Below are 245,905 nucleotides of genomic sequence, written 5' to 3' on the forward strand. Positions count from 1 at the left end.
ACATTCTGACCAGTTTGATTTTATATTGCGGTAGGGGGCAGTGAGTTTTGAGCATATTTCAGAGCGAGGGAGCGAGGGAGGGAATCCATTTTCAGAAGCCACCAGACCACGTTGGAACTCTAAGAGAGAGATTAATTGCTTTTATTTTATAAGAGGGAGATTAATTGCTTCCCAAACGAGGCATTGGGGAAGTAAAGCTTTTTAAAATTTCCAGTGTTAATTTATTGCAAGTTGGTTGGTGCTCCAATTTAATTCCATCCAACCCCAATTGATTACTATCAATTATTTCACCTGACTCCACCTTACAATACCTGTTCATAAAACAACAAAATTTGATGGCCTTTTTATTTGTTTTTTGGTAAGACCGTTGGAGAGCCAAAGCATCTGTTTTATTCTTTGGATTATCCAATTTAGTGTTTAAATTAGTAATTTGAATCCTTCATAATTGCTGCCTAAATTTCGTAATAATTTAAGCAACAAATCATAAAAAAAATCTTGATGGAAATTGAAAGCTGCCAACCCATCAATCATTCTATATTTATGAGAATTTAGATACGTATAATCTAGAAATAACAATTAATCATCGTGGATTCAATGAATGATTCATAATCTCCATGTATAGTAGCTGTACATTTCGTTCGTGATATGTAGAATATCTACATATCTCCATGTATAGACGCTAGAATATCTAACTCAATAAATAAAGAAGAAATGGCACAGAAAAATCAATTTTATTGACCAATTTTTGGAAGGATTAATATCTGTCGGTTCTAATCTACGCGGTCCGTAAGCGTTAAGCAACGGAACAACCGCCTTCTTTTGTTCTCTGGCTTTTTCCAACACTCACTTTGCTTTTGGGTATAAAAGCACAACACGTTAATGTTAATTAGACTTAAAAAGCGAGTCAAGAGAAAAATATTATTGGATGAATGAAATATTCCGTCTATTGATTGTTCGAGACGGAAAGTTCACTGCATCCTCCAATAGATGAAGCATAGCGGCGAAGGGATGTGATCATGTGATGTCTCAAATCTTCTGGTGCACTCAACCCACCCTACGACTTCTTTCCAAGTCAACAAAATGCTTCAATTCACACAACTTAGCTACTACTCTTTTTTAATATATATATATATATATATATTAAAGATTATTTAGTTCCTTACGTATGGGTAAGTGAATAGGAATATGATGAACCTCAATGTTATCAGATATTGAATTTAATAAAAAGAAGTAATTTGCCTGAATAATGGCATATTATAAGATAAGATATTGTAATTATTGAACTATATCAATCAAATATGCTTCGAATTATTTTTAGTTAGCGGTGCATGCTTGAAGGGGGGAAAGAGACTGTTCAGCTATAAATAACGTGCATGCACAGACAGCGTATTCAAATACGCGAAGGAAGCGAGTGAGCCGAAGCCGAAGCCGAAGATGGGAGAGCACGTGATCACATGGGACGAGGAGCCGTTGAGGGTCAGAGCACTGATCGCAGCCGTCAACATCAATCGCAATTAGAATCACAGCTGGTTTCTATGGGCACACAGCTGGCTTATCATTACTGGAGGGAAAGAATATTACTTTCTTCCAAACAAGGGGAAGTGATTGCCTTCACCATCCCGCTGAGCTGGTCCACCTCTCTCTTTTGCTGCATTGTGTGACCCTCCACTGAATCACTGCCTGTCATGGGAACTTTTCCTCTTTTTTTTTTTTTTTTTTTGGGACAGTTTAGAGATGATATATAATAGTGTTACAAGTTTTTTTTTTTTTTTTTTTTTTTAAACCGTATTTTCCTAGCTATAATCGAGATAATATCCCTCTAGAATCCAATGTAGAGCAACTAAAAAAGGAAAAGATTCGTAGACAAATATGGTAAAAAAAAAAAAGAAGGTCCAATTTAATAATGGACAAAATCAGGGCATAACTTGGAAATTTAATGTGAAAATTTAATAATAAATTTAGACTATTAAATTGACATCTACCCTTAAAACACGAAATTATATGCATTTTTAGTTTGTATAGCCTAATTTAAGAATTAAGAGAAAGCTTTATCCTTTTAAAATATTTTAAGTAATTCCTTTGAATGTCTTTACTAAATACAATCAAATTTGTACACGTAGAGCCTCTTGTTTTAACAATAATGACCAAAGCCCCTTAAAAACTATTAAAATAATCGACACTATTTTATGAGAAAATAGGTGTTTTCTTAGTCAAGAAGGACATCTCATCATGAAAATGGGCGTTTAGGTCAATGAATCACTTTGATTTATTGCTTAAATTGCTAATCCTTTTAGGCTTACCAATTTTCCATGCTTCTTTTTGTTTTTCTCTGCTCAAAGCTTCTGGGTTTGTTTGATAAATCTTTTTAGATTTTTTTTTTTTTATGTAATATAAAGATAAAAATAATTTTAAATATTTTAAAAATATTTGGTTTTGATTGTTTTGTTGTTATTATTATTATTTATTTATTTATTTAGGGTTATTGTGGAGCTATACAAGCGGAGGAAAAGATGGAAATATTTAAAGCTGTACATAGAACTTCCCGTGCCCATTATTGCGTTCATGAAGCGGGAATCCAACTGTCAAAAGAGGCCAACCCATGCCTATTGTCTAATCTAAGCATTGATGTCCTCAATCCTAATAAATTCGATACTGGAAATCGCATATAAAAAATAATTATATTAAAAGGATGTGTTCTTAGTAATAATATTGTTTATTTTTTAAAATAAAAAATAAAGATAAAAACGAGTTTCACTTCTGAAAATTATTGTACATGATAATACAATAAAAAAATTTAGCATCTCTTAGGAAAGTTTTTTTTCTTGATTAATAAAATCATCTACACAAAAAAAAAAAAGAAAAAAAAAAAAGGAGTGAGTACAACCTACAGGAGCCGCATTGTAATGTGCGTGGGCAAAACGACTGTTAAATAGTTTCATTCTTTTCGATTTAAAACCGTAAATATATATGTTATAATAATAAATCTAAAATCTTTCAAATATATATTCCCCTGGTATTAACGTAAACTCCATTCAAATACATTAATAATTAAATATATTTACAAAAAATTATTCCTTGCATCGTTATAATAACGAAGGTCCCGCTTATTAGTACATAAAATAAAATCAGGTCCTTTCCCATTCCCTTCCTTTAAAAAAAAAAAAAGTAATAATAATAATAATAATAATAATAATAATAAAACAAACCAGAGAGACGGTAATCAAATCCCATATAAGTAGGTAATTCCTTTCCCAATATGCAGTCTCCTTCCTTCTCTCCATCAGAGAAAAGGCACAGCAGCCATTGAAACGCACTGGGAAGACGAAGAAAAATTAACCAAGTTGGGTCTTTTCCTTCGTCTTCTTCTCCATTTTTATCATTTCAAGCAGTTTCATTTACGCATTGACCGTTTCTTTCTTTTCCCATTTCTCTTTCACTTTGAATGCGAAATATGACCCTTTAACTATCGCCCTGTATTTCATTTTCAAGAAAATCACAAAGAAAGCCCATTCATTTCTTTCTTGGCTTTTTGGAAGGGAACGCCATAAATGGTTCTCTTCCGATTAAGCGCAGCCGTTTTATTAATTCTTGTTTCGCTTCTGTTACCGCCGTTTTGTCTGGGTATCCGGTCGTTTCCGGCTATAATCGGCGGCGGTGGGGATAGATATGGGTCGGGGCTCCACGGGTTCGACCAGTTCGATGAGGCGCCGGACTACCGTAACGGAGCGGAGTGCCCCGTGTCGAGCAACAGGGATTATGTGTCGTCGTGTGACGCGTCGTTGGTACATATCGCGATGACTTTGGACTCGGAGTATTTACGTGGCTCCATGGCAGCTGTTCACTCGGTTCTGCGACACGCCTCGTGCCCAGAGCACGTGTTCTTCCACTTCATCTCGGCGGAATTCGACCCGGCGAGCCCACGGCAATTGACCCAACTCGTCCGATCCACTTTCCCTTCGCTCAACTTCAAGGTCTATATCTTCCGCGAGGACACGGTGATCAACCTCATCTCCTCGTCGATCCGGTTAGCCCTCGAGAATCCGTTGAACTACGCGAGGAATTACTTGGGTGACATTCTGGATCAGTGCGTGGACCGCGTCATCTACCTGGACTCGGACGTCATCGTCGTCGACGACATTCACAGGCTCTGGAGCTCTAAGCTCACCGGCTCCCGGGTCATCGGAGCGCCGGAGTACTGCCACGCAAACTTCACCAAGTACTTCACGGACTCGTTCTGGTCCGACCCGTTGCTCTCCCGGGTCTTCGCCTCCCGAAACCCGTGCTATTTCAACACCGGCGTGATGGTGATGGACCTGGTGAGGTGGAGAGAAGGGAACTTTAGGAGGAGGATCGAGAATTGGATGGAGTTGCAAAGGAAAAGAAGGATCTACGATCTGGGTTCGCTCCCACCGTTCTTGCTAGTGTTCGGCGGGAACGTGGAGCCCATTGATCACCGGTGGAACCAGCACGGTCTCGGCGGCGATAATGTCAAGGGTAGCTGTAGGTCTTTACACCCTGGCCCCGTCAGCTTGCTTCACTGGAGTGGGAAGGGCAAACCCTGGGTTCGCCTAGATGCCAATAAATCCTGCCCCCTCGACATTGTTTGGAAGCCGTACGATCTTTACAGGGCAAAGGATCAGTCTTCTGGATTCTCCTCCTCCTTGACGTCGCCTCCGGCATTGGTTGGGTATTCGGGTTACTAGTTCTGATTCTTTGGTACATTGTTCAGAGAATTCTTTGTTAGCCGTGTACAGATTGGTTTAGAGGGGCAATCCTTTGGGGAAGGGGATTGATGGGTTTCCGTTGGTTTTTCCAATTTTTTCTACATTCTTTTTGGTTTCTTGTTTCCATCTTTTGTACTTCTTGTTCTTACATCTGAGATTTCGATTCCTTTCTTGTAGTTCCATTTCTTTGGAACAATTTTGGTGGGTTGATTTCTCCGCATGTAAAATGTAATGGGTCTTTGGAATGATACTTTGGGGCAGAACTCAGAAGAAAGAATAATTGGTTTTACATATTCACAAAATACACAGCTGTTCTTCGTTCTTCGCTTCAAGTTTCCATTTTGTTTTTACATAATTCTTTGTTTTGGCTCATCAAGTGGTGACAGGTCCGTTTTTGTCGTTTACTTTACTTTCTTTCCTTTAAAAGTAAAATAAAATAAAATAAATTGGAAAAGGTGGACAATCACTTTATCCCGTGATGATTGAATCGATCACAGATTCACAGTGGACCTCGTCGAAGCTCATATGATGGGCTGAAGAGTAGAAACAAGAAACAATAATAATGTATACGATATTTTGTTCTGCCATTGATAAGCATTTTCAATCCCTTCGGCTTCGGATACCCATCGCCTTAATATTTTGTGTTATTATATTATATACGTGTGGATAATATTAATGTGCGATGCAGGATCCAAGTCAACAACCTATGTCTCTTTTCTCATTCAATTTGCTACGAAGTTTCATGCCTCTTCCTTTCATGTTCCTGTTGATGTTGACAGCCAAATTTCTTCAAGACGACGTGTCATGACATAAGGTTGGGAAGATTATAGAAGCTAATGAGATATGCGAAAAATCCCTCTCACCTACCAAGAAAATGAAAAATTAACAGAAAAGAAATATTCCTCTCACGCCAGGAGGTTCCACACTTATTGAACTAAAGAATTGGAGCATTCACATTTCATTTTCTTTTTGTTCCGTTCCAATAGCACAGCAGGAGTTGAATTCAATATCCAAATTCCAAATGTCATTATCATGGAGCTATTGTGCAACATTATTGAAGCTTTGTGAGGGTTAATGGGATCATTTCATTTTCCCAAAATAATTTGTTAAAAACACTTAGTCTAAATCCTTGATTAGTTTTACCTTAATTAATGTTACCATAATTCTTTCGGTGGAATTTGATTTCAATCATATTACACCCCTGATTTTTGCTTAAATGATGCAAAGCAATCAATCCATTTTGCCTGCATTTATTGTTTGATATTACTCAAGCAATCTCATACTATTTGATAGAAATAGTTAAATTAAAAAAACAATAGAATCACAACGTGACAGCTGGCCTAGTCCTTTTTACCTGGAAAGAAGATGGGCTTCCCCATGGCCAACAGCACAAGCAAACATAAATGTTCTGATAGCACGAGTTGTCACCTTAGTATTCCAGAAAGTATAAACATCACCCTCCAAGGTTCCTCCGAATCCTGGCCACATCTAGGCCGTTCATTTGATACGCCTTCTTCAATAGCTCGTCAGGAATCCCAGGCTTTGTTGCGAATGAGGCTAACAATGCGAGCTGGGCGCCAGGATTTTGGCTATTGAGCCCCGACACGGCTAGCGCCGGGAGCGTTTCGTCGGCGTTGGAGAGAAAATGGATCAAACCCTTGGGGAAAACAAATGAGTCACCGGGCAGCAGTTTCTGTGTATAGAAGCGGTTAGAGGTGTCCACAAAGCCCACAACCAGCTCGCCCTTGAGGCAAATGGTTACTTCCGAGGCCCGCGGGTGTGAGTGCGGTGGCACGAACCCATTGGCCTCTATGTCGATTCGGGCCAGGGTCAGGCCCATGGTGTTGAGCCCAGGCAAATTGACGGTGTTGGTTAGTGTGACATTGGACCCGGCAAAGTTGGCGCGCGTATCGCCGGGCTTGGATAGAGCGGACGTGGCAAAGTCGGAAGGGGTTGCTCGATTTGGGTCAATGCAAGGGGGTGCACCATTGAGGAACAGAGATTGTGGGCTGCTGTTATCCGCAACGCAATAATCTTGAAGCGGATCCGGGTCGGGTTTCGATAGACCCAATAGAAGAGCCAACCCGAAGAGTAATTGGAGCAATTGGGAACAACAATTGGTTTTCATTGCAAGAAAACAAGAAGGTTTTGGGGTTTGAGGTACGATTTGTTAAACAGCAAAAGACTATTGAGTTATATATATACGGAATGTTGGAGAGTGATGTTTAGTGAGCATGAAATTATGTGGGGAAGGTGATTGAGTAGCTTAAGAGCATTTGAGAGGAAAAATGCAAGGCAAGTTAGAGGGAATGTTGTCTGGGCTGAATCCAGCACAAGTTGAGGATGGGTCACGATTGTTTGGTTACGATTATTTAAGGAAATGTAGCTCTTATACTCCCACTTTTCCTTTCTTGTCTAATTGACTATCATGAGTTTTGCAATGTCCGATGTTTTAGTCCCTTTTAATCCCACATTTCATTATAAATTTTCACTAACTCATAATGGAATGAAAATGACTAAAATATCTCATTTATATATGAGGAGTGCTAGACTTACAAACAAATTTTACAGAAAAATTTTTACAAACTGATGTAACACAACATGATTAGGTTTTTCAAAATTTAAACGTATCTTATGTCTAATCATGTTGTACCACATCAGTTTGTAAATGTTTTTTTTGTAAAATTTATTTGTAAGCCTAACATTCTTCTTTTATATATATATATATATATATATATATATATATAAAAGAAGAAAAAAAAAAACACCCACATGCCACAATTAGTTGTGGGCCTTGGTGACCCACGACTTGCCGCCCCTTCTTTTTAGTTTTTTCTTTCTCTTCTATTGTTTTATTTTTATTTATTTTCTGTTTTTTTAATCTTTTTAATAATTTGTAAATTTGTATTTTTATAAAGATATAAGAGACATTTCACATATTAGTTAGAAAAATCTTAACCGTGGGAGGGACTCAAATGGACTGAAACATCGAATACCCATATTATAACTTTTGATAATTTGAGGGCGATATTGTAAAATATATAATAGTTCAAACAGGATAAATGAAAATTTCTCTCTCTATATGTATAATATAAAGGAATTTTCAAAATCGGAGCCCCTTAGGGCTTGTTTGGTTTGCAGATTGAGTATTCCGTTAAAAAAATATATAGCTACTAATAGGAATAGAGGGAGGTAGAATAGAATAATTATTCATATTTCTTAGTTTGATAACAATATATATATTATAAAGGGAATTAAATCAAAATTACCAAAAATTTTACCCTTTAAAAGTAAAAAATAAAAAACCTATAATTACGGCATTGGGTGGCCAGCCATCCCCTACATGACTTGGGGGTAGTCGCAACACCCCCGGAGCACCTTGGGCGTGGACCCCCGAGGTGCCCCAGGGTGGTCGATTTGGGGTGGCCTTGGTCGATGAAGTCTATTGAGTAGGTGCTGTTAGCGTGGATGCCGCTGATCATGGTCGCGGTGAGGATCACGAACCGGGGCTTCTCGGGGACGAAGAAGGCATCCACGTCGCTATGGAGGGTCAGGTCGAGCTCGGCATGGGTGCGCAAGATGGGGTTGGTGAAGCACAGGTGGCGAAGCTTCCGCACGATGGCTGAGCCGACCAAGCCCCGATGGCCGGCGACGAAGATCTTTGCTAACGTGTCGCCGGAGAAGGACGATCCTATTGTGAGAGAGTGAGAGAATAAAAACAGGGTTAGGGTTTTGGAGATCTAGGAAGATAGGCATTGTTTGGAGGGTGAGAAAATGCGGGAAAACATATGAAAGATGATGAATAAATTTTTAGGTTTTTTATTTTTTATTTTTTTTTAAAAAAAGCTGGGGTTAAAATAAAAGAAAAATAATAAAGGGTGTTTTGGAAAATCTATTAAATTCCATAAGAAATACATATTCTTATGTGTATGAGATTAGTCATTTTCATGAGAATAACTATTCCTACAAATAAACCCCTACCAAATAAAAGAATTCCTATTCCATAAGAATAGAATAATCATTCAATTTTAGGGGTCTATTCCGCAAACCAAACAGACCCTTAATCTCCGTAATCTCCCTGATTTCGTCCGCGTCTAAGTGAGATATTGATATAACATTTTTTAGACATTATCTTAATAAAATAAAAAAAATGGTTCAATTGCTACCCAATATGACTTTTAATGTTCCAAATCGGGATTTATATTGAAAACTTCCCCCATTGTCTATCTAATCAATAATTAGTATTAGAGCCAAATTTTTAACTTTAGGAATTATGAATTATGGGCATAAGCTTAAACTTTTGAATTAAAATAGTGCCTTACATTACATGATGTTATATAGAACCTCATTAAAAGATTATTTCGAATTTTAATCTTCCAACCACTTGGGTAGCATGCATTTATGTTTTGTTTTGGGCATCCTTTATTAAGGGAACGCCGTATGAACTCAAGAAGTTACAAATCATACGATGTCGTTTCTTCCCCGTTATGATATTTCTTTGACGATAAAGTTTCAATGTCGTTTTGTTCAACTAATTCCATCGTAGGGTCCAGACATGGCCTGAGTAGTCTGTGATAATTCAATTAAGGGACACCTGTCAGTCACTCTCTCTACTACGTACACAGCTTTTTGAAGTGGGCCTTCCTTACCATCTACTTTCCATGGCTGATCTGATCAATGCCTTTGCTTTTGGGGTTATCATGGTTCTCTCTGAAGCCCGGAGTACGATAATCTGAAGGTATTTTCAGAGAAAATTGTAGCACATTGGTTATTCAATGTGCCCACTTTGTTTTGTTGAACCTCCATAACTCTGCCAACCAATCTTAATTCCTCATTGAAGATTTGGTAAACACTACCCCATCTTTTCTCTTTTAACCAATCATACATTCTTTCTCAAAAAGTTTAAACTTTTTATATCGAACTGGAAATAGTACAGTTAATCATCTTTGGAAACATGATATGGGTTGTCTCTCTCTCTCTTCATGTAATTGTTTTCTTCTTGTTGATTGGATTTACCATTTAGGACCTTCCAGAAGTACGAGGGACAGACAAATTTGTCATTACCGGACAAAGCTGAAAGCGGTAATTGAATTATAGGGGGATAAAGAAAAAAGAGTAGAATCCAACACATGGGCATGTGATCCTTTCCTTGCTACATATTTTCCTAAGCTTTTCCTTTCTACTACACTGCTTACATTTTTTTAGTGTTTTCTTTTGTCTCCATATTGAATGAGCTTATTCTTGGTCTTTTTTTGAGATCCAGCGCATTGATGGTATGTCCATGCTCGTTACAGGCCACGGTATACACAGTTCGTGTCTTTGTGAGGTAGCTCTTTGGTAATTCAAACCGGAGTTTTTTGACGCTCAGATGGGTGAACCAGTAGTAGATGTTTACAGAGGTGAAGATAAGGACCATAAGGTACACCTAAATTGTCCTCTAGTTCTTTAAAAGTGACCCATTTGTTTACTGATTGATTGCCATCTACAAATTCCCAAATTTCTTTACTGTTTGTGTAATTGCGAGCTGCCGTTCTGTTTCTTGCTTGAAGATTTGATTGGGTTTTGGTTTTTCTGTTAATATATGAACAGATGGGAGAGAGAGCTGCCTCAAAACCTGACTTGGAAGTGTCGGTTTCATTCGGGAGGTTTGAGAATGATTCACTGTCCTGGGAGAAATGGTCAGCTTTCTCGCCCAATAAGTACTTGGAAGAAGTCGAGAAGTTTGCAACACCCGGATCAGTAGCCGAGAAGAAGGCCTACTTCGAAGCTCATTACAAGAAGATTGCTGCTCGCAGAGCTGAGCTAATGGATCAAGCAAATCAAATGGAAAATGATCCGTTGAGGCCAGAGAATCAAAATGGTGGAGATCTGACCAGTAATGTTAGTAGTGCCGGCTTTGAATTTGATATCTGTAATAGCCACAGTCCCACAGAAGAAGTTGTGAAGCAAGAAACCAACTTGGTCAGTGAGGTGATTAGCACCCACGTGGCTGATCTGAAGGAGGATGCTGCAATCAGTACAGAAAGTCAAAGGACATTATCTGAGGGAGTAGAAGAAGAAATGGGTAGCAGAATAGATAGCCCTAAGTCAAGCAAACCAGAAGAGGCGGTTTTGGTAAAAGAAGAAGAAGAAGAAGCAGAAGAAAGTACTTTGGTTGAATCTCAAGACACGAAGGAAATTTCTCATAAGGACAATGCCATAGGAAATGCTCCAAAAGTTAAAGAGGAAAAAGCCCAGTTGGAACATCCAAAGGAATCTAAGAAGGTCAAGTGATTAATTTCTTTAACTGATCGATCTTTATTGTCAAAATTAAATTTATGCAGAAACTTTGTTTGGTTGAATCTGGCGGCTCATATTTTTCTTAGTTTTGCTTGTACAGGTTCCTCCAGTGAATAGGGACAGAAATGTGACAAGGGTAAAGAAGAAAGCATCACCACCTGTAACTAAAGCATCACATCTTTCCACCCCTAAAGTGTCAAAGCCTACACCAGCTTCCACTGCAATATCTGCAACGCGATCTTCAACAAAGAAGGGAAATGATTGGTCCTTACCAAGGAGCAAAAATTCTTCAACTGTTGAAATTAAGAAAGTTGCTCCCAAGTCTCTATACATGTCCCTTAGCATGGATCCTACAAATTCTGATCCAACTTCGCTTCCCACCACTCGAAAATCCTTCATTATGGAGAAAATGGGGGACAAGGACATTGTCAAACGAGCATTTAAGACATTTGAAAAAAGTTTCAACCAGCTGAAATCTTCTGCTGAAGAGAGATCTTCAGTACCAAAACAGGTTTATCATGCTATCTTTGCCTAGAAGAAGAGACCTTTTTACTTACCGTGAAAAAAAAAAAGAATGACCCTTTGAACAACTACTTTTGTCTCTGGGAATAAAGTAATGATTGGCTTATCTGACATCGATTTTCATTTTGTGGAACATTTTGTTTTCCAAATTTTTGGACTAGGTGCCTGCAAAGGGGACAGGACCAAGGGTTTCCACTTCTACGACTTCACGAAAAGAGAATGGAGGGTAATGTTTTGGCTTCACACTTTTCCTATGATGAATGTATTTACCATTGTATACTGCTGTGTGTGTATTTATGTGTTGTAGTTTTCTGCTTAAATGTTTGTGATACTATCATACTAGCATTTTAACACTATTTGGTTCTATATGTTCACCACCGCTGCATTTGCTTTGAACTTTGTTCTTTATCGAATCTAAACAAATCAGAACAAGGAGGGTAGTGCAAGTGGAAAAGGTGAAATCTGAAGAGTTTCTCATATTTTACATGTAATGTAATGATTAATGTCCAATCATGTTGGTTATCCAATCTTAGCTGTATGCGCCACCACTACCTCACGAATGCAAGGAGATTTAATTCTATCGATTTTGTTTCTATCAATCATCTCAATGCCCTAATTAAAATTATGCCTATTATATGGAGTTATGTTTCTTCAAGTCCAACATGCATCTACATCTTCATATCAATGCAGATAAGTTTCCTTTAAATTGTTGGGCCTAAATGAACTAAGCATAATCTGGATAATAATTCATCAGTTTTTGATATCCGTTCCAATTCAATGAAGAAAAGATTCTGAAAGAATGCTTTTGAATGCCTCTAACCTTCTGCTATGCAAATCACCCAAAGATCGTCCTCTTATGTTTTGCATTAATGAAATTACTAGGGATGGGTTCATTTTTGAAATCTTTGATTTTTCTTTTATGGAAAGTTCAATATATTCCTTTTTAATTGTTATCCTGGAATAGGTCACTAAAACCAGGTTGTGTGGATAAAAGAATTGCTAAGGCGGCCCCTTCTTCTTATGGCTTGAAAAGCGATGAAAGGGCAAAGAAAACAAACAAGGTACCCCCATTGAACCGCCCCAAATAAAATCTCCATTACGCTCACACACAATTTCTTTTGATATCTTAAAGATACAATGTTGTCTTCTACTGATCTCATATCTGGTCATCTCTATTTACCCATTTGATTTTAGTTTTCAAAGAAATTGGAGGAAAAATCAAACGCTAAAGAGGCAGTGAGGACAGGTCTTCAATCAAAATCAAAGGTACACTTTACAATGAGTTCTCTTTAGAAAAGGCATATCATCATTCCCTTTATGCCATCATCTCTGTTGTATGGCTGCACAGTTTCCTAATGAATAATATAATTTCAAAAATGTCCTCAAACATTCACTTTCTGTGAGCAACTGTTACCATCATACATTAATCAGAAAAATAACTTTATTCAGTCTATATAAATTGCATGTTTCAACATCCTATGATTGACACAGGAACAAAAAGAGACAGACATCAGAAAGTTAAGACAGAGCCTTAATTTCAAAGCCACACCCGTGCCAAGCTTTTATCGGGGAGTAAAAATGTCAAAAAGCACTTCAGATAAGGTATATCACATCTGTCTGTCTTTCTTTACTTAAATTTGATCTGTCTTTCCTTTTTTCCTTTTCTTTTGCTAGTTTTCCTTTTTTTTTTTGTGCTCTCCATATTTTAGCTTTATTGTTTTTACTTGATTTTTTTTGGGTGATTTAATTGAAGAACTCAAGTATTTAATTTAAGTCAAGTAGCACTAGTGTTCCACAAGTTACTGCCAGTGGTGGTAGATGAAGTGTCGAGGGCTATGGCTGTCTTGCTTTGCGGTTTAAAGTATTGTGTCAAGTTGGCTCCACATAAAGTGGGCCACAATAACCATGATGATTTCTTACGTATCAAAAAAAAAAAAAAAAAAAAAAGACCATGATGGTTCTTACTTATCAAAACAAAAAAAGAAAAAAAAAACCATGGTGGTTTCTCACTGTTGACGATTTGGTACAAATTTTGTGTTATTTGACTTATTTCCTCCATAAGTAAGATGCATTTGGTATCAACAGTTCTAGAATTGTAGGCATGGGAGTTATACGGGTTCATAATATTTTCGATCCTTTGGAAACATCATCCATCAGGCCTTGTTAGTAGAAGTGTTCCTTGATTCTGAACAGCAGCGATTTCGTAGAACCATAGAAGAATGGCTTCAATTCAAACTGTTGTTTTAGCTATACGTTTAATATTCGAGATAAGTTCCATTTTTTTTCGTCTGCTGAACAGATAATTTATTTAGTGATATGTGATACAAGAAAATGCCCCTTGGTTTATTGTCCCCCTTCTGTGAGAAGCCAAAATGAGTATTTTAGAAACTAGAAGAAATATTTTATTAGCCTGAAGCTGTAGTACCCCTGATTTTGTGAATTTGGATTGATTTTAAAGGCATGTTGATGCCGGACAAAACTAGATGACAGCGTAGGTTAGCAATTTAAAACTGTGGATTGAAGTTGTAAGGGAACTTAGGAAGAGAGAAAAAACAACGAAAAGCCCTAGCCATCCCAAAGAAACAGAGAATTACTCTGAATATGTTGAAATATTATTCTCATGAAAACGTCTCTGTTTAATAAGTTATGGCTGCATATGTAAAGTTATTATTGTTCTTAATCTTTTCTCCCATGAATCATGTTACTTTGTCAAATTATGCAGGATGTTTCCAAAAATGAGGTTCATCGGTGAGCAATGTTCTTGGGTTTGGGACTCATACATGTTCTAAGAAATATATCTGCTTCAAAAGCTAAATACTTGGGTGAAGACAGAAGATATATTTGAAGGAATTGCTTAGAGTGGACTCGTGCCATAATATATTACTTAGCCAACAAGCAATTTGTCACCAATGAGCTGCAGACTGCATATGAATGGCTAGAAGAGACATTTTACCTCATCAATCTTGTTGTCTAGGTAGGGCATGCATATTTATAATGTGCAGGAGATAAAGAAGAGGTTGGGGCAGCTGCTATCTTCCATTGACAACTTATTACTTACCCCTCTTGCACTTGCTCTCGCAAACCAAACATATATAGGATAAAGAAAAGATGAAATGCTGTGTATAAAGTGTCAAACTGTTAGAAATGCATTAATTCTTGTAGTTGGTTGCCATTCTATTGTTCTGGTACTCTCTAGTCAGTTATTTTGTTGAAAGTATATGATATTTGATCCTTATTATATGGAATACGTGAACAACTGAAGTTTAATTTAGATTATATATTGCTCATTCCATGCCCGAACTTTCTGTCGGAATTGCTCAGAGGCATATTCAATTTATTCTAATACCCATAGACCCAGAAATCTCTGCAAAGAACAGGGTTTTACATGTTTTTGGCAATTAGCCGGGAATCATAAAGTAGGAATATAAAGAATCAACTCAGAAAGATGGTGGGTTGGTAAAAGGCCTTCAGATTATCCAGGCTCAAGATGGACCATATGGCAATATCAATGGACTGTACTTGTTTTCTACGTTTAGTAGCCTTAGATTCACTGTTTCACTGATCTGATCACATTTTCTTAATGTTTTTAGTTCAATAAACCTCTGGCCTTCCACAATGACTAAAGGATTTAGACAAGAACTAGCTACATTAAAAAATACTCGGGCTATTCAATTAACAATTCATGTGTTTTTTTTTTGCATTTAATATATACAGTGAACAAAATCCTTCTTCTATTCCTATACAAAAAAAATCCTGTTGTGATAAAAATCCTAATTCAAAAATCATCTGATTCACTAGAACTACTCATTGACTTATCTGACATGAAGTTTTCCGGCAAGTTTGGGAATCTGACAGGGCCCCTTGGCGGTGGTGAATTTGGCGATGATGATCCCAAAGTTGTCATCACTGTCCTCCTCTTCTGCAGGCTTCGCACAATCTCAACGCAGACCTGATCAACCATACTAAGAAAATCTTTAACTATAACGAATAGTTGAAGTGGGGGTGCTGCTTTGTCCTTTGAAGCTCCTGCTTGATAATATTCTGTTGTTTTCTTTACAAGATCCATTACCCTTGTCTCTTCTTCTCTCAATACCTTTAGCTCTTCTTCAGCTGCTTCAAGAAACCCTTCCATCTCTCTCACAAACCCTCCTCCTCTATCATTGGCACATTGGGAATTAAGTGCTCGAATTTCTGCTGCATGGGCTGTGAGAGCTGCGCTCGTGCTAGCAAAGGTGTCATAATCTATTGTGGCTGCTTTCTTTACATTAGAGAACTCAGCACTGAGGCCTCCCACCATTGGCAATCCTAGCAATTTATATTCCTTGTCTCTTTCCTCGTTTGTTGTTAAACTCTCAGGATTATAAGTACTGCCGCCGCGGCTCATGCTACGGCTCATGCTACGATTTCTGCTCAAAACACACCGTTTTCCCTCTGACCGGACTACTTCTTCCACGACAAAATGGAGTAAAGTAGTCCTTCCATCTGAGCTTTTAACATCAGAGAGCTTTCGAAGAGCATTAAGGTCGAAGGCTTGGGCATTCCCTCGCGCTGTTCCTGCATTCATGCGATTGCCAGCCTTGAGGGTTGCTTCTAAAAGCTTCATAAAGAGCCCTCGTATTTTAAGCTCCTTGCAACCCAATTCAAGTGTTTGTATTGATTGCTTAAGGAATAGAATCTCCAAATCGTAATTGGTTCTGAAAAGCATGGCATTAAGACGAGTAAAAGCTGAAGGAACAGCTTTCAGGAGGTGGTAGAGGAAGGATTCAGCATCAGCTAGTCGTGTGAGATCTCCCTCGTATTCTAGGATTTGGGCATGTTCTTCATTGGATGGAGCAATTCTGACCAGCTTTTCAAGAGTATCAGTGTCAAGGCCGTGGCCGTCAATGAGCGCCGCAACGATTCCTTTGCGAGATATGGCCAGAGATTTCAGAACAATTGCAATGTTCTGAGACCTTCGAGGATCGAGGATAAATATTTGTGCTGGCGGATAAGAGTTGTGACTGCTTCGACCCACCGAGTTACTGTTTCTTTCAGGTGATTTGTTGTTGGTGGCAACATAGCCAAAGAGGTGTTCCATAAGATCTCCATCAAACCTGAAGTATCAAATTGAAATTTTTGAGAATCAGCAAGAACAACCAACCAGAGGTCATTACGATTATGTATATATATATATATTGTTACCTGAAAGAGCCGGCATCAATTTTGTCCCACACCATGGAATGATCTGTGTTAGTGTTCACCTTGTCCCAATGCAATGGCTTCATTTTTACATGACCATTTTCGGTTCCAGATGAAGACTCTCCCGGCTGGTTGTTCCCTACCACGCCTTTTGGCCGCGCCGGGGGCGGCTTTAATGATGTGTTTGAACCACCTGTCCTAGGCGGCAGAGGTGGCGGTGCCGGCCTTTTGACGGCAGAAACTGCCAAGAATGGCGGTGGGGGTGGGGGTGGGGGTGGGGGTGGTGTTGGTGTTGGTGTTGGTGGTGGGGAAGAAGGAGGGGGAGGAGTTGATGGACTAATTCCATTGGGATCATCCACTTCTGGCACAACTTTAACATGGGAAGCTGAAGACTTCCCTCGGAGCAGAGGAACTTCTTGTCGCTCAGACTTCCTCCGCCGATCTTCTTGTTCTTGCTCTTCTTTTTTTAATACCTCTTTACGGAAAGTACACTTCTTGGAGTTTCTCCCTTCAAGTTTCCTCCAATAAAGCACATCCAAACCATCTTCATCAACAATGAACCCCTTGAGATCTCCGTCAACCCGTGAAAACTCATTGCGTGGCGCTGCAGGCGGACCTTCATCACTAGAACGACTACTGCCTTGCGTTCCTCTGCGTCTTGCAGCAAAACCCCTATGGACCAAAAAGAAGAGCAACGCGGAAACAACCAGAGTGCCGGCTGCCGTGGCTGCCACTGCCTTCACAATCTTCCCGGTCGTCGAAGACTTCGTTGGCGCCGGTTGCGGTGGCGTCGCTGGAGGAAATGGACGAACTATTGGAGGTTGCGGGACAGAATTCGGCGACGGAGCTTGATCAAATGGGTAGAAAGTCTCGATGTTCTGGGGAGAACCGAATTGACAATGAGAGAAAGGAAGCGCAGAAATGATGAACGCGAGGAGGAATAGGTACAGAGGGAGCCATGGCTGAAACATCACAGCCATGTTGTTTCTGAACGTTTTGCAAAATATTCATGAAACTGAATTCGTTCTATTTTTCTGTATTTTATGCACCCAAGGTTTATTATACCCGTTGTCGTACGCATTTGGGATTTGGTTGCTGACAATTTCCGAGAAAGGGTGGTTTGTTGCGATCCCATACCATATATTCTTCCCCGGGGTTTTGTATATGCAATAACCAAAATACCCTTCTGTTATGATTCTGCTAATATCTAGATTTTACTATCTTAAACCTGGAGGGGGGCTTCATTAATAAATAATAAATAAATTTGTCTCGCCTATTGGCTATTAGCTTGCAGCTCAGGAATAGAATCATTCTCTCATAATTTCTATGGTCTACATTAATTTTTACCAATTTAGTATATTATTATTTGTATTCAAACAAATTTTCAACTGTAAAATGCATTCTCTTTATTTTAAATTATATTTTACAATCTAATTAATATATAAAACGTGACGCGGCTAAATATAATAAAATAAAATCTAATTGCAGGTTGGCGGTGGAAGGAGTGGTTGACTCTGTCAAACCATAAATCAATGGGTGCAGAAGAGTTGAAGTGGCCAATCACAAACAAATGGAAATGGAATGCACTAAGTGACATAGTCAAACTAAAAGCAAAAGTCAGAAGGACGACTTCCTCCATTATGTTTTGTTTTGTTTTCCTACGTAATGATTGTAGTTGAAAGTTTCTTGGTGTAATCCGGCCGGCTATTAAAAAACTCGAGAGAGATAATGCAGAAAATAATAATAATAATCCATGAAATATTCATGATTTTGTTATGGGAACTGTAAAGTGGACCTCTTCTGGGCTCAAGAATAGTTAGTTGCTCACCAAATTGTTTCTGGAGAAGTTAAGGCTTTTTCTATGTAGTGGTTGAGAAAAGGCTTTATATGGATCCGGTCATGGTGGTGTGTCTTTGCAGCTTAGCAGCTTACATAACTCCGTCAAAACGGAATGCGCCGGACTTGGTAAAATAACTATATTTCAGTGAAATCTATTCATAAGGTTTCTTTCACATCTACCATTTTAAATATCAGGAAGAAATCTTAAGAAAAATAGTATTATTCAAACTAAAACGGATTATTATTATTATTATTATTATTATAAGAAGAATGGTGAAAGGAGAGAAAATGTTAAAGAGTGATAGATTGAATGCAATTGATGGAAGAGCGAGAGAGGAAGAAAGTATCGGTCTAAATTTGCCGCTTCTCGTTGATGGTTGTAATTACTCCTTGTGCGTCATATGAGGATGAGGGTATACTTTTTTGAAATTGGAGTACGTAGAATAGACCAAGGCTTAGTTGGCTCAACCAAAGGCCCATAGGCCCTAATTCAAGACCCGAGCTCATTAAATGAATTATGTAATAAGGAATCATGATCCAAGAATCTGTCCCAAAAGTAGACGTTGGCTACCGCAGCTACCCTCCCTCCATGAACCAGCAAGCAATCTCTACAAAAGGAGAGAAAAATTGTTGCACAAGTACATTGATCCCACTCATTCTCTTACTTACATTTTGCTTATGTTTACATTCTGTCTTCGGATTCGGTTTAGGTGCTATAAAATTTAAATAAAATAAATACCATAAGATATCTCATATCTTATAGTTTTTTGAACTGTTGATATTTGATTTCAAGTTTTCTATGAGAAGGGAAAAAAGAGAGAGAGTTAAACTAAATTTAGATTGTTAAAAAAATTACAAGAGATCTTTTTTTTTTTTTTTTTTTTACACCTAAGCCAAATCTCCCATATCCATTTATACTTCTCAAAATCACCTTTTATTATCACTAACTTAAGTAGTATCAGAGGTGAATACCATCATTATCGACATGTTACTCTGACCTTTACCTTTATTGCACGTCTCTAATTTCAAAACTTTTACCTGAACTACTGTGAATAAACAGAGATGAGTCAGCACAGCTACCAACAAAACCACGCTCACGAAGAGCTGAGCTTAACCAGAAGAACCATGCTTATGGGGCCCGCTTAAGTTAAGGCCATAGATGGCCTTTTGGTCAAAATATCAACATAAATTTTAGTTATTATTTTTAATTAAGATAGCTCTTCAAGATGGGAACTAGATCCTCTCCAGATCAAATGAACGGGAGAGTATCCATCGTGGATTGTTGTGATTCTGTGTTAACGCATTTAAAATCATGGGTAAATATTTGAAATAGAGAACAAAAATAACAAAAATATTTCAATTCCAATTCTAAAATGAATAAAACCTACATCTACTAGATCTTTAGGGCCAAATACGTCGTGCATGGTGGAAGAAACAAAACAAAGCACCGGATATTAGTTTCAGCAAAGGCAGCCCAAAGATAGCCCCACTAGAAAGCCCACCTGTCTTTTCACATCAAGCACTCCACTTTGGGTCATAGGTGCCTTATAACAGTACATCTAAATATAGGTCCAGCCCATACCCACGAAGCCAACCCCTCTCTCTCGCTCATTATCTTTTTTATTTTATTTTATATTTTTTAACTGGTTTTATTTCAAATTTAGTTTATATCAGTATCGGATCAATTATATATTGTTTGCCATCTACAGCCTAGAATAGGGCCGTAAATGAGCCGACATACACCATAGCTCATTCGATTCCCACCGAGCTTGTTACTGTACAAGCTCATTTGTTACTGTTGAAACTCGTTCGATTAGCTAGTGACACATACCCTCGATTAAGCTCAACAAGAGCTTTTGAGTTTGACTCAGTTAAGTCAAACTCGTTCAAGGCTCGCCCGGCTCGTTTAGGGCTCGCGAGCTTGACCCGACCCAACCACACAAGAATATAACTATGTTTATGGATTATTTTATTAATCAATAATAATCATATATTTAATGTGTATACTATATACAATTAACTAATTAAGGTGAATTAGCATTATATGTATTCCCTCAAAAAATAAAAAATAAAAAGCATTATATTTATATGGACTATGCTATTAGTTTCAAGTTTAATGTCCAAAGTCGCTCTGTCTCTCTCCATCTCTCACTCTCTCGTGTTCTCGGCAGCCGCTTCAACTCTCTCTATCTCTATCTCTTTCTCTTCAGATCAAAACCCAGATCGAGTCTCGGCAGCCTCTTGCCTCCGTCGTGCTCAAGGTAAGCTCCTCTCTCTGTCTCTTTCTTTTTCGTCTCTCTCACATAATTCTAAAAATGATGGACTTAGGACTGATAACTAACCCTAATCGCTGCAGGAAGAGAAATCCTAACCTACGGTTTTCTTATTTTGGTGTTTTTTTTTTTTTTAAAGCGTATTTTGTGTTTGGTTGCTGAGAAAACTCTGGGAAAGAATAGAAACTGAAAATTTTGACATTTCTTGCGAGCGTTTGGAAGGCCAATGGCTCTTCGGCGAGCTTCATCGTGCTTCTTCAACAAGCTCAAGCTCAATGTCAATCCCAATCTCAACAACGTTGCTCATCGCAATCTTTCAGCGGGTACTTTTCTTGTTCACACCTTTCTTATTATTATTTTTTTTTTCGAATTTTTTTTATAGCGTATTTGGTGTTTGGTTGCTGAGAAACTCTGGGAAAGAATAAAAACTGTAAATTTTGATATCTTTTGCAATAAATGAAGAAATTTTTGCCTTAGGCAGCTTTCAGTATCTAGCTCAGTGAAAAGGGGGTGTTGAACGAAATTACTCTTATGTTTGCGAAGAAATTAGAGTGATTTTTTTTTTGGTATTGAAATTAGAGTGAAATTTTGAGTGTGAGGGATATAATTCCCTTTAAGATTATTTTTTAAGCGTAGTTGGTGTTTCATTTCTGAGGAAACGGAGGGGATCGGAAGAGTAGAAACTGAAAATTTTAAATTATTATTTTTTTTTTTAAAAAAAAAAGACTTTTGCTTGAGGCAGATTTTTGAATATTGCTCAGTGAAGAGGAGGTTTTGAGGTCTAATTTACTGTTTGGTTTACCAGAAAATGAAGTAAAGAAATTAAAGAGCATAAAGTTTGATTATTAGTGAGAGAAACTCTAGTTTACTAAGCCAAATTGCTATATTAATCTCATTTTATAAATCCAAGTTGCTGCTTGATTTCTGAGAAAAGGGAGAAGAAAATTGAAATTTCATTATTATTGTTGTTTTGGTTACTTAGAAATAAGTTCTACTTAAGCAAGCCATATTGTTGTCTAATTTTAGTTAGGTGTGAAAAGCCATTTTGGCTCCATGTGACTATATACTTCTTCTTTGGACATTTTCAAGAGAAAAATAATAATAATTCAACCCCAATCACGGCAACAGTTGTATTAAGCTTAATTTTATTTGAGTCTGTTGCTTTATTATGAGATCAGAAACTATTAGAACTAGAAAATTTTGTACAATTTTTTTTTCTTATGTTTATTTCACTTTTCATAGATGTAGGGGGCACTCGTCCTTTGCATGATAGCATGATGAATCAGATCTTTCATCTTGACATAAATTCACAAATTGGGAGTTGTATGCCACTTGCTGCTATGCGTATCGGAACAATGATCCACAACATTGAGATGAACCCGGGTCAAGGTGGCAAGCTTGTTCGAGCTCCAGGGACTTGTGCAAAGATCTTGAAAGAGCCATCGTCTAAATATTGTTTAGTGAGATTGCCTTCAGGTGCTGAGAAGTTGATTAGTACTCGGTGCCGGGCCACAATTGGTATGAATTCAAACCCAGGCCATGCAGCTCGGAAGCTCAGGAAAGCTGGGCAGAGCCGTTGGTTGGGTATAAGACCAAAAGTTCGAGGAGTGGCTATGAATCCAGTAGATCATCCACATGGTGGAGGCGAGGGTAAGAGCAAGAGTAGTGGGAGTCATGGAAAGTGTTCTCGCACTCCTTGGGGCAAGCCTTGTAAGTCTGGTTACAAAACTGGACCCCTTAAGCGCAGAAAGTAGTGTCAATCATTTTCTTTGTTTTGGTACTATACTCTCAAATCCATTTATGCACACTGTCAGACCCATTGGAGAGTTTGTCTTTGGAAATGCTTAAATTTCACTTGAAGTGAAGAAGTTTTATTGTGGATTGAGTTCCTCTAGCGGAATGCTATTGCCATCCCATAAACACATCTGTATTTTTCAACAATTGAAGGAATCTTTGATAATTTGTGTTAGGCTGATCATAGACCAGGTGTAAGTTGTTACTTTGTGTCTGTTGCAGATTGTCTTCCCTAGTGATAGTAGATATAAAGTAAATAGTTGCTTGATTTGCTTTTATTGGGTAAGCCGGTCTCCTAAATCATTCAAAACTTGATGTTTACTTGTGCATAGTACTAAATCATCATGTTTGAACGAGGTCTTTGGTCCCTGCCGGTTTGTGCCCGAGTAGGGTTTATGGCTTGTCTGTTTGTGCTCGAAACAAGGCATAAAAAAGAAAAAAAAGGAAAAAGAAAATAAATTTTATCATTTTCTCTTGTTTGGTTATGTGACTTAAAAGAAAATAAAGGAGAAGAAAACATGTTTTTGGTAACTTTGGTTTGATTGAAATGGCATTTTTGTCTTTTTCATTTTTTAAATGTACAAAATACCACACAAATATAACGTGGATTGTTGTGATTCTGTTAATGCATTTAAAATCATGGGTAAATATTTGAAAAAGAGAGAACAAAAATAACAAAAATATTTCAATTCCAATTCTAAAATGAATAAAACCTTCTTCAAAAAATAAAAAAATAAAATGAATAAAACCTACATCTACTAGATCTTAAGGCCCAAATACCTCGTGCATGGTGGGAGAAACAAAACAAAGCACCGGATATTAGTTAATTGAAACAAGGCCACAGCAAAGGCATCCCAAAGATAGCCACCAGAAAGCCCACCTGTCTTTTCACATCAAGCACTCCATTTTGGGTCATAGGTGTCTTTTCACATCCCACGAAGCCAACCCCTCTCTCTCTCTCTCTCTCTCACTATCTTTTTTATTTTATTTTATATTTTTTTAACTGGTTTTATTTCAAATTGAGTTTATATCAGAATCGGATCAATTATATATTGTTTGCCATCTGCAGCCTAGATTCTAGAATCTTTTTCGTAAAGAGGCACTTTTGGTCACAAGTTGTGTACCGACGAAACCAAACAATTTTTGTTTTTTTAATAACAATAAGAAACTTTGTAAGAATGTCAAAAAAAAAAAAAAACTTTGTAAGCATAATTATTCAAAAGATTAAATTATATTATCCCCCACATAAACCCTGAACATTTGAATTGTTCCTTACCCAAGTTTAAGTTAGAACACTTACAACTTAACTAACAAAACGAGAAAAATACTTCTAAGTAGGGTTGTAAATGAATATAGTCACTCACTAACAGTCTTGAACTCGGCTAGGTCTTGGTAGTCGATTGTGAACCCAAACTAGGTTTTATAATAAAACTAATCATACTCTTATAAACTTGGCTTAATTTATATAACTATTTTTATTTTATAATGAGAGATCTTAAGAACTTTAGAAGATAAAAGGCAAATTTCTTCCTATATATATATATATATTGAATTATTGTTTTTGTGGCGAATTACAACCCTATTAGCATCAAAAGAGGTGCCTCCATCTCCGTGGATTGGAATGATTTATCTGGAAAAGGCAGCTAAGCCCCCAGGCTGTAGGTTGTGATTGGTTTTCGCCCTTTAGCCAGCAGGGCATATGCAAGCATGCCACTCCCAAAGAGACAACTAGACAAACCCTACAGTACATCTCAGCCCCACTCCTTCCAGTCCATGCGAAAGGGAACATTTCAAACTACCTTCATTTCACATCCCATTCCAATATTCTTTCTATCAGACAAGATCTTGCAAATCCATTACCCAATCCCTGACAAATCAATTCAATCACAATATAACATTCTGCGCGCACAAGCCTAATTCCAGCCCATTTTGCACTATTTTTTCTTTCTATGCACAATTCAAACGCGTGGCAACTCTCAAGCCATTCTAAAAATTGGCTTCAGGATAAATCTTCTTCACACGATTTCACATTTCCTCCAAGATAAATCAGCTGGCTACCAAATTTAACTCAAAGCGCCGAGATTCATCTTAGTATAGTAACGAAATCAGTATAGTAACTCCAACTCACCCACTCACGCGAACAAACAAAACAAATAACGGGAAAAACAAATGCAACAAAAAACCGTTACACGTAACGGATAATTGCAGTTTTTACCAAAATAAGTAAAAAAAAAACAAAAAAAAAAAAGTAATTGCAGAGATTGCAGGATTTCCAACTGTAGATTGTGAGAGGTGTGCACGATCTTAATCAATCAAATCGGTGGTGGTCATTTTAAGCCGTCTGATTGGAGAATCTAAAGGTGTGGGAATAGACGGTGCTGATGACGACGATTTAGGCGACCGTGATGGCGATTCTGATGAAGAAGATGACGGTGATGATGAAATGGACGGTTCTGATGAACTCAGATCGCAACAATCTTGTAGCTTTCTCTTGTTGATCCCTCCTCTACTCTCACTTCCAACTCCGTCCTCTCTCATCATGTAATCCTTCAACCGCTTCACGTCCGATAACTTCACCGGCTTCACTATGAAATCCTCTGCCCCTTCCTCCAAACATCTATATCATACAATTATTTTAAATTAAAAAATCAAATCAAATATAATTCTCTAACGAGTAACGAGCAAGTATGCTTCACTTAATTATTTTTGCATTTAATTTTAAATACCTGTCAATACGCGCTAAGACGTTCTCAGACGACATAATCACCACCGGAATCTCTCTGAAAGTAGAGGATTCCTGTTCCAACAACAGGATCGAATTACATTTACAAGAATTGGTTAAATTTCTGCGTAGAAAGTGAATTATGTGAAAATTTTCTAACCTTGATTTTCTTGAGCAACTCGTATCCAGTCATTCCAGGCATACAGTAGTCTGTGATGATCAGATCCACCTTCAAGCCCTAAAGGTGACAGAGAGCTAAGAATCAGAACCTGAAATACAAAGAAACAAAATCCTATACTGGAAATGAAGATGAAGCAATCTAGTTTGTTTGAATTAATCTCATTCTGCTCAAACTCACATCAAAACCAACGGAGGCGCTCTTATCCTCGTCCAGCCCCAGGAATTGCAGGGCTCTCCTTCCACTATCCACGGCCGTCACTGCACATTCGGACCGTTTTTCCATTCAAAATTCCATGAAACAAACATAACCTATAAGAAAAGTGAAAATTCTGATCAACTGGCAAACCTTTGAAAGAAGAAATTTTAAGCAATCGCTCAATGACCTTCCGATCAACGAGGCTGTCGTCAACGGCCAGAACGTGAGCTTCTTCGGAATCAGACGGCGAAACATCAAAAGCGTCAATCATCCGCCGTGAAACGACAAAGTTACCCTCCATATCCGAGTTAGTAAATATTTACCGAACGTAGACTCTTTTTTTTCTTTCTAAATTTTTGATTTTCTTGAAGAAGAGGCAAAAGAAACAAAACAAAGGTTCCCCCTCTGCCTCTTTGGCTAATCTTCTCTTATACGCTGCAATGTAAATGGTCTACCTGTCTCGGTCTCTCCCTCTCTCTCTCTGTATTAGTCCCTTTCTCAAATCCGATCTTTCTCTCTCTAAGAAATCTCAAAATCTGCTTTTTTTAATACAAGCCATAACGCTGAGATTCGATATCCACTTTGGTGCGATCTCCAAATCACGGCCCTCATATCTCGCGCGAGTGTCCTGATCGTATCGCGAGCAGACCCTGACCGATATTTTACGCGATATGTTGGTCAATCTTAGGAACGTGTGCCACAGTGATTGGTTGGGTGTGGAAGTTGACCGCAAGTCAACAGAGGACCGCGCCGTCAAATCCGTAGGTGGGAAAAAAAAAAAAAAAAAATCAGACAGAGCGACAAGAAGGGCTCGGGAACCGGCGGCATGAAAAAGAGGGAAGATTTTTACCGCCTTTTGCCGGTGGACATTTACTATGCGGTTCGTACAGTCTGACAGATGAGTTCCCATCTTCCCAAGTCTTTCTTTTACATTTCCTCGCAATAAAGATACGATAGGCAAGTATCTTTGCCAATCTTGTGAGCCTCGCTTACACCCCCCCCCAACCGCCCTCATACACGTGCTACCTCGTGCTCCGTATTTCCCTTTTGATCTTCATCAAATATTATGGAGGTCCGTAATCCGTATATATGGTTCAATCATTTTGAATATTTATTAAGGGAAATTGTAAGAATTCTCAAAGCAACTTGTATATAAAAAAAGCTTGTTGATTAAGAATAATAATTTTTTCTTAAACAATGCTCCAACAATACTTTGTTGACGAAATCCTTGACGTAATTCTAATCCTTACGATCCATTAAATATTTCAGCTACTGGTAGGTAAATGTTGCCGTGTGAGTTTTAGCTTGTTGGGAGATTATTTGCATTCAGCTACCTTATTTGTGATCTACATTTATGAATTTTAAATGGAAATTCAATTTTTTTTTCTACTTTTATTTTACTTTTGTTAAAATAATATCAATGTTTATTATAAATTAAACTCTAGAGTTCTCTTTTAGAAAGTGAAAAATACAATTATAGTACGACAATTTTTTATAATTTTTTTTAAAGGCTCCTTGGCTGTCATTTAGGCTTGGTTTTTTATACATCTAAATCCTCTCAAAGTTTTAAGGTACTCTATAAGATGTAATCCCTTGAATATTTTAATCAATATTTGTAATGTTAATTAATAAATGCTGATTTGATCGGATTTAAATAATTTAGTTTAAAAATAATAATTATAACTTAAAAAATCTACACAATATAAGAGATCCTAACCCGATTCTTACTGCCAATAAAAGATATTTTAATTACGTAGCTCAAGCCCCTCACTCGATTTTTTTTTTTTTTATGGAAATTTGAGAATTTTATTTAGTAAAGATTACGGGCATAAAAAACTCTTACAGTACAAAGTATAAAGGTTTACAAAATCATAGTCACGTGCTATGAGATTACAAAGTCATAGATACAAACAAAAATTCTTACAATTAAGTGATATTTATGATTTCAATATTTCGCTAACTCATGTACAAATACAGTTAAAGATCAAATCTGTTCTCCAAGACATGGGTAGCCACTAGCCAAATCCCTCACACCTAATTATTTTTTCTCACTCATGAGAATAGATCTAAAGAGAATAAACTTCATATTCAAAACAAAAAATAAAAACAAACAACCAGTAAACAGCAGCAATGGTCGAGAAGGAGATGAATGACACAACACAATAGAAGGTAGACGGACGCATAACAAAAAGGCCAAAGCTACTGATATAGGCAAAAAAAAAAAAAACAAAAAAAAAAACCTACAAATATAAATAAACAAACAAAAAAAACCAAAAAGGTAGAAAGAGAATAGAAGCGAAGAGCATATGGGAAAGAGGAGAGGAGAGGGAGCATATCCTCAAAACTGTTTCACTCGATTTTAAGGTGAGCCACTTGGCCAAAAAACAAAATCAATTTACTCTACAATTTGATCGCACACTTTCCACCCAATGATGTGGACACCAACCATATCTGATATCACTAACAACCTTAATGATAAATGGCGTGAAGAATAAAGTTTCCAACCTTAATGTTACAAATCATGTATTTATTTTACAAATATCTCATAATATTAATGTGATCGTTTTAAATATTTTTTGAATTAAAGATTAAATTAAGATCATCATAAAATAAAAGTGTAGTTTATAGCAATATTCTTTTTTATTATTATTTTCTTATTTCTGTTAAACCATTGATTTTTTATTTTATTTTATTTTATTTTTTTAACTTAAAGGCGATGGGAATAGGACTTGGGAGGATTGAAATCCAAACAGCAGATGAATCTTACGTTGACTATCTTTTCTATATTACTTATATGGCTAGTATGTTTAGATCCATTTATTTGGGCATATGAAAATTCCTTACTTGCTTACCTAACAATATAGAAAAAAAATTAATTAATTGATGGTAATACTTATCAACTCATGCCAAGAAACACGAGCAGACGCGTAGGATGGGTGTGTTGGGATGTTGATGTAGCACGAAAGTGTAGTATACACACTTGAATTGAAATTAATGTGTGGCAGGGCCAACACGACAGGGGACAGAATTGAGGAGATTTGGAAGTCCCAAGGAAATCTGGAGGTGGGACCACGAATTCCTTTTCTGTGCTTGGACTTTTGCTACCCAAAGTTCATTCTTTCAGACACTGCAGATCAAATCTGGGATATTTCTCTCGAGTTGTCTTTCCAAGATTGATTTTTCTCTCGTAGTCAGATCTCACCCGTATCGCTGGTTTATGGCGATTGGTGTGGACCAGAGGTGAGCTAATCTCACAGCGCGATTTCTTCTTGGTTGTCATCACAATCTCACCTCCCCAGCCCGAAGAAGCACATTTTACCCCCCCCCCCCCCCCCCAAAAAAAAAGGACCGCGTATTTGCCTCAAAGTAATACAGGAACAAGACAGCCACAAATTACGGACGGTCACGTATTGGATACGGGCTTGTGCTCTTTTGCATGTGTTGCAAATTAATCAAACTCCTGAACCTTCTTCAGCCTCTCTCGCAGTCTTTCATCCGTAGACAAACTTGTCGATGCATATGTTATATCTTTTAAAAAAAAACAGTGACAGTCTAATAAAATACATCAGATACTCTCGTCCCTGCCATGTTTAATAATCCATAACATCATTTTGGGATGTCCCATTTGTCCATCTTCAAAAGTCAAAATATAAAATTTATTCACTTTTTAGGACAATATTTATTCGCGCGCATCTTTCTCATATCTCTTTTATTGTACTAACTGTATTTTATAATTTGGGAGTTTGTTGCTTCTCATTGCAGTGCTATACTATACATCACCCGTTTACTCTTTTTTGTCCTACTTTGTTAGAAAGCGAATAAATATTGATATATATTTTTTTTAATAAAAAGCGAAGGGATAAAAGTAGAATAACATTATGGTTTAGTTGTAGCATTTTTCTAAGGTAAATTAAATACATGGTTTATTCAATATCTTGTCCTTAAAAATGCGTGTTTATACTTTGTTTTGGTACGAAATTGACTTAATAAAATGGTGGAGAATCGTGAAAGGCTGAGGAGTGGGGGAGAGCAATTAAATCAATATATATTCGCTTTTCAAACTTTCAAACTTAAGTTAAAGGGTGAGTACCGATCCCTTAAATTTATATTGGTACGAATTTTGATGATAAAAGCGATTGTGTTGATCAATTTTAATTTAGTGAGTTGATTCGGTCAGGCTCAACCGAATCTCATATTCAAAAGGGTAAGTCGGTCGTTTTGGATGCCGAGGTCATTGTTCAGTTTGTCAATTCGATGCTGTGGCCACTTTGCTCTCATCACGGCATCTTGAGTTTGGTTTTTTTCAAATAGGCTCTTTTTTGTTATTCTCATGGAAGCATTTTAATTGTTATTTATTATTATTTTTATGAATTTAGAGTAAGAAAGATCCTCATTGATCTCTTTATCTTCTTTCGCAATCGCTACAAATAAATTAAAAAAAAACAAAAACAGACAAACAAATCGAGCTTAGATACAAATTAAAACTCTATTGAAGCAGATTCGCAGGCCACAAGATTGGATTATGGGTCTTTTGCAAAATAAAGAGAAACTTAATGAAAAACTGTCAACTCTTGAAAGACTGGGTAGGTTTCATGCTTAAGTTAATAGAGTATTTTAAGAGAGAAAAAAAAAAATGTAATAAAAAGAGTTTTAGGAAAGAGGAAAATGCCTGAGTTTTGGAGATGGTGACACATTTAGTTTGAGGCTCCTTGGAGGTGATTTTTAAATGCTTGCCATATGACAGAGTTGGTAGCTTTTATACTAGCTATTTGTAGGTAGGAGGCTCATACATCTCTTTAACTCTCCTTGTGAGTAGGCCTTCACCTAAGATGGGTCTTAGACTTTGGACCCTATGCTTAAATAGCTGTATCCGTTAACCCATATTCACATGGCCGACCTGTCTAACTGATTATACATGAGAATTTTATCTTTATTCGCAATCTAAATTGCCTTTAGCCTTCAACATTGAGCGCAAAGTGTTGGCTATTAAGTGCTTAGGCAGGACCGTGAGTGCTGGAGTGCCCAACACGTACTGTGGGTCTTAGCTAAAATTGCACGCTCAATACTAATGAGCAAAGGGTTTTTCTAATAATTATAAGGCCAGTATAAAATGACTCCATAATTCGGCCAAAAATCCTTGATGAAACTTGTAACTATATATATATATATATATATATATATATATATATTCGACTAACAAATCTCTTGTAAAAGAAATTGGATTATAATACTTGACAATCAAAATTAAAGTTTGTAGAGTAATATTTACCAAGTAATTTAAAAAAAAAGGAAAAAAAAAAAAAAAACCCATCAATAATAGAAATCAAAGCCCATGACATAAATTATAATGCTCTCCAAATAAATGCGTGAAAAATATGTGATTTGCTTTTCAACAATCCACTAGTTTCTACTGCTAAAGCATATGAAAATGTCATAAAAAGAGTTCGGTGTGAAATTGATGTTGTCATATATATGGAACGGTTGGCCAAAAGCCTATGAAGACAATTTTCAATTAAATTTTCATGCAAAGTAAATTATTAACTTGATTATTATTATTATGTATACGAAATTGCTGCCTATAATTCGATAAAATCATAAAAGTATTAAGAATTGGTTGACTTTGTAATCATGAAAAGCAAAGCTAAACAAACAAAGCTTATAATAGGGAGGCATTAAATAAAATAAGAACTAATTTTCACTTTAGTCAAACAGAATCTCAATTTGGGGCACCAAGGATCCCATAGTTTAATAAAGCGCCGTTTACCTTTTTCATGATTATCAAGAGGCCATTAATAGTGTGGAACCGTAACTTACCGGCGGGTTCAACGGCTCAGGATTTATTATTTGAAAAATAATTGGGATCCTATAAATTTTATTATAACTTCATTTTTTTTTTTAAATGACTGTTTAGAGTCGGTGAAATTATTAATGACATGTTTAGAATTGCGTTTGAGGAGCTTAAAAATACCTTTAATGCTCAAAAAATTCGTTTGAAGAAAAAAGTACTCGTTTGATAAAAAAATTAAAAGTACTTTTAAGGGTCCAAAAAACTTAAAAATTGTCAAAAAATACTTTTAGCAAAAGCTTAAAAATGAAGCTTTTGCCTAAAAGCTATTTTAGACTTAAAAGTTTTATTTCTTAAACGCAATTCCAAATAAACTTTAAGAGTATCGGTGACAAATCAGTTTTAAAATTGTAAGTTATGTTTGTCTTTTGTTTTATGTTCTAAAGACAAAAAACAACCAAAAACACAAAATTAATTTTACTTTTATGTCATGTTATACATCACATTTTTATTTTACTTTGCTAATGTGATTTTTTTTTTCTTCGAACAATGACTAATTCAAAGACTGATTGACGGTGTCACTTTAACAAAGTGAGATAAAATTATGCAAAAAATGTGGTACATTACATTTCTCAAACAAAAAATGCATTATAAAACATGTTAACAATGGCTAATCTAAGAGCTGATGGACACTATCACATAAACCCAGTAAAATGAATAAAATACGAGTGAGATAAAAATGTGGTATGTAACATTACTCAACAAATGTTGTCATGGTATTCCGAGTAATTCTATAAGTTTTTATTGTGTTACTCTAAGGATGATGTAACTCTTCAAATTACTATTGGCCTTCTAATTGATCACTATTGAATTTAATCAAATGATAATTTTAAAAGTCATCTCATTTTTTTTAAGAATTTGTATCATAATATCAATCTTATCGTTTCTTTTAACGGGAAATGAGTATGGGTGATGTTCCATGTTGCAAAACTAAATCATATATTGGGAGTACAAGTTATGGCCGACCAATTGAACTAATTGTATGGATCAGATCCGATCATGCGTTGAAGGTTCAAATGCAAGAGGTTGAATCATCTTTTTCAACAACTTTAAAGGGTTAAAAAAACAAAAGAACAATGACCGTGTGAATGATCCCTCTTTTTTCTTATAAGATATGGCATCTCCTTTTTCAAAATGGAGTGTGATTTGGGGCATCTTTTGCATGCTGTTTCTTGTACTAGCAAAATCCACAGGAGCTTTGGATCCCTCTTTACCAGACAGGTAATCAGAACATCTTTCCAAAAATTTCAAACACTTATCACTTCAGGACTATAGGATATGTGGGGGGTACATCAAAGGATATGCTATAATATTATCGGAATAATAATATTGGTTAAGATTTTGAAGAAAAAGGGTCGGTTGGATGGCCTTGAAAGATGATTTCACTTAACCGTTGATATATTCTTTTTAGAGTCATCATTAGATGGGCCGTGATTCCAACATTTGTCCTACTCCCATTGGTTGAAATAATCATTTAGGCTTAGCCACACATGAATGAAGTTCATGGCATCTTGTGCATGCATATGCTAAGCAAAATGTAGCCCTAACTTTCCTTAGTGGATCCCAATAGAAGCCAAGATTTTGGATATTGATCACATCATCGTACAAGGGAACTTACACATTAGTGTTGAAGCAATCCTTATTGACCCAAATTGAGGAACTAAAGGATTCGTCCCATTGATAAGGACATTTGTAAAAATGGCATGTGTTTTAAATGGACTTAAAAATAAATATGAATACATGTTAGTTTAATTACCAGGCTAAGTTAAAAGAAATTTCACTAAGTAAGTTTAGAGAAAAATTATGAATTGAGTATGTTTGTTACCGTGTTTCAGAGGATGTTTTTGGAATTCGGATCTTAAAAACTTCTTGTTAAGATTGCTAATAATTTAGACAATAAATGTCAAAGAATTTCTATGAGGTTCATGCACTCGAATAGGGAACTAACTACTCAATATGCCCATAAAAAGAAAAAAAAAAAAGAAAAAAAAGAAAGAAAAAGGTAGCACTTAACCCAAAGGTAGGTCTGATTTGTTGAGAAAGTGGAATCTTGCAACAGGAACTCCAGCTCCAGACCTAACTTCAAAAGGAAAGCGCCCCGTAGATTGGTTTCTGTGTTTACCCAGTCATCTTCCATAATAAGGACGCCATGGTTACAACATGTGTATGAAAGCAAGAGTAAACCTTAACCCAATGGTCCATTTTTGTTGTTGGGGCCCAAATTTTATAGCCTTAAGAAGTGTAAATAGGGTGGGAAATAATTTTGGGCTGGTTGAAGGTGGATTTGAGCAAAGTTAGACAGGCCCAAGATTTTCATTTTGAAATCTGCACCATTGGAATTTTATTTGGCAGTTATGCTGTGAGGGAGGTGACCCAGGAAGCAATGGAGTGCGCCGGAAAAGGGAGGGGAACTCGGTGTTTAGGCCCACCCAGAAGGCGCTGTGACCGGTGCGGAGCCGTTGCTTATTGCTCTTCCTCTCACCAGGTTCCCAATATACATAAGCTAATATTACTTTAGATTCTATGTGTATTTTTCAATCACGTCCTTGTCTGAACTTGGTTGTTCTACAAAACACCCAATTGGATTTCATGTTGTTCTGAACTTTGTCAGTGGTAATTGTTTTAGTGTATAGCAACAATTAGGTCGGTCTCAGTTTGAGCAGAATTGGTGTGTGCTTGAAAAGGAAAATTGGCTCCTAATTAGTAATTAGCTAGACTGAAACGGTTTGATGACACGGTTTATCAGCGAATGCCTACAAGAGAAGAGTTTTTCTCTTTAGCGAGCAGAACCTAGAATTGACAAGTGAGAAGAGTGCCACAGTACGTGTTTGTAAAACTTGTGAAATATACAGTTATTGAGATTAGTGCGGTAGGTGCCTTGAGTAGGTCTTCTGGCCTTCAGAAGTCATTCTTTGTCCTAAAGTTTGTTTTTTAGTGCAACCTAGTATCTCTCATGCTTTTGCCCTCCTGGGTAATTCTCGTACGAGGTTTGGAATGTGAGACAGCTGGTTACGATGCTTTTGCTGGACATTTTTGTGCTTATTACCTAATTCAAATTATTGCCTATATTGACTTATGTGGGATGAATAATTGCTATGACTTCAATATCTATGTTGAAGATGCAATCAGTCATGTTCCAAGCCTAAAAGAAAATGAACTATATTTACACTATCCGTAACTTTCCGATTTTATTGGGGTGAAAAGTTACTTCAGTATCAATACGATCACTAATGTGAGACTGAAACTTTTTGAGATAGAGATTACTTATAGTGGCTTACTAGGATTATGTATGTGTCTTCAAAGACTACCCTGGACTGCCCACAAGCTGCTGTTAACACTTCCCATCATACCTATGGGACCTGTTATTGTTTTAGTCCAACACTGTTTCAATGTTTATTTACTCGGGTTGATATTGTATTTTATCTTACAAGACCTTCATATGGTTGCGTACCCAACAAAAAAAAAGAAAAAGGAAAACAATCATATGGGTATCAATATCATGATTTTTTCTTATTTCTTAAAATTTATTTATATTGTCTTTTTTATTTTCTTTGGCTGAAAGCTATTATTCAACTTCTGCCTTTAGATTTTGCACTGGAATGATCATAAAGAAGAGTGCAAAAGATTAGAACAACAAATGAAATGCGTAGATGTCTTGAATGACTTTCCCTTTACATTTTCTCAAGAAGCTACACTTCAGGTAATTATTACACATTGTATTCGTGATATTTTTGTGACTTCATTTATGTACTCCTTTTGGTAAAATCTGTTAGGTTCTTGAAAAGAAGGAGACTAGATGTTTATTCTTGAGCAAAAGGGGCGTTCATCAAGTGGGAATGTGGTTGTATGAATGCTGTTGTGGGGAGTCAGTTACTTCCTCTGATCATTCTAGGTTATCTATCTTTTCTAATCTTTCATATCTGCATTGTACATAAAGAATTCTCCACATTATATGATCATGCTTGTTTTCTTAATTCTGGCCAATTTTTTTTTCATTAGCAGGTCAAATGATGTTTGGCATCTTCTGAGAATCTTGTGCCCATGTAATGGTATCAGCTTTTGCTTCTGGCTCTTTGTTTTGGAGTAGAAGTTGATGTTTTTTAATTCACAATATGAACATGCAGAGCCTGTATCTCCAATATCAAAGCAGTTAAGTAGTTGGAAAGACTACTATGAGTGGAGGTGCATTCCGCTTCATTCACCTGTTGCTTTGCTTCTTCACTGGGTATAATATTTTGTGTTCCAGTCAGTTGAGTTGGAATTTATATTACTCATGTTCAACTATGCTTCTTCTTTTTTTTTTTTTTGAAAGATCAGTCTACACTATTTCTTATGTGGCAAAGATGGAAACATGCATGAGGAATCAACACACCTATGTTTTTGCTACATGCAAAAAAAAAAATGTTCCTTTTGGAATCTTTAATTTGTTGGGCTGCTTCTAGGATCCTTCGTGGAATATAATGTTAAAATCTGTGATTTGAATTACAAGCAGCTCTCTGTTATATTTCAATCCTCAGTATTGTGGTTTATGTTTTGGCTGCTAATCATGCCAAAAAGTTGAATTCACATCTATCCCCTAAAGATTTATGAATCCAAGCACAATCTTAACTAATTGCTTTTTCTTGGATATTGAAGTTTTCATCAGAAATATTCATATGTTTTATTTTTTCAGCCACTTACGATATATCATGCCACTCAAGCTGTTTTGGGAAGCTCAAACCCTGAAATAAGGGACAAACTTTATATACACTATCTAGGTATGTTGTTGCCTTCAATTGTCCACTCTGCAAGCAGTAAAATTTAATGTTTATTGTCTCTCACTATTCTTCTAATATTATGGTTTTATGCTTATGGACGCTAGACTGGTTTATAGGGGATGAGCTTTGGGCTCAACCTCCCTATGAGTTGTATATGTCTTACTGTAACAAGTATGGCACTTACTTGAGTTGGGGTGAAAAATGTTCTAATATGATGGTTTTATGCTTATGGACGTGAAATTGGGTTTATAGCAGATGAACTTTGTGCCCAACATCCCTACAACTGCTATAAGTCTTACTGTAATAAGTACAGTGGTTTACTTGAGTTGGGGTAAAAAATGTTTGTACGAAGATTTTATTAAAACATGATGTTTATCCTGTGTTAAGCTTATGATTTCTACAAAATGCTGATGGCATCTGTTGGAACAGTCTTATGTGCCTTTTTGGTAATGACAAGGGGGTTGATCATCTATAATAACATCATTGTTTCGCTGAAACTTTTGTTATTTACAGGGCCTGAGAAGGAGCTTTTGCAGCTCGCTGTCTTCACAGAGTTGCATGCACTTTTTCCTGGTGTGCATGTACATATAGAGCTTGTCGGGCCTTCAATTCCACAAAATAGGTCAGTTATGCACTTCGTAATGGATGTATTATGAAGATTCATTTAGTTGAGTAGTTTTTAGTAGAACTTCAGCCCATGAAGATAAATTTAGTTAGCATTTAAAGTGTTCCATTCTGCGTTAACCATTATGATACTAAAACATTATTGAAAAAAACTGTGATACATAAAAACATTATTGCTAACCATATTATTTTTCTTTTTCCTGCACTGGGTTAAAAACAGGGATGGTGAGAGGATTAATCTTTTCAATTATGCTCATTGCCTTGAGGCGGATTGCATTTGCAAATCTTTAAGTGAGAATTTGAGCTGGGATGTACCAACTAGTAGAACGTCAAAAGTGACATTGCAGCTTCGAAGAGGTTTTTATCATGACCGCTATAGGGATATAGCAAAGGTCTCTTTCTTGATCTATCTCTCGATAGACGGACACTCCCATGCACACCCACACACACTCAAACTCATGTTAGATTATGTCTTTTGTACTCGAGTTGTCTGTCTAAATTCTATCATTGATGCTTTTTTGTCTGCTTGATTCTCCTTTGGGCAGTAACTCCTGACTTATTTAAACAGGATTTCTCTCCTCATTTGGTGATCGCTCCAAATGCTGGCATTGCTGCTTATGCAAGTTGGTTGCCAACAATTGTATGCCTTTGATACTCTAAACATCGCAGCCTCACTGTTTGTATATGTTTGGCTGTGTTAGCTAACCTACCTGGAAGCCGTTACCTTTATCAGTGAACTAAGAACTGAATTAGCCTTATATATTTTTCTTTTCTCTCAATCCTTCTGGTTGCTTGGATGTGCATTTCAGGAGCTAATAAAGGAGATTAATGTCCCAGCAATCTTCTCCGATTACTGTGAAGAAGCTTGTCATCTTGGAGCTTGTTGCATAAGCACTGTAACTGGTCATCCTCTCACATTTCCTGTATGTCCATGTTGCTCCATTGTTTCTCTTTCTTTTTTTCTTCTTTTCTAAGCTACTGTGTATCATTGCATTCAAAAGCATTGAATTTTGCTGCTGAATTTGATTTGATTCCAAATGATGCTTCTGCCTTGTAGATTCAAATAAACCCATTCAGGCAGCCAATGGTGGTTGAAAACAGTGCTCTATTTCTTCCTTGCTATAGCAATTGCTTCCTTTTTGGGATTTGAAATGGTCATAAACGTCAGTTTGAGGACTCTTCGTTGACTTCTTTAGATGGATTTCCGGAGCTCTTGAATCAGACCATCACTTCACTTGGTTATCAATGCATATATGACATGTTTACTCCGGAGGTTTCATGAAGGGTTTTTGCAAGAGCTCACCATGTGCCTGCCTTACTCTGCTGATCAAGATCAAGAGGCTTGATGCAACCTTAACTATATATACACTCCAAGATACCTATCCAATCAAAAAAATTAAAAAAAAAAAAAAAAGAATTCAAAGGAAGATCTAGGAGTTTCTCAACATTAATTCAACACGATTGATATGCAGTCAATGGTTCTTTGGCTCTTATCTGTTTCTCTCATTTTCTCGCTTTTATTCTACACAAAGAGCTTTATTTATTTATGCCATGACCTTTCGAACTTGACCTTTAAAACGGGTGAATTTGGTCGAAGGTGGCGACGTTTGGACATTTTCTTTGTAGATTTTAGCTTACTTCCAATAAGGGAATCGGTAGTATCATGTCAATATCAAGCAAATGATCAAGTAAGTATGAAAATTCGTAAATTACGTGTTTGCTTTGTTTGGCAGTTTTAAAATAGACGGTTTTTAAAAAATAGTAATTTTGCAGAGTTAATAAAAATACATTTTTAAATAAATTCATTCAAGTGTTTGGTAAAATTGGAAATCAACTTTTAAAATCGTGATATTTTAAAAAATGTACCACATTGTCTGTAATTTGAAAATGTAAAAATAAATATAAAAATTGAAAGCTAAGTTTTTTCAAATGCACTTTTAAATGGGTTGTTTATTTTGCCTTTGCAATTTTCGTAGGATAAAAAGTAGAGTAAATATTTATCTTATGAGAAAATTTCTAAGTTAATTAACCTGTAAATCAATAGTATTATTATTATTATTATTTTTTTTGATATGTCCGCACAAGAGGGATAAAGGGATTTGAAGTTTCGAACTAGTGACCTCTACTTTATTAGGCGTGGTTTCAATCGATTGAGTTATGTATTGAGGACATAAATCAATTGTAGTTGAAAAAACCTTTAAAAAAAAAAAAAATTAGTTGTAAAAGAAAATTCAAGAGTTGCAGGATAAAAATGTAGTTTTGAATGTTTCTCTTAAAAAAAAAGAAGGGGAAAGTTATTGCCCTTGACGTGGAACAAAGAATGAAACTTCCTCCTCCTTCTAGACTCACAACGACAAACGACATAAACGACAGCAATAACAACGAGAAAAACAAAGCCAAGTAGTCCCGCACCGCACGGAAAGAGTAGAAGATCAAAATTCCAGTCCTTCCCATCCCCATCCCCAATTCTCAAGTCCTAGGGTTTTCTATTATCCATGTCCCTCCTCCCACACCTATCCTCCGTATGGCTGTCGCTGATAGTGTGCGTTTTGGGGCTAGGGTTCGGGGTGGATTTCGGGCACGCTCTGAAGGTGCCGTTTTGGGTCAAGGACGTGCTTCCCGTGCTGCCACATCAGATATCGTGGCCGGTGCTGAACAACTTCCACAGCGCCGTGGACTTGTTGCCGGCTTTCGTCGGATCGGTGAGTCCATACAACAGCACGGTTGAGTGGAAGGGAGCGTGCTTTTACGGCAACGAGGCTCGCCTCGAGTTCACCAAAGGCGACCGGGACGAGCAGGAGGGCTTGGGAGGCGGCGTCCTCTATCTCAAGGTCAGGGTTTTTGACGATCGTGATTGTTGTCGTGGTTTTTTATGTGTTGTATTGTGTAATTTGGTTGAATAGAGATTGTCAGTTGTAGTTCGTTGCAATTAAGAAACTTGAATTGGATACCGATTCAAGATTGACTTTTAAGAAAGTGAAGGCATTTGTTTTCTTTTTTTGGAAAGTTATTAAATTTGTTATTTCTCAAGAGCATTTGTTTCCTTAAAATAATTATAGAAGCAGAATAAATAAATCCAGTAGTTGAAATGTTTAGATTCTCATATTAATTTGGGCTGTAAAATAAGGATTTTTTTAAAAAAATTTGAGGCCTTCTGATTGTTAATCTTATCTTCTCGTATTTAGGTGGCGTTTTGTATTAATCTTTCCAACTTCCATGTTCTCATTTTGGGCTTCCAAAAAAAAATTAGGTGTGACATATTGCAGTAGAGAGATAAGGTGTGTAGCAGAAACGGATTGCTTATTGGCCTAGTGTACAACCATCTAGTTTAATGTATCACCTATGCTGGGGACTGACCAAAAACATAATTTTACACTTCAATAGATTGCGCCGCATGTGGCATAAGTTAGATTTATAACTGGTGGTGCTATCAAGTTGAATCAGCTAGTACTAAATGGTTGAAGCTGTGTTGATTTTCTTTGGAAAATGCACATCAGAAGTACAGAAAGTGTTTAGTAGATTGGTTAATCAACCAAGCTCTCAATTTTTGTTTTTGTTTTAATCTTGATAGTATGCTAAGGTTCCCTGGATTGACTTTCTGCTCCTTTACAGACATCAGAAGCGCACAGCTGGAGCTGCATGGATCTGTATGTGTTTGCAACGCCCTACAGGATTACATGGGATTACTACTTCTCTGCTAGAGAACATACATTGAAATTTGATTCGTGGGAAGAGCATGCAGAGTTGGAATATGTATGCTTGTTTTCTCTATTGTTTGTTTAGATCTCGTGCTTTTGAGTATCATTGCATAAAGGTGATATTGTTGACTCTACTGAGCAGGTTAAGCAGCATGGGATTTCTGTATTTCTTATGCCATCAGGAATGCTGGGGACCCTGCTTTCTTTAGTGGATGTCTTGCCTTTGTTTTCGAACACTGCATGGGGTCAGAATGCTAACATAGATTTCTTGAAGAAGCACATGGGTGCCTCATTTGAAAAACGTCCTCAGCCTTGGCTTGCAACTATAAATCCTGATGATGTTCATTCTGGTGATTTCTTAGCCGTATCAAAGATCCGTGGTCGTTGGGGTGGATTTGAGACATTAGAAAAATGGGTAACCGGTGCTTCTGCTGGTCATACAGCAGTTTGTTTGAAGGATGAAATGGGTGATCTTTGGGTTGGTGAATCTGGGCATGAGAATGAAAAGGTATGACATATATGACATAATGCATACATTACCACTTAATATAGGTAAAAATTTGTAAAATGTGTGTTTCTGTTCATTCATATATTTTAGCATGTGAACACTTGCTTGTAGAATGTGCTTTTGCTGGTCATACATCAGTTTGTTTGAAGAATGAAATGGGTAGTCTTTGGGTTGGTGACTCCGGGCATGAGAATGAAATAATGCCTACATTACCACTCATATATTTTAGCATGCAGACACATGCTTGTAGATGATGTTTGCTACTTTGCTTCAGGAGTACTGTGCTAGGTGGATATCATTCTGATTTTTATCCATTCCTTCAATTATATTTTGAAATTATTTGAATGGATTTTGGATTTCAACAGTATTCTGAGGGTATTCTCCTTTTCTTTTTTAGTCACCCGCAGATTGATTCGTCTTTCCACCATACTTCTGCTGACTTTGCAGGGTGAAGAAATTATAGTGGTAATTCCATGGGATGAATGGTGGGAGTTGGCACTAAAGGATAGTTCTAATCCGCAGATAGCCTTGCTTCCCTTGCATCCGGAGTTGCGTGCAAAGTTCAACTCCACTGCAGCATGGGAATATGCTCGGAGCATGGCAGGCAAGCCATATGGCTATCACAACATGATATTTAGTTGGATTGACACTGTGACTGACAACTATCCTCCACCTCTTGATGCTCACTTGGTATACATCTTCACTGATTATAATATAAATTTGCTTTATTGAACTTGTGTTTCCATGGAGGGTATTGAGTGCTATGAAAATGTTGTTGCACATCCTTTCTCGACAAATGGTTCATATATGGAGTTGTTATTAACTTTGCAAGGCTATTGTGAAACGATGTTTATCTCTGCTTTGGCATTGTGGTTAATTTATTGCTCAGGTGGGTGTTTGTTATGTATTTCTGAATGACTCCAAGAGTTGAGTTAGAGGTGAGTATATTGATACATACAGTACATTATTGTTATAATCTTTTGTCAACAATTTGATATATGAAAAAGGTGCTTTGCATGATTATCTTACCCATATATAGTTGTCAATGTTTCTCTCACGTTCATACTAGGTATCGTTTCTCAGTTTTCCCCGCTACACTTTTCAAAGAAGAAGAATATATTTAATCCAGTATGCACCTCTAGTACAGTTAAGCATGTACTTCATAGGTTTGTGCATTGAGAATTTTGCAGTAGTTTTACACTGGCTGGTTCTGTTTGCAGGTCATTTCTGTCATGTCTATGTGGACTAGGATGCAGCCAGCATATGCTGCAAATATGTGGAATGAAGCTCTAAACAAGCGACTAGGGACTGAGGTAGCTGCGTTCATATAGGTCATTCATTTTACGGTTTATGGGGATTTATTCAAATAAAAATTAGTCAACCTGGGTGTATGATGCATCATCAAGAAACCTACAAATGAAGTATTAAGTGGAAAACTGCTTATAAGCCAATGAATATCTTGCTTTGAAATGTTGATAGACTGTTCAACATATCTATCATGAGTTCTATCTCCTTATTATGAGGATCATTTGTAATTGGCATCCATTGCTGTGTTTGAAGATAATATTTATGTTCTGTGGAATTTAGTGACACGGCACCAAAGAAGTACATCTGCAACAGGCAATATGAAGAGATATTTGACGTTGTCAAAGATGGATAATGGGCAGTACCAGTATGGGAGCTTTTTTTCTTTCTCTCTCTGTCTCTTAATAATGTATGCCAGCCAATGGATCTCATTAGGAATTAGGTGCCTTATCTCTTTTCTTTCCCTGACCGTTGACTAGCTTCCTTATAGTTGAAAAATACAGAGATGGAATTTCATATTGAAAAATACAGAGGTTATGAGTTCTTGTGTTCTTGGTTTTATATATAGAATATGTTTCGAGTGCCACAGAAGTTGGTGGTATGAGCATTTTTTTAAAACTAGATGACTTTACACATAGGATGGAAATTTTAAGCAGTACCGATCTGTTTAATTGTCAAAATGGTTGGCCAGAAGTAACTTTGTGGTAGTCTTAGTACAAAATGCTCAAGTGACTTTTTATTGGCAAATTTTTCCTTTATTAGCTTCTTGCTCCATATTGAATGTCGCTTCTCATTTAAGACCTGTTTGTTTTCTTTCAGGATTTGGACTTATATGAAATGCTGGCTGAAACTGAACAGCGCGGCATAGCATTTGATCAATTGCTTACCATTCCAGAACAAGATGATTGGGTGTATAGCGATGGGAAATCGACAACCTGCGTCGCATTTATCCTTTCGATGTATAAAGAGGCTGGAGTTTTCGGGCCTGTTTCTAGTTCTATTCAAGTAACCGAGTTTACTGTGAGTCATATTTCTGAATCTCCTCTTTCTCTATTCTGTAATCTATTGTTTTGGGGGTTGTATTCCATTGGATCTTTTCTCATCATGGTCACTGTATAGTGTATATGACATGGGCTCTTATCCCTTGTTGCAGATTCGTGACGCATATATGCTTAAGATATTTGATGATAACCAAACACGGCTTCCAAGTTGGTGCAACAATGTGGATGGACGGCTCCCATTCTGCCAGATTCTTGGCGAGTATTGGATGGAATTGCCTCAGTATAACACGGTAGAGCCATATGCCAACATGAATGAGAACTGCCCGTCCTTACCTCCTAATTATGATAGGCCCGTTCAATGTTAAATTCGAAATTCACTGTACATGCTTGTGTTGTTGTTCCTCAAGCATGCGTTTATGCTGCTTTTATACATGTATGATATGACTTCTGTACGTAGTTGCAAATGTGTCTATGGAATATCCTTGGAACATGTGTGGGATGAATCACTAATATGTTCTTTTAGTTTCCACTTGAGAGATTAAATAAATGTACATATCTGATGTTAGAGTGAAAGACATTTTTATTAGGGTTTGTTAAAAAAATATTGAATCAGTAAACTTGATGGAGCAACTCCTGGAAGGGAAAGTTGTTTCTCTTTCTTTCTATGCAAACGCTTCATACATGCAACTGCCTCAGAGTTACGGTTAAGATATTCCAAAATTTTCTTCAAGAATTTCTGTTAACCCAGATTATAAATTTGCCACGAGAGCAGCACATATTTTATAATTAACATATTAAAAGCACATTAAATTTTCAGCCCAATTTAGAGGAAATTTATTGGAAATTCTCTCAATTTTTCCTATTAATGGGTCAACCGATTTATGGATTGTTCAACTCTTTGCTTCACAATTTTCACACATCTCATCTGGTGAGGAAAACAAAAAACAATTCGTTCGAGCTGGACTAGTCACCGCCAAGTCATAAACAATAAGTCAACAACCCTAATTGCAAAAGAAAAATTTGTTTCATAATTTTCTAAGAGATCATGCGAATGTCAATGATGATGATATGCTTTGTTGGGTTATATTCACAGATCTTGTTTTGATACAATCCCATAAACAAGAAGTCAACAACAATTGCAAAAGAAAATCTGTTTCATAATTTTCTAAGAGGTCATGCGAATGTCAATGATGATGATATGATTTGTTGGGTTATATTCACAGATCTTGTTCCGACACAATCTCATAAACAACAAGTCAACAACCCTAATTGCAAAAGAAAAATCTGTTTCATAATTTTCTAAGAGATCATGCGAATGTCAATGATGATGATATGATTTGTTGGGTTGTATTATGCCGATTTTGGTCTTTTTTCCCTTCTCACTAACCCAAAAAAAAAGAAAAAAAAAAAGGCACAAAGCGGGGTGAAGTAAAAGAGAACGGCACGCCGGCAATTTTATTTTATTTTTATTTTTTTAATATTAAAATTTTTTTAAAAAAATGAAAATAGCCTGAGTTCTCAAAATCACGGCCCCACAAAAGCGTATATAGATCTTAAATTAATCTGGCTTTGAATCAAATTCATTTACAACAACAAGAAGTTTTATTTTTTATACAAATAAAAAGAGGAAAGGAAAGAATTAGGACGAATATTGTATAAGGCCAAAAAACAAAAGGATGATGGTAATATCATAATATCCATGCTGCATGACAGAGGAGGCATGAGCTAGCTAGCGCTTTTGGGTGGTCTTCTGGCACTTGTCTTTGATCCAATGAAGACCGACGGAGGCTCCTCCCTTAACCTTCTTCAGGCCGGTTGATGCGGCAGATTTAGTTTTCCCGAACCCTTCTTCAACCTTTCTCGAATATTTTTCCCTCGCGCCACCACCACCACCAGCACCATGGCTCTTCTTGGTCTCATCAGGAACCGGGTCTGGGTTGTAGTCCCATTGATCAGCCCACGAGGCCCCGTTCGCGCCGTTTGACTCCATGACAATTTGACAAGCAGAAGGAAAGGATTTTTCTTTGTTTTTTTGAAGGAGGAAAGGATTTTTCTTAAGATAGAGAAAGAAGACCAACTCGTTTGAAGCTTCAATTATTTTCGGAAAATAGGGTCTATTTATGGATGCAGCCTTTTCGTCGTTAACGAATCAAAACGAGTGCGTTCAAACAAAATCTGTGTCAAACAATAGAAGGAACCTTCTTCCCCCCCAAAAAAATAATAATAGTCAAATTGAATGAACCTTCTCTTATATAGTTATATGTTTCAAAGCAAGTGTTAAAATAGAAAGGAGCAGTTGGCAAACAAGGCAACGACAAAGGTACATAACGTAAGACATGATGTATGTGGGTAGGAATAGGCTATATATATATATATATTGAATTAGATAAATTTGTTGGATGACTATTTTATTTCCATTATATATATAGCCTCTGAAGTTTGTCTTTCAAAGACTAGAAAAGAAGATTGCAAATGAATATCAAAATTGTGATTCATGAAAATGAAATTAATTTCTTTCTTATATATTATCCGTATACAACAACCCATGACAACTCCCGCTACGAAGTTACAATAAAGAAAACAAAAGACCAAGCCGTGGTTCTTTGTGGTTCCGGTCGGGAGCCGGACGTGTGGGTCCCGTAGTCAGAATGTTGACCACTACAGCTAACCGACACGTGTTGATTCCAAGCAAACGGCGTTGCTTTTTCTGAAGGCGAGGGTAGGGCCTGGCATCCGGCCGAACCTTAGGCCGGAAGGCTTTTGAAAATCTGCCCTTGATCCAAAAAAGACCCCCAGAGGCTCCGCGTTTAGCTCTCTTCACGCCGGTGGATGCCGCCGTTGTGGTTTTGCCAAGGTGATCGTCCTCGTCCGACTTCTTGGAATATTTAGCCTTTGCAGTTGCAGCAACACCACTGCTCCTCTTGGTCCCGGGGAGTGGGTCAGGGTCAATACTGTAGCCCCATAGGTCAGACCACAAGGTGTCGTACGAGCCTTTTGATTCCATTCACAAACCAAAAGCGGACAAGAAAGTCTCGTGGAGGGACAAGGATTTTCTGGGCTCTTGAAGACTTTTTGCTAATTTTGGTCATCGAAGGTGTGGGGATGTTTGGAAGCCACGTTTTCTCTGCTTCTCTTGTTGATCATGAAGGCGGCTAACCTTGTTTTTATATATATGCCACGATAACAATTCACTCTAAAATGAGAGATGTATACAATTGGCATAAACAGAAACATGTACAAATACCACACACTCTTTTACCAAACGGTCTTCCTGTTAAAAAAAATTGTAAACATTTTCCTTAAAAAAGAATATATATAACACTGACAGTTCATCGTTGGGACAAGTTACAAATTAGTTTGTAATTAATTTATACAAATTAGTATAATAAAATGACACGTGAAAAGTACATGTTTTATATGCTAAGAAACATGTCATTGCTAGTTTATATGAAATAATTACAAAAATACAAACTAATTTGTAACTAATTTTTGTTCGTGAGAGCATGCTTGCTTGCTAGTTATCTTGGGCTTCACCTTTTTTTTTTTTATATTTAAATTTTTAAAAATTCAAACTGTTTGATCTTTGTTTTTGTTTTTTGTTTTTTGTTTTTTTTTTTAGAGATAATCTTTGTTTAATTACTTTATGGCAGGGATATATGGAAATTAAGTTCCATAGATGTATTCAACCAAAAAACAATACTAATTATATACCACTTAAATATGATTTAAGTAAAGTTAATTTATTGCTTAATTATCTGCTTTGTAATTATTCATATAATGTTGGTTGAGGGAATATAACTAGTTGAAGAAAAAGAATTCAGTGGCAAATTTTATATGATCAGTGGATTGGAATATTATTTTTTTAGCCGCTAAATCATCCAATATGTTGCCGAGTTTTGATTCCCAAACCCATCACCTTCTATATATCTACTTCTTCAAGCATCCTCTTTTATGTTTTGTATTAGAACATTTTCTTGCACGTATTAGCATAATATTTTTATGTTAGGAAAATTGTTTTCTCCAAGCTAGGTTGGGAGATTCCCACAATTCATTCTATTAAATTGACACGTATTTTTAAATTTTATTTAATTATTTTTTACCATTTTAAATTTTGAGATAAATAATAATTTAATATAATATTAAAATCAAAGTTTCATTAACAGTTTATCCTTCATTTCAATTAAAATAGTCTTTGTGTTGTCTGATCTCCATGTGAGATAATTATTATTAATTAAAATAATATCGCAGCAAAATGCCTCATGTTTCTATTGGATGCCCCCAAACTAGAAGCATTAATTCTTATGGACATCTAACATTACCTTCTAGAATGACAAAGAAACTAGAGGTGTGACCCATTTGCAAAGCAAATATTATGAAATATATTTGATTGGCCCAAAGTATCTTCGGAAATCTGATCAGTTTCCAAACCTGTAACATCAGTCCACGTGTATGATAGTTGATTCTACAGTGGCTCTCTATAGAGCAATTGACCAAGGCTGTTCACCAATGTCCATCCCCTCTCTTTGACACTAACTTCAGGGATCAAAAGTCAACAAAATTGTAGGCATTGGTCTATTCATGATATCGTCGCCCCCTTTGACACACATGTTTTAAACGGGAAAGTCAAATATCAACACGTAACGGAGAATTAACCAGTACAGGTTTTGTTTAAAAAAAGAATAGCACGAGAATTAATTTAGCAATGTTTCATATTTTGTATGTATAAAATCAACTGTAAATTACTTTCTGATCTATCTATCTAGTCAAAATAGCATTATTACCTCAAAGTTCATAGCTTCCGTTTCAATTTAAGATGTTGGAAGCAAAGTTCAATCTTCCACCTCTAATTTCACCCAACGTGTATGGGAACGGAATCTACGCCGGCGTTCAGTAGAGTGGGAAAACCAAAACATGACTCGTATCAGGAGCTAGATACCTTATAACGGCGTCGTTTAGAGAAGCACGCCAGTACGCCCCCGTACATTAACCCGCCACGGAATCGTCGAAACTTCCAAAATTCAAGCGGACTTTTCAACACGCAGAAATACGTGGAAATTAAAATTAATTGAGTTTGACGAACACCTCAGAGAGACAGAGACATACAACATATGAACATTTCAACACCCACCTTCTTCTCCTTCTTCTTCTTCGATCTCTTAATAAGCCGTGCTCTTGCGTTCTTCGATTTCCCATTATCCACAAAACCTATTCTCTCAATTCCATTCACCTGTAAACATGAGATTAATCTACTTCTTCGTTGTTGCAGTGTGTCTCACGGTCTCATCCACTCCAATCTCTGCTCACTTCTACCCCAATATTTCATCGATACCGCCGTCGTTTAACCCCCCGCGCGGCGCGTGGGAGGCGTTCCGGAATTTCTCCGGGTGCCACCCCGGCGAGAAAGTCGACGGCTTGTCGAAGCTCAAGAACTACCTGAAACACTTTGGTTACATCAACTCCTCGTCCGAATTCACCGACGACTTCGACGACGCTCTCAGGTTCGCCCTCGAGACCTACCAGAAGAACTTCAACCTCAATGCCACGGGCGAGCTCGACGAGCGGACCCTCCAACAGATTGTGCGGCCCAGATGCGGGGTCCCCGACATCGTCAATGGCTCGACGACCATGAACTCCGGTAAAGAAACGACGTCTCCGTCGAACGCCACGCACTTCCATACCGTCTCTCACTACAGCTTCTTCCCCGGAACGCCGCGTTGGCCAGATAGCCGGCGGGACCTGACCTACGCCTTCGAGCCGGAAAACAACCTCACGGACGACGTCAAGAGCGTGTTCACCCGCGCGTTCGAACGGTGGTCCACCGTGACGACGCTGACCTTCACGCAGACGGCATCGTTCTACGACGCGGACATCAAGATCGGATTCTTCGTCGGGGACCACGGCGACGGCGAGCCGTTCGACGGCGTGCTGGGGACGCTGGCACACGCGTTCTCGCCGACGAGCGGGCGGCTCCACCTGGATGGCGCCGAGACCTGGGTGGTCTCCGGTGACGTGACTACATCCTCGGAGACTTCGGCGGTGGACCTGGAGTCGGTGGCCGTGCACGAGATTGGGCATCTTCTAGGGCTCGGACATTCCTCGGAGGAGGAAGCGATCATGTACCCTACGATCTCGTCGCGGAGCAGGAAGGTCGAGCTGGCCAGCGACGATGTCACGGGCATTCAGCAGCTGTACGGTGCAAACCCCAGTTATAACGGTTCTTCTACTCCGTCCGCTGGCGCTGAGGAGAGGGACAATAGCAATGCTGCGCCCAACATTTCGGGCTCCATGTGGGCGATGAGGGCCTTGTTGACCGTCGGATTTGGGTTGTTGTTGCTTTTTTAGTTTTACTTCATTTTCGATTTATTTAATTTTTAAAATTTATTCCTTTGTTTTTGTATTTTTGGGGTTAGTGATACGGAGGGATATCAGATATGATACTTTGCTATACTGAGTTGTACATGATTGTTTTTATACACAGTTGATTGATGATATTATACGATGTAGTATTATTGTTCTTTTTCGCCTTCTCTAAAATTCTTCTTCTTCAATTTCGTTCGAATTGGAACTTTTTCTCACTTTATACGTTTGGGAACGAACTCCTCTAGGCTACAATAGGGTGTTGTGGACTTGTTCTTTCTCCTCGAGCAACCTGCACATACAAAGAGAGATTAAATTCATAACTGCCGTTGGATTTGGAATAGGTTTAGGGATGATCACAGTTAAATTGATTATATATATATATATATAAATTAGAATTTATGGTGATCGGAATAAAATATTTGATGGGATTAGTTGGAATGTGTCAAATAAAACAATGAATGGCGGTGAATCAATTAGGGAATTTAAATTTAATCCAAAATATTATAAATTTGGTGCTTTCCTATTGATCTGATGAACTTTCATGGTTCATGATTTATGAATGTTGTTGTTGTTGTTGTTTTTTTTTTTTTTTTTAAAAAAAAAAAAAAAAGTTATGAATGTTGGTACAACTGTTAGATGATCTTGTTAAGTCTTTGTTTTTTTTCTTCCTCCTATATTCTAATTAGGGTTAGGCCTGGGTCCTTTAGTCAATTTTTTAAGCATTTATGGTGGTCGAAAAAATGTAGTTTAATTACCTAGCCTACCTTAGTGAGCCACCTTCTTGGGGTTGGTGGTCGGTATCTCTAGCCACTCCTTTAAGGGTGAGGGGTAGAGATTTCCCACCTTTAAAACTTTTTATTTTTCATGTGTTTCTATATTTAATGCTTATATAGATTAATTTAAACAGAAAATGATAACATTCAAATTGAACAACCTAAATTGAAGAAATTGCAATTCCGCGTAATTCTAAGGAATTGTGGGGAAATCTCAATCTTGGTTTTTGTAGAGCAAGCTGGTAATGATGATTGAAGGCACGTAGTTGTTAACTTCCCCTTTTTTTTCCCTTTCTCGAAAAAGATTCCGACTTCCTTTTAGAGTTTTTTATTTTTATTTTATGTTTTTTTCTACTCCACTGGTTTTCCTCCTCCGGTTATCACTCTTGATCTCTGCTTGTATTTGCCAACGAGAGAGGCAAAGGGCTCCTCGCTCTTCCTCCCCCATCTTTTCATTTTTCATTTTTAGCCTTTATTCTTCTTTCTTCTTTTTCCTCTCTCTCTCTCTCTCATGTTGTGCATTTTGAAAGCCATATCTGTTGTGTATGCCACCTCATTCTCATCTTTTTTGGCCACACATATGGTATCAACAAATTGGGATCTTCCGGAGGCCCGTTCTCTTTAATATAGGGGTAGGATTGTTCAAAAAATAAATTTAGACAATTTTATCCCTATTTTAATAAGAACCGGCTCCCCTACCGTCCGTTTGAATTGGAGAGGAGAGGATCCAAATGTTGTATCAACGACCTACTCTTTATTTTGCATCTAGATCTTCATAGGTGGTACAATATTTTTGTCTATAGGGACTCTTAGACCCACTTGCAGACTCATATTTGGTATCCTCCAAGCCGAGTACTTCTCTCACCAGATATCAATTGAGGTGGTGCTCTGCTCAAACAATTTTCATCTAACCAATTCTAGTACCTTTTCTCTTGTTTTGTCTCTAAACTCACTTCTGCAATTTGTACTTTAACAGGCAGATCCGCCTTTAATCTGCCAATTCAAACCACCGCTCACGGCCAGTTCTTAGCTGAGAAGCTGAGTAATAAATGGGCCGGGCCAAGTTTAGCCTTATGTATTGTTCTTATCGTTTTGAGTTGTCTTGTAATTTTTGTTTGATTGCCCCCACCCTTAATTTGTATTGCGTCAGTTGTCTTTTTCTCGCCCGTTTATAATTGCTTAGAAGAAAAAAGTCGGTAATGATTGATTGCTTACACCCATCGGCCATCGCTGACGGCATTAGTTTTTTCTTTTTTATTTATTTATTTATTTATTTTAACAGCACCGATCCACTATTTGTCGAGTCCACATTAAGTCGAGAACAGAAATTTGTCAGAAATAGAAACAGCACACGATCTTTGTTTACTCCCACGTCATTACAGCAATGTTATGTACCGAAGATGTGATGTGCGGAGGGTTTTGTATGATTGCATCTGTCGTTGCATACGTTTAGCAGCATACGATCGGTTCTTAATTCTTATTGCTTTTAACAAGAAATACCCTATTTTAATTTTTATCCAAAATACCCAATAGGCCGTGATGCCCTTGTTTGGACTTTTCCATCCGACGTTGAATGATTAGTTTGACTTCATGACCCAATCAGATTTTAGAAAAGGCATGATTTTTTCCCCTTTCTCTTTTTGCTCGGTCCACGCGGTTTATACTTTTGAGATGAGTCTGGAACATATTGGGCTTCTCTAAATTACAAATACAATGTTGGGCCTTACTTCCTTTCCAGTAACTGCTGGTCCCGAAGCAGCTCCAAATTGGCAAAAACATGCCCGCCGACAAAGAACAATAGATAAACTACAAGGAAGATTGAAGACTGGCAGCAAAGAAGGCACCACTGTAGATGATGGCTCATGGCTGGCCCAATATTAATTTGGAAGTATTTCAAGTGGTGGAACCCAGTAGTATTTGGCAGCCAGCATCTGTATTGAAGCTAGCAAGTTGGGAATAGTAAGCATAACTTTTTGAACAAGTCGTAATTCATCTACAAACTTTAGACCCAATCGATGTGAACAGCTAGCTCTTACCATCCCCCCCACCCAAAAAGCAAACCAAAATAGTAGGCAACATGAGAAAGGTGGGAAATTTCCACTTGCATCCATCTGCCATCGCCTTTCTCATTGTGGAATCATCTGGTTTTATCTGTACAACTGGTCTGGACCCACGCGTTGTACTCAAAAAGGCGATGCCTGTGAGCCGTACAAATTTGATGGCAGTAATGAACGCGGATTTTTTACATTACCATGCAGTAAAACCATGATTTGAGCCGTTGATTTAAAAACAATTATCTAGATTAGGATAAGATAAGAGTGGTTTGAAAGCCAAGAGGTTGTTCGGTTATTCTCGAATGGTTTGCTTCATTTTTTTTTATGTTTTTTTTTCACCTACTCATGATATTATCAGTTGGACCATTCATTTTAAATGAGCGGTCCAAAGTAGGGTTATTGCATTAAATCTTAATTTAGTGAATAACGAGAATTGTTGCAAGTGATCGGGATGGAAGTTACCCTCGTGACTTGCAAGCCAACTTTTTTCTTTCACTTCTATTCTATGACAATCTAGATCATTTATTGTAAATAAACAGTCCAAATCAAAATTTTTGCACCGATAAATGCAACATTCGCCAGCCATATTTCCTTTTTTTTTTTTTTTTTTTTTCTACTTTCTTTCTTTCATTTCTTATTGCTTTTCTATGTGGAATGAAATTCTACAAGCTGGGAGAGACTTCTCATTTTACAAAGCCCATAACTAATTGTTGAAACTAAAAGCTTATATTCTTTTCGGCATAAAAAATAATATTGAAATATTAGCAGTTGATCAAGTAGACGGAGCAAAATTCTAAGCGTAGTGACATTCATAGAGTGGGAGCAACGCTCTCCGGTACGGTACGGGGTATTGTGGAGTTTTCCAAAATATGTCCGGACAATTAAAGTTTTTTTATATATATGTTATGTTGTATCTCTAAATCATTAATAGTAAAATATAGTTGTACTCTCTGTACACATAAGCACACTACTAAACAATGAAAATCTATGTTTTGACCATCTCTTGTTTTTTTTTTTTTTTTTTTTCGATTCTATATTATTTTTTATTGTTGTGCCTGATAAAACTTAAAAATTGAAAAAAAAAAGTTTCGCTTCACAATCTTTCTATCATCCTCGCATGTAAAGAATGCATTTATTTTTAAAAAATGTAATATTAGTTAAAAACAAAATTAAAAATTAATTATGATTACTACGGCAGCATTTGAGATATTTGTGAGATTTTTTTTTTAAAAAAAAGAAGTAACTTTTGGCATTAATATTTTTTAAAAGAAAAAGTGTTCGTGTCTTTACAGCCTGAATACCTTATTATCCTTTTTTTCCCTTTGGACGATCTGATGAGCAGGTGATACATAATTATATATAAAAGCCAACTACCCAGGTCTCTTCCAACTGTTCCTTACCTCTTCATAGTCTTGTGAAAAAAGAAAAAATGGGACTTCAGCTTCCATGTCCATTGCCTTGCCTCGCAGACAATGAATCTGAATCTCACTCCAATCACCTTATTCACTCAGAGTCATCAACCTCCTCTCTCTCTTCCCAACCAAGTCTCCCCTCTGTTCCTTCCCTTTCCACATCAACTCAACAACCTACGACCACTGCCCACCACCTTTGCATAGCCACCGTCAAAGGCAACTCCTCCTATGTCTCCTCTCTCGCCGTCGCCGGAAAATTCCTCTACACCGGCTCTTCCAACAGCGAGATACGCTCATGGAGCCGAGACAATATCAGTTCAACGGATAACGTGGTGCCGGTGGTGGCTGTCAGCAACGGCGCCGTTAAGTCTCTCGTAGTTTTTGAGGATAAGCTATTCAGCGCTCATCAAGACAACAAAATCCGCGTGTGGAAGATCGACGACGATAATCCACAACAGAAGTACAAATTCATAGCCGCGCTCCCCACGCTGAACGATCGTTTCTCAAGGCTTTTCTCTGCCAAGAACTACGTGGAGGTGCGGCGGCACAAGAAGTGCACGTGGGTGCACCACGTGGATAATGTTTCGGCGCTCGCGATATCTCGAGACGGGTCTCTTCTCTACTCGGCTTCGTGGGATAGGACGTTCAAGATATGGCGGACCTCCGATTTCAAGTGCTTGGAGTCTGTAGGGAACGCGCACGACGATGCAATCAACGCAATAGTATTGTCGGAAGATGGGTTTGTTTACACGGGATCGGCGGATAAGAAAATCAAGGTGTGGATTAAGGAGAAAGCGGCGGGGGGAGAAAAAAAAAAGCATTCAGCGGTGGCTACGCTAGAGAAGCACAAGTCGGCGGTTAATGCCCTGGCTCTAAGCGGCGATGGGTGTGTTCTCTATTCCGGTGCCTGTGATCGATCGATTCTTGTGTGGGAGAGAGATGGTGATGGCGATGGCGGTGGAGTACATATGGTGTTGGTGGGTGCGCTTAGGGGCCACAGCAAAGCGATATTGTGCTTGGCCGTGGTGGGGGATTTGGTTTGCAGTGGGTCGGCTGACAAAACGGTTAGGATATGGAGGAGAGGGATGGGGAAGAGCTATTCTTGTTTGGGTGTGTTGGAAGGGCACCGACGCCCCGTTAAGTGTTTGGCTGCGGCGGTTGATGGCAATAGTATTGAAGATCCAAGTGGCTCTGATTCTTGTACTTGTTTTCTGGTTTACAGTGGTAGTTTGGATTGTGATATTAAGGTCTGGCGTGTATGGGTTCCCTTTCTTTATTAATTAATTAATGCTTCTTTTTTTTTTTTCTTTTTTTTTAGTACCGTTTTGTACACACGGATGAGAAAGTTTTTGCTTCATATTTGCAAAGTCAATTGCTGTCCTACTTGTTCTCTCTGCTCATAATTTAGCAAATTTTATATTATAATTATTTCATATAATTTTTATGTGTCGGTTCTAATTAACTTTTTTATTTTTTTTTAATAGTATTACACATCACATAAATATCCTCCAAAGTTGTCCCGAAAAGGTGATATTCTACAAAGTTGTCCTAAAAAGCTCTAACAATCCTTGGAATTTTATTTTTTATTTTTTTAAAGAAATGAAGAGATATTGTACCCTATTACGTTAACTATTTGCAGTCTCACTAAAATCATTTTCTGATTATTTTAGTAAAAGAATCTTAAAATGTTCATTTTCAATCTCCCAATTTGACCCAATAAAAATAGTAAGTGAACAGTACTTACTATTAATAGAAAAATAGTTTCTCTTTCCATTTTTTTTTTCATTTTTGTTTATCTTTTATCCTTTAATTGTTAAAGAAATAATAAATAAATATTTGAAAAATAATATTTAAATTGAATAGCGAAATTGATTTGTTAAAATAGTGAGACTGTTACGGATGTTCTAAAAAAAATGAATAATTAAAATAGAGAAAAATGTAATTTTAATTATAAAATTTCGTGAATATGCTAATAATGCTCTTATAAAATGTATGTGTAATATATATCGTTACTCTTTAATCTAAAAATTAATTAAAGTCAGGTTTTAGAGAGTCAGCATTAAATTTGTAAATTTGTAAATTAAAAATATAGTTTTATAGCATTTCTAAGTGAGTTACCTACTCATTTTCCCTCCCCTTAAAACAGAGGATGTGAAATGTGGGTACTTGAGAGAGAGAGAGAGAGAGAGAGAGTTGAGTAGTGATGGAGAGGTTCCGTCAATTTTCGGTGTATCAAAGTTTGAATAGGCAAAAGGGGCCCAGGGTCTAGAAGGTTATGACTAAGGTAAGGTTCCTACACATTTTCTCAGCGTTTGATTGTTACACAACTCCGGCAAGAAATGACCACAACGAATTTTGGAATTATTGCAATTGAGAGTTTCAACTTTCTTTCGCCTTAACATGACTGGATACCTACCACCATTAAAGTCCTGTCCTCCCCTGCCTTGTTATTTTGTGACACGCGCATTTATATTTCACTTTCTTCTTGTCGGAATAGGATTTTTTTCAATTCAAATGAATTGAAAAAAATTTAAAATTATAATAGATAAGTATTTTTATTTTTTTATTTAAAAAATAAAAATAAAAATACTCATCCATTATAACTAATGGGGCACTCCACCCACTGCCGGCAACAAGATTATTACGAGGTTTCATATTTCGAAGTCAATTTAAATTACACACAAATTGCCTCCAAATTTCATTTATTAGAATATGCTTCGCCCATTTAAGAATATTATTTCAAATAAGTCAATAGCATATAATATATAAGGAAATAATAAGTGTTCTTCTAGTATTTTTCTAATGTCTTTTAAATTGTGATGTGACTTTTAAAATTATCATTGAATTTGAGATTATTATTATTGACTTTTAATCTATTGGTGATTTTAAAAGTCATATTACAGAGAACACTAAAAGAATACCTAGTATTTTCCTAATGTATATAACTAAAATTAATACATCAGCAAAGCCCACATCCCCCGTATATGAGCCCAAACCAGTCAGGCCGCAAGAGTCCAACCTGCTTTGCTTTTCAGTTGCTCAACTCAAAAGATAAGCCTCCTGCTAATCATTTCAACTGCTTACATAAGACGTTAGACTAAGATATCCCATATTAATAGAAGAAGAGATTAAAGTGTTCATTTTGCTTCTAAGTGGAGAAAACAATTTTGACTCTATCTAAACCTATCAATCTCATGGCAATTTATACGAGAGCCCGACATGACATGTTTCGTGTCTTTATTATCATGGTAGCGTACAAGTGTAAGATAAGAAATGTCACACCCAAATAATCCAAAATTATATAAAAACAAGGTCATTTCTATCAAATTAATGTATGTGTATTATTGCTTTGTGGAGGTTTTTTTTTTTAAAACAGAAAATTCAGTTTGAAATGTGTGAAAATTCAACTATATTCAAATGCTATTGAAAAATTATCATCAGTTTTCTATGTTGTCTTGTCTCTAAGCAAACATGAAACACCCCTCCTCCAACCGAAGAGAAGAAGAACAAGTATATATGAATATAGAATCACGTACGACAGAAGTAAGTTGATGATCAGCCGACATCTTTTCATAGACTACGAGGGTTTGAAGAAAATAAAAAATTACAAACAATGTCTGCGTCGGTTCTGACGTAACACATGCGTGTAATGACAAGAACACTTGTGCTAAAACAAATAATGGTTTAATCTTTTAATGTTTCTCACGTGATTTAATTAGTATTTTCCTGACAAATGTTGCAGTGCGATGGTGAAGAAAGCTATTATTTAATGTTTCTTCAATTAAATTACTATATTTCAGTAGGAGCGTCAAAGACTTGGTCTGATTAATTAATTGCAAGTGGCATTGGAGTTGGGTTAAAAGTCATCTCGCGGGCCTCAAATTTTGATAACACATGCAGTTGTTTCTCTTCCTCCCATGACACGAGACATAAGCCAACCCTCTAATTAAAGGTAATCAAAAAAATATATCTAAAAAACGTTCTCAGCCGTTTCACGTTATAAATAATTTAATTAGAAACTACTTTCTCCTGAGTCCTGACTCGCTGCTTCGAGTGTGTACAAGTAGAAACTGTAGAATTTTCGGCTAGGTTAAAAGAAAAGCTGTAACACCCTGGTCCCATATTGAGAAGATGAGAAGAAGCCCACATAGATTGGGTGGTTTATAGAGATAAGTCATGAATGCTAAGTCCCACATTGCCTAGTTACTAGGTGAAACTGAGCTTTATAATGAATTCTAAGGAAGCTCCAAATTGACTAGTCCTTTTGAAGTGATAACGCAGATATGACTAGCGTTTTTCCCTAAGTTGTTACAAAAGCAATAGTCATCTCTTAGAATCTAATCTCATTTGACAATATATGAACACTCTAAATATGGACCTGGTCACATACATGAGTTGCATAATTGCATATATATATATATATATATATATATATATATATAATTGGTTATGGATAAAAATGAATTCCAAGTGATATGTGGTTTTTCAAAAGAAGTAGGTTGCCAAAGTAACATGGGTGATGGAAGAAAGAGAAATAGATATAATGTGATGTTAGCTGGTCTTTAAACGACAGCATTTTCCCTTATAATTCTAGAATGGGATAAGGGTTCCACTCTGATCATTACTTGTAGTCTTAGCTTAGTAATAATAAATACTGATATAATAAACGTGTCAATGTTTATTTTTTTAAAGTAATGATTGAGATTTATGAACATCTACTTGATAAAATACACTACAAATTATAAAAGATATCCACATCACTTCAAAAAAAAGAAAAAGAAAAAGAAGAATGCAATCCTAAAATAATTGCTTTACTATAAAACAACCATTACAAATAAAGGCAAGATAACAATAATTTTCCAACATAGGCCAACCAAAGGCCCAACTTAAGCAATTTGGGCTTTCTTTCGTCCTTCCAAATTTTTTGTAATTTTAATTCAAAAAAATTTCATGAATTTTTTTTCGTTTGTTTTAACTCAAAGTTCACCACCCACCAAGCCACCACTGAACTTCTCGCTCACTTTCGAGCCCTCAATGCTGGAGTCTCCAAAACTAACCAAAACGAGTGATTTTATCAATTAATATTTTGTCTATGAGATATATATTTTGTCAAGAGAAGAAAAATTATTTAGTGTGAAAAAATATATTATTTATTAGTGTTTCAAGCTGAGGCGTCTGCTTCCTATTGAAGGGTGCAACCAATTTATAGTACGACCAGATTGAAGTTATTCTCAATAAAAAAATAAAATAAAATAAAATTTAAAAAAAGCAAGAGAGGAGTGAGATGATTGGTTACCTTGAAGAGAATAATTAAAGATAAAGGATATTTTTTTCTTTCTATGGACCCCCATACCCATTATTTGATAAATTTTACTTTTTCTCCTTCCTCTTCCTTCCATTTCCTCCTAATATGGGAAGAAAATTAAAATGGTCCCCAAAGAAGAAAATTCCCTCCATCCCCCCTCCCCCTTTCCTCTTTTTCCATCCAACCAAATGAAGAAAAATATCCATTATTTCGTCCTTCCCCTTTCTCTCTTTTCTTCCGATCCCACCAAAGGCAGTGTAAATTGGAGTTTCTTGGGACCGAACAACACTTTGATCCAACGGTTAAAAATCTTGTAAGATATTGTGATATCTCAATATCTATAATGATATCAAAATAAATATTATTTTAGAAAATGTTAATCGCCATATCACCCTCTTTTTTCAACTTTAAAACCTTGTTCCAAGAGAAGAGAAAGATATTTGCATCATTCAGAAGGCGACAAATAAGAGGAAACTGAGGGCTAAAGTCAACTAGTGGTTTGACTTTAATTATTGATCGTACGTTATCTCTCAAAGACGATAATTTTTCCAACTTTAACCAACATTCTCAATGCACCGCAGATTCCTCGCTATGTCCTCGTATGGGACCCATCCTTACCTTCAAGATAACAATCCAAACACGTCAGTAATAATATATATATATATTTTTTTAAAAGGAAAAATTTCAACTTTCATTCAATCAAACTGAAAAATCTAAACCATATTGCTCTAAAGTTACAACGATTCAACTAGGAATTTTTAGTCCATCCATACCCTATTCATAATTTGTATAATCACGGGTTTAGTTAGCCCATGTGCAGCATAATTGTTCTCTCGATCGGCTTGATATGACAAATCTGCCAACTCATGAGCCATTTTAGTCAATCATATCAGTGAATTATGAAATAACTCTTAAGGAATCTATTTGTTTAAATAAATTGTTAAGAGAGCTTGATCGTATAAAATTTATTTTTTCAAATAAAATTTAATTAGCAATTTGTTAATAATTTGAGTAACAAATTATTAAAGATCTTAAACATGGTTATAGGAGTCGAGGCCCAAAGAGACTAAGCTCATGGCTAAAGGTGCAGCATTGGATACATATATATATAGTATTTGGAAACCACAACAAAAAAAATATAAATAAAAAGGGTCAGAAAAAATTCTTTTAATATGGTCTATTAAATTAATATTTGTTCTTAGAAGTTTAGAACATGAGACTTTTACATACATTTTTAAAACATGTGATTTATATATATATTTTTAAAATTAAATGTTAATTTAATAGACTGAATTGAAACAATTTCCTTCCAACTAGTCGGAAAAAAAAAAAAAAAAAAATCTATTCATTTGAAAAGAGTCTGATTTCTTAGGAAATATGGCTTGTACCACATGCTGTAAAGTTTGAATTTTGACCAGTGTTGGAGTTGGCCAACAGCTAGAAGCCTAGACGAAGATTGAAGGAAATTGGGTGTGGAGCCCAAGATGGGTGGCCGTTGGGTCAGCATGGCTCCCCCCTCCCCAATATGCAAATAAAATAAATTTGATTCCACAGATCATGACTTTTCTGTTTGCCCCATAAAATGGAATCATAATGATTACAAATGAGAAATTGGATTCACCTCGATCACCTCCTCCTCCTCCTCCTCCTCACTGGGCAAGCTTTTAATTTAAAATGAGAATTGGTAGGTGCCATATATGAAGAGGACACTCCCACGTGCTTCTCAAGAACTCCTGCATATATATATATATATATATATATATATATATATATATATACTTGGGGGTTTCTTCGTGATCTCTTAATTAAAAGCACATGCTAGCTTTGGCCCTATCCAAAAGATTTCGAGTTGAAACATGGAAGAATATATTCTGAGATTTTATATTATTGATTTTATAGGTAGGTGTTAGACAACGCTAAGTTTACCACTTTGAATTGAATAGTCTCTAAGACTACATTATGGTTATTAACTTATTTATTTTAGTTGAATATGTCGACCCATACAAATAAATTAACCTAAATTGACTTATATAAAGAAACATAAATCAATAATATAAAATCTCATAATATATTCTGAAGGTTGAACTTTGATAGATTCATGATTAATTTCATTGTGCTGTAAAACTAAAAACTATACCCAGTTAGTTAGAGATGTATATATGCACAAATGAAGACTGAAGACAGCTTGTTGTATCAGGCCAAAAAAAGGAAAGAGATCGAAAGCTTGTTGTAACTATATTGATAAAAGTATATTGTATACCTTTATCATATGGTGTCTCTTTTAGGCTCTTCTTTGATAATTGATGCCCATAAAAGTTCCAGTGGCTTCATTCATGGTGCTTTACATGCATGCCATGAATTGCTGATCGACTTTAAGCAGAAAAACAGCGAGTTAAAAGTGATTTCTTTGGGAATCCATATATACTGGCACACATAGAATGTCTTTGGTGGTATGATTCTCAATCCAAAAAGGGAAAAAAGAAAGAAGATTTTCCTGTAGGCAAGAAAATTACAAGAAAGTAATTGAGAAATAAGAGATTTGCAATTTATTGAAGTTGATGCAGCGTTGCGCAGTGGGTTGCAAAGATAACCAACATAATTGACTGCTAAATCCATCTTATTAAGGTTATATATATATATATAGAGCCTAATTAAGATGAAACCCAAAAAAGTAACTAATAATAATAGAAAGAAATTTTTTTAAAAAATGCCATGTGTGATGTGGCAAACAGAACACTACAAATATTTTTGTATTCTTTCTAGGACAATTTTCACCTAGTAGATGTTGGAATTACGATTTTTTTTTTTTTTTTTTTGTGAAATACAAATATTGTAGCTTTTTGAATAAGCTTTTCAAGGCCACTAAGTTTGTCTCCTTCTTATGTCGGAATAATAAGGTATAATTTTTTTTTTCATTTTTTTTTCTCGCAACAATTGGTCGGATAAAAACAGGAATGCACCAGAAGTTCAAACTCCCTTTTACAGCCTGACCTTTTGCGTCCATTACTTGAGTTTCCCACTAAAATGAACATCACGCAAAAGGGTTAATTCTAGCTAGCTAGGAGCAAGGCCTCCACTCAGCTGAAAAGCTAGCTCTTCTTTTTGTTCTTTTGCTTGGCTTTAATTTTCATCGATGAATTGACAGAAGCACTCCTCCGTAGTGGAATTATGTGCCTTGTGATTAACCACTAGGCTAAACCCTGGTATATTGGCTTTTTTCATATATATATATAAAGTCCAATGAAGGTCGTAACTTTATTATAGGGTCAAACATAAAGTTAGAAAGAGAGATGGGATAAACTGTGAATCTTCTTTTTCCTGAGCAACGTAGTACTGTTTTATACAGTAGAAATCATGCACTGCCACTTTACATGAATGATCACTACCACATTTGGCATTTCAGTACTACTTGTGCTCGGCAAGTGATCTCACTAGATCTAGATCATGGTAAATGAGTGATCATTTCGATTTCTTCTATTATAATTTGGAACTGTTTCTTCCCAACAAATGAGGACATTAATTGCACTGGAGTGCTTAATTTTGCTTCTCGTACAACCTTGCTAGCATCATGATGAATATCTTGTTTGCAAGAAGTTGCAAGCCTCTCGAGATGCCGGCTGGATTTATGTGTACAAAGAGTGGTATTAGGGATACCATAATTTTTATCATAAAATTATTTATAAACTGACGTAAGAATTCATAATTGATAAAATAATTAAAAAATAAGTCAAATTTTTGCTTAATTATTTCATCAATTATGGTCTAACGTTACATCAATTTGTAAATAACTTTATAGTAGAACACTGTTGTAAAATCATTTCAACAAAAAAAAAAGGCCTAAAACCGACAAACGAGCATAAATTATTTCAAAGTTTTGGGAGCGAAGTTCAGTGGCATGAGCAAGTGCTAGAATCCAATGCATGTGCCAAACATTATGAAAACTCCGTATGAAATTTTGGATGCATGAGAGGCAAGGTAAAGCCTATGACTAGGGTGCATGTGACAAATATAATATATCAACTATGAAGGCTTAATGCTTGTGATAACCCTACAGTGTTTAAGGATGCAAGAGGAGTTATCTCAAAAATGATAATCTGCATATATAAATTAAGGTCAGAAGCAGCATTTCATGGTGGAAGAATGTCTAGCTATCTAGAAGTTGGATCTGGGATAATATTTTCCCATTGAAATAATTAGCCAAAACCAAAAAGTCAAGCTAGCTGCTCATCACTTTTTTTTTTTTTTTTTTTTTTTTAATCAAATGCGGGAAAAGGTTACAAGGGAGGATCATTCCCACTCTTGATCCTAATAGAAGAGAGAATGGGAGATCCTATGGGAATGCTTCCGAACACAAGGTTAGAAGCGGCCCACTTAGCAAACCAATGTGCTCTAAAATTAGCACAACGTGACACTTTCAAAGCCTTACAACTTTGAAAAGAAGAAAAAATAAGAGAGATATCCTTCACTACACTAGAAAAGTTCCAATCTCTAAACACCAAGGGGTTATTAATGGCAGTTATCACCGTGAGAGCGTCCCCTTCAAGAAGTAAGTTTGAACAACCATGAGAAGCAGCAAGTTGAGAGGCTAACAAGGCAGCATGAGATTCCCCTAAGGTAACATCAACAGAAGATAAACGTTTTGAAGCAGCAGCAAGAATACAGCCATAAGAATCTGAAAGCACAGCTGCTGCCACAGAAAAATCATTTCTAATAGCCACATCAAAGTTGGCCTTGAAAATCCCAGCAGGCGGAGGAGACCAAACAGAGTTGGATACAGACGAATGCCAAGCTGAGAGGTGAGTTCTGAACGAGGTGAAAATCTGCTTGATTGAAGTTTTGATCTCCGGATGTTGAGCTTTATGAATGATTTGATTCCTAGAAAACCAAATGTGGTCCAAAACCACTGCTGCACAGATTTGAAATCTCCAAACATCTTCCTTAGGAATGGATAGAAATTGATGAGGCTTGACAACAGCCATAATCCAGTGAGAAATAGGCAAGGTGCTGAAAGAAGAAGTATCAATAGGCCATTGTATGTTCCTCCAAAGAATCCTAGCAAAAGAACAACCAAGGAAAATATGTTGCAAAGTCTCCTCAGGACCATTGCAAAAAGGACAAATCCAAGCATCAGGATCCTGAGAGGGAATAATTCTGCCTATTTTAGCTCTAACAGGGAGCATATCCCAAGTAATCTTCCAAAGAAGATGTTTTAATCTATGCTGTAATTTCAAGCCCCAAAGGCAGTTCCAATCTTCAGGAGAAAAAGGTGAGGGTTTACTTGAACTATCCAAGGCTACCACCTCATGAGCTGAGCTAACCGAAAATACACCCTTGGGAGAAGGAACCCAAATCCATCGATCCTGAGATGGAACTTGAGATAAGTGAATGTTCTGAATCTGCAAAACAGTGTTAGGATCAAAAAGATCATTAAGCAAGAGGGAGTTCCAGGTTCTATCTCTCTGAATAATCAGGTCAGCAACTTTGAATTCAGGAAGATCAACCAGATTAGGGTTTGGAGAGGGCTTAAAATTAGGGATAGCTGGTATCCAGGGAGAGTTCCAAATATTGATATCAACACCATTAGAGATGGCCCAACAAGCCCCTTTCTCTATCACCTTTCTATTCTTAAGAATGCCTTTCCATAACCAAGAAGAAGACAGATTTGGAGGTAAGTCAAGGAATGAATGGCCATTATTAAGATACTTTCCCTTCAAAGCTTCAACCCACAACAAAGGTTGATTGGTAACAATCTTCCAACCTAGTCTAGCCAAGAGAGCCTTGTTGAGGAATTCCAATGATCGAATACCCAAGCCACCTGCAGATTTAGGTTGACAAATATTTCTCCAAGCAAGAAAAGAGAGATTGTGGGATTTGTTTTGGGGGAAACCCCACCAGAATTTTCTAATGGAAGAATTGAGAGATTGACAAAAAGATTTGGGAAGCAGGAAAAGAGACATAATATAGGAGGGGATGGCATTGGCAACAGATTTGATAAGAGTAGTCCTAGCTGCTTGGGAAAGAAGCTTGGCTTTCCATCCAGTAATACGAGATAAAATCTTCTCTTTAAGATCATTAAAAGCCACTTTCTTGTTTTTGTGAATGAAAAGAGGAATCCCTAAATATCTGGCTTTAGAAGGGATAATAGTGAGGTTAAGGATACCTTTGATGGCAGAAATGATGGAGGGTTTACTGTTCTTGCTGAAAAACATAGAGGATTTAGCTAAATTAATCTTCTGACCAGACCATTTAGAAAAAGTGGACAAACAAGAGAGAATGGAATTAGCTTCACTGGATTTAGCCTTGGAGAAAATCATAAGATCATCGGCAAAAAGTAGATGGGAAATGGGTGGGCTTGATCTAGAAATCTTAATACCATTAATGCGGCCAGCTTGTTCCTCTCGGAAAAGCAGTCTAGAGAGGATTTCAGCTCCAAGGATAAAAAGAAAAGGGGAGAGGGGGTCTCCTTGTCTCAATCCTCTTGATGGAGAGAATTTTCCAAAAGGAGAACCATCAAGAAGGATAGAGAAGGAGGAGGTAGATATGCATTGATGGATCCAATTCACCCATTTAGGGCAAAAGCCAAGAAGATTCAGAATTTTTAGGATAAAAGCCCATTCCATGGAGTCAAAAGCTTTCTCCATATCCAATTTTAAAGCCAAAAGACCACCATTGCCCTTTTTCTGTTTCATAGAATGGAAAATCTCATGAGCAAGTATGGTGTTATCATGGATGGATCTACCTTTAAGGAAAGCAGATTGGGTGGGGGAGATGAATTTGTGGAAAAGAGGCTTAAATCTGTTAGCAAGAATTTTGGAAATGATCTTGTAGTTAAAATTTGTGAGGCTAATAGGTCTAAAATGATTAACTCGAGAGGGATTATCAATCTTAGGAATGAGGGCAATATGAGTGTGATTGAATTCCTTAAGCAAAAAACCTCCCTTAAAAAAAGATTGCACAGAGGCAATAACATTCTCCTTAACAATAGGCCAATAAGTTTTGTAAAATAGACCTGTCATTCCATCAGGGCCAGGAGATTTGTTCAGGCCCAATTGAGAAATGGCTTGAAATATTTCAGCTTCATCAGGAGTAGTACACAATAATTCATTATCAGCATCAGAGATAACACCATGAACCAAACCATCAAGCTCTGAATTCAAACATGGGTCAGTAGAGGAGAAAATATAACTAAAATGATCAACGAGCATATTTCCAATATCTTCTCTTCTATTACAAATAGTTCCGTCAGCAGCTTTCAGAAAATTAATAGAATTGTACCTTCTCCGATTGATGGTAGAGGCATGAAAAAACTTAGTGTTTAAGTCTTTGCATGTGAGCCATTGCTCTCTAGATTTCTGTTTCCAAAGAACATCTTCCCGCTGAAGTTGTTCTTGAAGAGCATCTTGAAGGAAGAGCTCTCTGGCATAATTATCAGGAGAATGGGGAGAGCTTTGAATCTTGTCAATTTTAGAAAGTAAGCCCTTGATGTTGGACTGAATTCTCCCAAAGTGCTGATGATTCCAATCTTTTAGGGCCATTTTGGTGTTCTTCCATCTTCTACTAAGAGAAAAAGCAGGGGAATCACTAACATCAGATAACCAAGCATTAGCCACAACAGAATGGCTAGTAAGGTCTCTAGTCCAGAAAGCTTCAAATTTAAAGGGCTTGGGAAGATTCTGGTATGAACCTGAAGTGGAAAGCAAGATTGGGCAATGGTCAGATTGGGCAGCAGGTAGGTGGTTAATAAGAGCATTTGGGAAAAGATGGACCCAACTTTGAGAAGCTAAGCCCCTATCCAGTCTTTCTCTAATATTACCACAGCCCTGACGATGATTGCTCCAAGTAAAACGATTACCATTAAAACCTAAATCAATCAAGGCATTAGAATGAACGAAATCAGCAAAGTCGTTATGAGAAGAGGACCCAAACGATCTACCCCCACTTTTTTCAGATTGGGAGAGGATGGAGTTAAAATCACCCAACAATAGCCACGGACCTCCAAAAGAATTGCCCACCCTCGATAAACTATCCCAGAAGGAGTTACGCCATTGAGCGGTATGGGGAGCATGAATGCAAGAAATCATCCACGGACAAAAGGGAGGATCAGAATAGATCAAACAAGTAAGATTAGAAGGATCCAACCTGATTGGTTCAACTTCAACACCCTGCTTCCAGGCAATAATCAGTCCACCTTTTAGACCCACGGGGGGAACCTGAACCAGAAATGGGAAGCCCAATCCATTTAGAGCAAGCTGAATCCGATCTGGAGGAACTTTAGTTTCAGACAAGAAAATTAGGTCAGGACTGTGGCGCCTGTTCAGTGCTCGAAGAGTACGAAAGGTCGGAGCACGAGCCAATCCCCTACAATTCCAGGCCATCAACTTCATGGGGAGATTGAGGAAAAGCCGAAAAAGGAAGAATAAAAAGCGCTAGCCAGGAAAGAAGGGACCTTCACAGCAAAACAGAGTGGGGGAAGATGGATGATCGCCAGAGCAAGAAGCTAGGGCAGGGGAGAAAAGGGATTAAAAAATCACCTCAGATATGCCTCACAAGGAGGTGGGTAAGCCTCACAAGGAGGTGGTTGATCGCCGGAGCAAGAAGCTCTGTGCCTAAAGCAGCCATGATGCCTTCAACTCCTTCGTCTGAAGTACTTAATTCACCACGTAATCATTGCATCATTTTTGCTAATCACTATCATCAACTTATCTTCATCTACATTGTCATAATCAATATGTTATGCCATTGCAATCAACATATATATGATAGATAGATATATAATTAAGCTTGCTTATACTTGCTGTAATGAATGATTATTTTCATTTATTGTAACGAATTAAACTTTATTATGTTTTGGATGACCTCTTCATATCCTCTTGAAGCAATTCATGCACTATATATAATATATGGAATGTTAAACAAGTTCATGAGGGTCTTCGACCGACCCTTAATTAACTTTTAGGGTAAATTCACTCTTTGTCGTTCCAAAATAACAGTTAATTTGTATTTATACTCATAAGTTATGATTCACTGCAACTCGTTCTCATCACCTATATAATTTATTTATGAGTAACACCTTGAGTTCTGTTAGTTGTGACGAAACTGTTATAGTTGTTGCAGAGGCATAGGGTTAATCAGACTTTGCCTCATAATTAATACCCGATTTACATTTATACCCATAGACTACATCACCCGGATCTGGAGCATTTTCAATCCACATTTAACAGTCAAATGTAACTTAGGGTGTTACGTAGAATAAATTAGTAGTAGTTTAAGAATACAAGTTGCAGTAAATCATAATTCATGGGTGTAAATACAAATGAGCTGATAATTTGAGGAGCAACCACTAATTAACTATAACTTTTAAGACAACCACAACTTTCAAAACTAAAACGACAAGAGTAAAGTATTGTATGTAATTTAATAATTAATACTTTTCGAATGGTCTACAGAGGAGAGGAAGAACAGTGTTACTAGGAGAAAAAAATGAAGATATTATTGCAGTCATTCTACAGCTGGTTACAATAACCATGCCCCAGAGGAAGTACCTAGTACTATCAATTTTTCCCCCCCTTTGACAAGTTATAGACAGCCTCATTTTATGTTGGAGAAAAGGGTGATCACAGCAGATCCCATCTCTCTCTCTCTCTTTCTCTCTCTTTCTCTCTCTTTACTATACAAGAAGCGCTTAGGGGTTCTTGGGGGTTAGGAGAGAGAAAAAGACAATATAATGGTGGCTTCATGATAATTATGGCATGTGAGAGAGGAGTAATATTGAGTGTGAATTAGCACTCCAACACTTGGGAATTTCATCTCTTCCTTCAACGCCAACAAAAAAAAAAAAAAAACTCACAAGCTGCAGCAATCATCATGTCCTCTCGCCTCTTCACTTCATCATTAGTCCCTCACTTTCATCATCATCAGCAGCACCACCTCATCCTTTACTACCCACCCAGCTCACCAAACCCACCATCATCCTGCTCGAAGATCAGACCTAGAAGAAAGAGAAAGAAGAAAAGAGAGGGTTAGAAGATGAAGATGGCCGGTTCACTCAAGAAGAAGAAGCCCTAGTCTGTTTTGAATGAAGGGTCTTCTAGGCTTCGATGCTACTTTCTTCTCTTCTCTCGGGGAATTGAAGCGTTATGGTCCGATTGTTTACAAATCCAGAGTACAATTAATTGTTTAAGAGCTATTATCCTTATGTGGTTTAATTTCTTTTGTTTTTTTCCATCTTATATATTACGCATGTGATGTGAGATTTTCAGGTAGATAATTAATATTGTTTACTATGTTTGAAGCTGTGTTTAATTATGCAAATTTCAGAAAACTGTTTGACGTAGATCTGGATTTCTATATGTATGTATGGTAATAAATGTTGTTCAAGCTGAGATTATGATGAACAGTTTAATTGTGTGATGCATATTTGATTTCTCTGCTACGTAACCAGATCCATCAATTACTCTGCTACTTTCCTTCAGTTAGGGTTCATTATTCTTTTGGGTTTGACTCCTCTAGATCCTATCTATATATATATATATGTTGCCGGCTGTTACTTCTACCCATGTCAGCAAGAACAATGATAATCGTAATTATGATAATATGCATGTGAGTAATTACTCAGATGATCTTCTTGAAACCTCTTCCAGCTCAGCCCCTTGTGTGAGCAGATAGAATTTTTATGATTCTGGTGCATATTTCCACATGTCAAATTTACGTACACATTATTTTTCTGAACATCTGAAATTCTAATTCTATATCCTTAACAGGTTGCACAAGAGAATAATTCGTGGTAATTAAGGTGGTTGGACTTGATCCTTTTTTTTTTTTTTTTTTTTGGTTTTGCTATTGCTTTTAGGACACTTTTGAGTTCTGACTGGACGGAATTTGGTTTTCTCGAGGGACATGAAATTAACTATAGTCCTTTCTTTCTTCTTCGTGCATGCTGCTTAATTAATGCACCTCAATCTAGTGATCTATTTTCTCTATCGTCGATCTACAATTAAAATTCATTCTTAAAGTTCCTTAGGGTTGCAGCTTCACAAACAGTACTGTCTGTGGAGTAATTAGTTGCTTCCTGGACTTCAACAATCACCACATCCTTGGAGAAGATGCAATGATTAAGCACCAAGAGAATTTTCCTAATGAATTTAGATGCATTTTTGTTATGTTTACTACAGTTTTGAGCTCTGGTTTTAGTCAAATACATATGCAGTACTCGAGGTTCTCACACAAAATATCTACAATGATGCACATTTGTATATACGTGCACGTACATAAAATGTGAGACGATAGAGATTATATATGTACTTAACTGTGCATATACTTGTCAAGCTGTTGTTAGTTCAATGAACATTCCCATGGCAAAATATCAAATATTCCAAACCATATATATATATATATGTGTGTGTGTGTGTGTGTTTCTAAAATTTGTGTTAGAAAGATTGACACCTTAGTAAATCTTCTAGCTAACGAAGTTATAATATAACATGTTAATTATAATACTGTCAAATTCAAAAGTGCTTATGAGTTTGGGCCGAATTTATTATTATTATTTTTTTTAATTAATACTTGTGCTATATCTCTAATATGTGACTTAATCTTTTTTTATACTGGAATGTTTATACTTAAACAAATTATATTTGAAGATCTTCACCTACATATTCAATTAATGATGAAAGCATTAACCCACTTGGATCAAGCTCTCCCCACATATGCCGATCAGAAAAATTAGCGTACGTGCACACATGTAGAATTTTTGTTTCCTTATAATTGAAACAATTATATTAATTAATTTCTTTAATACTGCACGTCTGCACTCCAAATTGCAAGCTCATGTTCGTGATGCCCCATCTATTATATATTTTTATTTTTAATTTTTGGCCATTTGACTCCCAAATTGGATACTATATAGAACATTAGCATTATCATCGATCTGCCTTACATAATGTTCCTCTATTTTTCTTAACTAGCTTGTATTTTTTTTTTCTTTTGCAACCCCAAGTAATCCTCCATTCTGAATGCACATTGAGCTTGTGAAATTCTCTCTCTCTCTCTCTCTCTCTCTCTCTCTCTCTCGCCAAGAGGCATCTTGTTGAATTGAATTATGGAGGAGGGAGCTTATCAAATTCGAACTAAACTTTCCTCATTAGAACATGCACGAAAAAAGGGCGTTTTGTACAAGGTTTTCTTCATAGGGCTGAAATTGTTTTTGTATAACATATACATCTTTATGATTCCCGACGAGCACAGTAGTATAGTTGTGTACGTCTATATGTTGAATACAAGAGAGGACCACATTAATAAGGTTGTACTACGTGTCTCGTATCATGATATCAACAAAGAGCGACAATGGAAAATTATATCCCTTCTATATTCTGGCTGTCAGTAAATGATGAAGAAAACAATCACCAAACTTGGGAGTACTGACAGGGGAAAACAACTAGAATGGCCTGCTTCGTTTTTTTCCCTATATAAATAAGGGAAAAGGAGGGGAGATGCTTGTCCCCTCTATTAACTCTTCCACACTCAGAAGATTTTTTTTTTTTTTGAAAATACTAATAGCCCCTTTTTCCGAAAAATATGTTTGCAACTTCCACACTTATTGTAGATCAAACGTTAGAGCATCAATATATTTATTAAATTATTATTTATCCAAAAAGTTTAAGTTCAATAAGAAGTGATGTATTTAATTATTATTTCGAACACTCCATCTCACGTGTGTGCTCAAACTCTCTCTTAATAGATGAAGCTCAGTACGTAAAATATTTAATTAAAATGAGAAATTAATGATAGAAATAATATTTAAACTATCTGATACCATATTAAATTATTAATTATCTAAAAAGTTTAAGTTGATAAAAATAGATTAATTTAACAACATTTAATTTATATTCTAACAACATCCAATTCTTCAAACTGTTTTTTTTTTTCTTCAAATTATAGCTAATCGCATCCTAAAATGCATTTGCATCTGGTTCTTTATCATTTTTCATTTTTGATAAAATGTTGCAGTAGTTCTTCATATATATATAGAGAGAGAGAGAGAGAGAGGAAAAACCACTATAGCATTCTTCGGTGGAATTTAATGGTATTTTAATGAGAATGAACATTCTTTTAAAAAATGAGAAAAAGTGGGATGTAGATTCTAGAGTGTTTGAAGAATAAGAATGGATATTTTAATTCAATGGAGAATGGGAAGAGAGAATGTGATTTGGAGTGCTTTTCAAAAGCAAGTCTTTAAAATATAAAAAGTCGAATTTTTCTTCAAAATTTGAAAAATAAATAAATAAATAAATAAAAGTGGATGCTAATGTTCTTAGACCTCCTTTTCTTTACAAAGAAAAGAAATACCAGTAAACTACAACGTAATGGATTCTTCCATTCTAAAATTTATCTTACCCGAAAAACGTTTTCGTTTTTTTTTTTTTCTTCTTCTTTTACTGGGTTTGTCTACCCCAGAAGTCCAATGGGCATTACAAATGTAATTTATGGTGTTGAAGTGCACAGAATCTGGCCGAGCCCAGCCCATGGCTGCCCCTGATTTCTGGCTTTTCAACCTTTATGATTGCTTCAGCTAGTCCAAAGCCCATTTCTATGATTTTGAGATAGTTTTTTTTTTTCTTCTGCACAAAAACCGCCTTGATCCTGCTGCCTCCGCCGCTTCTATTAACGTTCTCCACCCCGTGAGTGCATATTACATGCCACTCAGGTGCACGTGTCGCAGTCTCCGTCATTCTATTTTTTCCTATCCAATTAAGAAAAATTAAGAGATGAGACTTAAAAAGGAGAATCATTACTACTCTTAATGCAAATAAATAAGAGAAAGAGAGAAAAAAAAAGAAAAAAGAAAAGGAAAATGTTTATAAACACAGAGTGAGAAGCGTCCAATTAGTAATGTGTACAACAAAGTTGGCATTATGAGATAATAAGCTGATTAGTGGTAAAGAATTACTCTTGAAATATTGAATAATATTTGAAAGAAAAAGGTCGAGAAGTTTAGTGAAAAAACTAGTATGATACAAAAGGGAAAACATGAAATATTTTAGTTTTTTGGAATAATAAAAATCATATGTATTTTGTAATTGAATAATAAATGAGTCTATTTAATTGTTTTTCCCGCATCACAATCCTACGATATAAAAGTAGAGAGCTGCTAAAATGAGCATTTTCCATAAAAAGTATATTTGACTTGCCTTGAAAAAATGAACTGCGGGGCTGTCAACTAATCCAACGTCCCTTATTCAATCTGATCAGGTCCATCCAGACAATCTAGATGAAGTCCGCACTTTGATATTCCGCAGCAACAGTGAGGCCCTCGAGTCCTCCCTGTTCTCATTTCTGCCCAAAACCAAAACCATAACCAGATTCTCGCTTTCTAACCGTGTTTGCGAGTCAGCATATTCTTTGCTCTCAAAATTATTTCCATTTTCTCGGAAAAAGAAAAAAAGAGGGCAATCTTTCGATTCCAGCGAGCTAGTGTTTGCAGTGAGATTAGGGTTTTTGTCGTTTGCTCAAAGGCAGGGATGCTTCGTGTACTATTTCATTGCATGTGTTGTTGGAGCCAGATTAGTTAATTGATTATCTAGGGTTTCGGTTTTGCAATATGGCCGAAGCTTCGGGACGAGTCACCATTACTCTCGGGCGTAGTGGCCAGGTATCTAGGGTTTTTTTTTTTTTTTTTTTCAGTTTAATTTTATTAACACCAAAAGTTGTTTTTCTTTAATTTGTTGTTTGAAGTTTTACTTGAATATTTTTGTTATTTTGTGTTTCGAAATTTTAGTTGAATGGAGAAATTCTTGCTTCTGTCTGTTTGGTTTCGGAGAAAATGAAGAAAAAAAGTGACCTATATATCTTTATTTTCGTTTTTTATTTTTTATTTTCAAATCTATTGGGAAACAAAAGCAACGTAAAGCAGAGGAAATTACTTGTACTTTCACTAACTGTACCCATCGTTATACAGGTAGTAAAGAGGTCTGGTCAAGTATCAGATGCTGATTCTCGGCCTGTGGCTGGGACTAAGCGGTCCGTAAGAGATAGATTAGGAAGTAATGTAGATAGTTCAGTGTTACATGGCAACAAACTCGACAACAAACGGTGCGTCTTGCTTTCCTTTTTATCTTTCTGTTGTGGTGACCCTCTTTTCTGCTAATTTTCTGTTTCCTCTTGGATTATTGTACTGTTTGGAACTTTCAGCAAGCACACAATTCGTTTGGGCACTTATGCATTGTATCACTGCATCACTATAATCGTGTCTTTGATGTATAAGCTTTGTGTGCAAATGGTGTTTTCAACCTTCTTCGCAAAATTAAATTTCTTGGATAAGAGCTTATGTCTATTAATTTCCATTTGCAGACAAAGAGGAGATATTAGGATGCTGGATTTGAGTGCTAATGGTTTAAATGGTAGTAAGTTTACTTTGAAGCAATCTCATTGCATTTCTGTTGTTCTGTACTAGTTTTCCAATTACTAATGTCCCTTCCATTAAAAAAAAAAAAAAAAGATGTGCACATTGGTAGAGATGACCTCCGATTTAAACTCATGCAAAAAAATGCATCTAGACGAGCTCAGAGCGATGGTGATCAGAAGCGTGTTGACCTACGTGAGAAGTTGTCAAAGTCTGTTCGGCCCCCAGTAACTAATGTTGATTCAAGGCATAGCCTGCTGGAACCGAAGGACACAGGTTTCTTGGGCCGAATTCCTTCTACAAGAAGTGTGGATGATTTGCCTGTGATGAGCTCAATGAGAGGTTCTTATTCTACGTGGACTTTGGATCATTTGAGACGAAGATCACCTGATAGAGCTCGAGGTATAGGTACTTCTAGGGGTCTCTCCCCACCCAGGAACATGGAAGAACTACAAAGAAGGCCATTGAACAGGACACATGATGATGTAAGATCGGTTCCATATATGAGAAAAGATGTTTTTGATACTTCAGGACCTATGAGTACTGCAACTTTTGTGGCCAAACATGCACCTCCCGCACCTGCCAAGCCACTGCCCCCTCTTGGACAACTACCTCCACCAACTGGAATTGTACAAAAAATTCCATACGCGGTACTGCTACTTATTTTAGCTGCTTCTGGATCATGGAGTGTTATGTGTCTGATCTTTAGCAACTTTCATGCATGTTCTGAACGTTGTTATTGGTGGGTTATTATGTAGGGTGATGAGCAGCAAACTGTTGATGGCTTGTTACAGTCACTGGGATTGGGAAAGTATGCTATTCTCTTCAAGGCTGAGGAAGTATGTTATTTGATCTTTGTTCACTTAATTTGTTAAATATCTCAAATCCTTTTAATGTCCTGAATCATGGATAAGAACTCTTTAAAATTTTGTAAGATCTATGGTGTTACCTATGAAAAAGAAAAGGATTTGGTTGTTGCACTAGATGTCCATGTAAATATCACGCCTTAGTTTGTACTCTCCAGCTGGCAAATTATTCTGAATGTTTTAAATATTGTTAGATATTGTGAAGTGATTGCGCATTGTGTTTGTCTACAGTATTTGTTATGGTATACTTTTTTTTTTTTTAATTAATTTCCATCAATGGGTTTCCAACAGTATGCAGGATTTTGTCTATTCTCTGTATGTTTTTGAGTGCCTCCAGCATCTAATAAATCCTCGATTTTCAAAGCCTGACATTATTGGTGGACTAGAATAACGGATTCAATAACCCAAGGCTTTCTTTATGTTGACTTGGCCTCTACAGGCACTTATCCAACTATTGTGTATATTATCTCAAATTGTATAATCAGTAATTCTGTTCTTTTTGAATAAAAGGTTAGATGGTTTAGGTTTGGTTCGCAGCTAGTCAATTCTAAATGCTTGTACTCATATTAATTTGTTTATCCTGATTATGGTGTTTGGTTTCAGTCGCATGTTACTTAAATCCCCCAGCTACACACCCATATGCATAATTCCAAATGGAGTAACAGAGTTACTATAGTGGTCACTAAAAGAATTGAATCTTTTATACTACAAAATGTAATCAAAGCTAAAGGTATGCGTTATTTTTTCACATTTCATTTGCTAAAAACGTAAATTGCAGCTAAGTTAGGGGGAACAAATCTAGCAGACATACTCTTTCCTGTTTGTCTATTATAGAGAAACTGTTCAATTGTAGATTGCTGTGATGAGGTAATTGAGACACGGACTTTCTTTTAACAATCTTATGTTGATGTTTATTTTTTCAAAATAAAACTGTAAAGTCACACAATTGTATCAAATTGTTTTGAGACACATCCAGTATGCATCACTGTTGCATGGAAATGCTTCTGAATGAGATGAAAGGTTATTTACCTAGACCTCTGAAATGTATATCTGCATCTCTAAGTTTTTTTATATGCTGTATATTAATCTGTCTATGGAGATGAGATTAATGGTTCTTTGACTTATGAGTACTGTAGCCTGCAACCATAGTTTGATCTGAAATTGGTAATTTCTATTGGATTTGGAAATGAGTAATTAGAACTTTAAATGTTTTTTGGGTTCTAAAATATTATGATTTGAACAAGATAGTTGTTTACTAGCTTCTTTTTTATTCATCTGATACTGATACTGATAAAGTTGACTTCATAATATTCAGGTGGATATGGCTGCATTGAAGCAGATGGGAGAAAATGACTTGAAAGAACTGGGGATCCCTATGGTACTTTTCTTTTCTTTCTTTGCTTTTTGATAATTATTTAACTTAGGGAAACTACACTTACCCGCCCCAAAAATTGCAACGTTCCCAAACATTGACCCCCCAAAGCTACTAGCCCCTCAGTTAGGTTTTTGGTTAAATCAGACGGAAAATAGACACGTGACCTGAAAATGACAATAATACCCCTGCATTAGATTAAAAAAGAAAACGTCGTGGAGACCCACGGCCAGCCATGGGTCTCCTTGAAAGTGGAGACCCAACCATGGTTCTCCATGGAGGAGACAAGACCCACAGCGGCTGGCTGTGGGTTGGTAACTACAGAGAATTATTTTTTATTTTTTATTTAAGGGTATATTTGTATATTTATGCATTTCACTTCGGGTATAATGGAAATTTCAAGCATTTGTCACCCAAATTAACAGAAAATCCTAATGGTGGGGGACTAAGTGAAAGGGGTTAGTAGTTTGGGTGACTTTTTAAAGTTTGAGGGACAATGCAATTTGGCTGTCAGTTTGAGGGGGTTAATTGTAGTTTCCACTTTAACTTATGTTTCATATGTATGTAGTTAAACATCAACCTGTAATTCTCTGCTTTGCAGATATTCAGATTTTTAGTGAAGCTTAAATTCAGTAGAATATTTAGAAGCATGTTTAAATTATCCAATAGTTATCTGAATTTATATACAATGTTTTGGAAATTACTTATAAGAAAAAAAATTCTGGAGGTCAACTTGAGAACCTGCCAGTTTAATATTTTGGATCATATGTGGATGCTACCTTATTTCTTTGGGGATCACTCCATTCATGGACAATTTCTGTAGGAATTTGTAACCTGACCAAATTATATTCATTTTCATCTCAAGTCCACATTGAATGTGGTGCCATGTTTCTTTTTCCCTCATTTGGAATAAAAAAAGAAGAAGAAGAAGCAATCAGAAAGCTGCTTTTGTTCTAATAAGTGCACTAAGAACATAAAGTTTGAGGTAATATGTATGGCATTATGATGGCAAATGTCAATAGTCACCGTGCACTGAGAAACAAGAGAAATCTCCAAATTTTTATATAATTTAAATCAAAAGCAGAGAAATTGGCTGATTTGTTGTTTTGAGGCATTATCCCGGTAAAGCTGAGTGTACTACCAGTCTGCAACCCATGATAGAGATGGCCCATTGTCCAGCAATGATTATGTCTTAAAATGAAAACTTAGATTTAGATGCCAAAGAAGTCAATTGTATCACAAGAACATTGATGAGCCAGATGTTCTTGTTCCGTATTAAAATGATTATACAATATGATTTTTTTTCTCTTTCTGTATTTTTTCCTTTTTCTTTTTTTTTTTTCTCGTCGTCTTTTTCTAAATGCTATGTGAAGAAGATGCTCTGATCTCTTCTTTGTCGATGAGCTCCTTATGAGATTCTTTTTAAGTCTGTTATGGATGTCTTTGTGTGTAGATCAACTTTTGAAACAGTTTTGTGAACATTAAAAAAGATTCTGAAACATAAAAAATTTATTGAACCGGAGTCTACCAATACAAGACCTAGTTGTGTAGTTCTCTATCAACCATACTCGTGGAAAGTTTGCATGTAAGTTGTGATTTAGATAAAATTTGCAAGTTGCTTCTCTGTGTGCTGGTCGTTCTTTGTTAGCCTTGTTCAATTCTTTGCTTTGCATGCGGTTTTCATAGTTTCTCGGGGAAGTTGTAGCCTGTTAAAGTGGAAGAAGTATACAAGTAGCTACTAGCTGCCTGACTATGGATACTCCTCTCGCCATGCTTGTGTGTCATAAATATGTTGTTTCCTTAGTCATAGCCATCATCACATTCTGTGTTTCTTATAAACGTTGTTTGAATTGCAGGGGCCTAGAAAAAAGATAATTCTTGCTCTTATGCCTCGATCAAAGCGGCAACCATGATGGTTACACTTTTGAAGCAAGATTAGTTGGATTCCTCTGTTTTTGTGATGGGAGGAACTATCAGAAATATTTTTCATGTAATGAATATTGTGCAACTCAAATTGGGTTTGAAAGCGGTCCATGAATCAGTTCTCACATTTTTGGCACTCATAGAACAGTGTTAATTAGTATTAATAGATCTTGGCGAGAAAATTTGGGATATAGTTTTATTTTTATTTTTTCCCATTCCTAATTGCCACTCCGCTGTCGTGTGATTCAATTGATTAGACATTTTCGTGCTTGGGTCGTGAATCGTGATCATTGCAAATTCCCACATGAATTGCAGGAGAGGCTGTTCAAGTACTATATCGTTTGTGGTATCGTCAGAGATCCGGCGCCTCTAGGTATGCTTGCCTCTTAGCTGGCTAACGCCTGCCAAAGGAGTGAAGTCTTTTCCCAACACATTTACATTTTCCTTTGAAGAAAGGTGAGTAAGCGGTAAGCCTCCTCCCCGGGGCCTATTAATTTTTTTTTGTATGTCCGCACAAGGGAAAGATGAGGGGGATTCGAATTAGTGACTTTTAATTTATAAGGAGGAGTTCCCAGCCAATTGAGCTGTCACTTAGTAACTAAACAATTTATGAGTTTTTTTAAGAGTAATGTCATACTATTTTACGGGGTATCATTGTTAATCTATTATTATTAAAAGAAAAAAAAAATAAAAATAATAGTGTGTTGGCAGTTTCATTTCAACATAATGGGATAGTAGTGTAGAATATTCAAGGGTTAACTCGAATTGTCACAATAGCATTGTAGGCTATTGTAGGATAGTTGTTAGAAAATAAGATAATTTGTTGTCCAATGTCTTCCTAGCTTGTAAAGAACTTCATCAATTGTTTATAATAGGAGAGCGAATGAAGAGGGGTGTGAATGGAATTTGGAACGAGGCTCAGCAGCCCACAAGGAAAATCTGGAAAATTATAAGAAAGGAGAACGGGAAAAGCTAGCCATTGGCTAATTGAGTTTGTTGCGGTGATTATAGTTCTACGGATGCTACGCTTCCTGTCTCCAAACATTGAATGTGGGGTTCAAGTGTTTGTTAAGTTACAAATTAGATAGAATCATTCATTTGCTTCTAAAAGGGTTTTGTCTTCTATTATTAATTAATATATGGCTCTATGGTGCTTTTTGTGATGGTGTTATTTTCGTGTAATGCAATTCTTCGTTGTTTATTGTTGACAATCAACCATAAACAAAGAATCAAAAAAGGGAAATCACCCCCTTCTATTAAGTCCTGCCTGTCGTGTGCTCATATATTTTTTTGGTAAGTACATAAGGACGAAACTACAAACTACAACAAAAAAATTTCTAAACCACCATAATAGAACATTAAAAAAGAAGAAATACATTAAATGAAAGATGTGACCCTATAATTTTTTGGCCCGAAGACCAAGAAAATAGACCACCAATAATAAAGGTGGTATGAGATGGTTTGCCAAAAAAGACAACCAAAAGATCCAACAAGGAGCACAAAACTGGTAACACTCCACAAACCTCCCCCAAAACCCCATAGAGCAAACAACAACAAACCGTGCTAGAGATTCCCATGGGATTTTCCTTGGAGAATCATTGTCGCCAACTTTTTTTTTTTTCTTAAGAGAAAAGAGAAGAAAAAGATGAAGGAATCTTTGTCGCCTTGATGTCTCAAAACGTCGCCTGTACGATGACATGGAAGATAAGTTTTGGCAGACTTAGCTTACACTTGGATCAAGTATAGACTCACCTACTCTACATAAAGATTCTTGCAAGCTGCAAAGGCGCTACTAGTTCATATACGATGGCTTAACACACTTTATCCTCTTCTCTTTGTTGATACCGTAATTAAAGCTTTAACTAACAACTTTCCTTGATGCTGCCCAAACTAGGGTTAGCAAGCAATCAACAATCGGCGCGGGACGAAATTATAAATTTAACTTTAAAGGAATCAAATTGTAGTTAATATATATATAGTGGCCAAAGTAAAAAAAAAAAAAAAAAAAAAAAACACTTTATTTATTTTATGTTTTTAAAACAAATTTAAAGGCTTAAAAACCTTTTTTTAAAAAAATTTTATTTTGAAGGGGGTTGACCCCTCTTGTCCCGTCCTGCCTACTTTAGGAGTAAAGCAGTAGTACAATTGGGGATGAAAAGACGGTTAGCGGTTAGTGGCTAAAACCGCTAACCGCTAAGCAATTAACCGCCCAGTTAGCGGTTAGCAGATAAATGACCTTCTTGCTTTCAACAAAGCTTGCAAACAAATTGATCAAGCTTTTTAGCAAAAAAACCAGAGACCCAAAAAAAACCAATCTTTTAAAGCTTTTTCAATAGATTAATCAGCAAAAAAAAAATCGTGCTTGAGAAATTGAACAAGGTATCTCACTATCTCGAATTCATGCTAAAGTTCGAGGAAGAGTGGCGATGAGGCTGCGTCAGCGTGAAATCAAAAGAGAAATGCTCGAGTTCAAGGGAGAGTGGAGATGAAGGCTGCGTCGGCATGAAGCTGAAAGAGAAGGAGGCATCTCAGTGAGAAGAAGGAGGCTACGTCGAAGAGAAATAATAAGTTTTCCTAATAATATGACCTAGGATGACTGAAACGACGTTGTTTCAAGTTAATAAATATATATATATAATAATAATAATAATATTATATATTATATTTATAATAAAAAAATATATATTATATTTTAAACAAGCGGTTAGCGGTTAGTGGTTAGTGTGGTTAGCGGTTATAAGGCGGTTAATAAAAACCGTCTTTTCACCCCTAAGTACAATAATTGCAGCACAATTTACATTAAAGTGATTAATATAAAGTTAGATAACTACTTATTTTAAAAATTTAAACTAATAAAACAATATTAATTTAATTATTTAATTAATACTTTAATACAATCTACTATTGCAATCTCTAATCACCGAATACCTTGTAAAATTATAGTCGACAAGCTTGGGCAAGGCTCCCCGTTGAAGAAGGAATTTTCTTCACAAATATGAGCTACCATTGGTATCTGCAAAGTGAGCTTAGTATTTTATTCTCTGAGGCAGTATGAATTTGGTTTGGTCAATCTTGTACTACAAATTTGTCCTTGTCATATTGGATTTTTTCATTATTTTTTTTTCCTCTCTCTCTCTCTCTCTCTCTCTCTCTCTATATATATATATATATATATATTCGGTTGGTGTTTTCCATATGTTAATTGCTTTCAAATTTTCGTAAGTATATGATGGTTGACGGGTGGCATGTATTGTATATATTGTTCCACTAGCAATATGAATTTTTAAAGTGCCTTCCGCACTCACCACCGTGACAGGATTGGATTGGGCATCATATAGGATTAATCTATTATCTCCCTACTCACTCTTTTTCATCTTCTTTTTTTTTTTTCCTCGATAAAACAATGTCTAGTAGTCAGCATTGAGAACATGAGGTGGTAAACTTTGTCACGTAAACTACTCATTATTTCAAATGCTAAAGTGAATGGCACATAAATTTCTTTGATTTATTTATTTTTTAACAAAAAAATATATGTAAAGTATAAAATAATGGAGAATTCAGAATAGTAGAAGTAAATTAAATTAAAAAAAAAAAAAGATAGAATTTTGTGGTGATTCGGTGTTTGATATTTAGGAAAAAGCCCAAAAAGCTAGATTAAACTTTTATTAACTTGATTAATTTACAATAAAAATGTCTCGTAAGTATGATAAATGAAGAAGATACAAATAAGGTAATTAAATTTTTAGGATTTGATACAATCATTGATCCTGATGCTCAAGGAGGTACAAAGCGGGAAAGAGGGAAGAAGTGGCCCATCTGGTGCACCGGAGTAGGCACTACGGCTGACTTTTCCTAACATTTCAAGACGAAAACTTTATGTTAAGAGAAGTGGATATATATATCTTTAGTGATTGCTTGCGGCAATTCTTCAATTAAGGGCATGATGCTGTCATGCTGATTAAGATGACATTTGACTACCAAATATCGTCTAAACCAAGATCTGTCACCATATTAATTTCTATCTTATAGTTATTTTATAATATTAACGTAATAGTTCTAACCAACCCATAAGAACCGCTTTCGCTTCACCAATCGAGGGCTCGAGTTGGCCAATTTTTTCTATAGCAGTGGCCTGAGAAAAAGAGTAATGAATTATCATATCAAAATTTATTTTAACAAAACTAATGAGTGGAGAGATGGATTGCTCTTGGGTAGCTTTTTGAGGATTGAGTGAGTTCCAGGCATTCAAATACTCTCTATATATCATTTTTCTTTCTTAGAGCATTCACATTCGGTTCAAGTCATAGTGTTAAAATCACTCTCCATCCGGCTCAGCAAACTAGCCAAGAGTTAGCTATAATGCTCAACAACTCAACAATCTATAATTTTATTAATAAAAAAAATCATTTCATCATCTCTCATCTCTCTCATAAAATTACATAAAAAAATAATAAATAGTAAATTTTATTTAAATTATTAAAAATTGATAGTTAAAATACTGAGTCAGATGTAGGTACTTTAAAAAAATTGATTGCTTAAATATATATATATATTAGCTAAACTTTTGCTAAGCCGAATGTAAATGCTCTTAAGGCCACTACCTAGCTAGAGAGCGTTAAGAAGGGAATGTTCATAGATGTTTTTTTTTTTTTTTTTAAGTCAAATTAAATTTAAAGCATAACTGCAAAACCAAAAGGAAAGAGTGACATATGATATATATATATTTTGTTCGTGACCTTACAATATATTAGTTTGTAGATTTGCATGCAGTTTTTCGGCCTCTGGAAGTCCAGGCGGGGAGAGGGGGGGGGGGCTATGAGAGAGCTCCGACGAGGCCTACTTACTCCGGCAAGAATTTTCCTCGAAGTCTCTTATATGGGCGTTCTGCTCAGGCGAGAATCTCTCTTTCCGGTCTCCTATAATTTTTCCTATAGAGAATCCTCATCTACTGATACAGGACACGAGTATGCACCGAACTGTTACTGTAGCGTAGAATAATTTAAAAAAAGAAAGTGAAAAACAGTAATCCACAGCATGCCTTCCTGGCTCCTGCGCGCGATAGGTGCGCCATAAAGAAGACCCATGCCTTCACTCATTTGTTTCGTTCAACTTTTGTAGTTATGGACTTTTACTCTACAAATAAGTTAATAACAATAATAATATAAAAATGTCTTCCTTCCACAGTCAATTTTGGCAGTCTCTGTATACTGTAGAAAGAAAATTCTTGTGGGATTATTCGAGCAAAGAAAGCAATTGGGGTGTTTGCATTGGGATCCGGATGGTAGGGACCTCCATCCGATCCTGTAATCAATCCGTGGAATAATGAAATGAAAATTAAGCAGAAATCAATCAATCAACCAACCAACCAACCCACCTTGCCACCCATTAATATATATAATTAATCCAATAATCGATCCCTCCTTATGGGCTCGTTTTATTCCACATGTTAGGATAGTGAAATGCTTGGTGACAGCATGCCGCCTCAGAATTCTTCCTCTAAATCTAGAAAATTTGAATACACTGGAAAGCAAGAAAAGGAGTGGGAATTGATTAGCATGAGAGAGATCTACTGGTGGAAGAAGTCCACCATTTGGAAGATCTTGTTAGAGACAATGGAATAACAACACAATCCCAATAGTTTTTAACTTGTCTCCAAAGCCACAAAAAGGTGGGCTCCAACTGCAACAACTGTCCATTGCAAATGCTTTTGCTTAATTTATATTTATATTTATATTTATATATACCTTACATTAATAAGATTAGTTGAACGAGTTGATTCACCTCAAAACATATGCTTTTCTGGAATAAAATATAGGCTTTCCCTGCTCTAAGAAGATATGCCCAGATCTCATTAATTGAAGACCCTTACTAGTATATATGCTTACATCATTCCCCACTTCTTATATTCCTTTGTTTAGTAACCCATCTCCCTTACTATTCTAAGAGCATTCTCAAACATGGTCAAGATAGACATGTCTTTGGCTTTTTTTATTTTTATTTTTTATTAATTTGATCATGAGTGTTCCTCAAGGGATAATTACAAACAAGCTTCATCAAGTGCTGACTTCTACAGGATCTCTCTTCATTTTAATTATATATTTATTTGGAGTTGCTGTAGTAGATGGGACTGGGCACCCACAGCTATTAATTTCTATGTATTTATCTGTGTATATATATTATATTATATGATAAGCTTCAATAGAGGGCAATACATATATAATAAATCCACTGACTCATTAATTTTTCTAGTTAAAAATCATAGATATGCATTAAAGTAGGGAGATTTTTGCGCAACCTTCCTTCCAGGTGATTACATGCCCAATCTTTCTTTGACTTTTTGGTAATAATATAATAACTTTAAAAACCTCTTTATGCATGGAATATTTGTTTTAAAAAGCCCCAAGTGGTAGCATAATTGCATGTTTTTATATATTTTAAGTGTTTATAGAACACAGTGAATCCCTCTTTGGTGGGTGAAGTTTGATGTGTATATTATATTGTATATACAAACAATAAGAAAATGTTTTTATAAACCAATATTGCATGAAAGGGATCTGACTTTTCTTTTTTTCTTTTTTTCTTTTTTTCTTTTTTTTTTTATGTCTTGTTATTGGCCCTTGGTTATATATGCTTGTGCCATCCATGATTATTAAACTATACTTATGCAATGCATCGTTGGAAAGCATAGAGGAGAGGTTACTATAAAAGGAAGGAAGCCAAACTTATAATCGGTAAGTTATTTTACTACAAAGTATCTCTCTCTTTCTCTCTCTCTCTCTCTCTCTCTCTCTTCTCTTCTCGTTTAATCAGCAATGGCAAAGGCTGAATCTAATCTCCTATCTTCCACATGGGATGGAGAAAATGGGTATTCTGCAGGTTCTTGTGCTGAGAAGAGGCTCAAATTATTTGGGTTTGAGTTGAATCCGTATAAGAATATTGATGAGAGCAACGTGAAAGTCTCTGCAGAAAGAGATGAAAGTGTAAATTCTTCATCAACAACAGTTTCATCTGGAAGCAGGGAGAAGACGAAACCTTCCAAGGAGGTGATCGGAAGCTTAGGCGGCGGCTCCCCAGATTGCAAAAAGTTTGAGTGCCAATATTGTTTCAAGGAATTCGCAAACTCACAGGCATTGGGTGGTCATCAAAATGCACACAAGAAGGAGAGGATGAAGAAGAAGAGGCTGCAGCTTCAAGCCAGGAAGTCCAGCATCAACTGTTACCTTCAACCTCTCCAAAACAACCATGGTTTTGCTAATTCCAACGGCGCCGTTCCGTGGTTTTATAGCCCCTCATCTTATACAACTCCTGAGTTTTCACACTATGATGAATCTCAGATTTGCTTCAATCCCTTTGATCAAGATAATGGGTCCCTCTCCCAGTCCCAGTTATCAAAGTGGCATAATACCCTGCCACCCAACATCTCTTTCCAACAAGACACGTGTAGCTTCACTCTAACACAAACCGACGTCGGATCGGCAGAGATCAATAGGCCTGTTATCTTCAAACCTTCCCCATGCTTGCCTGCTTCCAAGCAAAGCTGTAAATCTTTGGATTTGCAATTAGGCCTCAACATGCAAGCAAATATACGAAGCTCCTCTAGAAGTGGCGTGTAACATATTTCTCCAAGTGGCAGCTTATTTAGATTCTTTTAGAATTTCAAGAAGTGGAAATGAAATCGTTTGAAAATTTTTAGATTCATGGCTGGTAATCTCAACAGCATGCAACTGCCAATGATAATGCAAATGCCATGAATATTAATTACACCACGACATACGAATCGGTTCAGGCTGGAGGAAAAGTAGCGAGACAGTAATTTAATTAAACCAATTAGCAGGCAAGCCAGGATGCCTCACTTTCTTTGTTTTAATTTGCTGAGATCTTTCAGTACTGTATACTGTATTATTAGAGGCTTAGAACTGATTGATGAAAAGCTAGCTCCTGTTCTTCTATATAAACAAAACCTGGAATATTTAAGCACTTTTTCATCCAAACCAGATATTGGCTCTATTAAACTGGCATATGTCCACAATTTCACGTTAAAAATATATGGGAGAATCACATGGATTTTGAATAGATGGATTAAGATTTCTTCTAAACTATAGCCGGGCTGAAAAAAAAATTCGTCTTCCCCTTATTGATATTGATTAGGGCTAAATGACAGAAAGGAACCAAAAAGACAATTTAAAAGAAAACTTCATTGAAAGCAAATAATTAATAATATATTGTTCGATTTGGTTGCGACCATGTGTTTCTTGGTGAGTTGCCTCATCATGAACCTAGCTAGGGCTGGCTTGATATATTTTGAGGCATAGGAAGGCAGGTTTAAGTGAGACTATTTTTCTTATATGTAAATATTAATTAAATAATATTTATTTTGATATTGATATTATATTTTTATTTAAAAAATATTCTTCTCCCTTTTTGGGATGCAAAATTACTAACTAAGTTTTTATATTTAAAACTTTTCGTATTATTCTCATTATTCAATTTAGATTGATGTTGGAGCACATTGGAAACACATATTTTTCTTCTTTTATTGACAATTTAATTGAAATTGAGGTTCCCACCTTGAAAAAAGTTATGCCCTTTAGACTTTCATAAATGTGAAAATGAAAAAGTAAACAAATGAACATTCCAATAATTTATTATACAATTATTAATTAGAGATTATTTATTAAGTTTTTAGGTTTACCATATTGGATCGAGCCTTATATTTTTTTTAAAAAAGTAAAATAAAAAAACTTTTATTATACAGTTTTTATTTATTTTAATTAATAGACTGTATTTATTTAAATTAATATATATTCTAGCTAAGCAATAGCAAGATGTACATCTCCTCACCCCCCCCCCCCCCCCCCCCCCAATAAAAATGGAATGAAAGGTAAGATAATGGGTTTAGGATCAATTGAATGCGTATACACTTACCAATAAAAAAAATAATTACAAATATAAAAATAAAAATGATGTAAGATGATAGAGAATCTTTTGAACTATTTAGCATAAGGTCTTATTTAATTTGGCACTAGAGATAAACAAGACCTTAAAATATATATTTCTAGCCCTACATATTCTATATAATAAACTTTACTGTACAAGATTAATCTGGTTGTTAACCATGCACCCCACCATCACTCGCGTCACCAAACAGTACCATTTAAACTTGTAATTATTTACTAACATATTTAACGTGTGATTTTCTCTCTTCTTAACAGTACTGTTGAACTATTTGTTTGAACGTACAACCTCTTGAATAATAAATTGTTAATTTGTTTGAATATTTCTATAATTAAGCTCAAGTTGGATAAACGACTTTAAACAATAGGTTTAATTCGATTGCTTTTCTAGAATTTATTTGATGGCTTTTAATATTATGGCGGAGGACCTAATTATTCTTTAATAAATAAATAAAATAAAATAATGAGAAGAAATTAATCACCGCTTGACTAATTAAGGCATAGTGCATCTGATAAGAATTGACGGGTTCTCTTGTTTTATAGGATGCTTAGAATAATAATACTTAAAACCTAGGAGTTCATAAATCAGAGCCGACTGCTTAATTAATTTTTATTTGATTTGCTTGAATCTTTTTATTACTGTTTTGAGTTGCGTCGTAGCGTGTGATATTTATCCACCCATTTGATCACGTATTTAATGTGCACAAATCAAGATTAGAAGTGGCATGGGACCCATGTAATTTCGCCTTTTTCCTATATATATATTTTTTGTAAACACCTTTTGTCCTAAATTGATTAGGATAAAAAAAGTCAGGAAGTACAAAATAACCCATGCCTCTCTCTCATCCGTTTGAATTTTTTTTTTAGGGGTGCTAATTCGTGTTCGTCTGTCGAGTTTGAATCATGTCGAGACATGTATATAAAATTATAGATCAACTATAACACCACCCATTTAAATAAATGGATCAAAATTTTCAACTATAATCTTATAATTTTGTATCAAGTTTGTGACAAGTTCATGGGTCATGTCAAAAATTATCTGTCATTATGTTGTGTGTTGGGTTTGGATCGTGTCAAAATATGAGTATAAGACTATATAGATCAACTCTAACCTGATCCATTAATTAAAACGGGTCAAACTCCTTAACCTTAACCCTTTAATTTCATATCAAGTTGGTGAGTCATATCAAAAATTGTTAGTCCTAAATTTTTTTTCACATTAGCCGCATAAAATTATAAAATTATTACGTATGAGAAATAGATTAATTTTCTAATAGCATATGATAGAGAACATGCTTTTTAATAGAAGCTAAGTGTTTCTTCAAAGGAAAACCCTATCCCCCTCTTAGTCTCCATTGACACGTCCAAAACAAGCTATATATTTTAATGTCTCTTGCTGATCATTCAGCACTTCTGAAGCCTCTTTTTTCATACAAACAGCATTCCTGGAACCTAGACAGAGTATCTGTCATTGTTGACACAGCCAAATAGCAGTTATTAAATAATAACGATAAAATAATGACGCAATATTATATTTCAATAATTCTGATAGATAGTTACACGCGATGATCTTCTAGATATAGCTGCTTTTCCAATATCAGGAAAATAATAATACAATAATAATAGCCTACAAATCAAACAAGATAGGATAATATAATAATGTTGTATATATATCACGTCATCCTTAACTACAATTAACATGAAGTGCATTAATGTTTAATATTCAGCTTACTGTAGTGTTTGGTGCCGGTTGTTCATTAATTAGGTTTTTCTAAACATCATCGACTTTGAACTCAATCGGCTCTAAACATCTGAGCATCTTGCCCAAATATTAAATAGAAGAATAACATTGCTCTGGCTCTTAATTACTTGTTCTTCTTTAATTATCTCTCTTTTTCCTTATTCTTCTCCATTGTTTTTTAATCACTGATATAATCATTGACCAAACTAGAGGGCCCTAGGAGGTGGCTTCATGCCTAGTTGCCTTGTATTATGCAGGTGCCGACCAACTCCGATCCTTTCTTTTTGCAAAGAATTAATTAGTCTGACTTATTCATAGTGGCAACATTCAATGTAAGTGGCAATGTGGCATGGCTTGAGGCTTGAGGATCTGTCTTTGCATCTGAATAGGATTTGTTCCAATTCGGTGCATGTATCTCCCACTATGCTTGTTTGGGACGTTTAGTCAAGTCAGGTGACTTTTTAGCTCTCATCTTTGAGGCCCAATTACTTTGGGCCTTTCGTTTTGCCGTTCAGGGATGGGAGCCCATCATATGCTTGGGCCATGCCCATCAATTAGGAGATGTAGTCATTTCCAATATGTTGCATCCATGGGCTGGGCTTAGCACTAAAAATGAATTAAAAGGTAATTATTCATAGCGGATCATGTTGAAGCGTGTATATAGGTCAACTTTAATATGATCTATCTACTTAAACGAGTTAAATCTCTCACTCTTACTCTACTAATTTTCTGTTCAATTTATGAATCATGTCAAAGACCGCTAATTCTAGCTCTCAAGCCTCTACTTGTTTTTTTTATTTTTTTTGTACTTTTGCCTCTTTACGTTTTTGGTTGCTAGAGATCTTCCAATGAAATGGTTAGAGTTGGAGTAGGTTAGCTACCACTTTTAGTGTTTCTTTTTGGAGTAGGTTCGACCTTTTTTTTTGGTTTTTTGTTTTTTCTTCTTTAGCATTTGGCCTTTTGTAATTTCTGACCACACATGAAAAAAAAAAACAATTTCAGTACTAGCAGGGATAGAGTTCGTTCTTCTCTAAATTGAATTAGAGAAGTTTTTTTACACCAAACAAAATTATAAATTTGTCGTACGTAGAAAGCATATATTTTTTTAATAGCATTAATAAAATAAAATAAAAATGAATTTCTTATATATTATTAAAAAAAAAATGTGCCCCCACCCTCGATCATGGTCAACGACAAGACAGATGAGGCATTAAATGAAAATATAGGAATATAGGCAACAAAATTGAAAGATAAATTTATTTTTGGGAGGTGGAAATTAAGAAGCCCAAGTCTTGCTCAAACAAAGGCACTTGTCGTTTTTGATTGTATTCGTAGACCGTATTGCGATTATGTTTTCAATCTCTATCTTCGTGATAGAGAAAACACAGCCTTTTAACTTAGTTTGGAAGGTTTTGCCATCTATCACACCACAATTATAAGGATCGTGCCGGAGAAGATAATGACAATGATTAGACGAGCTGAGGATGTGTCTCAAGTGGGAAGAAAACTAAACTCTAATGGCCCCCTACACAAAGACAGCTTGGTGCCCAATCACACATCATCAAGCTGGCTTCTTTGTGATGCTTTCGGTGGCATCCTGAGCCCGACTAATGCCAAACTTGTAACTGTTCTATAACTCTTTTATGGCTTGCTTTATCGTCATTTTAATTCCATGTTAATACATATAAGTAAGTTGTAAAAAAAAAACAAAAAACTACAAACTAGTTATACTAGATTAACTCTTTTTTACATTTTGCTTCATTGTCTTCCAATCACATGTTGACAAGTGTTAGGAAGTTGTAATACCCACAAAAATTTACGGTCTAAGAGCACCAAGAAAAACACACACGTACATGAAAGAAGAGGTTAATTTTTACTCGCTCAACATTTTTTTATGCTTCAACCTATTCAATTGGGGAGGGGTATATATAGCCTCCCACCATCGATGGGGGAGGAAGAGGAGTTGGAGTAACGCATTAAGCTTTGTTACTCAGATAATGAATCTAACAGGCATAACACATGTCAGACATACGTAATTAACAGGTATTATGCCTTTCAGTTTTGAAATTTTAATGTATCCTTTCAACACTAGCATTTTTCTTGGAGCATGTCTTTGAATTACTCTAACCCAATTGTAATTCTCACTCCAAGTAACATTTTGGCAAGCTGCTAAGTGGCATGTTAGACATGATTCAAGTATCAATTTCATGATCCCCATGCCTATGTGATAGAAATCTCAATTTTATCAAGGAACAAGGCATTTCAGAAAAATCTAACGCCTGTCGACTGTCGTGGAAGGTGGGTTAGGTAGCACCATATGCATCCAATTCAATGACACTGTAAAACACAAGGGAGGCAGGAGAGATGAATGTATTTCTTATGCCGCAATGCATGGCTGAAAGTAGTTTGAATATTCCATAAAAAGCTACCCATAAGATGCTCAACCTAAACCTCGTTTTCGAAAGATCCCATTATCATTTGATTACCAAGGTTGATAATGATGATCAAAGAGATTGTGAGAATAATTTCAACTACTTATTTTGTATTATGTTCTACTTTTCTGAAAGGGCATTTTGAAATGAGTTAAATTATGAAGACAAGCGTGCCAAATGCCAACCACCCATCTTAAATGTAACCAATACTTTTCTCAAGGGCATATTGAGTTGAGAGAATAATGCCAACTAGTTATTTTGTTTGGGGGTGTTTTTTTTTTTTCCTTCTCGTCCTTTTATTTTTTCACTTTTTAAAATTATAATTGATCTGTGGAGCCATATGAGCTTTATACATAAACTCCATCGATTTAATGGTGACTCTGAAAAATGTGAGGATGAAAAAAGAATGAGAGCAGAATGTATAACACTTTTCTTGGTTTGAAAGTGTTTTATGAATCTGTAGAAGTGTTTTCAAGACTCAGTCAAATTAAAAGCCCATTGTTATGAGCAATAATAAGAAAGGCCCACTTGTGTGTTTTCAAAGGGTAATTCAATTGATTGGAAACCATGCCTCATAAAGTAGAGGTCACTAGTTCGAATTCCCATTCTCTCATCTTTTACGGACATGTAAAAAAAATAAAAAAATAAAAAGAGAAAGGCCCACTTATGTAATGTTTTGTTCCATTTCCTTATTGGAATAGAAAGAAAAAAAAAATGGAAATAATCATCAAACTTTGCATTAATTATACATTTTTCATTCTTATGGATGACAACAAATCATAATCCTCTTTCCTTCTTGATTAAGATTAGATTTTATATATGTTACCATAATCATATGATGAATATATTGAAATAATCCCGTTAAATACAACCAAACCAAAGAAAATATGAACCGTAAAACTCCATTAAATGAAAATTATTTTTATTTCTTGTATGGGAGATTATACCAAGGCTAATGATTTTGTCAGCTATTAAAAATGACAAGTTCCTCACAGTCTGATTTGGCGTACGTTTGTGACAAAGTATGGGACACATCATTATAAGCTGGACCATAATAATTATGACCCCAAAAGAGCAAAACACACCGCGAACATGATGATGAACACGATGTCGTATAATCATCTCATAAAATTGTTGAGGTCAAGTTTCCCCTTCAGTTCACCCACTGATTGCGATTTCAATACCTTACCTTTTCGGCATTGATTATGCCTCATCATCCAAACCCCACCGTCGGTCGTCAATCCCACCGTACTCACTCCCTACTGTACACGTGGCAACCACATCGGCAATCCCACTGTGCGTAATACGCACTCTGCGTACTTTACCCGAAAGCACATTCGTTTTCAAAATTTTAAAGAGTGAGACAAATATAAAAATAATAATAATAATTATAAAACACCTCCAATTTCCCGTCATTGTGCGTCTTTCTCTTTCCTCCAGAGCTCCAGCTTGGACTTGAAGGTCCCATGGAGTCTCTCTCTCTCCTCGCTAGGCTGTCACAGTGCTTCTAAAGCTTCCAGTTTTTCCAATGAAGTTGGTGAACAATGAGAGAGAGCTCACCGCGGTTTCAATTCAGAGCTCCTGAATTGTTGTAATTTTTTTAGTGACCGATTTCTAGGGTTTTGCGAGCAATTACAGTTACAGTTTGAAGAATGCCGGGGCACGGATCGAAACCGGTGACGTTCGATACTGCCAAGCCGCTCCGGCGGGACCCGTACGAGGTCCTCGGCGTCTCCAGGAACTCCACGGATCAGGAAATCAAAAGCGCGTACCGAAGAATGGCTCTCAAGTATGTTGGAAACGTATATTTCGAGTGATTTTGTGGTTCCTTAGGCGCTATTTCCGAGTTTTTGAGTTATTATATTATTTGGATTTGGGGTTACATTTATGTGATATTCGTTTTAAAATTTTGAGCACTTTTCCTAATTTCGCGTCTGAATGTCAAATATATCTTTATTATATTAGTTTGGGAATTTTACTTGGTGAAGCTCATGGTTAATGTGGAATAAGGGAATTTTTAGAGACTATACACAAAGATGACAGATCTTGCCGGTTTGTGAGAGGGGGAGTAAGAAATAGAAGTATCAACTCAACTCACCTCAAAACCCAATTTCTCTAATCAGGAAGAACTTCGCCACTTACCCGTGTCTACCTTGAGTAGAGAGAGTCTTTTGTAAAATTAACTCTCTGAAGATGTTCCATTAAGTCGCTATAGTGGCAGTTGATGTGACAAGAAGTAGAAGGTAGAAGTTAGTAAACCTCATTGAGTGACATCTACTTGAGGATGCGTGGTGCAAAACCTCTAAGTTGAAGTACGACAAGTTAAAGCACTGGTCAACTCCGGATTGTATGGACGGATGCTGATGTATGCTGTCAAGCTCTATGTTATGGGAACTTGGGTTAATGTGTCACTTGAAGGTTTATCACTAGGTGTTATAGATCCATATAACCTCCAAATACTATCTCATGTAGGTTTATTTGTGTAACATGACAAGCAAAACATCTGTATTAGTATATTTGACTTTATTGGATCATGCAAACAAGAAGGAAATTAAGGAGAACATCACTAGTACATGAGCACTATGATCCGGTAAACTCCTGGTTTTTATCCGGCGATGGTATTATCTATTTATGTTTTTTTTTTTTTTTTTTTTCTCTATATTTTGATAAGTCACAGAAAACCTTCTCAGCAGTACATTCCCATATGGGGAACATCTACACTGTGCCCAACATGAGTGCTTCACACATTTTGGAGCATTATCCCTCTAAGGTTTTCTTTATGAAGTCAGTGGGCTTTTGGCCAAAGTTTTATTCTCAGGTGGATTATGGTGATTTTTAACTTATAGTAGTAGGTTATATTTCATGTTTTCTACTTTTTTTGTTGCCAATATTTTTGCTATATTCTTCGGTTGTGCCATTTTAAGGTGGTTTAGATTGTTAAAGATGCTAATACAGCAGAATTTCAGGTACCATCCTGACAAGAATGCAAATGATCCTAAAGCAGCTGATATGTTTAAGGAGGTTACCTTTTCCTATAATATCTTGTATGATCCCGAAAAACGGCGTCAGTATGACACTGCTGGTTTTGAGGTTAGACATTAGTGCTAGTGTTTGGTATTGCTAACTCTATGTGGTTCAGAATATTACCCGTGTCCTACCGGGATCGCAGTGTTCATTCTTTGGTCCATTCAATTCATTAAGATTCTAATAATCCATTTTTATCCTTGGCTTACTATTGAAATTTGATGTGGAACATGATTTCTTGTTCTTTGCCTAGGCTGTTGATTCAGAAAGCCAAGATTTGGAGCTAGATCTTTCAAGTTTGGGAGCTGTGAACACCATGTTTGCGGCCCTTTTTAGGTAAGTTAATGTTGCATATTTTGTTCTCCTTGATTGTCACGAGCTCTATGCATTATGTTTTGTTTATACTATTTTCTACATAACAGTAAACTTGGTGTGCCAATTAAGACCACTGTATCAGCAACAGTCTTGGAGGAGGCACTTAATGGTGTGGTCACCTTTCGGCCACTTCCATTGGGACAACCTATATCTAAGAAGGTGAGCTATTCTTGTTCCAGTTGAGCCATCATCTTTTTTAATTGTGGTGTTGCTGATTTGAATTCTGTACTTACTATTTTAAATTAACAGGTTGAGAAGCAGTCTGCTCACTTCTATCGTGTTACAATAACAGAAGATGAAGCTCGAGCTGGATTTGTATGTCGAGTGCAGTCGTCAGACAAAAGCAAGTTCAAGGTTAATGAACCTCTGGCATCCATCTCCCATGAAAATGTGTGCTTTTTGAATTTAGTTGTTGCTTTTATGGTTTTCTTCCTAGTCTTATGATGCTTGTCCTGTTTTAAACATTTATTGAAATAATATTTAAGCAGTTTAGATCTCTTCACTGTGGTTAAGATTGCAAAGGAAACAAAAGTCAATATATTTTGCCTTTTGTACTTTTAGAACTTGAGACTTCAATTGTTTCAAGCACGTCATGGTTCAGTTATTTTTGTATTTGTACTAAATCTATGTCAAAGTTCTATTATTTACCAATAAAATCTTGTATATATACAAGTGTTCCATGGTTTGCCTGTGATGGCATCTTCTAGGCATAATAGGGCAGATTTTTTTTGGTCAATTGCCATTAAGCTCTGGCACTCTCCCACCAACAACCCCCCCCCCCCCCCCCAGGGCAGATTTTTTTTGGTCAATTGCCGTTAAGCTCTGGCACTCTCCCAACCCCCCCCCCCCCCCCCCCCCCCCCCCCCCCAACACACACAAACTCATTCTGTGTCTTCTAAGTTTTGGGTTGATCAGTTGTTCCACAAACAAGCCTGCCGGCAATCTAAAAAATGTAATGATTGGACTTCATTGTCAAACTACAAAGTTGGTCTTTCTGGTTGAGAGTCTGTAAAAGTGGGGCATGTATTTTGTCTATTTTTCGCGTAGTCAAGTTGATGGTACCGTATCTGTTTAGTCATGGTTTTTCAGAAACTGTTTAATAATCTGGGAAGGGATTTTTTTCTTTCACAATGCCGGCAGGAAGAAGGGGGTCCTTTCCTGATTAGTTAGTCTGGTGCATGTAATTTTTGTTAACAAATACATAATACCATTATGTACAATGTACTTGGCATCTAAGTAATACCATTCAAGCTGAGGAATTGCCAAAATCGTTGTGTTTTTCTGTTTGTGAATAATCTCCATTATTGTTACTGACAGATTATATTATTGCAGTTATTATATTTTGATCAGGTGGAGAATGGAGGATTAAGCCTAGCACTTCAGGTATCAAGCATTTTCTTTTCTCTTTTTAGTTGGGTTATGGATCATACATGTAGTTAAATCTCTGTTTGGGTTTTTCCTAATGAGCTTGAACTATAGTTATCAATTGCAGATGAATAGAATTGAAGCATTAAATTTTTCGTGGCATGCTTTCAACCTTTTGATTATACCTGGTCGTGTACTTGTGGTCCTGTGTCTGTCTAATCATAAGTTCTATCCAATTCTGTAATTTACAACTCTTGCATATTTGATATTATTCTTGCTTTAAATTTGATTGAAAACTTTTGAAAAGTTTGTCTAGCACAGAATGTGAGCATTTTGATCCAAAATTTTGTGAGAGATGATGAAGAGTGCTTACAATGCTAATATTCAGCAGTTACACTATGCGTGCACACACACACATCATAAGGTAACAAATGCAATATCATTCGAGGTCCTTGATGGTTCTTCTCACAGATAAACCTTCATACTGTTATATCTATCATTAGGATCTTATGTGCTAATTAGCATCTTCTTGTGCAGTTACTATTCAAATGGCATATACAATCTATTGCTTTTGTTCAATTTACTTATGTATAATTATTTCTGTAGGAGGACAGTGCCAAAACAGGAAAGATCACATCTGCTGGAATGTACTTTCTTGGTTTTCCTGTTTATCAGTTGGATCAAACAATGAATTCGGTGAGCTAATGGAAGTACTCTTCAGCTTGTAATTTGGCTTGTTAATTTTTTCATCTGATTTTTTGAAATTGTTTTTGCACTAGATTTCTGCTGCAAAAGATCCAGAATCTGCCTTCTTCAAGCAGCTGGATGGGTTTCAGCCATGCGAAATAACCGAACTGAAGGCTGGCACCCATGTCTTTGCTGTCTATGGTCAGTTGTGATGTCTGTCCTGTTGCTTATTATGTTTCTTGACTACACAGGCATTTGGTTGAACCCGAAGACCACCTTCATCTCATGGTAAATTTATTCTAGGTGACAACTTTTTTAAGAGCGCAAGCTACACAATAGAGGCTCTTTGTGCCGCAGCTTATAAAGAAGAGAAGGAGTACCTTAGGGCCGTGGAAACTCAAATTCTAACAAAAAGAGTGGAAATATCGAAGTTTGAAACTGAATACCGAGAGGTCTGGATGCATAAAAGATCATTCCATATGACTCTATAAATCTTTGTTTTGGTTAATTTTCAAATGCAAGTGTTGACTGGTTCTGGCATAAGTTACCATGTTGACAGGTTATGGCACAATTTACAGATATAACCAGTCGATATGCAGAAGAAAAACAAGCTGTGAGTTTAACTAGTGAAGACATTATGCCTAAGCTCCATTTGGGAAATGAGGTTTCAGTACATTGATGGTTTCTAATGATCACTGATTGCATTTTGCTCGAATCTTGCTGTATGTTTGTTTCGCAGATTGATGAGCTTCTCAAGCAAAGGAATGAAATACATGCATCATATACTATTGCTCCTCCAATGAAGCGGAGTACAAGTAAGAGCAAGAATAGAGGTTCCTTTAAGGACACCAATTCCTTTGAGGACACTAGAGAAGATGACCAAGTAAAAGGGAAGAGATCTACGACTCGGGATCGGGATCGACCTAAGAAAAAGAAATGGTACAATATTCCCTTGAAGGTTGACAAGAGAAAGCCTTGCTGAAGAGGGTGAGAATTGTCACATATCTTCTCTTGGTTGACATTTTGTTTACTGTAAGGATTAAACATTTATGTGTTACAGGAAAGCTGAAACAGGTCGCGCTCATCATTTTCCCTGTTGCGATGGTTTGGCATCTCATCAAGCAAAGTACGAGGCTGGGCGATTACTGCAACAGTGTATGTTGATCAACGATGCTTCTGCTCGAATGGCTCCATTACTCTGTCAAAGGTCACAATAACTCATTGTTAATGTAGTATTCTTTCCTTTTAATTTTTCTCTTTTCTTATTGCCTGGGCAATTCTCTTGTTCATTTTTCTAAGTATCTTCGGCGATCATACCTGTAAATTGCATATTTTGTTGATCAAGTTCATTCCATCAACTACAGCATGGGATGTATTTTTGGATTAAGAAATGGAAAAATGTGTCGAGAAATTCCCCGCTGCTTTAAAGTCCCCGGTAGTTCAAGGCAAGCAATTGGATTTCATTACTCTTCCCTGAATGTGTAATTGATTTACTGCCGTTATCGATGGTACGGAGCTCTTGCTTATTCACGTTTCGTGGCCCTTCATTGAAGGTATGGTACTCCTTATTATAATGCGCTTCGTAAAATTACTAGGACATCAAAGAAATCTGCAATTTATTGGCTTGAACTAAAATGGTAGTAACAAGGTGTTTTTTTCTTGGTGTGTGCTTATTATAAGAGTTTTTAACCAATTTTAATACGTCAGGTAGAGAGATGATAGCAAGTATGCGATTTTGTTTTTCATTTTTTCCTAAAATCAAAGGCGCAAACCTGTGGTGCAACTACTAATAATTAACTTGCAAAGTGGATGAGTTGAAGAATTTTTTTCTATGCATTGTTTCTCGTTATATAGACTACAAGAAAACAGTGCTACAAGTAGTGCACTATCTTTGTGCTCTGCACATCTATGTATTACCTCTACAATGAAAAAAATAAAAAATTAATAACCTCATCTCTCAGTATCAACGAAGAACAGTACGATTTATTTGCACACCTTCCGTAAGAACCAATCATCCCTCAAAACTCAACTTTCGTGCCTTCTAACGCCAGGTAAACACCAAAAAGGAAACCAAGAATAGAGAAGTTAAGTTGAAATAGAGTTGAAAGCATCGCATCTGTGCCGCACCTCTCCCTTTCGTCCAGTCTTGACATTATAAATGCTGAACTTCTCCATTGCTTTGGCGAAATCTTGAAAGAACTTGTTCTGGTTCGCCGCGTACATGTCCACGTACGGCTTCGTCCGCTTGTCGGTTGCCAGTGCATAGTCTGATTCCAATAGCCCCAACCCTTTTTGCAGATTTTGAAAGTACATATTATCGAACTTGTTGGGCGTCCTCACGTCATTAAAAGCCGCCATCGCTAGGTCCTTCGTATAGTTCGCGCATAGCTTCCTCAACCCTTCCGCATACTTGGGGTTGTATGTGGGATCGTACTTTAAGGTTTTGCTAAAGTTGTAGATTCTGTGGCTAAACTCTTTGCAGTGGCAGAAACCAATCGTGTGTGCTCCGACCAATGCTACCATTTCTTGGACGGATAATTTCTTGGAATTGAAGATTGAGATGATCTGCGACAATGGCATTGTGGGTCTAGCAATGTTGCCATCGACGTGCTCAGCTTTCGATACAAAGCTATCTTTTCGGCCAAGGCGGACCGGGTAGTTCGGTCCGCCGACCATGGTGATTAGGTCGCGCGTGGCAGTGACGAGGATGTCGGAGCAGGAGACAATGTTAGGGCACTCAAGCTCTAGGGCTGTCTTGGCTCGCGTGACGAGGTCGAAGCCGTCGCCAGCAAGGGTGAGATTGATGTCAGTGTCCCGCTCAGCCTTGTTGAAGGCATTGGAGGAGATGAGGATGGAGGCGTCGCAACCGTCGATCATGCAGTCATGGAAGAACAGGCGGAGGGTGGCGGCGGCAGTGCTGGGAGCGCTGATTTGCTTGTCGGTGATGACTCGTTCGAGGATTTCTGGGAACTTGGGGCATGACTTGTCATAGTAGTTGATGGAGAGCTTTGGTTCTGTGGGGGGAAGGACTGAGAGAGAGGGAAGAAAGAGGAGGAGGAGGAAATTGAAAGGGAATGCCATGGTTTGACTTTTTGGATTAGGGAACTGATGAAGGAACTTAATTTTTTGGGTTTGTTTGTGTGAATGAACCAAAAAAAAAACATGCGGGGTTTTGACTTTTAAGGATGTATTGTGGAAGAGAGGATTTACAGGAGAGAGATCCTCTCAGGAGAGAGAGAAAGATGTGTGATTTGGTTGGAGGAAGAGCAATGTCAAAGCATCGGTGGAGGATTGGGCTCCTGTGGGACGATAATCAACACGACATATAAGGTCAGTTTGTCCATGTGTACAATTCAAGGGAAGTAAAGCTTAGTGGTCGGGATTTCCTTAAAAATTTTTTGAGGAAATGACTCAAGTGAGAGAGGGGTCTTTGGGCTTTAGGTGCTTGGGCATGTGAGCCAGCCCATACTGTTTGGGCACAGAAATCCCTCTTTCATTCTTTTTCCAAATTTTTTTAGAATTCGGACAGAATTTTATTCAAAATGGGATTTATCGTCCTCATCTCAAGTCACAAGAACTCTTCCATGGAGTTTTTGAGCAAATAAAAATTGTCATAACATCATCTCTAATGTGATTTTGAAAAAGAAATACAAATAAATAAACAAATTATAAAGAAGCTACAGACCCAACCCACGAATCTCATAGGCTCCAATGAAACTCTAAAACATATTGTCAGTCTCACCCAATTAGACTTGCGACCCAATATAATTTGGGTGTGAGGTTGGCAGATGTTCTCTCCGGATAGGCCCAATTCAGTGCCAGATCCGAGCCCATTATATAGTTGAGAGAATGCCGAAAAAATGTTATATAGTATTTTATTTTTTCGATATTAGATACATTATGATTATGCCTTGTCAGATGTTTATATAGGTACAATGAACTATACGTCACGTGTTTAAGCGACTTTTCAGTTTTCACGACCGATGGAGCCCACATGAATATCGGACCTAACACTGAACTTTTTAATTAAAGTAATGCTAGTCAAACAATTGCCAAAGAGGAAAGGGATGAGTGAGCAAAATAGAAATGAGAAACGAGGTTAGTAAAGACTGGGGAGCTGGCGATGTGACGGCCCATTGTTGACTGGGCCCAGTGAGCAAGTGGGTACGATGCCCCTAACCATTTCACATGCAAGCCTAGAGGACCACTCAATTTACTGAGAACAACATCTGGGCGACTTTCCTTCCAACTTTATATGCATTGCCCTTTCCCGCCAGTTGACGATTCTCTGCAATGCCTTTCACGTTTCAGCCTCCACTTATCCATCACTGCCTAACCAATAAGCTAATTGGTCCGTATTTGTAATTTTAAAACCTGCGATTTAAAGGCTTAATTTTTAAAAAAAATTACGGTTTATTTTTTAAAAGTTTAATCTCAACTGATATATTATTTTTATAATTTTATTAAAATTACACTTTTTATTTACAGAATTAAAGGTTCGAATAGACTAATCATGGTTTGGCCCATGACAACTCAAATCAACAAGGTGTCGTAATCTCGGTCTAGTCACTTGCGTATGTCTACCAATTACGCACGTGCTACTAATGGATCCCATTTCTCCACCCTCTCCTTGTTGCATCACTCTCAAGTCACATCCCCAAATTACTCTTTCTTCATTCAGGTTATATAATGGAGTAATGTTATAAGTCTTCTTATTTCCTAGGTTATATGAAAAAAAAGATCCGCTATGTTTTTTTGTCAGAATTTTATTTTGTTTTAAATAATTATTACTATTTTTAAATTGGGTAATGCCACCTATCGTATTTTTATCTTGCATTTATTCTATAATATTGGTGTGAGAGTCTCAACCAGGGAAAATGATCATCTCCATTTCAAAATCCCTCAATTTCTTCTATTTAGTGTATTTTGAAGGGTATTGCATTTAATGCACTACCACCATTAAAATTTTTAGACAACACTACCCTTCAAAATGCACTAAATAAAAAAATTGGAAGAATTTTGAAATGGAAATGATCCGTTTCCCTCAAACCAGACACTAAGTCAATCGTTATTTTTATTTTTTTTCTAATCAATGCAAGAGATGGGAAAAGTTAATATGTTAGTAAATGATACCATAAATAAGCTTAAGACTTATCCTCTGGGCAGACGACATAAAAAGGTTAGCCTATTATGATATCACTATGGTACAACCACAAACTATCATGTGGACAGACGTGACAATAAAACAAGAAGTATAAAATAAAAAATAATCACCATCCCAAATTTTCATTTCTGTTTTTTCAGCTGGTTTACTAATTTAAATATTGGAGGCTCCTCCGTTAGCCACTCACCAGTACCACTTGAGTCGTTTTTTTTTTTATTTTGGAAGTGACCCATTATCTAATCTAACTTTCTAAAAATCTGCTTTTGCGTTAGGAATGGCGCATTTCATTTCTCAAGAGGTTCTATACATGACTTTCCATATGAGAAGAATTTTATGATCTTGTGTTATATAGCATTCAATGGTAATTTAGTATTTTATACCACTTGATCTTTATTATTTATAATCAAACAAAAAGGAAATTAAATAAGAGATACTTGAATGAAAGTCTGCAAATCTTGCGGTTAGGAACGGTACGATCGTACTAATTTCAACCCTGCGATGCATGAGCCTCTAAGAACACATGTACAGAATAATTCCTTCCTCTAATTACGGCACTAAAATTCAACATGAAGAGGACGGGAATTATTTAACTTCAATTATCCAAAAAAAAAAGAAAAAGAAAAAAGATTAATTAACTTCTATAATAAGCTTTAATTGTAAGATGAGGTAAAAGGTGGTTTAACGCGTTTTTCTTTGATATTTTAGGGACTACTGGTGTATAAATAGAGAATAACTACTATCTGTTGTGTCATGTATCGAAGGACGACAACTAAGCCAATATGGACTTTCTGCCACTCATATTCCTAATCTCCATGGCCATACCCCATAGCTTTTCTTTGAACTCTCAAACTCCTGGCCATGAGTATTGCGCCGGCTCTCACACAGCCCATCAGAATTCTTCAGCGAGGGACCGGATAATCGGGTTGGCTAATGATCCCATTACAGTAGATTGGATGAAGAAGGTTAGGAGAGAAATTCACGAGCACCCAGAACTTGCATACGAAGAATTCAAGACCAGCGCGCTCATTAGGCGCGAGCTTGAACAGCTGGACGTCACGTATCGGTGGCCCGTGGCACGGACCGGCGTAGTAGCCACCATTGGGTCTGGTTCCCCGCCCTTTGTGGCTCTTAGAGCGGATATGGATGCTTTGCCAATTCAGGTGACTTCATTTACTATACTAAGGATTAAGCAAATAGGCCCAACTAGTCCCCTCATTCTTTTTTTTTGTTTGCTGTTAAAGATTTGTGACGTGCAAGTGGATACAAAATAAGACAGATAAGTGCTTTTTTTTTACTAAGCAAGATAGGGAAAAGGGAAAGTGCTGCAAACTGTAGAGACAAGTACATGGAATCTCTTCTTAGCCCTTTTTACTAAGAGTGTGTGAATGTTCAAATCATGAACAGTTTTGAAGAATTTTTGAGGTGGAAGAGTTTATCTGCAAGCGAAATTAATGATTTTCTGGCTCAAAATGAGTAGTTCATCCGGATATTTGTTAGTTGGAGTGATGAGTAGTTGAGTAGTTTAAAATGACATTTATTAACTTTCACACTGTTTATTTACCAAGTAAAATTATGCTTTATAATTGATTATAAGAAAGTTTCAAATTAACTGATTTTGGTAGTTCTCATTTGGTTAAAGAGATATTCTTTCCTTATTAGATAATATTAAAAGTTGATTTTGTCATGATATAAGACTCTTATCATTATATAGAGATTTATATTCTTTATATTACAAGATCGCTTCAAAACCATCCAAAATACATCGAGTAATGCTAAAAAAAAGTTGTATATATATTTTCTTAAAATTGATGTAACTTTTAAAATTATCACTGAATTACATCTTTTTACATAAGCAAAATCTGAACACCTAAACCATTCACAGCAAAAAACCAAAAGCCTAGGGACTGAAAATATCAAGAGAGAATCTCCAAGAGCTAGCAGCCTAGCAAGATATCAGTTTGCCTGAGGGGGAGCCCTCTCAAACTCTCAAGGAGTTGATCCTAATCCTAACCCAATACATAATTTCACAACAAACATGAGGCCCAACCTATCTTTGCTAGGCGGCTGGCTGTTTCAAGACGTTTAGTGCTCTATCTATTTATTAATGTTGGAAGATAAAGGGGTTATGAAGTTTTTACCAAGAGTGCATTAATATACATAGTTGAACACTACTTTAATTCAAAAGCTTAAGCTAATGAACTAAGGGCTAAGGGCTAAGGGCTAAGGTCCACTTATATATATTAATTATTCTTTTATTTTATATTTTATCAATGTGGGAGTAACACTCGCAACAATTAACAAAGCATCCCCTGCCTACTTGTAGGAAGCAGTAGAGTGGGAACACAAGAGCAAAGTAGAGGGCAAAATGCATGCCTGTGGCCATGATGCACACGTTGCCATGCTCCTTGGTGCTGCAAAGATCCTGCAAGAACTGCGAGACAAATTACAGGTTGAGGGAAAAATATGTGTAATTCATTCATCTTACTATATTAATTTCATCTGTTCCCCTCATACTCTGTAAATCACCTTTAAATTTAGGGTACTGTTATTCTTATATTTCAACCTGCTGAGGAGCGCGGTGAAGGTGCTAGAGACATGATCGAAGAAGGAGTGCTTGAAAATATTGAAGCCATTTTTGGGTTGCACATAGTGCACAGGTATCCCAGCGGTGTTGTTGCTTCACGGCCTGGAGAATTTCTGGCTGGGTGTGGCAGCTTCAAAGCAAAGATCAATGGAAAAGGTGGTCACGCAGCAAGTCCACAACACTCAATTGATCCAATTTTGGCTGTATCAACATCAGTAATTAGCTTGCAAAATATTGTTTCGAGGGAGATAGACCCTTTGGATTCTCAGGTATAAATTAATTTATTTCCAGTATCTTCTGCCATTTGGTTTACAACTTTCACCAAGAATTTGGAGTTAAATTGTCAAAGATTTTACATCTAACAATGTTCAATACCGCAGGTGGTTACTGTTGCCATGATCCAAGGAGGGACGGCATTTAACGTCATCCCGGACTCAGCTACAATAGCTGGGACTTTCAGGGCTTTCAGCAAGAAAAGCTTCTTTGATCTCGGGGAGAGAATAGAAGAGGTAATCTATTCACCTGGTTAGCAATTACATAGGGCAATAGACACGTTAACATGATTTCTTGTTTTTCCCAAAGTCGCTATAACGAGTTGCCTGTATTGTATACAATATGAATCTCTTATGCGAGAGCATACTTGAGCCCTACTTGTTCGGACAGAAACTTCATGTTATTTAGAGTCTCAGACATTTATTTGAACATGTGAAGTTCAAGTGCCCTCTCATATAAACTATTTATATTGTATAGGTGTGGGTGTTCTCTCACATACTCGAATGTCATTTCACATGAGTGGCCCCGTATTGTACGTAATACGAGCAGCTCATTACACTTTATCATTTAAAAAAAAAAAAAAATTCAATGCAAGGAAGGGAGAAAGGAGAAAATTACAAAAATAAATAAAAACAGTTACCATTAAATAACTCAGCCAATAAAAATACCGGTACCGCCAAAGAAGGCAAATAATCTAGGGTAAGGTATAATTGTCTCGAAACCTTCCACCCTGTCCAGATCCCCATTCTAGTTTTTGGTTTAAGGAAACTCTATGATTAATGGATTCTCTTGTTCACTTTACACACACTCATGGGTACCAAGTATGAAGGCAGCAAATTTGTTGCCAATGATTTAAATATAGTCTGATTTGTTTGTGGCAGGTTATAAAAGGACAGGCGGCAGTACATCGTTGCTCTGCTGAGATTGATTTCTTAGGAAAGGAACATCCCACAATTCCCCCGACCATAAACGACGAGAAAATCTATGAACATGTACGCCGTGTCTCAAGTGAGATAGTTGGAGAAGAAAACATAAAATTGGCTCCTTGCTTCACGGGGAGTGAAGATTTCGCTTTCTACTTGGACAAGGTACCTGGATCCTTCCTATTTTTAGGCACAAAAAATGAAAAGATTGGAGCTGTATACCCACCACATAGCCCTTACTATATCGTCGACGAAGATGTGCTTCCCATCGGGGCAGCCATACATGCAGCATTTGCACATTCATACCTTTTCAACTTAACACGAAAGTTGCATTCTCGTTGCTGACAGCCCAGCTGGTGTATATATATATGTATATAGATGATCGTTCAATCTTTCAGTTTCTTCTTGGCTTGATGACGGGGATTCCTTGGGAAAGTGGATTCAGTGAAGTGATTTTATTGGGTTTTAACATATATATACAACCACAAAAGATCGAAGACCCAAGCTCCAGTTAATTCATATTCTGTATCATTCAAATTATGTTTTATTACAATATTAATTAAATGATTAAAATCAATCATTCAAAGCAAACGTCAAGAGTTTGAATCGTGTTAGTAGTTTTCGCATATTAATTAAAGTCCCATTTTTTGATGAGTGAGAGCTCTTATTAAAGAAAAAAGCCTTATTCAAAAGCTAGCATAGATATAAGTAGTACAATATTTGTCAACAGTACAGAAAGCATACACTCTCCTATATATCTATTGATCCCACACAAATTTTATTATAAAGGAAGAAAGACAACTAGTGAAATGGCAAGTACCCAAACGCAGACAACAAATTCAAAGCACAAATGACATAATAAAAGGCAGCCAACACAAACTGCAAGAGTACTATCGCTCAGACCCCCTTCCCGACAACAAGAAATGTAACAATGAAAGCAAGGAGTCCAGTGACCATGGATGAATATGTGAGGATGTTTGGAGAGCCACTTGGGGCAGTAACAGGAGCATCCATAGTCGAGCCAGGAGTCATAGCCATGACGTCCGCCATGCTAACCTTAACCATAACGAAAACAGCAAAACAAGCAGCAAAAATTGCTAGTTTGGTTTGAAAAGCCATAATTTATATTACCTTAATTTGATGATGCACACCGATGTTGGTTTGCTGGTAATTGTGGTTTATAGCTTCAGTAATATAGCCTTATATATAGATTGAAGAGGTGCCTAGGCCAGTTGGCTATTTAGTGTACGCTATGGGCAAGAAATGTCTAAGCAGCCGGCCAGCTCCTTCAATTATATATTATGAGCCATTGGACGTTGAAATCGATTATACCTAGTTGTTAATCCATTTGATGCGAAGGTGACACGAGAATATATACTAGAAATATTTGCACAAATTAACCTATGTATGTTTCTGGCCTTTCGATGTAATATATATCCCATTTACACTTATACATGGGCACGGCATGTGTGCTCGAGGAAACGACGTTGTACTATAGACAACTTTGAGTTGCTATACATTTTAGACCCAACCAAACCAATCATCAATCCAAACACCACAGTTATATAGTCACTACAATCAAAATAAGTAGAATATATATTAGACATAAAGATTTGGAGACGAAGTAAAAACTTTTTGAATAACTCTTCAAAAGCAAAATCACTTTAATTAAAGGTCAGCCGACTCTAAAAGTAATCAATATATAAGATTTGTATTACAAATTAATATTACTTACAAAACATATGTAGCTCCAAAGACTCAATTTGTAATTTCGACACAGAATCTGTCTATTTCCCATGTATTAGTTCTAGAACATCTGGCTTTCTTCTACATGGATCACTGATCACCTTCATGAACGATATTTTTTATTTTTTTGAAAAAATCTTGCCAATATACAATTGTGTGAATTCCGCATTTGAATTCTATCATTTGAAACAAAAATAATAATGTGTTTTAGTAAAAAAAACATAGTGATAACAAGAAAAGAAAATAAAAGAGAAAAATGTGGTTGTTGGTATGTCCATAAGAAGTTGTTTAACTACCCCCAAAGAGATGGTTCAGTAACTCTTGAACCCCTCCAAGGCAATTTATGCCACATCGGAACCACTCAATTTAAATGAACACCAAATAAAATATATTTCATCCAATAATACTATGGCAACAGAACACGAAAAGCATTGCCGAGAAAAAGTCACCAACAACTTCTGATACGTGATCCTGAACCTCTGAAATTGGGCCAATATATTCGATAATCTCACTAGGATTTTGGTCCTCTAGGCTGCGGTAGTTTGGGCAAATTTGGATCTCCTCAAATTTTTTAAAATATGAAATTATTATATTTTAAAATCTGAACTCTTCATTTTATTTAACAGTCTAAACAAATGTATGTTATTGAAGTAATTAATTTTAATTTTTAATATGTCAAATTCACTTGACTCGGTAACACAAATTTTTAAATTTATTTAGACCGTTAGATAAAATAAATGACTTATATTTAAAAATATAAAAATCTTATATTTTAAAAAATTTGAGGGGATCTCAATCGAGTTTGGCTTGCTTTTCATTTTGTTCATTTTGGGTGGATTAATGTAAGGCCCAGTGATAGTTGAGACCCGTGTGGCCCAATACCCAAGCTTGCCGGTCCGACTTTGACTGCGAGTCTGGTAGTCCAACTGTGCTTTCAGTTTCAGAACAATTAAGAAGACCCGCCGCTCTATGACTCTATCCCCCTCATAACCCTTCTCTTCAAACTCCCCTCCCCCTCTCAACGTTACCAAGGCGCAGGATAAGAACCTGTCACCCCCTATGCGCATCTAATCTCCGACCCTCTCCAGCCACCAATGGGCTCCACTTCCACGGTCTCTCTCTACTCTCACCCGCAGGTAATTCCCTCGCTCACTCTCTACTCTCTACTCTCTCCCACTCTTTTAAGCTCAAATACCTAGCCTTACTATCCATTTGATTCTCAGGTCTCACTCAACAAGCAGAGGCTACAATCCTGTTTTATTAACGGTTCTGGCTCATGCTATCGTGCGCGCGGCTTGCGATTCCCACCCGCAACGGTTTCTGTTTCCGTTTCGCTTGGAAGCACAAGGAAATGCTTTAGGTTCAGGTTCAGAGGTTTGGTCGTTCGGGCCGATTCTAGGGCTGGCGGTGGTTCGAGGCGCACGTCGACTGGTCGTAGAGTTTATAGGGAAGCTCAGGGCGAGTTGACACCCTCTCCGGTGAAGCAGGTTGCGTCGTTTGTCGCTCCGGCGGGTTTGTTTTTCGCGGTTACTTTCGGTATGTATTGGAATTTAACTGCTTATTGAATCTGGCTCTTTTTTGTGTGTGTGTGTGTGTGTGTGTGTCAATTTGGGCAAAGCTTATTGTTAAACTCAATGTGAAGGTATAAGTTGATAGTGAAGTGAAATGGAGCTCAAATTAGATGCTTCTATTAGCTAGGATTGCTTTTTTTTTGTTGTTTCATAATTTTTTAAGTTTGTATCTGCTGGCATTGTCGAAAGATTGGTGAAAAAATGAACTAGCATAGCGAAACTTGGAGAAAATTGCGTTAATATTTAGAGAATTTTAGTTAGATTGATGTGACTTTACTAGAATTGATCATGCACTTCACAGGAAATTAGCATTTTAGTGAAATGTGCATGCGTTGCTGCTCAGTGAATATTTGGGGGCAATTGTATGTGTGAAGTAACATTTTATAGCTAAATTTCACAATGTTGTGGATTCAATCACAAATTATTGTATTGTTCCTCAATTGGTGTACTAATTTATGTCTTCAGCTGACAGTTTTGTGGAAATTGGTGGAGAAACTCCTTATTCCAAAGCCAAGGAAGTCTTCATCTGTTGAAAGTAAGTCTCCCTCGCAAGGATTGCAATGGTCCTTTGCCCCAGGAACAAATCTTTTACCCAGTCTCAGAGCTAAGATTGATAGGGAGTCCAAGCAGAAGATCAATGAATTTGCTAAAGAACTTAGGACGTTCAGAAGTGTTGATTTGTCAGGTATGCTGAATAGATATAGGTTACTTATCAAAAAAAAAAAAAGATATAGGTTACTATGAAGTAAAGCGTTGTAGTGATTTTTTAGTACATATACAAGAAGCTGAACTGTCAGCCAACTTTTCTACAATTATCTAATTGAAAAATCTGCCACCACCCCAACCCCCCACCCCACATCCCCCCCCCCCCCCCCCCCCCCCCCCTCTTTTAATCTGTTTTTAATGAGTCACCCTGGGCCCCCTTTTTTTCCAATCTTTATTCTGGCATTGTTGTATGCATTTGATGCCCCCTTCCCTTCTTGTTTTTTTTTTTTTTTTTTTTCTCTTTTCTAAAAAAAAATTGCTTCTTGGTGGAAAATGAAGTCAACCACAATTAATTCATTGCTTCAATATAATTTCCAAGTATTGAAACCCATACAATTGTGACAAATATGTTGTTTGACCTTACAAGAATATTTTGGCAGGGCGCAACTTTGGAGATGAAGGGCTATTTTTTCTATCTGAGAGTTTAGGATACAATCAGGTTCAATCTTTATTCATTTATTTCCGGTCTCTGTTTTTATTGTATCTATCTAGAAGTTAATGTGGTGACCATTTAGTTGTCATGCCATTACTTTTACTGTGCTATGTTGCTATATTGACAAATATGGAAGCAACCACAGTTCTCTTATAACTTACAGAAATATATTAGTTGTGTTTCAGACTGTTGAGGAAGTAAGTTTTGCTGCAAATGGAATAACTGCAGCTGGAATTAAAGCCTTTGATGGTGTTCTTCAATCAAACATAGTGTTAAAGACTCTTGATCTTTCTGGAAACCCTATTGGAGATGAAGGAGTTAAGGTCAGCCCAAAGCCCACTGTTAATGACTATCTATTTTGACATTTATTTAAAGATTTAATATTATTTTTCATGCTATATTGAGTGCGGAAAATGAACATGGCATAACAGTACGAGATAAGAAAGTTTTTAGATCAGTGAATGTGCTGCTATCATGCTATGTTGCTTTACTTGAGATCTGTATAAGTGTTTTCCTATGGTCTTGAGGATCTTTCACTTCGTATCTGGCTACAAACATTTTCAAAATGCTCGTGGTGAAGTTTCTTATTGTGTTCATTTTGTTGTTTTCGTTACCTATCTTTGTCCGTTATTGTATTACACTAAAGGTTAGATTTTGTATGATGTATCCTTGTTCACAGTGCCTATGTGATATAATGATGAACAATGCTACTATTCAGAGGCTTCTGCTGAACAGTACTGACTTGGGTGATGAGGTTAGCTTACTTCTTACATTAAAAACTGTACCTTGATTGCACATGAAGGTAAGCCTCTTCTGCAATAATATGCCTTAGGAATCACTGACTTTTTTGTGCAGGGGGCAAAGGCTGTTGCGGAGTTGTTGAAGAAAAATTCAAGCTTGCGAGTTCTTGAACTCAACAACAATATGATCGACTATTCTGTATGCAGTTAACTTGGCATATTCTAGGACTGTACTTCTAAATAAAATTAACTAAGGTTGAAATTGATTCTGGTTGTGCTTTGTTTTTGAAAATGGAGGTAGGGATTCACTGGTCTTGCTGGAGCACTTCTCGAGAATAACACTATACGAAATCTACATCTCAAGTGAGTGTAACTTGCATTTGTTGTCTTTTTTTTTTTTTTTTCCTATATGCTAAAAAAGCTTATGTTAATTGGCTGGTTATCCTCACTCTCTTGTATGGTCTTAAAATTGAACTTCTCCAATACTGCACTTACCTTTTGCTTCTTTGGAAATTCTTCTGACGCTTTCTTGTTCTTTAGTGGCAACTATGGTGGTGCTCTAGGGGCTAATGCTTTGGGAAAAGGACTAGAGGGGAACAAGTCTCTAAGGGTACTAGTCTCATTTACATCCACTTCTTATCTTTCTTTTCCACACTGGAGAAAAAAAATGCCAGTATTGTGTTGATGATCATTACCATTATTTATGACCCTGAAGGGATTTTATGTGTTATGTTATCTGGATTACAAGATGCGGGAAATAAGTTATACTATGCAAAACTAAACGAGCAAACTGACATGCCAGTGATAGTTGACTAAGTTGATCCATAATAAATTCAAAACTGTGTATCTGAATGGAGGATGTGGATGTCCTATCCAAGGCATTTAGTAATAGGTTCTGCATCTTTTCATTGTTAAAATTTTAATAAATCCTTACATAGCATATGAACGTTGAAAGTTTTCTCAATTATAGTAAGAAAAGGATAATTGAAATGAAACCCTTGGTACTAATTAATGTAAGACTGGCTATACTGGTTTCCCCCCCGCCCTTCCAACGCAAAAAAGAATAAAAGAAAAAAAAAAGGAATCTTTCAGTACCTACTTTTAACTTCAGCTGCATAATGATTTTGGTGTTCCCGTGCTCGGTGTGCATCTATCAATAAACTACAAAAGATAGAACCAACATTATAGAAATTAATCAAATTATTGAGTCCTGACAAAAGGAAGAGGAACTAGATGTTTTTGCTTTCATTTACTTTTCATTTTGATTTCACTGGCCAACAGCCTCAGGATTTGATTGTTGTTGGGGTTTGGGGAAAAGGTGCCTGGCAGATATCACTATGGTTAATTAAGATTTGGTGATCACTGTCTTTCTTGAAAACAATGGATGATGCCCACTTTAGCTGCATATTGTGCTTACTTGGCAGTTTTAAAAGTGTGGCAAGACGCTATTCTTAAGTTAAAAATAAGACTAGCATGGATGCTCACTTGAATATGTTCAGGAACTTCATTTGCACGGAAATTCTATTGGAGACGAAGGAGTACGAGCCTTGATGTCTGGTTTATCTTTGCATAAAGGTTTGTGCAGTCCAGTTACATATTTTTGGTTACCAGACATTTATGCTTCTTTTCTCTGCATTTCTATCTGCTGTTGTAATCCTGACATTCATATTTGCTCTATAGGGAAGCTTACACTTCTAGACATTAGCAACAACTCAATTAGCGCAAGAGGTGCCTTTCATGTTGCTGAATACGTAAAGAAGAGCAAGAACCTGTTATGGTTGAACCTTTACATGAATGACATAGGTGACGAGGTACTGATATTTCTTGGTAGTTGACCTTTAATATTCCACAGTTCCATGAAGTCGCATGCTATTAATTTGTTGAAATTACTTTAGTAAAAAATTTCTAAGCTAGCAACAAATTGGTTCCACCAGTAAACCGTAATTTTTTTATTGTGCTAGAGTTATATTTGTTAAGAGTATCAATTAATTAATGAAATTCACTCACTCCTATTAGCTTAAACTTTTGGGATAAGTGGTGATTTAACATGTTGTGTTTCCTTGTTGAGGGGGACTTTGAGCCCACGCGTGAGTTGAAATATTAATTAAATGATTACATTTGCTATTCTTATTAGTTTAAATAGTTTGGATAGATGGTGATTTAATAATAGTATTACTTTGGGATTTGCATATCTTCCAACAGTAAGGATATGGGAAGGCATGATGAGTTTGGGAGTTCTGGATATGTATAACTCAGGAGTTCTTGATATGTATAAAACTAAGTATTGACTCTCAGTCATAATACAAAGTGGTAATCACATTGGTTTGCTTCTTATTGCTTTGATTACCAACAAGAGGAAGAGACAGATGAATATAAAATTATTTTAACTTTTGGACCTTGTTGAGTTTCTTGTTTACAGTTCAATTCAACATTTGAAGTATTCAAATTTAATAATATGTAATAATCTGGCCCAAATACTGAGATTTGAACTTTCAAACTTTATCAGGGAGCTGAAAAAATTGCAGATGCTTTGAAGCAAAACCGGACGATAACAACCATAGACCTGGTGAGAAGCGAGTACTTCTTACCATGTTTCACATATTCGGTTCAAATATTTTAAAAGAAATTGTCAACAAGCCTTTTCAGAGGACAATTCTGAGTGTTTCATCTGACAGGGAGGAAATAACATCCATGCCAAGGGAGTCAGTGACATGGCTCAAGTTTTGAAAGATAATCCTGTAATTACAACTGTAAGTCCTCCATCTTTTTACCACTTTTCTTCTTTTCCTTTCATTTTTCCATTCTCTTTTTCTCATTCTTCAATTATTAATGTTGGATACTTCTTTCTTCTTCTTCTCTTCTCTTCCTCTTCTTCTCTCTCTCTCTCGTTGCAGTTGGAACTTAGTTATAATCCTATTGGACCAGATGGGGCAAAGGCTTTATCTGAAGTTCTTAAGTTTCATGGAAAGATAAACACCCTCAAGCTCGGTTGGTGCCAGGTAATTACAGAGTAGGACTTGTGTTTTAAAGAACCTTTAAACAATGTACTTACACGGAAATATGTCTTGCAGATAGGAGCAAAGGGTGTGGAGTTCATTGCAGATACTCTGAAATATAATACTACCATATCTGTACTGGACTTGCGGGCAAATGGACTTAAAGATGAAGTTTGTTTCTATTGATATTTATGTCTCTTAATGCAATTTGGGCCATTTCGCTACTTGATCTTATGTTTTTCTTTTTCACTGTGTAGGGTGCAGCTTGCCTAGCTCGCAGCTTGAAAGTGGTTAATGAAGCTTTAACTTCGCTAGATTTAGGGTTCAATGAAATAAGGGTATAGACTTTATGCGTTATTGAATTTGCTGTCACATGCTAGGAGTATGTAGCACCATTTTATATTGATTTTGAATGCAGGATGATGGGGCTTTTGCCATTGCTCAAGCGCTAAAGGCTAATGAAGATGTGACAGTTACATCTCTGAACCTTGCCAATAACTTCCTGACAAAATTTGGACAGGTAAAACTTTTCCCTTTTTATTCTTTCCTACCTTGCATTTATTTATTTATTTGTTACTTGTGAATATCTTCTGCATATGTATCTTAATAAATTCTTTAATCATGCAGAGTGCTCTGACGGATGCAAGAGACCACGTTTATGAAATGAGTGAGAAGGAAGTCAATGTCTTTTTCTAGGTTGAAGATTCATGCTCAGCGGGTATTATGTTAGAACAAGAAAGTACTTTGGTTATTCTTTTTCCGGCGAGTATCAGTTACTCCCAAGATTCTTGTCAACGATTAAAATAAACGTAGTGAGAAAAATTTTGGAAATTTTTACATTGATTGAGCATAGTAAGTCCCATCAGTGGCTTTAATTGGTCTTCAGGTTTTCAGTCATGTCATAGAATTCAACTGTAGTTTACAAGCTGACATGTTTCTGTCAATTTGCCGATGAATTCTGTTGTGCTTTTGGTGTTTTCTGGTTAATTTTATTCCTCTTACCGGGCTTATAAAATTTGCCTTTCAACTGATGGATATTGATATTCCGTCATTATTTTTTTCAAGTATAAAACTTTGGTGGTGATGCTAAACAGTTGTGTTGGAATGATCAGAGGATGTTCGCTATATCCTGGCTTTATATCTTCAAAATTCCGTGCTTATGTTAGTTTAATACGGTGTTAGCCTAGATTTGAGAATGCACAGCCATCTCTAGAACCTTATGTTTTGGCATCATGAACCTGATGGTCCATCGAGATATGTTTAAATGGGGAAACCCCGATTTGGTAATGTTTAGCATAAATGTCTTACGATTAGAAATAAAATTCGAATCAGAAAAAGAATCAACGCTTTTGACGACCGAGATAATTGGAAGATAATCACCTTCATAAGTGGAAAGGATCGGCCTTTATAATCCCCCGTGTATTTCCTTTTGCCCTTTCCCCACCACCCCCCCCCACCCCCCAAAAAAAAAAAAAAGGCTGCACTTTGGGCTTTAATATTAACCGAACTCTAATTTGCCTACATTGACAGAAGGCCCACTACACCAAGTGTCAATTACAACTCGGCCCACCTGGCACCTATTCCATAAGAAAATAACCATTGCGATACTTTCCTTTGAATAATGCGTATCTATTGTATTTTTATTTCTTAATTATCTTATATTGTTGAAGTAGCGATCTAAATAACTATTGAAATTATTTTGTGAACATAAACTGATATAAATGTTAGTTGAGACTGCATAATTATAGAATATTTACTCTTCATCTTTTGGCTTAATTACTGATACATCTAGAAGAGACAAGATGATGCATGACCCCATGACGGGCAATCTGGCGTATGTGGAGAGTGAAAAGAGATAGAATTAGGAAAGAGAGTGCATGCACCCTGAGACAAAATCATGTCAGCCTGAGAAACTGCCACGTCTTGCTTTGTTAACATTTGCATGGGAAAGGGGAGAGAGAGAGAGAGAGAGAGAGAGAGAGATTGGATCGATGAGCAGTAAAGTATGAAATAAATTCGGACTCTGGTCTAGAGTGGAACATGGATTCGGGAGCCTTCCTTGAAAAGATAAATCACAACGCTATTTTTCCTCTTCAAAAATGGCATTGGGCGATTTTTGTAATTATGTCATGAAGAACAGGCTATTTAAAGAAAGGCACTGCTCTGAACTCAATAGACAATAGTGATACTGTGATAGTAACTTGTGCCAGTGCTCCTCTCTCGCTCTTTGACTGATACCATATATACTTCCAGTGCTCCTACTCGTAACAAATGGCGTTACGCTTGCTTCTTGTAATGGTGGTATTGCTCTTTTGCGGAGCCCAGGTAGAGTAGAGGGAGTTTCCCTTCTGCGACGCACTTCCAAAAATTACCTAACAAAAAAATGATCATATATGCATGCATTTGTTTCATTTTTCTGATCATTTTAGTATATGTTTTTCCAGGTTTCATCTGATGCCAAAATCGAAAACCAGCAAACCCAGGTTTAATATTCGTCAATATCCCCCACCACCTTCTCTTTATTATTATATGTTTTCTTTTTCTTTTCTTTTTTTTTTCCAAACGATTAATATGCTTATTTTTTTCAGGAGGTGAAAGGAGCTAATAGAAGGCTTTTGCCTTTCGTGGGTATATATATATATAGGGTTAAATACTAAATTAGTCCCTAGGGTTTCACAACTTTATTTTTTCCCTCCTGGGGTTTCATTTTTATCACAGGAGGTCCCTGTGGTTTTGATAAGTGACCAAATTAGTCCATCCGTTAGTTGACCGTTAGTTGACCGTTAAACTGACACGTGGACCAATCAGATGTCGACACGTGGCACATATATTAATTTTTTTTTAATTAAAAAAAATGTTTTTTTTAAAAAAAAAAAATTAAAAAAAAATATATTAAAAAAAAAAAAAAAAAATTGGAAGAAACTGGGGGTGGCTCGGCCACCCCCTTGGCAATTTGGGGGTGGCTCGGCCACCCCCTTTGGCCATGGGGGTGGCCAGGCCACCCCCATCTGGCCGAGCCACCCCCAGTGGGAACCGGGGGTGGTTTCGGCCACCCCCTTGGGGCCCAAGGGGGTGGCCGAGCCACCCCCTATTGCCCAGGGGGTGGCTCGGCCACCCCCATCCGGCCAGATGGGGGTGGCCAGGCCACCCCCATGGCCAAAGGGGGTGGCCGAGCCACCCCCAAATTGCCAAGGGGGTGGCTCGGCCACCCCCTGTTTCTTCCGATTTTTCTTTTTTTTTTTTTTTTTTTTTTAGTATATTTTTTTTAATTTTTTTTTTAAAAAAAACATTTTTTTTAATTAAAAAAAATTAAAAAAAAATTAATATATGTGCCACGTGTCGACATTTGATTGGTCCACGTGTCAGTCCGTACAGTCAACTAACGGTCAACTAACGGATGGACTAATTTGGTCACTTATCAAAACCACAGGAACCTCCTGTGATAAAAATGAAACCCCAGGGGAGAAAAAATAAAGTTATGAAACCCTAGGGACTAATTTAGTATTTAACCCATATATATATATATATATACGTACCATCTATTTCTTATAAGGAGATTAGGCGTAGGTTAAGGTGGTTTTATATATTAATATTGTTGGTGTATTATTAATTTATTGCAGACTGTGGACGGTTGTGCAAGGTGAGGTGCAGTTTACACTCGAGGCCAAACGTGTGCAGCAGAGCGTGTGGCACGTGCTGTGCAAGGTGCAAGTGTGTTCCGCCGGGGATCTCTGGGAACAGGGAAATGTGTGGGAGGTGCTACACCGACATGACTACTCATGGCAACAAGCCCAAGTGCCCTTAATTAGCCCAACTTCTGAATCTAAACAAACCCTTCTCTTTTTGCCATATATGTCTGTTGCTCTTTCTGGATCCATCGTATCCTATCTGCGACTCCTTTCTCAATGTAATGAAGAAGAAAAAAACACTTGTAGTTTCTTTTTCTTTTTTATATGCCTTCTTCGTTATAATATTATATAAATTAATTATTACTCTTAAATAGTAGCATGGATACAACAAAACAAAATCTAAATAATAAAATAATTCATTTTTTTTTCACTCTAAATTTTTTTTATTTAAGAAAAAAAAAATCCATATTTCCTCAAGTGCAAGGTTCTCTCTTTCATCAACGAAATATGTTGGACATTGGGCTGGATATTCGAAAACATGAACAATTTCAGATCAAATTAATAGTATAGGCTGGCCCAAACCAAAGTGCAATGTCTTATCTGGAAGGAGATGTAAGTAACTCAGTGGTTGTAGGCTTGCAGCCAAGGCCCAAGAGGACCAAGAGAAGCGCGCGGTATCTTTTTCCCCTCTTTGATTAGTAACTATCCGATACGCTGCCACTATAGATAGAATTGAGTTGAGGTCAACGTGACTCCATGGCCCAATGGATAAGGCGCTGGTCTACGAAACCAGAGATTCTGGGTTCGATCCCCAGTGGAGTCGTCTGTGTATTATCAAATGTTTTTGTTTTCGTCTTCGACTCTTCTCTGTTTGGTAACATCGATTGATCAGTTAGCTGGAAGAAGGTTTTTACGTAAAGGATTTGGTTTCTTTTATGAAAACTAGAAAAACTAGATTCAATCTAGTTGTCTTAAGGTCGTCCAGAGATATCTCCTCCTGGTTACTGGTTAGCGTACAAATTCAATTTTGATGTTTCTTTTGCTGCATCATGCATGACAAATACAAATTAAAGTTACTAAGACATGTTCGTGCCGTGCAGCATTAGTATCATAAGCTTCACGAATGCAGTTTTTCTACTTTCACTTGTTCTTGCACGTGGCCGGCCTCGTCAGGTATATAACGTGCCTAATTTCCCAATTTTAGTTAGCCAACCGAAGACAAGTGGGACAAGCAAAAGAAAATGGAGTAGAATGAATAAAATAGGCCAAGATTAATATGAAATTAATTGACTAGGTCCTATAAAGTTTTTTTTTTTTTTTTTAAATGTTTAATTATTCCATTCAAAAATTCGTTACTCTCCTTATATTATATGGGCATATTGCTATTGCGAATACTATATAAAGGTATAATTTAATAATTGGGTTAAAATGAAATTTATCTTTACTTCATTATGTTTTTTCATTGTAAGATCAAGTGCTGGCGTGTTACGACCAACTTAATGGGATTCAAATTAAGGATATTGGCTTATCGACAAAGGGTTTTCAGTTTTTAGTACCCTCACTTTGTTTGTTTGATGAATGAGGAAGAAGTTACCTGTGTTTGCCTACCTTTGCATTGGAAAGGGATTCTCACTGGAGTTGATTGAGACTTGAGAGGGACAATGATGTCTACGTATGGTACTCTATATACCAGACATTTTTGAAAGCCAATCAATCTAGTGATGTCTATGTGTATGACAGCGAGGCTCATATATAATAACTTTAATATATTCAACTCATCTACTTTAGTGATGAGTGATGGAGTGTCTTCTCATCGGACTTTAGCGGCACAGGGGGCCCAGAAAGGTTTTTCCTTTTTAACTCTCTACGTTCATACCGCGTAGCATAGAAAAGGGTACGTAACCAAACGAAAGGGATAGCATGGAAGGGTTCTAGTTCCTACTAGAAACACGTTCACTTTTAAAATAACGTTGTTTTATATATTTATATATGTGGGCAGCGGATAATATCCATCACTCATTATTCTATACCGCTACTCACCCATTTATGAGCAGATAGCATATTCAAATATCTGCCCGCTCGGAATTGGGGCTAGATATTCACTTGTAACGACCCATGTAGATGGACATATAGTGAATGTCGATCGATGGGGGTACGGAGAGATTCATTTGATAATATTGGAAGTGATTTGATAAATTTTAAACCTTAGATATTTGATCAAATATAAAATGATAAAACATATGAAATATCCCTTACACCCCTACAAAATTTATAAAACACAAAATTGCCCTTAATAAAAAACTAAAAAAAAAAAAAAAAAGGGTTAAATACGTCAGACTCCCCTAGGGTTTGCCAACTTTATTTTTTCTTTTCTGAAGTTTTGTTTTTATCACAGGAGGTCCCTGTGGTTTTGATAATAGACCAAGTTAGTCCTCCGTCAGTTGACCGTTAGTTGACTTAACGGAATTCCATGAGAATCAATCAAATATTGACACGTGGCACCTATTTAATTTTTTTTAAATTAAAAAAAAAAATGTATTTTCCAAAAACAAAAAAAAAAACAAAAAAAAAAAACAATTGGGGGTGGCTCCTTTGGCCAATTGGGGGTGGCTCGGTCACCCCCTTTGGCCATGGCCACCCCCATTTGGCTGGATGGGGGTGGCTCCCTTGGGCACCAAGGGGGTGGCTCAGCTACCCCCTTGGAGCCAAGGGGGTGGCCGAGCCACCCCCATGACCCGCCCATCCGGCCAGATGGGGGTGGACTGTCCACCCTCAATTGTTTTTCTTTTTTTTTTTGTTTTTGAAAAATACATTTTTTTTTTTAATTTTAAAAAAAAATTAATAGGTGCCACGTGTCAACATTTAATTGGTCCACGTGGGATTCCGTTAAGTCAACTAACGGTCAACTGACGGAAGACTAACTTTGTCTATTATCAAAATCACAGGAATTTTCTGTGATAAAAATAAAACCCCAGAGAAAAAAAAATAAAGTTAGCAAACCTCAAGGAGTATGAGGTATTTAACCAAAAAAAAAATGTGACCTACAACGTACGTGGGACGACATTATGAATTTTTATTTATTTTTTTAGATATTTTGACGTACTCTATTAAAATTTAACATAAAATTCTAATAGAAGATTGATATTAGAAGAGGACCTTTTTACAATTTGAGATTACAATGAAAAGCCTCAGACAGTTCGGAAGCAAGCATGACGGTATAAAGAGTCATTTGAAAAAAATAGATTGGGGTTGCGTGTTTTGTGTTGGCTTCTTAAAAACAAAACAAAATACTTGTCAAAAAGTTTATCAAACAATTTTGGGAAGTGAAGCCACAAACAACCTTTTCAAATGTGGACCGACAAGAAGTACACGTACTACTTTCTCTTGCCTATAAATTACGAGGATTCTCCAAGCGAGGTTAAAAAAAAAAAAAATCCGGAAGGAAAGAAATGGTGAAGAAAGAGTATAGAGGCCACGTGGTTGTGCTCCCATATCCAGGGCAAGGCCACATCAATCCTCTCCTCCAATTCGCAAAACGTTTAGCCTCTAAAGGCGTGAAGGCCACATTAGCTACAACCCATTATAATATCAAGTCCATTTGTGCACCAAACGTCGGCGTTGAGCCAATCTCCGATGGGTTCGACGAGAGCGGCTTTGCGCAAGCGCGAAACGTGGACTTATATCTGAAGTCATTCAAGGAGAATGGGTCAAGAACTCTATCTCAACTCATCCACAAATTCCAACACTCCAAATCCCCCGTCACTTGTGTTGTCTACGATTCGTTTCTCCCATGGGCTCTTGATGTTGCTAAACAAAATGGCATCTACGGGGCTTCCTTCTTCACCAATTCCGCCACAGTATGTCACATCTTCTGTCGCATACACCATGGCCTCCTTTCACTGCCACTCAAGCTCGAAAACGGACCCTTGTTGATTCCCGGCGTTCCTCCCTTGAACTTCCCCGACCTCCCAAGTTTTCTCAAGTTGCCGGAAAGTTACCCTGCCTACCTGGCAATGAAATTGAGTCAGTATTCCAACCTGGACGAGGCTGATTGGATCTTTGATAACACGTTCGAAGAATTAGAAGGGGAGGTATGTGACGTCACATTATCATTATATGTTTCCTGTTAATTGTTCAATTTTTTTTTTGAACCCCCTTAATTACTACGTGTGTTTTGAGAAAATTCTATAAAATTTAAGAACTCTAAATTTACACTCATAAACTTTCAATTTCAATTAATTTACCCCTTCAATTAGTTTTAGCGGTTAACTTCTAACAAAAATGTCAAAAAATACCAAATTACCCTTCAATTTTATTATTATTATTTTTTTAGTAAATTTAAAATTTTATAAAAAAAAGTCAAGAGAACGTTATTTTTTCACTTTTAATGTTTAAAATTTAACGGAGGGAATAAATTGATTGAAATTGAAAGTTCAGAGGTTAAATTGAGAGATTTTAAAATTAGTGAAGGTCTTATAAAAATGAGCATTAGTTCAAGTATCTCAAATGAAGTTTTCTTTTTTATTTTTATTTTTAATTTTTTGTTGTTGAATATTTCTTGTTTTATGATGAAATAATGAAAAGGAGGCGAAAGGTGTATCAGAGCTGTGGCCAGCAAAGTTGATTGGTCCAATGGTCCCATCGGCTTACTTGGACGGCCGGATTGAGGATGACAAGGGATACGGAGCAAGTCTATCGAAGCCACTTGGCGAGGAGTGCATCAAATGGCTAGAAACGAAGCCACGTAAGTCGGTAGTGTATGTCTCATTCGGAAGCATGGTCTCACTGACAGCAGAGCAGATGGGAGAAATTGCAGGGGGCTTGAAGGAGAGCGGCTTACCTTTCATATGGGTGGTGAAAGAATCTGAACGTGGGACATTGCCCGATGGGTTCGTGGAGTCCACAAAAGAAAAGGGTTTGATTGTGGGATGGTGCAACCAGCTGGAGCTGCTGGCGCACCCAGCCATCTGTTGCTTTGTGAGCCATTGTGGGTGGAACTCGACGCTGGAAGGGCTTAGCCTTGGTGTGCCGGTGGTGGGAGTGCCGCAGTGGGCTGACCAATTGACTGATGCCAAGTTTGTGGAGATTTGGGGGGTGGGGGTAAGAGCCAAGGAGGATGACAAGGGAGTTGTAAGAAAAGAAGAAGTTGTAATGTGTTTGAAGAAAGTAACGGAGGGAGGGAAGAGGCCGGAGATTCAGAAGAATGCTAATAAATGGAGGGAGTTGGCTAAAAAAGCCCTCGGTGAAGGTGGGAGCTCCGATAAGCGTATCAACGAGTTTGTTGAGCAGTTGATGATACGTGCCACTGAAAAAGGGGAGGCAGCAAAGGACAACCTAAACGGTCATCACTTGGTGTAGCTTTAATGCTTTTTCTTTGAATAAAGGACTTCTCCTTTTTTGAAATCAGGCCAGTTAGGGAAAGGATTGTCTTAGCGATTTTTGTTTTTGTTTTTTTTTTTTTTTAATAATAATAAGTAATTGATATAATGTAAAGGAGAGAAGTTTAAAACTTTTTTTTGTAAGAAAGCGTGAAATTATGTTTCGTAATGTATTTTTTGTTTGAATAGTTATAAAAAATAATAATGTTTTAAAGTTGAGTTTTTAAAGTAATTTTGAATTGATTGTGAACCGACTATATTATTTCCTCTCATCCCAAGAAAATCATGCTAAAAGTAAAAGTAACCTTAAAATAGTAAAAGTAACTTTGAAATTTTTTTATAATTCAAGATTACAATGGAAAGCCTTTGACAATTTGGAAGCAAGTGAATTTTCGTCTTTTACTTTTTGTCGGTACAAAGAAAGTCATTTGAAAAAAATACTGTTTGATGTATCATATATGTAATAATGTGTCCCAACCCCCTGGTTATGCTCATTCTCAATTTTCTAAATTAACCATATTTGTCGACCGAAGAAGGCACTTTTATGGCCATAAACAAGCACCAAGGGCTTGGTTTTTTAGGTTAAGCAATAAATTGCTAGAATTTGGTTTTAGGGCTTCAAAATCAGACACATCTCTATTCATATATAAATCTGTTGCTTGTACCATACATGTTCTTATATATGTTATAATTATCATTAGCTCAATTGTATCAGAAATTGATAATTTACTCCATAGCATGGCATCTGAGTTTGCAGTAAAAGATTTGAGTGAGTTAAATTTTTTTCTTGGCATTGAGGTCTCACGGCTACCAAATGGTGTTCATCTCTCTCAGCATCGTTATATGTTAGACATTTTACAGAGAACAAAAATGGCTAATGCAAAACCTGTTTGCACTCCGATGTCTACTTCAGTTATTTTTTCTGCATTTGATGCTGGTGTATTTTTGGATCCCACCCTATACCGAAGTACGATTGGTGCTCTACAATATTTGTCTATTACTCGACCCGACATAGCCTTTACAATGAACATTTTGTCACAATTCATGCACAAACCTTTACTACCCATTGACACGCTACAAAAAGATTACTGAGATATTTAGAAGAAACCATTCATCTTGGTTTAAAAACCCAGCAATCCATATCCAATAAACTGCAAGCATTTACTAATGTTGACTGGGCTGAGTGTTAAGATGACCGTCGGTCTACAGGGGGTACTACTTTTTTCTAAGAAAAAATCTTGCTTCATGGAGTTGTAAAAAGCATGCAACAATCGCTCGATCAAGTACGAAAGTTGCATACAAGGCACTAGCAAACATGTACATCAGCAGAATTATCATGGCTAAAATCTCTTTTATGCGAACTGGGGATTCTTGTCTCCCATCCTCTAGTCTTGTGGTGGGACAATATAGGCGCCAAGTATCTTTCATCCAATCCAATTTTTCATGCTTGAACCAAACACATGGAGATCGACTTTCATTTTGTTAGGGATATGGTAGCTTCATCTTTGGACGTTCGGTTTATATCATCCAAGACCAAGTCGCAGATATCTTCACCAAGCTTTTATCCTCAATCCGGTTTTCAAATTTACGAGACAAGCTCATAGTTGTTACACCCCCGCTGAGTTTGAGGAGGAGTGTAAAGGATAAATACTCTCACAGGCCAGTCTTATCCCAACAGGCTCAAGATAACAAGCTGTATTTTAGATTAGGATAAATTACATATTTGAAACTGTATAGATAAATTACATTATCTCAAAAAAAGTTTGTACATTTGAATTGTAACTCTTTAGATTTTAAATATTATCAGCTTATGCTAGATTACAGTAAGATGAAAAATATCAAATTTCTATTTGGTAACTCAAAATATGATTGTATCGCTCATTCAGCTCAGATGAATCCAATCCATGGTAAATCTAGGTTTGCCATTGCTTGCTAGCTTTTCTCTCATATTTTCATGTGTCTCACTCATACACATGCCAATTGCCATCCCACTAAGGGCGGCAACAATTTGTCTATAGCTAACCTGCTCAGTAGGGTTTCAAGTGGGGAAAATTTTATGCCAAAAAGATAAAATATTGTTCCAAATCTGGTTGAATCTTTGAACATGGCAGCTGCAAGCCTTGCTAGCTAGTGCATGTACGTGAGCAATGTTGTAGATCACGAATCCCGGAAAATGTTCCATTTTACTGTGCCTGCAAAAGGAGATGGAGTGAGCATCATTCTCCCATCAGTTTCAAAAGTCCTTTTTTAAAAACAAACGAATTTCGTGCACCACCACGTTCCTTTCGCTGCCTCCTTTCCTTTTCCTTCAATTTATTGGAATAGAATCTCACCATTTCAAGTGGAATAGAGAATTTATTTAGTATAAAATGAAGAGTAATATTATAAATTTTATCTTTCAACTTTAATATTAAGATAATATTACTCTTCATTTTACACTAAATAAATATTTTTAATTTTAACTAAAATGAAGAAGATCTTATTCCTAATTTATTAGGGGCATTGGGTGCATGGGGAGGGGATGTGGATCCCCTTATATTTTATAAAATATTAGATTCTCATATTCTAAAATTTGAGCCATTCATTTCATCTAATGGTTTAAATAAATGCAAAAATTTGTGTTACCGATGCAAGTGAATTTGACATATTAAAAACTAAAATTAATTACCTGGGTAGCATACAAACTTCTGCATTTATTTAAACCGTTAGATGGAATGAATAATTCAAATTTTAAAATACAAGAATCTCATATTTTATAAAATATGAGAGGATCTCAATCTGTTGGGAGGAGAGACCAGAGTAATTCTAGAAGTCCCTCTTAAATCCCTCCAAGAATGATGTGGCTGTAAAATTACAATTTGATCAAAATCTACTAATGATCAATCACAAGCTCAATGGTGATTTTAATAGCCACATAATTTTTTGATGGACTCAAAAAGAACTTGTAGCATTACTCGAGAAAGCATATAGTACCAAAGACAACTAATTCCCCATTTATTATTTTACACTCTAGATATATATTAACAATGTACATAGTTTATGGTAAGATTCTCCTAGTTAATTAGGAAGCTTCCATTTATGCATATAAGCACATGGATGAATAATTTGTAAATAAGCCTATAAAATGATTAATGTCTTTAAGCAATTAATTAACAACTCTGGTTGAAGTTGAATTGTTGAAAATTTGTTACTCTCATTTTTCAAGTCCTTTGCCAAAGACATCCTAGCGGCACAGGGGGCTGAAAGGTTTTTCCTTTTAACTCTTTAGGTTCATACGGCGCCGCATAGGAAAAGGTACGTAACCAAACGAAAGGGATAGCATGGAAGGGTTCCTAGCTCCTATTAGAAACACATCCACTTTCCAAATGACGTCGTTTATATATATATATATATATATATATATATATATATATATCAATCACTCATTACCCTATTCCGCTACTCAACCATTAATGAGTGGATAGCAGATCCGGATATCCGTCCGCTCGGAATTGGGGCTAGATATTCACTTGCAACCCATATATCAATCACTCATTACCCTATTCCGCTACTCAACCATTAATGAGTGGATAGCAGATCCGGATATCCGCCCGCTCGGAATTGGGGCTAGATATTCACTTGCAACCCATGTAGATGGACATATAGTGGATGTCGATCGATGGGGTACAGAGGGATTTATTTGATAATATTGGGAGTGATTTGGTAAATTTTAAACCTTAAAGAGTTATTTGATAAAATATAAAATGCATTTTTCTCTCAAAACTAAACTATAACACAATCAGACTAAATGAAACATCAGTTCGTCATCGTGCAAAAAAAGTTTAGGCTCTGTATTATTAAAAACACTTTTTTTTGTTTATTTATATATATTTTTTAAATTAAAGAAAACACACTTTTTCTCAAAACATTTAACAAATTATTCATTTTTCAAAAAATAAATCATACCTACTTTTTAGAAACCACATACGCTCTCTCAACTCCAGCTGAGTCATTGCCTGATACAGTCCAGAGCATCAATGAAAACCAAAGTGATTTACACTAATCAAACATATGAATTTCATTGCGGAATTCGAACCCATTCCCTAGCGTGTACTTAACCACTTTAAAATTTTATTTTGCTATTTAATCATCATGCTAGATGGTTCCCCATATATTCATTTAGATCACCTACAGATATATACGACAGAGCATATTTTAAGGAGTAATTTGATTAGTTTTAAATTGTTGAAAATGATTTGACAAAAAAAATATCAACTTTATGGACCTCTATAGTATTTTTTTTTTCTTTTTATTTTATATTCTTGGTGGGAACGGTTAAAAGTGGTGTAATTGTGAGTACACATGTGAATGTTGTTGAGTTGAACATTGAGAAAATAAATAAATAAAGTGAGTGGTTGATATACACAAGTGGACCCAAATTCATTAGCTTGAGATTTTAAGTTGGAGTGATGTTCAAACATGTCTATTAATGTACTTTCCGTGGACTCCCTAAGCAATTCTTCTCTCAACAAATTGGACTTTTGAGTTAGAATGATGTCCAAACATGTATATTAAAGTGCTTTTGATGGACTCTCTAAACGATTGTTCCCCCAACAAATTGGTATTTCTGAGCCAAGTTCAACTTTTGCCTAAGCGAGTGTTTTGGTCTTGATGAATTTGGTTTGGTTCTAGTAAGGAGTGCATGTAGTTCTTGAAGCAAAGTTACATTTGGTGTTTGCTGGCGTGCAATTAGTGCTACTCTAGTATATATGCACGACACTTTTGGATTTGTAAGAAACTCACACATGAGGGAAAATTAGGTTAACGTGGAAAAAACTCACACATGAGAGAGATATGCTGCAAGTGTTGAGTTCCCAATTGAATTAAAAAAATAAAAAAAGTAATTAATATAAATAAAAAAAAAATCTAAAATCATTAGATTAAATTTTTGGACGGAAGTAGTATCCAATTATTAATGTGCTTTTTTTAGTGGACTTTCTCCCCAAAAGGGTGGAACCTACTATTTTAAAGTTACTTTTACTAGCTTATAGGATGTTTTCTTGGGATGAGAGGAAATAATATGGTCGGTTCGGCAATCCATTCAAAATTACTTTAAAAACTCAACCTTAAAACATTCTTATTTTTTATAATTATTCAAACAAAAAACACGTTACAAAACATAATTTCACACTTTCTTACAAAAAAATTCTAAACTTTTCTACTTTACATTACATCAACCAATCGGTTCTTATTATTGTTCAAACAAAACAAAAATCACTAAGACAATCCTTTCCCAAACTGACCTGACATCAGAAAAGGAGAAGTCCTTTATTCAAAGAAGAAGCATTAAAGCTACACCAAGTGATGACCGTTTAGGTTGTCCTTTGCCGCCTCCCCTTTTTCATTGGCACGTATCATCAACTGCTCAACAAACTCGTTGATACGCTTATCGGAGCTCCCACCTTCACCGAGGGCTTTTTTAGCCAACTCCCTCCATTTATTAGCATTCTCCTGAATCTCCGGCCTCTTCTCTCCCTCCGTTACTTTCTTCAAACACATTACAACTTCTTCTTTTCTTACAACTCCCTTGTCATCCTCCTTGGCTCTTACCCCCACCCCCCAAATCTCCACAAACTTGGCATCAGTCAGTTGGTCAGCCCACTGCGGCACTCCCACCATCGGCACACCAAGGCTAAGCCCCTCCAGAGTCGAGTTCCACCCACAATGGCTCACAAAGCAACAGATGGCTGGGTACGCCAGCAGCTCTATCTGGTTGCACCATCCCGCTATCAAACCCTGTTCTTTTGTGGACTCCACGAACCCATCAGGCAATGTCCCACGTTCAGATTCTCTCACCACCCATATGAAAGGTAAGCCGCTCTCCTTCAAGCCCCCTGCAATTTCTCCCATCTGCTCTGCTGTCAATGAGACCATGCTTCCGAATGAGACATACACTACCGACTTACGTGGCTTCGTTTCTAGCCATTTGATGCACTCCTCGCCAAGTGGCTTCCATAGACTTGCTCCATATCCCTTGTCATCCTCAATCTGGCCGTCCAAGTAAGCCGATGGGACCATTGGACCAATCAACTTTGCTGGCCACAGCTCTGATACCCCTTTTGCCTCCTTTTCATAATTTCAACATATAACAAGAAATATTCAACAACAAAAAATTTTCAAAAATAAATAAATAAAAAAAAAAAACTTCACTTTAAACTCTTGATCTGCCACGTGTTTTAATAAGACTCCCTTAAATTTCAAAATCTTTTAATTTAATCACCTGAACTTTCAATTTTAATCAATTTACCCTTTCCGTCGGATAAAAGTAAAAATTGACATTTATACTCTACTTTTTTTCTAAAATTTCAAATTTATCCATAATTTCAAATTAAAAAAAAAAAAAATCGAAAGGTAATTTGGTCTTTATAAGTATTTTGTTAGAAGTTAATAGCTAAAACTAACGGAATTGGTAAATTGATTGAAATTAAAAGTTTGTGAGTATAAATTGAGAATTTTTGAATTTTAAGGTACTCTCAAAACACGCGATAGTTCAAGAATCTAAAGTGAAGTTTTTAAAAATAAATAAATAAAAAAATTGAACAATTAACAAGAAGGGTAATGTAATATAGCACGCCGGCATGCAAAAAAAAATTTTTTAACAAAAAAAAAAAATAAATTTTGCACTGTCGTGCATGGGCGTGCCACGCACGACGCGTATTGCCAATCAGTACACTAACAAGAAACATAGAGCACCGATTCACAGCACGCGGCGTGCCTAGCACGCCGCGTGCTCTTTTGTTTTATCTTACCCGAGTACCGATTCACAGCACGCGGCGTGCCTCTTTTGTTTTACCTTACCCAACATGTAATGATAATGTGACGTCACATACCTCCCCTTCTAATTCTTCGAACGTGTTACTAAATATCCAATCAGCCTTGTCCAGGTTGGAATACTGACTCAATTTCATTGCCAGGTAGGCAGGGTAACTTTCCGGCAACTTGAGAAAACTTGGCAGGTCGGGTAAGTTCAATGGAGGAACGCCGGGAATCAACAAGGGTCCGTTTTCCAGCTTCACTGGCAGTGAAAGGAGGCCACGGTGTATGCGACAGAAGATGTGGCATACTGTGGCGGAATTGGTGAAGAAGGAAGCCCCGTAGATGCCATTTTGTTTAGCAACATCAAGAGCCCATGGGAGAAACGAATCGTAGACAACACAAGTGACGGGGGATTTGGAGTGTTGGAATTTGTGGATGAGTTGGGATAGAGTTCTTGAGCCATTCTCCTTGAATGACTTCAAATATAAGTCCGCGTTACGCGCTTGCGCGAAGCCGCCCTCGTCGAACCCATCGGAGATGGGCTCAACGCCGACGTTTGGTGCACAAATGGACTTGATAGTATAATGGGTTGTAGCTAATGTGGCCTTCACGCCTTTTGAGGCTAAACGTTTTGCGAATTGGAGGAGAGGATTGATGTGGCCTTGGCTTGGATATGGGAGCACTACCACGTGGACTCTACTCTCTTTCTTCACCATTTCTTCTGGTTTTTTTTTCTTCTTTAGGTTCTGTTTTTTTTTAAACCTTAATGGAGCATCCTCATAATTTATAGTCAAGAAAAAGTAGTGTTGTTGTCGGTGCACATTTGAATTAGAGGCTGTTTGTGGGCCTGTGGCCACGTGGACGACAGACTTTCTCATCCTCGCCTTGTGGTTGGAAATTCTCCGCTCTATCATAAAATATATATATATATATATATATATATATATATATGTATATATATTTTTTTTTTGTTGTCGTGAGTAACAATATACTTAAATGTGCGTTATTCTCATTGTTGAATTAAACTATAGAATATTAGAGAATATAGGGATAAATTGAATATTGTATTTCTGTGTGTTTAGAACTGTATACAATGTGACATATTTATAGTTGAATAAGGCCAGACATAATAGGAATTACAATCAAGGAATTAATATACAATATTACAAAATAATATCAATGTATATACAGGGAAAATATATCAAATCAGCAATTATGGTGATTATCATAATATAATCAGAATATATTCTGATTATATTCTAACATCTCCCCTCAAACTCAAGGTGGTAATGTAGATGCCAACTTGAGTTTGGAAACAAGATCACGGAACCGTGGACAGCCGGTAGTGCCGTGGTGCTTCTGGAGTGACTTGCTAGTCGTGGAAGGTGTCGTTCAGCGGTGACAGTGGCTATGGAAGGCGTAGTTTGGCAGTGAGATGACGCCGAAGAAGGCCAGACGATGGCACGACTATGTCGGACGGAAGGTAGGCCGGAATTGGCTGTTGCTGACTAGTGGCCGTGGTGGGCTTTGTAGTGGTTGTCGGGGAACAGTTGACTTGATCTTGTGATGGCAAATTCGATTGGACGATTGTTATGGAAAACAATCAGATTGGCAGACAGAAACATGCTTGAGGAAAAGGAACAGTAAAAAATAAGAAAATTAATTTTGAGTCCACGAGAAAGTGGCTCTGATACCATGTTGAATTAAACTATAGAATACTAAAGAATATAGGGATAAACTGAATATTGTATTTCTGCGTGTTTAGAACTGTATACAATGGGGCCTATTTATAGTTGAATAAGGCCAGACAGAATAGGAATTACAATCAAGGAATTAATGTACAATATTACAAAATAATATCAATGTATATACAGAGAAAATATATCAAATCAGCAATTATGGTGATTATCAGAATATAATCAGAATATATTCTGATTATATTCTAACACTCATGACATGATTTCCGTCAGTTTTCTGCATGCCGACTTTGCCTACTTTGTCTTGAGTCTTGAGAGAGGTTTTCAAGCATTACTCTTTGAGTTTGTTACGGCACCAAGCTTTGAGTCTACTTATGAATACAAGTATTTGTGTAGAACCACATAAATATTATAGAGAAATATGCTAAGTGCTCTTTTAGTGTTCTTATAGTCATAGGTGGATAATATTTTCTAAAAACTAGAAGAGAGAAATAAGGGTTAGTTCTTTTTTTGTTTTTTTTGTTTTTTAAATAATATCCGTCTAGGATCAAGAAGACACCAAGAGAACACAAAAAGAACACTTAACATTCCTCAATATTATATTCCCCTATTTGTCGTTAAAAAAAAAAAAAAAACATTTTTATTCCCATTTACAATATTTTATTTCTTTCTCCATTTCTCTTTCTTTTTTTTCTTTTTTTTCTTTTTTAAATATAAATTTTTTCATTAAGTATGTATATTACAAAACAGGAATGCTGATTTGTCAAGTTTTACAGGAATGAAATTGTTCACTTGGAACTTTAAACCCATTCTTTTATAATTGGGAGACCCCGCATGTGGGATAAAAAACTAAAGTGACAAGGAACATATTGACGTGATAAAAGAAAGCCATAATGGGCAACACTTTTAAAAGAATTTTCAAATACCTCTATCGAACTACTTTTCTTTCTTTTATACTTGGGAGACCCCGCATGTGGGATAAAAAATTAAAGTGACAAGGACCATACGTTTAAAGAATTTTGGGTAAAGTCCACTTATTCCCTTCAAACTATCACCCAATGATAATTTACTCTAGAACTATTAATTGTAACAATTTACCGATCAAACTACCAAAACAATAACAATGTACCCCTCCAATGTTAGCAAAATGACAAAATTACACATATAGAAATTTTAATAAGACAAAAATACCCGTAATTTTTTTTTAAAAAAAATTAAATTTTAATATTTTTGTTTTTAATTTAGTTAAAATAATTTCATCATTCTGTTAAAATTGGAAGTACATTATCATTGTTTTGATAATTTGGATGGTAAATTGTCGTAATTGATAGTTTGAAGGATAGATTGTTATTAGGGTGATAATTTAAAGGGATTAAGTGAATTTTACCAAAGAATTTTCAAATACCGCTTTAGAACTACTTTTTTCATACCCTCAAAACGCCTAAAAAGCTGTGCTGCAATTTTCCTATAAATGGGCAAGATTGAATTCACGTGATAAAAGCTGTGCTGTAATTTTCCTATAACGGGCAAGAATTCACGTGATAAAAGCTATGCTGCAATTTTCCAATAATGGGCAAGAATTCATGAGATTGGAGATGCAATTTTCCAATTCTCACCTAAAGACCTAGGGCAATGATCAAGTAAGATCTTTACCTCACAGTCCTTAATAGACCCACAAATTGGAGATGCACATCCACCGGTGGAACTACAGAAAGACGAGAGGACATCCATGATCAATCACTGACACAAGAGTTAATGGAAGTTGCTTGAAGATATAGAATGCAGCCTAAGATAAATTACCGTAAGACAGTAAAAAGGGAATATGTTTGCAACAACAGTGAAAGGAACATTTTCAAATTGGGGTTGCTTGAAGATATAGAATGAAACTCTAATATTGACTGTAGGACAGTAGAAAGGGAATATTTCTGCACCTAGAATGAAAGAATTGTTTAGAGTGAGCAACAGAGATCTTCACTTTGTGGCATGTATAAATCAACTGGATCATATATAATTGAAAAAGATCAATCCAATCCATTTACATCGCTAGGATTCTGTTGTATAAATGAAGACAAGTTATGCTTCTTTACATACCAAGTTCCTCACAATCTAGCCATTTTATGCCAAAAGACGCTCTCTAAGCGGTTGACAAGTCTCTGACTTTGTCCAAAGCTGCTAAATCATAAATATGAGAACAAATTTAGTATCATAACCAAACCGTACTTCTCTAGTCAGTAGAAATTTCTTTCCAATTAATTTTACCCAAATATTAAATAAAACTTTCTCTTTTCTACTACACATTTAATGTGTGAGTGCATCCTTTAATATATTTGCACCATATGCATTTCATGTTTATGTAGACAGTTGAGACCTGATATATTTGCCAACGAAAATTAAAACTTTTACCTCTTTTCTTAAGCTTGTTGCGGAAGCTTCTTTTCCTGCTAAATGCACTCTCCTGCAGGCATAAGAAAATAACCAGTCACCCTTCAAGAAATGGCCAAGTATTGGTAACAAAATGACACGGAGCCATATGGAACTTGTAATCCATCATTCGGATGCCATGACTTCCATTCATGTATAATTAACAATCAATGACAATGAGAATTGTAACTTGCAGTATTCTACATCCCTAAGTATCCAATGTCACATTAAACACCATTAGGGGGAAAAATAAAGTACTGCTATCATTGTTAGTTTTCTGAATCCTGGCTTACGTAGCATTTCACATAAAGCATATTTTTGAACATCAAATTGCAAGTTTGAAGAATTACCACAGGCTGACCAATATCCCCAGCTTGACAAACTGCAGCAACAAGATCCCGATTGGATTCAGTGTACAGGCTAGTGACAAGTCCAAATTGACCAGCTCTAGCAGTGCGACCAACCCTATGCAAAAAATCCACAGCAGAAGTAGCAAAGTCTGCCTGGAATAGACAAATCATTTCAAGAGTCAAGTCCTCTATATATTTATAAATCCAGTTGGAGAAACTGTTGAACAAGTGGAAAACGAAAGTGTAAAAACAATTTGAAGGGAGCACGCTGGATATAATAGCAAAATGGAAAGATCACCTAGAGCGCCCTATGCGAGGTCATATTTTCCAACATTGAAAAACTTTAACCTTTGCTTCTTTTATTAGTTGCAGAAAGCTTGTTTTGATCATGTTATAATAGCTTCTTGTTTTTTTTTGTAACCTCAAGGGATTGGCTCAAGTGGTAAGGGCCATGGTCTTAGTGCCGTTTCAATCAGTTATAAGATTCGAATCCCTTTAAGTGCAAGCAATTCTTTGGGGCCAGCTAGTCGATCCGTGTGGAGAAAACAGTTTACATGGGTTTGACATTTACCCGACATGGGTGGATACACGAATTGGCCCTGCTTTGGAGGAGTTCATGCCTTGTATTTACATTTACTCTGATGTACCAGAGTTAACAAATTGACTCTCACTTCTTGTTAGTTACCACTCTTAAAAATATCTATTTAAATGTTTTATCAATTTCTGTTTGAATGTATTGGGACCTAGTAATTTTCATTTCATTCATAGCTGCTTATTCACAGTAATTAAAAATTTCTTTGAATGTTCATCATATCCATTTGCTCATTTACTCCCTATTTTGAAACCTAGCATTACCAGTGGCCCAGGGCTTTCTGTTCAGTGAAAGATAACCAGATATATAAGGCAGGAACCTAGCTAATTTGTTACAAAGAAAAGCACCTGAATAACATGCGAGACATTTGGTATGTCAACACCACGTGCAGCAGCATCAGTGCACACAATAATACCACCTTTCTCTTGGAAATCAGCTAACGTCTGTGTACGCTCCTCCAAGGAAAAATTCTTATGATAACGGTAACAGTCAATCCCAGCTTTCAGCAATACATTTGCAACTGCTTCAACGGCCTCAACAGTGTTTGCAAACACCATGGTTCGGCAATCACCAGCTTTAAAACCTTGATTCACAGCCTTTATGAGTTCATCCACCTGAGTCTCAAGTGTAACTTCAACCCACCTCTGCTTCAATCTGAAATGGAATTGAATCAATGATCAGCAACTCACACGCGTTATCAAATGCATCATAATGTCAAGGTGCTTAATTTGCAATTAAAATTGCAGAATGCATATCAAATGTAAGGACGTTATTTTATATAGCAGAATCATATCCTGTCATCACATATGAGGGAATGATCAGTAATTCTTATCTCAAGGCTAAATGGTTCAGCATTAGCATGTAATATTGCAAAACAGCAAGCTCCCAATATAAATCTTAATAGATAATAAGGCCAAATATAGATTACTAGAGTTGCATATTTTTTCACCTGAAGCATTGCTTCAGATTTAGGAGACATTACACTTCCTCCCTAAACTTACACCTCAATTGCAATGTCCCCCAAACTTCAAAAAGTTGCAAATGACGCCCCAAATTATTAGCCCCTTTCACTCCAGCCCCCGCCGTTAGAGTTTTTGGTTAAATTAAATGGAAAACCCAAAATGGCAATAATACCCCAGCGTTTGATTCTTTTTTTTTTTTTTTAAATAAAGACCTCGTCCAAGGCCGTGGGTGGTTCTCCATGGAGGAGACCCATGGCTGGTCATGGGTTGATCATTGCAAAGATTTTTTTTCTTTTCTTTTTTTTAAAAAAAATTAAATAATAACAATAATTTAAGGGCATATTGGTGTTTTTACACTTCTCACCAGGGTGTTATGGACATTTCATGCGTTTGCCGTCCAAGTTAACAACAAATTCTAACAGTGGAGGCTAAGTGAAAGAGGTTGGTAGTTTGGAAAGTAAATTGCAACTTTTTAAAGTTTTGACGCATTGCAATTGACGTTTTAAGTTCAAGGGGTAAGTGTAGTTTCCCCTCATATTTAATTTTCTCCTTCATGTTCTTCATCCACACTAGTTTCCATGAAAAAGAGTCACTTAAGAATTCAGAACTGATCCTTCTGACTCTAAATGTCACCCAAGCGTATAAGCTAGACGCATGACAATGGCAGTAAAGATTGCTAGTGAAGTCAAGCTATTGTTAAGACATTGCCAACGAGTTGGCTCAAGGATGTCCTAAAGTGGGGGGAAATCAAAATTTTGATCCACATAATGCACAAGCAGACATCCCTAACCACGTACATGAGTTTGCTGTGGAAGTCTGACGTGGGCCATAATTAGTACTACAAACTATCAAGCGACAAGCATCAGATGAGTTAGCAAGAAAAATAAAATGCACAGTCGTTCTTTTGCTAGTTGTAAACACTCATAGTGGGCTAAATATAAGTGACCAAACAGAAGTTTAGCAGTTTTAATATAACAATCATTAGCCTACTGCACATTTGCTCTTAAAGAGCAGAATCCAACACAGAACATAATACTTTTTTTTTTTTTTTGGTTTTTTCATACCAAAATTTTTCCATTGAACTAACAGTAAACTGTCTTTTTGCAATAGGTCACTAGATATTTACTAGCATATATCTATTAAAAATGAAAAACTCACTCTAATGCTTCAAAGTAAATAACTAGCAAGGCGGAAAATAATTTTTTTTTTTATGAATGGGGAAAAAGAATATCAATACAGATAAAACTGGCAAACAGAAAATGATGTGGTACCTGGGATTGTGACAATGGAGGTAATTTCCACTAACCCAATTGGCATTTGGAAACATCTTTTTCAACACTGCCCCAGCAGTTTTCTTTCCATTTACTGGAAGGGTGGCTGCAACAAAAATATACTGTTTACTGCGCTCATAATTTTTTCTCACTCTCCTCCAGTCTTTTCTTTCATTTGACACAGCTTCAACATCCTCTGCTAAGTCATCAACATCCTCTGCTAAGTCATCAACATCCCCAGAATCTTCCTCCCCTTCTGATATGATTTCAGTTTGTACGTCTTCTTTGTTGTCTAAAGTAAAGTTTGATGAATGCTCAGATTCCAATTCCATTGGCAACTCAGATACAGATTCTTTTGACCGAGATAATAGCTTTTCATCAAAGCGGAGCATGTTTATTAGACGAATAACTTTATTCTGGAAGCCCCCACAGAGAAGCATATCTGCCTCATCAAACACCTGCCGGTTATAGTAAATAGATATATTAGTTATAAATGATGTGATCTCTCCTCTCTCATAGTTCTGCTGTATCAGATTTGCAATTATTTATGTAACCAACATAATCACATAGTTACTTGAACAAAAAACACACCACATATTTCACGCCACGTAGAAACTCCAAACGACGGGGTTTGTTCGGGTCAATATTATTCAGAAGGGCAGCTGGGGTGGACACAACAATATCAGGCTTGTTAACTGGCCATCCCTGCAGTCAAAGTTTCTTATTCGTAAGAACCCAGAACCTTAAAATGTCTATAGACAATCCCTTTCACTAAAATGGTGCTGTATCCATAAATAATAACCGAGAACAATTTGCAAATAAAATACCTGTCTACCGCAGACAGATGCAACTCTGAGAAGTGGTTCACCATCATCACCACAAAGACCATTGGCCATCCGAACCACTTGCTCGCAAAGCAGCACATTTGGGCAAAGAACAAGACAAAGCCTTCGCAAAGGTGTCGATTCTTGATCAGAAACGGTTTCCGCAGAATCATCAGATACAGCACACAGCCTTTCAATTAGGGGAACCAAATATCCATGTGTTTTACCGCTACCCGTCTCCGCAGCCACTACCACATCCTTTCTCGAAAGTATAGCCGGTACACAAGCGGCCTAAATTTCCGATCAAAATATATCTTAGCAGCTATCATAAACTCATAAAACAGCAGTAAATGAACGTAATGAGTAAATACACTTTAATAATTACAAAGAGAGATCCAAACAGAGCCTTCACAAATCTAGCATAGAATTTCAAGGCAAAAGACTGCACAAGTGTTCTGTTGGTCAACATTCTCGTTTTTTTTTTTCCTCTTCTTGGAACATTTCTGCGATAATTCGACCCATGAGTGAATATGGCGAGGGTGTACCTGAGTCAGAGAAGGCCTATCGATGCCGGCGTTGTAGAGAGCCCGAGAAAGCCTATCGGAAACGCCGAGCGAAATCCACGAAACGTCTTCGTCGGCATAGAAAGTATCGGTTCCCTTCCTTTCCGCAACGGCGGCGGTCGCAAAAGCCCTAGCTGGTCTACGGCGCGGCGGGTTCAGCCAAAAGTGCAAAGAAGAGGAAGAGCGCGAGGGATTGAAGAGAAATGAGTGTGCGTGCCTGAATTGGGAGAGGAGTTTAGGCGGGGATAAGAGTTCGTAGGGAGGGAGCAGGGAAGCTGAGCGATAGAGAAGCATTATTGGGCTTTCAATCGTGGGATTGAAGGCGGAAAATGATTGCCCTTTTTGGGTTTCAGTTTTTGAGTGGAGGGAAGGGATAGGGTTTAGGGTTTAAGCATAAACCCTTTCAATCGTGGGCGTGGGTCACTCGAGAGTCAAGACCCACGACCGTGGATAAGTTCAGACATCAGAGTTTTTATTTTTAAATATAAGTAATTTTTTTTTAAAAAAAAAAAAAATTTAATCCCAGAGAATAGTTGTATTTTTTAGACATTTTAGGATATTAAGTTAATGCAAATTTTTAACAATTGAGATAATTGAAAAGAGCTGGTAAAACATCTCTTCACATTACAACTTGGAGTTTTGAGAAGATATCAAATAAGATTGCAGTTCCAGGAGTAAATATATATATATATATTTCTCTAAGGTACTGTTGAATGTTGATGTAAATGACTTATCGTTTTGCATCTCATAAACGACTCTCCACAGTTGTTATTCCCATAAGTTAGATGGTTAAATATAGGTAATAAAGATATGAGGAAGGTTAAGTGCTCTTATTATATAATCTTTTATTATTTATTTTACATGAATAGTTCAAAATGCAACAAAAAATAAATAAACAAACAAAACAAAATGGATGAATTAATTGCTCAGACGCGTGTCTTGCACCGAGCATAGGATTAATTCGACTTTAAAACCAACGCACCCTCGTTCGATTGGAAAATTGGCCGGGCAAATCTTGTAGAAGAAGAACGAAAACACCAAGAGGCAAAAGCAGACTCAATGGCGCCAAAGCCAATCAAAAACCGAACTCCCCCTCCGGACCCACATGGGATGTTCGCAGGACTTGTCGTTTTCTTGGTCGAAAACGCTGTTCAGGCTCGCCGATTACAGGTTTCATTTTCACCATCTTGTAATTTTGTCACATCCCCACCTGCTTGAAGTTTGTTTTGTATATGAATGTCATTTTACTCTTCATATTTTCGGGCACGCTAAAGATTTGGAAGCAGAAGCTGGTGCAAATGGGGGCTGAAATAGAAGAGCGCTTGTCCAAAAGGGTCACTCATGTTTTTGCTATGAACTCAGAGGCCCTTCTCAAACAAGTGGGCACTGAACGCTTGGCACGCTTTAAGGGAGTGAGTTTCCCGTTTTATCTCTCCCTCTATTACGCCTTACTCATTTTGCATCATGATTTACAACTTTCGTGTTGCATCGTTTGAATGAATCACGGTCTTGCCATCTTGGTTACAAGTTTGACATGTAACCTTCTGTGAATTTTGTGAGCTACAAGTTAGTGAAATTAAGTTTTTTTTTTTTTTAATAATTTTTTTAAGTTTTGTCCTTGAATGTCAGATTTGTTTAGTTGAAGTTGGTGAATTGTAGTTGGATGTATTATATACTGTGTCTTGCCTTTAATGTTAATTGGTTGCATAAGGCTTATATTAGCAATTTAGCGGCTAATTTTGGGGTGCTGAATGCTTGATACTCATAGCAGCTGGCAAGGATTGTAATTAAAGGGGTGTGCTTGACCTCCATGCCTTCTTATGTTGATTATTGACCGACCCGAATTCTCGGAGGGTCTTCACTGTCTAGGATGCTATTTTTAGGCTCTACTTATTTCGATGTAAAATATTTTACGTGGGAAAATGTTTCGGTAAAAAATGATTTCAGCTGAAAATATTTTTCAGCGCTTGGCTCGTATGGAAAATACGACGGCAAAGGCAATGGCAGTGGCAAATAATGAACTACAAAAGAGAGTGCGTGCAAGAAGGAGGTCAGGTATTATGGGTTGAGAAGGAAAAGCTCAAACTCGGAAAATAGTTTATGAAAAAAAAAAAAAAAGGAAACTATTTTACGCAGCTTAAAATGAGGTTTTCCTGGTCAACCGAAAATGTTTACGGTTTGACCGAGATTTTTGGTCGCACAAAATACCGGAAAATAGGGAAAACATTTTTTCGGTCGAAACAAATGGAGCCTTAAAGCTACTCCTAGTGTGCTTCACTTAAGATCCTCAGATGCTGATTTTGATAAATCTAGATTACGGATATAAAGGACACACTGGGGCAAGAAAACCGAGTTAGATATAGACCTTATGTAGCTTTCGGTATTCAACTGTATGTGACTCCTCTAAGATCTAGTTTCAGATAATTGATTTTGACTTTTTTCTTGAGAAAGCTTGGTACACCTTTCACTCCATCAAATCTTCATGTCAGCTAGCAAAATTTCATCATTTTATCCTGTATAGTAACTTGTGATAGATTATATATATGCTTCTGTTTGTGTTAGATTGTATTTCTCATATATCATATTCATCGTTGAATTTCATATTTAAATATTTTTCATTTTCTTACTAGCCTGTTTAAAGCTGTGACGGTTTTACACTTGTTGCAGAGTGTTCTCATTTATCAATGGCTGGAGGACAGCTTGAGATTAGGAGAAAAGGTATCTGAGGATTTGTACAGTCTTAAAGTGGACCCAGAAGGAGGTAACAGACCAGACAAATCTTCAGTTCCTAAAAAATCCAACGGAAACACTTCTGGCTATGAAGAACCATTGAATAGCAAAAAGATCAAACCCTCTCCTGAAGATTCAGAAAAAACGAATGCAGAAGAAAGCAAAGAAGATGCAAAAATTAATGCTCTATATGACGAACCAAGTACCCCCGGAGGTTCTGATGAGTCACCCCATAGTATAAGCCCAAAAAATACCTGTCCAAACAGCCCTGATGCTTTGAATAAGGACGTAAGATTCAGTAGCCAATAATTCAGATAAATTCCTGAAACTTTCTGTTGAAAATTTGGTAGCTACAGCACGACAGCATGGATATTTTGGGAGTGGGGATGATAAATGATATGTTATTACTGGCATTTTTTTTTTTTTATAGAATTTATGCTTTATTTTTCCTTGCAGCTGAATATATTTACTATTTGTATACAGATTGGCGTGTTGCAGTCATCCTTGCTGTATAGTCCTCCTGATTTAAACAAGAATATAACCGAGATATTTGGAAGGCTTATTGACATATATCGAGGTGAAATACTATTCTGTATTATTGGTTGTCTTCTTCTTCTTTGCTCTCTTGGTGATCTGATGTCTTGTGGTTATTGCTTATGAAAGCATTGGGTGATGACCGAAGGTCATTTAGCTACCACAAGGCTATTCCAGTTATTGAGAAGTTGCCCTTCAAAATTGAAAGTGCAGACCAAGTCAAAGACCTACCCTCGATTGGAAAGTCATTGCAAGATCATGTAAGTGAACACTATCTGGATGTCCTGCATTAATTTCCTTGGTTGATTACTTGGCTTGTCTTTTAAAGTGGACCTTTTCATCTCAAGTTTCTCTTGGCATGAATTCTATACTAATGCTAAACACCTCTATTCCTAGAATAGTACGGCTGATTGGTTTCTTAGTTACTTCCTTTTCACCCTTTTAAGTGTGACTAATAGGGTAGTTTATTATTAATTATACTATTTTCCTCTTTGAATGTTGTATATATGATTATGATTCACCAGGAATGTGTTTGTTGAGTTATGCGTCTCATCATGATATTGTCACTTGCTTAGTTGACTCATGGTCTGCTATGTAAAACCTAGCTATAATTTGCGCTTCTCACATTGAAGACTAATGTGGTGAGGTATTAATTCTGATCTCGAAGCTCAAATCTTGCAATATCAGTTGTTGATCCTCACACATATCGCGAGCAGAATTTAGAGAAACATATGCTGTAAATGTATGCATTATTCTGGTGCAAGTATGGTGTCAACTTATTTCATCTAAGGTTTACAGAAGCAATTTGTAATTACTTGCAGATCCAGGAGATAGTGACAACTGGAAAGTTATCCAAGCTGGAGCACTTTGAAAGAGACGAAAAGGTGTTGCAAAGGTCCTCAGTAGAATTAAAATTTTACTATCATGTAGTGCTAAAGGCCGTTATTTTACAATCTTTTGTTCATCAAAAGAATGGGTTATTTACACAATTTTCTGATTGTTGAGTATCTTTTTTCTTGTTACCACCTTTTTGTGTAGGTTTTTCTTGGAATTCCTTTATTACATTTTCCTCTAATTTGGACTTGTTTTCTTGAATATAGCCTTTGGATGCCAATGGTTATGCTCTTAATAAATTTTCATGATGGTTTTAGATTCTGAGGCTTCTCTTTTGGCATTTTGTAGTTTTCATTGAAATGTTAGAATACTATTTTTTTTTTTTTTGATAAGTTTGAAGTCAAGTTTGACTTGTTAGAATACTATAAAGCTCGAAGGATGTGGATCTTTAAATTGTTCTTGCTTTTGAAGGTCTAAGTTTTGTTATGTCTTGATTATTTTATCTTGTTTTGATTTAAAATCTTATTAATTCAATTTTTTAATGTTTTAAATAAAATAAGTAACTATGAAAATTACTCGTGATAGAGACAGTAGACTCTGACTTGGAGTGGGTTTTTAATTGTTTATCCGCTAACATAGATTTGGTATATATATATATACACACACATGAGCTATTTGTTACAATGTTTCTTTCAACTGCATTACTATTTCCAGGTGCGAACAATCAACTTATTTGGAGAAGTTTGGGGGATTGGTCCAGCCACTGCACTGAAACTGTATGAGAAAGGATATCGTACACTAGATGATCTGAAGGATGAGGAGTCGTTAACGAATTCACAAAGAATTGGGTTGAAGTATTTTCATGATATCAAGCATAGAATTCCACGCCATGAGGTCTGATCTTCATGCTTGGAATTTTGCATTGCTAATCCAAAAATTCTTACCACCTTGGATATTTTTATGCTATTTCTGATTCAGGTCCAAGAGATGGAGGAGCTTCTTCAGAAAGTTGGGGAGGATATTTTGCCTGGGGTGAGCCCTATAACTTTTTCTTTGCAGCAAATCATTTCCAGCTGAAAATGCTTTTAGGGATAAGTGTAATTTTTTTTTCTCTTTGTCTATCTACCATTATAAATTTCTTTGGTTAATATGAGCCAACATTGTGGGATGAATTGATTATATGCTGAATTTAATTCAGGTTTATCATTGTTATTTGATCAGATGTGGATCTTGATATGATTCTTTGATAGCCAAACCTCAAGGCAAAAGCCTTGTTTATAATTCTAGCATTAATGATTCATTTTTGTATATGGTTTTATTCTAATATTTTGATGTCTGTCTTTAAGGTGATTATCATATGCGGAGGATCATTTAGACGTGGAAAAGCTTCCTGTGGGGATTTGGACATTATAATTACACATCCCGATGGAAAGAGGTTCAACATTCCTTCTTCTCTTCGTGTGTCATGTACCTGATATTTTTGTTTCATTTATAAGGTCTATTTGTCTTGATCCTAGAGGAGATCAGGTTGCTTTGGGCCAATATTTTGCTCCTCTCCTGAATTCAGCTTTTATCTTTCTGATACATTTTTCTTCCCCTGAGAGAATGAAATATAAATGAAATGGTAGAAGAAATTTCTCAATTTTTTTTTTTTAATTAAAAAAAAAAAAAAAAAAAAAAAAAAGATGGTAGAATAAATTTTATGGTCTATTGTAAGAGAAATCTGGTAAGGGAAGCAAAAGTGCTACCCTAGATCTAGGGTAGCACTTTTGGTTCCCTTGGGTTTCCCTTGGTTTAGGGAACACCAAGGGAGCCTGTTACACGAGGTTTTTTGAGAGTTTTTCCTTTAGGGAGGGGAATGGGATTTAGGGAGTCCGTTGCTAATACTCTAACAGTGTTATATTCTTTTATTACTTTAAGTGTCTTCCTGCTTTCTAACAGTCATGTGTGGTATTATTTCTGAAATGCTGTGTTAATTTGCTCTTTACTTACAGTCATTCAGGTTTTTTATCAAAATATGTAAAGCGTTTAAAGGATATGAAGTTCTTGAGAGAGGATTTGATTTTCAGTAGTCACAGTAAGGAGGTAATATTTTCTTTCTTTCTGCCTGATTTTTCCTTTACACGGCTTTCTTATTTCTTGTATGCTATTTAGTATATGAGGAGGATAGGTAATGTAATTTTAAGGGGTACCTAATTTTCAGATGCTTTCTTTTTATTATTTTTTTCACCTCATGTAGCATATTGTAATTTAAAAAATATATATTAACATTGAGAGTTATTAGTTTGTTTCCGCAAACTGGATTCTGCAATTACAGGAAAGGATATCCTTGTGATGGTCAGTACTTTTTGATGAGTCAAAAATTAAGTTTTTATTTTTATTTTTATTTTTTATTTTTATCTTGAATTCTTGCAAAAATTATGCGTCGCCACTATTAATCTTTAAGTTCTGTATCCTATGAATCATTTGAAACAATTTTCAAATGAGCTTTTTCATCATTCCAGGATCTTGTTAGCTTACTATATATTGTTGGAGCTGAAGTTTTTGGAATAATTGATTTTCCGACACTTTTCTGATTTAATTTTAAGTAGTTCCAGTCACGCTTGAAGTTTTGTTATGAAGAGGTCAGTCACTACTAAAATTATGTAAAGTTAGAAAGTCTAATAAATAGGATAAAAATTAGTTGTCATTTTTTTACTGTCCAGAAGTATCATTTCTCTTTGGTTGCAAAGAAGACTTAAAAGAAGAAAAGCGAAAGAACTTCAAATTCTCACCTGTCATTTGTAAACTAAAATTATAGAAAGGAAAAGGAAAAGGAAAAAAGAGACAAGAATCATTTTGCAGTAGACTTATTTGTATTTTAAGCTGTTTCCTTCCGCTTGTCTGTCATGCATGTATGCTTTTATGTTTCAGACGTGCAGTGGTATTCTCCTTTAGCTTCTTTGTGGAATATTGTGCACAGGGTACCGATTCTGGTGTTGACACATACTTCGGACTTTGCACGTATCCTGGACGTGAGTTGCGCCACCGCATTGATTTTAAGGTACTTGATGGTTTCCTAAATTTCAGACAAATTTACCAGAAGGAACATCTGCACTCATATTTGTATTGGTTATTTATTCATATTCCCACCAGGGGAATCATTGACCATTTGTGGAAGAGGATTCTCTGAATTTAGGGGTTTTAAGCCGCCAACAACATGAGGGGAAGAAGCATCCTTCAATCCTTTTTCCATTTCTTTAACACCCCTCCACAAGTTTGTGTTACTAGTGCTAAGAGAAAAAATAAAAAATAAAAAATTGTTTTCAGGTTAATTCTTGTAGTTTACTTCTTTTTACATGTTTAATTGGCCAATCCTATACAGGTTTTAATTGTTTTGTTTAGGACTGCAAAAATACACGTGATTGATTTCCTGATACTTTAATGTCTATATTCTGCTTCTGTAGGTTTTCCCAAGGGACATATATGCATTTGGACTAATAGCTTGGACAGGGAATGATGTTTTAAATAGGAGGTACGTTCTCCTTGCTAACTATTGAAGTCTATAGTTCAATAAATTTTCAAGCTCACGAAGTGTTTGCCTGTCATAGAAACAAAAGAAGTTGACAGAAAATCTCTCTGCGTCGGATTCTATAAGCTTAAAAAACATAGAATAAGGACAATGCATTTGTTACAAACATTTAGTATTGGAAGAAGTGCTGCACTGCTGTTGAATAACACATCTCCTCATGGAGATTTGCTGAACCAACATATCTTGGAAAGCACGAGCAACTAGCTTTATTCAAGAGTACTGACAATCTTTCCTTTGCTGCTAACGGAATGGTGCTGAGATTTCTAGAACCATTCCCTATAGCTTCTTTTATCTCGTGCCAATTGATGCGCTTTTAGTGTAGTACATATATTTGTGCATCACTTCTAAATGTCTTCATTACTGACTGATAAATGGAAATTTTATTTTCTTGAAGAAATTTAAAACTATCTTCTCTTACATTTGTGCAGGTTGAGATTGCTGGCAGAACCTAAAGGATTCCGGCTCGATGATACAGGGCTATTTCCAGCTACTTACAGTTCAGGCGGTAAACGGGTAATGACTTTGGTTTTTAGGTGTTTGCTCTAGACATCATTCTTGTTTTTCATGCATGGTTCATTTAGCCTTAGCATGCATGGTTCCATTGCAGGGCACAAGAGCTACCGCAAGTTTGAAATTTAACACAGAGAAAGAGGTGTTTGATTTCCTGGGATTTCCTTGGCTTGAACCACATGAAAGGAATCTGTGAGATGTAGATACTTTTGTATGAGCTTGCTGTACATAGGAGGAGCTCCCAAACTTCACATTTTTGTTGCCTCAGAGAGAGAGAGAGAGTTGTAGCATGTTTTCCCTGTAATACACATCATATAATGGACTGGCATGCTAAAGTTATGTAATGCAAACAAAGGGTGCAAATACATAGATTGATGTATCTTAAAGTTGAGCTTGGGCTTTGATTCCCAATTCCTAGTGTACTATTCTACACAGCACACTAAAACCATCAGGTAAATAAACATTAAACATGCTTATTTTGAGAAGATATAAACTTTTTTTTTTTTATGTTAATTATATTAAAAACATAATAATAAAGAGAAGCGGTCACATAATTACCTTTGTTCTCTTGGGGTGACTGTACAGCCACTTCTATTCTATTAAGGTAGTTGTGGCCAGTGGCCACTCCTTTTTCATTGGGGGTGACGGGTAAATCGAGTAGCCCTATGGCTGCCTCTATTTTTTTCTTTCAAAAGTTTAGTTTTTTGTTTTTTAATTAACAAGTCAATCTCCCAAAAAAAAAAAAAAGCATTTGTTTTCTCAAAACATTTTCCTTAGAAGGTAGGAAGCTTTTTCTATAGTGTATGTCTTGTTTCTTATTTTTTTTTTAAAAAATTGTTTTTTATTTTGTACTTTTCTAGAAAGTGTTTTTTGTTTTTTAAGAGTATTTCATTTTCGCTTTGTAAATATTTTTCTGAAAAGTTGTATTTTTATTTTTATTTTTTTAAAAAAAAAAACCAAAAATATCACCTACCCGACGTCGTTTTAACCGCTTTTATAGCCGGCGACGGACTTCTTGTTGAAAAATGCTAAAATTTAGCATGTTGAAACGAAATATTTAGAAATAAACCAAATCGATAGACAAAGAGTGAAAATAATATTTAAACCTACTCTTTAAAAACCCTCTTTCCGGGGTTTAAGCGACAGAGTGGGTGAGGAGTTGGATAAGGGAGAAAAAGAGATGGCTTTGAGAGCAGGCGTAGCTCCTTCAACGACAACATTTCACTCACCCTCACCTTTCTTTCCTTCTTCGTCTTCTTCTTCTTCTTATGTTGTAGGTTTATGCTCAGCACCATTTTCGTGCAATCGTCCAAGTGATATTACATTCAAATGCTCTTATTCCTATCCTTCGTTAAGCAAAAAAGCACAAAGCATACCACTTTCACTCTCCTCTTTCACCAAGCAGATTTGCAGAGCAGCCGAATACAAATTCCCCGACCCAATTCCTGAATTCGCTGATGCCGTAAGTCTCTCTTCGTTTTGCGTGTATAAACATTGTGTTTAATTACTATTTATTCAGCCGAAGTATCAATCTGAGAGTCTTCGTTATAAAAAATTAAAATTGGATTCAGGAGACGTTAAAATTTAGGACCCATCTCCACGAGAAGCTTGTTAAGAAAGATGTATGTGGAGATTCAGTTGGAGAAGTCGTGGAAATCTGCGCTGGGGTACTCTCTCTTCTATTTTCTACAAATTATTTGTATAATTACTTTACGCTTGTTATGCTTTGTGCGTGTGAGTGTGTGTGTAAAGAGAGGATTTTTGTGTTGCTCGATTCTTTGTCATGAAATATTAGGCTTCTCAATGCCCTTCACTTAGATTTTACTTTCTGCTTCCCCGTCATTGGCTTTAATACTATGTATGTTGTACAAGGGAATCATTATCTCGAGGTCCTTTGAAAGCCCTAAAAGTAGTTGGTAAGAAGTTTTAGGGAAAAGTACTTTGTTATTTAAGGGTTTCTTTGGTATTTGTTTTTGCTCAAAAAATTTCTTTGGTAGAAAATGATTCATATTGCTTGCTTTTACCTCATTGGGTTTAAGGTTTTGTTGAGTTAATGACAAAAAAATTCCTGGTTTGAGATACAATACCACCTTGTGTAGGACTTGCACTTTGTGTCAGAGGCCCGGTGGCTAGCAAGATATCTTAGGAAAAAGTACTTGGATTTCACGAGCAAGCCACTGTAGACTGCTTTTAGAAACACCCCACTATAGTTTGAGGAAACTTGTAGTCTTCCTGCTCTCTGCCTCAGATTGATTGGGTTATCTTGGCTGAGCTTAGAATTTAGGACCAACAACATTGTGGTACTTCATGTGTCGCAGTAACTCTCTGAATATGTTGCTCTTGTTGTCAAACAATGAAAAAAATGAAGATGAGAAGAAGGCGGGAAGAGAAGGTTTGTGGGGGAAGCAAGAAACAAACCATCTGACTATGTCTAGATTAGCCCTGCAAACAGTTAAGGCATATACAATTTACGAACACTCCTAAAGTAGACAGATAATCATGTTATAAAACACACACAGAAGAAGAGGAAAAAGGAAAAACTAGTCACAGGATGTAGTAATGAGATGCACTCAATCAGTTGTATCAGCCTCTAATTTTTGGCCTATTTCTGTTGTCTACGGTATTTTGGTCGTCTATTAACTAATATCTGAGCTGATGCACTTGTTTAGTTGATTTGTGTAAGTTCAGTATAACTGTACAAGTATACCGGTACTAAACTATGTTGCCTGTGATGATGCATTTTAACAGATATTCAGCGAGTTCTTACACACCCATTACGGTGGTCCTGGAACTCTCTTGGTCTTACCATTCATTGACATGGCTGATACCGTAAATGAACGAGGATTGCCTGGAGGTCCTCAGGCTGCACGTGCAGCAGTGAAATGGGCCCAAAATTGTGTTGACAAGGATTGGAAAGAGTGGACTGGCGATAGCTATTAAGCTAAATTTTTAGATTGCTTGTATTGTCGATGTGGGTACTGTAAGAGCTGTCTCTCAATTTTGATATGTAGTATTATGTCTGTCTAGGAATGGAGAAATGACGAGTGAAATTTGAGCAGGTTTTGCTCCATTACTGGTCGTTGGGGAAAACTAATGTATTTTTATATCAACGTACAGAAGCTGTTCAATGTCGGTGGAAATGATTTTATGTATGATCTCATCATTTTCTGATTCTCAATAAGACTGCAATCCTTTAGTCTAAAACATTTTCCACCCTACGATCAAGTATCGAGACCATGTTGATTCACAATACTGCAAACTGCTCGTGTTCAGTGAGTGCAATCAATATAGAGGACCATACAAAAATATATGAGCATTCCCTTATATCAATATTTGATCAAAACTGAAGTGTTGAATTACGTTGCATAATATGTGATACCTGTAATACCAGTAATGAAACTCCTAGTTATGACAAAAAAGGCTTTGCCAAGCTACACCCCGCATTTACAACATTAGATATCTATATCCCCTTTAGAATATTAACCAATTCATCCACAAACAAAATGGGGCTCATGGCATTTAAGAAGCTAATCACAAATCTGATTTACTCCGACCCATCATTTCTTCCCTATCAATGAAACGTTCAAGCAGCTCTTTCTCTTGCAAAACTAAGCAATCTTCACCCTTCCCGAACCAGTCATACCGTCGCTTGGCAACATGATCGTAGACAGCATCCCTCAGTGGAGTTGGAACTACCAAGAGTGTGCTTAAAGCAGAATAAGGCATCGGCAAGTAGGACAAAACTCTCAAGGCAGCTGCAGAATTACATCAACCAAATTCGATTTGCATAATCATGTTAAAAAGTACAGTAGGAAAGGCAGGCTGGACAAAGAAAATCGATAGTAATTCACACTATTCACATTCATGTACTTGTAAAGCACAACTATCTGTATAAATATTCATAAGTTTGCTCTCTTGATAGATGCTCCCAAGTTTGTGTTACACATGCTGAAACCACAAAATTCTCCAAAATAATCAAATCTTGAATCTGACACTCTATAACAGAAGAAATTGATTTTGGATCTTATACAAAATAAAGTTTCCTGTGACAATTTATAATGGGATCAGTTGGAATGACAAAAGAGGAAATTTTCCAAGAATCTAATGGCCATGAATACCCAGGAATATAACTGTTTTCATCAACTGAACCTTCAAAGATAAATTGCAAGTAGGGAACAACAACACTTCCTTTGCTCTCTCATCATTTGTCCAAAAGATTCTACAAGAAGCAAAAGGACTAAAAATAGGGGGCTTTGTTGGGCCAGGCTGAAGCAAAACATAAGTGAGCAGACACAAGTTCTTGGTAAAAGACATCCCCGACAAGAATCACGCATAATCTACACAGGCGAACAGACACAGTGCAAGAGATTGAATAACACCATGGTCTTGCGAGTTAAATCCAAGCCAATTTTTCAAAGGGTCTTTGAACTCATGTACATTATAGAAACGCCAATTCGGTGCCCAGCACAGAGCCTTCCATAACATATAAAAGGATCTTATAAGTGATCACCAGCAGCCAATGAAAAGCAATTTGATTTTAAATCCAGAAATTGGGTTTATTGATAAAGACCACTAATAGTTTGCCACGTTGACCTTAAAGCCTCATTTATATATGGTCTCTATCATTTTCACAGTAAAGGGACAGAAAAGGAAGAAAGTAGGAGGAGCAATAGCGGTGAACAACAAGAAAGAGTTGACCTTAAAGTCTCTCTTGAACACAAACCATACGCATAAGAGCTGCAATGGGCATTCTTTTACCAGTTACGATTTAGAAACATTAACACATCCATTGCAACTAATATGCTTCAAGAACCAGCAGCTTTGCAGTAATTAGTAAGTATAGCCGAATCAAAATATAAGCCGTCAAAGAGAGCCCCTAATTTGTCTTTGTTTTTTCTTTTCCATTTGAAACTTAATCCACAAACAAACAAGTTTACCGAAAAAAACACTTTTAAACACAGCCTTTCATGAAAGAATTAAACACATACACGAACAAATAATGTAAAAGCGAATGGCGGTTCTAACCGGTTGAAGCTTGGTGATATAAGCCCGGGCCTTCGATGAACAAAAAGCGACGGAGAACATCCTCGCGATCCAAACCACACAGCCTCAAGTACGGCTCGGCAGTCTTCGACTGAAGGCAACAAAACTTGATCTTCCTATGCTTGTCTGCTTTGATCACCCACTTCACCCCTTTTAAACACAAAAATACAGTTCAATCTCAAAAGCTACACTCCAGGAATCCAATGCAATAACCGAAAAACAACAACTCGACATCAAATTTCAAAATGCATTTGAAAAAGAGAAACCCTAGGAAAGGAAAAAAAAAAATTGAAACAGAGTGTACACGTACCTCGGTGGCAGAGGTGGCAGACGCCGTCGTAGACGACGACACGTGGCTGAAGGATAGTGGGGATCGCCGGCTTGACGGCCAAGGAACCGGCCGCATCCGAGTACACCAGATTCTGCGCTTCATCTTCTTCTTCTTCGACGACATCGGCCACGTCAGCAGCGGCACCTGAAACGACGACGCCGGAAGGAGGCGGAGAGGGGGTTGACGAGGAGGTTGAAGAAAATAAGCGGTAAAACGAAGCTCTCCTTGTTACAGTTACGGCGGTTAAGTTTCGAACGCCTCTCGTCAACATTGCCGTCATATTCATCATTTTAGGTTCTCAGGCTCTGCTCTGCTTGCTTATTCAGGTCATTTTGATTCGGTACTGCAGATGCTAGGGCTGGAGCCTCAAAGAGCATTTCTTGATCTGCAAGTCTCCGAGGAACGTGAAAGGGTCCCATGGATGACAAGTGGCAATCTTTTTTTTTTCACGGCCTGGATGCTGGTTCAATCGGGCGTCAATGGTGAAATTGGATCTTAAATCTCGCCGTGTTCTAGACACTTCTTGAAGCCTCTTTCTATGTCCCGATTTTAGACAGGATAGGATAGGGAGTGAGAAGTGCGCGGCCCATTTTCAGACCCACCCAAAATGAAGAGGGAAGACAAATTAAAAAATAAAAAACACCGCTAGAGGAAGGGGTCGAACCTTCGACCTTGTGGTTAACAGCCACACGCTCTAACCAACTGAGCTACTCCAGCTCTTGTTCTGCAGATGCCGGTATTTTATACTTATAGTATTTTTATTGTAGAAACAATATATGAGCCTAGAACAACATATAGTCATTTGTTACGTATGTGATGAATTCCCCTCAAGATCCCAACAAATGGATACTCATCGCTTTTAAACCAAGTATACCTTTATGTGATATAGGATCTCAAACTCACAAATTGGGCCTTTTTTTTAATCGACTCACAGATTGGGCTAAACCCTATGATGACACAGCAAAGCACACAAAACTTGGATTTATCCACAGTTGCCCAAAAAAATATTAAAAAAAAAAAAAAATTCCTAAACTTACAATTCTTTAACATTTGCCAACACAAGTCAACATATTATCGTCGGAGGCTGACTCGGAGCTACGTCAGCCTAAACCATTTACAGCACTGTTAATAAAAAATAAATTTTGTTCTCTAAATTGTGGGTTATATTTCAATTTCATAATTTTAAGTGTCAATTATTAGAATAGTAACAACTCTACCAATAATATATACTGTTTTGAGATATATTATAGCACAAAGTGCCCTAATTGTTGAAAAGGCAACTGCCCACTAGCTTGTGATGTGGTCCTGTAATGTTTACAATTTGCCACAAGCTCTTAGGATCCTCTAAAGATCCCGGGTATATCACATGCCCCACCATTTTATGCATTTCGATTTTGCTTATTGAAAAGCGAGACAAAGAGAGCTTCTGAAAATGAAGAAGATAATGATTATTAATGAAGGTAAGAATACAAAGTAAGTTGACAGATTTTCTTCACTCGTTTCTTTGTATATCAGATCCCAAGTTGGCTGGATAAATTCAACTGTATTGAGGCTCACTCGTATCTCTATGATGTGAAAAATCAAAAACAAATCGATTCACCCCTGATTCCTGCCTAGGGCGAAACTTTCAAAGAATATCATCCAATGCTTCTTGATATGACACCCAGTCATCTGTGCATGGCTCATCATGGCAGTAAGTTCTAAATCCAGATTTCCTACACTCTCGAGGGCTTAATTGTCAAAAAATCAGGTCACCTATATAAAAGCAAAATAATTTAGCCCAAAGACCAACGCAAATCTCTCATTGAACAGGACATTTTCTATAGTTCAAAAGTGAACATATCCAGCAGCCTACCATCAATTGGACAACTTTTCCAACTCTTCGATTTGACCATCTGTAGCAGGAGACAGGTTACACAAGAATGAGTGAATAGATAAGAATAAAATTAAAGGCCAGAAAAGCTAGATAAACCACAAGAGCCTCACCAGCAAGACTGACTGCCAAGTTTGCTTGAGCATCAGCCTCAGAGTTTAGTTCCTTCGAGAGGTAGAAAGAAAATGTCAGAATGTTAAAATAAGCAATGACATAAAAGCAGCAGTAGCAGGATTCTTATGCATGAAGTAACAAACGAGAAAATGTTTCTATGCATAACAGTCCAATTTAAAAACACAAAAAGAATGCCAAAAGGAACCTTGATGAAGACATTGAGAAAAGACATGAATCCAATGGATTTACCAAAAAAATAGTAAACAACCAAAGTCGGAGGCATTTGAATATGATAATAGTTAACGAGCTAGCTTAATAAGCTTATAATTGTAAACTGTGGATCTTGTAACTCGGCCTGTTTAAACAATGACACAGCAGGCAGCTTAACCATTTGAATACATGATACTGGACAATGCAATTTAATACACCATCTCATAAGCCACCACCAGAGATTTGATGCATTAGAGAGTTTTTTTTTTTACTGGAAAAACCACACATCCCTTAGCAACCAAGGTAAGCAGCAACGAACTAGTTATTCTAGTTATTTTGTATCAGGTTGAGATACATAGTTATGGATGGAAGAATATTGTGGGATTTATACAACAGTGTCATTAGTCCAGATCTGCTGGCACAAAACAACATATGTGCTTACTATGTAAATGGTAGGGAAAAATACTGGAGTTTAATCAAACAATAAATATTGAGTCTTAAGTGTAATGGTAAAGAAAACAAAAATCAACGATCTAACTATTGCTGCAGTGAATATAATTGCAAAATTCGCCAATGAGCTTTTAGCTCAAACAGTACTTACTCCTTTTATAGCAAGGTGGAGGGTGAAGTCATGGGTTCAAATCCCACCGGTGCGTGTAATTTACCAATCAAACAACATATATATATATACACACACACGCTAAGCACTGGTATGCATGCTACAACTATGGAAGCACTGCTGCACAAAAATTTAAAGATGGTTTATTGATTAATTATTCCTTTCTATATTTATAGTAGTGGCCCCATTTTCTTGTGAGTGGGTGGGAACTAAGGTTCAAAGTTGTGTGTTGTCCATCCTTCCAAGGGGTGTAGCATACCATCTATTTTCTGTTACAATAGCTTCTTCTTTTTTTATGAATATTATGTTACTATATCTGTTGTACCGGGCACATAAGAACTACAATATAGCATTAAAACCAAAGCAAAATCAATTGTACGCACCCTTAAGACATGATTTATCTTGAAGGACAGAAATTTCTTCTTCAGTTTTTTTGCCTCCTCAAACAAGTCAGCCATGTTCTGGTTTTTTACTTTCCACAAACCCTGAACCTGTTCCACGAAACGCGTTGTTTATAAAATATTGAGGAAAAAGAAAAGCCAAAGTACAGGAAAACGCAACCAATACAAATAACTAAAAAAAATATGAACGGTATTGATCATATCATTGGGTACCACCCATGCTTTGGGTCCCTAGATATGGCCTGTTTTCACTTTGCCACCCTGAGGTTGGAAAGTGTCATCAAGGTTTATTCCATAAGACTTTGGCATTAATACATATAAAACACACACATATATGAAGATGCATCAGGAAGGTGAATTGCTTACTCTTTCTACCCTGACAGCGAAATATAATATAACAAACCTGTCAAACTTTCCAAACCACAAGGTGGGAAAGTTAAAATTCACTCTTAAATGTACAATCAGCCGTTTGAGGTTAAGAGCTAAGATCTTGCAATACCAAAGCCAGAAGTTTGCTTTAAATTTACAACCCCAAATGGAATATCAGATCAAATAGTTGCCTTGTAAATCAGGATAGACAAAACACCAATCTAAGCATTACAACTCATCATTCACTGGCAAATTCAAATTAGGCATAAAAGCTAGCACCAAAAGGCCTTCTGATTGAGAAGAAACTATTTTAATGGATATATAATCTCTTTAATCAAACTCCTCTTTCTGATAAGAATTGAATTTGCTGCAACAACAACGAGAAATTCTGTTTTTACATATATATTAACCTACATATGGAGCAAAAGGTTGGAGGGTGAAGGAAACATATCACCAGCGAACTACAGCAGAAGATGATAATTAGAGACAATTAAACATGAACATGTATTCTTGACACCCAACGCACATTAAAGGAAAAAAAAAAAAGAAAAAGAAAAAGAAAAAAAGGAACATCATTGCAAACCTGCATGCAGATGAGCTTGGAGTCTCCTTGGACACGGATGCTAGTAAAACCCTTTTTAAGAGCATATCTCAACCCTAAAATCAAAGCTCGATATTCAGCAACATTATTTGTTGCTGTGCCCAAACCTTCCTGCAATCTACAGGTCTACATAGAAAGCAAGGTTAGATAAAGATATGAATAAAAGTAGCATACAAACACCACAGGGTAAAATGTATACCAAACTTCCATCATCAGCTCGCAGCACAGCTCCTGCACCAGCTTGTCCAGGATTTCCTTTTGATGCGCCATCAAACTCAAGAATACAGGATTGCTGTGCATACAAACATGATTGCACGGATCACATTTTTGTTTTCACCATATATGCAAAGCATTACGCTACCACATATAACTCGCCACGCTCTGAACAAAGAAGTAAAAATCTCCCTTCTGTCCACAATCTTGGATAGAGTCTGTGGTAGGTAGTCCTCGAGTAAAAGGCCCCCATAATTCAACGTATTAATTAACAAGAAAATAAAGTATGAATTGCCTCGGTTCTGAGCCACTTTTTTGGCTTCACCCACACCAAACAGTGGGATAAGAAGACCTGCCTAAGTACAAAGGAGAGTATGGGTGGAGCAAAAACAGGGGTCTATATAAGGGCACTCTACATCAAAGTTCCTTCTTGTAACCATTAGGCATCACCTTGATATACACTTACACAAACAGCGGACGGAGCTTCAACCATAGCAGAATGGTCTAGCTTGACAAGCTTTCTCAAGGGATCAGTTGAAATGGATGCAGAACCAACTACTTCCTGCAGCAGCATAAAGTTTGAGTCACTATAAGCAAACCAACAATATCACAGCAGAGTCTGCATCATACACCAGGACCCGAATATTAGCATAGAAGAAAAAAACAAATAGGCTTTTAAAATATGACGCATGAAATTCCATGCTTTTAGACTCCACCTAAAGCCTAAGATTCATATTATGCTCAATCTCCCTTGCCCTAAACTCCTAAGCAAAAAAAAGAGGGGTTTGGAGGTTGACGGGGGAAGCTTGGGGTGTGGAGGAACCAGTGACGCAGATGCGGTGGCCAATGGAGGGGGTGGAATTGAGGGAGTGGGGCATATTTCTTAGCAGAGAAGTCCAAAATCCTTCAAAAGTTCACGGAAAATGACTTACTGTAGCCAAAAGAAAAAGGACAATAAAAGAAGTAGGAGGAGAGACAAATACAAGGTGAATGGAGTTCTAGGATGATGATCACAAACACTGCCAAGGAGGACAAAAATGACCATAAATCCTTGGAACATCACCACCCACCTTTTACATAATCAGCCCTTGATTAGCATATTAAACCCCTGATTAACCTCCAGCACTAAATAACAGTAATAATCCCTATTCTCTGGCATCAAACAGACAACCAGAGCTCATCTAGTCAATGAAAGAAGGATCAACCAGAATACCTCAATTTCATTTAAAAAGTGTTACAACTGATGCCACCAGAATACAGTTTAGAAGATGTTATTACTCCAAGTTATGAGCTAATGACGATGACAAAGACTCAACTGAAACTTCTGCTGACTAACAAAAGTCATAAGAGCACTTTCAAAAATGTCATCTTACTGAAAAATGTGCCATAATGGTTCTTCATGTTCTTGAACAACAATTTTCTAGTTTAGAAACAACTTACCGCAATTTCTGATTCACGCACCTCCTGTGATCTTTTTTTAGAAGCATCCTTGCTAGATGTTTCACCTCTACAAGAAGCTGGATCCTGAAATGTAAATGGAGTCTTAATCTTCCCAATTCTATAAGCCACATGCAGTAGGTACACAATAAGCATATAACTTTTGGTTGAACTGTTATGAACAAAATTTCATACTCTTAAGCATGCAACTAGAGAGCCAATGTGATGCAAAAAATACAAGTAATTCTTGACATAATCACAAAATGGTTTGGACAGACACCTCAACCAACTTAAAGTTAAGACAGCAAAATAAGTCATAAGGAGCAAGGTTATGTAATGATTCCTTATTCAGCTTCTCAAGTTATAAGCAGAACAGGTAATCACATCACCAGAGAGCAGGCACATTCAACTGTTCGGACAAATTTCTCAAAGATCCAAAGGAACTAGTGGAAAAGTTCAACCCACTTAGAGAGTAATTCATAGAAGTTCACATCAAATTGGCACAGATAACTATCTGCCTTCACATTATATTGAAAAGGAGTTTTCAACTGTTAAAATATACAATATAAGTCATCTTACTTGAAAAGGGCAAGGCATAAGAGTGCCGAAAAGATCTTCTTTCAAGTCTGCAGCATTAATAGTGTAGACAGCATTCTTAAACCCACGAGCGATAAGATATTCCTCAGTGTCCTTAGGCAAAGAATATCCTTTGTACACACTAACCGGAGGATCACATATCTACCAGGAGAAGGACAATCATCTGTTTAGTAATCAGGGGTCTAATAAATACGCACAATATAATGAAATGCATTGTAGCTCTTACATTCTTTTAAATACTTTGCATCAAGGAAAAGAAAGAAGCGAAAAACGTTATTATCTCGATTTCATGTTATGCTGGCATATGCAAACAGAGAGAGAATGACCAATTAGCAACCAACCACCAAGTCATGGTCTCGAAAGCTTCAACGTATAGTGAATGTAAAAACTGAAAAACAACTACAAGCAAAACGAGCAAGAGCAACTTAATTAAGGATTGTCAAACTACACGTATTCTTTTTGTCTCTTTAGCAGCTTTCAATTTAGTAGTAATTTATCCAAAACAAAAAATTATATCCACAAAAAAAAAAAGCAAAGGAAACTATTCAACAGATTTCTAACAGATTTATGTGTATTGTTATGCATGAATAATACAGACTTAATAGTGGCAGCAACTGGCATTCAACATGATAACATAAAGTTTCTAATGTTGTGAATTTTCTCCTTTGCTAATGTTTCTATACATATGATTACTAATTTTAAAATCCACACCATTTCTTTTGAACATAGTCCCAAAGAAGTCTCAAAAACATCCTATAGATTAACAAAATAAGCCAGTTAATAAGAAAATCTGCAAATTTAGAATCAAAATAACATTATAAAGCAGTAATTATAGGGCAAAAGGAATTACTGAAGATCCAACTTGAGCCTGACAATCATTCAGACTCTTATAAACACCGACAATATCCCCTTTCCGCACAACAAAGAACGCATCCTTCTCTTGTTCCATCACCGGCTCGGAATCTAACTTCCGTAAAGGAGACTTGCTTTTGCTACCCCTTCGAGACGAATAGCACCGAACATGAAACCTTGTCAGCACAGGTTCTAAATAGATTGCCCTAAGACCAGTGTACTCAAAGTTTATTTTCCATGAGGAATTAGCACATCCATAGAAAGAACTCCTCGCAACAAAATGACTGGTCCTTCTAACTATAGCCGCAGTATATGAAGACACTTGCCACAAGCAGTTCATCAGAGAGTAAGCTTCCCAGGTTTTCCAGATTTCTGAAAGCAAATCGCTTGCTATTAAAACATTCTTCCATCAAAAATAAAAAACTTCTAAGAAATTAATTTTGGATTTTCTACCAAACCCTGAAACTAAGGAACATAGATTTTTTAAAACAACATGATTAACCTAATTCCGTTTTCTTCAGAATGTCTACTTGTTTTTAGCTAACCAACCAAAAGTAGCATAAAAATACGTACACAGGAGCTTAATGAGACGGAGCAAAACCCTAATTAACGTATTCTAACGTACCAATTGATCACTGTGATCAAGCTGCGTGGAAGTGATGAAGCTCACGCAGCGCTTAATGCCGACACCGGAAAGAGGGACAGACAGACAGACGGAGACAGAGGTGTTATGGGTTTTGGGTGGGTTTTGGCGGGTTTAACGGGAACGGGTTGGTCTCAAGTATACTTGACCCAAGTGGTCCTAATTTATAAGTGGTGTCTCCACAAATTTTAAAAAATTGCAAATAACTCTTACTTGGCCCTTCACTTAGCCCCTCTGTTTGTTAAATCCGATACCAAATGTGTCACAGTTGCACTTAATTCAAAATATTTATTATATCCTTGCATGAGTTTATTTTTTTATTTTTTTTTAGAAAAAAAAAAACACGGTGAGAGGAGACTCACAATCTCTGGCAGTGTAAATCCAACATGACTGTGGGTCTCTATGACCAATGACTGTTTTTACTTTTATTTTTTTCATTCTATGGGTATAAATGTATTTTTCCACATTTGATATGAGGTATAAATTGTATAATAGACATTTTATTTTATGTGCGGGGTCATGTGGTGTGTTGTTTCGTCGAAGTTAACAACGAAGTTGACAGAGCAAAGTGAAAATGTTTGATAATTTGAAAGGAATTGTTACTTTGTAAAGTCTGGAAAACGCTACAAATTGAGTGGAAGTTAAAAGGAAGTAAATGTAGTTTTAAAAAAAGTCTAAAAGTTTCCATATCTAGTTGCTAAGTGGGTAAGAAAAACCCTACTCGGTCAAAATCCGACATTTTAGTTGATGAATTTAGGTTTAACATGGGATATGCACGAGATTAGTTTTTAGATGAGCAAGTTTAGTATTTTGTGGATTCTAAACTTTCATAAAATATTCCTTCTTTTTTTTTTTTGTTAGTCCAAAGGTGATGCTGAGCATAACTAAACTTGTTCTGATAGTAGATGATAGTAGGCTTGGCAACCAAAAAAAATAATAATAATTGAATACTGAAAATGAAATTCAGAAAAAGAGAAAATAATAAATAGACAAAAAATAAAATAAAATTGAAAGACTAAAATTGTTAAAATATTATAATACCATAAAAGATAATTTTAAAAATAAACTTAAAACAAGATCGAGTCCTGAACATTCAGATGGAATAAGTTACATAAACCAAGGTGGGCACAGAAACCTCATTTGGAGTATAAAAACTTGGCCACAATCCAGAAAATACTGTGAAGTTCAAGAAGACAATGTTCACATAAAAGTGAAAATATTGCTTCAGGCTGGATCAAAAGTGCCCATCAATTGGAAATCTACATCTGAGGACGCTGAACAGGTTCTCTGGCCAATTATCATCTGATCCGAATGAAATGATGCAACAAAAAATTCAACGAGACCATAATTTCTTCATGCATATGCAATTTACATCCATATTTGTAGTAATGGTCTCATCTTATCAGATTTCAAATGATTTACTCTAGACTGATTAGCTCCCTTCCTTTGAAGCCAAAGCTGCTTGTACCCCATATTTAGAGAAAACATCACTTAGTACAGCCTTCTCCTTGATCCTTAACCTGCACCATGATCAACCGAAAATTGTATAATTACAAAAAATAAATAAAAATAAAAATAAAAGAGGAAAATCATGTCAACAACAGAATGCAAAACACAGGAAAGCACCTCTTTGCAGACCCTGGAATGCCCAACTTCGGAACCTTCTCTCTTTTTTCTTTTGCACGTGGCTTTTTCTCAAGAACATTTTCTCCTTTCACTTTCACACGTGGCTTTTTCTCAGGAACCTTCTCTCCTTTTCCTTCAGCAAGTAACTTCTTCTCAGGTGCCCGAGTTTTCTCTTTCTTTGAAGAGAATGAATGAGTTAAAGAATCTGTCCTGGCTTCCATATTATCATCACCAATTACTTTCGATACACTGATAGATTCCAGGTTCTCGCTGATGTCTTCTACATTTGCTCTAACGAGCTCAGTATCTGGATCATCAGATTCATCAAAGTTGTTCTCCTCCCATGAATGCAGAGAAGAATCATCAACGTTGGAATCTGTGTTTCGATTCCCTTCCACGTCAAGAACTTTTAACTGGGAAACAGTATGGGGAATGTCTGTTGATTGTACATGAGCAGAGTTTGGAGACTGTGAATTCATAATCTCACAGCTTATCTGCTTCTGAATTTTACCAAACATAATACTTTGTCCAGAAAATATCTGTATGAACCTGCCATAAGAGGAGTATTGTTTTAATGAATATCATACTATCAAAGTAAGAAAGTTTGGATCTCTCTGTATTGGCAAAGAAGTCTTTCCAAGCCAATCAGATGCAATGTTCAGTATGGAATAATGTCACATCAGGTAAATGAAGAACTTATAGTTCTATATAATTATTTTCAGGAAAAATAAAATACCTAGTTGCGTACTCCTCAGACTTGAAATCAACAAAAGCAAAACCCTTACAGACAGGATCCCTAGTCTTCTTGTTCCCAGAAACTGCAGGGATTATATTAAGTAAACCGGGGACCCCCACGAAAGCTGATTTCAAATCCCTATGGACATTCTTTTTCTTAGGAAGGTTGGCAACTCGTACTTGAACTCCACTTGGAACAACTTTAGGAGCTGCAAAAGGCCAATGCAGTACAGTAAACTCAGACTCACTTTGGCTAAACAATACAAAATGCAATAAATTAACTGGAAAATAATTAATGATTAAATATTGAATGAATATTACCAACAACTTAGTCAAAGCACACCAAAAAGGATCCTATAATACGATTGTTGACAGAGAAAAGCATTTAGTTTAGCAACATCACATAAATAAGCGACTGATATCACAAACTTGTGGGTATCCTATTAGCTGCTAATACAATAAAAATGTACAGTGCTACAACCTTGCGTTGTCATCGTATCAGACAGATGCTCTTCAGTCTCTACAAACCAACGTACCAAGAGTTTTAGTACAGAAAATTTAGAGAATAAATTTTACAATGAACGCAATGGACCAAGAAGAAGAAGAATGGTGATTCCAGTCCTAGATCCCAATGTTGTCAAAAGTGTCAACAGATTTTCTTCAGTCTCCACAAATCAATATGCTACTCATAAACAATTGAAAAAATGGGTGCGATGAACTTAATTGGGAAAGCAATGCACAAACAGAAATTTCTGAGTACTGAAAATCATTTGTTTAATTAAAAAAGAAAACCATACAACCAACTGGAAATGCATAAATTAGGGGGAAAAGAAAAAGGTGGGTGGGTGGGTGGAAGGGATACAGTGGGAGCAACATGAACAAATTATGCATTTCCACATTAGAAGGGTTCTTAAGCTTATCGGTATTGAGCTAAGGAAAAGTGAACAACAGTCTCTTAAAAAGGACAATGTACTGATGATTGTAATGAGGACAAAGAGAATGATGAACTCATACATTGATTTCTAAGGAATATAAAAGGTGGCTGAAGAATTACCAGCCAAGCTTTGAAATGAGCTTGTACTAATGATTGGCCATACAATTAAATTTATTAAATAAGGGTAACAGGATAGATTGGCTCTGCTAGTGCTTGCCATTAATAATACTCTTATTAGTAAGAAGAGAAAATAAAAGCCTCTTTGTAACTGGGTTAGATGAATTATTTTCTTAAGTTCATGGACAGTGGCAAGCCGAGGCGGTTCACCACATTCCTCAGAAATGCTTGTACTTGAAGTAGTATTATTTCTTTTTTTCTATTGCAATCTTTGGTCCCAACTTATCTAACCACTCCACTTATCATTCAAGCCCACTCCAGTCTAGCCTCCAACAACAGGTAACAGGTTGACATATATGTATTTATAGAATGTCCTTCTATATGCATTTCTATGATATATGGGGAATTATAGTGCATTACGAAAAACCATAAGAGAAACAGAAACCAAGAACATCGTCGCTATGTAACAAATTCTAGCACTAAAAACATTACAATCAGATAAAACCCAACAGCTTCTCCAACAAACAAGCAATGGCCGCAAAACACATTCGAGCAGATGAGTATATTAAGCCAAGTACAGAATTCACTCACTCGCAAGTAAAAACAATCACTGACCTAGTTTTATTGGACCGGATTTCATGGAAGTAGGCTGTATGGGATCGTTCTTAAGCTTATTGACATTAGCAACCTGTGCCTGCGCACTCTGCTCCATTTCTTCAAGCAGCTTGTCCTCAATAGAGGTGTCAAACACCTTCCCTTCACCAAACCCTCGCGGCTTGTTCTTCAGCCACTGCTTCATCTTCTCGAGAGGCAATAGCATCCCATCCTCATCCATCACCATCACCTCCTCCTCCTCATCATCATCATCTAACTCCTCGTCGTCATCATCAAAGCCATCCATTTCCACGACCCCAACGCCACCTGTCCCACGCTTATTCAAAGCACGTACGCCCAACCCACAACCTTGACGTTGATAAAAGACACGAAAAGCGACATGGGTTTGCTGGAATTGCGGCAAGGAAGAGATAAAGGAGTGGTTTTTACAAAAGAATGCGTAAAGCGAACCAGTTGAGCATGTATTTGGGACCAAAGAGAGGTGGGTTTTGGGCGGGACTGAGAGGGAGGTTGTGGTAGTGCATTGACGAGTGAGAAGAGAATTTGAATTGCAGGGTGGTGGAAACACTCTTGTGCTTAGCATCTTTGTCGCTCTGGCTCCTTGTTCTTCTCCAAGGGCCAAAACTGTAGTGCCACCGGTAGATAATGTGCATCAAAAGTATAATAAAATGGTTATATAGTAACATTTGATGCGGTAGAAACATAGCGGTGTCGTGGTGTAGTTGGTTATCACGTCAGTCTAACACACTGAAGGTCTCCGGTTCGAACCCGGGCGACGCCATTTTTCGCTACTCTTTTGGGTTAGTTGGCTAATTTTGGGCTGTCTTGGTCAAATCTTTTTTTTGGACCAAAACAGAAAGAAAATGCTTGTTGTTGCGGACTGTTAGCTTGAATATTGTTCTTCATTTGGGCTGGCTGTTAACCAAACTCTTAAAGCTGCACGAATCCAGGAGCTTGGGCTGGAACACAACGATTGGATTTAGATCTCGGGCAATGAGGCTGCTCCTTTCACGGCACAATTGGCAGCCTCATGTTCGAGCAATTCAAGCAAATGAAATTTGAGTTATCCAAACAGCTGTCCCATGGGGTCATGATTGTGTAAAATGATAAGCGCACTAGCAGCTAGTTTAGTTGCCGATACGGGACAAAAGTACACTGGCCGATCTGTTTCCGTTGAGCCAGTTTGGTTGGACATGTGCATCGGCCGATCGGCGATGTGGAAAATGGGCCCAACTCTGGGTTAAAATCGGTACATCACTTTGGGCTTATACTTGCGATTTAAATGTCGGAGTATATTCTACAAGTGTTAAATATTAAATTTCATGTAGAATAATAATAATCAAAATTTGGGCTCTAAGAATTTGTCGGTGTTACTAATTAAATATTCTTATTATTTATAGGAATAAATTGATATTTCCTCTTTTGCATTGACAGGTTTACTACAAGTCACACCATACGAGCTAATTAAAATATTATTTATTTTTTTTTTTTAATACGTAATGATTAATATAATATAATTAGATTCAAACTCACAAATTTTTTTAAAAAAATATTTAATTAACATATTATGATAAGCATTTCCTAAAAAAAAAAAAAATATGTATACCGATTAACTAAACCGAACCAACGTCAGTATAAAAATTATTAACCGATTACAGACCGACTTCTGGTGATAAACGGTAAAAGGTAAACGGTTAATTTGCCTACCCTTAATTGAGCATAGGGCTAATATTTTTTATACAACCTACGAACCAACACTAAATTGACAAGTTAATATTGATGAATCTGATTCGTTTAATTAAATAAATCTTGTTAAAATTAATTTATATAATTTTGTACGTATACATCAGCATCCGAACCGAACACAAATTATTGTTCTAAAAAGATTAAAATAAAGTAAAAAATTGTTGTCTGTGGAATAAGCTTCAACCCACATATCACGCACCCACCGAACAATTTGAGCCACTCACGTCAGAGCTCTTCCCTGTTGACGGGGTAAACACCTGGCGGTCCATGTCGTGCTTGAGGCCTCATATCCCTCACATCTTTTCTTTGATTTGATATCAACAATTTTTTGGCCTGGTTTGATATGAACATGCCAACAAAGGTACTACACTACTTCTGACACGCAAATGCATTATTTTCCCCATCACCATAGAAAAAAAAAAAAAACAAACAAAATAAAATAATATAATATAAAAGGAAACTTTAGTTTAGCCCGTGAATTTTCACATAATTTGACAAATTTTTTAAATTTTTAAATCTTTTACTTTGAACTCGAACTTTTAATGGTTCTCGATGTAGATCTTTCCGTCAGATTTTAAACGTTACATGATATTTATACTCTTGACTTTTGTATAAAATTTCAACTTTATCCTTAATTTCAAAACATTTTTTTATTTAAAAATTAAAAATTAAAATCAGAGATATTTTAGTCTTTTTTGATATTTTTAACAGCTAAAATTGACAAAAGAATTCACATTAAGAGCAATTGAAAGGTTAAGGGGATTAAAAAGTGAAATTTCCCATAACAAAAAAGAATGCTAATTATAAAAATACCAGAAAAGGAAAAAAAAAAAAAAACACAGGGTGTGTTTGTTAAACGCTTTTCGTTTGATACTGTAGCAAAAATTGATTGATGTGAAAAAAATATATATAAATATTTTTAAAAATAAAAAAATAAAAAAGTAAGAATGTTTGATATGGAAAAAAAAAATTTTGTTTTAACAGTATTTTTTATTTAAATAATAATAAAAATGATTTATATAATATAAAAAGTAAAAAAATATTAAAAAAATAAAATTACTGGCCAAAATCAATAGTGTTAAACCAAAGTCGTTTACCAAACAGGCTCACACTGGGCACAAGTGCGAAGTCAGGCTGGCTGGGAGTGGGTGTCACATACTCACATTTTCATTAGGTGTCAGAATAGTCAGAACGGGGGGTTGAAATTTGTGTGGCTGCTTCGTCTCCGGTAGGTAGTTTGCACATTAATAAAGAAATCCTGCAAAGTCAATTAACCCCTAGGGTTGTTGGTAGCTACTCTGCTAGATCTTAGCATTTATTTCCCTTCCCTGCATTTTCTATATATTTTGGAGAAAATATCAAACGATTTATTAACTAATTCAATATATATTCCCTGCATTTTCTCCAAAATATATAGAAATTCAGGGAAGGGAAATAAATGCTAAGATCTAGCAGAGTAGCTACCAACAACCCTAGGGGTTGATATATATCTGAATTGAGAAAGAGTTGTAATGATGGAGAAACGGGTTATTTGTCAGTTTATATTGTAAGGGCAAATTCTGGATCATCTGTATCCTTATCTTTTTTCTATTTATCGAAAATTCTAGTTAGGTATATGGGGTTAGCCGACCGGTTCATATATTTAAGATTAACAAAGAAAAGATCGATTGAAGAGGACATGCATTCACAATTTTGTAGCATAATTTTGTTTATTTAATTATCTATTTTCGACATGGATGTTTTGCCATTGCATGTGGAACATAATGTGTCACAAACGACCCTTCATAATTACATATATGGACCGTGAATTAATTGGTATTACTGTTTTATCCGAATCATGCATACATGCTATTACTATATATATATATATATATATATAGAAGAAGACCATTTCCATTTGCCTGTCATCGTCATCCTTCTATATTCTCTGTGTTGTCACAGTTCTTAGACATATATGGATTCTCTAGTTGACTTTTCTAATTGGATGCATTCGGTCGAGTGAAGTGATCAATTTATTTGTCCCCAGCAACACTTGTACTATAATTTTGAAGAAATTTCATTTAACCCTCTCAATTGTTATCACTTTTGTAGTACTGTCACATGACTCACATTCATAAATTTTAATTTCTCTCAATTTAATATATTAATCTCTAATTGTTTGCAATTTCATTTATTCGTTAACTTTTTCCAAAATACCTCCATTTATTTTAAGAAAAAAAAATGCATAGATTAAGGCGTTGGTCCGAATTTAACGATATTTGCAAAAATACCCATGCCTCAATCTTTGTAAAAAGTTTTAAATATTTTTTTCTAAAAAATTGGGATGTTTTGGGAATTTTGTTGGAATTTAACTGAAAATCCTAACAAATGAGAGACATTGAAAAAATTTAAAAGTTCAACTAAATTGAGATGTTTTGAACTTTATAAGGACATTGCAAAAATGGTGGCAATTCAGGGGGGTGAGTGAAGTTTCCCCTATATATAATTTGTATATAATATTTATCATATCAACAATGGTTGATATGACAATCTCGACCAACCCTTTAATGGAGACTGATATGTTAGTATTGTTAAGTAGTTGTAAGAAAAAAAAAATTATTGTGGCCAACGTGACAGTACTGCATCAGTTTGTAAGTCCACGTATAGCACTTACTATATTAACGGCTAAATAATTAAATTTGATTACCAAAAATTGTAAGACCCCAATCATTTTTTGAACCATATTAGAAAAAGTTGAATTGGTAAAGTTCAGTTAGTGAGTGGATTAGGAGTTCTAGCCACTTTGAAAGTAGTGATATAGACTCATAATTGTTGGTGATTGATTAAACAAACCAATAATAGACTGCCGAACATGGAAGAAAAACATAATGCAGGTTTGATATTGAATAAACCAAATACTCATTGAAGCATCATATAATGGTTGATACATAACTTTCACAAAAACCATCATTGTGTGCAGTGGGAATTCATCCAATGGCAGCAAAAAGAGAGTTTTCTCGTGACCTAACATTCAAACCACAACATTCAATGGGGTTAGAGACGACAAAACATGTCAAAAATAAATCCATATATGAATCCTAATCGATCTGACACCGACCAAAGTAGAAAAGGAAGCAATGGGTCCGACGGGTTTTTTTTTTGGAGAGTCTAACCTTAGATAGGAACTGATACCAGAATCCCAAGGTGCTTAATTAAACAAGACTAGTCTTTTGATAATCTCTCACCATCAATGGTGGTGGTCTATTGACCAAAATTTCAAAATTTCTCCTTCACTTTTTCAATGGAAAATGGAAAGCAGAAAAGGGGTGGAGCAAAGAAAAATGTGAAACCACCCTATAGGAGTCTTGTCTGTGAGAGGCAAATAATACAAGGATGAAATAGGAAAAAGGAAAAACAGTGCATGGCGAAAATGATGTTCCCACTTTGTTTTTATAAGTGATCGATTAGTGATCATATGCTATGGGACAGACACAACTAGCTAGGGCTCCTGTGCTCTTGTCCAAGGGAAGAGGAAAGAGAATGTATATATAAATAAAGCTTTCCACCTCCAACATATATCACCCCCGCCCTGGAAGGAAGGGCAGCAATATTGCACTTGTTGATTGGGAGGCACATGTTCTGATCATACATACACTCGAGCATTATGAGTCTAGCTACTAATTTCTTCTTCTTTTTCTTTCAATATCATGACATCATTATGCTGCAAGACATACACTAACAAAGATGCAATATATATCTATAACACAATCATTATATTTATTATATTATATATATATATATATATAAAGAACATTTTAAGACATATATATTTGAATGATCTCTCTCTTTATACGCCAATATTATTGTAAACAGATGATTTAATCAAACCTTGATCCTTTATCCAAATATGGCAACAAATTAACGAAATAAATTGTTCACCAGGTATATGATATTTGGAACTAAGAAATTGTTGATCAATTGATTAGGAAGGATCGCGACTTGCGGAAATCAGAGAATAATGACACTTCCAAGTCCATAATAAAATACCAATATTAGGGATGACAATTTATGTTCGGTTCGTGTTGAAGCATAAATATAAAATTATATAGATCAAACATAATTATCCGAATTATTTGATTAAACGGAGCAAACCCTCAAACTTAACATTCTAATTTCATGTCGGGTTTATGTCAAATTCACAGGTCTTGTCAACGTATGAGTATAAGACTATATGTCAATCATAACTTAACAAATTTAATTAATAGGTCATACTTCTTAACTCTAACCTGTTAATTTTGATTTTAATTTGTGTCAAATTCACGGGTTGTAATAAAAATTATCGGTACTAAGATCCAATACTATAAAATACCCCCTTCCCTCCAAAAAAATAATATATATATATATATATATATTGCGTGTTAATGACTAATGAGTAAGGCAAGGACTAGAAATGTAGCTTCGAGGAACCACTGTCTCTGTCGTCTTGCTATTGCTGTGGAAAAATAGAGCAGCAGCCCTCAACTTGAACCAATATACATGCTGCTGCCACTATATGTTGGATGTCGAGGTGTCAAATCATCGCCATGTAATCATTTAAGGAGCACTCCCAACAACCTCATGCAGTTTGCTAATTGTTCTCATACTAATTTATCATCAAATATAATTTTTTTTTTCTTACTTAATTTTGAATGGTGGATGACAAATGACAATGACTATGTACAACCTCATGCAGTTTGCTAATTGTTCTCATACTAATTTATAATCAAATATAATATTTTTTTTCTTACTTAATTTTGAATGGTGGATGACAATTAATATATATATATATATATATATATATATATATATATTTTGTGCACAATAATTGATGAATAATATAGAATCGAAAAAACAGAGAGTTGAAATACAGATTTAACGTCGTTCGGCAACCACAGGCGGCTGTATTTTTACTCTTACTGATCGATTTAGGTTTGCATCATACATAGAAAAAACTCTACTTGTACAGACGTATTAAGGAAATCTCTAAAATACCCCGTATCATACATATAGACTCCTACCATCAGTTCCAACAATATATATAAACAAAATTAGCATATCTATATCTCTTAGAAAATTTTTAAAAAGAAAAAAAGAAAAAAAAAAAGGTGTTTAAAATTATTTATTTTTACTTTATTATCTCTTGTATAAGAATTCTTAGCCAATTAATAGGATGTCAACTTATCATAATTTCACTGGATCGTATTAACACATAATAACTGAATAAAGTTAATTCGATAACATTAAATAACAATAAATTGCAAACATGAAGAAGATTATAACAAGAAGAAATAAATACATGGAATAGCATTAACGTATCTGAAGGCAACTTTGCAGTGGGGATTTGCCGATTTGGTGCATCATAATTAAAAACCATGGTATTTATTTAACATATAACATGGACGTACTATCGATGATTGAGGACTTCATTTATTTATGGTTTAAAAGCAGCCAATATATATAAACTTTTCTTTTCATTTTCATATGCTTTTTATCCTATCTTTGAAAGCTTTGGAAGTATCCCCTAGTGCACAATTTGTTAGTTAAGCAGGTCACTTTCCACTTTGTATTTAGAAGTATTTTTAATTGGTCTTTTTTATTATTATTTTTTTCTATTTAAATTAAGAATGGGAAATTAATACTCATTTTATTGTAAGGTGTAAGAGACTATTTATTCATAAAAGTTTGAGGGTTTGAAAGTATTTTTTGTTTGAAAAAGTACTGTTGTTGTGTAACATAAAGATAAAAATTATTTTATGTTTTAAGTTATTTGTTAATGTATTTATTATAATAAAAGACAAAAAGTAAAAACTTTAATAAATATGGCTTCAGCTGTTGGAACCAGATCCTCTTATATTCAAATGAATTGATTTGAACGGGAGAAGAGTTGGTTCCTTAAAAAATAGTAACAAAATTGTCATTTTACTTGTTGCCCCTCATTTTTAAGGAAACGGCTCCTCTCAAAATCATTTGAACTAGAGACAATCCGATTTCTCTAGTTATTAGATTGAGTTAGAAAACAATTTTGTGCTTACTCTAAAATATTAAGGCAATTTTATTAATTTCAGCACTAACGAAAATGATATACATTTTAGAAAAATGCAATTTAGTAATACTTGTAAGAATCCACGTAGGTGATCTTACATATTTAATAATGAATTTTTGAAAATGGAGAATAAAAGAAAGAATGAAAATTACTAATTAGGGTTTTTTTTTTCTATACTTTATCATTTTATAGATAAGGGGTGGTACTTAACTTTTTACCATTTCACATATTATATGCAACTTTAAGGAGAAATCGTGTCCATGAGAGAGAGAGAGAGAGAGAGAGAGAGAGCTATTATTTGTCATTTCATAAAAATATGAACATCTTTTATGAGTTTAATATGGTAAGGCAAGTCCATGCTCCACCAAAAGTTAGAAAGTTTTAATAGTGATTACTTTCATCAATTCACAAAATATAAAATGACTTTTTAATGGAAACCGCTTTAATTGACCCTTTTATAATAAGTAAATTGGCTGATTTATTATCTACATCAGGTGGCAATTGATGTGACTCATCCTCACTCAAATTCAACCCTATTAATGCAGCTAAGACCCCATATTCTGTTCCATCTCCCATCAGATGTCACTTGTCTCTTGATTAAACCTCGAAATAAAAAATATAAATACACGTACCAATCAAATTACCATTTTATCATTAATGTTTATTCAAATTATTATTTGTGTTAATATCTTTTTAAATATAAAAAATATATATTAATATAGACTCTAGTGCTAGTAAAAAGATAAAAATAATCATAATTTTTTTAATGAAAGAAAAATATATTTTATAAATTAAAAAAAAAAGATAGAAAAAGGAAAAAAAAAAAAAACTACTAACCCTTGGTTTTTCATTTTTTTTAAAGAATTTTTTTTTAATATTATTTTAAAAAATTTTAAAATTTTATGAAGGTATTTTTTCATTAAAAGAGTGACATTTTTTGGTAGTTGAAGTGAGACATTGACACTATTTAATAGTTTGGGAGACATTGACAAAATGGGGTGGTAGTTTGACAATTTGATGATAGCTAGGTCACCCATTCCATCTTCCAAATGACCCAATACAGAAATGTTAAAGAAAGAAAATTCAAGTTGAATGGTAGCATATTACAAATTCTTGCAGAATATTTAATTTAAATAAAATAATAAATTATAGCGTTAGAGTTTAAATTTAGGACATGTATTTTAATACTATGTTAAATTTTTAATTAAATCATAACCTTTAGTTGATAAAAAAAAATGATAAATTTATCATCTAATTAATATTTTAATAATCTAAAGTAAAAAATGAATTCAAATTTCCAAGATTTTCATTGGGCAATTAAATTATTCCATCGTGCTATGGGCTTAGATTTTTTTTTTTTAACTAAACCACTACACATTACAGGAATCCAAATCCGGTATCAGGAGGGACGGAACTAGCTTTGAATTTGAGGGGATTCAGAGCAAAAAAAATTTGGGGAAGGACCAATTGATAAAAAAAATACTTTAAATTATTATTTTTTTACGATAACTTCTTTTTTTTTTGCCTTAAATTTTTTTTTCTTGTAATTTGGAGGGGACCAAGATCACTATCGGTCTCCCCTAAATCCGTCTCTACCGGTATGTGAAGGGATTCGGGAAGTTGGTTGTTTGAGACATGTTCTAACCTTATAAGAATTTTTTTTATATTTATTACTAAAATTGCTAAAAAATAATTGGGACAACAAAATTATTAGAGATCTTTATTAATTCCTACCTACCACCTTATTTGTAGCTCAATGGAAGCTTCCAAAGTTAACCTCCTCTTTTTCTTTGGGTGCCCAAATCCTAATTGGGGCAAATTTGTGGATCACATTTTGATATGATGCCATACAACCCTCGATTGAATTGAGCAAAATAATTATACCAGAGAAAAGATTTTGACATCATTAAAGTTTTATTGTCGTCATCATCGTTAATGTCCAATATCTGTACGTGTTTGTGTTTCCATACCTTGATACCTCAAAAAGATATGCCATCATTATCACTCCTTTCTTCCTATTCAATGAAAAAGAAAAAAAAAAAGAAAAAGAAAAAGAAAAGAAAGATATTCATGAGTAGGTCTCGCTGGACTAGTTCCAAGGAGCTGCCCTATCTACAAGACATCCGAGATTCATCCATACACGTGTACGGCCACAAATTGAAGGCTTAATACACTGTTAATCCCAGCCCAACAACTTTAGCTAAGATCCCTGAAGATATGGATGCAGACTGCTACCCATAAGCATATAAAAACCACCAAATTTAGCGGGAAAGCTTGGGCCACCGCTCAGTGTATTCCTCTTTCCCATGGAAAATAGCGATTCAAAAGTGGAAAGATGAGCCGCTTACAATTTATACAATTAACATCGTCACATTAAATCTAATCCCTAGCTGTTGACTAATAAATAAATAAATAAATAATCACAATCTAGAAACACCTTAGCGCACTGTACAAGTAATAAATATAAAGAAGTTCCTCAAAATTGCAAATTTGGCAATAAATGTGACAGAAGTTTTATAAGGTCTATTTCATATTAATTTTATCATATTTATTAACAAACTCCTTGTAACATCTTTTAAATTTAGTATAATTTAAAAGATTATAATACTTTTTTGGGTATGTTTTTGCACGAAAATCTCACGGGGAGCCAATATATGTCCACAGTCCACGATATATCAGGTTGGATATAAAATGACCCAACACGGGATAATGCCATGTGGCATTAGGACATCAGGCGGTAAGTTAACCAAGGTTCTCTACGGGTAAATTCAAGAGAACATCGGCAGGCATCACTCTGAGTAGGCCTGAGTATCGGTCAAAACGGTCCGGTTAAGGACCTTATCGGTTATTAACCGATAATTTTCGGTTAAACGGTTTATTAACCGATACCGAACCAATAAGAATTTTAACCGATAATTTCGGTTAAAACGGTACACGGTTAAACGGTCCGGTTAAACCGGTTAACCGATTTAACCGATAGCTTTATATTGATTTATTTTGATGGGCCAAAAACCAAAAATGAGTTTTTTTGACTTTTGAGAGCCCAAATACTTTTTGTTGGGCTAAAATAATTTATTAAAAATGAGTTGTTTTAGGGACCAAATACTTTTTGTTGGGACCCAAATATTTGTTTTTTGGGCTGAAAATTGAAGCTTTTTTATATTGATCCACTTCAACCTTTTTTTTTTTATTATTATTATTATAAAATACATTTTTCCAAAGCAAATGGACTAATTAACACAATGAATGCTAATTAGACTAGCAAAACTAGTTAATGAAAAATGCTTTTACCAAAGACAAAGAAATCTCATCAAATGCCATAACTTAAAAAAAAAACATCAAATCTACCCAAACCCAAATTAAAATAAAATTCATTAATGAATAATAAACAAAGTATTAACTAATTAAAGTCACTTAGCAAAAGGAAAATAAGTCATGGGCAACACCATTATATAAAAAAAAAAATAAATAAAAAAAAAAAAAAAAAAAATCCGGTTTCTTATCGGTTAACCGGTTAACCGATAAGAACCGCTTAACCGGACCGGACCGGACCGGACCGAATTCCGGTATACTTTTTTTAACCAATAAGGATATCGGCATATCGGCTACGGTTTATATCGGTTCGGTCGAAGCCGGTAGACGGCCGGTTAAACGGTAACGGTTAATTTGCCCACCCCTAACTCTGAGCATCGAAGCGAGTAACCAAAAGTCGCACAGAACATTTACGTCCCAAAATAGAAAATTAAAAAATCCCCCGCAATTTCTGTTTTCCTTTTAGGCTTTTTCACGGTTACTGGTTTACAGGCTACACGCTACAGCAAATAAAAGTTTAAGAAAAAAAAAAAGAAAAATAAAATTACAGTTTCTCATATTTATATATCCGAAGAAAGAGATTGTGCTCTCAACCAAAAATCAAAACCACTCTCGCCCTCATCTCTCTCTCTCTCTCTCTCTTACTCACAGTCTCCCTCTCACACTCACACACACAGCGATACATTCCGGTGACTTCTCTCCGGCGATTTACAGGGGCGAGTCAGTGAAAGATGGGAAGAGAATGAGAAGGCGCGATTGGCGATCATGTCGGACTCGTACTCGGACCGCTTCTCGGACTTACTCTGCGGCGAAGGCTCCGAAGTCCTGTCGGGAGAGTCGCTGGAGTGCTCGTCGGACATCGATTCCGGACCGTGTGTCGATGAATCGATTGCCGAGTTCATCGAAGACGAGAGGCACTTTGTCCCTGGCGTCGATTACCTCGCTCGGTTTCGCTCTCAGTCCCTCGACGCCTCCGCCAGAGAAGAATCTGTTGCATGGATTCTCAAGGTACGGCACTTTGAATTATCCGACATAAAGTTGTTGGATTTTACCGTAATGCCACCGGAGAAAGTTCGTTACGTCTTTGGACCGGATGGTTAGATCTGAGTCTATCATCTCAGAGCCGCCATCCGATACGGGCACTTTAGCGTCCCTCCGGTTCTGCTAAGATACGCCGGGTGTGCGATTCACCTGCGCGCCGTTGAAATCCTTTTTTTTTTTTTTTCTTCCTATTCCTGTCATAATAACATTTAATATTACTATTATTATTACCATCATTATTTATGAAATAGGTTACGTGGTTTGGGTCTTACAGGTTCAAGCTTATCATCGTTTTCAGCCATTGACGGCGTATCTCTCCGTCAACTATTTGGATCGGTTCCTGTATTCTCGCCGTTTACCGGTAAGCTAGCCCCCGTTAACGTCAAGCCAAATACAGTGCGTTTTATCCCACGTTTTACTAAGTATATTCCGGTGATAACTATTCTTTGACTATTCTGAGGTGATAGAAGTAATTTTGTTTGACTTTTCAAGCGTGAAAAAGTAGCTGAGTACGTACCTCGAGTTAATAGAGTGTCTACTCGTGCTAATAAGTGGATAGTGTTTTTGTACAGTAGAGGTGTACGTACTCTCTTTTCTTTTCAGTCGGGGTTAAAAGATTATGGTCCAGTCTTTTTCGCTAATTATGAAAAGTCGGACCATTTACTTAATTCATTATCATTATTTCGCTTGACTTTGGGATACCTACAGTATAAAGTACGCTTTGCTGCTTATCATGCCTTTATAAACTTTGTTTTTTGACGTATTCTTGTCCCAGCACGTGTGAGCATTCGCGTTTCTTCCACAAAGCACGGAAATCTTAAACCTTATAATAATTATGAATATCGTCTTTTTATTTTAATTAATTTTTTTTTATGTTCTTTCCAGCAAACAAATGGGTGGCCAATGCAACTATTATCTGTTGCTTGTTTATCGTTAGCTGCTAAGATGGAGGAACCTCTGGTTCCTTCTCTATTGGGTCTTCAGGTAATTAAATTTAACTCATTTTTGTAGACTCTGCGACGACTTTGTTCAATTAGGCTCGTTTTCACATATTGTACGTATTTAATGCATCATAGGTGGAAGGGGCCAAATATATCTTTGAACCCAGAACGATTCGTAGGATGGAGCTCCTTGTGCTTAGTGTTCTGGATTGGAGGCTACGATCGATTACGCCGTTCAGCTTCATCGCTTACTTTGCATGCAAGATTGATTCGGCGGGAACCTATGCTGGGTTTTTAGTTTCACGGGCGACAGAAATTATTCTGTCTAATATGAAAGGTAGTATTTGAGCACATGCATGCATACATACACGTAGATGTACGTATATGTGTTAGTATATTGAAATAGGAACAAAAAGGCTTTTTTTTTTTTTTTAACATGAAATTGAAAGGCTACTTTTTCTTTTCACGATGTCCACAGAGGCTAGCTTTCTCGAATATTGGCCATCATGCATTGCTGCTGCAGCCATACTTTGTGCGGCTAGTGAAATTCCAAATTTGTCTCTTGCCAATCCGGAACACGCGGAATCATGGTGTGATGGACTACACAAAGTAAGCATGTGATTGTGGGTTACGGCTGGGATTTATTTTATTTTTGAAAACAAAAATAGTGTATTATTTATATATGCCAATTCCGAATATATATATTTATCGATTTTTGCAGGAGAAAATCATCGGGTGCTACCGTTTGATGCAAGAATTTGTGATTGACAATAGCCGGAGGAAGCCCCCAAAAACGTTGCCACAGCTTCGAGTTACAATTCGAGCCAGAGTGAGGTCTAGTGACTCATCGTCATCGTCATCGTCATCGTCGTCGCCCAATAAAAGGAGGAAATTAAACAACTGCCCATGGGTAGTAGATGATGACAAAGGAAACTCCGGGTAAAGGGAAAAAGAAAAGGAAAGTGGTGGTCCAAGTTGTCTAGAAACCGGATTAGTTTTTGGAGGGGGTTTAGAGATGAAATTGACTTGAGTGATTGGTGTAGATTATAGTATATATAATGTATGTATCAGAGTTTGGTGATGATCATGAGTTTGGAGATATATTAATTATTTTTCTTGGTGGGCATGGCCATTCATTAATGGCTTTGCAGGTTCCCGAGGGAGAGGGGATTTGTTGAAGAGAAGGGAAGGGAAAGAGAGTTTGTTTAATAGTGGGAGTGATGGAGTGTGAAACAAGTGCGGGGGGTTGAATTCAAAGGCAGCATTGATTATTGAATGAATGGGGGGGGGATGGTGGGGGCCATTTTCATAGGGTTGGGAGGAAATCAAAAGGATTGGCAAAAATGAAGGGATTGAAGTTTGAAGTTTGAAGTTTGGGCTGTTTATGGGATATATAAAAGTCAAGCTTCTGAGCTACCCTCCATCATTGCTTCTTACTGCTCACTCTTTTGATGATAGGGAAAGGAATAAGATGGGGTTCGTTTTTTTTTTTTTTTTTTTTTTTTTTTCTCTCATAGACTTTTTTGAGTGGTGTACGTGTGCACACGCTTTGGTTGTGTGACACACGGACGTGTGTATGTGTGCTTTTTTGGCGGGAACTGCCTTTTTTTTTTCTTAACCTTACTGAACGCTCCTTGAGAGTGATGTTCACACGTGTGTTGGCGGCTATGCGTGTGTATACGTTTTGTTTATGTGAATTTTTTAATTTGTTTTTGGAGAGGCCAAACCAAACCTCTTTTCATGGCCTACGTTTGGCCTAACAAATATACAAAGGTCTTTGGGGCCTTTCATGCTTGCTGTATTTGATTCATCAATATAATAATCTTATAGATTTCTTTCACCCCTCTCTCTCTCTCTCTCTCCCTCTCTCTCTCTCTCTGTGCATGGCACGTGATTGACAATGGAAACTTTGTAGCTTTGCCATTTGTTTTTATTACTGTGTCTAAGAACTTTTTGAGAATCACTCTGGATTTTTGTGAGGTAGTTGAGTGAAGAGAATAGACTGGATGGCCCCGCTAGCTAGCAATAAAGATGGCTCTTTCAGTGACTATGACTCCTTCCTAGTCGGTACCTCTCGTGACCTATTCATGGCTGTTTGTGTTCTATAATTTGCCCCAGATGTCAGAGACTCTCACAATCACACCCATTTAACTCTAGCTACAGTCTTCAGGGATCCTTTAATAGACATTTAAACAGCAAAATTATTGTAACGTTTCTCCCAACTTGTTTCATTATTATTATTATTATTTTTAAAGCAGAAAATTAAGAAGGGCTTTTTAAATGGAAAGAAAGCTTTGGTACTAATATCACATACTTTATTATCTTTTCATGTATATTGAGCGAGGTGCTAGGTAATTAATGTAATGGTGAAGAACAATGAAGGTGGGCACAAATGATAATTTGGGTAAAAAGTGAAGGCATTAAAATGTTTTATTTATATTACAGTTGGAAGGAAATCTACAAATGGCAAAAGCCCAGCAAAGAAGTTGTCATTTAGCCCCCAGATCCCCGACATAGGGTACATTATTTTTGCATGTAGTAACATAGCACAATGGCCCATCGTATGGCGCGTAAAGAGGTAACCATGCATTTTTAGGCATTTTTTCATGCAATCTTATCGCCTCCATGTGTAACATGTAGCACAGGTGGCCGACTGGCCGAGCATCCCTCCTTCACATCTCCATATCACCTCATCCATGCCCATCAAAATTATGTCACTGCTTCGATGGACCACATTCATGAAAAATAGTAACATGATGACAATTTCGGGTCGGTACATGTTCCTGCTATTTCTCTTGGATGGTTGCTTTCTATTATTAATGATAGACCCCCCTATATATTGATATAAATAGATGTTTTCTTTTTAGATTAGATTTCAAACTTTTTCAAATTAATATTACCTTTATTTCACTTAAAATCAAAATCCTCATCGGATCGATTTCGGACACATTAGCCAACTTTATTTGGCTATCACTATCTAAAGAGCTTTTAGCTTCTTCCAACAATGTGGATCCCATAATCCACCGTGTCAAAACCACTAGGTAATTTAATATCATGAATCCATAATTATAAAGGTCACAGCCCAAATATCAATTAATGATCAGTTAAATGTAACGTGGCGTTTCCTCGGTGGGAGCCATGAAGCTTTGGATTAACATGAGAAATCATGGCCCACCCATCTTCCCCATCAAAAAGGTCTCACCATTAAACAAAACATGGATCTGTTTTGTCATCAACATTAATGATAAATTATAAATCAAATCCTAATATATAGCCCACCTCGTGCTTGATAAAATGACAAATTAAAGCTCCATAAAATAGCTAGATTTGATTAAAATAATATGAATGGGACACACAATGGGACATTCGTGGAATGCAATCACTCTACTCTTTACCTCACCCTATCTTTCCCCATTACAATATTTCCTACTTCTCCTACCTACGTATGCGTGCGTGCAACATTTAATCCAAGTTGGTAGGATGTGTTGCCAATACCTACAACATGATTTATTTTTAATTGTACTTTTATTATCATATAATTTAATTCATAATGAACTTAATTTATAATGCTTATTAGAGAATATTAATTGACAAATGTTTAACCCTTTGAGAGTAACTTTAACACACTGGCTTTTTAATCTGCAAATTGGGGAGGTGTTGCTAGCTAGTGAGTAGTGACGTTATGCCATCTCATTGGATACGAAAAGGTGGAACCTATGAGAGCTTTGGATTTTGTCAGCAACTGGTTCCCACCATTATCCCCTATCATGAAGGATATATAATACTATTTATTATCGGAGTCTGTGCTGTTAATGATTAATTAATTACTTTGTAACTATAATTCACCTATTATGGCAATGCATACACAATAAGGACCGTAACAGCTAGCAACTGCGCGCCAGTGAAAACATAGCTCTCACCAATTACAAGATGACCTGCAATTGTCAAAAAATAACAAGGACCAACGGCCAACGGTTAACTTTTTTTTTTTTAAAGCTCAGTGGGAAGATATATATATATGGAAATGCAGGCCCCGTAGTACCTTTACACTTCCTTGGATTATTACCATATGAAAAAAAGAAAAACATTTTCCCCACACACAATCATTGTTGCACCCTTAATCAAATAGAATTAACAACATCCTCTCAATTTCAAATGAACTGAATAATATCAAATTAGTTATAGTTGAGAGATATTTTTGTCTTTTCACCGGTTAAGGAGACAAAAATACTTGTCCACTATAACTAACTGGATATCATCAAATTCATTTGAAATAGAAAGAATCCTAATACAAATCAAATTGGGCTGTTAGATGTGTAAAAAAGAAGTTATAAATGTGGTGGCCGGTAATTAATTTGAGAGGACGGCCGACTTGTGGCGGATTCGATCTGTCAACTTTTAACGGTCCAAAATGATAGTTCGTAGGAAGGAGTTGTAGTGAATGGTTAGGAGTGCAAATAGGAATGAATGCTAAATATATATTTGGGAGGAAATTAAGTGTAATTGATGGTAGGATTAAAAAAAGAAAAAGATGTGGCCACACACGTTGTTTTCTGTAAACAAAATGGTTTCTGAAAGTGAGGAATCCTAAGTATAAGCCCAAAGCCAAAAATTCTTATTCCCCTCCCAATGAAAAGACAGGGTTTAAAGTGTGTAGGGGGAGCAGAATATAGCTCTTTACCCGAACTTTTTAATGGGGAATTTTGCAACTTTAGACGGGCATGACAAAGATAGAGGACCGAGCATTCAGCTTTTAAAGATGATTTTAGGTTGTAAAACCATGCTCGTGGGGTTGCTCAAAAAGGTCCATAGGCCCCTTGGACTAAAGGCTTCAAAAGCTAGAATGATGCTGAATCCTCAGATATGGTTTGTGATTTTATGCTGAATGCAAGACACCACCATTCTCAAGTCCATGGGGTACTCAATGTCCCTATCCCATGTCATTTTTCTACACCCTCAAGAAAAAAGCAAAAGGAAAAGCATTCTGCTAAAGAAATTTTGGATCTTATATCTCTACCCCCGTTTTTATTTATATATACACCTCAATATTTATACATTGTCTCTTTAATATATATATTCATATGCCTACACATATATGTATGGTTAATTTTTGCTCACATGCATCATGACATTCAATATTAATACAATTTTCTTTTGTGGCTTTCTTCATTAATTACATGCATACAATTATATATATATGTTGATGATCATCCATCATGGATATGCCCCATTGATTTGTATATATATATTTTTTTACAACTCCTTGTACGTGTGAATATATTGTACGTAGAGTAGGAACTAAAAATAGGTCATCTTTTGCTGGGGTAGCCCGAATATGTTGGCTTTTCCAACTCACGTTGCTCTCTTTGGATGCCATTAAAAGTAGTTGAGAGAGGAAGATGGGGGGTGGCTACTATCGAGGGAGCGTGGATGTCTTGCTGTTCTTTTTTGCTTTGTGATAGTGCCTGGACCTCCATTTGGAAGGTGGAGACAAAAGAGTCATCGGTTTAATCATCAAAAATAAGAACCACATGATATCTCATCTCCTCCTGTTTGATTCATCCATCTTAGACATATATGGTTTCTCCCTTGTAATATATAATTCACCAAGCAGTAGAAACTAGAAAGATCTTAGCTACACATGCCTCATTTGCATGTAAAGGACAAAAGAAAAGGAGAAAAATGAGAAAAAAGCAGCCTCATTTTATGAAGGTGAAATAAAACAAAAGGTGGGATTAATTGCGGAAAGAGGTGGCTGTTTAGCCGAAAGCCTAGCTAAGCTCTAGTAACCAAACTGCATTTTAAGAAGTAGGAAGGAAATACAGGATGAGGAAAGTACAATTTGATTAAGACAGATTGTGGAGGGAGGTGTGTTTTTAATAGAGAAAAATTTACCTTTTATTAGTCGTCCTCATCAAAGGTTAAATTAGAAAAAAAGAAAAAGGGAAAGGAAGCCTTTCAACACTTTGCTTTATCTGATAATTAAAACACAACTTTCTAGTACCAATCCACACTTTGAAAAAAGAAAATCAAATCGTCCACATGCATTATGTTTCCATTTTTTTTTTTTTTTTTTTGGCAACATTTTGGCTTACTATCTAGTACTAGCTAGTATATCTTCTTCCCCTAGACTTTCTCAAAGTATATATACGCATACAAAGAATTCATTCTAGCTAGTGCATGAATTTCTCAACCACATAGAGATTACCATATTCTGTACTACAAGGAATTGAAAGTACTTCAATTAATAAACAACACCTTTTTGTGTTAAGAAATGTTTCGTTTCTATCTTTTGTTCATCTCCGTACAAGAGATACATAAATTCATCATTGAATTTGTAGAACCCATATGTGAATCTCTCTTGTCTATTTTCATACAAGAGATGCGTAAATTCACCATTGAATCTATAGAACCCAGACGTGAATCTCACAGATTCTATTAAATCACCCATTATCCCAAAAGTTTAAGTTGATTTGAATATGTAAATTTAATCATTTAATTAATATTTTAGCATATCCAATGATAACTTTTTTTTTAATAAAAATAAAACAGACAATAAATATGTAGGAAAATAACACCAAACACGTCCATGATCTCTTTTGTGTTAGTTACTCAACCAGTGAAAAATATATAATATATGGACATGCATGATAACTCTCACCATATTGCTTCCAACTCATTGTATATACGAAGTAAAAGATGGTGAAGAATCCTCACATTTTAACCTATGAATGCTAAACACTGTTCACTTTGCTTTAGAAATGCTTGGCACACCCTTTACACTCAGCTTTTGCAATTTATGTAAAGGCACTTCGCCTAATTGGTACTATCTATTCTTTTCTTTAAGGGATTGTCTCCCTCAAGGATTATCTGAAATTTATCGGAAAGAAGGTGAAGGCATAATATCTTTTGGGCTTTAAGCACTTTGATATCCAGGTTATGCAACCCCATGGCCCCACAGATTATATAGGATCCTCTCCATTTTACGTATTTAATAGTGATAAATTTGATGTCACGTCATTTAAGACTTTTAAATAACGTGACACCTTATACATGGTTAAATACAATTAAACAAAATTTAGACCATAAAATGATTTATCTTCGTCAACAACAACCTCAACAACTCAAAGATTAGATTGAAGATAAACCGGAGCAAACTTAAAACAAACGAGTTTATTGATGATTTGTTGATAGCATTTAAAGTTAGAATTTCAAACTTTCTTGCGTTTATCTTCACAATAGATCATGTTAAACCCCTACAATGATTCAGAGCAAATTTACCAAGCTTTATTTTCTGTTTGTGCCAATGTAAAATGTTTTTTAAAAAGCGTTTTTTCAAAATCGTGGTCAAATCAAAAAACATTTTCAGTTGACTATGAAAACTTGAAAAATCCTTTTTTAAAAACCATAAGCCTTCTTGTTGCACACACACACTCTCTCTCTCTCTCTCTCTCCGTCCATTCTTCACTGTTGTTGAAGGCTGGTCGCACGAGTTTTCTGGGAACTATCACCGGCCAGTCACCAAAAGTTGTTGGCTGTTTTTCACTATCGATGATTGTCCATACGAGCCAAACATCAAAAAGCATTTTCAAAGAGAAAAAAAAAATGATTTCGTTGAAAATATTTTTTGACAGAAAACATTTATGTTGAAACAAACATAGTCTGGTTTGTCCCCAAGAGGGAACTCAATCGGCTGGGACCACGCCTAATGAAACGGAGGTCACTAGTTCAAATCCCCCTCCCCCCTCTTGTGCGGACATGTCAAAAAAAAAAAAAAAAAAAAAGTCTAGTTTGTTATGGTAATCATTTTCCCAGCCCACCAAAAATAGCTTTGGTTAATTTTGGGCTTAATATATATCCGAGTGTGTGGAGGTCTAATGAACTGCTCAACCTATGAGGCCTAATTCTACACCAGCACTAACATTGGCTCAGTCCATGAAAGCTCCAATAACTTCGCCTCACTCACTGCATTCTACTCAAATTGGGCCAAGTTGGGCTGGCGAACACCCACGAACCACAGCGCTCCAGCATTCGGCCTGGGCTTCCAAAGTGGTCCGGGCCGATCTTGGGCTAGCATTTTAAAAGTTAGCCCTTTGGTGCGTTGTGCTTAATCGTGCGCGCTTCAAAAAACGACCAGAATAAAAAAACAAACAATATCTATATTAATTATTAATTATTATCGCATAAAAAAGTAAGATCTTTGATTTAATTATATTAAAAGAGGTTAAAATATCTGATTACTTAAAATAAAAGGATGGGCCATTCCAACAGCATAATTTGACAAGAACAAATTAATAATTTATTATGGGAACCGCAAGATTAGCATTTCACTTTATCACTTTAATAAAAATATTAATATTTCTTAGATCATATAATAAAGAAGTTAATCATTTCTGATGAATGTTACAAGAAACCTTACTTTTTGGTAAGATTTTGGGGCCACGAAAACGATTTATACCAGTAATTATTTTATTTGGTATGTGAAACAGTAGAACCGTACATGCCCGGAATTAGTTATAACTTATGTCCTCAAAAAAAAAAAAAAAACCGAACTTCTCCCTGCTTTATTTCCTTGATATAAAAAAGTTATAATAGTTTATTGTGGATCATATCATAAGTGATAAGCTAATTAACTCAACGATCATCAAATAAACTGATTTTTAAATTCATTATAAATTAAGTTTTTCCTTATATGTATTATAAACACGTATTTCAAAATAATCTAAACACCTACGTTATTATTACTTTTTTTTTTTAGAGAAATTTCTTCTTCTATATTGAAAAATTATCTAGAACAAAATGCTATAAATAGAAAGAGTTTTTTAGCTCTGATATTACAATGCTAAAAATGTTACGAGGGATCTCCTCCATCCAGATTTTCTGTAGTACTTTTTCATGAGCAACATATTTAGCCAAATTATGTGCAACACCGTTGGCTCCTCTCTTGACATATTCTGCTGTTCACTTACGAAATCCATGAAGGACCGTGAAGATATCATCAATTATCTGCCCGTACCTACGTTATTATTACTAATCACTCATAAAAGCAAATAGGTTTTACTAACCTCATTTGTGCGGTTATTAAATACGGTTATTATTTGTTACTTACATTTTAGGTAATAGGTATATTTTAGTCTCTGGCCTTCTTTGAGTTTCTATTACGACCTATTTTAAACGATATTTTAATTAATTTGGGCCAATTTTTAGTATTTTTGATTTGTTTGAATTTTTTTTTTAAAAGCCCTAATGTTTTGAAAATATATTGATTCCACACACACACACACACATATATATACATTGTAATTTAAATGGAAAATGCTAGGTGTTCTTCTAGTGTTCTTTTGGTGTTCTCCAAACTGTGATGTGATTTTTAAAATTACCGTTGAATTTGAGATTATCATTATTGAATTTCAATCTATTGATGATTTTAAAAGGCACATCACAGTTGAGAGGACAACAGGAGAACACTAGAAGAACACCTAGTATTTCTCAATTCACACCCCCACCCCAATTAAAAAAAAAAAAAAAAAATCATGTTCACATTACTTTGTAAATGAGACACTGTGTTAGTTATTTGATATGAAACTTATTTAATTATGTTTTATATTTTGGTCGAGGAGTTGTTATGTAAATATTGGCAACCTTTTTTCACGTTGAAAGTTTGGGTTGTGATGGCTCTAAGCACGCTTGTCCCTACTCTTACGAACAACTCTCTAAATAAAACCCATGAGAGGTTATAACACAGGAAGCATACAACCACACACACAATCTTTTCATGATTTCCTGTTTTTAAGTTCACACTTGTTCTTCCTTCTGTGTCTTTTGTTATTTCATAAGCTTTCGGTGGGTTTGTTTTAACAAATAATAGCTTCTAATCTTGACTCTTCATATTCTATAACATAACATGCCATGCTGTGTTTAACATGAGACAAACACAACCTTAATTAACTTCGTTCTATAAAACTTTTTTTTTTAATTAATTATGTTACATCTCACACTCGTGTTACATCGGCTGATCTTGAGTATTTTTAGAAGCTTACATAAATGTGTGTTGGAAAAGACTATTCATCAAATTCCCTATGTTCTATAGGAAAAATCATACTTAGTTTTTAGTTTAATCTTTGAGTTTTCAATTTCAAAAATATAATTTGTGAAAAGCAAAGACAATCAAGTTCAAATTGGATTCTGGGTCAATGCAGAAGTTTAGTGTGAAACACTCGAACAAAAAAAAGGAGTATAGTGTGAAAGCAATGGTACGACTTTCACCGAAAGGTAAAAGGGAGGGCAGTGGAGTGAAACCGAGTGAAAAAGAAGGCCAATAATGCACAAAAACCCACCAAACATGGATAGATATTCTGAAGCTTGGCCTTTTGTTGACCTGACAAAAACAATTGGGCAGGAAAACCCTAATTGAGAGCCCTATGATTTTCTATTGTACTTGAAGAGAACGAACATTGGTAATGTTGTTTGGTAATAAATATATATTATTCGTGTCACACAGGGAAAAGCCACGAACAACAACACACCGTCAGCGTCCGTCCTAAGCGGATTCTTTCTGCACGACTTTTTTTTTTTTTTTTTTTTTTTTCTTTTATTTTCTTTTTTGCGCTTTATTTATTTATATAAAGGGGAAGCAAAACCAAGATTGTGTGGCCTCTCTCTTCAGTACAAAGCGGTTAGTCCTCATAGGCCGTGTTTGGGGTTTTAGCGAGAGAGAGAGAGAGAGAGAGAGAGGAAGCCATGGCCGAAGAGGGTGTTCCCGGGGCCACCGATTTGCCCGTGAAGAGGCCGAGAGAGGAAGAGGCAGAAAATGGGGTATCTGCGTCCGCTGTGTCCATGGAGCTGGAGGGGAATAAAGAGCAGCCTGATTGTATATCCACTGTGATTCCTGGGTGGTTCTCTGAGATTAGCCCAATGTGGCCAGGTGGGTCTCTCTCCATTTCCTTTTTCCTTGAAGCCCATCTTTGTTTCTTGTTAGATATGTGTTTGGTTGTTGTGAAACTGCGGGAAATGAAATGATTTTATTTTATTTATTTTTTAAATCTCATTTTATTTTCGTGATTCTTCGCAACCAAACAGTGCATTTATTGGTTTCGTATTGGGTTTTATGTACTGTTGCTTATGGGGTTTATGCCTGTGTTGTTATATGTATGGTTAGTAGTCGGAGAATGTGTGTTACAGTAGGCTTTAGGCCTAGTTCGATGGATTTGTGTAACTTTTCTGCTAAATCCTGCTCAGAGTTTTTGTTTTGACTTTAACGTGTGATTGTAGAATGTGTACATAGTTTTAGTATTTGTTTCGTACTCGTATTTATACTTGTTTTCTCGAAGGATATTGCTTTGTTCTACTTGAAATAATAACTTATTGTTTCAAGCGGTTGATTAGTTTTATGCATTTTGTTTCAGTATCGTTAAGTTCTTTTTTGTCTAGAATTTTGTATCTATGGGGCGTGGCCAATGAGCTGCAGCTCGAATCGCATCTCTTCACCCCCATAAGAACTGGTGCAGGGTGAGAATATGTGTTTAATGTCAAGACCCAGGAAAGCATTAGCATTATACCAAAAAAGGACTAGTTAAAATTACAATTGTAACTCCCTAGAGTCAGTTATATAGTCCACTTTCATCTAGCACACAACAAATGTGGATCTTGACACATGCATGCCTCCATAATTGTTCTACTTAAAGTGTGACTTAACTTTCACAATCTGGGATATCACATTCAAAATTCATTGAATGTGTACAGATTAGCAATAAAAAAATCAACGTGTTGTGTATGTTTATATTTAGATGTAAATTTTCTTTTATCTCTCTTTTTTTTTTCAAGCTTGGGTTGTTGTTTACTATGTGAATATGTCGTATTGTTGTTTATAAATGATAGTGATGAGCATTTTCTTGTCACCACATTTCCATTGAGAATGTAGTTATAAACCATTTCCATACTGTGCAATGATTTATTGTGTGACTTAATGCGTAGTTATGAATCATTCCACTTGATGTGTGACTTAACTTTGACAATTTGGGGTATCACATTCAAAACTCATTGGATGCGTATAAGTTACCAATCAAAAGAATCACTGTGCCGGTATGTTAATGTTCAGATATAAATTTTCTGATATTTTTTAAAGCTTGGGTTGCTGTTTGCTTTGTGAATATGTTGTATTGTTGTTTACAAATGATAGTGATGAGCATTTTCTGGTCAACATTGCCATCGGGAATGTAGTTATTAATCATTGCTAGATTGTGCATGTTTGTGGGTTGAGAGTTGTTTGGCTTGCATATTTTGGTTGTTTGATGAGTGAACCTGTCATGTGCCACTCCCTGTAGTCTATCTTCTAATGTATCTGTGAATTTGTTTGGAGGTAGATCTTAGTCCAGCAACGATGCAAGACTTGCATGCCAATATATTTCTTATGTACATGTTTGATGTTATTTTTTCATTTGTAATGTGTATGAAGTTGAAGCCTTGTTAAATATTGTGAGCAAATATGATTATTAAAATAATAGTGGCTTTTTTTCTGGTATCGGCTCTTCAAAATCATACTTTTTAACTATTCATACGACTTTATGCAAATATCATGAATCGAGCTGTCTAAAATTATGCAGGCGAGGCACACTCCTTGAAGGTTGAGAAGATCTTATTTCAGGGAAAGTCCGAATATCAGAGTGTCATGGTTTTTCAGGTACATAACTCTCCAGGATTGTAAAAAACATATTTATTTCCACCTGTCTGGTCTTCCTTATAATTAAACTCTGATCTTGCTATCTGTTTTTCAGTCATCAACGTATGGAAAGGTTCTTATTTTGGATGGGGTGATTCAGCTTACCGAACGTGATGAATGCGCATATCAAGAAATGATCACTCACCTTCCACTTTGCTCAATTCCAAACCCGAAGAAGGTCTTTATACACTTTTAGAACTAAAGAACCTACTAGAAATGCTTCCATTGAATGGTCTACTTTGCAATGCTTTCACTCAAATGACAGTCGACATTTGCCGATTAGAACATTATGACTAATTTCAAGGCTGGAACCTCGATGACCTTTGTGATTGATGCATCATCATATAATATGTTGGGTGCATTTAATTTCATGATTTGGATGTGCATTTAATATCATCATATAAAGGTCGTTTATACTTGTTTATACATGAACAACGAAGGCTGACAATACTGGTGATAACTTGAGGTTTTTTCTTATTGCAATTTGCTGCTAACAAGGGTCCATTAGACGCATTTTTAGTAGTTGCGCCACTGTGATTGTCTTTGTCTTATTGCCGTTACCCTACGTTAAAAAATCTTTTCTTGGCCTCTTTTTTCCTGACAAAATTGCAGATGGTTATTGCTGGTGGAAAATGGGAAGGAATACATTAATAAAGTAGAGAAAAGCACTTCTACTTTTTTTTTTTGACATGAAAAGCATTTTTACTTGCAAATACAGTTCTTTTCTCTTTTTTTGTATATTTCGTAGATTCCAAGTGTTCAGGCCGATTGGAATAAATAATTCCATTTTCATGTTGTGGCTGCTGCTGAAGTCGTACATTAAATTGTACTAGTGAACTAATTATTCATGATAAGTGTATGTATTCTTGTTGTTTCCTAGCCTTTCAATTCACTCATCATATCTTCTTTCTGCAGGTTTTGGTTATTGGAGGTGGAGATGGTGGAGTTCTGCGAGAAGTTTCTCGCCATTCTTCTATTGAGCAGATTGATATTTGTGAAATTGATAAGATGGTAGTCGATGTGAGTAACAAATTGATTAAAAAAAATCACATTCTTTTGTACTAGCATTAGGTCAGAACCTCTAAATAGTTGGCTGAGCCTCTACTTCCTCTGACATTCTCTGTTCATAGTGGAAGGAATTTTACTTAAGAAAACAATCTTTATTGTCTGAATCTCTTCTCTAGATTAGTTCAAGTGATTTGTACTTGTGTGCCCTTAGAATCTTTAGTAATCACGTAGAAACTTCTCCCGCACTTGAAATTTATTTTTCCACCTTTTCCAGGTTTCCAAACAGTTTTTCCCTGACATAGCAGTTGGCTATGAGGATCCTCGGGTGAATCTTCATATCGGAGATGGTATGTTCAGCTAATTCTTCTTCCTTCTAATTCTCCTTCCTTATGTCAGTGAACTGATATTTTAATGGGCTCTTTCTTACTGGTCCAGGAGTTGCGTTTTTGAAGGCTGTACCTGAAGGAACTTATGATGCAGTTATAGTGGATTCTTCTGATCCAGTAGGTAAGGATGTCTCCCAATTACATCGTTTACTCCTCATTCAGAACACGGGAATTGTAATTTGTATTTACAAGGTTTTCTGTTTGATTTGATCAGGTCCCGCCCAAGAGCTTTTTGAGAAGCCATTTTTTCAATCAGTGGCAAATGCTCTTCGTCCAGGGGGAGTTGTGTGTACTCAGGCAGAAAGTATATGGCTTCACATGGACATCATTGAGGGTATTGTGGCAAACTGTCGCCAGATATTTAAAGGCTCTGTCAACTATGCATGGACCACGGTGCCTACATACCCAAGGTATACTTTTCTGAAACTTCTTTATATTCCTTGCCAAACTCTCACTTTCTCCCAAAATCCTCCCCAAGAGATATCTTATGTGTTTGGATACATGTTTACATGTTTTTCTCTTTGTACTAGACTGAATTGCTAGGTTATTAAAAGTACAGGGTTAAAGAGTGAAAGCTGTGAGTATGGAGACCACCCTATTGTTTTATAAGTGGTGTCTTTAAATGTTTTTACATCCAGTGCTAGACATGGTCATTTTAGCACTTCAGGCCCTCTACTATTGCCTATTGGTTTGTTTCTGCGTTGTGTAGTTCTTATGTGATGCTCATGTTGCTTTTATTGAAATTTGTGTTTCAGTGGGGTGATTGGTTTTATGCTGTGCTCTACTGAGGGGCCACCTGTTGATTTCAAGCATCCAGTGAATCCAATTGATGCAAATGAAAATAGTAACAAATGCAAAGGACCCTTGAAATTTTACAACTCAGAGGTGTGATTCTGCTTCTCTTACCAAGCGCTTCTGTGGTTTTTTTTTTTTTTTTTTTTTTTTCCCCTTCTCATCTCATCCACTAATTCCTGTAATTCACTTGAATTTAACATTTTCTTTATATATGTTTATTGCTTTTCTCAGATCCATACAGCAGCTTTCTGTTTGCCATCTTTTGCAAAGAAGGTGATCGAGTCGAAGGCAAAATGAGGAAACTTTCTAGGTTGTGGAGCTGATCGATTATCATCTTCACTGAATTGGTCCATCTTGCAGTGAGCCATGGAATAAGTCGAGGTTTAAATTGATGTTGTTAGTATTGGGATGAGAGTTTTAGTTTGATTATTGATGGATTTAGCAATTAATGCTGTTCCTTATGATTAGGTTTCGTTATGAAAATTTAGTATCCTTTCTTAGATCTTTTAAGAGTGAAAAACAAAGAAAGGGGGATGAAAACATTTGAATTAGTCAGTGCCAAGTGATTCCCTCCCGATTGAACTATCCTCTGAGGTTAAGATCTTTTAGTTATTACAAATTGAGCAATAGATCTTGTCATTCCAATATTGAATGTCTCTTCTTCATGGTATTTGGAAGTGCGTTTGAAAAAAAGATGACAGTTTGAAACTCTGGAATATGTAAGGAGTTGTACTCGCAACTTTACTAAATGCATAACAGCATTTTTTTAAAATTCGCATTTTCATTAAATTCATTTGGAAATTTCTACTTTTTCAACCTGCACATTTGAAAACAGCTAAACCAAGTAGACACTTGATTAAAATAAAAAACAGCTGTCTATAATGTATTGTGCATTCCATTTATGCCTTTCTATCTAAGGCATCTGCATGATGGTTATAATGCACACCAAGAAGAGTGGTTTTGATGACAATGACTTCAAAAACTTGTTACTCATCACAAAAGTACGTGTAAAATGGGTGTGATAAATAAGACGTAGCATTCTCATTGATTTCGACTAGCAATACTTTATATTTTGAATTTGAATCTAAAATTGGTGTAATTGATTACTTAAATTCCATGATTTACTCTTCATGAATACTTCAAACACAAGCATCCACAGCTCCCTAGAGCAGTATTTCCTCATCAATTCATGAAATCGTCAAATACATTAAAAAAAGAAGAAACCATTCATTCATTTTCCCAACAAAGAGCTGCATTGTGCCATAAAGCTTACAAGTTACAAGTGTCTTAACAACAACCACATAGGCAAGACAAATAGCAGCAGAGACGGCTGGAATTTCTCCATTGATATAATTCCAGATATACAACGTACTCTTATCAAAGAACGACAACGATATTATAATAAATCACAAATTAAGAACATAATTTGTGAATGCAAATTACCAATTCCATCTACTCCGTCTCTGCTTCTTTGCGTATATTATCAACAGCTTTGATCGCTCTTCCAAGCTCGACATCAACTTTCTTCTCCAAAGTCCGCTTCTTGCAATCGTAGAAATATAGCATGCAGACCACCCATTTGAACACATTCCCCAACCACCACAACCCAACTTGTGCAACAATTCCCATCCCTCCTTCATAGCATCCAAAGTAGAGGGATGCCAACCTTAAACCCTGTCCCCAAACAAAGAAAACAAGCATCAAAAGCAGTCCACGCCGCTCGCTACCTCTGCTAAAGTAAGCAGAATGCAGCAATGCTTCAATCCCGTAGGTCCCCTCCAACACTGAAATGACAATGCCCATATTCCACACAGCACTCCATTCTAAATATTTCGTCAGCAGTGCAACAAAAATGGGCCCATAAAACACTAGAAACCCGCAGTCAGCGAACATAGCATGTCTCCAAACAGCATAGTAGCTCATCACTAACCATATCAATCCGGAAAGGGTACAAGTTGAAAAGAAGAGAACGTACAAGGATGTGATAAAAGTGCCTCTCATTCTTGCCCCGTTAATGGGTCTGTGTATCATCTCCTTGAGAGTCATTTCTCTCTCTTCTGCGTGTATCTTCGATGCCAAATCAACGGTTACAATTACGGTACAAAGTTCAAGGAGATGGCGGGGCACCAGATGAAGTAGACCCCGTTGAGCAAATTCATGAAGAACATCTTTGGTTGATTTCTGGGGTATAGCGGGACGTATCGAGTCCGTCTCTGTCGACCAAACAGAGTAAAAGTAATAACCAGAACGCTTCTTTAGAATATTTGAGGCATCAACCAGAGTTGTTTGAAGGAAAATTTCATAGTAAACCATGAAGAAGAAGAGAGGGAGGGAAGTCAGAAAGATGAAGATGATGAAGATGAAGATGTTGGGAAAGATTGTTGGAGCTTGCTTAATGATATCAAAGACCCCCACCTTCTGGTTTCGCATGACACGATTGTCCTCCATCGGATTCTGCTCCAGAAAAATATGATTGATCTTCTCCTTCGCGGACCCTTTAATTCCCAAGCTAAATTTTAACACAAGTAGAAGATGAACATGATGAGAGTAGTTGACTTGACTTGACTTTCTTTTGCTCCGTTTACTTTGACATAAAATAATTTCTAGAAAATGATTTTCTTATTTTACAGTGTTTACTTCGACGTAAAATAGTGGTAAACGGAAAATATTTTCCTTTTAACCGAAAATTCTTCTTTAATTTTCGGAAAATGGTTTACGGTTTTGAAAGGCCTTGCCATTTTTCGACTATGAGCATCTCATTCTTAAATCCATAGACCTTGTCAAGACCCATCCAGAGCCTCGCCGGGACTTGACCGGGACTCGCCAGGGACCTAACTGGGACTTGCCCGGGACTCACCCAAGACCTGATCGAGACCCTCCCGGGACTTGCCCAGGTCGTGACCGGGACCCTCTCGAGACTTGCCCGGGACCTAACTGGGACTTGCTCAGGACCCGCCCGGGACCTGACCGGGACCCTCTCGGGACCTGTCCAGGACTTGACCGAGACCCGTCCGGGACCTGCCCGAGACCTACCCGGGACCCCACCAAGACCCGCTTAGGATTTGACCGGGACCTGCCCGTGACCCATCCAGGACTTGATCGAGACCTGCCCAGGACTTGCCTGGGACTTCGCCGGGACCCGCATGAGACTTGACCGGACCTGCCCAAGACCCGCCCAAGACTTGCCCGATCGGGTCTCAGGCATGTCCCGAGCAAGTCCTGGGCAGGTCCCGGTCAAGTCCCGTCGGGTTCCTGGCGGGTTCCGGTCAAGTCTCGGCAGGGTCCCGGGCGAGTCCTGGTCAAGTCTGAGAGGGGTCCCGGTCAAGTCCTAGGCGGGTCCCGGTCTAGTCCCGGCGAGGTCCTGGACAAGTCCCGGTTAAGTTCCGACAAGGTCTTGGGCAGGTCCTTGCGAGGTCTCGAACAAGTCCCGTGCAGGTCCCGGCAAGGACCTTATTGGAAAATATATATAAAAAAAAAGATATTAAAAAAAATTTATTTTTCGTGTGCAAGGTAAATGCCGTAAAATGTTTTCGACGAAAAATATTTTCAGGGAAAATGACTTTCCTAAAAATATTTTACAAAGAAAATAATTTTACGTCAAAATAAACGAGTCCTAAACCAATGATGCGAGTGGAAAGATAATTTATCTACTCAAAAAGAAAAATTGGTGCAATGCAATGGCCCCGACGTCACAGTAACATGATGGCGCTTTGGATTTCCCGGAGTCGTCTTGACTGATGAAGTGACCCTTTGGAAGACTAACCATTTATTTGTTTCTGCAGGGTCTAACAGAGAACAGAGCAAAATCTGGATTCTGGGCATATATTATTGGCTGGTTACCCTGGCCAATTCAAACCAGATCGTTTTCAACTGTTCGTGTATGCCATTTACAACTGTCAGATAGCAAAGTGTTGATCACCTGCATGCCGTTCAAATGTTCCTATGATCAAAATTATTCAAATTTATATCACACCATTTATATTTATCTTTTGGCATTTTAAGGCCAAAAAAGGATACCAGTAATCACCCTCGGACTCTTCTGTTTTTACTGCATTACAACTAGTCTCCCTCCTATACAATGATCAAGTCGGGAGTTTTATCTTTGGGATATGATTTCAGAGATTTGATGATACAATCCTAATAATTAGAGATATATTATATAGAAAACTTAGAGATATATTATATAGAAAACTGTAGATAATGGTAGGAGTTATCAATAAGGCCCTGTTTGCCTAAGGCGCGGAATGGTACTGTAGGTGGAACGGTACTGTTCTAGCTACTGGATGTGCATCAAAAGTATTGTCCTATTTAAAAAAAAAAAAATCAAATCACTCACACACCCCAATGGTTACTGCAGTAACCATTTAACAGACTAACCTAACCACAAACCATCCTCACTAACTCCACTTTCTCTTTCAACGAAAAAGAAAAACAAAAAACAAAAACAAAAAATTTTCTGCAGTAAAGAACTTCGGCTTCTCTCACATTTTTTCAAGAAAATCCCTTCTTCCTCTGAACACCGACAGCCACTGGAACAGTCTTATGAAAATGGAAAATGGAAGGGGTTTGAGGAAGAAAATATGATTTGAAGGTGGCTCTCCGCTTACAAAGGAAGAAGGGATTTTCTTGAAAAAATGTGAGAGAAGCCGAAATTATTTACTGCAGAAAATTTTTTGTTTGTTTGTTTTTTTTTTCTTTTCTTTTCCATTGAAAGAGAAAGTGGAGTTAGTGAGGATGGTTCGTTTTTAGGTTAGTTTGTTAAATGGTTACTGCAGTAACCATTGGGGTGTGTGAGTGATTTTATTTTTTTTGAAAATAGGGCAATACTTTTGATGTACATCCTGAAAGGTACTGTAGCTAGAACAGTACTGTTCCAGCTACAGTACCGTTCCGCGCCTTAGGCAAACAGGGCCTAAGAGTCTTCTCTACATGAGACGGTGAGTAGTGGTATTTTATTAGGATACTTGGAAGTTAAGTGATAATGTTCTATTCATTATAGACATCTATCATCTTATGACTATTTGGATTATTTAATAGCATTTGCTGATGAATGAGATATGAGTTGAATATTGGTAGTATAATACAGTCTCTATATTTTGAGAGTTCTCGGCTCACTCGAAGTAACCACTATCTATCATTTTCATGTGTTTTGAACTAATTGGTTTGCATTATTTAATTATTGATTGTAATCTCCTATAATCAAATTTGACGATTATCTACTCTAATTTTCCTATAAATAAAAGTATTTTGTATTATAAAATTATCAAGTAAATAAGAGCAAAATGTAACCCTTTAAAGCTCTAATATGTAGACGTAAATCATAGACCGAACCACGTATCTCTCGTCTTTATTTTTAAGCTAACGAGTGTCCCAAGTGTAATCACATAGGCAAGACAAATGACAGCAAAGACTGGAATTTTCACATTCATATTTTCCAGATCTACAACCAACTCTGCCAAAGAACGAGAAAAAATAATGCTTATTACCCACTAAACTTACTGCAGTTTCTATTTGTGTGGGATGATTCAAACTAAATGAAGGGAAAAGCTTCAGCCTCTAATCGTCGCTACATTGTGAATGCAAATGACCAATTCCATCTACTCTGTGTCTCATCAGCAGCTTTGATCGGTCCTCCGTGTTCCACATCGACTTTCTTCTCAAAAGCCCGCTTCTTGCAATCGTAGAAATATGGTATGCAGACCACCCATTTGAGCACATTCCCCAACCACAACAACCCAACTTGTACAACAATTCCCCTCCCTTCTTCATAGCATCCAAAGTAGAGGGATGCCAACCTTAAACCCTGTCCCCAGACAAAGAAAACGAGCATCAAAAGTAGTCCACGCCGCTTACTACCTCTGCTAAAATAAGCAGAATGCAGCAATGCTTCAATCCCGTAGGTCCCCTCCTCCAAAACTGAAATGATAATACTCATGTTCCACACAGCACTCCATTCTAAGTACTTTGTCAGCAGTGCAACGAAAATGGGCCCATAAAACACTAGAAAGAACACAGCGAATATAGATTGTCTCCAAACAGCATAGTAGGTTGTTACTAACCATATCAATCCGGAAAGGGTACAAGTTGAGAGGAAGTGAACGCAAAGGGATGTGACAAAAGTGCCTCTCGCCTTTGCTCCGTAAATGGGTCTATCTATCATCTCCTTGAGAGTGATTACTCTCTCTTCTGCATGTATCTTCGATGCCAAATCGACGGTCGCGATTACGGTACAAAGCTCAAGGAGATGACGGGGCACCAGATAAAGTAAACCCAGTTGAACCAATTGATGAAGAAAGGTTGATTTCTCAGGCATAGAGGGACTTATCGACCAATCATAGTAATAGTAATAATCAGAAGGATTATTCAGAATATTTGAGGCATCAACGAGAGTTCTTTGAAGGAAAATTTCATAGTAAACCATGAAGAAGAAGAGAGGGAGGGAAATCAGAAAGATGAAGATGATGAAGTTGAAATTCTTGGAAAAGATGGTTGAAGCTTGTTTAATGATGTCAAAGGCCCCCACTTTCTGGTTCTGCGTGACAGTGTTGTCCTCCAACAACAGATTCTGCTCCAGCAAATCATGATTGTCCTCCATCTCTGAGCTTTCCATTCCCAATTGCAAGTTCAACACAAGTAGAAGATGAAGACGACGAGAGTGGACTTGACTTTCTTTTGCTAGTAAGATTATAAGTGATTCACGTGTAAGATTACAAATTGATACCACTGACCCTACGCACCATGGTGGGAAATTGCAAGAAGGGGGGCGGTCCTGTGGACAATTAACGTTGACTTTTCAACTTGGTATGGTGTTCTGTTCAAGTGATGATAAAGAAAACACGGGAGTTATGCATGCCCGTATTTTTTAATATTTTTTAATATTAAAATAATATATTAATATTAAAAAACACGGGCATGCATCACGCCCATATTCTCTCTATCACCACTCGTTCTGTTCACGCAGACAGCAAAGGCAAATTCCGAACGAAGATATCCCTACGTATGCCCTTTCTATCAACTAAATGTCACTATATGCTTCTCCATCGGATCAATTGCATACCATTCACTACTGTCCGATTAACTGCAAGCGACGATCAGCTGCTTGAGGTTTTCCAAATTCATATTATACCATTTCCCATCTTAGGAAAAAAAAAAAAAAAAAAAAAGGAAGAAAAAAATTGATAACCTCCACATTTTAAGTCTGATCAAAACGTACGTATAAGCTGCTCTGAATTATGATTACAGCGTTCACCCAAGGACTATTCTTTTTTACTACATGAGACCTAGTACTGGTCAAAAGACGAGGCCTATATATATACACCAAAAGAATTTAATTATTACCATCGAACACTAGTGGGAACTACAGGAAACCCATACTTGAATCCAATCTACTAGGCCGAAAAAAAAATATAATGCCACCTAAAGCAAAAATGTCGGACTAAAAAAGAAAATTATCTTGCGAGCAAACAAGCAGAAGAAAAATCAGATTTGCAATGACAGTGGTGGCGGGCTTAACAGATTACAACCATCATGGAAATATCATATGGATGACTGAAATTTGGGAGCATTGTGCACAAACTACTGAATGATCTAACAGAAAAAAAAAATCCTGAAGAGCTTATAGGAGCAACTAAATCCTTCTTTCATGTTGATTCTCAGCATATTTTTCCAAGCACCAGGCATTATTCCATAAATGATTACCGTGAACCATAATCTCAGTAAACACATGAGGACCAAAGGGCAATAAACAACTTCATCTTCTTCAACCAGCCATTAAAGAGGTGAGGGTGTTAACTAGGTGGAACCTTTGTTGCAGACGAGATCATCAAAGAGGGTCGTAGGCAACCAAGTTTCTGAATAAATTTTCGATACACAATAGAAGCTGAACTAGATGCAGACAAGTAGTGCAGAGAAGCAGAGAGGAGGAGAGCAATTAACAGCTTCATCTTCGTGAACCAGCTAACGAAAAGGTTAACTAGGTTAGAAGCTTTGTTGCAGATGATTACACTAAAAAGGTACCGCACACAACCAAGATGCAGGAGCAACGACGACTAGATGACTGGTGCAGAGAAGCAGAGATGGGGGGAACCATGGGCACTAAGATGCAGTATCCGGTGAAACGATGCCGTTTTACCCGAAAATTACACCTCAAAACAAAACATGTAAACCTTTTAGGAATCTCTAACGCAAACAGATCTAAGTTACCAAAGTTAGTTAAGATAAAAAAAATATATAGATATATATAGACAGTAATAAGGTAGCAATTTAAAGTAGAAAAGAGACCTCCAAATTTCAGCAAGCTGAAGAGAGAAAGCCAACGCAAAACAGTGTCCAAAGCACCCCTTTTGGCGCGGCTTAAACACTTCGTAGACGCTATCCATACCCAAGTTTCTAACAATACCCACTGTCACGACATGAACATAACTAACATGATTCTTGTCCGTTCAGGCAAATCTATAAGAACTATAGTAAAGCATCGAAGGCACTTTTAGGTCATTTCAATATTCACTTCTGTTCACATACCACCCACCCTTAATCACTGCAAGAAAGGGAGAAAAAAATTATTCGTAAGAGCTTGGATGAAACATTAAAAAACAATTGCATGGTGTTCAACTCCTAAGCAAAAATGTTATGAAGTAAAGGCTTTTTTAACAGCTGAGGTCACTGAACAAAAAATTATTCAAGTGGTTTGTTTTTAAAAGTTGTTCATTCAAGTGTTAAATTCCCAAGGTTATTAACAAGAAACAGCATTACATTGTAGAACTAAGACATACCCATTAGCATATGGTGAATCATGGCGAGCACGGCGATATGGAGGGGACCTGCTATAGCTGCGACCACGTCGAGGAGGCGATATGCTGTGGCGTCGCGGAGATCTTCGCCCACGGGGACTATAACTCCTGTCATAGATGTAAATAACAAGTAAATTAGTAATCATCAACTTTGAAATTAAAACTCATCATATTTAATGAAATACCAAGCCATCTGTTTATTATCAATAAATGAAACTCCACGCTTCATAACAACTTTTCATACATTAAAAAAATCGGCAAAAGTACAAACTGCCGTTTCATGTAAGCTGAACAATATTATTTTGTGCAATACATGGGTATTTGGTTTCTTTAAAACAGATAAACTTTCAGCTTTAACGTATTAACCAAAAATAAGCATTGAAGTTGAGTCAGTTGACACATCGTACATAAGCTTGGAAATTGAAGTGGATATCATCGAGAGTTTTTCACATGCTTCAATTAGCCATATTTGACTGGACAAGGCTGATACTGGGGAAGAAACTTTCAAAGGGGGTAAAAGGATACTTTGGGGATAGCCAAGCAAGCAAAGTAGATACCATCACATAGCACAGTTAATACAGCTCACCATGCATATCATAGGAAACTGAACAACTAAACATTACAGACAAGTATCACATGAATACTTTAGAACTTAAATCAGTCGCAATGATATGGTTTTCCGCAATATCGACAGTACCATATACATGGCACATATATAAGAGCCTTTTTATCATGACTTATTCACAATTAATTTCATATACTTGGCTGTGGACTTCGAGCCAATAGCTGGAAAACAAGAAAAAATATTGTGTAAATTATGAAAGGCAATCAGATCTTTAAATCCATTACAGAATTCTTCAAAACTTGCAATGCAAGCTATAGAAAAGAAAGCAACACCACACACTTCAACACACCTGCGCCCATAGCCGTAGCTTGGACTCCTCCGGCGTCGAAGAGGGCTAGGACTCCGACGCCGACCACTGCCCAAGCCGCGTGAACCTACACGCAAGCGACATTCTCGAGCAAAATGACCAGGTTCACCACATTCATAACATTTCAAGTCGTCACCCCCACCACGCCCACGTCCACCACCGCCGCCACTGCCACCGCCACCACGGCCTCCACCACCCTTTGAATTATGAGAAAGCTCCACGCGCCAACCATTTTTCCCTGAAAAAGCAAAGTCTTATTTAAAAACAAAAACAAAAACAAAAAAACAAAAAGTCTTGAGGTTTGAAAATCAAAGAAAGCTTCAACTTCCAAAATTTTTGGCACTAAAGTCCCAGGAGAACTTAAAATTAAATCTGAAGATCAAATTGATAACACACAAACAAGATAAATCTAATTGCAAAGCCAGACCAATGTATAATAGTTTGCGTAAGATACAAAGGTGGAAATCCAATATGGAAAATTATTTAGAATTTGACGGACAGACTGAGCTACATGACACTTGCCCATGACCAAGGAATAAGTCATATAGAAAAGTATCTGTAACATTGATATAGAAAAAGTTGAGACATGCTATGTTCAATAATTAATAAATTCCAAACATGTCAAACAGCATATGACTCAAACATAAGGTAGATACACCTTAATGACACTGAAAAGAGAAAGCAACTATAACGTATGAACCAAAAAAATTGGCAAAACATAAAAGTTAAAAAGTCCAAAGAACAGCAAATATTGGCATTGAATAAAGAGCATACTGAAAAAATTAGTTAAGTAGCACGATAGGATATTTCTGTCTATCAACTTCTATACACACCAAAGTAATCAAGTAACAAAAAATTACAGATGCTTCATACTGACCATCCAAGGATTGAACTGCATCAAGAGCATCCCTGCGATCATCAAACTCAACAAATGCATATCCTGGTGGCCTTCGAGCAACCCAGACACTGCATAATTTCATTGAGATCTTATATCGTCATGCAGCTATAAAGTTGTTTTTCAAACAGTAAACTGCCAAGACACCGAAATGACAAGCCATCCATACCCAGCCATCCATACCCACGTAAATAGAAGAAAACAGCAAATATCACTTCATTCCGTATTCATCGCAAAAATAAATATACAAGGAATCGTTATTATTTATTTATGACAAGCCAGAATGGGATGATTTTACGTTAATCAGAAATCGTTCTGCCATAGTTTTGTCACTGAAAATTCAACTAACACTTGCCAAGTGTTCCCTAATATGGAACAACTACTAGCAGTCATGTGATATGATCATGCGCATGCACACACATCATATCAACTTTGATAAAAACACTTGGTTGAATTTTACTCAATGAAGCCTCGGGAACACTAGAACTTTTCACAAAACTGGCACACATTAAACAGCAAACAAAAGTGTTGATCTGGCTCTAAATTTCATGCATTTGAGTTGATTCAAATGGAAATATCTTTAATCTCTTTGGAAGCAAGAATTATAGTTCTGCATATTCAAATCAAGGGCCCTCTTATGCAAAAAATCGGAAGTCGGGCCTTCAATTCTATCGTGAGACATTTCAAACTCTAGAGCCCCAACTTCTAAGCAGCTAAAAACAATGAAAGGTTAGACATCAATAAATCAACACAGCATACAATTTTAATACCAACTATCTGTTTTCAAAAGTGAAAAATTTTACCTCCGAAGTACGCCGAACATTCGAAATTCATCTTCAAGTTCCCTCTCAGTCACTCGGGGATCCAAATTCCCAACGTAAACCCGAGACATTGTCGCTACCCAGTGAAACCTAAAGAGGAAATCACAACAAAGATCCAGACGCTCTAGTCACTTCGGAGAAATAGTAAGCTTTTTCCGCCCAAATCTATTCCTATGACACAAATAGTAGGTCAAAACATGTACTTTCCTAAAGCTAACTGCTAACCGAGAAATAAAGCAAGATTTCACAAACTTCAAGCAAAGAGCCCGTAAAGAATAATGGATGCACGTAGATAAAAACTTTTCTTCCCATAAAGGACTGTTTCCCGTCGAAACAAATGGAAAATTAAGGGGTCCGTTCATCGATTACAGAATGTGTTGACTATCGAAGACAGTATGAGTTTTATGAGTTTTGTAGACACGTATAGAGCAAAGCGAGTCGATGAGATGCGACAGAGAATAGAAAAAATACAAATATATTACCTTGTAGAAAACAGAATCTCTAGGGTTCTGAAAGATCGGGAGCGTTCGGAGCGAGAACGGTAACGGAAATCTCAGGGCTCTGCGGGAAATCTCAGGGCTCTAAAACCCTAGACCGGACAGCCTAACGTGGGGACGGTTATTTCGCGAGTGCAGTCTTGAAGAGCTACTACCAGGCCATCTTTCTAATGGGCTTTTGAGCCCGGCCTTTTAAATAAAATTCTCAAAGCCCATCTATCTTTCTTTTCTTTTCTATTTTTCCTACATTGGACTTGGACCTACCAATTACACAATATTTCTTAGCTTAAGTGGATCAAATCATCAAATTATGTATTTTCAATTAATAATGCTAAATATTCAACTATCATTCTACTTTTATACAACTGAGTTTATGAAGTGGTATATACAAGTTTTTAGATTTTTTTTTTCTTTCTTTTTTTTAATAAAAGTTGATCCCAATAACTTATAAGTATTATCACATCAGCCAAATAATATATAAGTGAGATGAGAGTTAAGTATATAGCATTACTCATTTTCAAGAGTAGCTAAGTAGGGGATAACAATGTGATAGCTTATTCGGATTGAAACTTATCTTCGGTCATTGAAAACATTCTTCATAAATGCGAATGTTTTCGCATTTTGGACAACTTTATTGCTAATTCTAAACTCCTTTTTTGGGCCGCTACCAATAAGATATATGGTAGTATTTTTTTATTTTTTTTTATTTTTTTGTCCTTTTTAGCTATTGTTTGTATTAATAGTGGCAATGATCCACTTTATAATTTTTTTTCCCTTTTTTAGTTTGAACCAAAAAAAAAAAAAAGAACAATTTTTTTTTTTTCAAATTGAGTTGAAAAAATGAATCTATTAAATTAACATGAAATTCATTTGATTCTCGTTCAATTAGAGGTTAGAATATGTGTATTTTTTTTTTTTTTTTATCACATATAACTTTAATAGATTTCGTTGAAGCTAATTAATGACAGAAGAAAAACTCTTTAAAATTAAAAACCCCATGCCTCTACTAGTAAAAAAAAAAGCCCATGCTTCTGCTCCATGGGCCCTACTGGGAGCGAGTGGAGCGACTACCCCTCTAGTTAGGGGTTTTCAAGAGGGTGATAACCCATTTTAACTGCAAATCAATAATCACTAATTGACTTGGTAGTTGGTTATTAGAAACCGTTAACGGATTGGGGTGGTTACGGTTAACAGTTTTAGGGTTTGGGAGCAGATAAAGCAGTTATATATATAACATCCAAAATGAGGTCTTTTTGGTATTTATAGCAAAATAGCATTGTTTTGGAGGAAGAATGAAAACTAATAACCGATAGAATGGTTGTGGTTACCGGTTATAGCCACGGTTATTTGAAGAGCCCTACCTCTAACCTCTAATGACTAATCTATGGAAAACAATTAATGGGAGTGGAGAAATGAATGGACCAACCAGAGATCTGTCTGTCTAAGCCAATGGAGATAAGATTCGTGTCGTCTTTGGCTGCTTATGATTATTGTCTTCCTCAGTGTCCAACCGACCCCACTATTGAGCCGGGCAACGATCTCTTTACACAATTCAACGAATAAGCAATCAGAGGTTGCATCACTTTGCTCTTTACACAATTCATCGAGTAAGCAATCAGAGGTTGCAGCACTTTGCTCTTGGGAAGTTGTGCAACGGCAGATGTTTTTTGCCCCTCAAGAAAAAAAGAGGTTGGCGTTTCATGTTCGTTTAGATCAGAGGACTGCTGCTACTGAAGAGGACGAGCTTGAAGCCAAGAGGGTTTCATTTTTGTGCAAAAGCTGAGGCTTTTGTGGAAACATGGAAGAGCATGATGGGATTGAAGAGAGCAGTGTGAGATTGGTGGGTAGTGGTGGCGGTAGTGGTGGTGGCAGTGACTCCAGGTGGGTTGATGGGAGTGAACTCGATTCAGACTCACCTCCATGGTCTGTGCTTGAAGAAAATGAGAGCAGAATAGGGTATGGATCCATGAGGAGGAGGCTGGCGAAGAGGCCCAGGCGAGTTGATTCTTTTGATGTTGAAGCCATGGAGATTGCTGGCGTTCATGGCCATCATTCTAAGGTAAATATATAACTGCTGCTGTTTCAAATTTTATGTCTTATTGGCTTTTGCCAACTTGGAGAAACCCATCGTTCATTTGTATCAAATTTTGTACCTTATTAGCTAGGTATGCGTCCTAAAATATATTAAGGGACTTTGAAATTAAACTTAATGCTTTTGAAAAAGAAATATACCATTCTCTTCTTATCTCTCTAAATAAACATTTATGTTTAACAATTTAAGGGTATTGGCATATAGTCATTGCAGTAATTCGAAAAAGATAAATGGGATGATTGAATGACTCGAGTATCTCTTAGCGTCATGTTAGCTCTCTTTAACAGTTTGCTACTTTATGCATCTTTGGAGACTTCATCTGGACATATGAGATGGCCCTTATTTGTAGGCAAGAGCAGTCAATCTGTTGTCGCCCTGCCCATTTGGTGGAGTTCATGACTATTGTTCTTTCAAGCTAAACATTGGTAAAACCTTCGGTAGATGGCAGCACTAGCATCCTACTTTACGTAAAGAAAATCGTACTTTACTTATTAGTAGTAGAAAAATCTTGTTTGTAAGCCTAACATTCCTCTTAGTAATATCCTATTCCTATATCCTATTCCTATACTAGAAGGCATTCATAAATCACACACGTGCACCCACAGACACACATGCACTCAATCATTTCATATTTGCAGACAGAAATACTTTTACTTGATCCCTGTAACAAAAGAATTTACATGTGACTGTAATGGACTGTTCCTCCATTACTGAAGTCTATCGCTTTAATAAATCAGGATCAAACCTTGTGGCACACTATAGCGTTAGCATTTCAAACGCTTGGTGTGGTATATGGTGACTTGGGCACGAGCCCTTTATATGTCTTTGCTGATGTGTTCAGCAAGGTTGAGATCGAGTCAGAAGTTGATGTCTTGGGGGCCTTATCACTAGTGATGTACACAATTGCTCTTCTTCCTCTAGCAAAATATGTTTTTGTAGTGCTCAAAGCCAATGATAATGGGGAAGGTAAGAGTTCTCTAGTTACTTTCTCCTTTTATTTTCTGTCATCTGGTAGAGCTTGTAATTGTTAAGACATGATGATTCCAATTGTAGGAGGGACATTTGCACTGTACTCGCTGATTTGCAGGTATGCAAATGTTAATATGCTGCCTAATCGTCAGGCAGCTGATGAACAAATATCAAGTTTTCGGCTCAAACTGCCCACTCCAGAGTTGGAAAGGGCTTTAAAAATAAAAGAGACTTTGGAAAGGAGATCAACCTTGAAAACCCTTCTCTTGCTGTTTGTTCTGATGGGAACTTCCATGATAATAGGAGATGGTATTCTAACCCCAGCAATATCAGGTACATTGTCGCATCTATATCTTGTAACTAAAATTCCTAATATTCTACACATGCCATGGTTAGAAATAGATAAGTGCTACCAGAGGTATTTAACCAATAAGTGTTCTATTTTCTAATTACAAGTGTTTAGCAAACCAGAGAACTGGTTCAGTCTGATTCTGAACCAATTATGAAATAAAAACTAGTTCAAATTTGAACTGATTCTGGTTATATGCTGTTTGTCCAAACCATATTGCATTCACATTTTATATATTTATGAAAGCATGTATGCACTAATTCTGAATGATAACAAAACAAAATGACAAATCAAGAACTACCAAATTTTACAAAATTTTTGACAATCACAAAAAAGTCAAAACCAGTTATACTATGCATAGCTAGCCTGATTTTGTGGTTTGCCAAACACCTCTGAATAGCATATTATCTTTTGCTGGCTCTTAACTTCTAGCATACTAGGGATTTTGTCCTTTGACTATCCCACCTCCATAATGCAATCTTTGTGTGTGTTGTTGTGTGTGTGTGCACAAATGTGCACATGTATCTGTTTTTGAGTTTGCTGAACTATGATGATCTCTTTTTCTTTGGAATTCTCTAGAGATCATGTACTTTACTAACCTACACAATTTATGTGCATAGGGTACATTTGCATGCAAACGAAGTCACACATGCATAATTGTCTTCATTATAATGTATTTGTTACTACATTGCCACTGCTACTTCTATTTTAGTTCTATATTTCGTAGGCTTGAGACTGAAAATAAACAGATGCTCACCTATGGTGAGTTTGGTTGCATATATCGTTTATCATTGTTAAGATAAAAAACAGGGCTTTCTTAACTTGATTGAGTTAAATAATATCACTTTTATCCTATCATATATTTTTGAAACTGGATTATTCGTACTAGCACCTTGCATTAATGGGCCCTATTATTGTTTACATGAGACATACTAATGTTGATTAGCAGTCATAACACATATGCTTCTTATTCCCCTTCCTCTTTATAGACCGGTGACCACATTCAATTCCTTACAGCTAGGACAAAGGCTTTCTTGACTTGTTTGAGTTGATTATTGACACTTTCTATTCAATGTCATATTTCTTTGGAAGTGATATATCTTTATACTGTACACCTGGAATAGCAATAATGTGATGTACTACTTTTGATACAGGGCATTTACTACATGAGGTTATGCTAATGTATAATCATTTTTCTTGTTTCAGTGATGTCTGCTGTGAGTGGACTGAAGGGTGAAATAGAAGGATTTGGTACAAGTGGGTATCTTTCTTTTTGTTTTAAGTATTTAAAGTTTATTTGATTCCCAGGCTTTCGTAGGAAAGAACTCTAGGCAATTTATAACAGGTGGGTCATGAGGCTGCTGTTGTGAGATTCCAAATTTTTAGTCTTTCCTTGCGATATTTCAATGGTCATGAAGAATTTTGCAAGTGTACCAATTTTTAGGTTGAGATTGATGTTTGGAAATTTATCCTTGAAGCAGCATGACTTTAAGAATTATATCTTTGTCATATTTGTTTAACTTATGAACTTCATTCTCTTCAACATGGATCAGTCGGTGACAGTTCTACATTATGCTAGACTACCTAAACCATCTAATCAGTCTCTTCATCAGATGATACATTTTAAGACTAATTAGCATTTTCGTTTTTAACAGTCCGATTGATGCATTTTCTTTTTCTATGGCTAGTTTGTAGAGATGTGGGTGACATCCAATATTAGCATTTTGCACAGGATGGCCTATAATCTGATTGATTTCGTTTACAGGTGCTGTAGTTTTCACTGCAATAGTGATTCTTGTGGGGTTGTTCAGCATACAGCAGTTTGGGACTGGTAAAGTTGGTTTCATGTTCGCTCCTGCACTTGCTTTGTGGTTCTTCTCTCTGGGATCTATTGGAATTTACAATCTACTTAAGCACGATATTACTGTTCTAAGGGCATTCAACCCGGCTTATATCTATTTGTTCTTCAAGAAGAACAGCACAGATGCGTGGTCAGCTCTTGGTGGTTGTGTTCTATGCATTACAGGTACATCTTACCTTAAAAACATGCAGGTAGACTAGCAACTTTTTACAGATATCTCTGCCAACAGACAGAGACATCCTCTCTTAAGAGAGATAAGACCCTTCCTGCTCCTGTTTTTGAAATATCTTAAATCTCATGAGCAGCTATTTATTTTACATGGCCGAGTGTTTGTCTTGAAGTGGAAACCATAGTCCCTAAAGTCATTGCGTACCATAAAATATTAGTATGGTCCATTTAGCTCAAGTTTGATGAGATGAAAATACTGATGAGTTTATATAACAACTGTTGCAAACTGCACTAGTAAATAAGTTGTAATGACCCAGGAAAAAGTGTTAGTCACATATACACTATTACTCAAAAAAACTAGTCAATTTAGAATTTTCCTAAAATCACTTATGAAGCTTAGTTTTACATAATAAATAAGCAATACAAACTTAGCACCCATGAGTGTCTTTACAAACCACTCACTCTATGTGAGCCATTCATCTTCTCAATAGAGGACCGAGGTGCTATACTCATCCTCGTTAGGGCTATTTCATGCAGTGCTGAAAGTATCACATGGCATTTTACTAGGTGGCTCTAATGCCACTTGTAATGACCCTGAAAAATTATTTCTTAAAATATTTGGTATTGTTCCAGGAGCGGAAGCTATGTTTGCTGATCTAGGCCACTTTTCTGTACGGGCCATACAGGTTTGTTTCTGCCTACCTTAATTTATTCTTCCTTGAAGAATAACTTCACTGATTTGCTTAACTAGAAGCTTCTTATAATTAATCCGTACTTTTACCCAGATCGCCTTTACTTGTGTTGTGTTTCCCTGTCTTCTCTTGGCTTACATGGGCCAAGCTGCTTTTCTGATGAAATACCCTACTTCTGCAGACAGAATATTCTACGACTCTGTGCCAGGTGACTCCTAATGTTTGCTTACATGTGTCCATCCCACTCTAATATTTCATGTTGTATTCAAGAGAAATGTATTTATATTTCGTACTTGTATTGACGCTTTCGGTTCCTGGACCTCGTGAACAAACAGATATTCTATTCTGGCCAGTTTTTGTTGTTGCTACCATTGCTGCTATGATTGCCAGCCAAGCGATGATATCTGCTACATTTTCATGTGTGAAACAATCTATGTCTCTTGGATGCTTCCCAAGGCTAAAGATAGTTCACACCTCAAGAAAGCGAATGGGTCAAATTTACATCCCTGTAATGAATTGGTTTTTAATGATCATGTGCATTGCCGTAGTTGCCATCTTTCAGAGTACCACGGATATTGCCAATGCATATGGTTAAGTATCTTCCTCCTCTTCTTCTTCCTGGAAGCCTCTTTTTAAAAAATAGTCCAAGGATTTATATATATAAGTTCTATATTATATTATGAATTTTCAATCAATTTACATATCCCAATGTTCTTGCAGGCATAGCCGAAGTTGGTGTCATGATTGTGAGCACCACCTTGGTGACACTTGTAATGCTTCTAATCTGGAAGACCAACATTTTTTTGGCATTGTGTTTCCCACTTGTTTTTGGATCAATAGAGCTCGTCTATTTGTCTGCTGTGCTAACTAAAATAAAAGAGGGTGGTTGGCTTCCTCTTGTTTTTGCTACTTTCTTTCTGTGTGTGATGTACACCTGGAACTATGGGAGTGTGTTGAAGTACCAGAGTGAAGTCAGGGAGAAGATATCCATGGATTTCATGCTTGAACTTGGCTCAACCCTTGGAACTGTAAGAGTCCCAGGCATTGGATTGCTATACAATGAGCTCGTCCAAGGCATTCCCTCCATCTTTGGGCAGTTCTTACTGAGCCTTCCAGCTATCCACTCTACAATTGTGTTTGTATGCATTAAATATGTCCCAGTTCCGGTGGTTCCTCAAGAGGAAAGGTTTTTGTTTCGCAGAGTTTGCCCAAAAGACTACCACATGTTCCGCTGTGTTGCTCGATATGGTTACAAAGATGTCCGAAAGGAAGATCATCAAGCGTTTGAGCAACTTTTGGTTGAAAGCCTTGAGAAGTTCTTGAGAAGGGAGGCTCAAGACCTTGCATTGGAGAGCAATTGGAACGAGTCGGAGTTTGATAGTGTTTCAGTGAGGTCGGGCAGTGACGGGAACGAGGATCTTAGGACTCCATTAATGCACGATCGAAGACTGGTGGAAGATGCAGGAACTTCTGCCTCAGAAGAAGATGGTGCAGCATTGCCATCTAGTGTCATGTCAGTGGATGATGAAGACCCAAGTCTGGAGTACGAGCTCTCAGCTCTTCGTGAGGCAACAGAGTCTGGATTTACATATATGCTTGCACACAGTGATGTGAAGGCAAAGAAAAACTCATTTTTCTTTAAGAAATTGGTAATCAATTACTTCTATGCATTCATGAGGAGGAACTGTCGAGCAGGTACTGCAGTCATGAGAGTACCTCACATGAATATCATTGAAGTTGGAATGACAAATATGGTCTAGCCTGTTTATCGTGTTCCAGAATCTGTCTTTTTCGTTTCACTTTTGATGCTGGAACCGACAAGTTTTTTTTTCAAAAACAGACTAGGAATTGTACAAATCTTACCATGATAATTGGCTGCCTCGTGTAATTTCTTGAATCCTTTATAGGCTTCCGAAGTATTTTTTTTTTTGTTCTTTAATAATTTGATATTAACACATCAAATGCTAGTGGGACGTTTGGATGGGAATAATCATATAGGGTTTCCAGAAATCGTAAAAAGATTATCTTGTCTGGTTACACTTGAGTGCATGGAGGGAATCTAAATACCCAAGGAAATGGATTTTTGAATAATTTTGTATCAAACAACCATAAGCACTTTAAGAAAGAAACGTAAGGATATTTTGCAAAGAATAAATCATCCTTATAGGATGTCCAAAAGTAAACCAAACATAATGATTTTATATTTTCAGGGATTATATTAGATTTAGGGCCTGTATGGGTATGCGTTTGAGGGGCCTAAAAGTGTGTTTAATACTAAAAAAATCGATTTGAAGAAAAAAGTACACGTTTGGTAAAAAAATTGAAAGCACTTTTAATGGTTCAAAAAACTCAAAAATAATCAAAATGTATTTTTGGCAAAAGCTTAAAAAAAAAAAAAGGTTTTTGCCAAAAAAACGATTTTTGACTTTCGTAAATACAATCTCAAACATGCTCTTATAGTCGTATTCCTCAGCATTGAGGGAACCAGGAATTTAACTTGAAAGGGGTTAGATTGTATTGAAAAACAAATTGAGGGGTCAAAGTAAAATAAGAAAGACCTAAATATTATCTTTAACAAATTTAAAGGCTAAAAACAAAATTAACCATTTTTTATTTTTTTTGTGGCGTCAGGAATGTAGATGTGGGAATAATGTAAAACAGTAAAATTAATTGTTTTTTGGTCTCTCTCTCTCTCTCTCCATGCATGCATGGCTGGAAATGACGACTAAAGCTGTATACTTTACTGCCTTTCTTTTGTAAAATTTGCTTTTCCTGCATTCCTTTACCACCGCATATTTCGAGTCCTCGTTGAATCTCGTGGTACATATGAAACATATAAGTCGTTGGGCCAAACTATGTAGCTTTGAATTTGCTGCAGCAATCTTTTTGACTTGATTCCATCTTGGAAAATATCGGCAGCTGAAGGTGGCATACGCTGCTCTATGATGTCTGCATTCAACACCTACAAAATCTGATGTCCTTGTCATACACTCCCACCATTCCCCAAGATTTACATGCATGTTACTATACATACATACATACATATGTCTTCGTAAAGCTTGCAACTTCCATATATGACTGAGAATTCAATGAAATATACAAGTCTTTAGTTTCTTTAATTTTGTCGATGGTATTTCCCATTATGTAGCCAACATCAAAAGGTTAAAAACTGCCGTCTTCTCAAAACGGAGAAGTGTAAGAGCGCGCAGGTTAAATATATATTTTATTATTAATTTAAACTTTTTAAAATAATTAATGATATAATAGTTGTTATGACTAGAAAAAATAAATTGAGATTCTTTAAAATTCTTTTTAAATTTGAGATTTTTAAATTCATAAGTCTCAAACGTTCATCTCATTTAAGCGTTTAAAATAAGTAATGTTTTAGCATTTAATGAGAAAGCTACTTCAAAAAATTTAATAAGCTATGTTTTTTTTTTTTTGAATGAAGGCGAAATCTTATTCAATAACGGAAAGATCCAAAGGATCATAAAACAGCAAGGGAAGCTTCCCCTCCTTACTAGGCCACCGATATCAGATGGTAGGGAGTCCAACCAAGTAATTTCAGTAACAAAATGGAGAGCCAACTTTGCTAACCGATATTAAATGTTGAAATATGTTTTATTTTACATACTTAGATGGAATGAACTGCTAAAATTTATGAATTTAAAAATCTTAAATTTTAAAAAAATTCCATAGGATACCAATCCCCATGAAAAACTTTTGGGTAAGAATAATTATATATGGAACTCACACAGTCATTATTGACCTTTGCAATGCAAAATTAAATGTTAAAAAATCAACCCAAATCAACCACACCTTTTCTGAGCTAGAAACCATAGGGCCAAACCCATTTCTCCACTCAAGTAAAAGTAATCTCAACCTGCTTTTTTGTCATCCCAAGTGCCACTTTAAGGGTGAAAAAAAATGTTTTTTATTTTTTCTTAGCAATGCATGGGATGGGGAAAAATGGCTTTATCCAAACTGAACAGGGAGATAATGACTCAAAAGTCGGACAAATATATATATATATTTTAAAGTTACGTATGATTACAACCTGTTGGGCTAATTTTGGTTACGAAATGGGCATTGTACCTTCAAATTTGGGTCGGGTGATCCTTCGAGGATGGGACAAGCCAGGTGGAATGAAAAAGAACAAAAATATATGAGAAGGGTTTTTGCATCATTAGAGAGGAGAACCAGAGATGGGTCCGGTGCACGGTGCGCCCTCGTCACACCGTCTACATACGTCCAAGCCCAATAGGCGTTTAACTTTCACGCCGTCGGATGGTGACTCATGTATCGTCAGTCAGCACTACCAGTTTAGGTAAGAGATCGAGATAGTGCAGGCTATGGTCACGTGTTCCGGACGATCGCGATGTGCCTCCCTCTTATTGGCCCATGTGGACATTCACACTCCATTACGTGACACGTGTAGAAGAAAGGAAGTTGCTGCATGAGCTCAGAAGCAGAGACTTTTCTAAAAGTTTTTTTAACTGGATATGCTTGAAACAAGTGGGGGCAATAAGAGCATGATATTATTGGGGGGAGGCTTCTTCCTACTTGTAGGTATCTTTCTCGCTTATGATATGCGTGGTCCAATTGAAAAGAACAATTAATGTCCCTTTTGCTTTTTCCATCCAAATCCTATGAAATATCCTATCTACGAAGGAGTATATTAGGACGGTCTCAATATATACACACACATCTTAGGGACATAATCGACATTTTTCATCCGCAGCTGAACTATAAATATAAATGAAGGGTCAAGTCTAATTAAAAAAAAATGACATAATTCTAAAATTAGGATCCTCTCTAAAAAAGTAAAAAAGTATTTTTGTCCCATCAAAAAGTGAAAAAAAAAAACAAAAAAACAAAAAAACAAAAAACAAAAATACTCCTTCACTCTACTCTCCAGTTCATTAAAAGCATGGAGGAACTAAAGGTTTGAGAAGATAAAATTCTAATTTTTTTTTTTTTTAAAAAAAAAAAGAAATGGAAAATATGGGAGCTTGGCGAGACGAGTAATGTTAGAAACCATATTTTTATCCTACTCAAGATGATGCGGTTTTTAAAATCACCATTAAATTTTAAATAAATCAAACTTGAATTTTGATCAAATAGTAATTTTGAAAGCCACATCAACTTTAGAGGTCACTTACTGGCCGACATCAAGCTTTGTTTAGTGGGACTGCAGGGGCTGGGAGCTGGTTTATATCTCACGTAAGATCAATTGGGTTGCTCATGCTTTAGCTAGTCTGGCGATGACCGAAAATCTTGATAGTGAATGGGCGTCTGTTCCCCCTGATTATATTCACGGAATTCTTGAGGCAGACCGCATTGGATCTGTCTGCTCTGATTTGCTTTAATGAGAATTTAAGATTATTTTCAAAACTTTAGCCTTTAGGAAGATAAAAAGATGGTCTTTAACATTACTCTTAGCGAAACCCACCCCTACTCAAAAATCATGCTAAAAATGACCTCAAGACAAGAAACATCAAGAGTTTTGAGTCATCCTGTATTTCTAACAGCTAAGCTAATAAGGAAAACGCCATTTGTCCGAGTAGGTGGCATAAAATTTGTCTGAACCAGTTAATTTCATATAATTAGCTCTTTCACAAAATATATCGTTCAAATTTTAACAATTTAAACAGAAAATTATTTCAAATCTCATTTCAATATCATAAGTCAAATCACTCGCCCTCACGTGTCCGGGTGGTTCTGCTCCGATCCACGACCCCAATCCAAGACCGCAAACAGATCCAGCCGTAGCCTACAACCTACATCTGTCGTGTCTACGCTACGTGTCTACGCTACCAATATGTTTGGTACCAAAAGAAATCCCTATATTTTTTTTATCTCTATAATTGAATATTTGCGTGCCGCCTTCAAACGTCAGTTTTCTTCTTTTTTAATTTTTTATTTGATTTCAATATTGGCCTTTATCTTTTCAAAAGTCAAAGCAATATTTGAAATGTGCTCGTATAGCCAAGTCAAAACAACACGTAACAAAATGAAATATTTGCACCAATTTATTCAATCCTCGTGTGGGAGAAGAAAACAGATACAACAAAGACATTATACACACACATTCCAGAATGTTCTCACCAAACAAATTAAACTATTTTGTACGTTTAGAAGAAATTTCTATGGGTTTTATTATACTCTATAAGATACATCATCCATTGCTTTTATTATACTATAATATATGTATGAATTATCCCTAAACCTAACAATTAACCATGGTGGTCCAAAAGGCTAAAACGTTATTTATTGGGTTAATTAATTAGGATGCTTTTCGACCTAACAAAAAATAGTGGTTGCTCTATCCTCTCTCGCATGCTTAACATACTTAAGCAGGCAACTGACACTTATAATTTATTATTTAATTTATTCATTTGTATTATTATTATTATTATTATTATCCTCTTCAGCTTTGAGAAGTGAAACGGCACCGACCACCTTCGTCATTAGCGGGATGTGATGCGGGGGAGGCTTATGCATGCAATTACGCAAAGCTTGATTAATTAAAATTTTAACAAACGTATCTCTTATGCACGCAAAATTTGCACAATATTCCTCTGTAAAAAAAAATAATAATAAAAAAAAGTAATAAAAAAATTATTACAAAAATCATTCGTTCACATCGCCGACTTGTCTGTCTTTATCGCATAGTTGGCGGAATTATGCGGCATTATTGCAATGAGTCATGATTCAGAGCACGCCTGGCGTGCTTCAACAGTGAAGCACGCAATTACGCAAAGCTTGATTAATTAAAATTTTAACACAAACATAACTCTTATGCACGCAAAATTTGCACAATATTCCTCTGTAAAAAAAATGTAATAAAAAAATTATTACAAAAATCATTCGTTCACATCGCCGACTTGTCTGTCTTTATCGCATAGTTGGCGGAATTATGCGGTATTATTGCAATTGGGGGGTCTCAGAAACCGGACACTGGCCACTGGATTCCAGCAGTAGCCAAAAGGAAGGGGTGTAGACTTTTGACTCTTAGAGAAGACTGCAGTGGAATAATATATATATATATATATATATATATATATATATATATAGTATAATAGTAACAACTAATGACAGCCAAGTCTAGTGCTGTGGCTCGATCAATATGAATTACTTAAAATTTAACAATAACATCAAATTATTATATTTATTTTTTAAGATTAAATACCTTATTCTCGATGTGGTTTAACTTATTTATTTTTTGTCTCTTAGAATTTATTGTTTAGTTTTTATTATAGGTTTGCGAAATGGTATTGGGTTCAAAACTTAACAGAACGCTATGTCAACACCAATAACAAATTGACACGTATAAATATAATTAATTAAAAAAAATTAAAACATTAAAAAATTATATTTAATTAAAATTTTTATTAAAAAATAAAAAATAAAAAAATTGGAAATGGTCGTAGCCACCCCTTAGCCATTTGAGGGGTGGCCAATGGGTTTGATCTATACTTTGTTTAAATCTTTAAATGTCACCGACCGTCAATCACAATTTTCTCAACTAAACAATGATTTCTTGACTTTTCATCTCCGATTCTTCGCTACAAGTGCATTTTCAAACATAATATTATTCGTTGTCTCTACCATTAGTGACAATTTATTCATATGTCTAATAAATCATTCGCCGTTTATGAGTGATTTACTCCCAAGAAAAAAAAACAAAAGATAAAACTGAAGATCTATTAGGCAAACATAAGAAAAGATCCTTTGAAACTCAAAAGCTATTGAAAGAAGAAAATACAAACATAAACTGCTATATAAGATCCTAAACATCACTCGACTCACCCCTATATTATTCAAAACAAATAAAAAGTTGGGGAGGATGGAACGATGACTTAAAAGTTAAATGAAGCTAATTAAGTGTGCTCACGATGTTAACAATTGTCTGATTTGTCTTGAAATTGTAGATTTGTAAGTACAGTTTGCAATGTACTCTCCCTACTACTGTCGTGGTATCTTTAATGATCAATTATTATTAATATCCTTATAATGATAAGGACATCTATGAAGAGGAATGTATTGCTTTTATGAAAGGACATAACATTCACGAGCATACAACATTGAAGTATAAATAAAATAATTTATGAAAGGACATAATATTCACGAGCATACAACATTGAAGTATAAATAAAATAATTTATGAAAGGACATAATATTCACGAGCATACAACATTGAAGTATAAATAAAATAATTTGTCTAAAAGAAATCCAATGAGTTTGATTAAACATTAATCATGGGACATAGCAATTCACGTCCTTATAATTTCAAGGAATATATATAAAATAAATAAATAAATCAGTTATTGCCACGGAATTAGCTCATAAAATCCACCCCCAATTTTTATTTTTATTTTGAAAAATATGGAACTATATACAGCTCTGAAAAATTATAACTAAAAGTTATAAAAGTTACAAAATCATAAAAATAACTTAAGGTTTCTGCTAACCTATGTACAATTACATTTAAAGAATAGATCTGTTTCGAGCAGACTATATCTAGAACATGGATATCCCAAATACGAAATAAAAATAAAAACTAATTAGAAACTAAAAAATTCGGCCGTAAGAGATAAACCTCCACACCGATATACTACATCTTCAACCCGAAGGCTAATACAAACAAAAAATAAAAACTCCACAAACAACAACAAAAGGGCATGACAAGAAAATGATGAGATCTAAGGTCGAGAAATCAACCCCAAATTAAGAAAAAAACAAATTACAGAGTTGAGAAAAAGAGGAATAATTTGGAATGTTCTTGTAGCTGTAGCTTTTTGCTTTTCCAGACGCTTCTTTTTATGTACCTTTCCAGTTTCCAGACGTTTCCTTTTGTTTGAGATCCTACACCTACACTGCATGCAATCAACTTTTTAATCTCAACCGTTTACTCATCAACTGTTCAAAAACTTTCACGTCATTCCGTTACCTGTTTTTTCCTCTGTTATTCCGTTACCATTTCTCTACTACCATGACTATGAGCTCCCAATTCCCATCCCGCCATCTCTCCGTTATTGTCCCGTCATGTAGGGTGGCTTTTGAACTATTTATTTTGATACAATTCTTTTATTGAAATAATAAGATAGCATATTCCAACCGAATATATATTAACTTTTAAATGTTTAAATTTATAAAATTGAATTAAATTATATAATATTGAATTTTCACCACAGATATTTTATTATATATGAGATTGGATCATTTTATACTTTATGTATACTCAACAAAATGCCTTTTTGAGAATAATGAAAATAGAGAAGGGAAATAATATTTAAATGAAATAGTGAAAGTGGATAGTTAAGATGGAGTAATGTTACAAATCTCTCTCGTGTTCTTTCAATGATGATGAGGTTCTCTTAAAATCACAATCGAGTTTGTACTTTATCACTATTAGATTTTGATCAAACAGTAATTTTAAAAGCCACCTCATTTTTTAAGGAATACAAACGAGACATGTAGAATTACTTGCTAAAGTGTTGAGCCGAATATATGTACTTTAAAAAAAGTAGGTAGCTAAAATATAAAAAATATGTTATTTAACTAAATTTTAATTAAACGTTTACTGCCGCCGAATATGAATCTTATGAATAAAGTATTAGCTTTAGATTGTCCCATTAGAGAACTCAACCTTTGGGAAATTGAGATCTTATTTGTGAAATATTTGTTTGACAATACCGAATGTTACATTATTGTTGTTGTTAAATTTTTAATTAAATAAAACAACTAATAATTTTATTTTTTTTAATAAGAATTTTACATCTCCTTTATTCATAAAATCAATCGACATAAACTAGAAAGCTCTGCCAAAACAATATCATTAATACAGGTTAGAGTTTCCCCCACTCAAGTTGTATCAATGTCTTGATTCATTGCTGCCTTAGCTAGGCCATAAACATCAATATTTAATATGGTATCAAAGTAGAGTTTTTAAGTTCGAACATAACTTTATTTATAATTTATCATATTTTAATTAAATATTTTTATTTATTCCATTTAAAAATAATAGTCAACCAACATCTACCATATCTCTGATATAAAAAAACAATTTAATAATTTAGATTATGTTTCACGGCATCTAACTGTCCATATAATACATAATAATAGAGTAGTTGAGAATAATTATTTGCGAGATACGAGCATAAAGAGACAAGAGAAACGGGAAAAGCATGGCCGTCTGCTTTATAGTCCGAAGGCTACTACCCTCCATGCTTAATTATAATTAGCATTGATAGCCTATCAAATATATAACTCTATAGACTATATAGCGCCCTTTGAGTCAACTTCATCTTATTCACAATTAATCAGCCTGATTCCTGATAGCTGCTTACTCGTTTTCTATTACTTTATTCTCAACTTTCCCACTTTATATGAACCGACAACCTTCGTATCAAGCCTTACCTTTTTTTTTTTTTTTTTTTCTTTATACATTCTTTTGTAATTTATTGGACCGAATTATAGAATTTATTTTGGAGTCAACTGCAATCACAGTACCCAAAATCTTTTTGATGCTTTTTAGTCTTTTTCGTAGCGCAAGAAATCTTTTTTGCCGGATTACTATCACGCTCTGTCTCCAATTGACGTCGATGTGCATTTAATTAAGAAACTCGACCGCACTTAACTGGGAAGGATTATTATTATTATTTATAAGGAGAAACTATCTTTTGTCTTCATGAATTATAATATTTTGGTAATTTATCTTATGGACAGTTAATTATACTACTTTCAGGGGCGGAACTATGTACAACAGTGGGGGGACGAATGTCCTCCCAAAGTTTTTAAAATTTTTATTAAAGTAGGTATATTTTATATATTTGCTCCTTAAATTTAGAAATTTGTCCCCCCAAATTAATTTTTTACTCCCTTGTATTTATCTGCAGCAAGACTTTGTTTTTAGCTTTCACTGTTGTCAATTAACTTAAATATTTGATGGGTTTAGATTCATTCATTTATTTGGCATTCTTTCACTTGTTAGTGGTAATAACTATAGTAAAATTTTAACAAAAATGACTTGTGATTTACTATAAAATTATATCTTACCATATGTATCTATGTATTCGGTAGGTGCTATTATGATCACGCCCAAGTAGGATAGCCACAATTAGTCTCTCTGGCCTACCCTTTTAATTATAAAAAAAAAAAAAAAAAAATTCGTCCCCCCACACTCAAAATCCTGGTTCCGCCCCTGACTACTTTGTCCCTATTAATTACTATTTTGTATCTAAAATTTCATTCCGTCAATCAAAGCCATTAATTCAGACGGTCAAAATAATAATACATTGTAATTCATGGGGCAAAGTGACAATGCGATATAGTTCATGGGTCAGAGTGACTCAAAGTGACGGGTTGACTGTCTGAGTTAACAGCTTTGACTGACGAAATGGAGTTTTGGACACAAAATAGTAGTTCATGGGAATAAAGTAGTACAATTGACAATGCATAGGAGAAAAGTGCCAAGACCTTATAGTTAATAAGGGCAAAATGTAGTTTTCCCTTAAAATTTGACATTTTATTAAATTATTTAAATATTTAATAATTATCAAATTACTAGTTAAAATTTGCACTATTATTAAATAATTTATTTTGTTATCGTAACGTTAACTTTTTAACAAGTAGGTTCCAAGATTCTGATTATTTTAATGGCACCTTCAAGTAGGGTTTGTCCGTTTGCTTTTTCCTTACGTCATATATTAGGCCATGCAGTACTATGCACTACAATTTATTTATTTTTGTTTTTTGTTTTTTTTAGAAGAATATTTTATTTTTGTTATATTTTCTCTATGTTAGCAATAATTACAAAATAATGTATAAAAAATAAATAAATAAAGCAATTAAAAAGAATATCTACTCATCTTGAATCCAATAAGTTATTTTTGTCAGAGAATCCATTGTTTTTAATTTTATTTGAAATTGAGAGGAGCCCGTTAGGCAAAAACTTGTCTCAATTTTAAAAGATGAGGTCAATTTTGTTCCAATGTTAATGTCTTTTTTGCCTAATTGGAAATGGAGAGGATTATATTCCTTGCTTTTTGTAATCAAATAATACTTTTAAATTAATTTTAATCACAATATATGCATAAGATTATAAATTGCATTTGTATTCTACAATTATTTCACAATATTGACATAACAAATATAATCAATTTTTGAACTAGTCATTATAAAATAATATATATATATATATATATAGAGAGAGAGAGAGAGAGAGAGAGAGAGTCCATCCATCCATGTATGTATGTGTGAGCATTACTCATATCATATGCATAATAAGCTATGGATGAAAAATTAATTAACAATCGTGACTTTGGGAAATCATTTTTACTGTACAATTATTATTTACACCTGCCGACCTGCCGTCAACTTCTGTGGTTTACAAATTGTAAAAACTACTTAAATTCATAATTACGAGAATCTTAGGAGTGGAGAAGTTAGCAAATTGTCAATGTCGCTTAAAACTAGTAAAAAGACAAAGACGAGTTTATATATATATATATATAATTTTTTTTTTTTGTTCAATAAGACAAAAAATATTTATATAAATTTAAAACTAAAAACTAAAGACTTTTTTTTTTTAAAAAAAAAAATGGTGGCAAGACCACCTCCTATGGCCTCTTAGGAGTGGCCGAACCACTCTCATAGCCATTGGGCAGGGGGTGGTTCAATGACCTTTGTTTGTTTTGCCATTTGTAAGTGATCAAATTACCATTCAAATCTCATGAGGTGGTTTGGCTATCCCTCATTTGATATATATATATCAAATGAAGGATAGCCAAACCACCTTATATATATTAAGGATATTTTTGTTATTGAAAGATATTGATAATATTTTGCTAGTTTGAAAAAAAATTGTGGCAATTTAAAGTCGAATACATTATTAATTGAGTATTAGTTTGATTGGAACTTAGACTTTTCCTGATAAGAAAGAGGAGAAAAGTCTCCATTTTCTTTTGAAAAAAAAAAAAAAAATCATGATTATGAATTTTGTCAGTCTAAAACATGGATTTGGTTTGTAGTTAAAATTACAACATACATGCTGTTAAAAAATTCAAGGTGAGAATTTAATTAAAGTAATTGAAGAGCACAGATCTGTCCTAAAAGATATTATCAGTTACACTTTTTAGGTGGCTAAGTAATAAAATAACACGGGATGCCAAAGAAAAAAAAAAAAGATAAATAAATGTAGTTATTTAGTTAAAAAAAAAAAAAAAAAAAACTAAGATTAAGAAATTTATACCCTTCAATTTGTGTGGTTAGAAATGATGAAGTAATTACTCTAAGCCACTTATTTTTTAGTGGCTTAGCTAATTCTGTGTGTACGTGATTAGTAATTCATAGGAATAAACTATTCTCAATAATAGTGTATTACCAAATAAAAGAGTAGGTATACCTAGAATTAACTAGTCAATTTTAAATTTTAAGGATATATTCCGCAAACTAAATCGGACCAAAGTGCTAGTTCTGATTAATCGCAGATGAGTAACATGGACAGTTAATTACAGCTACACATTGAGTCAAACTCGTTCGAACGTTGAAAATTCCCGACCAGACCGAACCAAATGAAAACAAAACAAAACATGAACGTAAAAAGAAAAACAAAATTTTCCATTTTATAAATTTATAATGCAAAATTTTAAGCAGAAAAAAGCACTTTGATGACACTTTATAAATCCATAATCCTATTTTTCCTGCTAAATTTCGGATCACTTCGCCACTTCACCCGTCTCTCTCGCACCCTGTACACCCCAATACTCAAAGAAAACGCATAGCCCCCCAAACCAACTGCAAAACACTCTGCTCTCTCTCTCTCTCTCTCTCTCTCTCTCTCTCAATCTTTGTCTTTTCAGTTTTCACTTTTTTTCTCGAACTCTCACGCAAAATATTCCATAACTCACATCGGCCGTGTGGCTTTTCGTGTTTGTTCTTTTTATGTCGCCATCGTCATGGTTGTTCACCTGCTATCCACATTTGGTACTTCAATTAAACGAAGTATAATTTTTTTCCGAATATTTTAATTTATTAGTAAACAATTTGGTGTATATCTCACTTGCTTCGTAGAGCACGAGACTAGGGGGGAGAGAGTTTTCACGACTGGGTCGTCCCCTTGAACTCCTTCCATATGCAGTAAAAACATCGCTTTCTTCAATCTCTGCAACCCATCGCTCATCAGGAAAGTCGCCTCCTTTGTTAAACAATCGGATATTTGTTCCTCCTTAATTAATTTAAATTTTCGTTTTCGGCAAATGGGTCTTCCTTGAATCTCTTAAATTCGCACTAAAAATGCCTTCCCTGAATTTCTGAGACCACTCATCATGGATCTGGAACCTGGGATTTATCAAAACCACGCTAAGGTGAGCTGGGAGTGTCTACGAACGTGCATTAATTTCTCTCTCTCTCTCTCTCTCTCTCTCTCGTCAATCTCACTTCAGTTTTTGTAATGATCAAATTATTGTTTTTTGGTTGCAGAGAGAGTCATGGAAAACAGTGCTGACTCTGGCTTATCAGAGTCTTGGCGTTGTCTATGGAGATTTGAGCACTTCACCATTATACGTATACAGAAACACGTTCGCTGAAGATATTGAACACTCGGAAACCAATGAAGAAATTTTTGGCGTATTCTCCTTTGTTTTCTGGACCCTTACTTTGGTTCCTTTGCTGAAATACGTGTTTATTGTGCTCAAAGCTAACGATAATGGCGAGGGAGGCACATTTGCGCTATACTCGTTGCTATGTCGACACGCTCGAGTGAGTTCACTGCCCAATTGCCAGATGGCAGACGAGGAGCTGTCAGAGTACAAGAATGGCAGAATTAGTTTGGACCCAAAGAACGGTTTTGGGTCGAGGCTGAAGTCTGCGTTGGAGAGGCACAGGGTTTTGCAGAGAGTTCTGCTTATTCTGGCTTTGATTGGTACTTGCATGGTGATTGGCGATGGTGTGCTCACACCGGCTATTTCTGGTAAATTATATGAGCTCTTGTTCTTCTGGGCTTTGAATTAAATTTGGAAATTTTGAGTGTTTGTAAGTAACTGGATTGTTTTGATTGGTACAGTTTTCTCTGCGGTTTCTGGTCTCGAGCTTTCGATGTCAAAAGAACATCACAAATGTAAGATTCTTGGCTTTGTCTCAGGTTTTTTTTGACTAAGAGTTGTTTGTTAAGTCCTGTTATGATGGTTGAATAGCTTTTGGATGGTTTTCTCCTTTAATCATTTTGAGGGAAAATTATTTCTTCCTTGAATCTCTTTTCATTCAAACTGGTGGATTTCAACAGGGTCAATTTTCAGTTCCTGTTGTTTCGTTCAACTCCTCCAAAATCTACTAAAACTTTCAGGTTTTAAGGCTGAACTGTTGCGCAGATTTTTCTGAGTTTCCATAATGCAACATTACTGTTCTTATAATAGATGCTATTGTTTCCATAACAATCATTATCTTTTCCTTTCTTTTCTATCTCCTGGGAATTGCTCTTACTTATACTCCTCATTGTCACACTGTGTTGTGACCCCGCAGCGTACTTGTTGATTTAGGTTGCGAAACTATGTCCAGATAATGCTAAACTGACTGGCATGGATAGAGCAGTCTAGTTCTTTCTCTTTCTCTCTCAATTTCCTGTTCTCTTGAAATTTCTTCCCTTTTGAAGGGAGGGGGTGTAACCAAAGCAAAACCCAATTAATTGTGGATGGTTTTATATCTCATATGTATGAAATCATATCTCAACCATTACAGTATAACTCGTAATCTTGCGTATCTCCCTTGGGAGTTGGGGTTTATAAAGAACGCATAAATTTATGAATAAAAAGTTGAAAACTGGTTAGGTAGCACATGGTGAGACCTTTAATATCTCAAGCAGTGGGTCATTGCGGTGATTCAAATGGTTTGGCTTATTTTAAAGCAATTTAGGCAAGTGGCAATAGTGGATAAATTAAATACCTATTTCACTATTTTGAGTAAATCCTCAAAAAAATACTCTTTTTAAGTGGACAATGACAGTGTGTGTCTGTGTGACAATAATTTTGAAACAAAAGAAGTTATCTTCATACCTCCTCAGGCTGCTTGCTTTAGAGATCTTTCTCATTTCTATGCTCATCCTATTTATGTCACTAAAACCTGCAATATAAGATCTTTGATTGACTACAATTACTATGGTATAGTCACTGTTAACAATAGGGAAGAGGAAGTTCCCAAGAGATTTCATTCTTCAGAAATTAGTCCCATGCATGCCTAAACCTGTTAAAATAATGTTTTCAGTTTTGTCTCCTTGACAGCCTCTTTTAGCTGTCATATAGCGTCTGGTTGGGTTTATACTTGTGGCAGGTAGATCACGTCCACCATGAGCTTGGTTTGGTGTAAGGCGGAGTTTTAGTGGCTGCATAATCTAGGAGTAGGGCCAGTAGAATCCCAATACACAAAGAAGGGTTGATATGAAGCCTAGTGAACTTTGTGGTGACACACCTTAGTATCAATTTTTTTGTCAATACCCTATTGAGTGCTGATATGCCAACTTATTTGAAATTTGGTCGTCTCTGGGCTTATAGTTGAGATTTGGTAATCGCTCGACTTGTTTAAACACCACAACCACGGTTTGAGGTAGGGGAAAACCGGTCTTTTAGAGAGATTCTGAATTTTGGTCTGAATATTGCCGCAACTACTATGTGTATTACTTCTTGTTAAAGTGAAATAAGATGGTGTATATATTTGAAACAAGCAAAACGATAATAGAAAAGATTCTTTCCTTTTTTTCTTTTTTTTTTAAGATATCAGTGCAAATCACCATTGAAATGTCAAAACACTTATGATGCAAATACCGTCCATGGTTCGTAATGGATCAATTTCAAGGTTCAAAATGATAAGGAGGGTAGTTCTTGTTGTCATACCACTTCTGCTAGCATGGCCCCCACTACTACTTGAATGTCAAGAACTGCAGTTCTACTTAATTTTTTTTATCTTTTTTAAAACCACATATGGTTCTCCTTTGGTGCTGAATGGACCAACATTTCTTCTTTGTCAATTCAAAATCTCTGGATTTGAAAAATCAGAAGCTTGCTCACAGGATAGAAAATGAGAGTTTTTGCTTCATTGTTGGTTTCTAACTTGCCTGTTTTTTTATGTAACGGGTTGCATTACCAGTTAAATTTTGCAGCTCTTACTTGGTCTCCCTTTACTCTGAAAGACATGCCACTGTATCCTTCTTTCCTCCTGAAAGTTTGATAATTTTTGCAGATATAGAAGTTCCAGTTGCATGCCTCATACTGATATGCTTGTTTGCCCTTCAACATTATGGCACCCACAGGGTTGGCTTCTTGTTTGCTCCTATAGTATTGACATGGCTATTGTGCATTAGTGCCATTGGTATATACAATATATTTCGGTGGAATCCGCATGTATATCAAGCGCTTTCTCCATATTACATGTATCAATTTTTGAGGAAAACTCAAAGAGGAGGTTGGATGTCCTTGGGTGGAATTCTGTTGTGCATAACAGGTAAGCATGAACTTCTGGTGGTTAACCTTGATTCTAGTGCGCCATTACAAGCAAAATAATTTGTTTCTTTCCCTCATACCCATTTTCACTTTTCCAGGTTCAGAAGCCATGTTTGCTGATCTTGGACATTTTTCACAATTGTCAATCAAGGTATATCATTTAACAACTCAATTTTATAAATTCTACCAAGGTTTCTTTACCAAATTAACTTAGCATGGCTTATTATTTGAATGACTGGACCTTGTACAGTAGCATAACCCCTTTTTTAGCTTATGCTCATTATCTGATTGAGACAGTTCAAATTTCATGGCTCATCTCCTTGTAGCGTTTTCATCATAATTGTGCTGGAAAGGAGGTGCTTTATAACTTAAGGACATATTGGTTAGCCATGTTAGTATCTGGCTGGTGTATATTTGGTATATGGAACAATTTTCTGATGCTAAAATCCTTTAGTTCAATGCAGCTCTCCACCATTCAATACCTATGATGAAGCTAATCTTGATTCACTCTTGTTCTGTCACGTATCTTGCACTGTGTTATAACCTAAGAATATATTGAATATGTTTTATAGCTTTGGATGTCAATGTGGAACCTGTCTACCGGAGAATTTTGCTTTACCAATTTTTACTAGTGGTTGAAAAAATCTGATTTTGAACCACATAGGTCATTTTGGTGGCTTTGGGTTCATTGTTTACACTATTAGGATTTAAACCCAATTCATACCTGCCATTAGCACCCTATTTATCAGACTGTGAGTATGTAAGAAACCTATAGGTGATGATGTATACGTGTTATGTGGAAGATTTCATGAAAATTTCCTTGCTGAAAACAACTTGTCAAAGTTTAAGTTAATTGTTTCTAATTATTGTAAAAAATGAGCTACTGGTCTGATAGGGATCTGATAGTTGGCGGTTTTCAATGCGTCTGGATCCCATCTATACATCTCCTGACACAAGAATTTTAAGCTAATGAAACAATTTGAATTAGAAAAAAGGAACCAGAATTTTCCTCCTTTTTTTTTTCCCCCCACCTTGTAAACGCTCATGTTTATGTTACTCAAATGCTGTCTGATTCAACCATAACATTCTTGACATACCCATTTTTTTTTCCCTTTATAAGTTTCTTTTGCTTTGTGGTGGCTTCAGCCATTCAAGGAAAATGCTGTTAGTTCTTTTTTCCCAAGAGAGAGTTCATGTTACAATTCAAGTACATATAGGTATCTTTTAATATGCTAAGATTATGACTCGTTTAGAATATATCTAATGGTTCTCAAGTGTCATATCCTAATTAATGTTAATAGCTGAATACACTGCCCCTGTGGTCTTGTGCGTTTGGTGGTAACTTTTGAGGCTTTGGAGAAAAGATAGAGAGCATGAGCTTCAATTGTGACAAATGAATAAACTTTCCTTTTCTATATTCTGGCTAATGCCATTTCGTGAACACCTGCATTTCTAATGGATATTTACATTTCTGTAGATTGCTTTCACGTCTGTGGTTTATCCAGCTTTGGTTCTTGCATATATGGGGCAAGCAGCCTATCTATCTAAGCATCATTTTAGTGAGAAGGATTACCATTTTGGATTTTATGTGTCTGTACCCGGTAGGTACCTTCTCACTTGTTCTCCATGAAGGTATATAATTTGGATTACAGGCAGGTTCTCAGCTAATAAGAAATACCCCATGCTTATTCTTCCAGGGAAGTTAAGAATTCCTGTTCTAGTAATAGCCATACTTGCTGCAGTGGTGGGAAGCCAGGCCATCATCACTGGAACTTTCTCGATCATTAAACAATGCTCTGCTCTGAATTGCTTCCCAAAAGTGAAAATAGTTCACACATCATCCAAAGTCCATGGTCAGATTTATATACCTGAGGTCAACTGGATCTTGATGCTGTTATGCATGGCTGTTACTATTGGTTTCAGAGACACAAAGCGCATGGGTAATGCATCAGGTATGACAATAATTGTAAGTTGAACTCAGCATATATCCTTTTCTAGAAAAGGTTTTCCCAGAGGATTGGCTTATATGGAAATGAATTTCACTATCCCAGCATTTAGAATAAAAAATTCTGAGATTTTTCATTAATATTTTTCAAGATTGTCAAAAGAGCAATTGTGCTTTGTTTGGAATAATGTTTGGTATTCCGCCTTGTCTTTTGCTTCTTTCAGCTGACACCCTTACCCTGATGCTTTCCACGGAACAGGTTTGGCAGTTATCACCGTCATGTTAGTCACCACCTGCCTAATGTCTCTTGTTATCGTCCTGTGCTGGCATCAGAGTGTCTTTCTTGCAATTTGCTTCATATTCTTTTTTGGAACAATCGAAGCTCTCTACTTCTCGGCTGCGCTCATCAAGTTCCTCGAAGGAGCCTGGGTCCCTGTTGCCCTTTCATTAATCTTCATGATCGTCATGCATGTTTGGCACTATGGCACACTCAAGAAGTACGAGTTTGATGTGCAAAACAAGGTCTCTGTCGACTGGCTACTCAGCCTGGGTCCCAGCCTAGGCATCGTACGAGTCCAAGGCATTGGCCTCATACATACTGAGCTTGTCTCTGGAATCCCGGCAATCTTTTCGCACTTTGTCACCAACCTTCCTGCCTTCCACCAGGTCCTAGTGTTTCTCTGCATCAAATATGTCCAAGTCCCACATGTTAAACCTAAGGAACGGTTTCTAATTGGGCACATTGGCCCCAGGGAGTACAGGCTCTACAGGTGCATCGTACGATATGGATATCGTGACGTTCACAAGGATGATGTTGAGTTTGAGAAGGATCTTGTATGTAGTATAGCAGAATTCATACGCTTCGGGAGCATTGGAGCCGATCGAACAATTGAAGATTTAAGCGGAGCAATTGAAGATTTACGGAAGGATGACGACAAAATGACTGTGGTTGGGACCTGTTCTACCCATGCAAATGGAATTCAAATTGACGAGGACGATATTAGCAATGCAGAGTCAGTAGGCACATCAGAACTTAGAGAGATAAAGTCGCCACCCATGATCCGATCAAGAAAAAGGGTAAGGTTTCTCGTGCCTGAGAGCCCGAAGATAGACACAATTGCAAGGGAGGAATTGCAGGAGCTGATGGAAGCTAGGGAATCTGGGATAGCTTACATACTGGGGCACTCACACATGAAAGCAAAGCAAGGCTCTAGCATGCTGAAGAAGCTTGTAATCAACTATGGCTATGAATTCCTTCGGCGGAATAGCCGGACAACCACTTACGCATTCACTCTACCCCACGCGTCTACTTTGGAGGTGGGGATGGTCTACCATGTTTGATCATGCTTCCTTAGAATCATATTTTGTCATGTACATGTTGTAATCATATGCAACAGTGAAAGACCACCACCTTTGTATGGTGAATGAAAAGACCTTACACATTACACACAGTTCAGTCATTTTGCACGGCACAGGTCTTGGCCACCCCAAACCTTATTTTTCGTTCTTTTTCGGCTTTGTGAAATATGGAACCGCCTTGAAGTCCTTCCTGTTGACCCACATTCCATCGTCTTATAGCAAGAAATACATGAAGGTGCTTTTCAAATGGAGCGATAGTTTTCATTTTGCTAATAACATTTCCAAAAGGCTAAGAAATGAAAATGCTAACTTTTTGTACGGCCTATCAACTATAATGGCCTTAGCGAAACGGCATTATGGGCTTCCTCTCATAAGTCAAAAAGCTCTCTTTTGGGCCAATGATAGTATAAAGCCTTGAAGGCCCAGAGCCAGAGGCCCACAGAAGAAATTAGTGGGCCTGTTGATATCTTAAGGTAGGGCGAAGTTGTGGTATAGCAACGTGTACCATAAATCCATAATATGTTTCTTTTCTCCTCAAGCCAAGAAAAGAATCCACATAATCATCAAAAAAACATTCTCAACTTTGCGGGTGTCATAGATTTCATTTGAAAATAATGCACATGATTGCTTCAACCAGAAACATTTGACTAATGAAAAACATTTTTCTAAACTCAAGTTTTGCAGCCAAGTTTCTGATCTCCCTTCCTTTCTATCTTTCTTTCTTAATTTTTTTAATAATTGGACCTGGCTCTCTTCATTTATCAAATTCTTGAAAGAGAAAGAGAGAAGAAGAAAAAACAAAAAACAAAATGGTGAAGAGTTGAGAATTAACACATCATAATTACTTGTGATTAACGAGAGTTAACTTAAGCTTAATTAACACCTTAATACAATAAATTAAAAATATTACTTTAATTAATCTAAAAGTTTAAGTTAATGGGTTTAAATCCAATAATATCACATCAATCATTTATTTCTATCATTATCATCTGATATATGATTTAACCAATTATACCATATTCATAAATCTTTCAACAATAAGAAAAGCAAATGATTAAAAGTCATTTAAAAAGCTATTCAATCCAATCAAACCAATGTCTAAATTCAAATTGAGTTAGTATTGCAAGTTCTTTTCTTCCACCAAACTCCAAAAAAACATAAAGAAATATGCCGGGTATGTTTATTAATGTGTTTTGTGAGTGTTTTTTTCTTCTTCTTATATTTAAAAACAAGAAAAGTGCTTAAATATAACATAAAAGGTAAAAACTGTTTTTTGATATTTTGATTGTTTTCTTTCAACCCACTTCTACAGAATAAACTCCGAATACCCCTAATCGCTAACAAACCACAAGTATCACCTAAATTGGAACTCGAACACAAGACTTTAAGGTATAACACCATAAAATTTGAATTGTTTCCTTTCAACCCACTTCTACATAATAAATCCCAAATACTCCTAATCTAGCACAAACCACAAGTATCACCTAAATCGGAACTCGTACACATGACTTTAACATATAACACCAGGTTTCCATTTGCTAATTTTTTTTTTGTTTTGTGAAGAAGAAAAAAACAAAGTACAGAGAAGAAACTTGAAAAGGCAAAGCATCGAGCCTGATAAAATTAAAGTAGTTGCATTCAGTGCATTGTAGTTTTGTGGAAGAATACAGTGTTTCTTGTAATGCCTTTTTTGCTTAGTGCCGCCCACAGCACCCAAAAAAATGAATTATCTCTCTTTATTGCTCTCTCTCTCTCCCCTTTCCTTTCATCTACAGGCAGCTCAAGGGGCAGTGAGATCTGCATTTGGTCGCCAATGTATTACTTCTTTTCTCCACTTCCCAAATCAAAAGTATTATATAATTAGTTTCCTAATCAAGTGGACAAAGGGATCCAACCATCCCCATGTCAAATTAGCCGACCACGGCAATCCGCACTTTACATATATTTTGCATTTAAAATAAAGTCAATGGAACAAATATGGTCGCCCAAACCACCATCAATGGAGTTTCGGGCACTCCAAAGCGGCTAGACGGGTGGTTAAATTACTTAAAGCTCATTGAGGTGATTCCGCCACTTTCATTTTATATTTGTAATTCACATAAATATTATTTAATAATAGTTCCAAGCACATAAATTTAAACTTAAGGAGCGATTTAATAAACATGGTAATTGAAGATTCATGGCCAAAGGGATATCCAAGAATCCATCTTCGTTATTTTGATTGATTCATTCCATGGATGAAGGCAACAGTTTTGTGTATGAGAAGCAATGACATTAATTAATCATGTATTATTGAACCTGTGTTATTCTCATTTTCGTTGCATTCGCCAACATTTAATTATTTTATATATAATTAAATGTTGGTGAATGCAATCAAAATGAGAATTATTACGTATGCTTGATTAGTATTAGTCATTTTAGATTTTCATTGATGTCCTGGTGGGGCTGAATCAAGCTATGGTTCAGTCGAACTTGAGGAAGCACCTAGGGCTCCCACCGTCTAAGCCCCTCCTATACGGCTTCCAACAGATAGGTGCTACTATGGTTACACTCAAGTAGGATAGCCACAATTGGTCTTCTCGGTCTACCATTTTTGCTCAAAATAATAATAATAATATAAAATAAATATGACACATCATAAATGGGCTAATAGGGAGGAATTTGAGTTGGTGGCTACAATAACAAGAAGAATTTGGGTTTACAGGGAATACAATAGTCTTTTGAATCAATGGAAGGGTTTTCAACAAAGTATGAGGAATCATAATACCATATCGAACAAAATCGAGCTATGGTGACTCCAAAATGGAAATGACCTCCTTGTAGAGAGATAGAGGTGAATTGGGGCAAGAAAGTAGACAAATCAAAAGAGAAAATGGGAGTGGGTGCAATCATTAGATAATATAAGGGAAATGTGTTGACATTTATTCGTTACTCAGAACCTTATATATTTAGCCCAACAGTAGCCGAAGCTTTTGGCTTTTGCAACTTGGCAAGTAGTGGAGCTCAGTAGAAATTTGGTTCTTCAACATGACATAATTGAGCGAGATGCACTAGAAGTAGAACATGCATCGTGGAACGAAGGACGTTGTTGGAGCTGATACAGGCAATTAATTGATGATGCAAAGACACTGCTAAATAATTTTCAATCATAGTGTGTGGGGCATGTCAAAGGGGAAGCATACTTTGTAGCTCATTGCTTAGCGAATGCAGCCATTTTTGTAGCAAGTTTAGATGAAAGATTATGGTGTATTTATCTATGATATTGTACTTGCTGAGCAATTTGTTTCACTGTTATTTTTAATAAAAGTCTGAAAGCTTCACCTTACAAAAATGTAATTATTAGGCATGGTAATATCATTTGTATGTGAGGTGTGATTGAAATGTATGCACATGGTACAACCACATAGGATTGAGGTTTCTGCAATTCATAGGACCCAGGTTGCTCATTCAGAATAAATGGTATAGATTTGACCATGCAAACCTCTAAGGAGAAAACAAGGAGCAAAGTAAGTAAGGGGATGACTATACTACCCTATGAGGTGGTCACTGGTCAGCTACCTTAATGACTTACGAAAAGCGTTACTCACATTTATAATGTTACTCTAAATAACTAGTTAATTTACAATTTAAATTACATGTAATTACTCAGTATAATCTAATAATGAATCACGGTTGAACTTAACACCTATAAATACTTTTATAGTCCATTCATTCAATATTGACAATCCACTCATCAGATGTGGAACGAATTTTTTAGAGTGACCCAACCACTTCATTAAGGAGCGATCAACCATTGTATTACCATTTGATGGACTAGGATCATCTCCAATTCATTTGATGTGAGTGATATTTGTGTCTTTTCACTTTTTTAGGATATAAAAATACTCTTCCAAAATAACTAACTAAATATTTGTTCAGTTCATTTAAACTTGGAATGATTATAAGAATGGTCAACAATCCTATATCATATGTAATTAAAATGAGCCAATCACTCATAAGAGGGCTTTTAACTTCTCACGTTTTGAGTGTGGTTGACACCCAGTCGGATAGTCGACCACCCATTAATTTTTATTGCTTAGATGGTTAGATTTAGATTATTTAGTTTGATTGAATGGTTTGAATTTTGAAATTTGAAGAATCTCAATCCAATCGTGTAAGGCACTGAAAAGAATATTCCTATTTAGCAATGCCCATTCTCCATTTTGGCACAAGAGGTTGGCTTGGACACGTTATCAATGAGTCAATGACACATAGATCCCCACCTCCTCATTCTTCATTCGGATGGATCACAAACTTTCAACTCTATTCATTATTAAGGAATAAATGCTAAATGCTAAATACTACAATTTTATTTTATTAAATTATTGTAGTAATATTTATTAATCTTTTGGTTTTTATTGGTGTGCAGTATTTACTATTTAGCATTTTGCTCCTTTTTTTTTTTTTTTTTATAAGTCCATTTAACTTCTTCAAACTACCACCCCAATAATAATATACTTCTCAAAGGGACAGGCTTACCTGCGGTAGACAAAACTACCGCATATCTGCGGTAGTTTTGTTGGAAGGCTGGGATTTTAAGTTGGGCTTTTTAACTCCAAAGGCTAACGTGAACTTAAAAAAAAAAAATGCCGTCAAAAACAAACATTTTGGCCGTGAACACCCATCCAAACAAAAAACCCGAACATGTAAAAGATTCAAAGCGATGAAATCCAAACAAAAAAACCCACTTGATCTGCTCGACGTGCTCGTTAATCGCGGCCTCACACTTGTCGGAGTAGTTCTTACGAGAAAGCGAGAGGTGAGGGACGGTGGGATGAAATCGAGCTCCTTCTTGGCCTCCTCGAAGGGCTGGAACACGACGCCGGTGGGCGGAAGGTCGTTAGGACCCTTTGATCCATCCAATACTTTTTCTACCCAAATCCTCTGTTTTGGGTAGAAAAAGAAAACAAATCTGGTCGGTTTTGGGTAGAAAAAGAAAAAGAGAGAAAATAATGCAGAAAATAATCAACCTTTGGAGGAGATATGCGGCTGGTAGAGGTTCAATCCGGGCTCCTTGACCAAGATCCTCAGCCCTGGTGGCTACTACAGCCAATGGAGCGCTGGTTTTGGGTATGGGGTGAAAAAAGAGAGAGGAGACGGTCTGGGTTAAAAAAAAATGAAGTTAACGGAATTTTTGACGGCATTTTTTTTTTAATTCCACGTTAGCCTTTTGGGTTTAAAAAAGCCCAACTTAAAATCCCAGCCTTCCAACAAAACTACCGCAGATATGCGGTAGTTTTGTCTACCGCAGGTAAGCCTGTCCCCTTCTCAAACTATCAATTACGACAATTTACCTATAAAACTATTAAAATAATAACAATGTACTCCTCAATGCTCGCAAAATAATGAAAGTACCCCTATATAATTTTCAATAAGACAAAAATATTTTTAAAATTTGAAAAAAATAAATAAATTTTAGTATTTTGTTTTATTTTAGTAAGGGTAATTTTATTATTTTATTAAAATTAGTGGTACATTGTCATTATTTTAGTAGTTTATGAGGTAAATTGTTGAAATTGATAGTTTATGAGGTAAATTGTTATTTGAATGGTAGTTTAAGAGGGTTAAGTGGATTTTACTTTTTTTAACAATGCTAAAAAGAGGATTAGAGTAATTTTTTTTTTATATCCTCATAAATGTTACTAAATTTTTAAAATTATCAATAAATTAAAATTTAATAATTTTAAAAATTAGGTCAGGTTGAAAAGATACAATAAAGACTCTAATTGTCCTTTTAACATTATTCATGTTTTTTATATTTTTTATTAAATTTGTGGAGCGTTGTGATTGGGAGAGAAGCGTGCCCCATTGACTAACCAAACAAATATCACACCGTGAAAGATACGTTTGGAACATTCTATTAGGTATGTGGGTCCCACTCATTGCTTTTGGATAAGAACGAACCCCAATTCACCAATTGCTCTATTCACAACCACGGCGAACGCGGCAAAAAGATAAGCCTGGGACCCACTGGCCGGTCTTTCTCCTGTGAATTGATAGAGTTTATCCAACATATTTTCTCTCTCACGTGATAACCACGTGCCGCGAGCTACGGCTCACCGTCATTAGCTGTCGGGGCTCTCTGACGTGGACGCGCGAATGGGCCCACGCATCAGGGACGTCGTGTGGGGAAACGAGAAAGTGGTACACGTGTTAAACGCACTCCGTACTGGGGAGGTCGTTGGGACGAGGAAAATGGTGGGAGGAAGAGAAAGTGAAATCCTTGTCCCCGTTGATTTTATCCACTTTTTGGGAGTGTCGATAGAAAACAAGGCCCTCTGTTCCATCGAATCACTCCCACGCCATTACTGGTAGTGATTTTTCCTGTTTTGTTTTTTACCCTGCAATTTGATTAAATTTAGAGGACTATTAATAATGAAATAATCAGGGTTACATTTAAAACTTCAACAGATAAATTATGGTTGATTTTGCAATTTTTTGGGTGTTAAAAAAAGGCTAAAGGGAAAACTATTCCGCTTTAGACTTCTATTGAACAGTTAGATTCAAAAGTTATCAATTTATTCCATAAGCCTAAAAACTTTTTCAAATAAACTTTCTAATCGGTCTAAATTACAAATCGTGCTTTTTCCTAACCCATTTGGTTGTATCTTTTTTGACCATCATATATAACCGCCTGTTTTTGGCCGTTCATTCTCTTGGTTTTTGTACCAAGAAATTATAGACCCACATCATTTATTTGTTGCATTACCTTTTAATTTATGTTTACTTGTCCCGTAGTTTAGAGGCTTTTTGTTTGGCTTGTCCGGCCCTTTATTGTAATTTGTTGTTCCGTTTAATGCATTTACAAAAAAAAATAAAAAATAAAAAAATTATAAATCGCTCCATGTGATATAAAAAATAATTAAGATGTCCCACAGTAAGCTAAAATAACAATGAAGTTCCTGTAATCAAATTCGATCAAAATACTTGACTCATTCTGTTAGTGTACCACATCAACACCAATAATTAATTTTTTTTAAAAAAAAAATTGTATTAATCTCCTTCTCCAATGGAAACAAAACACCATCGATGTCTTACACCGAAATTATCTCATATATATAATTCTCTGAAATTTTTGGTGTTTTTTAATTTGAACTCTAAAATTTAAAAATTGGTAATGTACTCCCCTAATGTTTCAAAAATTTTCAATATAAACCTTCCGTTACTAATTTCCGTTAAATTAGACATAATTTTTTTTTAAAAAAAAAAAAAAAAGCTGAGGGTAATTACGTAATTTCATAAATTTTTGTCCAATTTGACGAAAATTAGTAACGAAAAATTTAAATTAAAAATTTTTGAAACATTATGAGTTTATATTGCTAATTTTTAAATTTTGGAATTCAAATTAAAAAACTCATAAAATTTTAAGGTGTAAAGTAAATTTTTTTGATATATATATATATCCTGAGCCATAACAGTGTGCGGCAATTGCAGATAAGCTTAAGTAAGATCTTTCTTGAGCTTCATGAGCATGCATTCTGTGATGAGCTGCGGAGTCTTAAGTATATTCTTCATATATAAATAATTATATTTTCTTCCTGAATTCCTTTCATTCTAGTGGTCGCGTGTTTAAATCCGCTTGCGATAGTAGATGCGTGAATCAGATGCTACTATGAAGGAACTCTACCGGCTCACACTTTGGTGGGGTTGTGGTGACGGGCTCGCTTTTCCAGACAGTAGCTATGGTTCAAACCAGACATTCCACAGCGGATGAAAACCCCGATCACCCAATGAGGGAAACTACACTGATCGCCTCTTCCTATCCTTTAAATTTAAAAAATAAAAAATAAAATCAACCTCTCACCACACCAACTTTTTCCACACACCGGCAACTCAATTGCATCCCTCCAAAATTTATCTTTCTCTCTTCGCTTAATTACCAAACTGTCCTGCCTCATCCATTGTTCCTTGCACTTAATTGGGTTTTCTCTCAAATGCTGCCGACATATCCCAGCGAATACACAGAAAAATACAGCTCAGATTGTTGAGATTATCACCAAGCCACTATCTGGTTAGGGGTGGCAGCCAACCCCTTTCTTTTTTATTTTTTAAAATTTTAAAATAGAAAGATATTTTGTTTATTAAGAGTAAGAGGAATGATAGGACCCAACTTTTTTGCTCAACAAAAGTCCAACTTTTGTCTTATTTATTTTTAAAAAATAAAATAAAATAAAAAATGAAAAAAATGTTTGAAGCAACCCTATCTATTTTTTGTTTTTCTTTTATTTGGTATTTTTTAAAAAATGAAAATTGGTATTTTTTTCATAATAATGTCATTTTTTTCAAGAAAATGTCATTATTATGAAGAAAAATACTATTTTTCATTTTTAAAAAAATATTAAATAAAAGAAAGGCAAAAAATAGATAGGGTTGCTTCAGACATTTTTTCCATTTTTCATTTTGTTTTTTTTAGAAAAAAAATAAAGGGTAAAAGTTGGACTTTTGTTGGGCAAAAAAGTTGGGCCTTTAGCATTTCTCTAAGAGTAATATGTATCATCATTTTATTGGTAATAACGTGTCACACTAACGGAATTCGTCAAGTGTTTTAACAAAATTTGATTACATAGATTAAATTGTTATTTTGGTCTACCTTGACGACCTCTGAATTATTTTTCATACCACATAATGAGATAAGAGTGCAATATGTGTTAAAGTAATAATTAAGTGTAGGGGTGTTCAAACGGGGTGATTATAACCGCTAACCGCCTAGGGCGGTTGCCGTTAGGCGTTAGCGATTTTAAGGGTAAGAAAAAGCAGTTAATAACCACTAATCGCATACCCTTATATATAATAATATAAATAATTATAATATAATATAATATTCAAAACGGTGTTGTTTTGGCCATGTATGACTGTATGTATGTAAAATATAATGTGGTATGTGATATTTTTGGCTAAGCCTTATTCAAAACATTGCATGGCCGAAAAAATAGCATTTTCTTTTCATCTTTTTGGTAACACTTTGGCCAAAAACACTTAAAATAAGCCAAAAAAAAAAAAGAAAAAAAAAAAAGAAGCCCAATGATAGCCTAAAATACTTAAAAAGCCCAAATGTCCATATAAAAAAGCTGTTATAAAACCCTCGGTTATTGGTTGAATAACTGTTAACCCCCTGTTAAAAATAACCACTAACCGCCTATGTGATTGCAGTTGTGGTTATTAAAAATCGATAACCGCCCAAGGTAGTTGCGGTTAGCAGTTATAGTCAATAACTGCTAACCTCAATCACTTGTGCAGCCTTAATTAAGTGATTAAATTTACCTCTTCATATAAGCTTAAGCTTTTAAGATAACTGGTAATCATACATTGCATGTGAACAATACCTTGAGCATATTTATAAGAAATTGACAACCATATCTTATAGAATCGGTCTTATGAGATGAGTTGGCCTACTGTAGGACGAAAATGGCCCACACTACTTACCCCATAACAATGACCATAAAAAATAATGACTTGCACGTGAGAGAGGGTGTTGAAAAATAATCTCACATTACTCATACACAAGAACTTGGATATATTTATAAGGAATTAGCAATTATCTCCTATAAAACCGATTTTATAAGATGAATTAGACTCACGATTTTCTTCAATATGTAACATTGTTTTCGTGGTATATAACATTTCTTATGGAATAATGCTATACATCACACTTATTCATCATACTACTGTTTCAAGTTAATTGCCATAACATATTTTAAATAATTTACAATGTCAATCACTTATAAAAAATAAATATATAAGCCAATTAAAACAGGTATATATATATCTACTCTTTCATATGAAACATTACATTATGGGAACAAGTTTGTCATTTATCATCGTCAAGAAGTTTGGCACGGATTCGGTCTTTCTTACATTTTTTATTTTTGTTTTAGATGAGGTATTTGGACTATTCCATCCAGAGATCCGGATAAGCTTTGACCCAAAAAAAAAAGAGGAAAATCCAGTGCATGGTTGGTGGCCCTCTAACTCGCAGGGATAGAACGAAAAAAAGAAAGAAAAGGTCTTGATAAACACACCGCAGGAGTTGGGAAGATTCATTGGTTCCTTTCAATTGGGCCACGTGGGAGCCATAATAAGCTGAAACACTATTTGTGCGTTCCACGTCAGAGTCGGAACAAAGAAGATAACAAAAACTCAAAACTCAGAACTCAGAAAGGCATGGCCAAGGCCAACGGTAATAATTTGATTTTGTGGTGAAATAACGCTGAATTCTTATCCATTTGAGAGCGGTGAGCGGTGTCCTGTCTGGATCCCTCTCTTGCCCCGAGATACAGAGCCCCATCGCTCACAATTTTGTTGGGAAAATTGAAGGCGTATCTTACCTTTACCTAGCTGTCATTTACTAGTGCACAGCTCATCTTCTCCACTTGTAACTATTCAACTATTTTTCCACTTTTATCAGCTGCCCATGAATCCTTTTTTTTCTTCTTCAATGGCATTGGTATATTCCTTTTTTTGTACCAAAGTAACCCAAATAAGAAAGGTATATTCCATTATCTTCTCTATAACCTCTATCATAATCTTTATTTAATTGTTTTTGTTTTACCAATCTTCGATTAGAAAAAGACAAAAGAAAAAAAAAAAAAAAAAGAAAAGTAACGTGTTAAGATGAATGAGGTTGAAATATTTGTTGAGGGCTGAAAACGCTAAGCTTCATATTATTTATATATATATAGTTGTGGGATTGGATTGTACGGCATCAATAAATACATAAAATAAAGGGTCAGTATTAAATAACTATCTTGATGAGACACCACGGGAATGCACTCAACTTTAAGAAAAAACAATGGGAAAGAAAAAGAAGTTGCTCACCATAATAATCCATATTTCATGCCCAATATTGGCATTCTTTGTCCTTTCGATAAACCTAAAAAAAGTGTGTATAATAATTAATAGATGACATATAGGGTTAGGATTTGTAATTTATGAGAGATTGGACTAATACCTAGAAAACTAAACAAAATCAAAATAATAGGTGTTTTATAAACTTTGTTATATATAACAAAATGAAAAACTAGTGAAAGAGATGAATAAGAGAAAAACAAATCTTATACTAAAATTAGAACACAATAGTTCAAAAATGTATCCAATTGTCACTCAATTTTTTCCTCACTTTTCTAAGAACACCGGTAGCAGCTTCTCAGTCATTTTTTCTCAATTCTCTTATTTTTTCCTATATGAATTAAATATTATTTCTTTTTATCATTGCAGCCAATGAGAGATGAGATATGAGAGATAATTGTTGGGACATGTGAAGGAGAGATGAGAGATAATCAGTTTTTTATAATTTAATAATATATTGGGCATCTACAGTGTTTCCTAATGCATTGAAAAACACTGTAAATGTTCTTTGATGTTGGTTATATTTAGGGCTTCTAATGTAAGTAATTTTTTGTAATTTTTTTCTAAACATAAGGAAGGGAATGAGCGATAGAAAGTTTACTGCTAGTACTCTAAGGGATGATATTTTTGCGAGTTGTTCAATCCCACAAACCACACCTTCCAACACATGAAAGAGGATGATGGGAATTATTATTAATTTTTTTAAAAAAATAATAATAATAATAATAAGAGAATGAGAATGAGAATGATGACCTTTACATTTAATGTTTAATTTTTCTTGTTTTCTAGGTACAAGTAGTGTCATAAATAACATGCAACTGAATTAAATAAATATTTTTAATTTACAAGAGACTTTATACATTTCCTAAAACACACACCCACAAAATACATTTGATTGAATTTTACAAACAAAACTTCATTCTAAAGGCATCCTTTTAAATCGTCACCAAGAAGTAGATCAATTGGTTGGGACCACGCCTAATGAAGCAAAGGTCACTAGTTCGAATTTCCCTCCCCTCCTATGCAGACAGGTCAAAAAAAAAAAAAATGCATCCCTTTAAATCTTAGTAAATCTTTATTAAATTGTTATTCTTAAGAATTAAAAGGATCTTAGTAAACCTTTTTTTTTTTTTTTTTCAAGATTTGTGGTAGGCATGTCATATTAGCAGTGGCAACGCTATCGTTATTTGATAGGGTCTTTGCTATCATTCTTATAACTACATTAAATTCCGTAATATTCATACAAAAGAGGACATTATTGGGGATTGTGAACCCCATAAGAAAGAAAAAAATTATTATTATTATTAATTTTTAATATTGAAAATTGGAATATTGGAGGCACTATTGTCATAGTCATTGATGTGACATAATAATTTATGTGGACATATTAATCTTATTATTACTCATTTTTTGAAAGGTTAATTGTTTTGAACTATCAAAAGCATACAAATTCAAATGGTCATAAATTGCCTGCGCAGTGCGCATAATCTTGCTAGAATCTTCGTGTCGTGCGCTTATCAGTTAAGAATAAAATAAGACATACCAACACCTTCATTAACTATATGGATAAAGATGAATTCATTCCAACTAGGGCCCAATTAAAATAATATAAATAATTATATTAAAAAAAAAAACAGGTGAAGAATAAAAAACTTGAAAGGGCCTAATCTCTGCTTGTCCCTATTTGACCTCATGGTTGTTGAGTATTAAATTACATAAACATATGAAAAAATACATTAAAAAAATGGGTATTGGAGGATAATGCTATTCAATTACTAGGTATTAGGTATCCAGCAACCCTTATCACGCCCACGAGTTCATTTGTTTTTCCTGAAATGGCTAAACTAATGCAACCTCACCTACGCTCAGCCTTCACATTTTCTGGCCACCTTTCTATTAAAAGATGCCCCAAGCTGGGGGGGCCCCTTTCGAAAAAACAAAGCTTATCTTCTACATTTTCGCAGAAACTTTAACATAATTTAACCCCAAAAGTTAGTGGTATCAAACCCAATATATTAGGTATGTGCAGCTTACTTTGACCGAAAATGATAGGATTATTATAGGGACTAAGGTTTTCTTTTTCCTTTTTTTTTAAAAAAATAAAATAAAATTAAGTTTACATGTATTTTGAGAATTACATGGATTTTAAATAAACATGTCAATTTAATAGGTTGGATTGGAGAAAAAAATTTCAACCCAGTTTGAAGGAATTTTTTCTTTTCTTTCTAAAACATATAAGAACAAAGTTTTCTTCCTAATTATGTTGTAATTATATTTTTTCCAAATTGTGTACTAAATTGGCATTTCCCCTTGAAGCATATAACTCTCATATGTATTTTTAATAATATTAAAAATATAAGGCTACAACATTTACTATAAAGTCATTTACAAATCGACGTGATGGTCTATAATTAATAAAATGATTAATAAAAAATTATGACTTTGAACTTAATTAATTAACTATTAAGTTGTCAACCATATACTTTTAATTATTTGACTCGTACATGATTGGCTCTCTTCCGGCTGCCGTTATCCACTTAGTTTTTTTTTCCCCTACGTTTGCTTGTATTTCCGTTTTATCTTTTTATTTACTTGTATGTTTTTCTTTTATGTTTTTTGCTTGTAATAAGGCTCTGTCCTCTCTTTCATCTGCATGTTGCTGCTTGGGTCTAAACCCTTGAGTTGTGGATATAAAACGATATCCTGACTATCGGGTCGAGAAGGAAGAGTTTCAGTTTGGGGGTTTTTTACTCTTAAGGTCAAGGAATAAGCGCTACCTATGTATTGGAAGGTGTCTGTTTTGTGTAGATCTCTTTTTAAACCTGATGAGTAGTCCTAAGTTAGCGAATGTTTTGTAGTGGTTGATTGATATGTTGTTGATGTATGTAAGTTTAGCTTCGGCTATGATTTGCTTTCAGAGCTTTTTGTTCTATTGTAAGAACTCTTGCTCGCGACATTTTATCAATGAATGAGTATTGAATTTTTCCCCTTAAAATATATATATATATATATATTTGACTTGTTATCCATTGTCATAATAACTTGTAAGCCACTTATAATGAAAAATATAATATTTCAAATATTTTTTGTTGGACATAGATGTTTTACAAACTGGATTATAGGAAAATTATTTTATCCCACTCCCTAAATGTTTCGTGTCTCTTAGCATGAGAGAAACACATATTTTTTTAATAGCATACGTTTTTTAGTTAGTTCTCACATGCTTTTTTAATAGCTTATTTTTTTAAAAAAACTTATGTGCTTTTTACATGCTTAAAGGACGCACGACACTTTTAAAGAGTAAGTTAGAAGAAATGAGAAGTGTTAGGAAGCCAAACAAATGAACTCAAAAAAAATTTCAAACTGATAACAAACCGCAAATGACAGACAAGAAAAAAAAAATTACATTTTTTTAATTTAAAAACCCTTACTACGTAGTTTAGAAATTTTTTAAAATTCGTTCACTTCTCAAAAGAAATTG

The 245,905-nt window shown here is 36.1% G+C and overlaps 34 protein-coding genes and 3 non-coding genes across 50 annotated transcripts; 22 read left to right on the top strand and 15 right to left on the bottom strand.

Annotated features, from left to right (window-relative positions):
* Window positions 1–3,237: 3,237 nt before the first annotated feature.
* On the top strand, window positions 3,238–5,069 carry LGT8 (glucosyl transferase family 8). Its single transcript, XM_059592113.2, has one exon. The coding sequence runs from the start codon at window positions 3,549–3,551 to the stop codon at window positions 4,701–4,703; it is 1,155 nt and encodes a 384-aa protein (XP_059448096.1). The 5' UTR covers window positions 3,238–3,548; the 3' UTR covers window positions 4,704–5,069.
* A 443-nt stretch (window positions 5,070–5,512) lies between these two features.
* Window positions 5,513–6,978, bottom strand: GLP7 (germin-like protein 7). The gene is made up of 2 exons (XM_059592464.2): window positions 6,079–6,978; window positions 5,513–5,587 (listed from the first exon to the last, which is right to left on the bottom strand). Exon 1 carries the CDS (start codon window positions 6,850–6,852, stop codon window positions 6,178–6,180), a length of 675 nt encoding a protein of 224 aa, XP_059448447.2. The 5' UTR covers window positions 6,853–6,978; the 3' UTR covers window positions 5,513–5,587; window positions 6,079–6,177.
* Window positions 6,979–9,418: 2,440 nt separating this feature from the next.
* Window positions 9,419–14,770, top strand: LOC132178963 (neurofilament heavy protein). Of its 4 annotated transcripts, none has more exons than XM_088515161.1 (10): window positions 9,419–9,462; window positions 9,748–9,857; window positions 10,019–10,143; window positions 10,314–10,988; window positions 11,104–11,514; window positions 11,687–11,751; window positions 12,490–12,586; window positions 12,720–12,791; window positions 13,017–13,127; window positions 14,248–14,770. In XM_088515161.1, exons 3-10 carry the CDS (start codon window positions 10,093–10,095, stop codon window positions 14,275–14,277), a joined length of 1,512 nt encoding a protein of 503 aa, XP_088371287.1. In that variant the 5' UTR covers window positions 9,419–9,462; window positions 9,748–9,857; window positions 10,019–10,092; the 3' UTR covers window positions 14,278–14,770. The 4 variants fall into 4 exon arrangements, with proteins under 4 accessions (XP_088371287.1, XP_059447535.1, XP_059447538.1 ...); XM_059591552.2 differs by having other exon boundaries at window positions 9,748–9,806; window positions 9,988–10,143; XM_059591555.2 differs by having other exon boundaries at window positions 9,748–9,806.
* Window positions 14,771–15,300: 530 nt separating this feature from the next.
* On the bottom strand, window positions 15,301–17,717 carry LOC132179814 (formin-like protein 4). Its single transcript, XM_059592596.2, has 2 exons — window positions 16,707–17,717; window positions 15,301–16,618 (listed from the first exon to the last, which is right to left on the bottom strand). The coding sequence occupies exons 1-2, from the start codon at window positions 17,681–17,683 to the stop codon at window positions 15,301–15,303; spliced, it is 2,295 nt and encodes a 764-aa protein (XP_059448579.2). The 5' UTR covers window positions 17,684–17,717.
* A 2,955-nt stretch (window positions 17,718–20,672) lies between these two features.
* Window positions 20,673–22,795, top strand: LOC132178670 (Ribosomal protein L2 family). Of its 3 annotated transcripts, none has more exons than XM_059591158.2 (3): window positions 20,673–20,803; window positions 20,955–21,138; window positions 22,058–22,795. In XM_059591158.2, exons 2-3 carry the CDS (start codon window positions 21,042–21,044, stop codon window positions 22,567–22,569), a joined length of 609 nt encoding a protein of 202 aa, XP_059447141.2. In that variant the 5' UTR covers window positions 20,673–20,803; window positions 20,955–21,041; the 3' UTR covers window positions 22,570–22,795. The 3 variants fall into 3 exon arrangements, with proteins under 3 accessions (XP_059447141.2, XP_059447140.2, XP_059447142.1); XM_059591157.2 differs by having other exon boundaries at window positions 21,038–21,138; XM_059591159.2 differs by having other exon boundaries at window positions 21,038–21,138; window positions 22,064–22,795.
* A 1,984-nt stretch (window positions 22,796–24,779) lies between these two features.
* On the bottom strand, window positions 24,780–26,167 carry LOC132178602 (two-component response regulator ORR3). The gene is made up of 5 exons (XM_059591060.2): window positions 25,858–26,167; window positions 25,690–25,769; window positions 25,492–25,569; window positions 25,336–25,406; window positions 24,780–25,226 (listed from the first exon to the last, which is right to left on the bottom strand). Exons 1-5 carry the CDS (start codon window positions 26,006–26,008, stop codon window positions 24,914–24,916), a joined length of 693 nt encoding a protein of 230 aa, XP_059447043.2. The 5' UTR covers window positions 26,009–26,167; the 3' UTR covers window positions 24,780–24,913.
* A 7,434-nt stretch (window positions 26,168–33,601) lies between these two features.
* Window positions 33,602–38,424, top strand: LOC132178711 (zinc ion binding protein). 2 transcript variants are annotated; one of them, XM_059591227.2, is made up of 11 exons: window positions 33,602–34,037; window positions 35,139–35,252; window positions 35,326–35,444; window positions 35,552–35,601; window positions 35,677–35,777; window positions 36,225–36,309; window positions 36,823–36,931; window positions 37,154–37,325; window positions 37,502–37,573; window positions 37,743–37,856; window positions 37,991–38,424. In XM_059591227.2, exons 1-11 carry the CDS (start codon window positions 33,936–33,938, stop codon window positions 38,081–38,083), a joined length of 1,131 nt encoding a protein of 376 aa, XP_059447210.2. In that variant the 5' UTR covers window positions 33,602–33,935; the 3' UTR covers window positions 38,084–38,424. The 2 variants fall into 2 exon arrangements, with proteins under 2 accessions (XP_059447210.2, XP_059447212.2); XM_059591229.2 differs by having other exon boundaries at window positions 33,603–34,037; window positions 35,555–35,601.
* Window positions 38,425–39,308: 884 nt separating this feature from the next.
* LOC132177715 (zinc finger MYND domain protein) lies at window positions 39,309–43,935 on the top strand. The gene is made up of 7 exons (XM_059590151.2): window positions 39,309–39,764; window positions 40,546–40,686; window positions 40,774–41,139; window positions 41,587–41,829; window positions 42,360–42,452; window positions 43,264–43,464; window positions 43,598–43,935. The coding sequence occupies exons 1-7, from the start codon at window positions 39,429–39,431 to the stop codon at window positions 43,808–43,810; spliced, it is 1,593 nt and encodes a 530-aa protein (XP_059446134.2). The 5' UTR covers window positions 39,309–39,428; the 3' UTR covers window positions 43,811–43,935.
* A 1,079-nt stretch (window positions 43,936–45,014) lies between these two features.
* LOC148586620 (uncharacterized) lies at window positions 45,015–45,517 on the bottom strand. Its single transcript, XM_088515141.1, has one exon. It carries the CDS (start codon window positions 45,433–45,435, stop codon window positions 45,175–45,177), a length of 261 nt encoding a protein of 86 aa, XP_088371267.1. The 5' UTR covers window positions 45,436–45,517; the 3' UTR covers window positions 45,015–45,174.
* Window positions 45,518–48,588: 3,071 nt separating this feature from the next.
* Window positions 48,589–49,826, top strand: MMP (matrix metalloproteinase). Its single transcript, XM_059591968.2, has one exon. The coding sequence runs from the start codon at window positions 48,681–48,683 to the stop codon at window positions 49,785–49,787; it is 1,107 nt and encodes a 368-aa protein (XP_059447951.2). The 5' UTR covers window positions 48,589–48,680; the 3' UTR covers window positions 49,788–49,826.
* A 4,130-nt stretch (window positions 49,827–53,956) lies between these two features.
* On the top strand, window positions 53,957–55,324 carry LOC132179187 (Transducin/WD40 repeat-like superfamily protein). The gene has a single exon (XM_059591851.2). The coding sequence runs from the start codon at window positions 54,062–54,064 to the stop codon at window positions 55,322–55,324; it is 1,263 nt and encodes a 420-aa protein (XP_059447834.2). The 5' UTR covers window positions 53,957–54,061.
* Window positions 55,325–63,621: 8,297 nt separating this feature from the next.
* Window positions 63,622–66,919, bottom strand: LOC148586621 (uncharacterized). 3 transcript variants are annotated; one of them, XM_088515937.1, is made up of 2 exons: window positions 66,359–66,919; window positions 63,622–64,745 (listed from the first exon to the last, which is right to left on the bottom strand). In XM_088515937.1, the coding sequence occupies exons 1-2, from the start codon at window positions 66,882–66,884 to the stop codon at window positions 64,663–64,665; spliced, it is 609 nt and encodes a 202-aa protein (XP_088372063.1). In that variant the 5' UTR covers window positions 66,885–66,919; the 3' UTR covers window positions 63,622–64,662. The 3 variants fall into 3 exon arrangements, with proteins under 3 accessions (XP_088372063.1, XP_088372062.1, XP_088372061.1); XM_088515936.1 differs by having other exon boundaries at window positions 66,625–66,683; XM_088515935.1 differs by having other exon boundaries at window positions 66,359–66,421.
* Window positions 66,920–73,558: 6,639 nt separating this feature from the next.
* On the top strand, window positions 73,559–79,100 carry LOC132179031 (Sterile alpha motif (SAM) domain-containing protein). 2 transcript variants are annotated; one of them, XM_059591647.2, is made up of 7 exons: window positions 73,559–73,996; window positions 74,303–74,436; window positions 74,695–74,747; window positions 74,843–75,396; window positions 75,505–75,585; window positions 76,928–76,990; window positions 78,841–79,100. In XM_059591647.2, exons 1-7 carry the CDS (start codon window positions 73,946–73,948, stop codon window positions 78,895–78,897), a joined length of 993 nt encoding a protein of 330 aa, XP_059447630.1. In that variant the 5' UTR covers window positions 73,559–73,945; the 3' UTR covers window positions 78,898–79,100. The 2 variants fall into 2 exon arrangements, with proteins under 2 accessions (XP_059447630.1, XP_059447631.1); XM_059591648.2 differs by having other exon boundaries at window positions 73,561–73,996; window positions 74,695–74,744.
* Window positions 79,101–85,505: 6,405 nt separating this feature from the next.
* ZFP5 (zinc finger protein 5) lies at window positions 85,506–86,605 on the top strand. The gene has a single exon (XM_059592202.2). The coding sequence runs from the start codon at window positions 85,720–85,722 to the stop codon at window positions 86,518–86,520; it is 801 nt and encodes a 266-aa protein (XP_059448185.2). The 5' UTR covers window positions 85,506–85,719; the 3' UTR covers window positions 86,521–86,605.
* Window positions 86,606–93,432: 6,827 nt separating this feature from the next.
* Window positions 93,433–98,905, top strand: ARL1 (ARG1-like 1). The gene is made up of 12 exons (XM_059589665.2): window positions 93,433–93,823; window positions 95,001–95,124; window positions 95,312–95,394; window positions 95,481–95,592; window positions 95,683–95,787; window positions 96,766–96,816; window positions 97,405–97,494; window positions 97,578–97,686; window positions 97,789–97,937; window positions 98,045–98,098; window positions 98,225–98,472; window positions 98,546–98,905. Exons 1-11 carry the CDS (start codon window positions 93,687–93,689, stop codon window positions 98,465–98,467), a joined length of 1,257 nt encoding a protein of 418 aa, XP_059445648.1. The 5' UTR covers window positions 93,433–93,686; the 3' UTR covers window positions 98,468–98,472; window positions 98,546–98,905.
* Window positions 98,906–98,966: 61 nt separating this feature from the next.
* Window positions 98,967–107,006, top strand: LOC132177378 (IAA-amino acid hydrolase ILR1-like 1). The gene is made up of 6 exons (XM_059589664.2): window positions 98,967–99,038; window positions 103,355–103,809; window positions 104,973–105,098; window positions 105,188–105,502; window positions 105,614–105,742; window positions 106,388–107,006. The coding sequence occupies exons 2-6, from the start codon at window positions 103,429–103,431 to the stop codon at window positions 106,772–106,774; spliced, it is 1,338 nt and encodes a 445-aa protein (XP_059445647.2). The 5' UTR covers window positions 98,967–99,038; window positions 103,355–103,428; the 3' UTR covers window positions 106,775–107,006.
* LOC132179855 (Peroxidase superfamily protein) lies at window positions 99,450–100,566 on the bottom strand. The gene has a single exon (XM_059592647.2). The coding sequence runs from the start codon at window positions 100,564–100,566 to the stop codon at window positions 99,571–99,573; it is 996 nt and encodes a 331-aa protein (XP_059448630.2). The 3' UTR covers window positions 99,450–99,570.
* A 2,145-nt stretch (window positions 107,007–109,151) lies between the features above and the next one.
* EMB2004 (RNI-like superfamily protein) lies at window positions 109,152–115,650 on the top strand. The gene is made up of 18 exons (XM_059592407.2): window positions 109,152–109,311; window positions 109,399–109,711; window positions 110,219–110,431; window positions 110,892–110,950; window positions 111,130–111,267; window positions 111,624–111,698; window positions 111,800–111,883; window positions 111,986–112,047; window positions 112,225–112,294; window positions 113,184–113,259; window positions 113,365–113,495; window positions 114,191–114,250; window positions 114,360–114,434; window positions 114,579–114,683; window positions 114,756–114,851; window positions 114,938–115,018; window positions 115,099–115,200; window positions 115,308–115,650. Exons 1-18 carry the CDS (start codon window positions 109,270–109,272, stop codon window positions 115,374–115,376), a joined length of 1,851 nt encoding a protein of 616 aa, XP_059448390.2. The 5' UTR covers window positions 109,152–109,269; the 3' UTR covers window positions 115,377–115,650.
* A 1,079-nt stretch (window positions 115,651–116,729) lies between these two features.
* On the top strand, window positions 116,730–118,646 carry LOC132179791 (snakin-2-like). Its single transcript, XM_059592568.2, has 4 exons — window positions 116,730–117,005; window positions 117,125–117,163; window positions 117,269–117,308; window positions 118,301–118,646. Exons 1-4 carry the CDS (start codon window positions 116,952–116,954, stop codon window positions 118,483–118,485), a joined length of 318 nt encoding a protein of 105 aa, XP_059448551.2. The 5' UTR covers window positions 116,730–116,951; the 3' UTR covers window positions 118,486–118,646.
* Window positions 118,647–119,059: 413 nt separating this feature from the next.
* TRNAR-ACG (transfer RNA arginine (anticodon ACG)) lies at window positions 119,060–119,132 on the top strand. Its single transcript has one exon. It is a non-coding gene; the product is annotated as a tRNA-Arg (tRNA).
* Window positions 119,133–121,758: 2,626 nt separating this feature from the next.
* LOC132179689 (UDP-glycosyltransferase 74B1) lies at window positions 121,759–123,724 on the top strand. Its single transcript, XM_059592446.2, has 2 exons — window positions 121,759–122,400; window positions 122,894–123,724. Exons 1-2 carry the CDS (start codon window positions 121,759–121,761, stop codon window positions 123,665–123,667), a joined length of 1,416 nt encoding a protein of 471 aa, XP_059448429.2. The 3' UTR covers window positions 123,668–123,724.
* A 5,294-nt stretch (window positions 123,725–129,018) lies between these two features.
* Window positions 129,019–131,260, bottom strand: LOC132178446 (UDP-glycosyltransferase 74B1-like). Its single transcript, XM_059590885.2, has 2 exons — window positions 130,557–131,260; window positions 129,019–129,792 (listed from the first exon to the last, which is right to left on the bottom strand). Exons 1-2 carry the CDS (start codon window positions 131,196–131,198, stop codon window positions 129,019–129,021), a joined length of 1,416 nt encoding a protein of 471 aa, XP_059446868.2. The 5' UTR covers window positions 131,199–131,260.
* Window positions 131,261–134,154: 2,894 nt separating this feature from the next.
* EMB3108 (DEA(D/H)-box RNA helicase family protein) lies at window positions 134,155–139,601 on the bottom strand. Of its 2 annotated transcripts, none has more exons than XM_059591029.2 (8): window positions 139,145–139,601; window positions 138,603–138,890; window positions 138,367–138,480; window positions 137,776–138,233; window positions 135,890–136,196; window positions 134,951–135,103; window positions 134,583–134,634; window positions 134,155–134,348 (listed from the first exon to the last, which is right to left on the bottom strand). In XM_059591029.2, exons 1-8 carry the CDS (start codon window positions 139,454–139,456, stop codon window positions 134,314–134,316), a joined length of 1,719 nt encoding a protein of 572 aa, XP_059447012.1. In that variant the 5' UTR covers window positions 139,457–139,601; the 3' UTR covers window positions 134,155–134,313. The 2 variants fall into 2 exon arrangements, with proteins under 2 accessions (XP_059447012.1, XP_059447011.1); XM_059591028.2 differs by having other exon boundaries at window positions 134,155–134,351.
* Window positions 139,602–140,128: 527 nt separating this feature from the next.
* On the top strand, window positions 140,129–147,732 carry POL{LAMBDA} (DNA polymerase lambda (POLL)). 2 transcript variants are annotated; one of them, XM_059592078.2, is made up of 14 exons: window positions 140,129–140,332; window positions 140,437–140,574; window positions 141,830–142,180; window positions 142,376–142,469; window positions 142,556–142,686; window positions 143,248–143,310; window positions 143,975–144,154; window positions 144,239–144,292; window positions 144,607–144,695; window positions 145,255–145,345; window positions 146,223–146,303; window positions 146,707–146,774; window positions 147,260–147,336; window positions 147,439–147,732. In XM_059592078.2, the coding sequence occupies exons 1-14, from the start codon at window positions 140,222–140,224 to the stop codon at window positions 147,468–147,470; spliced, it is 1,560 nt and encodes a 519-aa protein (XP_059448061.2). In that variant the 5' UTR covers window positions 140,129–140,221; the 3' UTR covers window positions 147,471–147,732. The 2 variants fall into 2 exon arrangements, with proteins under 2 accessions (XP_059448061.2, XP_059448060.2); XM_059592077.2 differs by having other exon boundaries at window positions 140,187–140,332; window positions 147,260–147,344.
* Window positions 147,733–148,462: 730 nt separating this feature from the next.
* On the top strand, window positions 148,463–150,406 carry PRIN2 (Serine/Threonine-kinase). Its single transcript, XM_059589357.2, has 3 exons — window positions 148,463–148,803; window positions 148,913–149,008; window positions 150,090–150,406. The coding sequence occupies exons 1-3, from the start codon at window positions 148,522–148,524 to the stop codon at window positions 150,279–150,281; spliced, it is 570 nt and encodes a 189-aa protein (XP_059445340.2). The 5' UTR covers window positions 148,463–148,521; the 3' UTR covers window positions 150,282–150,406.
* Window positions 150,407–150,649: 243 nt separating this feature from the next.
* Window positions 150,650–153,291, bottom strand: LOC132177131 (Putative thiol-disulfide oxidoreductase DCC). Its single transcript, XM_059589356.2, has 3 exons — window positions 152,695–153,291; window positions 152,367–152,534; window positions 150,650–151,096 (listed from the first exon to the last, which is right to left on the bottom strand). The coding sequence occupies exons 1-3, from the start codon at window positions 153,002–153,004 to the stop codon at window positions 150,873–150,875; spliced, it is 702 nt and encodes a 233-aa protein (XP_059445339.2). The 5' UTR covers window positions 153,005–153,291; the 3' UTR covers window positions 150,650–150,872.
* A 67-nt stretch (window positions 153,292–153,358) lies between these two features.
* On the bottom strand, window positions 153,359–153,432 carry TRNAN-GUU (transfer RNA asparagine (anticodon GUU)). Its single transcript has one exon. It is a non-coding gene; the product is annotated as a tRNA-Asn (tRNA).
* Window positions 153,433–153,997: 565 nt separating this feature from the next.
* LOC132177130 (RNase H family protein) lies at window positions 153,998–160,759 on the bottom strand. The gene is made up of 11 exons (XM_059589355.2): window positions 160,627–160,759; window positions 160,000–160,373; window positions 159,132–159,290; window positions 158,556–158,639; window positions 157,582–157,677; window positions 157,102–157,194; window positions 156,885–157,028; window positions 155,915–156,022; window positions 154,702–154,753; window positions 154,571–154,610; window positions 153,998–154,470 (listed from the first exon to the last, which is right to left on the bottom strand). The coding sequence occupies exons 2-10, from the start codon at window positions 160,339–160,341 to the stop codon at window positions 154,573–154,575; spliced, it is 1,116 nt and encodes a 371-aa protein (XP_059445338.2). The 5' UTR covers window positions 160,342–160,373; window positions 160,627–160,759; the 3' UTR covers window positions 153,998–154,470; window positions 154,571–154,572.
* Window positions 160,760–161,651: 892 nt separating this feature from the next.
* On the bottom strand, window positions 161,652–165,324 carry LOC132177806 (RNA-binding (RRM/RBD/RNP motifs) family protein). The gene is made up of 4 exons (XM_059590267.2): window positions 164,672–165,324; window positions 163,007–163,214; window positions 162,271–162,819; window positions 161,652–162,164 (listed from the first exon to the last, which is right to left on the bottom strand). The coding sequence occupies exons 1-4, from the start codon at window positions 165,252–165,254 to the stop codon at window positions 162,077–162,079; spliced, it is 1,428 nt and encodes a 475-aa protein (XP_059446250.2). The 5' UTR covers window positions 165,255–165,324; the 3' UTR covers window positions 161,652–162,076.
* Window positions 165,325–165,378: 54 nt separating this feature from the next.
* TRNAV-AAC (transfer RNA valine (anticodon AAC)) lies at window positions 165,379–165,452 on the top strand. The gene has a single exon. It is a non-coding gene; the product is annotated as a tRNA-Val (tRNA).
* A 10,920-nt stretch (window positions 165,453–176,372) lies between these two features.
* On the top strand, window positions 176,373–179,262 carry CYCD1;1 (CYCLIN D1;1). The gene is made up of 6 exons (XM_059590288.2): window positions 176,373–176,798; window positions 177,106–177,192; window positions 177,717–177,815; window positions 177,908–178,109; window positions 178,251–178,381; window positions 178,494–179,262. The coding sequence occupies exons 1-6, from the start codon at window positions 176,556–176,558 to the stop codon at window positions 178,713–178,715; spliced, it is 984 nt and encodes a 327-aa protein (XP_059446271.2). The 5' UTR covers window positions 176,373–176,555; the 3' UTR covers window positions 178,716–179,262.
* A 9,096-nt stretch (window positions 179,263–188,358) lies between these two features.
* SPDS1 (spermidine synthase) lies at window positions 188,359–193,326 on the top strand. The gene is made up of 9 exons (XM_059591400.2): window positions 188,359–188,696; window positions 190,375–190,451; window positions 190,546–190,668; window positions 191,406–191,510; window positions 191,773–191,845; window positions 191,934–192,005; window positions 192,099–192,294; window positions 192,640–192,769; window positions 192,911–193,326. Exons 1-9 carry the CDS (start codon window positions 188,513–188,515, stop codon window positions 192,974–192,976), a joined length of 1,026 nt encoding a protein of 341 aa, XP_059447383.1. The 5' UTR covers window positions 188,359–188,512; the 3' UTR covers window positions 192,977–193,326.
* Window positions 193,327–193,892: 566 nt separating this feature from the next.
* LOC132179118 (uncharacterized) lies at window positions 193,893–195,200 on the bottom strand. Its single transcript, XM_059591761.2, has one exon. The coding sequence runs from the start codon at window positions 195,125–195,127 to the stop codon at window positions 194,132–194,134; it is 996 nt and encodes a 331-aa protein (XP_059447744.2). The 5' UTR covers window positions 195,128–195,200; the 3' UTR covers window positions 193,893–194,131.
* Window positions 195,201–198,016: 2,816 nt separating this feature from the next.
* On the bottom strand, window positions 198,017–199,334 carry LOC132179507 (uncharacterized). The gene has a single exon (XM_059592244.2). The coding sequence runs from the start codon at window positions 199,287–199,289 to the stop codon at window positions 198,246–198,248; it is 1,044 nt and encodes a 347-aa protein (XP_059448227.2). The 5' UTR covers window positions 199,290–199,334; the 3' UTR covers window positions 198,017–198,245.
* An 811-nt stretch (window positions 199,335–200,145) lies between these two features.
* RSZ21 (RS-containing zinc finger protein 21) lies at window positions 200,146–204,757 on the bottom strand. 2 transcript variants are annotated; one of them, XR_009439908.2, is made up of 7 exons: window positions 204,599–204,757; window positions 204,099–204,206; window positions 203,278–203,366; window positions 202,383–202,638; window positions 201,451–201,576; window positions 200,960–201,215; window positions 200,146–200,823 (listed from the first exon to the last, which is right to left on the bottom strand). XR_009439908.2 is itself a non-coding variant. In XM_059592031.2 (6 exons), the coding sequence occupies exons 2-6, from the start codon at window positions 204,185–204,187 to the stop codon at window positions 201,209–201,211; spliced, it is 567 nt and encodes a 188-aa protein (XP_059448014.1). In that variant the 5' UTR covers window positions 204,188–204,206; window positions 204,599–204,757; the 3' UTR covers window positions 200,146–201,208. The 2 variants fall into 2 exon arrangements, 1 of the variants encoding a protein (XP_059448014.1); XM_059592031.2 differs by having other exon boundaries at window positions 200,146–201,215.
* Window positions 204,758–206,007: 1,250 nt separating this feature from the next.
* On the top strand, window positions 206,008–212,670 carry LOC132177550 (Potassium transporter family protein). 2 transcript variants are annotated; one of them, XM_059589919.2, is made up of 9 exons: window positions 206,008–206,672; window positions 207,443–207,671; window positions 207,759–208,007; window positions 209,230–209,280; window positions 209,789–210,049; window positions 210,686–210,738; window positions 210,838–210,952; window positions 211,080–211,334; window positions 211,465–212,670. In XM_059589919.2, the coding sequence occupies exons 1-9, from the start codon at window positions 206,412–206,414 to the stop codon at window positions 212,502–212,504; spliced, it is 2,514 nt and encodes an 837-aa protein (XP_059445902.2). In that variant the 5' UTR covers window positions 206,008–206,411; the 3' UTR covers window positions 212,505–212,670. The 2 variants fall into 2 exon arrangements, with proteins under 2 accessions (XP_059445902.2, XP_088371193.1); XM_088515067.1 differs by having other exon boundaries at window positions 206,616–206,672; window positions 207,547–208,007.
* Window positions 212,671–224,477: 11,807 nt separating this feature from the next.
* On the top strand, window positions 224,478–231,737 carry KUP6 (K+ uptake permease 6). Its single transcript, XM_059589851.2, has 8 exons — window positions 224,478–225,113; window positions 225,229–225,718; window positions 225,812–225,865; window positions 227,977–228,237; window positions 228,335–228,387; window positions 229,714–229,837; window positions 229,934–230,188; window positions 230,441–231,737. The coding sequence occupies exons 1-8, from the start codon at window positions 225,075–225,077 to the stop codon at window positions 231,520–231,522; spliced, it is 2,358 nt and encodes a 785-aa protein (XP_059445834.2). The 5' UTR covers window positions 224,478–225,074; the 3' UTR covers window positions 231,523–231,737.
* Window positions 231,738–245,905: the final 14,168 nt, after the last annotated feature.

Source organism: Corylus avellana, chromosome 4 (assembly GCF_965113065.1).
Source record: "Corylus avellana chromosome 4, dhCorAvel1.hap1.2, whole genome shotgun sequence".
NCBI lineage: Eukaryota > Viridiplantae > Streptophyta > Magnoliopsida > Fagales > Betulaceae > Corylus > Corylus avellana.

Bases quoted from the DNA above. Each gene is read 5' to 3' on its own strand.
- LGT8 (XM_059592113.2), top strand. From the start codon at position 3,549: ATGGTTCTCTTCCGATTAAGCGCAGCCGTTTTATTAATTCTTGTTTCG.
- GLP7 (XM_059592464.2), bottom strand. From the start codon at position 6,852: ATGAAAACCAATTGTTGTTCCCAATTGCTCCAATTACTCTTCGGGTTG.
- LOC132178963 (XM_088515161.1), top strand. From the start codon at position 10,093: ATGGGTGAACCAGTAGTAGATGTTTACAGAGGTGAAGATAAGGACCAT. The intron at 10,989-11,103 runs GTCAAGTGATTA...TTGCTTGTACAG, and splicing joins ATCCAAAGGAATCTAAGAAG to GTTCCTCCAGTGAATAGGGA. The intron at 11,515-11,686 runs GTTTATCATGCT...TTTTTGGACTAG, and splicing joins GATCTTCAGTACCAAAACAG to GTGCCTGCAAAGGGGACAGG.
- LOC132179814 (XM_059592596.2), bottom strand. From the start codon at position 17,683: ATGGCTGTGATGTTTCAGCCATGGCTCCCTCTGTACCTATTCCTCCTC. The intron at 16,619-16,706 runs GTAACAATATAT...TTGATACTTCAG, and splicing joins ATTGATGCCGGCTCTTTCAG to GTTTGATGGAGATCTTATGG.
- LOC132178670 (XM_059591158.2), top strand. From the start codon at position 21,042: ATGGCTCTTCGGCGAGCTTCATCGTGCTTCTTCAACAAGCTCAAGCTC. The intron at 21,139-22,057 runs GTACTTTTCTTG...CACTTTTCATAG, and splicing joins TCATCGCAATCTTTCAGCGG to ATGTAGGGGGCACTCGTCCT.
- LOC132178602 (XM_059591060.2), bottom strand. From the start codon at position 26,008: ATGGAGGGTAACTTTGTCGTTTCACGGCGGATGATTGACGCTTTTGAT. The intron at 25,770-25,857 runs GTTTGCCAGTTG...CCGAATGTGCAG, and splicing joins TAAAATTTCTTCTTTCAAAG to TGACGGCCGTGGATAGTGGA. The intron at 25,407-25,491 runs GTTAGAAAATTT...TTGTTGGAACAG, and splicing joins AGTTGCTCAAGAAAATCAAG to GAATCCTCTACTTTCAGAGA.
- LOC132178711 (XM_059591227.2), top strand. From the start codon at position 33,936: ATGGAGTGCGCCGGAAAAGGGAGGGGAACTCGGTGTTTAGGCCCACCC. The intron at 37,326-37,501 runs GTCTCTTTCTTG...TTATTTAAACAG, and splicing joins GCTATAGGGATATAGCAAAG to GATTTCTCTCCTCATTTGGT. The intron at 37,857-37,990 runs GTATGTCCATGT...TCTGCCTTGTAG, and splicing joins GTCATCCTCTCACATTTCCT to ATTCAAATAAACCCATTCAG.
- LOC132177715 (XM_059590151.2), top strand. From the start codon at position 39,429: ATGTCCCTCCTCCCACACCTATCCTCCGTATGGCTGTCGCTGATAGTG. The intron at 39,765-40,545 runs GTCAGGGTTTTT...GCTCCTTTACAG, and splicing joins GCGGCGTCCTCTATCTCAAG to ACATCAGAAGCGCACAGCTG. The intron at 41,830-42,359 runs GTATACATCTTC...TTCTGTTTGCAG, and splicing joins CACCTCTTGATGCTCACTTG to GTCATTTCTGTCATGTCTAT.
- LOC148586620 (XM_088515141.1), bottom strand. From the start codon at position 45,435: ATGGAGTCAAACGGCGCGAACGGGGCCTCGTGGGCTGATCAATGGGAC.
- MMP (XM_059591968.2), top strand. From the start codon at position 48,681: ATGAGATTAATCTACTTCTTCGTTGTTGCAGTGTGTCTCACGGTCTCA.
- LOC132179187 (XM_059591851.2), top strand. From the start codon at position 54,062: ATGGGACTTCAGCTTCCATGTCCATTGCCTTGCCTCGCAGACAATGAA.
- LOC148586621 (XM_088515936.1), bottom strand. From the start codon at position 64,529: ATGCTCCCTGTTAGAGCTAAAATAGGCAGAATTATTCCCTCTCAGGAT.
- LOC132179031 (XM_059591647.2), top strand. From the start codon at position 73,946: ATGGCCGAAGCTTCGGGACGAGTCACCATTACTCTCGGGCGTAGTGGC. The intron at 73,997-74,302 runs GTATCTAGGGTT...ATCGTTATACAG, and splicing joins CTCTCGGGCGTAGTGGCCAG to GTAGTAAAGAGGTCTGGTCA. The intron at 75,397-75,504 runs GTACTGCTACTT...GTTATTATGTAG, and splicing joins TACAAAAAATTCCATACGCG to GGTGATGAGCAGCAAACTGT.
- ZFP5 (XM_059592202.2), top strand. From the start codon at position 85,720: ATGGCAAAGGCTGAATCTAATCTCCTATCTTCCACATGGGATGGAGAA.
- ARL1 (XM_059589665.2), top strand. From the start codon at position 93,687: ATGCCGGGGCACGGATCGAAACCGGTGACGTTCGATACTGCCAAGCCG. The intron at 97,495-97,577 runs GTGAGCTAATGG...TTTTTGCACTAG, and splicing joins TGGATCAAACAATGAATTCG to ATTTCTGCTGCAAAAGATCC. The intron at 97,687-97,788 runs GTCAGTTGTGAT...AATTTATTCTAG, and splicing joins CCATGTCTTTGCTGTCTATG to GTGACAACTTTTTTAAGAGC.
- LOC132179855 (XM_059592647.2), bottom strand. From the start codon at position 100,566: ATGGCATTCCCTTTCAATTTCCTCCTCCTCCTCTTTCTTCCCTCTCTC.
- LOC132177378 (XM_059589664.2), top strand. From the start codon at position 103,429: ATGGACTTTCTGCCACTCATATTCCTAATCTCCATGGCCATACCCCAT. The intron at 103,810-104,972 runs GTGACTTCATTT...GCCTACTTGTAG, and splicing joins TGGATGCTTTGCCAATTCAG to GAAGCAGTAGAGTGGGAACA. The intron at 105,743-106,387 runs GTAATCTATTCA...TGTTTGTGGCAG, and splicing joins TCGGGGAGAGAATAGAAGAG to GTTATAAAAGGACAGGCGGC.
- EMB2004 (XM_059592407.2), top strand. From the start codon at position 109,270: ATGGGCTCCACTTCCACGGTCTCTCTCTACTCTCACCCGCAG. The intron at 112,048-112,224 runs GTGAGTGTAACT...CTTGTTCTTTAG, and splicing joins ATACGAAATCTACATCTCAA to TGGCAACTATGGTGGTGCTC. The intron at 113,260-113,364 runs GTTTGTGCAGTC...TTTGCTCTATAG, and splicing joins TGGTTTATCTTTGCATAAAG to GGAAGCTTACACTTCTAGAC.
- LOC132179791 (XM_059592568.2), top strand. From the start codon at position 116,952: ATGGCGTTACGCTTGCTTCTTGTAATGGTGGTATTGCTCTTTTGCGGA. The intron at 117,006-117,124 runs GTAGAGTAGAGG...ATGTTTTTCCAG, and splicing joins TGCTCTTTTGCGGAGCCCAG to GTTTCATCTGATGCCAAAAT. The intron at 117,164-117,268 runs GTTTAATATTCG...TATTTTTTTCAG, and splicing joins TCGAAAACCAGCAAACCCAG to GAGGTGAAAGGAGCTAATAG.
- LOC132179689 (XM_059592446.2), top strand. From the start codon at position 121,759: ATGGTGAAGAAAGAGTATAGAGGCCACGTGGTTGTGCTCCCATATCCA. The intron at 122,401-122,893 runs GTATGTGACGTC...AATAATGAAAAG, and splicing joins TCGAAGAATTAGAAGGGGAG to GAGGCGAAAGGTGTATCAGA.
- LOC132178446 (XM_059590885.2), bottom strand. From the start codon at position 131,198: ATGGTGAAGAAAGAGAGTAGAGTCCACGTGGTAGTGCTCCCATATCCA. The intron at 129,793-130,556 runs GTATGTGACGTC...AATTATGAAAAG, and splicing joins TCGAAGAATTAGAAGGGGAG to GAGGCAAAAGGGGTATCAGA.
- EMB3108 (XM_059591028.2), bottom strand. From the start codon at position 139,456: ATGCTTCTCTATCGCTCAGCTTCCCTGCTCCCTCCCTACGAACTCTTA. The intron at 138,891-139,144 runs GTACACCCTCGC...TCGGAAATTTAG, and splicing joins ATAGGCCTTCTCTGACTCAG to GCCGCTTGTGTACCGGCTAT. The intron at 134,352-134,582 runs GTAAAAGTTTTA...TTTATGATTTAG, and splicing joins CAACAAGCTTAAGAAAAGAG to CAGCTTTGGACAAAGTCAGA.
- PRIN2 (XM_059589357.2), top strand. From the start codon at position 148,522: ATGGCTTTGAGAGCAGGCGTAGCTCCTTCAACGACAACATTTCACTCA. The intron at 148,804-148,912 runs GTAAGTCTCTCT...AATTGGATTCAG, and splicing joins TTCCTGAATTCGCTGATGCC to GAGACGTTAAAATTTAGGAC. The intron at 149,009-150,089 runs GTACTCTCTCTT...GCATTTTAACAG, and splicing joins TCGTGGAAATCTGCGCTGGG to ATATTCAGCGAGTTCTTACA.
- LOC132177131 (XM_059589356.2), bottom strand. From the start codon at position 153,004: ATGATGAATATGACGGCAATGTTGACGAGAGGCGTTCGAAACTTAACC. The intron at 152,535-152,694 runs GTACGTGTACAC...TGTGTTTAAAAG, and splicing joins CTGCCACCTCTGCCACCGAG to GGGTGAAGTGGGTGATCAAA. The intron at 151,097-152,366 runs GTTAGAACCGCC...GTAATTCTGCAG, and splicing joins ATATCACCAAGCTTCAACCG to CTGCCTTGAGAGTTTTGTCC.
- LOC132177130 (XM_059589355.2), bottom strand. From the start codon at position 160,341: ATGAACTGCTTGTGGCAAGTGTCTTCATATACTGCGGCTATAGTTAGA. The intron at 157,195-157,581 runs GTAAGTGTATAT...TTGTATGCACAG, and splicing joins AAGCTCCGTCCGCTGTTTGT to CAATCCTGTATTCTTGAGTT. The intron at 154,754-155,914 runs GTGCGTACAATT...TACCTCTCGAAG, and splicing joins AGATAAATCATGTCTTAAGG to GAACTAAACTCTGAGGCTGA.
- LOC132177806 (XM_059590267.2), bottom strand. From the start codon at position 165,254: ATGCTAAGCACAAGAGTGTTTCCACCACCCTGCAATTCAAATTCTCTT. The intron at 163,215-164,671 runs GTCAGTGATTGT...GGCCTTTTGCAG, and splicing joins ATCCGGTCCAATAAAACTAG to CTCCTAAAGTTGTTCCAAGT. The intron at 162,820-163,006 runs GTATTTTATTTT...CTCTTATGGCAG, and splicing joins TCTGAGGAGTACGCAACTAG to GTTCATACAGATATTTTCTG.
- SPDS1 (XM_059591400.2), top strand. From the start codon at position 188,513: ATGGCCGAAGAGGGTGTTCCCGGGGCCACCGATTTGCCCGTGAAGAGG. The intron at 190,452-190,545 runs GTACATAACTCT...TCTGTTTTTCAG, and splicing joins AGAGTGTCATGGTTTTTCAG to TCATCAACGTATGGAAAGGT. The intron at 190,669-191,405 runs GTCTTTATACAC...TTCTTTCTGCAG, and splicing joins CAATTCCAAACCCGAAGAAG to GTTTTGGTTATTGGAGGTGG.
- LOC132179118 (XM_059591761.2), bottom strand. From the start codon at position 195,127: ATGGAGGACAATCGTGTCATGCGAAACCAGAAGGTGGGGGTCTTTGAT.
- LOC132179507 (XM_059592244.2), bottom strand. From the start codon at position 199,289: ATGGAAAGCTCAGAGATGGAGGACAATCATGATTTGCTGGAGCAGAAT.
- RSZ21 (XM_059592031.2), bottom strand. From the start codon at position 204,187: ATGTCTCGGGTTTACGTTGGGAATTTGGATCCCCGAGTGACTGAGAGG. The intron at 203,367-204,098 runs GTAAAATTTTTC...GAAATTATGCAG, and splicing joins ATGTTCGGCGTACTTCGGAG to TGTCTGGGTTGCTCGAAGGC. The intron at 201,577-202,382 runs GTGTGTTGAAGT...CATCTATGACAG, and splicing joins AGCTACGGCTATGGGCGCAG to GAGTTATAGTCCCCGTGGGC.
- LOC132177550 (XM_059589919.2), top strand. From the start codon at position 206,412: ATGGAAGAGCATGATGGGATTGAAGAGAGCAGTGTGAGATTGGTGGGT. The intron at 208,008-209,229 runs GTACATTGTCGC...TTCTTGTTTCAG, and splicing joins TCTAACCCCAGCAATATCAG to TGATGTCTGCTGTGAGTGGA. The intron at 210,953-211,079 runs GTGACTCCTAAT...GTGAACAAACAG, and splicing joins ATTCTACGACTCTGTGCCAG to ATATTCTATTCTGGCCAGTT.
- KUP6 (XM_059589851.2), top strand. From the start codon at position 225,075: ATGGATCTGGAACCTGGGATTTATCAAAACCACGCTAAG. The intron at 228,238-228,334 runs GTAAGCATGAAC...TCACTTTTCCAG, and splicing joins AATTCTGTTGTGCATAACAG to GTTCAGAAGCCATGTTTGCT. The intron at 229,838-229,933 runs GTAGGTACCTTC...TTATTCTTCCAG, and splicing joins ATTTTATGTGTCTGTACCCG to GGAAGTTAAGAATTCCTGTT.